Below are 240,754 nucleotides of genomic sequence, written 5' to 3' on the forward strand. Positions count from 1 at the left end.
CATCTTTCTGGTTTTCTGTTTGTCTGTTTCTTGTTTCTTTTCCACTCTTTTACTCTCTTCTTTTTGTTTAACTGAGCTTCTTTATTGGCTTCTTGGCTGTGCCTCTTTAATTTTTTAGTGGTTGCTATAGGGACATATATACATATACATGTATGTACATATGTGTGTGTGTGTACACACACACACACACACACACACATCCATGTATAAAACCACAATCGAGGGGCGCCTGGGTGGCTCGGTTGGTTGATCCAACTCTTGTCAGCTCAGGTCACGATCCCAGGGGTGTGGGACTGAGTCCCATGTCGGGCTCCACACCGAATGTGGAACCTGCTTAAGATTCTCTTTCTGTCCCTCTGCTCCTTTCCCCTGCTGGCACACATCATCTCGCCCTCCCTCTCTCCCTCTCTCTCTCAGAACAAAAACAAAACCCCACAATCTACCTCACGTAGAACGTAAGAACCTTACAACTGTATACTTCCACTTTCCTCTCCCTATTCATTGTGCTATTGTTGGCGTACGTTTTATTTTTACGTAGGCATAAATGTTTTTGTTTTAAATTGTTTTCTTTTTAAGAGATGAAACCGAGGGGGAACGTCTCTTCTTTTGCCAGCACCTGTATCTTTATCACTCCACATGTGGGTATTTTCCTTCTGTCTTTAGAACTTGAAATTTTCTTACAGTGCAGGTCTGCTGACAGTATATTCTGTCAGCTTCTACTTGTCTAAAAAAGTGCTTTTAATTCGTGAAGGACATTTCCATCGGGTACAGAATTCTCGGTTGATAGTGTTTTATTACAATCCTGGACACATTTCACACTGTTGAGTGCTGGATTGTTTTATTCACGTAAAAAGTGTTGGTTTTCATTTGGGCATACAGTTACTCGGAATCAGGAAGATCCCTTGGGGGTCTTGCTTTTAAAGCGTGTTAGGACAGACCGAGCGCCACTTTGACCCACCACTGAGACGTACCTCCTAAGCCCTCCACTGAAGGACACATCAGACTCCAGGTTGCCCTTTTGCCTTTCTGCCCCCACAGCCGCCCCCCTGGGATCTGGGGAGGGATAGATGAGGAGCGGAAGTGGGATGTAGCCCTCCTTGAGCCAACAGGACTCCCAGTATGCTGTGTTTGTGAGGGCCCCTGACTCCAGAACAGAGTATTGGCGGACACCCCACTCGAAGCAGAGTGTTACAGGTTGAGAAGTTAGGAAGCGAAAAAAAAGCTGAGTCTTGGTCCTTGCGAGTTCATAGTCCCCTTAGGGATGACATGACGATTTCGATTAGTACCAGAGGAAGACCAGCGATGGTGACGTGTGGCAGGGCACCGCTGGGAGGGTCCTGAGAGTTCCAAGGAGGGTGAGTCCGGGGAGGGAATCGGAGCCGAATGCCAGGGTCAGAGAACTGAACAGCTGGGCGGATGGGGATCACCAGGAGCCCGGAGTGGACTTTGCTGAGGGACTGTCTACCTTGCCTCTTGGCTCATTCCTCCTTTCCCTAGGATGTGGATTTCTGGACTGGAATACCGGAGGCGCTGGAGGCCGGGGGCCACTGCTGGAAGGGGCGGTGCCTCGTGGCAGGCCGGCATGAAGGTGGAGACTGTGTGAGGCCCGTCACCCACCCCTGGCCCCGGCTCAGAAGGGCCCCCTCCATTTAGTCAACGCTCTGCTCTTACTTTGTTGTCCTGAACTTCTCAATACCTTTCGAGCAAGGACACCGCATTTTCGTCTTGCGCTGGGCCCCGTGGGTGATGCCCCTGGCCGACAGATTCCTTGCAGGTCCGTACCCCACAAGTACGGGGAGGTGATCTCAACACTGAAAAGGGGTGGGGGCTTTGGCAAGAGCAGAGGCCCCGAGGGAGCAGTAAAGGCCAGAGACAGGAGTCCAGACGCGCTCCAGCGTGGGCGTAAGAGAAAGCACGGAGGAGGCAAGCAGTGGAGACCGCAGGCTGCCAGGAGAAGGTGAGCCTGGGAACTTCTGAGGCCGAGCGGTCTGTGGATCGGCTCTGGGCACCGGGGGCTCCCCCGAGCTTGTGGAGAATGAGATGGAAGCAGGTCCCGGGAGGTGCCCCTGGGAGGGGCAGAGTGAGCGCGTGGGGGTCGCTCTGAGAGCGCCCCACTGAGGGATGGGCAGGTGGCCACTGGCCCTGCTTCGCGTGGGGGCGCTGAGGCTCAGGGGCCCGGCCAAGGGCACACCACTGGCCCCATCCCAGAGCCCGCCCCTCAGGCTGCCCACCCGGATGCGAAGGGTCGAGAAGGGCCTTCGACATGACCTTCGACCTTCCAGTACCTGAGAGCTGGGCAAAGCAGTGTGAAGACCTCGTCCTAGAAGGTTCCGCTTTAAGCCCCACTGGAGCCTGTTCGTGACACGTCTTTGCATCCCTGTTACCCTTCTAACACCTGAAAAATTCCAAATTTGGGGACACAGCGGGCCCGGGGGGTGGTGGGGGGTGTGGACCTGCCCATGAGACCAGGAGGCAGGTCATCACGCCTCGAGATCATTTAGATTCGGGGCTGAGACAGCTGGTCCCACGACGGTCCCCGAAGAATTCCAGCTGGCCGAGGCCTCCCTGGGCCGGCTAGCTACTCCCTGGGACCCACCCCCGGGGAGGAAATTGGGACCGACCGGGGAGGCCCCCAAGATGCCCGCGGTCTGTGGGAAACGGGGCCTTCCGCGTGTGCATGTGGAAAGCACAGCAACGACCGCCTGGTGGACCCCACGGTTTGGGTGGAAGTCAGCCACGTGGCCGGGCCGACTCGGGTCGTGACGCAAACCCCAGCCTGCGTCCTTCCTTCGGGCGTGGGCCAAACGTGAGGCGCCGCAGAGCGACTTGTGGCTGGTTAAGCAGCGGCTGCAAGCTGCCCGTCGGGGCCTGCGGCAGGCAGGGCGCCCTCAGGACGGGGCAGGTGACCGTGGAAAGCTCCGGTCTCCCCGTCTGGATGTGGCTGGCTCCACCTGTGATGGGCCAGCCCCGTGGCGCCCGTTTTGGGGCCTTGCGTTCTGGGGTGGGGGGTGGGGCGGGGAGAGGCTGCTTTAAAGCCGCTCAGCGGTCTCCGTCGGGGCGGTGACAGGAGTGGTCTCCCTCCTCCGAGCCGGGCAGCTGTGTAGACGGAGGCAGCGCCCTCCGGGTGTTCGGCACCCCGCCACCACGTCCTGGCGGGGGAGCAGCAGTGCAAGGCGAAGACGCGGCCGCCAGCTCTGCGCGCCCCGGGCGGTCGGGCTGCCCTGTGCCTGCCGGGGTCCTGCTCCCCGGGAGGGCCCGCCGGCCTGGGCTTACCCGCGCCGCCCCGCGTCCTCCTGCCCGGGTCACGAGAGAGAGGACACGCGGAGGGGGCCACGTGCCCTGGACGCTTTGTGCCCGGTTGCTCCCTTCCGCGCGCCAAGTTCACCCGCCCTGCAGACGGTCTAGAGAGGAGGCCGCGGTGTCCGCGAGCCGCGTGCCGTCAGCGTGACTTGAGCCACGCGCTCAGGGACAAACGCCACCACGGTCTTTTCCTGGTCTAAGGTAATCCCTCGAGGCCCACGCGGCTGTCGCTGTCGGCAGGCATCCGGCCCCCTCCCTCCCTGAACTGCCCCGATATCTCAGGGCCTACAAAGGCCTGGGGAGGAGGGAGGCCATCCGATGGCGGCATCCGTGGGGGCTGGCCGGTGTCTGCTCCTGTGCCCCTTGGTCAGGTCCCGGTGGGGTCTCCCCCTCCCCTCCCCCCTTCCCCCCTCCCCCCCCCCCCGTGGTGACCGTGGTGACAAGGCCGGCGGGGGGGGGGGGGGTGGGGGCGGGAGGCTGGCTCTGGAGGGCCTTTGGCAGCCCCTTCGGGAGAGAAACGAGAAGGGCCTCTGCCCCCACCGTGGTTCCCCAGCCTCGGGGTGCACGGGCACCACGGCAGGCATCCCCTGGGATGCAGACTCGGGCCAAGCTGCCAAAGTCCTGTCCCTCAGGCCCAGGGGTGGGACCAGGGCGTCCGCTCCAACAGGGTCCGGGTGATTGTTTCCCCGAGGCCCCGCGTCGCCGAGCGGGGCCCACCGCCACGGGGCCCGTCCCGGACTCACCGCCCGCCGGGCACAGGGCTCGGGGGTGGGGCCCCCGGCTGTCTTCTAAGACCTCCTAACTTCGCCTCTTGGAAAGCTAGGACGCTGCGTCCCACAGCCTTCCTGGGGGCCTACTTTTGCTGGGACGAGAAGATGGCCAAAGGGGCCTCCCGACAGGCCCAGGAAGAGCATCTTCCGTCCTCCGAAGACGCCGTGGCCCCTCTCGTGGGTGGGATGAGGGACGCGTCTTCACTCCGGGCTCCAGCGGCCCCGGCCTGGGTCGGGCCCCCTTCTCTCCAAGCCTCCCTGGGTGGGCGTGGGGGACGCGGGCTCGGCCAGGGGCCGGTGCCACGTGCCCTCCTTGCCGGCGGTGGGATTCCTGAAATAACTCAGCTGGAGTCTACGGCCCGGGCCTCTGGTTCTGCGGCCTTCGGCCTTGGGTCTTCTCTGGCTGGTTTCCTGCGGGGGGGGAAAAGGGCGGGGGCTGCGGGGTCAGGGCTGAGGAGAGGGCCGCTGGCAGGCAGCTCGTGGGGCGGGGGGGGGGGGGGGGCGGCCGCGGTACCGTCCTGGCCGATCCGCATCGGGGATCCCCTTCGCGGGGCTGAGAGCAGGCGGCACTCCTGCGGGAACCCCGCGTGCCCCGGTTGCCTCAGTTTTAAAAGAACCATGTAAGGAAAGTGAGGCTCACAGGGCATCTCAAGGGACACTGGGCCCCGGGCTCCGGCTCCATCGTGCGACCGGGCATCCCTAGCCACTGGCTTCTCGCTTCCTCCCAAAAGCCACTGAGATAAAGATCTGCCCTGAAGTCTCAGCTTTGGAGCCGCCGGTAAGGAGTGTGACGGTGTGGCCCTCAGGAGGGACAGGAGTGTCCACCGCCTGACCCCTCCTCGCCCAGGGCTGGCTCTGCCAGCGGAAACTGGGCCTAGGCATCGGGACCCCCTGGGGCCTCTGGGGCCCCGTGTGGGGCCTGACAGGCCGGCCCGTCCCAGGGGTGCCCGCGAAATATGAGGCACAGAACCAGCGGAGATGCCGGTTGCATGAGGGGGGTCGGGCTGAGGAGGGACCCGGGATCAAGGCCCACCGGCCACCCGCGGCTTGGTGACAGTATCGCAGCACCTGCGGGAGGTGGGGTGGGGGGAGTCGCCACGGGGGAGAGACCGCCGGACGCCTTCCACGCAGGCCGGAGGAACGGCCCCTGCCCCCCTCCTGCCCGGCCCGGCCTCTGCCTGGGCGGCCGGGGCGCCTTTCCTGGGCCTGCCGTGCGGCCACTGCGCCACCGTCCCTGAGAGCCGGTGGTGACGGGCTTGCGGTCCAGAGACCCGCTTTCAGCCTTCTGGGCTTGACCACAGCGTGGGCGGCTCCTCTGTCCGCCTCTGAGAAACACGGGGCCGCGCCCACGGGGCTCAGCAGCCCTTCCTGCGGTCCCGGCCCATCCTCCCCCTGGGGGACGCCGCCGGGTCCCCTCGGGGTGCCGTCCCGTTCTGCACCCTCGGGGGTCCACGCGGGCAGGGCGGGCGGGGGGGGGGGGGGCGCCTCCGGTCCGGTCCGGTCCGCTCCACTCTGTGGGACGGGCGGGCTGAGGACAAGCGAGCAGGGTGGTCACGCAGCTGCGCCCCCAGCCGAACCCGTGAGAACCGGGGAGCAGAGCGGGTTGGTGTCGCGTCGCGCGTGGCCAGCGGGAGGCCTGAGGCGGCGGGCGCCATCCCTGGCGGGCCCCGAGGGCGGAGGGGAGGCCAGAAACAGCAGAGCGCGGGCCCAGTCGGCGCGCAGGAGAGCTAAGGAAGGGAGGTGCGGGGTGCGGGCCGCGGTGAGCGCTCGGGTGGGCGCGGGGACCACCAGCCTCCCTCGCGACACAGCCCGGCCGGTCCCACGGCCACCCTCCCGAGGCCCGCGGCCCCCGCGGAGGTGGCTCCCGTGTGCCCGGCACCCCGGGGGTGCCGCGTTCCCCACGCAGCCCTGGCGGAGCGCTTCGTGGCGAGGAAGGTCGGGGGAGGCTCCTGGGGAAGGCAGCCTCCAGCGAGGGGCGCACCTCGCGGGGCGAGCAGGCCCAGCCCGGAGAGGCCGCCCCTCGCGCGGGCGGCCGTGGGCCCCCCCCCCCCACCCCGGGCGGGGAGTTGAGCTAACGGGCCTCTCCCCCCCCCCCCCCCCCGCGTTCGCCCCACAGCCAGGACCTGCGGGAGACCGGGAGCTGGCCCCCCGACCCGCCTGCCGTCTCTCCTTCCCCAGCAACCAAGGCGCCGGGGCTGCATTGCGGGGAGGCTCCTGGAGGCGGCTCAGGGCCCGGGACCTCAGCGGCGGCTACCGCTCACTGGTGTTTGGAAACGCGGGCGAGCTCCGGTCGAGCCCCGCACGACCACCGACCGCCTGTGCCCTGGAGCGCCCTCCGCCAGGCGGGGACCAGGCGGAGCCAACTGGGAGACCTCCGCGCCGGCAGGCGGGGAGGCCTGGCGGGACCTCGAGCGGCCCCGAGAGGCCGGCGGGGAGGAGGGGCTTCTGGCCCGCTAGGCCGGACGGGCCCCCGGGGTCGCCTCCACCGGTGCGAACGGGAGGATCCAGGTGCCGGGCCCCGAGGGACACGGGTCTAGAAGCCACAGGGTCCTCAGCCCCTCCCGGCTCCCTCCCAAGTGGAAGGAAGGGCCCGCAGGTGCGTGGTGGCCCGGCCGGGAGGGACGCGGGCCCGGGCAGGGGGCGGGGGGTGCCGGCCGCCGCGTGAGGCAGAGGGGGGCAGCTGGCAGGGGAAGAAGGAAGCGGGGCCCTGCCCTCCCGGGCGGTCCTCACGCCCGGCTGGACCGCAGCCGGAACCCCAGAGTCACCGTCCTCGCGCCTGTGAAAGAGGTGCGGGCGGCCCCACGGCACGGGGGTGGGGTGGGGTGGGGTGCGGGGGCCCTCTTCCGCAGGGGTGAGCCCACACCAGGGTGCCGGGCGAGGCAGCCGGCCCTCCCTCCCTCCCTCCCTCCGCCTGGGGCCGTGGGCACGTCGGCAGCCCCCCCCCCCCCCCAGCGGCCCTGGCCAGGCCCCCCGCGGGGACAGAACCTCACCTCCCGAGGACGAGGACGGCCTGGGCCCCAGGCCCAGCCACAGGCTCCGCGGGTGGCGCACGGGCGCCCCGCCCCCAACCGAGCCCCGCAGCCGGCACCCCGCCTCTGGCTCCCCCTCCCCCCCCACGACGTGACCCGGGGCTGGCTTAGGAAGCGGGGCCTCCCAGGCCACGTGCGCTAAGCAGGAGTCAGAGAGGTGCGCGTTGCCTTTAATGGCTCCGTTACTGTGGTTTCGGGGGACACACCGCGAAACAGAACCGGGGAAGGGGTGGTCGCAGCTGTCCGGGTGCTGGCGACACGGCCTCGCGGCGCACGCCCCCCCTCGACTGGGGTTCGGCAGGCGGCCCCTTCCGCCCAGGCCGCGGGCGTGACGGCGGCTGGCTGCGAGGGGTGAGGCCCCAGGGCCGTGCGGGGTGGGGGTGGGGGGTGGGGAGGGGGGCAGCCGCAGCGGCGTGCGGTCTGGTGGGGGGCTCCACGGGCCCCCACGAGGACACCGGGGGGCGGGGCTGCCTGCCACCGGGCACCGCGTCATGGGCCACGCATCGGGTCCGGGTCCAGGTGCCCCCGTGCCCTCGCGCAGGGCAGCCCGGGCGGCCCTCAGGCCTCCTCCTCCTCCTCACGGCCTTCCCTTGATTCCTCCTTCAGGTTCTCGGCCATGAGCTTCATTTGCTGTTGAGAGAACACAGGACACTGGGTGAGCCACGCAAGCCCGAGCGGTGGCCCCTGGGTGGCGCGGGTGGCGGTGGTGCCCCTGGGGCTCCGGCGAAGCGCACTCGGAACCCAGAGAAGCCGAGAAGTCGCGGCGGCCCGCGGCGTGGCTGGGAATGTGGTGCCTGGGAACCCAGCGCGGTGGGGATTCTACGGATCCAGAAATGCGGAGCAGCTGGAAACCCGCCCCCCCCCTCCCCTGCCGGATTCCCCAGAACAAGAGGGGCAGGGAGAGGACACAGCAGGGGGCCCGGAGCACTGACACGGGGGGGGGGGGGGGGGGGGGGGGGGGGGGGGGGGGGGGGGGGGGGGGGCAACTGCGAACTGGGTGACCCTCTGAGCCTTTGTTTCCGCATCTGCGCAATGCGAGTCGTGGTGCACATGTCGCAGGGTGGCTGTGGGGGGCACCGTGCGTGAGATCCCTGGCCCCGAGCAGATGGGCCAAAACAGCGGGTATGTTCAGCAGTCCTCTGTCCCTGCAGCCACAGGACCGCGCCCGGCCATCCCGTGCCACCGGGGGCATCCTATGAAATCTCGCTGAGGGCCAGGCCGCGACGGAGGCGCAGCCCGCCAGGCTCAGAGGGAAGTGTGGGAAGGAGCCCGCGCCCCAGGACGAGGCGGCAGCCGTGGGAGGAGGTCCTGGGGCCCCACCCTCGCAGCCCCCTGTCCCGTGGGTGCTGGAAAACACGACTGTGGCTCTGCTTGTTTGCTGAAAAAATGAGTAACTCCTTCGGAATTTGGCCTAAAATACACACGCTGATTTTCGATAACCGTTACTTACTTACGGGAAACACAAAACTCTGCGCACAAAGTCTGCCGCTGCCCCAGGAACCTGGCCGCCCCTGTGGGAGGCCCCCGGCCCCACGCGGGGCTGGACAGGACACCATGTGCCCTCTGGCTTTCAGGGCGAGGAACCCCTTTCGTGGACTATCAAGAGCCTCCGTCTCCCGCTTCAACCCCATCTCCCCTTGTGAGGACCCTCAGATCTGCCGGGCCTCCGGAGACCCCACTTCACCCCAGAAGGTTCCCTTCTCTGAGCCCGGGCCTGTCTTCCACGGGACGCAGGGTGACGGGAGCCTGCGGGCGGCTGCTCTCCCCGTGGGCAGGGAACTGCCGGGCCTTTGCTCGCCCCCAGCAGGCTCTGGGAGGGCTCGTGCTGGGGAAGGGGGCAGGCGGGTCACGGCGACCCGTCTGCGGGGGGAGCAGGCTCTCCCTGCAGGGGACGCAGCAGGCCGACCGGAGCAGGACGCGGGCGCAGGAGTGGACCCTGGCCCGAGGACCCACAGCGGCGATGTCTGCACAACCTTCGGCCTGAGGGGCGATGGTGACGGCTTGACTTAGTTCACCAACCGGGAGGAGCAGAACTGCCAGGCCACATGAGGGTCGAGCCCACTTCGCCTGCTAACGGCTGAGGTAACTGTCCCCAGACAGCAAAACCGGCACCTTTCAGGCCGGATTCACGGCGGACTCTCCCAGCTGATGTCATTTAATACTTAAGAGACCTTCTTAAAGGTCTTTTGATGAGAGACAGAATATGAATCTATTTCCTGATTTTGCAAGTAACCGTAGAAAGTAAAGGCTAAATAGATTTAACTAAACTAGAACTACAAGGGGGACAGACTATTCCCTGGCTGGTCAGAGACTCTTCTAGCCATGCTCCCCCAGCGTTCACGTGGGGAGGAAAATCAAAATGGGTTTTGATCCAGAGGAGGCTTTGAGGCTCCCCGCAGGGCGCCAGCTGCTCCCTCACTACTGCCTCCGGGAGCCCCTTGCCCGCACGGGGGACTGCAGGGGGTCTGCAGATCTCCCAGGAGGGGCACCCCGCTCTCGGGCGGCCGGGCCGAGGGTTCTGTGGGACGCGCCCTCTCCCCGGAAGGACCTAGCCTTCAGTGACTCTTCTCTCAGGCCAAGGTGGGACCTCACGCAGGCCAGGGAGGGACTGGAGGGACTCGGAACCCACCTCCCTGCCTGAAGCACCTGCCCCCCTTGCTCAGGGTGGCCGGCTCCCGAGCTCAGGGGGCATCCGGGAGGTCACAGTTTACCCGCACTGAGCTGCAAAGGTAGGAACGGCGGCCAGCGACCCCACCACCCTCTCAGGCCTCAGCCCAGGCAGCAGGAGCAGTTTGCCAGGAGCACCCATCTCTGTAAGGAGGACGGACCAGGCCCCTCAATCTGCTGGGCTGGGCCAAGCCCGCCTGCTGGCCCTTCCCCTCTGCGGTGGGTCCCGTGGGGCCTGATCTGCCTCATGGAGCTTTGTGACCCCACCGGAGACGTGGCCCACAGTGGGCGGGAAGGCTTGTGCTCCCCAGACCTTTGCCAGCACAGGGCTAAGCATCCTGGCCACGAGGGGAGCTCAGGCTTGGCTCGTCTCCCTGTATCTTCCGTCCTCCCTGCTGGACAGGCTGAGCCGGGGGCAGGACCAGAACTCCAAACCCATGGCTAAAGCCCAAAGAAACACTCAAGCAGCTTAGAAGAAACAAGTTGTGGCAGCCGGCTTGCCAGAGATGAAGAGTTAAACTGGTTTTGAGGTCAGTGAGCGACACCCAAATCTTCCCTTGCAAACAGGCAGGCCTCTTCTGTTCCTCCCGAAAGAGTCAGAAGCTACGAGGCCGTGTGACGACTTCTCTCAGGTAAGGAAGGGTCCGAAAGAACCTTCATGATCATTCAGTCCTGTGGCCGCTTAAGACCCTGGAGACTCTCTTAAATGCAGATTCATAGGCCCCTCCCTGAGATGCTAACTCACTGGTCTGTAGGGGGGCCCAGGTCTCTGAAGTTTCTCCTGAGACGTCCCCAGCCTTGGGAGTCTCTGATGTGTTGACTGCCATCTTGCGCGGGTAAGCAAGCTGGAGTGGAGGCGGGTAGGTCCCTTCTGGGCCACGCTGTGGGCCCAGGCAGAGTCACAGGGCAGGGTCCAACCCGGCTGTTCCCTCTGGGCACCAGGCTGCCTCCTGCAGCCCAGCCCTCTGGCTTCTTTTGCCTGGGGCGGGGGTGGGGGTGGGGGGGGCAACATTATTCCTTTTTTAAAAAAAAACCTGGCTTCTTTAGGGATTCCTAAATTAAAACCTTATTGAAAATATAAGCAGGATAATAGTGCTGACTTCCTCCCCACCAGAAGCATCAGAACGAAGAGAATGAAATCTTCCCCAATTCGTGACTCGTTAAAACACTCACGTTCCAAATAAGTCTTTAAAAAGTACAGGCTGACTTCTTGCGTCGTTATTAGCGACGATCATAAGGGGACCACAGTCACTGAGTGTGCGGTCCCAGCGCGCAGCTCCGCGCAAGAAAGGACGCATAAGCGGCCCGCTCCGCCCTGTGGAGACGTAGGCAGGTGCCTTCTGAGGCCTGGGGGGGCCCTCGCCCGCCCAGCCTGTAGTACAGACCGAACCCGCGATCAGCTTCGGGATCCCTCCGTTCACAGCGCTCAGGAAGTCACAACCCACGGATCCCATTACCGCCCGGGTTGCGATGTGCTCCCCTCGGGAGCAACCACCGCGCACGGAAAAAGCCGGATCTCAGCTCCCGGCTGCAGGGCGGAGAGAGCCGCTGCCTTCCTGCCTTCCTGCCTTCCCGTTCACCGGAGGCTTCGCTGGCCTGGGGCTGGCTCAGTTCAGTTCAGGCACAGCACCTGCTCCCCCCAGTCCTGCCGGCCTCGGGGGTGCAGGCCTGGCGACGGGGCATGAGGATCACCAGTCCCCTGGCCACCTCCATTCTGATGGAGCTGGCTGCCTGCCCCCCGGGGATTCTAGCACTGACAGGAAGCCTCCACTTCCAGCGGGAAGGACGGCCTTCTGGAAGCCTCGTTCCCGCACAGCCGCGCCCCCGCACCCCTGGCGAGCACAACCCAGGTCTTATCTTGTCTCCCACCACCATGCTGAGGCCAGGCAGCTTGTTTGGGGTCATGTGGCCAGAGTCAGGGCAAAATTAAGCAATTTCGGTGGTTCAGGTGAAAAAGAAAGTGAAGGATGGGCCATGCCACAAAGACTGTTTTTTTCTTTATATATTTTTTGGTCATCTCGACACCCAACATGGGCCTCGAACTCACTACCCCGAGATCAAGAGTCACATGCTCTTCTGACTCAGCCAGCCGGGCACCCCAAGACTGTTTTCATTTGTTCTAGCTAGAGGAAAGCTTCCCTCAAAGCAGCACCGTTCTGGACACATTCTAATATGACGATTAAAGGCTCCAGATCTGCCCTCAGGCTCCGACGAGCCCCGCAGCAGTGGGTACGGGGCAGGAGGGCCCAGGGGCAGTGGCCCCCCAGGCTGTCCCGGGGGCCCTGCGTACAGCACCTCTCCCCCTGGAGGGTCTGGTTCATAACACGTACAAAATGCGAGGTCTGTCGAGCATCAGGCCGGCGCTCTGAGTGCCGCGTCCCCACCCCAGCCAGCTTTACTCCTTCACCCCTTCTCGGGGGCCGCGATCACCTTGCTGCTCCGACCAAACATTGAGCCCTCATGGCGGATGCCTCTGTGCCCCTCCCCGGTCTTCTGTCTGCCGTGGGGCCCCGCCGACCCCACCTGCCAGGTACACCCACCGCTCCCAGCACCGGCCTCCCAGACTCGCCGATGCCGTCCAAAAGCAGCCCAAGCCGGGCTCTCAAACAGGGAACCAGAACATGCTGCCACAGGGCCTTCTCATAGGTTCTGGACTGAACCGCAGGTCACTCGGCCCAGAGGGGCTGCCTGTCGCCGTCGCCCTCCACTGTAATTCCCGCACTCCGCTCGCACCGTCTGCTTTTGTCCACGCTTATGTGCAGGGTTTTCCTGCTTCAATGTTCTATCCACCTAGTGCGTGCTCCGGAGAGGATACGACACTGCCCTCTGCCCCCAGGGGCCCACGACACGGTGCGGGAGCTGCAGCCAGCTCTCCACAAATACCTGTGGCAGAGGGACCACGGCCTGGAGCCCCAGGCAGCAGCCAGCGCGATGAGGGCTCAGCCCGTAACTCAGCACGACCACCATGAGCTGGCAAGTAAACTGCAGTACACGCGTGTGTGAGACACATTCACGTTCTTGAAGCGAGCATCACTATCTGGACCACAGATGTGTCGGTCACACGTATGGGACCACAGAAAAGACACGAGCGTGTGGGCTTTACGCCCCAAATTCCAGGATTTTGGGGGTCTAGTTAGTTATGTGCCCTGGTCGCAGTACGGGTCTGGGCCCCTTAGGATTGGGCCTCAGTGCGGACAGGAATCTTGGTTCCCCCAGAGCCAGCTGTGGTTCTGGCTGTGGCTCGGGTGGCCCGCGATGACAGCCAGGGAAGTGGCTGGAGGAGGAAACTCAAGGGCCGCCAGGAAGGCTGCCGAATCACCAGCTTGACCCCAGCTGGAAACTAAGGTTCCTCCAAGATCAAAACCCAGCTCCAAAGAAGCGCCAAGACCTGGTGGCCAGGCCCAGCTCCACCATCGGGTGAGGCGCTGGGGGCCACAAGTCCGTTAACTGCCGAGCTGACCCTGGGGAGGGTAGAGTCCGTTTCACTTAAAAACACTAAAAAAAAATCTACTTCTTAAATAACCGTGTAGGCCCTGCTTTCTCTGCATAGTTGGGTTTCAGAGCTGAATTTCCAAACGCAGAAGTTAAAGGCTCTTGGAAGGAGAACCCCACAGATATCCTGAGAGTGTAAATGACTTTCTGTGCAGAGCGAGGGGCCTACAGAAGCCAGAGGCTTTGCTTCCCTGCCATCCCCAGGTACGCACTTCCTCTCACGCTTCCCTATCCTAGGTTCCCACGGGCTGCGGGGCACGGGCAGGTGCGTCCACACCAGCCCTGTGCTTCACGCGTGTTCTCTGTAGCAGCTCCACGGAAGTCTCGGCTACTTGCCTCCCCACCTGCCCGTTTCCTGCATTTCTAATTCTGCTTCTACATCAAAACCTCATTCCCCCTCCTGCTTTATTGATACAACTTTCAATGTCTGTTACATTCTATTATTTTTGTGCAACTCAGTGACCGACAGTCACATCACAACACATCCCAGACGCTGTTCTCAACTCCGTATTAACTCATTTGCTCCCCATGACCACCCTACGAGAAACATACCGTCATCATCCTTTCAAAGGTGGAACGGAGGCACAGGGAGGCTGAGAAGCCTGCCGAGGTCACACAGCTCACGGGAGGCCTGCGCCCAGCATGCTGACACTGCTCTGGTTTTGTGCTAGTTAACGCCACCTAGCTTCCCGCTGCAGCCACCGGTGCTCCGAGACGCACATTCAGCTGGATCACACTTCCATCTCAAGAGGGTTTGCTGCGACTTTTCTGATCCTTGGCGAGGCCTAAATTTTGCGCCATCCCACCTGGCTCAGAGTTTCTGCTTCTGCTAAACCTCTAAACCGAGGGAGTCCGGCCCTGGAACCCACCGCGTCCACCTCCATCCTGACTTGTGAGCATGATTTTACGCATGACAGTAAGACGTTGCTTACGACTTCAGGAAGGAAGTTTGAGAGTTAATTTTTTTTTAAGAAGCAGAAATCCTTGGCATTCTTCTTCTTCTTTCAAAAGAAAGGCCTCTGAAGGGCACAAGAACCAGAAAATATGGGAAATGCTTTGGAATGTTAATTGGCAAAATCACAAGTGCCCAAAGGCTCGTGGTGAGCCGGCCACTAAGGAGAGCCCCTCCAACAAGCAACACGGAAAGAGTCAGGACCCAGGTCTGGTACCAAAGTGCAGCTCACTAAACACAGAAAGGGGAGTACAGATAGTCCTGAATACAGTTATTCAGGAACAACCAAGGTTCAAATAAGCGATGTCTTCTTCGTCACGGGAGGAGAGAAAACCGGTAACAGGTGTTGCTTCAAAGGCAGCCGAACTGAATGGATGCATTTTGGAAACACGCAGATCCCAGCATGGAGAGTAAGAGCGTCGGGCCCTGGAGTGCCCGGGGACATCCACGAAGGGGGATGGCGCAGCATCCTGCCACGGGGATCAGGTCAGAATGCAGACGGATGACGTGGAACAGAAGTGCCATCATAGACGAAAAGAGCCAGAGTCCCCGAGATCAAAAGCAAGCTACGAGTAATCGTCAGGAAATAAGATAAATATACGGATGAAACAATCAGTACTTCTGAAACGGCCATGCCCTGTGAGCATCATGACCACATAAGAAGGAGGGTGACAACGGCGAGGGTGAGGAGGACACAGAACGGGTGTCCTTGGGAAGTCACATGAGTCGGATGAAGGGGCCACCAATTCTGCATGAGAAAGGGGGAGAAAGCATTTTGTGTTTTGGCACATAAGCACGTAAGAGTCTGGTGATTGGTTTGCCCCGAATCAGAGGACCAATGACTAGGTTTCTTTTAAAAAACTGAGTTACTTTCCCAATGGCCTCTTTCGCTGAAATGACTAGATCTCTAGGTGCGATGTTATGCTGCAGAGTAAAATGCGGAAGGGAACCTTCCATCCGCTACGTCTGCTACAATATGGTACCGGGCTGTTTATCAGAAGACATGGAGGCGGACAATCTAGTTGCCCTTCATCAGCCCATGATACTGACACACCGGTGGTGTTACTTTTCGAGACGCTGACCCAGCTCTTCAGATGGCCCAGACGAGCAAGCGTCTGGCCTGCAGGAGGCCCTTCGTGGACGAGCCTTTCACAGCATCACCTCCTCAGGAAGCGGCCCCCTCTTGATCTGACTGCAGGGAGGAGGTGCTGGGGGTCTTCAGGACGTGACTCCCTTTTCTGTCTGGAAGCCCCGGGAGCCAGCGAGGGACGCAGCGTCCTTCTCTCACCGCAGAAGCTTACACGCAGGTCACTAGGGTCCCTTAGGAGATGAGACCCGGAGGGCTTGTAACCAGCCAAGGCCCAGGGTGGTCCGGTCAACTCTCCTCTTTATCCACAGGCCCTAGGTTGCTGGGTAGGGACATCCCAGGGCTCAGGGTTCGGGCTGCGAGTGGAGCAGTGGACAGGCCAGAGGACAGTCACAGAGGGATGAAGGGCAGAAAGCACCAGTGGCTGCTCCTTCAGTAAAAGCCGCGGCTCGGTGGCAGTTAGAGACCCAGCAGCTGAAACGGCAACAATTTGGTTGGGTCGAGGTGCCGCACAAAGGCTTAATTAAGAGCCCAAAGAATAGCGATGAACACCACTGACTAACCACAGGAATCGAAGGTCTCTAAGAGGACTCCGCGTGTGGGGTGAGCAGCTGATGTGGTGGTCGCTGGAGGGAACCCCGGGCCCGGCCTCCCACAGGGGTCCTGGGTCAAGGAGTCGGAGGGGCAGGATTTCGCTGCGGCATGAGAAGGCCAGACAGTTTAGAAAATAAAGGGCTGAGGTAAACATTCCACTGAGTTAAATGCAGGAGACAGTCTACGGCCCACATCAGGGTTTCAACCAGAGACGTGTTTTTTTAAAGCTTAAAATAAACATCTTTCTTAAGTATTAAGGGGGAATAGCCTTTAATCTGAGAAAGCCATGCCATCACCACGAGGACAGAGGCAGCGGGATGAGTGGGGATGGCGGCACAGGGTGAGCTGTGTCTCTGTCCCGAGAGGCACCCACACCCCTTTCTGTGCGCCCGCCGTGGGGTCTGGGGTGCGCAGCCAGGGAAGGGCTCCGGCCCGCTGCAGACCGGTCCCGGCCTTCAGACGCGCCTCGCCCACCACCGAAGACTAGAAAGATGCTTGTGAAACTCCGGCCAGGTGCAGGCCACGGAGAAGGCCCACGTGCCCCCCACCATCTTCAGGATCTCCCCAGGACAATGAGGTTGTTGTCCCCCATCTAAACACCATATGGCTCTTTGATAAACACAGACCTCTCCATCCTCTGTCGATCTGGTATTTCGCGATCAATATTACGACTAAAACCACATAAAACCAAACCAACAGTTAGAACACTGACTGCGATGTTTACCGCTCTACATCGTCTCCACTGCCTGAGAGATAGGTGTGTCCTCTTCACCCGGGGGCAGGGTCCCATCCCCGGCAGGCGAGCACGGCTGCCCCGGGTGCCCGTGCTGTGAACCAGGACAGCCACCATCGGTGCCCCTTCTGAAGAACCCGGGCAAAGCTGGGACCCGCCACGATCTGACCATCCTTGATCTTCTTCTCTAGGAAAGGCACTGTAAGTGCAAGACGGGCTCTAGCCTTCACTCGCTCGACGTCCCTTTCCCTCCGAGCAGCTGCTGCCTACTCGCGCCCGTCTACAAGCCTCGTTAGGTAGAAAAACTACTGTCTTTTGTTTCGCTTTCCTTCCCGTCACCTACATCCCCTCACGGGTGAGTGGCAGCGACCGTAACCAACGCTGACGGCCCAGTACGGGGGGACAGGAACGTCACAGGCTCTTGAGCACGTTTAGGCTGTCGGCGTTTCCTGAAATCCGGGACTGAAGTGGCAACAGGCCACTGACACCCCTCCACGGCACGGCCGTCCAAGGGACCATCTTCCCATTAACCTTCCTGCCGGCAGACGGGTCCAGGTCAGACTTTATTCTAACAGGTGGAGTTAGAATAGCAAGCTGGATGGGGTTTTGAAAACTCATGTCTATTTTTTATTTTCACTGATTAAAAATATTAGATAGGCATGAAACTCATTGCTTCTGTGAGTAAGAAAGGACTTCTTTGCAAACATGTGTCTTTGAGAGCAAAGAAACCCAAGACCCTCGTGTGATCGGAACACAGAGCGTTCACGGCCGACACCCCTCACGCGGTCTAGTCAGGCCACATCGCGTTTCTCCCAAGTGTCCGGGGAGATACGGCCTGGTGCGTGTTGGGGTTACGTGAACCGAGGTGGGGTTTCCCAAACTGCAGCGATTACGGCGTCTCGCTGAAATGAACTATGGAACCAGTCCTGGGTTAGCCACTCAGTGCATCCCGCCCTCCGGGCCTTGGCCTTCAAGAGCGGTGCTCCTGGGACGCCACGGTCAGAGGAGTACTATCAGGTGAGGCTCTGAGAGGCGGCAGGTGCACGTGCACGGGCTTATCCCTGTTCCCACCATGTTCCAAAGGCTCTTTGGGGTTCCCTCCAAAATAACGGAAATATACAATAGCAGCTACTTTATTATTCTATATGTGATGCCACGTAACGGAAGTACAATTGTTCTAAGGACTGATTGTTCTTAGGACCTGAAGGCACAAAGGAACTTAGAAGACGGTCTTGGCTCTTTGAGTGAGGTCAGCATTACCAAATTCAGGTAATTTGGCAAAAAAACCAAAAACCAAACCAAAACAAAACAAAAACAAAGAAAAGAATTGTTTGCCAATTCAGAAGGAGGAAAAGCTAGGACAAAAATGTCGCAGTTACAGGCACGTACCACATGCAGAAGACCACACAAGTGGAGGGAGAAGGAGCTTCCAGAAGCTCCCAACACCACCGCAGGAGAGAAGCTATTACCTCGGACTTGACTCCAACTCCGTGTGGTTCTACTCGCTGCCTCCGGGTCTCAAAACGTGGCCGTATTTCACGCTGCGAGAGCAACAATGGCTTCCTTCTGTTTCCATCACACTTTTCAGAATCTGGAAAGTTCCAGGGAAATGGGGGTCTAGCCTGGGTGACCGGTGCTGTCCTTGGTGTGGCCTCTGGACGAGCTCACGGTCCCAGTGTGGGATAAGCTGTCGGCCACACAATCCTGCTTGAGCCACACGGCCGAGCTTTCTACCCAAGTCGCGTACCCAGAGTGTCAGAACTCTGCCTCCTCGCTTTGCTGTTTAGGAACACGAGCCGATCCACCTGATAGGTGGTGAGTAAAACGTGCCTTCAGATATTTAGTTCCTCCTCCGCCATTGCTGCTGTTTCCCCGCGCGAAGCCAAGAACAGCAGACCGCGTGAGAAATAAGGTGTCTGTTGACAGGGGACCCCTGGTAAAAGTAACGAAACACAGTTCGCCTCTCGCCCCGAACGACCTGGTCATTTTGTTAAGAGGACGTGGGGCAAACGTTTGCAGAGCACGCGGCCAGGTTTTGGTGAAGTGATTCTGCGTCACCCAGCAAAGTCTGCAGCTGAGTCAGAGCTGATTCACGTGCCTCTCGGGGGGGAAGCAAATCAGCGTCTCTGCAAGTTGTCTGGGACGAGCCAAAGAGACCGGCCTGACCAGGTCTATAATCATAGAGCGGTACCGGGCTGTGGGTAGACGCCGTGTGTTTTCTGCCCTCGGAACCGAGCGTTCTGGGCACGTGCGTGGCAAAGCACGTGGAGAAATGCGCTTCCTCCGATGCCTGACTCGCAGGGCACGAAAACCACCGGAGGAGAAGAGCGAAGCCCCCGAGAGGGCGCACAGCAGGAGCGCGCGCACAGCGCCCCGCCGCCCTCACTGCCAAGAAGGAACTGGCGTCAGCATGAAGACTTCCGTGGCCAGAAGAGCCAGTCAGGCCCCGGGCTTGCAGCAGCCAGGCGTCCTGGGCCGGGAGGAAGCGGAGGCTGACCACGAGAGGAAACCACGCACGGGGCGGAAACGGAACACAACAAAACGGCGGGTGAGTCAGGGCTGAAAGGCCTCGACCCCGTGAGAAGGCGGCTATTTCCAAACAGAGCCCTCCGCGGGTGCCCACGCCCCCCACCAAGAACGGAGCGTGGACGAAGGGGCTCGACCCACGGTTCTCCTGTTCGCCCCAGTCCCACCGACCCCACCAGCTGACCACCCCAGTGATGCAAGGCACCTGCAGCCCCCGGGACGGCGCCCGAGACTCCAGGGTTCCTGGCTCCCAGGCGGACAGACCCGGCCTGGACCTCGAGCCCACCCCTGGGCTCCTTTCCCGCTGCTCCCCGGCCCCCGCCTCGCCCCGTTCTCCTGCCCTTCCGCAGGCTGCTGTGCGGGGAGCTCTGAGGTGGCCACGCTCTCTGGCCCGGCGGCAGTCTCTGGTCCCCCAGCCTCCCATAAGCCCGTGAACGCCCACCGCCGTTGGAAGCCCGGAGCACCAGGCACACTTTCGGGGAGCACCCCCCAGCCCGCCGCGGGCAGGACGGGCATGTGCCACACGCGCCCGCAAGCGGGGGGACAGTGACGCGAGAGCCGGTACGATGCCTCTGCCTGCTGGCCTCCCCGAGACACGGTGGGCTCCCGAGGCCGGCGCTGGTCACCGGGGTGGCCCAGGGCCCGGAGGCGTGTGGCCCAGGACTGGGAGGCGCCCAAAGAGGCAGGGCGGGGAGGCCTTCGGCACAGCCCTGCGCTGCGACCCACTGCTTCTGCCCCTTGCGGGGACCACAAGCACATCTTCCTGGGCCGCACAATTAGACCCCCATCTGCCACCACGCCCCGTTCCCTCCGAGGGGCCGATTCCACGGCTGGAGGAGAGCCGAGGGCGGTGGTGCGGCAACGCTCCAAGGGCATCCCACACCTTGCTGATCGGCAACCAGGATGCCCCTGAGGATCTTTTGTAAAGCGAGTTTCCCAGGTCCCGCTTGCGATTCTCATTTAGCAGGTCTGGGACGTGTCTGAGAATTTTATTTCCGAGCTTTTAATTGTCATATTTCAAACTTACAGAAAGCTCGCACGCATAGTACTAGGGATTCAGAAATACTCTTACTCGGGTTTGCCAGCTGCTTTCTTTTTGCCCTGTTTGCTTCCTTACTCGCTGTTTTTTTCCTGAACCATTTGAGAGTGAGCTGCAGACAACATGCCTCTTTGCCCCCAAACACATCAGTGGGTATTTCCTAAAATCGAGGCCTTTCTCTTATATGATACAGGAGAATGTTCTGTTCCTTAAGTGATTTTGAATAGGATGGCCACCTTCCTATTTTATCAAACTTTCCCCAAATTTTGTCAAATGGATAGGATTCGGGAAGTATCTGACACGAGGTATTCCTGCAGAATGGTAAAACAGCAGCAGGTTATTCTGAGGCCACAAGGTCACGGTAAGAGCTTACAGGGATGAATCTGCGAGTATTTTGATGAACGGGAAGAGAACGTCACATAAAAAGCAGCACTCTCCTGGGCTGTTTCGGGATGTGTGCTGGGCAGCCTCTAACTGGCCCCCACTGGCCCCTGCCCCTGGTACGAGTCCTTTGTGGAACCCTCCCTCCTAGATGTAGGCTGGACCTAGTGACTCACTTCTCCACAAGCGAACACAGCGAAGGCGAGGGGATGTCACCTCTGAAGTTAGGTTACAAAGAGGCCGTGGCTTCTGTCTCAGGTGCTCCTTCTCTTGCACGGGCTCTGTGAGTGGTCCCGTGGAGAGGCCCACGTGGCGGGGAACCCACTCCGGGCCCTGAAGCTCCCGGCAGGCGTGCGGGTGAGCCCGTCCAGCTCTGTGGGGCCTGCAGCGCTGCCCGACATCAGAGGCACCCCGGTGAGCCATGTGCAGATTCACAGAAAGTGGGAGAGAGCCACTGTTTACTGTTTGGGGATAATTTGTTGTCCGGCGATAGAAAAGATGGGATGGCTAATGTGGAATATCAGAAAAGTCATGACTTTAAAATATGCCGGATTCCACGGAGAGCTGAATGGAGTAATAAAAGGTGGAGGGGTCCTGGCCAGAGAGGCGGGAGGTGGAATACTTCTCCTGATTATTTAGCCTCTCTCTCAACCAAATTCTTCCTAGTGACTTTTAAAAATGTTTTTATCGGGGCGCCTGGGTGGCGCAGTCGGTTAAGCGTCCGACTTCAGCCAGGTCACGATCTCGCGGTCCGGGAGTTCGAGCCCCGCGTCGGGCTCTGGGCTGACGGCTCGGAGCCTGGAGCCTGTTTCCGATTCTGTGTCTCCCTCTCTCTCTGCCCCTCGCCCGTTCATGCTCTGTCTCTCTCTCTGTCCCAAAAAAATAAATAAATGTTGGAAAAAAAAATTAAAAAAAAAGTGTTTTTATTTTTAAAATACGTGTGCATAGTTTAAAGGAATCAAGCACTATAAAAATATTGTGAATAAAGATTCATTCCTGCTTTTGTTCCCCAGCCCCTCATCTGGAGGCGGTTTCTTGTTACATGACCAATTTCGTGATCATTCCTTCGGAAGTTTTGTTCTGTTGACCCTGCCCACCTCCCCCCACTCCATTATCAACATAGGGTATCTCTAGATATCTTTCTTGTTTTTCATATAAGGGTAGCATAATATACTCTTCTGCATCTTGCAAGATAAATCTTGGAGAGAGTTTTGTATCTATCAGAAATTGCAGGAAGTCCTTTTTCTTTTGGGTGCCCGCAGGATTTGTATGGACGGGACAATTCATTGAACTAGTCCCCTAAACCAGGGTGTCCCTATGACCTTTGAGTGTATCTGGGGGATAAATTCTTGGGATTTTCTTTAGGCTATCAAACATCCTACTCTCTCTCATTAAACAAACAAACAGAATCCTCCCTTCCACCGCCTACCCCACTCTCCCTTCTGTGGACATCCAGTTTCCTTCTCGCTCTCCCAGCTGAACCTGCTCATAGAACGGTCTCTCTCAGCTGTTTTCTCATTCTGGCTCCCCAGCCACCCCTCCATGGCTCCCGGCCCGTGAACCCACTGAAAAAGATCCCCCTGAGGTCACCCGGCTGCCATGTTGCCGGACCCAAGGGCGTTCTCTGGGCTTCATCTGGCGCGTTCACGGCCGCCCCGATACCCTGCCGCTAACCCCCCCCCCCCCCCCCCCGCACCGCTGCCCGTGACTGTGACGCGGCACCTCACCTGGCCCTCCAGCCCTCCCACCTCCCCCGGCCCCATACCCAGCGTCTTCCGGAAACAACCCCCAAGGGTCAACTCCAGGCCCTCCGCTCACTTTGCACCAGCACCCCCGCCAGAACATTCTGCGATGCCAGGAATGTTTGCTTAGCACTTAAAATGCGGTCAGTGCAACTGAGGAGCTGAATTGTTGGTCTGATTTAATTTGACCAGCTTAAACGTAAACGGCCACAGGCTACCATGGGCGGTGCTCTCCCTGGGAGGGACCGCGCACCCCCGGCCGTGGTCACCGCCTGCACGCAGGGCACACACACATCCCTGCGCCCAGCTCAGATTTCCTTCCCAACTCACACAAGGCTCACAACACCAACGCCCGGCTGACCTCTCCCCTGGGATGCCGCCAAAGTGACAAAACTCAACCTGAGATCCTCTCCCGAAGCCGCGCGGTCTGCCCGCTCAGCGTGAGGTGCGCAGCTCGCGGCTCAGGAGCCTCAGAAGGCCAGGCGTGGTTGGCTTTGTCTCCTGAACAAAGGAGTGCTGTGCCTGCCCTCGACGTCTTGGTCACGGTCACAGGGCCCCTCGTGGAGCTGGTGCAATGGCCTCACCACGGGCCCACCTGCCTTCCCCCCACCTCCGCCCCAGCCTGTCCTCACAGGCACCCTCGCGCCCGAGACACCACTCCCAGCATGCCACGGTGCGGCTGCAGCTCTCACTTATTCGCGACTAGCCCGGCGAAGAGTCCCAGGTGCCCACCAGCCGTGCCGGGCGCCGCGCGGACGCCGGGGATCCCCCGAGCCCCCCGAGTCGAGTCCGGGTCCGGCAGCGAGCCGAGCAGGGCTGAGGCCTGGTGAGTGCCAGGAGTCCGTGGGGGGAAACGGGGCCGTAGTGGTCCGCCAGGACTTGGGGCCAGGGCAGGCTGGAGAAGCACGCGCTTGGCCAAGAGTCATCGGGGAGGGTGTGTGCTGAGCCGTCGCCGAGAGGGGGCTCTGAGCAGCGAGGAGGTGACACCGTGGGATTAAGGTGGCAGCGAAGTCCAGAGAAGGAGACTGGGCCGGAGAGGGGGCCTCGGGGTCACGCCCCTTTGTCCCGGACACCATGCCTGCAGCCTCTGGTTACATCAGCTCCTTCGGCAGCCGAGCCTCTAGCTCACGGGAACTTGCAGCCCAGGAGGCAGCCCTGCTTTTTCACGTGTCGTTTGGTCACTTTTTTTTTTAAGTAAAACACAAGCCTTTCAGTTTGTCCTGATGACGTTTTCGCCTCTCCTTTCTGGCCTTCATCACCGAAGCCTGTCATGACCCTTTTGGATGCCTTCCTCCAGCACCTTCCGTGGCCTTTCCGCCGCCTTTACTGCTGGTTTCATTTCACGCATCCTCCGTTCTCGCAGCTGATCGCCAGCGTGAACCTGTCATAACACGGTACGCCCCCTCCGACTGCCACCTGGCGCCTTCCTTCCCTGCGCCAGGAGCCCATCTTTCCCTCCGGATGTCGGCAACGCCAGGCGCTTTCTCGCTTTCCCCGACGGTTAGGGCATGGACGGGTAACCAAACTCTGCCCAGTGGGGCTGGAGGGTAAGTCTCCTGAGGGACTTCTGGGCGAGATTTTCCTTCTGAGCAGACAGAGACTCTGGGGAGAAGCCACCTTTCCCCACCCCTGCCTCTGAGCAGGCGTGCGTGACGACAGCCTGCCTGGAGCCGCGGCGTCCGCCTGGCGACCGCGACGAAAGCCCAGATCCTGACCGCGCTGCGGGGAAAGAGAGCCCAAACCTACCTCGCTCCTCGGTGCCGTCGCCGGGCTGTTGGCCCACACGACGGCTTTTGTTACACTACACCGCACGTTCATTTAATGACTCTGAGTCTTTATATGGAAACAGCTCCGAGAGGTCCCAGGTTAGGAACGTCCCCACGGCTCATCGCTACTTACGTTCTCCCGTAAGTTACTAAGCGTCTCTCACCTAAACGTGTCGTGTCTGCGGTTTGGGGGTCTACGTAGACCGAAGGCCCTGCCTGGGCGTGGTTTTCTCCCCTAAATCGCCAAGTTCTCTTGGTCACACGGGCCGACTTTCCAACGAGTCCATTCTTCTCGTGAGTTCTGAGGTGCTGCTTGCTCTACTCCGACGTTGTAGGCCTCGTCTAGAAACCCCAATGAGGCGGCCGTTCCATTCCATGCAGCCATCTGTCTGCCCTTCCTTTCAGTCACAAGTCTTGACCTCCAGCGCGAACCAGCACCTCGCCTCCCTCTCCTCAGACTCTCCGGCATCGGGGGGGGGGGGGGGGGGGGGGGCGGCCCGGGAGCCGAGCTCCCGGGGGCCCTCAGGCGTGGCTCCTTCCTCGGCGTCTCCTCGGCAAGCCCCCCAGGTGCTGCCCCGCCCCCCTCATCCGTCCTTTCCTCGGAAGGCAGGCGGGCCTGCTGTCCGCCTCCGGTCCCCACGACGCTACGCCACGCACAAGCCTAGGGACAGAGCCGGCAGAGGAGGAACAGTCCCGGGGAGGGAAAAGGTGTGCACACCCACACTTCATTCTCAGGGGACGTGGGGCAAGTTGAGGGGGACGGGCAGCGCGGCCACGTGTGGGCAGGTCAGCTTCCACGCGCGTGCCAAGGTGCCAGCACCCTTGCCCGGCCGCGCAGGCCCCACGTTTGCGTCCTCCGGGCCCACCTGCGGGCCCCGCGGCCGCCTGGGGGCCGCGGCAGGCTTCCTCCGGGCTGCCATTCTGTCCTCTTGCCCCGAGGCCCGGCATGCAGCTCCTCCTTGGAAAGCCCGGCCTTGCCCTCTGCGGGAAAACCTGCCGGCGTAAACCCCTCACCTGTTCTTCTTCCCGTGTGTCAAATCCTTCCACCCTCCCCTCTCGACTCGTTCGCCCGGCTCCCTTCCTGGACTTCTTCCGTCCGTCCCGCACAGGACTGCTTAGTCCCCGCTAAAACGTTAGAGCCTAGACTTCTTCTAGCAGAAAGGTCAGCTAGCTTTTATAGGAAACAATTAAACCAACAATAACCCGTACACTTGCGTGCAGTTTCTACACCTGGAGGAACCGTGCTCGCGCGGGCGAAGCCGGCAGGAGGCCCGACCCTCACGCCGCACCCCTGGGAGAGGGGCGACGCCTGCCTGCGGGGCACCTGGCCGCCCTGTCCCTGGTCCTCACGGAACCTCCCCCGCCGCACTCGCGGTAACCGATCTGCGCAGAGTGAGGCCCCATGCCCACAGCCAACGAGCCCAGGTCTCAGCAGAGAAACACAGGGCTGCGTGGCTCCGAGCCACCGTTCTCCCCGATTCCCTCAAATTCCGTATTTTCCAGAGGAAAATGCCGAGGAAGGTGCCGCTGGCCCTTGAACAACGCAGGTTTGAAGCACGCTGGCCCACTTACCCACGGATTTTTTTTCCCAACAGATACAGTACAGCGGATGTCTTTTCCATACGGTTTTCTTAATAACGCTTTCTTTTCTCTAGCCGCCTTCATTATAAGAATACAGTATGTAACACCTATTAATATACAGAATATGTATTAATCGACCATGTATGTTATTGGTAAGGCTTCCAGTCAAACAGCAGGCTATTAGTAGTTAAGTGTCTTGGGGGTCAAAAGTTACATGCAAATTTCAACTGCGTGGGGGGCGGGGAAGGTCAGTGCCTCTAACCCTCATGTCGTTCATGGGTCAACGGTGAGCTCCTCCGTGGCTTTTCTTGAGAACGGTTTTCATTATTTATTTATTTTCAATAATTTATTGTCACGTTAGCTAACGTATAGTGTAAGCAGCGTAACTATTTAACTAGTTAACTATCATGGAGTGTAAACAGGCTTCGGGAGTAGATTCCGTGATGTGAAAGCAGGTTTTGGATTTCAGCACACTACGGTTTTGCTGGACTCGTCCGCCGCCCCGCCTCTGCTCCCGTCCAGTAGGGAAAGGGGCAGCAGCTGTGGGGAGGACGCCGGAAGGCCGACCTGTCTGATGAAGCACGTCTCCACCCCACGGAGAGTAAAAGACTCTGTCCAAGAGGCCCCCCCCCCCCCCCCCGACAGTCTTCTGGAAGATTCTCCTGCTTCTCTCTTAGCTTTCTCCTTTTAGAAATGGCAGATTCTGAAAAGCAGGCTTTCAATTTTGATGACGTGCCATTTATCGATTTGTTCTTTTATGGATTGTGCTTAAGGGGCTTATCTAAGAAATCTTTGCCTAATGCAAGGCACAAAGATTTTATCCCTTCCTTTCTTCTAGAAGATTTATACTTTTAGGTTTTCTGTTTAGGTTTATGAGCCATTTTGGTATGAAGCATGGGTCCAAGTTCACTTCTGTTTTTCTGGCATCTGGATACCCAACTGTTTCCACACCATTTGTTGAAAAGACTATCCTTTCTCTACTGCACCACATCTGTGTCTTTGTCAAAAATCAGCGCATCCTGGTGTCTTTCTCATACTATTGGTTTTCTTCAAATATCTGATGCTCTGAGGTAGGATCTTCACAGAAAGAAGGACTAGGTGATCTTTGGTGATCCACTCCACCTAAGACTGCGTGACGAGAAGGGGCACTCTCCAGGGGCTTCCTCTCCCCGTGTCTCATCCGCCTTCACACCGTCCTCCCTCTGGATGCCCAGTGGAGGCTCTGTGTTTGCATACACCAACCTTTTGGATTTATGATTTTCTTGTGTTTTTCCTTTTGTGTAAATATGGTTTCCGGAGGAGGCAGAAGTAAATGGGAAGTCCGATTAGACCGCAATAAACCTTAGGGGTGTGTGGACTCACTTCCCCATCGAACGTTCACCGGTCCTCCCCAGATACAGAAAGCGGAGGTGGAGAGATCGCCAGGGATACCACATACAGAGAGTTGGCTGGCTGGCTGTGGTCTCATTCCTCACATCTTCAAAAAGCTCTCCTGGCCACAGAAGACCATGGCTCTGTGTAGGGGGTGGCAGCGGTGGCCGGCACGGCCAGGCAAAGCGCAGGGATGCTAGAAACCACAGGGTCAGTAGCACGTACTTGGCCAAGAATCAGGCCACAGTCTGTCATGACACGGCCTTTTTCTGTTTTCCTTAATCATCTTTCACCATGGACTGGAGTCTGCCTCTGGTTTGGTTTTTTTGTTTTTGTTTTTTTTTTTGAAGAAAAGTATGTATGTATTTCTACTATCTAGTTAGTAATTAGGAGCGCTAGGTTTTAAAAACTATGTTGGGAGGTTTTTTCATTTTTTGGTCCTAAAAGTATCAACAACCTTGGCCCCACAGACCACTCGTTTCAGCTTCCAGGGTAAGTAGCCTAAGACAGGCTCCAAAGCATTTACAAAGGAGCCAGCACTCTCCTTCACGCAATCTATTCCTGACCTAAAGGAGAACATAGTTTCAGCCTAAAGAACAAAATAAAAAAACTTCACAATTTCACATCTTGTTACGCAATCACTCTGGGTGATGACATTCCATCTTAAAAAGGGGGGAAAGGAGGAAAAAAGCAAACACAAAGTGTGGCACAAACAGACTTAAAGACTTGTTCCTTTTGTTACGGGGCCTCTGCTTACGCTGTTAGACTCTCTCGTTAATTTTGGTCTGGCTGTTTACACACATTTTTAATTTGTTCAATCGTTTCACAGACCAGTAGTTTCACGGTTCAGTTTGTTTCAGGCAAAGTGGAGTGTTACAAAAAATCCCAGACTATCTTCAGGTTGGAAAAATCAACGGATGGAAATCGGAACAACTGTCCATGACCGGTGGCTTCTTTTTGCTCTAATTACAGAATGGAGTTCCTTCTGTAAATGTAACTGTTCAGTACTAGCATAAAAGACACCGACGCAAACACACCCCTGGATTCCCCACCTTCCCCTGTCGTTCTCTGAAGGACCAGAAGCCGCCACATTTGCAGCTGCAGGTTTGGCTGGTGCTGACTCCGGAGTAAGAGCCAGGCTGGGGCACGGACTCTGAGACGGGGTCCCCGCGCCCCAGGGGACAGCAGAGGCTGTGCGCACAGCTGGTTTGGGCACACGGAGCCTGGGATGTCCCCCAGTAGGCTTTTCCCTCCGCTCAGTCAGTGGCTGCAAAACTTGGGAAACAACAGGCGCCCCCCCACCCCCGCCCTCCCCGGCACATCTGCTTATTTACTGGTTTTCCTTAAAGCAGACGGACACAAACCAAAAATTTAATTCTCATCAATCTAGGAAGTATTCCTATTTCCTATTCCTCATAGGAAGTACTCCTGTTCCTAGGAAGATTTCCTATTCAAAATCATAAAATATTTCACAAACACATGGAGTTAGGAAGAATGACAGAACCACCCCCACCCTCCCTCCCCTCCCCACCCCCCCCAAGCTTCTTGAAGACAGGGACACGGCCAACACAACGGATTCCGCCTTGGAAGCCCTTCATCTTCTACCCTCCCCCCCACGCAGAGGACTACTCCCCTGGGGTTGGCACTCCCCACTCCCACGTGGCTCTCCTCCCCCAATGTGTTACACCTACATGATGCATAGGACTGCTTTCCGTGTGTTAAAACTTCACGCGAGGGGCGCCCGGGTGGCTCAGTCGGTTGGGCATCCGACTTCGGCTCAGGTCATGATCTCATGGTTGGTGAGTTCGAGCCCCGCGTCGGGCTCTGTGCTGACAGCTCGGAGCCTGGAGCCTGCTTCCCATTCTGTGTCTCCCTCCCTCTCTCTCTGCCCCTCCCCCACTGGCACTCTGTCTCCCTCTCTCTCAAAAATAAATTAACATTAAAAATTTTTTAAAAAAACTGGGGCGCCTGGGTGGCGCAGTCGGTTAAGCGTCCGATTCAGCCAGGTCATGATCTCGCGGTCCGTGAGTTCGAGCCCCGCGTCGGGCTCTGGGCTGATGGCTCAGAGCCTGGAGCCTGTTTCCGATTCTGTGTCTCCCTCTCTCTCTGCCCCTTCCCCGTTCATGCTCTGTCTCTCTCTGTCCCAAAAATAAATAAACGTTGAAAAAAAAAAATTAAAAAAAAAAAATTTTTAAAAAAAACACAAAAAACTTCATGCCAGTGACAGCCGGCCGCACAGGCTCCTGGGTAAACGGGCTCCTGGAGTGCTGGGGTTCTGACTCCTGTGCTCCTGTAGCAAGGACTCACCCTCCACCTGTGCCCTCGATCCCACAGCTGCCCGGTGCCCCACCAGCTCCACGGGGGACTGTCAGCCAGCCCAAGGAGGGGTGTTGAGGACGGACACACAGTCACGTATCTTCTCTTTGAGCTCGTCTAAAAACACACCCGGGGGTCCTCGCTGAGGATAACTGGACAACTGATAACCTCGAACGGGAAGCAAATCAGCCAGTGACACAAGACCCCAGTACCCCATCCGCAGTCTAGTGAGGACGTGAGCTCTGCTCCAGACAAATCAGAAGGGAGTTTTATCAGGAAACATCACAGCACTGCTGACACACGTTTTGTCTGGGGGCAAACTGCCACGTTGGGCACAAACCCAGGGTTAGAAGTGCCTCCCCTGTCCCCCCCCCCCGGGGCAGGCCTGCAAAGCTCTCCATCTTGCTCAGGCTTCCAGCCCACCATCGGCATGTTTCCTCCTCCCCTTGCTGTGCCTGCCCTGGACACGGGACCTTGCAAACAGCGAGTACTCGGTGCGGGTGGGATCCCGCACAGGGGAGAGCCACGGTTCTCAAACTGCCCGGAGGCACCCCCGAGCACTGCTGGGAACTCTTAGGGGTGTTCCCTAAGAATATCACACGATATTCTGAATTTTGGAGAAAACCACAAAGACGCTCAGCTTCCAGCCGATGTCAGTTAAAAGCCCACGAAGGTTAGTCTTCCTCCTCACCTGGTGCTCAGTCTAATACCCAGTGAGAGGAGCCTTACTAAGGGGGGTGGTTCTGCCCGGGGGAGCAGAGAAAGGTCGTCTGGGCACCGGGGGAGCTTGGGGCCAGGCCGGCCTGTGTGGGTGCAGCAGCCAGGTGCCGAGGGCAGCCCGAGAGGACTGGGCTGCTCGAGGTATGTGGGAGAGGGAGAGCAGATGTGGCCTCTCACCGAACGGGGCTGGAGTGGGGTGCTGATGGGTGGGAGGGCCCTGCTCCCCAGAAGATGTGAAGAAGTATTTTCCCAGTACTGCACACACCCTGATCTCGTTCCAAGCATAGGGAAGTCGCATGGTGACACTTTAGCTTAGCCACGCTTTGTGACATAGGCTTACTCAGCTCACCTATAAACTTAACTGCTAACCACCGCCCTCTCCCTCTTCGAACACGTGTTCTGCCTCCCAAACCACTGGCTTATAACCTGCTCCGGGGGACTGATTTCTTCTCTTTCGTCCTTTCGGTGTAATAGCCATTCACTGGGTGCCTGTGGTGGGCGCCCTCGGTTTCACCCCCTGCGATTCCCATCTCCGGGTATCCATGCTTTGGACGTGGATACCTTCCCTGGGGTATGAGTGGAAGCTGGAACCTGCCTCTAATCAACAGAATGTGACAAAGGTGATGGGGTGTCACTCCTGTGATGGCCCGCATTATGTGACGAAGGCGAAGAGATTTTGCGGATATAATGAATAAGCTGACTTCAAGTTAACCAGAAGAGAGATTCTCCTGAGTACGCTGGCCGTAATAAATCGAGAGCCCTTTCAAAAGGGGCGCGGGCTGTCCCTGAAGTCAGAGACTGGAGAAGGAGGCTGCCGTACCGCGGAGGTCTACAGAGAGGAACACGAGAAGGAAATGTGGGTGGCCTCCAGGACTGAAGAGTGGCCCCGGCACACAGCCGGCAAGAAGATGGGGACCTGACACTCACTATCACAGGAGACGCATCTGGCTCGCGACCGCAGAGCCTGAAGATCCTTCTCGAGTTGAACTCTGATGACACCACCAGTTAAGCTGTGCTCACAGAAACCGTGAGTTACTAAATGTGTCATTCTGGGCCACTAAGTGTGCGGTTGTTTGCTGCGAAGCCACAGAAAACCGACACGGTGCCCAAGGCAGAAATCACTTATGCTGCATTCTCAGTGCACTGAGCACAGGAAGCAGTTAAGCAGAGATGATCTCCAAAATTTTGCGGTTTTAAATAAGTGAAGATTTGGGGCGCCTGGGTGGCTCAGTCGGTTGAGCGGCCAACTTCGGCTCAGGTCATGATCTTGCGTGATCTCGTGTGATCTCGCGTGATCTCGCGTGAGTTCGGGCCCCGTGTCGGGCTCTGTGCTGGCAGCTCAGAGCCTGGAGCCTGTTCCGGATTCTGTGTCTCCCTCTCTCTCTCTGACCCTCCCCCGTTCATCCTCTGTCTCTCTCTGTCGCAAAAGTAAATAAACATTAAAAAAAAATTTTTTTTTAAATTAAATAAGTGAAGATTTAAAACACGCTTTAAGTCTGTGCTACAATTTTCGTCTGCCCACTGATCGAGCCTATCCTTTCAATCTTGAGCAGATCCAGATTCCTGCGGGTTGCTTGGCTTTTCTGACACACCGACCCTGGTTTTTCAGGATTTTGATGGCTCTATTCTTCGGTGAATTCTAGACTTTAATTCCAAGCAATCCTACCTGAAAAGAACCCCGGGGTCAACAGGGTGTTGTACTTGTGGACCCCTAGAACCGTTCACAGGGAGGAGGCCAAGCGGGGTGTAAGAATGGCCACTTCCATCCAGGGTGTGGCCCAGGAACGGTCGGTCACTCCGACCCAGTGACTTCCGTGAGCCCTCTGTGTTGTAACTTTATGAAGATTCAAAGCTTTCCGTTTATTTATGAGAAACTGACAAATTTCTCTTTAACGCTTTTTGATCTGTAGGTTTTTTTCCAAAGACCTAGAATTTCAACCTACAATGTATACTTATCATTAGCTAATTACGGACAAATTCATCTGATAGTGTTCGATTATCATCAGCTGCTTTGTCAAAGGTGATTACCTACTTCTTTGGGCCTGAAGAGAAAAACACTTTTGCTCTAATTTCCTCTAGGCGTCACAATAGTGAAGGCAGAATAGTTATTTTAGCCTCTCTTGAAAGCGTGCTGTGCAAAAGGACAAAGTCAAAGAATCACCCCCCCCCCCCCCCCCGCCCCAGAGCAGGGTCAGAGCATAAGGACAGGCTAACTCCAGATCCTTACTGTGACAACATGGTAAACAGCAACACATTCACCCTTACAGAAACGCGGCTCTCAGGGGAGCAGAGAGGATCCCATCTGCCATGGCAACCACTCAGTGCCATCTTCTGGAACCTCCTGGAAGGGCCTCCAGAGAGCACCTGTGCCTGGCTGAGGGGGGCCTAGGGTTCCTGCTCCCCTGGGGCCGGCCCGGCCTCCTCCGCCGTGTCTGAGCCCTCGCTGCTCAGAAACACGATGGAGACATCCAAAGAGATATTTGCAAATGCTTTCACTCACCATATTCAACTCATTTTCAAAACTTTGCGGGGGGGGGGGCGTATTTAGTTAAAACTGATTGTGACCACATTTTCACAGGCAGAGCTTTGAACACTGTGAACTATTGCTGAAATCTCAGAGGCAAGAAAGGACCCACCATCCCCTGTTCGCTGCGAAGTTGAAACAAGAGTCACATCGTGATGCTGGTAAGTTATCGGCACATGGGCAGCTGTCTCTGGCACGCGCATCGTGGCCGAGGGAGCACTGGTTATTTATGACACCGAGGCTCTCACAGGATGAATCACGTGGCTCCCAGCTCACGACAGTCAAAGTAGGCAGAATGCACTCTAAAGCCGGGTGTGCTAAAGTCTCTCCCCCAAGCAAACGCCTTCTTCGTCTCCCTCGTGGCTCTCAGAGCTGTGCTGTATCCTCTGAGAAGGTTAAAGCTCGTTAGCTCTACAGCACAAAGCAGATGAAGTGAACACCACATGCCACTGACCACATTCCAACTTCTCTCCCCATCTTTGGGGATGCAGGCATTTTAAAGGACGGTGCCACTGATCACAGGACTGTCGTCTGAACGCTACGGGAGCCGCCCGGGGGATGCCCCCCCTCACAGCGTGCACCCCGAGTCTCCGCAGGGAGAGCTGCCCTGCAGCAATCCCAGAGGCCATCGCCTGCTCCGACACCTCAAGCTTAGCAATGACGACACCGAGGCAGAGGTTACGAGACTTGCCCAAGCTTGCCTGGCTTCTCCGCGCTGGAGCACAGACTGGATGGAATCCAGGCCTCGGACTCGTAAATTCCAGAGCACCGGGTAAGGTCCCTTGACCCGAAGGAGAGGGCCCAAATGACCGCAGGTGTTCTAAGCCCAGACCTCCTGTTTTCCTCCCGGCACTTCTCGGCCTCCCAGGGGCAGGGCCTGTCTCCAAGGGTCCTCCAGAAGGTTAATGCTGCTGCCTCGCACCATGGCGCAGCCACGACCCTCTTTGGGAACACGCGTGCAAGTATGGGGTCACCAGTCGAGGGGCGCGGGCTCGCCGTTTCGCGTACACCACCAGCAGCTAGGCACTGGGAACACAGGCAGGCTCCCTCCTGGCTGTGCCAGGACGCAGGTAGGTAAACCACGATCACGCGTAGCACGAAGGACGACCGTGCTGCGGCGGAGACCCGGAAGTCTGGGAAGAGGAGGAGAATGTTTCCAGGGGAGACAAGCGGGCAGAGGCAAGGAGCCAGGAGAGGAGGGAGACGAGGAAGCGCAGGGGCAAAAGCGCGAGCAGTGCCCTGGGAACCTGGTGCGCTTCTGTGTGGCCGCAGAGGAGGGCTGGCCGGGAGACGAGGCTGCAGAGGCAGCCACGGCGGGGGGGAGGGGAGGGGTGGGGTGGGCAGGGAGAGGGAGCCACAGAATCCGAAGGGGGCTCCAGGCTCCAAGCGGTCAGCACGGCGTCGGGCTCGAACTCGGGGACCTGAGCTGAAGTCGGACGCCCCACCGACCGGACCACCGAGGCGCCCCAAATGTTTTTTTTTGAGAGACAGCCACAGAGCGGGAGCGGGGGGAGGGACTGGGGGGGAGGGAGACGCAGCATCCGAAGCAGGCTCCAGGCTCCGAGCCGTCAGCACAGAGCCCGACGCGGGGCCCGAACTCACAGACCGTGAGTGAGATCGTGACCTGAGCCGAAGTCAGGCGCTTCACCGACAGAGCCACCCAGGCGCCCCGAGAGTTCCGTTTGTGTTGGGGGGAGAAAGCTGTGGTAGTGAAAGGGCAAGTGGGAGGGACAGGGGAGCCGCAGGAGAGCCCCCGAACAGAGACGGTGCGAGCCCCTAACAGATTCCTCAGCATATCCCTGACTAAGGAGAAAGTTTCCCTAAACGAGTCCCGGTACCAGTGACGATCCCACGTTAGGGACCTCAGTTCCTAACCCTAGCAACGGAAACCTAAAAACACAGCGTGTTACCTTAATGAGCGGTTCTTGGTCACACAGATTTCTCAGACGATGGAGAAGAAGAATCTCAGTTCATCTAAAAACTGATTTATTAACATAGTTCATCTATTGGTTATATCTCAGAGGCCGAAGCTACGTTCTTATACTCTGTAGAATGACAGTCTCTGTACTTTTTAAAGTACCAAATGAAAATAGAGACATAAGGGAAACCAGCAGGATATGCTGTGATTTTCAAAATGGGCTTGATTTTCAACTTAGTGCTTGCTCCTTTGAGGAATTCAAAGGTATAATTTTAGAGTCTGGCAACTGAAGAATTATAATCAGCACTTGCAATGTCACCAAATATATAGCCCTTCCAGATCTGCTCCTTCCATACAGCCCTGTGTCTTACTTACTGCCCTACTTAAGACGCACACAAGGCACACGAGACGTCTGCTGGATGAGTGAGCGAAACCCGCGATCTGCAGTGGGCACGCTGTCCCGAGCCCAGGACTGGGTCGCCCTCCTCATGGCTTTTTCCCTCCACATTCTGGCTGAGGAGTCTAGGTACAAGATCAGTGGAAGAACTTGGCGGACCTAGCTATTTTCTGACTGGTTGCAGCAGCTGTCCACTAATCTCTTCTTGCTTTGAGTTGCCTTCGCTATGACCTCTTCAACATCCCTGGTGAAGCTGCTCTGAACCACACATCACCACCACCGCTGCCCAAACAGCCGACACCCACGGAACAGGAGCGGAAACGCAGAGTCTGAGGAGCCACGGCCGTGGGGGGAGAAGAGGAAGTGCATGCTCTTACTTCCCCTATAGCCACGCATCTGTATCTTTCAGAATCTTCTTTCCCAGATGTAAAATCTGGTTTGCGTTACGGATCGCTAATTACGGCAGGGAACCGGAGTGAATGGTACCGGGTAATTTGAATATACGACAAAAGAACCATTACAACAACCAAAAACGTTCAAAAGCATGTGCGTATTACATTACTGAATTGTGAGTAAGATAAAAACCAACTAACCCATCTAATTTGTACTTCACACTTGAGGTTAATGTTAACAAAATACCGCATTAAAAAAAAACAAACTTATAAAGGCTGAACGTCTCTCAAGTGTTTTAAGGGGAGTTTTTATATTACATTTGAATATCGTTCTCTCGTTTCAGCATGTTATTCCTGAAGACCCATCTTTAAAAAGGAAAGCAGGAGGAGGAAGAGAGCGACTTGAGTCCTTCATTTGTGCTCAAGGAGAAGCTGGGGGTGTTTCTGCCATGCTAATTGCTTTGAGGATGCACAGTAAGATGCATTACGTTACGTGAGATTGTCTAGCTTTTCCCTCCCCATCCGACAGAAGCTGAGCGAAAGGTAGAACAAAGGGCGTGAGAACAGTACACAAGTTGTGCTTGACTGTATTTTACTACGAAGTCACTGCAAAAAGACCTTTTCTCTAAGTAATTTCACATATGTCCTATTACTGTCATTTAAAGAAATAATTTTACAAAATATTCAACTCTTCTTGCTGTGCTCATGTCTGATTCTGCAGGGCAAGGGTATTTGCATCCTGTTACCCGGATTGTAGTGGAACCTTTCATGATGACAACATTGTGAGTCTTTCTCTATTCCTATTTTCTTAAAAACAAAGAAGGAAAGAAGCAAAGAAGGAAAGAAAGAGAAGAGAAGAAAAGAGAAAGACATCCCAAGCCTGCAGCATGCTAAACTACTCTGATGCGCTCTTGGACCCATATGAAAACCCTGATGTGCCTGCTCAAGCAGGGTGCCATTTATGTAACGGCAAGACGGTAATGTCCCCAAACCCATTCCGTCCCACTTACCTCATCTAACTGAACACTCGGAAAATTCACGCTCGCCCACTGCACATACTTTGAACACAACAGTGCTGTATTAGGGAAAGAGAGGTTTTCTGTGAACACTTCCAGGTAGAGACTATGACTCCTCGTGGTCTGAAGAGTAACCTCTCTCCGATGGCTCTCCGACGTAGGACGCCATCCTGTTAACACGGCACACAGAAGCTGACGCCTCTCTCACCGGGTTACCGTATGAAAAGTCCCATCACGTCAGCAGGACGAGGTCCTTCAGCTGGCATGTGTCCATTTTTGCGTGTGTGCACTGAGGCCAAATTATTCTTCCAACGATTATGTCTATCGCCTAAGGCAACAGGTGTTTAGACGGTCTGGTCCACGTGAACGCGGCGACCCTGTGGGGCGGCGGGTTTGGAACCCTGGACAGCGTGGCGGAGATGCTAATCTGACTTCACCGCAAAGCGAAGAGAGGCGACGCCCGCTCTGGGGCCACGCGTAACACCACCTTCAGCCCGGGGACATTCCGGTCAGGGAGACTCGCCCTCCCATTTTAACTGTTCTCCCTCAAAAGCAGATCACACGGATTCTGACGACGGTCTCACAGCTGTGAGAGTCTAAATGCAAATGGAAACTCGATGAAGGCGGATTGAGGCGATTTAATCCTCTGGAAGCCCGGGAGGATATTAGAGAAGGGGAGCTTAATTTTGAAAAGACATTGTATTTTTCTTTGGTTCTCCGTTCCCTCGTCAGATCGGTGGAAATGAACTCGAAGTGCCTTGCAGAGCCGGCTGGCGACAGTGCTTCCGCAGGGCCCCGTTCGTGCTTTCTCTGGAGGGATGCCACCGTCACAGTGCTCAGAACAGTGGAAAATTTGTATTTTCGCTGCAAACAAGCAGATGGTTTCAAGTCTAATGGAGGACCATTTGAAGATGCCTGAGTCTGTATTTTGCAGCTCAGGAACAACTGTGTCTGGCGTAATGTTTCCCAGAAAAATCAACTTCAAGGGGATCAGCCACGTGCTAACCAACCATTTCTTCCTGAGACTGCCACCGTGTTAAGACATAATTAACTCACGAGAACCTAAGTTTCTCCTTCTCTCTACAGTTAACCTGATTGATTGGCGCACCCTGTGTCTGTCGGCAGGACAGGCCCGAGTTCCAGAGAGGAAAGATGTACGTACGTATTTTAACAAACAATTCTACAAGACAGGGGTATGTGGACTGTCACGAGCATTCCTGAAATTAGGGATGAAAGACAGCCAGGTCCTATAGCCAAATGTGAATGGAAATCGAACCCGCTCGGCCCCCCCACAACGACGACAGCTCATTACCACTCAGCCACCCCCTGGCCGAGTGCGTGCGTGGTCTGAACGGGGATCTGAGGGAGCCTGGGGGGGGGGGGGTGACACACAGCTTCCCACTGGGGGCAGATTGGAAATGCTGATGCAGTTGTTTTAAGAGAATATGGAAAAGGAGGCAAGCAGAGGTGACTGTCGAGATGCCTGGTGGTCTCCACCGTCCCAGGCAGGACACCGGCGATGGCTGAGAACACAGCCGACGCCCAGGCGCTGGACTGGCTCTTGGGAGCATCACCCTACTTCCTGTGGTTACTGTCCCCATTCCACAGGGCGCTCCAGCATCACTGAGTCAGCGGCTTATCTCAAAACTAGTGCTGTCTAGACCTCAGGGCCTCTGTCACAGAGCACTCTTTCTGACCAAGTGAAAGAGACCACACAAATGGCAAACAATTGTCTTTATTCCCTGCCTTGTTGAAACAACAAAAATTATGTGCACTATGATCTCAAGCAAAAGCTCTACTATGGCAGGGCCATGAACAAAGCTGCACTCAGGATCTGGCAGGAGGCAGCTTCTGTTAGAGCTCTCGACTGTTCAGCCTTTTATTTCCTGTTTCTCCCACCCTACTTTGTACTTTCCTCAGCCCAAGCCTGGAGAGAGGCTTCTGGAGAGGAGGGACAGAGAGTGTTCTCCTCCCTAGGACGCATGCACTTCTTGGTTCCAGGTGAGACAGCCCCTCGTTTGCCATCTGGTATGGCAACGTTCAGAGGCGAGTTAATTATGACCATCGAAGGGGCGGGCCGTTTTCTTCAGGGGACAGCGAGTTAAGTTGGCGTCGGGCTGCATCTCTGACAGCGGGATCTGAATGAGGTCCGTCCCAACCTCTGCTCTTACAAGGAAAGCAGCCCGCATATCTCCCAGGCCCCACGGGGGTCAGCCGCACTGGAGGGGCTCCCCCACCAACGCCTGGCCAGCACGGGCCACTCGGAGAGGAGATGAGCCCCTCAACCCCAAGCCCCCCACTAAGAGAGGGCAGTCTTCACGAGGGCTGTCACCCTTATCCTTGACACACAGCTTCCCAAGCAGGAATGCTGGCCAAGAGCACAGGCCACGAGTCTGTGGCCATCCCGGGGGAGGGGTTGAGACCAGGGGTGCATGAATGCGCATCTGCAACGATCCACAGGAGAGAAAGCAGGATAGTTTGCTAAAAGGAAATGAAGCGGAGAGAGAGGGGGAGGGAGGGAGAGAGAGCGAGCGAGCGTGCACGCAAATAGTAACCCAAACATGAAGAATGAAGGTTAAAAGGAGGGCGGCGTCTGGATAACATAAAATGCAAAGAATGGCCACTCTGGGCACGTAGGCCTTTTGCTTTCTTGAAAATCAGGAAAAAAGAAGACGAGACAGAGATGGGGGGGGGGTGCGGAAGAAAAGAAGACGGTGACTGACCTGCGCACACAGATTCCACAGAACCCTACCCTGCATCTCTGTCCTTCCATGTTGCTCTTGTACCACTGTTCCTACTAGAAACCCTAAGCTCTCCTCTATTTCAAGCCCACTACGCGTGAATGTCGCCGCTGAAGGAGCAAGTAATTTCTGAAAATTCCGCTGTGATTTCTGAAAGCAGCCCACTGCCCGGGGAGGTGACCCCAGTTTTCATTTCCAGAAATCCACTTGAAGTCCAGATGAGCTGTGGTTGACTCGCATTTCAAAATGACCTGTTTTGGGTTAAAATACAGCTGGAGAGTAACCGTTTTGAAGGAACCACAGAGCTTGGGCAGGGTGGGGTGGTGGGGGTGGTGGGGGTGGTGGGGGGTGGGGTGGGATCGGAGACAGCTCACGGCCAGAAAGTAGGTAAATGTCCAAAGCAGGCAGTTCCTTCTCTTTTGCAAGGTCTCCAAGGGTGGCGTATGAAACCCACCCATTTCCAAGGGTGGAGTACTAAAAAGGAGTCTTTTGTCTCCCGGTGGTCAAGTTCTACATTGCACTCAGCAGAGAATTCTGTTATCCATACCCATCTGCTCTATGGTGGAAAACGGTGGACAAGCAATAGACTCAGACTCGGTTGCCGGCCCGGACCCGACTGCTTGCTTACCCCGTGTGGTTACTCCTGTCATTACGCCCATTTCACAGAGGAAGAAACTGAGGCCCATAGATGTTTGGTAACGTGCCCAGGGTTACTCAGCAGTGAAGCTGGGCTTCCCGAAACATGTATACCTGACTCCAAAAGCCATTTAACACCCAGGGCATGAAACCACCCATTCTGCTCCTGGCATATTTGATACCCTTCAGGGAACCAAAATGCTTCATTTAGGGCCAATGTTTTGGCACGCACATAGACAATTCCTTAGCGAGTTTCTGGGTGGTAACTGTCTAATCACACGTCATTGTCACAGAAATGATTTGTGCATAGCTATCCTGAATAAAGTTTAAATAACCCAGACCGATGTCTTTGGAAATGCTTTTCTACAACTTACATTTAAAAAAAAAAAAAAAAAGAAAAAGCGAACTCATTAGTCCAAGAAGTCAAAAAAAGCAACCTGGTTTTCTTCTGCTTCTAATCAAAACAATATTTATCACATGGGAAAGGAGAGGCGTTGGTGCTGTGTTTCCCAGACATTTGGCAGTTCCTTTTCTCTCGTGCCTGTGACTAAAACCAGACTCGAAAATTAAAAATATGCCTCTCATTTTTTATTTTTCAAGACAATTCAAACAAAAGAGCCTGCAAATCTACCCACACGAACACTGCTTTAAGCAACTTGAATGAAGAACCGGAGAGAATCTTGAGATCCATTTACTTTCCAAATAACAAATAGATTTTTTTTCCTCCAGCTTGGTTTGGGGGCGGGGAGGTCAAGAATTTAAAGTTACAGCCCTGGTAACATAGTTACCTGGCAGACAGTAACTGCTTTGTATACTCTATCTGAAAGGACAGCCACCAATAAACAAAATAAAAACTCAAAAATTTATGAGAAAAAAATTCATTTCCTTCCAACCACGTTTAGGAGAGGAAAACACAACACTAAACAGATTTTTGGAAGGAAAAAGGAACGAGGAGGTGATGTACTTTAGAACTGAATTTCATCATCCAATGACACTTCACCAGGTCTGCTATTCTGTTCTTTGTTCTCCCACCACTGTCTTCACCTATTCACATCATTTTCTCTCATTTGTAAATGGCGTCACCGAAGACATCTGGGTAAATGCATGAGATATTCAAAACCCACCACTGAATCTTAGTTCACGGTTTTCCTGGGGAACTACGAGAGAGAATAATCCAGACTCATTCTCTGATCCCAGGGGGAGGTGAGAACATACAGTCAATGCAATGTATCAAAAGACAAGTTATTTCAAATATCCATGTCACGGACCTAACAATCAATATATTAAGTTATTTACATTGCCAATTAAAACCCTTTCAGGGTAATTTCTAATTTCAGAGGGATTTTAAAGCAAAGTTAAACTCATTTTAGAACCTACTATGTGCCAACCCACTGTGTCTTCACAAGTGAACTGTATTCTATTTAATGTCAAATCCTGTTTGTCCTGAAGCATCAGAGAAGTAGTATAGGAAGGAAGCAAAACACTGAACCCAGCACCTTTATTTGACCATTTAAACTTTCAGAGTCTCTGTCTTCTCACCTATGTAATCCTGGAGTGACACCTGCCAGGCCGTTCCTCGGAGGCTATGTGAGAATTACTTAAGATAACGGATTTGCGGGGCGCCTGGGTGGCTCAGTCGGTTGGGCGTCTGTCTTCGGCTCAGGTCATGATCTCCCACTTTGTGACTTTGAGCCCCACATCGGGCTGTGTGCTAACAGCTCAGAGCCTGGAGCCTGCTTCGGATTCTGTGTCTCCTCTCTCTGCTCCTCTCCCACTCATGCTCTCTCTCTCTCTCAAAAATAAATAAACATTAAAGAAATTCTTTTTAAAAAAAGATAATGGATTTGCGGGTGCTCTGGTGGCAGCAGCATTCAATACGAATGTGAACAGTTAGCACTGTTCTGTCCCAGGCCACATGCAGGTAGGACTCTGGGTCCCTGAGCAAAGGCTCCACCCCCAGGAATGACCAACTCTACAGTCCATACTATAAAGAGCTAGGAAGAGGTACAACGGTCTCCAGGATGGCTCAACAAGAACGATGGTATCGAGGTCCAAAGAACTATCTTGAATGTTAAGTTGGAGGTACTAAGGTGGTAAAGAATTGAGGGGAAACTTGGGCAAACGGCCAAATCTATACTGGTTGCTATTTATGCAGAAAGAGGAAGCCGAGAGAACACAGGACTTCAGAGCCAGAGAGCGGGTATGCAGCACGGGCTTTGTGGTTTTGTGATGGGCTGACTGCAGACAGATCACTTACCAGCTTTTTTCTTTTAACTTATTACACACGAGTGGAGAGGCCAGTATCATGTATCCCCATATCTACCTACCGCTTAGCCTCAACAATTAGCACCTCATAGTCAAACTGGGTTCGTCTGTCCCCAGCCTCCTCTCCTGGATTATCGGTACATTAGTTACCTATTACTGTGTTAACAAATTACTCCGAAATTGAGTGGCTTAAAACAACATGCAGCCATTCTCCTTCCTTCTGTAGGTCAGGAATTTGGAAGCAGCCGGGTGGTTGCGGCTCAGGGCCTCTCATGATTGTGCAGTCAGGAAGCAGGCGCTGCAGTCATCTGAGCGACCGACTGAGGCTAAGAGCTGGGGATGACAGATCACGGTGCACAGGCCGTATCTGGCCCGCTGCCTGTGGTTATCAATAAACTTCTGTTGGGATACAGTCTATTCCTTTCATTCACGTATTACCCGTGGCTGCCTTTGCACTGCAACAGCAGAACTGAGTAGTTTTGATAGACTGTATGGCCTATACATCTTAAATATTTACTACCTGATTCTTTTACAGAAAATGTTTGCCCACCCTTGGACTAGAGAATCTGTTTCCAAGACGGTTCACTCACTTGGTTGTTCCTAGTCATCTGAGGCTCTCCACTGGCTGCTTGGGTATTGGTTCACAACCTTGGGGGTTCTTCAGGTGAAATCTGAAACTGGCCCCCATACGTAAAGGGCAAGGAGAGCCTGAAAAAAGAGGCAGACCTGGAGTGGTCTCCAGGTAGGCAGCAGGGCAATTACATGCGAGGTTTGTCTTGGGTGACCACAAGACGAGTAGATCTCCATACGTGCCCACCAGAATCTTAAAATTTATATAGAGATCTTAGGGGGATTCGGTCATATATACAGTCCAGATGGTCTCAACAACTATTCTCTCAAGGCTGTGTCTCCACAATGGCTCCTGGGGGTGGAGTAGTGGTTAGAACGGACATTCCAAGGACAGGGGAGGAGCCTCTGACTGCCCAGGGTCCAGGTCTTGGGTCAACCAGCCACCACATCCTCTTGACCTCCTCCAACATTGAGTGTCCTCACAACATGGCAGCTAGTTTCCTAAGAGCAAATGATCCAAGAAGAAGAAGAAGACAGAAGCTATATATAGACATACATATATATAGCTTCTGTCTTCTTCTAGGTCATTACAAATTACATATATATATATATATATATATATATATATATACACACACACACACACACACACACACATATATATAAGCTATACATATGTGTGTGTATGTGTGTATATATATATGTAATATATATAAGCTATATATATGTGTGTGTGTGTATGTGTATATATATATGTATATATAAGCTATATATATATAAGCTATATATATGTGTGTGTATGTGTGTATATATATATATGTAATATATATAAGCTATATATATGTGTGTGTATGTGTATATATATATATATAAGCTATATATATATAAGCTATATATGTGTGTGTATGTATATATATATACACACACATATATAAGCTATATATATATGTGTGTGTGTGTGTATATATATGCTATTTATGTGTATATATATATATATATATATATTAAGCTAGGTCATTAAAAATTTATAACTATATATAAATAAATTTGTAATGACCTAGCTTCAGAAGAGACTGAACACTATTCTGTAGTATCCTATTGGGATGGGACTTCAAATGGGTGTACATAGTAGAGAGGCAGGGAACATTGGGGCCCATCTTGCAAGCTAACAACCACAGTTAATGACCCTTTCCTTAATCTGTAAAATCAGGGTTTGGGACAGGATTGAGAATTTTTCCTCTAACATTGGACAATTACATGATATAGGGAATTTCTGATAATTCCTATTTTTGTGTTTTGGTCACAGAATGCACTTAATACTTGCTGAATTTTAATATCTGTATTTTAATTATGACTCATGTATGAATTCAGTGTAATTTACTATTTATGTTCTTAGAGCCATTATTAATGTAGAATGATTATTTCCCTTTAATTAGGTAGTATTTCAAAAAGTTCCTAAACCAAACATTTCTTGTTCTCTGTATTCTATTCTCAGGACACAGGGGCAAATCTGTGTTGTTCTTAAGGATTTACTTTAATGTCTAAATTTTCTAGTCTATCAATTACTGAATTTTCAGCCCAATCTCTTAGGTTTACATTCACTGCATGATATAATATTCAATCATATCCCTGAGGTTCTGTGGCAATAGAAATCGATGGAAAATAATACCATTTATTATATTAAATATTTTCTACTTTAGCAATTTACTAGTAATTAAAAACAAAAGTTAAAAAGTCTATGGTTTCCTGACATAGTAAATACTCAATAATGGTTTCCTGAATCCCAAATATAACATGCAGAAGATAATTTCAAAGTCAAAAGACTAGAATTTAGTAACAGAAAAAGGCACAAAGGGCTGGGGCTTTGACCCTAGTGATGTTCATTTAATTACGGACTCACCTACTCAGCAAATACAAAATCTGTGTCTGGTGTAATCCTGTCCCTAAGAAGCTTCTCGTCTGGTGGTCACGGACAAATATCTTTGATCTTAGTGAGCCGACAATATAGTCTTTAATATCCTAGAATATTTGGTTAAAAAATAAGTAAACAGACGCATTCATAACAGCCCGGGCATTTTCCTAGAAAAGGAAGGCCTGCTTTCACACATGCTGGGCCTCAAGGCAACATCATTATTATTCTAGTACAGAATCTGAGGTTGGAACTCTTAGAACTTTTACTATCTTGCCAGAATATACATTTTTCTCTTTTAAAACATATTTTTACGGGTGAAAGAGGTGAAAGGGATTGAGAGCACACTTGTCATGGTGGGCACTGAGTAACACAGAGAATTGTCGAATCACTGCACTGTGCACCTGAAACTAACACATGGTTGTAAGCATTCTGAAATCTCTAAAGTAATGTGCTGTAAGGTGAACTTTTTTCTTTACAAATGCAGACCCATTTTGATGACAAACGTGAGCCAGGGTCAAAGCACAGGGTGTCACCTGGGCAGCACGGTGAACTCGAGGCCGTTCCACGTGGAACAGAACTGTCCTCTCAGGCGTCCTCTGCCCACGGTGCTTCCAGTTTACCTACATGTTGGCTAGGAAAATGCTACATTTTATTCTGTTTCCTGGCCTGTTCGGTAATTCCCCAAGTAAAAATAGATCTGGTTCTCATTTGGCTAGATTTCTTACATCTGGGGAAAAAACTAAGAGCTACAATTTAAAATTTTGCTTAGAAAACCGGGGGAATGAGATGAGTAACAAATTCCAACCCTGTTTACTAGAGAAGACAAAAATGATCAGAGGCTTTCTGGAGCTTTAGTGAAGCATCTTATTTCAATGTCTATACGGCTCTGTGTACCTTACAGCACGCTTCTCCAGTGAGAACAGAAAATGCAGGGGAAAAATGTCTACACATCAGCGGTAAGAAGAGGGTTGTTCTAGAGTCTAGATACCTCTCGCAAAGTAAAAACGACTTTAGAATTCTGTCTGGCTTGATTTGGGTTTATTTTACCATCTTTTGGGAGCCACCTTGTCGCTGATATCAAGCACGGTCTTTTGGGGGAAAAAGCACAGAACTTGGGCTTCATTAGGGCTCAGTATGGGGACCTGAGGAAGTGCTCGGACCCGATTCCTCGGAGTGCACTCTCTACCTAGTGATCCCAGAAAGGCATATGACCCAGCTGTTTCCATTTTTGCCAGAGGACCTATTTTAAGGCTCCTCTTTTCTTGTCCAAGGACGTCACTTGTCATTTACTTAATATATTAGCTTCTCAACTACGTGGGAGTCAACAAACACAGTTTGAGGGGGCCGAGATGTGTTCAGAGTCTACTGGGCGTCAGGCCCTGTGCCGGAGGAGTGAATGCAGGGGTGAAGAGCCGCCTGGCCGGGTGCGGTGGGGGGGGAAGGCACAGAGGTGGGTACCGGGACCCCCCTGTGCCACGCGCAGCGGGGCGCTCCCCCGTGAAGCTGAGGGCGGAGGGAGGTGCACGGTGGCCGGCTGCCAGGAAGCAGGGCGCTTGGGGACTGTCAACAGTGCACCTGCTAGTCCCTCCACTACGACTGCTGCCCAGCTGCGTGCGGGCTGTGAAAACGGGGAGTCGAGACGCGTCACCTAAACCGGTTTCACGGCACCAGTTTCCCAGAATTCCTTCCCGGCTGGCCCGGCGACACAGGGCCCCTGAGCTCAAGGGGGTCCCTGCCCTGCTTCGCCACCCTCGTCTCTCCCGACCCCCTTCCCCCTCCCCCCCCCAACACACACACACACGCTGTGTCTCACCGGAGCCTCGCTCTGACCACGCGCGGTGGGCACCACCTCCCAGGGCCTTGCTGTGTTGGGGAGACAACAACACAGGAGGAGGGGAGAGGTCAGCTCAGAGCGGCCACCCCAGGTCTCGAGGCCGGCACCCGGCGTGGGGCCCTGGGAGATGGGCCGTCTGTCCTTGAGGACTGAGGCCGCGTCTGGCACCGACGGCCAGTGCCTTTCTCGGAAGCCAGTTCTTTCTCCGGGCTCCTTTCCTCCTGACCCGCACGCTGGGACACCAGCCTGTGACTACACATTCAACAGTCCGGCGAAACTCTCCCTTAAAAGCCAGGTTTACCTACCCCAACTCGAGAGCACAGAGGCAGGGCAAGGGAAGTTCAGAGATGACTGCTAAGTGCCGGAAAGGGTTTAAATATACTTCCCTCTAGGAAACAGAGACGGGACTTGAGGCCGCTGGCCCAGCCCGGCAAGGGTCCCACACCTGAGTCGAGGTCCTCGAGGGCCATACTTAGCACCGTGGGCTCCTCTTAGAAGTCTTTATCTTGTTCTGACTGATTTCGGAGGCTGTCATCTTTCTGAAAAGCTGCATCTGGACCCAGCGCCCTGGCTTCTGTGGGTGGTTGGCCCTGGGACACCTGGCTGCCCGGAGGCCGGTTGAAGTGGGAGCTGTTCTGAGGACGCGGGGTCCTCGTGCTCTAGGACGCTGGGTGGCTCCTTCCTATTTTTAACTAAATCTCAAAATTACCGAGAACTGAGCACGTCAATTTGAAAAGAAACAAAAGGGCGTCGCGAGGATGATATTTACTCTCTGGAATTCTTGCAAAGGTCTTACCGACTGGAACCTGACTCTCTGAGAATTCTGTCTGCAGAGCAAACCATTTCATTTTCTCCAGTTTGCCTCTCACCTTCACGCACATCTGACCCGCCTGTGTACTTAGAAATGCCACAGTTTCCTATCGGACCCCCACGAAGGACCTGCCCTCAGTACCTCTCCTTTCCCCTGTCCCCTCCCACCACGGCTAAGAGGAACAGCTGCCATGCACAGAGCGCTTCTCCAAATGGCTCCAGGGCTCCTGCAGTAGAACAGCGCTGGGCAAAATGGCAGATTTCTGGGCCTTCGCACAGAGCACGCAATCCAGCTCTTCGTTTCATAAAACAAAACACTGAGGTGCAAAGAGGCCATCTGCCTCATTTATGGCGGCAGACCCTGGCCCAGACCTTGCTAGCTCTTGGCACTCCCCTGAACATGCTTGGGATCTGTCTTTGCTGGGGATTCAGGATTAGGGGAGGGGGGGCGGGCACTAAAGCAATAGGAGGGGTTTTTTACATGTAGGCGCCTGGGCCCCACCTTAGATCTAGGGAGTCTGACTCTTTAGGTGTGGGGCCCAGGCACATGTGTCTTTATGTAAACTTCTCCATTCAAGATGCACTGCCCAATTTAAGAACGGACTTAAATGTCTCAGTCACGTTTTGTCCGTAGAATGAGAACCTGAATTGAAAAGTAGTGATTCAAATGTAAATTAAACATAAAATACTAATTATTCAAAAGTAATAATTTCTGTTGACAATTTTACTGTCGATTTCTGGTCACTTAACAGTGAAAGAGCCCAGGGATGGGCTAGGTAGGCATTAATGAGATTTATTCCAAAATATGTCTTCAATAACTCCAGTTTTGACCTGGGGCCCACTGACTGACCAGAGGACACAGCAGAAGCCCTCTCTGCCTTTGATGTACGGGCAGAGCCCCGTGAGTTAGGCTCTACTTATTCACAAAGCAGATCGTTAAATGTCAGTTGAAAGAAAGAGAAGACAAATTCTACATCCTAGAAATGTCAATAGTTCAGCGAGTAAACTGAAGACGTGCCAGTTCATCTGAGTTTCTGAAAAGCATTAAATAGGCGACCTTTCCTATCTAGGACCTTCCGGGCTTCTCGGGACCTCTGCACAGTGAGGCTCAACAGGCAACGTAACACAAATGTCTGTCTCAACGCACAGAAGCGTGAACCTGTGTGGCCCGTGCTGCAATGGTGACCACACCACGAAGCCCAGGCCGGCACGAGGGGGGACAGGAGAGGGGCAGCTGCCACAGGCTCCACCGTCCAGCCTCCGTCCCAGGTCAGATTTTCAGATCGTGATTTCAACACAGTATAGCGGAGAGAGGAACGCTTCTACTTGGTCTGTGGTTCCAGGCCCTAAGGAACCCCGAGCACAGCACTCACCACCCCTGTCCACTCGATGGACCGGAGACATCTGAGCCGCACACACGTGAATTTAAGATCATCTCTAGTGCGAGCTGGCTAGGAATGTCCTGTTTTAAGGCATTTGAGAGATATGCGGAGTCAAAACCTGTAGGACGTTTCTGTCCCTCCAGAACCTTAATAGCAAAATCAGCACCAAAATCACGCTTTCTTAGAAGGTGATATGAATCACGGAATCACATCTATGGCTTAAGAAAAAAGCCCAAAGGGACTTAAAATCTTTTAGGCTGTTTTCTTCTTTTAAAATAACATGCGACAGGGAGGGGCACCTGACTGCTTCAGTCAGTACAGCATGGAACTCTTGATCTCAGGGTCATGAGAGCAAGCCAGACATTGGACACAGAGCTCCCTTTAAACAAACAAACAAACAAACAAACAAACAAACAAACAAGTTAAGTAAAATACGAGACAGAATTTTGGTTAGTGCTTCATCTTTCAATGACGACGAACGAGTGTAAATAAATTTTGCCTTTGAATTAGGGCTTTGTTTCACTGTCAGGTAGGGTGTGATGGGAAGCCAGGAGCTGACACGATCTGACAGATCACTGTCCACAGCAAACACTCACACCTCTGAGCACCCCCCCCCCCCCCGAGCGAGTACAGCAGCCCTGCAGTGGGACTTCTAGGTAAATGCATTTAGTAATACGAGACATGTTAATACCCAACATCATTACAGGGCCTTTGCTTTTCCGACAAATGCATGGCAATGTGCCATCCTGATCAAGAGGAAAGCCTCTCTCACATGAAGCAGGATCTCACCTTGACAAGGAATTCGGGGGTGTACAGGTGGCCAGGGGGTTGTCTGCCCCAACATATGGAACCTCGCTAGAAACGCAGTCGCTGCAGAAACCTGATTTACCAAAGCTCTTCCTAAGACAGTGCTATACAATTAAAATACGTTTTTGCTTACATACCCCTGAAAATGTTTGGGTGCTATGTGCCCTCCCATACTATTTTATGTTGACGTCTAAAGTCTTCACCATGGGGGCCCTTGGGTTGGTTAGTGTCCGACTCTTGGTTTCAGCTCAGGTCACGATCTCGTGGTTCATGAGTTCAACGCCCCCACTGGGCTCTGCACTACCAGTGTGGACCGTGCTTGGGATCTTCTCTCCCTCTTTCTCTCTCTGCCTTCCCCCCTCTACCATGGATGCTCGCTCGCTCTCTCTCTCTCTCTCTCTCTCTCTCTCAAAATAAATGAATAAACTTTAAAATAAAATATTTAAAAACCTTCACCATAAATTAGGTAGCTATGAAAATGTATCTTCTAGCTTACTGTAGACATTGCATATTACCATAGTGTAAATATTAAAAATAAACTATTAGCTCACTCTTTTGAAGATGTCCAGGAAATACCACAGGGATGTGATATCCACCATCACCTATTTAAGAAGTAGATGGATACCCTCTTCATTAATAGTAACAATTTTATGTTTTTTCTTTTTTCTCCTCTTTGAAATCATATTTTCTTGCCTTTTCTCCCAAAGGATTTTATACTAATAATTTTTTTTCAGCCTGAAAGTGTCAATCATGGTCATACTTTAATAATATGCTAATAAATGGAAATTTAAAAGTTTAAAAAAGTTCCCGTGACTATAAATCTCACTTTAAGTGTTTAAAATTTTCTTCCGGACCACTGGTCATCACAAGTATTCCTGGTGCATAAGTGGTAAAAATCGCATAAATAGAATGCACATATTCATAAGCAATTATTGGACATAAGTTCCTGGATACATTTTGGAAATGCACCTTTTAAGGAGACGGACTCGGCTTTGGCAGGCGGGAGAGTGGGTGCCTTTACAGAACGCGGTTTAGCCCCCGACACCTCCATTTGGTAAGGTTCTCTCTCAGGGGGGAGGCTTTCACCGTGGGGACAAGGCACAGGGAGGACAACTGTTTGAAGAGAGGCGGTGTGGCCCAGGACAGCCCAGGAGGAACCACAGGGCACCCGGGCCTCCTGCAACCACATCTGAGGAAAGAGGTGAGTGTAAGATTGGGGATCTGAACAACGAGGCCGTTATAACTGTCTGTGCCCACATGCTTGTCACAAGTCTAAGGAACCTGGCTGGGGGGGGGGGGGACTGTGCTCTGCCCCCACCAGGTTGCTGACTTTTCTGCCCCTCACCCCTAGAGTTTCAGCCTCTCCTTTATTTTTTTTTAATTTTTATTAAACAAAAAAAATTTTTTTTACTCTTTATTTTTGAGAGAGAGACAGACAGAGTGCAAGTAGGGGAGGGCAGAGAGAGAGGGAGACACAGAATCCAAAGCAGGTTCCAGGCTCCGAGCTGTCGGCACAGGGCCTGACGCGGGGCTTGAACTCACAAACCCCGAGATCATGACCTGAGCCGAAGTCGGACGTTCAACCGACTGAGCCACCCAGGTGCCCCTCAGCCTCTCCTTTAAATGGGAGCTGAGCAAGTCCTCTGAAGTAGAGCGGGGTGCCAAATTCAGGGGGCCTGCCCTCAGCCTTGGTCTTACCCTGACGTCATTTCAGGTGCACTGAGGACTTTACAGACAAATCCCACTGCGCCTCAACGTCACCTCTGGGTTTCCACACTTGACGCATGCCTTCAAACTTCAGGTGCAAAACGTATGTTATGTGAAAATAAATTTTACTCCAAAAATTTCACCCGGCGTTTACATTTTTTTTTCCAAGAAGAAAACCAACAACACATAGGAATGTCTGTAAAAAGAACAAGGAAGGAGGAGGAAGAATGCGTGAAGGATGCTCTCAGGTGAGTCTGAAAGTGGCATTAGGGAACTTAAGTAATTGTTCAAACCACCAACATGAGGGAGGGTTCATTCCTTATTTACTTACATTAGTGTTTCAAGTGCAGAAAAGCATACAGGTAACAAATGGCAAATAATGCCCCTCCCGAAGAATTCCTGTTGACCTTAAAAAAGTAATACACGTGCATGGCCAGAAAATTCAAACCCCATGTAAAAGGGAACTCTTGATCCTTCCTCAAAGGTAACTACTGTTCAGCGTTTCCCAGGCGCCCTTCTCCCCAAAAACGTATCTGCATTTGTCCATTTTCCTTCCCTTCCTTCTCTTCTTCAAAAGTGAACTCAAATTTGTTCTCGACCCTGCTTTCTCCACTTAATAAAACAGCAAAGACGCACTCATACACGCACACGTGTGCACGGCCTCCAGCACAAAGAGATCTTTTTAAAAAGCAGGCTCGCAGAACTTTTTCATATGGAACCATTATCAGACAACCATTATTTTCATCTGTCTCCTACTGAGTTTAGCTGTCTCAGGGTTCTTGCTTGGTCCACTTTGCGGTTAGAACTGTTACCCTAGCGAGAGTCATTCTGCTTGGAGGGTAATCTAAATTTTGATTCAACTGCATTCTAGAAAGGTTAAACCAATTCACACTTCTGTCAAGTACATAAAAGTGTCCCTTTTCCCATACCAGACAAGAACAGATCAACCAACATTTGGCAACAGAACGTGTAAAATGCGGTATTTCACTGCTGTGTGACCTTATGTTTCTTCAACTGTGAGTGAGGCTGAATACCTCTTCTTATGTTAACTTTGATTACTGGACTGTCCTTTTAAATGGGTTTATCAAAATTCTTTAAAAAAAATTTTTTTAACGTTTATTCATCTTTGAGAGACAGAGTGAGACAGAGCACGAGCGGGGAAGGGGCAGAGAAAGAGGGAGACACAGAATCCGAAGCAGGATCTGAGCCATCAGCACAGAGCCCGACGCGGGGCTCGAACTCACGAACCGCGAGATCAGCGACTGAGCCACCCAGGCGCCCCTCAAAATTCTTTTTAAATTAAAGATATTAACCGTTTTTCATGCAAGTATCTCCCCAGTTTGTCCAATTTATCTGTTGAGTTTTGTCTCTTTCTCTTTTGTCACAGAGAAGTTTTAAATTGTCATACTTTTTGTATCTGTTAACCATCTAAATTTTGCAGGGTGGTGGTGGTAAGAGGTGTGTAAGGAATGAGGTGAAACAAACTGTAATAACTTCCCCCAAACAACTGTTTGTCATCAGACCACGTAACAACAGTTCTTTTTCCCCACTGCCGCAGAATGTTAATCTTACCATACGCCGAAGTCCCGGTTTTATCTGGGTCCCTTTACAGACTCTGTATTCCGCCGATCTGTTTCTTCCCTAATTCAAAATGGACTCAATCGCTATAACTATTGAATTATTCAGAAGACATTTTAATATCTGGCAGGGCTAGAGGCCTCGTTTTTCTTCTTGTACTCGGAAATCTCCTTGCTATTCTCAAACGTCTGTTTCTATATACTTCAATTGGCATCAGATTTTCACAAGATTGAATCTTTTGGTCCCAGCAGACTTTTAAAAATACTCTTGATATCGATTATCCATATTGTTTTGATCAATTACTACCTAAAGGTTTTATAGTTTGGCTTCTTCAGTAAATGAGACTTTTTCTTCAATAATATCTTCAAATGGCTGTTCTTTCTTGTGAAAGGAAACAAATAATTTTAGATGACTCTTGTAACCTTACCAAGTTTTCCTATTTGTTTCCAATTACTTACCTCGTGGTTTTTGGATATATAACCCTATAACCTTCAAGTAATGATACACTCGCGTCTTCCAGGTTACTTGACCTCCTATTTCTTCCTCTTGCGTAGCTGCGTTGGCCAGCACCCCCAGATCGACGAGAAGTGTCAGAGGGGGTAACAGGCTTCCCGACACTGCTGTCAGTGCTTCTGGTCCCTCACCGCTGAGCACGACGCCCGGCGTCTACGACTCAAGCACGCTGGCTAGGTGAACCTGTCCCCACCCAGGAGACCTCGGGAATCCAGTCTCCTCCCCGGCTGCGTCCAGCTGGTGGACGCACGCTCCTCCCTCTTCTCTGTACTCTTATCGCAAGTCTTATTCTGGGGACACCCTGCCTCACTGGGGGCACGCTCTGCTCCAGTGTGGGGACTCCCGCCTCGTGCACCATCCTGCAGCCCCTTGCTTCTATCAGAGGGTCAGCTTGGATGGGTCCCCCTTTCAATTTTTCTCCTCCCAGCTCCCCAGACATTAAAAAAAAAAAAAAAAATTCCCGTATGAGGTGGTTTGGTAGCCTAACGGACTGTGTGGGTCAGAACCCGGGTCCCGGACCTAGAGTCTGTCTTCTCAGATGACACCACCTTATTGATTTGCTCATTGGTTTAGCGGCTACGTATCGCTGGAGAGAACTGGCTCGGGCACGTAGGAGTCTGTCTTCCTGCTCACACTCTGCTGCCATCAAGAGTCAGAGTGAAGACCTCCAAGCATCGTCTTTGAGGAGAATACGGAGATCACTGGCAGAAGCTGCTACTTCCAGGGCGTTTTCTGATGCTTTCGCCCACACGTTGTCATTCCCCCCTCACTCTCTGCAATATTACGCAAGATTCTATTTACTCGGTTCCCCTCGTTTAACGCTTCTGCAGAAGGCCGACTGAGAAACGGTGGGGGCTGCTCCGGGGCAAGTCTTGGAAATCCCGGCCTTGTTCTTCTGCTGAATGCTAGCTCTATTCTTTAACATCACTTGGATATTTTTGTCTTGCCTAGTTTAGTTCCCTGAAGCTAGTTGTTGTTCATATGATTAGGATTTTGGTTTTGTTACACCGTCCTAAACCGTAGTCCTCTGTATTTATTTGAGCTAGTAACTTCAAGGGCTGAAGGAAATGCTGAGAGCGAGTCCTCTAAATTATGGCCCCTGGCATTTGCTAAAGAAATACATAGACTTTCAGGACAGTTGCCTTTACCTGCTGCTTGAGTGCCTCCAAAGACTCGAATTCCAATCGGGCCAGTTTCATCTGGATATGCCGTGGTTTATCAGGTATGGCAAATGCAAGTATAAACTTTAAAGCCAGGAGTGCATGCTGAAAACAAGAAAGGGTACATGTTGATATGGCACATTAGACCACATGTGCAATGGAACAAAACAGTAACTAAGCAATCTGTGATTCTCCTCGTTAACCTTGGGTAATTTCTAATTACTGGCCCGCGATGTATCAGAGATCAACCAGGCCCAAGAGTTATATTTAACCCACTCCCTTGTGGCCCACTCGTTAACCAGTGTCTTCCTTTGCTTTATTCTTTTAAAATCAGTTATTCCCTTAAATTGATACCATATGATACTTTCAGTGCTTTAAAGGAAAATGAAATTCATTCTGAAAAGCCTTTCACAAAAATTTTTCTACCTGTGTCTAATTTCCGAATGTATCTTAGCATACAGCATCGGCAGACTCATTCTATTCTTTGCCCGATAGCGTCCTCCCTGTGCTATGCTTCTGGCTGAGTTACGTGAAATGCACAGGCATCTTAAACACCTTGAATCCTCTGCCTCCCCAAAGGTGCCCGGTGCAGTTTCCCTCATGAAATGATAATAAATACTGATAACTGATTCACTGTAATGTGGTGCCTTATGCTGCTGACTCCTCAGAATGTCTCCGTTATAACATGGGAAACTTAGAACCCTTCTACACCAATATCATAAAAAGGTTCTCTATGCTATACTAATACAGGGTTTGTAATCGTGCTTCTTTCTCTGCAGAAAAGAATAAGCCAACAGGATTGCTTCCTTTGGTAAGCCTGCTCTTCAAATGCACAGCCTCGACCTACTGATACGTCTCCAATTCCAGTATCATCTTGTGATCCAGCATCAACACCCACAGGAGTCTCGACGATCAAAAGAATAAAGTTGCCTCTTTGATGACGGCATGAATTACTAAATATTAAAAGCTGTGAAATGATTTTTAAAGGTAAGAAATAATTAAAAGGCATTTCGGAAATCAGTGAAGGAAGTGGAACAGGCTCTAAGAAGTGTTGCATTGAATTATTGACCGAAGAAGAAGACAGCTGAAAGACATTAGATGAATTCTTTACTGCGATATTTTCAAAAGGAGGGCGAAAGACAAATACCATGTGGCTGTCTCCCGGGAGCAGCACGAGCTAATGAAGGAAATCGGCATCACGCCATAACAAGCAGTGACTCGGTCCTGAAAATGGGCGCAGCCTCAGCACAGGCGCTCCTGGTACAAACGAGAGACCCGGGGTGGGCCAGGCCAGGCAGCCTTCACGGCAGTGTGACTGCCGTGACCAGAGAAGACACTTGGAAGGTACTAAGTATCTACAGGGTGAAAACAGGTAGATAACGGCATGGATCAGATGACATCATCTGCTGTAATTCTGAACTAATTGGGTTAAATTAACAGGAGCCTGGATAAAATCGACAAAGAATAAGTAAATAATTCAAAAAGGTATACTGTGTCATTATTTCATTCCACTGGAGTCCTGACATATAATTTTATATAAGACTTAACCTCTTTAGTAGAAACACTAGACAAGAAGTAAACAAGTGAGCAGATGAAAAGAAACCTTCCGCGTTTTCCAGACATGGTGGTCCTCAAACTGCCAGAGCCCCACCACGAGCCAGCCACTGGCCTCTTTCCAATCCCCTAACAAGTCTGTACCCACTTTCTCTTCTGTGGAGTCTCAGAGGGAAGTGGTGAGAGAAGGACCCTGCCAAGGTCTCCCCTCGGATGCAAGGTGCCTGGAAGATGTGTCAGCTCAACCGGGACTGGTTACCAGGCCACCGAGCAAGGCTGCCACAGACCTCGGTGCTCACAGCGGCCGTACGAACTGTCCATAACCCTCATGAGTTACAATTATTGGTATTTATTAGACAACATTAGTTAAAATAGGAAGTCATTTTAACACGGTTAAAACATTTACGGAGCAATAAGCTTTTATGAGCTCTGTAGCTCCTTTTCCTAAAATTATTTTATAATAAATGTTTCTAAAGGCTCTTATGCAGAGAACTCAGTTTCTTCTGAACTATATTTGCAAAACAGGTTCCTCGTACACCTGCTTGTTCGAAGCTTTTGCCTTCCTGCGGAACACCGCCAGGGTCGTGCTCCTTGGAGAGCTGCACGCAAACCGCGCAGCTGAACCCCCTTTAGCCGGGTACCAGCACCTTGAAAGCCAGAAGGGAAGGCACTGGGCCCACCCTCTCACGTTTATTAGTGACCAGGGTGCTCGACGCGGGTCTAGGAGGCGATGTCCTGGTGCACAGGCTGGAGGAGAAGACGAGTCATCCTGGGCCATCCTGATGTCACGTGCAGGGGCTACACACACTTGCAGTTGCCCCGGTTTCTAGCAGTTCGGAGAGGGCTTCCCGAAGGAAGTAGGTTGAAGCAGAGACACACAGGAGGAGGGGCTGGCTGGGAAAGGGGGAGGAGCTAACCCAGAGAGGGAAGAAGGGCACTCAGGGACGGTGGGGCTGGGGGACAGGGGAAAACCAAGGCACCGGGAGCTGAGTGAGGAGTGAGGAGGCATCGAGGCACCAGCCACTCACGGCACGGAGGGCGGACAAGTGCAGAGGCCACAGAGAGGCGGGCAGGTCGGCAGGGTGAGCTGGTGTGTGTGACAGCAACGGGCTGGGGCCTCCAGGAACGAGCGGAGGGCTTACCGGCGGAGGACCGGACAGGCTTCCGCGGCCTTACGATGCGCGCAGGATGAGGGGCAGGCCGGAGGGAGCTACGGGGAGCAGAGGTCCACGTGGGCTTTTAGGTGTCCACAGGACATCTGAGCAGAGAGGCTCAGCAGGCAGTGGGGTAGAGGGGTCTCACGTTCCCGACAGGGCTGGAGGCAAACAGTGGGAGTGGCTGGGGTACGTGCATAAACGGCACAGAGTCATGGGAACGGTGGAGGGGGGGGGATCTGCAGGGACAACACGGCGAGGGAGAAGAGATGAGACGAGGCAAGAAGACGGCACAGGGTGGACCTGAAGGAACGAGACGCGTGTGATGAGCAAAAGAGGGAGGCCTGGAACTGGCTTGAGAAGCAGCAGGTGGTGGCAGGCTGAAATCCAGCAGGTTCTGGAGTTACAGAAGCGAAGGGGAGAGAAGGAAGCCAGTCAAGGTGGGCACAGGAAGGTCAGCCACATGGAGGCGGGGGGGGGGGGGGGGGGGGGGGGAAACCTGTGGCTTTAACACCAGGCGGCCTTTGGCGACTCTGGTGGGAGTGGTTTCAGCTGAGTGGGGGCCACAGAAGCAAGACCAAGGTGGACTGAGAAGGGCCTGGAAAGCAAGGCTGGAGAGAGGAGGGCCTCCCACAGAGTTCAGTTCAGGAAGTCTGGAAGGAGGGAGAGTAAGAGAGAAGGTGGTAGCCGGACGGAGGGAGACCTGGGCTAGCCAGGCGTCTGGGTTTCAAACGTGCAAGTTTAAACGGTTTTAAATGCGTTAAAGGGTCAAACCTAAGTTCAGTGGTTTTAAACGTGGAAGTGCAAAACGCTTTGGCAGAAGGAACCGAGAGATGGTAAGAGGACCCTTGGAAGAAAAGTCTCAGCACAGACCAGGCTGCCGTGCGAGGCAGGGCTTAGCCACACACGGGAGGTCTGACGCTGTCAGGCTGAGGAGGGAGAGTGGCCTCGGGGGAAAAAAGGCATTGGGGGCACTCATTTTAGAGAAGAGAAGTATTCTAAAAGAAACTTGTGGTTCAGAACATGCAACTCAGACTTAAAATGAGGAAGGACAGGTGAGAATCCCACACAGCGTTCTCCTTTTTTTTCTTTTACAGACCTAACCTTGAAGCATCACTAAGTGTCTTTTCCTTAAGAAAGATCGTCCAAGACAGAAAAAAAAAAGTGTCTTAAAGAGCAAGACAAAAACGCCAATTCTATTAATTAGATCAGAAGAAAATCTATCAACGTCTTGACAATGACGATGGTTTTCTTTGGGTGGTTGGCGATGTGGGCAATCTCTTTATCTTTAGTCTCTAACAAACATGCATTATTTTGTTTTCTTTTCCCACATTATATTTTTTGAGTTTGTACTTTAATTCCACTTCACACAGTGTTCATATTAGTTTCAGTGTACAATTTAGTGATTCAACGCGTCCATACGTCACCTGGTGCTCATCCCAAGTGCCCTCCTTAACCCCCCATCGCCTATTTCCCCCGCCCCCCACTCCCCTCCCCTCTGGTAACCGTCAGCCTGTTCCCTAGAGTTAAAAGTCTGTTTCTTGGTTTGCCTCTCTCTCTCCACCCCCATGCTTGTTTTGTTTCTTAAATTTCACATATGAGTGAAGTCATATGTGATTTGTCTTTCTCTGAATGACTTATTTCACTTAGCATAATACTCTCTGGCCCCATCCATATCATTGCAAACGGCAACATTTCATTCTTTTTTATGCCTGAATAATATTCCATTGTATATGTAGACCACCTCTTCTTTATGCATTCATCTACTGATGGACACTTGGGGCGCTTCCATATCTCGGCTATTGTTGATAATGCTGCTATAAACATCGGGATGCATGTCATGTATCACTCGTATAAGGGAAAAAAACACTTCTGTGAAAAGAACTCGAGGATCCCTCCTGCTGGGGAAGGTCACTGAGAAGATATGACCACTACTGGACCCCCGAGCTAGACCTAGGTGGCGAGGTTGCTCCCTCCCTTCCTTGTCCTTGGAATGTGGGAATGAGGTTTGCCTTTCCCTCTCCCAGAAGTTGCTCCAAGGACATCGCCTTGAGACGGTGATGGGGTGTTGAGAACACCTTGCACAGATTAGTTGACTAAACCCAGTTAAGGTCTCTGTTTATAAAAGTTTAGGAAAACTTTTCAGATGTGGCGGGCAGATGCGGGGATCCACTCTTCTTGCTGCCACCCAAGACAAGCCTTGTCTGTAAGCTCCCTTTGCTTATTAAACCTGCCACCTTCCAACCAGGAGTGGCCTGCCTCTCTCCTCCGTCCCTCCCTGCCATTGGCAGTCAGGGGCCAGTTTCAGATTACACCCCGGAAGCTCCCAAGAGGGTTGCACAGCAACACTCGCTTGAACAAATTACATATGCTCTGCCAGGCTCCTAACCCCACCTCGTTATAACTGCCCATATGCCCAGTGAACAGGCCAAAACCAGACAACTTGCAGCCCAGCGAGTCTGGCTTTTCATCTGGAGTCTAAGAATAAAAGAAGTTGTGAGAGCGGTCACTTTGCGTTCATTCATTCTGCAAATATGTAGTGAGCACTGACACAGCCAGACTGCTTAGACGGTGGCCTTCCTCTACCTCTTCCTTCCCTCCCCAAATCTCCGTCACACTGACCAAGCCCGCACCCCACCCTGCTTTGCGACACTCCCAGAAGTCCCACCAATCATGGGTTTGTTGGGTTTAACATCCCCCTGGGAGAGTAAAGAGCATCGCCACTCACAGGTTAACTATCAATTAATTTAATTAGCCGGTGCTTGATGGTCGAGAGCGCTCTCCGGCCTCCACCCACCCCCGATACTCCTCTGAGTGCTTGGAAGTCGGGGGAAACACCACAGCAGCTTCCGCAGTGGGGTACTGGCTTTGAGGAAGAGGAGTAAACAGAAGCAGAAAGGAACCAACACTGTCTCAATGGTCAGGGAAGGATAAACTAGACGGCTAGCCTCCACTGCTTTCTACTTACTGATTTCTTGTGTCCAGGATCCAGAGTTCAAGTTGATGGATTAAGTAAGAAGTAAGCACTTGTGGGCTAGCCTGGAAACCTAAATAACAGTTATAGCACTATGTTTCAAAAAATCAATTTTTAAAATGTTGTTTATATTTCCTCTACAGCAAATATGTCTCAAGGCTGGGAACTGCTTTATGCTAACTGAACTGAGGGGAAGAAAAAGTACAAAAAACATTTTAGCTATTTCTACTTGTTTTCATAAATGAAAGCAAACCTAAGATAAAATGCAAATCTATTCAGATTTGGAGAAAAATGTATTAAAAAATGAATACTTGGGTTGGCTTTTCATAGCCTGTCTATGAAAAGAGAAGACATTTTCTGGGCCGTAATTGTGATTCTTTCTTCATCGACATTTTTCTTTTAACGGAAAACTCACAAAATCTTATCCTACACACAGTAAAGAAGAAAAGAAACAGTAGGGGGCGGGGTGGGAAGATGGGCAGAATTTTAAAAGTAATAAATACAAAGAAGTTGGCTCCCCATTACAGTATGCTTCAAGTAATGATTACAGGGTGTCTTCGTTGGGAAAGGAGAAAAGGACACGACCAGAGAAAATGAGCATGCAGAGCTAAGTGCTCCCAGAAGTACAGTAGTGCCTACCCTACCATCAGTGCCACTCACCTCTGGTCACCACAGGGGCGTCAAACACTCGGGAGTCTGTGGCAGGTGCACAGAGTGAGCAGAACCATTTTATTTTACAAAAACTAGAAACTATGATACGATCGATAGCAGCAGCTGTGTTTGTAGCCACCAACCCTATCTCTTATGAAACACAAAATGCAAATCAGAGATGAGTTCTTGGAATTCTGAAAAGCTAATTTGATCTCTACAGTGGAATGTCTGCCATGCTACCTCTTTCCATGCGGGGCCCAGCCACCAAGGGATGAAAGAAACGCCAAAAAAGCATCCTCTGCTGATTACCACATTACGTGCCAGATGCCAATTAATAAGAAATGATTAGTGGATCAGAGCCAAGATCCAAAACAATTTATGGAATTAGGCTCTTGAGAAAAAAAACCTCAGGAAAACAGAAATACAACATACCAAAATCTATGGGTGCCAGCAAAAACAGTTCTAAGAGAGAAGTTCATAGCAATACAGGCCTGCCTCAAGAAACAAGAGAAATTCAACTTAACAATTTAACTTTAAACCCTAAAGGAACTAGAAAAAGAAGAATAAATAAAGCTCAAAGTTGGCTGAAGAAAGGAAATAATAAAGATCAGAGTGCAAATAAATGAAATAGAGACTAAAAATAGAAAAGATCAATGAAGCTAAGGGCAGGTTCTTTAAGAAGATAAACAATATTGGGGCGCCTGGGTGGCGCAGTCAGTTAAGCGTCTGACTTCAGCCAGGTCACGATCTCGCGGTCGGTGAGTTCGAGCCCCGCGTCAGGCTCTGGGCTGATGGCTCAGAGCCTGGAGCCTGTTTCTGATTCTGTGTCTCCCTCTCTCTCTGCCCCTCCCCCGTTCATGCTCTGTCTCTCTCTGTCCCAAAAATAAATAAACGTTGAAAAAAATATTAAAAAAAGAAGATAAACAATATTAACACCTCTTTAGCTAGACCCACCGAGAAAAAAAATAAAGTGCTCAAATAAATAAATCAGAAATGGAACAGAAGTTACAACTGATGCTGCAGAAATACAAAGGATCATAACAGACTACTGGGAACAATGACAGGCCAACAAATTAGACAACCTAGAAGAAATGGATAAATCCCTAGAAACATAAAATCTTCCAGACTGAATCATGAGGAAATAAAAAATCTGAATAGACCCAGTTACTAATAAGGAGACTGAATCAGCAATCAAATAACTCCCACAAACAAAAGTTCAGGATCAGATGGCTTTACTGGTGAAATCTACCAAACATGCAAATGCGATTTAATACCCACCCCTCTCAAACTCTCCCAAAACACTGAAGAAGAGGAAAAGCTTTCCTCATTCTATGAAGCTGGCATCACTCTGCTACCAAAACCAGATAATGACATCACAAAAAAAGACAATTACAGGCTGATATCCCTGAGAAATACAGATGCACCCCCCCCACCCCCTGCTCCACTCAACAAAAATATTAGCAAACATTAAAAGGATCATATACCATGATCAAGTGGGATTTCTTCCAGGGATGAAAGGATGATTCAACAACTGCAAATCAATCAGCACTACAGTAACAAGATGAACGATAAAATTGTATGATCATCTCAATAGATGCATTTGACAAAATTCAACCTCCATTTATGATAAAAACTCTCAACAAAGTGGATACAGAGGAAATGTACCTCAAAATAACAAAGGTCAAATATGACAAACCCACAGCTGACATCATACTCAAAGCTTTTCCCCTAAGATCAGGAACAAAGACAAGAATGCCCACTTTTTCCACTTTTATTCAACACAGTACTGGAAGTCCTAGCCACAGCAATTAGTCATGAAAAAAAAAGGCATACAAATTGGAAAAGAAATAAAACTGTCACTACTTGCAGATGACATGATGATACAGAAAACCCTAAAGAGGCCACCCAAAATGAAACAAAAACCCCACAAAACTGTTAGAATAAATGCATTCAGTAAAGTTGCAGATAAAAAATTAGTATACAATATTCTGTTGCATTTCTGTACTCTAGTAACAAAGCTATCAGAAAGAGGAGTAAAGAAAACAATCCCATTTACAATTGCATCAAAAAGAATAAAATACCTAGGCATAGATTTGGCCAATGAGATAAAAGGCCTGTACTAAGAAAACTAGAAGATATCAATAAAATAAATTGAAGAAGACACAAATTAATGGAAAAGATATTCTGTGCTCATGGACTGGAAGAATTAGTATTATTAAAATGTCCATACTACCAGGGTTCCTGGGTGGTTCAGTTGGTTAAGCATCTGATTCTTGATTTGGGCTCAGGTCATGATCTCATGGTTTGTGAGTTCAAGCCCTGTGTCAGGTTCTGTGCTGCCTGGGATTCTCTCTCTCTGCCACCGTCTCTGCCCCCCCTTTCTCTCTCTCTCTCTCTCTCTCTCTCTCTCTCTCTCTCTCTCTCTCACACACACACACACACACACACAATAAATGAATAAACATTATTTTTAAAAAGTCAATACCGCCCAAAGGAATCTACAGACTCAATGCAATCCCTATCAAAATTCCAATGACATTTCCTTCACAGAACTACAAAAAATAATTCTAAAATTTGTATGGAGCCACAAAGGACCTCAAATAGCCAAAACAATTCTGAGAAAGAACAAAACTGGAGGCCTCACACTTCCTGACTTCAAACTACAGTACAAAGCTATAGTAATCAAACAGTATGGTATTGACATAAATGGAACAGAGCAGATAAACCAGAAATAAACCTATGCACATATGATCAATTAATTTGTGACAAAGAAAGCAAAATACACAACAGGGAAGACAAAAGGCAGTCTCTTCCACACATGTGATGGGAAAACTGGACAGCTACATGCAAAAGTATGAAACTGGACCACTATATTATACTATACACAAAAATTAACTCAAAATGAAGTAAAGACTTGAACATAAGATGTGAAGCCACAAAACTCCTAGAAGAAAACCTAGGCAGTTAGCTCCAAAATATATAAAGAACTCATGTAATTCAGTAACTAAAAAACACAAACAATCCAATTAAAATATAGGCAGAGACATTTTCCCAAAGAAGACATACAGACGGCAGCCAACGAGCACATGAAAAGATGCTCAATGTCACGAAACATCAGGGAAATGCAAATCAAAACCACAACCAGATGACCACTTCATACCTGTCAGAATGACTATTATCAAAAAGGCAAGAGATACCAGGTACTGGCAAGGACGTGGAGAAAAGGGAATCTTTGTGCAGTTTTGGTGGAAATGTAAACAGGTACAGCCATGACAGAAAACAGTATGGAGGCTCCTCAAAAAATAGAAAGTAGAGCTACCATAAGATCCAGCAATTCCGTTACTGCATATCTACCTGAAGAAGACGAAACACGAATTTGAAAAGATATGTGAACCCACATGTTCATGGCACCATTGTTTATAATACCAAGATATGGAAACAAACCAAGTGTCCTTCAATGGGTAAATGGAATACGACATAGCCATAAAAAATAAAATCTTGCCATCTGCAACAACATGGATGGACCTTGAAGGGATTAAGCTAAGTGAAAGAAGTGAGACAGAGAAAGACAAATATTGCATGATTTTACTTATGTGTGGAATCTAAAAAACAAAACAAATCAAGACTCATAAATACAGAAAACAGATCAGTGGCTGCCAGAGGGGAGGGGACTTGGTTGGCTGCAATGAGTGAAGGGATTAAGAAGTACAAACTTCCGGGGCGCCTGGGTGGCTCAGTCAGTTAAGCATCCGACTTCGGCTCAGGTCATGATCTCGAGGTTCGTGAGTTCGAGCCCCATGTCAGGCTCTGTGCCGACAGCCCAGAACTTGGAGCCTGCTTCGGATTCTGTGTCTCCCTCTCTCTCTGCCCCTCCCCCACTCATGCTCTGTCTCTGTCTCTGTTTCTCTCTGTCAAAAATAAATAAACATCAAGAAAAAAAAGAAGTACAAACTTCCAATTATAAAGTAAACAAGACCAATTATAAAGTAAACAATACCTAGGGATGGAATGTAGAGCATGGGTAATATAGTCAATAATATTAACGTTGTAAGGTGAAAGACAGTAACTAGACTTACTGTGGTGATCATTTTGCAATGTATACAAATGTCAAATCACTATGTTGTACACTTGAAACTAATATAATATTACATGTCAATTATACCTCAATATTAATTTTAGAAGAATGTGAAAAAACCTCAGGGATTTTCATCTCATGATGGTAGATACATCTACTCTTCTGTGTCCCCATGGTCCCCTGGAATGACAGAAATACATATTCTAAAAAGAATGAGACTAGGAACCAAGAGAATTTGCCAGAAATTCTGAATGTAAGACTGATGGAGCAGAAAGTCTAGCACATCTCCTGACACAAATGCAGATCCTTCCACAGAAGCCTCAGAGAGAGGCCAATGTCAGATTCAGCCCCACAAAAGGAAAGGATGGGGCCAGAGTCATCACCAAAGTGAAGGTATTAAAAATCTGCCTTCAGAAGAGCAAGGGCCATAGGGAGCCCTTTCTTATGCCACCTTGTAACAGAGTGACCACAAGGTTCTACTCTTGCACGAAAGCCAGTGACCTGCCCTTTAAAGAAAGCATGTAACCATCTGGGAGAGCTTTTTGTGTAGGGTTGGGAGGCCCAAGAGAGAAGTGAAGCCCATGGTCATGCCAGACTCCCACTAAAGACTTGGAGGCCTGAGTGATGTCGGCAAGACGGTGAAACAGAAAGCCCAAACCTTGTTCAGTCCAAAAAGCCTTTATGACAACTCCAGAAACCAGTTAAGAAGTTGCAGAACCCTAGGCGAGCACAAAGTCAAGAGCAGCTACATTGAAATATGTAAGAAAAGCCATTGGATTTCACCTGTGATAGCCCTTCCTCCGAGCTGATACAACTCAGCATAACTGGGAGAAAATACCCCATGTGTGGCTTCTCCCTCGGGAGAGGAGGAGAAGAGTAGAATGTGCATCCAATGTTCCAGCTTTTCAGGTGACTGCCCCACGGACTGATTTCTATCGCAGTAGACTCAGAGTGCTGGAGAGGCTATGACGTGTTTTGAATGCCTGGGGGCCACTAGGACAACCTGAGCTCGGTGACAGGTGGAGGTACCAAAGAGCTGCAGTACTGCAGACACACAGTGGAGGGAGCAAGAGATTACAAACTCCTGAAAACTAAACAGACAACGTCCCTAATCGGGAATCTATATGCACAAGTTCAGAGAAGACACATTCTCAGAAAAGGTTTGAGCCCTCTGGCTAGGCCGACTGATGGAGTTCTTTCCCTGTACAAAGTTAGTCTGTAAAGACTGGGAGGGGTGGCTTTTTTTTTTTCAAATGCATAAGTCTCAGCAAAAAATAAGGCACATGAAGAAACAGGGAAACATGGCACAATCAAAGGAAAGTAATAAATCTTGGAAAACTGACCCTAGAGAAACAGAGATCTATAAATTATCTGAAAAATAATTTAAAATAATCATCCAAAAGAAACTCAATGGACTACAAGAACACAGAAAAATAACTGAAATCAGGAAAATGATGCATAAACAAAATGAGAATATCAACAGAAATACAGAAACTATAAAAGAACCATACAGAAGTTCTGATGCTAAAGAATTCAATAATCAAATATTTACCAGATGGGTTCAACAGTTGACTTGTTCAAACAGAAGATTCAGTGAACCTGAAGATATGTCATTTGAAATTACTGAGTCAGAGGAGCAAAAATAAAAACAGGAATAAAGAAAGATGAAGAAAGCCTAAGAAGCTTAAGATACATCAACAAGCAGACCAATATATGCATTCTGGGAGTCTCAGAAAGAGAACACATTAAGAGGCAGAGAGCTTATTTGAAGAAATAATGGTCAAAATGAGAAAGGAAATGGACACACAAATGCAAGAAGCTCAAGAAGATTCCAACCAGGATAAACCCACACTGAGACATGCTATAATCAAACTGCTGAAAGACACAGAGAGAATCTTGAAAGCAGCAGACATAAGTGTTGCATCAACTACAAGGGAGCCCCCATGAAATTATTTAGAGGGTTTCTTAGCAGAAATAATACAAGCCAGAAAGGACTGAGATGATATCCAATGTGCCGAACGAATAACTCTGCCAACCAGGAATACTATATTCAGCAAAACTGTCCTATTTAAAAATGAGGAAGAAATACTTTTCCAGATAAACAAAGGCTGAGAAAATGATCACTACCAGACCTGCCTTGCAAGAAATGCTAAAAGGAATACATCACACTGATATAAAGGATGCTAGACAGCAACACAAAAGCATGTACAAATATAAAGCTCTCTGGTGAAGGTAAACATAAAGGAAAACACCAAATCCCATATTACTACAGTGGCGGTAGTAATTTTAATTCTGGTATACAATATAAAGGATAAAAGCATACAAATAACTATAAAACTATGTGGATGAATACTACATATGAAAACATGTAATTTGTGACATCAATAACATAAAATTGGTGGGGGAAACATAAAAGAGTAGAGATTTTGCACGTGATTAAAGTGTTTATTAGTTTTAAACAGACTGTTATAACTGTAAGGTGTTTTATGTACCCACCGTTATAACCATAAGAAATACCTATAGAAAATACACAAAAGAGAAATGAGAATCAAAGCAAGTCACTACAAAAAAAAAAAAAAGCAACAAAACACAAAGAAAGGCATCAAGAGAGGGAACGGGGAACAAAATAACTCGGAGACATATAGAAAACAATAAAATGGCAACAAAATTTTGGTACTATCAGTAATTACTTTGTTTTTTTTCTTTTCTTTTTATTAAATATAATTTATTGACAAATCGGTTTCCATACAACACCCATTGCTCATCCCAACAGGTGCCCTCCTCGATGCCCATCACCCACTTTCCCCTCTCTCGCACCCCCCATCAGTCTGCTCAGTCTGCTCTCAGTATTCAAGTCTCTTATAGTTTACCTCCTTCCCTCTCTGTAACCTTTTTTTCTCCCCTCCCCTCCCCCATGGTCTTAAGTTTCTCAGGATCAACATATGAGTGAAAACATATGGTTATCTGTCTTTCTCTGTATGACTTATTTCACTTAGCATAATACCCTCCAGTTCCATCCACGTTGCTACAAAAGGCCAGATTTCATTCTTTCTCATTGCCAAGTAGTATTCCATTGTGTATATAAACCACATCTTCTTTATCCATTCGTCACTTGATGGACATTTAGGCTCTTTCCATAATTTGGCTATTGTTGAAAGTGCTGCTATAAACATTGGGGTACAAGTGCCCCCATGCATCAGCACTCCTGTATCCCTTGGGTAAATTCCTAGCAGTGCTATTGCTGGGTCATAGGGTAGGTCTATTTTTAATTTTCTGAGGAACCTCCACACTGTTTTCGAGAGCGGCTGCACCAGTTTGCATTCCCACCAACAGTGCAAGAGGGTTCCCGTTTCTCCACATCCTCACCAGCATCTAGAGTCTCGTGATTTATTCATTTTAGCCACTCTGACCGGCAGGAGGTGGTATCTCAGTGTGGTTTTGATTTGTATTTCCCTGATGAGGAGTGACATTGAACATCTTTTCATGTGTCTGCTGGCCATCTGGATGTCTTCTTCGGAGAAGTGTCTATCTGTGTCTTCTACCCATTGCTTCACTGGATTATTTATTTTTCAGGTGTGGACTTTGGTGAGTTCTTTATACATTTTAGATACTAGCCTTTATCTGATATGTCATTTGCAATATCTTTTCCCATTCCGTCGGCTGCCTTTTAGTTTTGTTGATTGTTTCCTTTGCAGCGCGGAAGTTTTTTATCTTGAGAAGCAACAGAAAGACAAAGAAACTGATGCCATTCACAGTTGCACCAAGAACCATAAAATACCTAGGAATAAACCTAACCAAAGATGTAAAAGATCTGTATGCTGAAAACCATAGAAAGCTTATGAAGGAAATTGAAGAAGATATAAAGAAATGGAAAAACATTCCGTGTCGTGGATTGGAAGAATAAATAGGGTTAAAATGTCAATATTACGCAAAGCAATCTACACATTCGATGCAATCCCAATCAAAATTGCACCAGCATTCTTCTCGAAGCTAGAACAAGCAATCCTAAAATTTGTATGAACCACAAACGACCCTGAATAGCCAAAGTAATATTGAAGAAGAAGACCAAAGCGGGAGGCATCACAATCCCAGACTTTAGCCTCTACTACAAAGCTGTAATCATCAAGACAGCATGGTATTGGCACAAAAACAGACACAGAGACCAATGGAATAAAAGAGACCCCAGAATGGGACCCACAAATGTATGGCAGGAAAGAGTATCCAATGGAAAAAAGACAGTCTCTTTAACAAATGGTGCCAGGAGAACTGGACAGCAACACGCAGAAGAATGAAACTAGACCACTTTCTTACACAATTCACAAAAACAAACTCACAATGGATGAAGGACCTGAATGTGAGACAGGAAACCATCAAAACCCTAGAGGAGAAAGCAGGCAAAAACCTCTTTGCCCTCAGCCACAGCAATTTCTTACTCGACACATCTCCAAAGGCAAGGGAATTAAAAGCAAATGTCAGTAATTACTTTAAACGTAAACAGATTAAACTCCCCAATCAAAGGACATAGAGAAGCTAAATGGATTAAAAAACCAAACCAAACCAGAAAAACAAGAACCAACTCTAAGCTTTCTACAAGAGAGAGACTCACTTTAGAATCAAGGACACACAAAGGATAAAAGTAAAAAGATATTTCATGCAAATGGATGAGAAGGCATAAAAAATTTGGTCTTTGTCTCAATAACACAACGAATAGGAATCTTCTCTGTAGTTTCAAAAGAGGCTTCTTGTACAGTGTCTCCAGGTCCTAACACCTGGTGGGTCACTGATGGACCCTGAGAAATGCAGTGGGGGCAGGGTAGCACCTGTGATACCAGGCCACTGTGCTCCCAACTAAGGTGCCTGCTTGGGGCAGTGAGGATGCACACAGGGCATGACAGGGAGTCACCGTCATCATAAAGAGCCCGGGCCGTTGGCTTGTCCACATGAGCTATTTCCCAAGATCAGTCAGGTGAGTGAAGAACTGGGATTAAAAGTTAGTGGAACATTGAGGGACGCCTGGGTCGGCTCAGTCGGTTAAACGTCTGACTCCTGATCTTGGCACAGGTCATGGTCTCACGGTTCATGACTCGAGTCTCTTGACGACGTGAAGCCTGCTTGGGATGCTCTCTCTCTCCCTCTCCTGCTCGCTCTCTCTCTCTTCTTCTCTCTCTCAAAATAAATAAACTTAAAAAAATAAAAGGTTAGCGTGAAGTTGAAATCTAAAACAAGCGTGTAGCGAAAAAACAATGGAAAAACATTAGAAGAGCCAATGAAAACAATGAGACAGAGAAGAGAAACTGATTACAATAAAAACATAAAAGTTTTTTTTACGTCCTCTTCCTTGATCTCACCACTTAATAGAACCAATGAATTGAGGGAAATAATATAAAAGGTTACAAATAAATTAATCAGCTCTTCCCTTTTAAAATATGGTCTCCATTGTTGAGACTTGGTAACAGAAGGGGCCCCTTATAGGTGAGCGACCCTGAGTTGATGGCATTGTCATTTGTCACTGGGGTGAGAAAGCTGGCCTTCAAGGCCTTGGCCATCCCGGGGTCACCCAACAACATGTCCTATGCAGCGCTGAAGCAATTTACATGTGCAAACCTTGTTCTTTTCCCACTCAGAGCCACATTTCACGCACAAAGCAGTTTCCAAGCCAGATGTGATGATTGTGGAAGGAAACGCAATCTGTAGGAGGGTTATGTTTTATTTGGAGGTCGTTTTGTTTTTTCAACAATTATTTTTATCACTTGACAAGGAAAAACCTAAGCAACACTTAATAACGCATGCCTGGAAATGTTCTCTAAAGCCTACAAGCAAAGTGGTACCCTGAGATTGTGGTTTCATTCCACGGTACACTTCCTTCATGACTTAAACTGGGCAATCGAGTGCGCATTTAAATCATACTGAGAAACACACATGTGTAATCTCTAAATCATTACTCACAAAGGCCAGCCATCGGGCACTCCGGGGCCAAGCGAGGGTGGTGGCTTTACCACAGTGCAAGGAAGACACACAGCCAGCTTCCTGAAGTCACTTGCCTAATGCCTGCCTGGTCAGTGACAGAGGATGAGGAGGGCAGCAGGGCTCAGGAGACTCTGCATGCGAAGTCTTCTAGGAAACAGTTACTGTTCCTTTTAAGAAGCAGTCTCGCGCCACCTAAACCATCCCTCCACCTACTGGCCTTGCAACACAGTGTTCACATTTAGAGATAGGGGGGCACCGTGGACACTTGGAAGAATCATGGAAGGTGGAAGGGAAGTCTCAAAGGCCCAGCGGCCGTGGGGATCCCAAGTCACAGGTACAAGACAGGAGGAGACTTCTCCCTTCACCGTGGTGATTACCTTCACAGCTTATGGCACATGTGTAAACGTAAAGCTGTCATCTCAGGATGGCTCTTTGCTCACACGCTTCATCTCCTTCCCTCTTAGTCTTTTGTTTTCTTTCTAGTTTTGTTGTTGCTGTTGCTGTTGCTTTTCTACTTTAGATGCTATGGCCGTGGGAACAATTTGTTCCTCACAGAACGAAATGAGAGCTAGCCATGCTTAGTAACACTTCCTCGAGTCCCAACTGTGTGAAGCTAGCTGGCATTTCTTCGGCACCACTGGGCAAAAGCTCCATCCCGTCTCCTCGGTTCTACCTGCCTGCTCTGGGCCAGCTTCAGTTTGCCAAGGTCCCGTGTGCACCTGGCCTCTGAAAGGTGCCCCCTTCGGGCGGCTGCTGTTTCAACCCATCCCTGCCAGGCTTGTGTTTCTTCCTCCTCCCCCAGGCATCATCCTCTTTCACTCTTACCAAGCTACACTGTTATGAAGCCCAATTGATATGCAGAGAGGGAAACAGTGGCTAAGAGCCTCCACGCAAGGGCCACCGGGTGGGCAGTGACTCGGACTGTCCTATCAAGAAAGCAAGGGGGCGCCTGGGTGGCTCAGTCCGTTAAGCGTCCCACTTCGGCTCAGGTCATGATCTCACAGTTTGTGAGTTCGAGCCTGCGTCAGGCTGTGCTGACAGCTCAGAGCCTGGACCCTGCTTCGGATTCTGCGTCTCCCTCTCCCTCTGCCCCTCCCCTGCTTGCAGTCTCTGTCTCTGTCTCTCTCTCAAAAATAAATAAACATTAAAAAAAAAGAATGCAGGGATTTTAGAGCTGTACGAATCGGGGAGAGCCTTTAAATGAAAGTTAATGCCTTCAAGGGCAAGAAACTGAGCCTCAGGGACTAAGTGTCTGGGCTGAGGGCAAAGGTCTCGGTTCTTCACCCTACACATCACTGTTTCCCTCCACACTACTGCCCTGAAGGCACCGCGGGTGGAAGAGCCTAAGCTCGGGCGCCAGGCAGCCCTGTGTGCAGACATCTCCCGCAGGACCCCGTGCGAGTCAGCGGGCCTCGCTTTCCTCCTGCCATGCCCACTGTCACACCTGACAAACGGTGAGGAGTCAAGCACAGAAATGCTAATTTCTAGAGTCGCTATGGTAGTATTTTGTCAGATTGGTTTCTGACGTTCTCCAACTCAGTTTGGGCGTCTACATCTTAGTGGCAGCTGTTTAATCAGGTATTCTTTTGAAGAAAGAAATTCTTTCAAAGAATATTAGTGTCCTTCAATGGAGCCGCCTAAAAACCAGCCGGTTATCTGGTCGTAGGTGAACACAGGAAGCACCTCTCCCACTACTTTCATTCTAAGCTCATTAACACCGGTCATCTGCATATGTAAATGTTCTGCCGAAGGCCACAATGTCCCTATGGGCAGTTTTAGGAAAGGCGCCTCTGGACAAATGTTTCTAGCCAAAATATGATTCTGAATTGAGAACTAGTGTGGGAAACAACAACGGGCTTTACATCTCAGGCACCAAACCACACCAGAGGTATCCGCTGATTAACCGGGCGGCAGGTGACAGAAAGTCGGTAAACTGAGCCTCGGCCCGTTATCATGGGAAAACGTGGAGAAGGGGGGCCAGAAAGACCAGGGGTGCAGGAGGGCACCAGATTTCTGCCTACACCACAGCACACCTTCCACTGTTGCTGTCATTGAGCAAACACTATGCTTAGTTAGGGAAACATTTTGCTTCATGTTTCCCTAAAGCAAAACTTAGCATGTTTACTATTGAATATATGCTTCGATTTACTATTTTTGTAACTGACAAATTTACATAAGCCAAACAACGACTCTTCAAAAAGGCTTCTGAACACCTCCAGTTTTAGCTCCCAACATGCAAAGACAGCTTGGAAGTCGTCCCTCCCATCAATACAACAAGAAAACGCTGGACAAATGGAAGATCAACCACTTTCCCCGGACCTAACAACCGTGGGTGAACCACCACCCAAACTCTGGGGAGACAGGTGCATCCAGAGAGCCACCGCAACCAAGATCTACTTACCTAGAATGCAAACTGCCAGAGCTATCAACTGATAGGAATACTTAAAAGCTCACTTTGATGAACTGCTGGTGGCTGAGTACGCCCAGCACGAGCGAGAAACCATCAAAGGCTGCGGTCCCAGGGGGGCCCACACTTTCACAGGCTTTCCCTCCAGGAGCCCAACCAGGCTCTCACGGTGAGGATATGAGAAAGATGTCCGCCCAGGTCTCACAGGGAGACAGGAAGAGCAGGCTTTATGAAATACTGTCCAGAGCCTTCTCCACAGCAAAGGCTCACTCTCCAGCAAGAAGGACTTCGCCAGGGCAAATTCTGGAATGTGGTTCCAGCTGCAGGAAGGAAATGCCTCTGTACTCCAACCCCCTCCAGCCTTCCTGTCTCATGCAGGGAAAAACAACAACAAAAGGGAGGAAAGGGGGGTCAGGACTTCAAGGAAGTCCTCCTGGGGCCCCGCAGCCAGAGAAGGGTCCGGGGGAGGGAGGTGGCTCTACTCGTGAACGCGCACTTTTGGAGGCCACTCTCCTGAAACGCTGCCGCACTAAAAGACTGAGGGTTGATCCAAGGATGGGAGAATCCACCCCCTTTCAACACCTTCTCACCTGCCAACAGGGCTCCAGTGTTCACAACAGTGGGTGACAGTTAAAGGAGACATACTCTCTCTCTCTGAGGAGGGGGACCCAGGGAAGCCCAACATAAAGAGGGAGGCAAAAATCAGGGCACAACGGGAACCCAAAGCCTCCGGTATCGATGGCCCGAATAAACGTCAAGTACAGCCCAACTTCCAGCCAGATTAACAAATCCTGACACCAAAGGCCCATCTACGTCAGCTGCCATTGCCCGATGCGGCACGTCTGGCTTTCAACAACAAATTACGAGGTGTGCCGTAAGGCAAGAACACACTCTGAAGAGATGAAGCAATCTTTAGTACCAGACTCAGACATAACAGACTCTGGAATTATCAGACAGGGAGTTTAAAATACCTCTGGGGGCGCCTGGGTGGCTCGGAGGGTTAAGCAACGGACTTTGGCTCAGGTCACGCACGATCTTGCAGTTGGTGAGTTCAAGTCCCGCACTGGGCTCTGTGCTATCAGCTCTGAGCCTGAAACCTGCTTCGGATTCTGTGTCTCCTTCTCTCTCTCTCTGCCCCTCCCCCCCTTGTGTTCTCGCTCTCAAAAAGAAATAAACATTTAAAAAAGAAAACTATGATTAATATCGTTAAGGGCTTTCATGGTGAAAGCAGACAAGATGTAGGAACAAATGGATAGTGTAAGCAGAGAGATGGAAAATGTAAGAAACAATCAAAACGGAACGCTAGAACTAAAAAAACACTAACAGAAGCGAACAATGCTTTTGATGGGATCATTAGCTGACTGGACACAGCTGAGGAAAATCAGCACTCTTGAAGACAGGTCAAAAGAAACTTCCCAGTCTGCATCAATGCAAAGAACGAAAAAGAAAAAAACTCAACACAAAAATACCCAAGGACTGTGAGACAATAGTAAAAGGTGTAACACGTGCATAACTGTAATACCAGAAGGAGAACAAAGAAAGAAGGGAGAAGAAATATTTGAAGAAATAATGCCCGAGAACTTTCCAAAATTAATGACGGACACTAAATCAAAGATCCAGGAAGCTCACGAAACGTCAAGTTGGATAAATGGCAAAAAGTCTATCCCCAGACATATCACATTCAAACCTGCAGAAAACCAAAGAGGTAATCTTGAGAGAAGCCAGAGCGGAGAAAGACACATTGCTTCCAGGGGAACGAGGGTAAGAACAGAAGCCATGCCAGCAAGAAGAGAGTAAGTGCTTATTAAATAAAGTGTGGAAAGAAACCCCCACCAAACCAAAGTTTACATCCAGCAAAATTATCTTTCAAAGTGAAGGAGAAATAAAGGCTTTCTGTAAGTGTTTATTTCTAGAAGTTATTATTCTGGGTTGGGGGCGGGGGGGGGGGGGGGAGAAGACACACAGACACAAATAATAATGCGTTGCCACCAGACCTGCGATGCAAGAGATGTTAAAAGTTCTTCGGTAGAAGGAAAATGATGCAGGTCGGGAAGTTAGATCTACAGAACGAGCCAGAGAATGAAGATAAGGCATTTTCTTTTTGCTTATTCTTCATCGATCCAAAGCGTAACTGCTGATTTAAAGCAACAACAAGATCTGTCCGTCAGCTGATTCCGGTATATGGATGAGTGGAATGGCCGGCAGCTGTGTGGTGAGGACAAGAGGAAGGAATTGGGGATACTTTGTTATGGGCTGCCTGCACTACATGTGAACCGGGAAGTGTTATTTGAAGGTGTCATTTGGATGAAATGTACATTTTAAAGTTGTTGGCGACCACTAAAAATTGTTTCAAAACAAGTAGTAATTAGTAGGCTAAAAGAAAAGATAAAAACTTAATCATGTAAAATGCTGAAGTAAACCTAGAAAAGGTAGAAAAAAGAGAAAAAGAAAGAAGCAAATATAATAGAAAACAGTTTACAACATGGTAGATATTTTTTATTTAAAAAATTTTTTAATGTTCATTTTTGAGAGACAGAGAGAGACAGAGCGTGAGTGGGGGAGGGGCAGAGAGAGAGGGAGACACAGAATCCAAAACAGGCTCCAGGCTCCGAGCTGTCGGCACACAGCCCGATGCGGGGCTCGAACCCACGAAAGGTGAGATCATGAGCTGAGCCAAAATCAGATGCTTAACCAACTGAGCCACCAGGCGCCCCAAAACACGGTAGATACTAACCCAACTATATCTATCTATTTAAATGTAATTAGTCTAAATGTACTAATTAAAAGACAGAGAATACCAGAGTGGATAAAAAGAAAAGCTTAACTGTATGTTATCTACAAGAAATCCACCTTAAATGCAAAGACTCGGATGGAAATGCAAAGGAGTGCACCCAGATCTCGGTTTCTAATACCATTCTCCAATACAAGGAACCACAACTCCATGGGGAAATGGCTGATTCCAGGCCTGGGGCAGGAAATACAGAAGATGAGCCTGCAGCGTTTTATCATGCCAGAAAGTACGGGAGTGCTCAAAAAGGCGTAGAGACACACACACACACACACACACACACACACACACACACACACAATAACAGAGGCGGGGGGGTGGTAACCAAGGGACACAGGGCCAATTAGACCACGAGCCCCCAAAGGCCGAAGCTGCAACAGTTTAAGCAACAAACACAATAAGCAGTATTACATTATTACTCCAAATATAAAATAAACGTCCATGAACCTATATTGATACAAAGAGGCAAATTTCCTTTGCGGAGCATTCCAAAAAATTTACACCGAAACTCAGCCCTCAAGGACGTAGAGCACGAATCCCCCCTCCTTAGGGGTGAGCCGAGCACAAACGGTACCCTGGGCAACAGGGAAACAACCTGACGAGCACCGCGTCAGCCAGGGGAACGGTGGTAAGTCACGTTGACAGTGCGTGCCCTTGACAGGAAGTGATAAGGAGAGCTCTTCCCCTCTGCGGTCTTCCTCCCCCAAGCCCACAGCCTGAGAAACAGATCAGACGCGTCTCAGGAGAGGGGCGCTCTACACAATACTTGACCGGCACCCCTCAAAACCGCCCCAGCCTTCAGAAAACAAGGAAAAGTCTGAGAAACTGTCACAGCCCAGAGGAGCCTAAGGAGACATGGCAACTGAATGTAACGCAGTATCCTGGATGGAATCCTGGGGCACAGAAAAGACATGTAATGAGTAAGGAAATCCAAATAAACTGTGAACTTTAATTAATAACAATGTAGGGGCACCTGGGTGGCTCGGTCAGTCAAGCATCCAACGTTGGTTCAGGCCATGGTCTCGCGGTTCATGAGTTCGAGTCCTACGTTGGGCTGTACGCGCTTGGGGTTCTCTCTGTCTCTCTCTCTCTCTCTCTCCCCCTCTCTCTCCCTCTCTTTCTGCCCCTCCCCCATTCGCGTGCGCCCTTTCTCTCTTAGAATAAAAATAAATAAGCTTAAACAAAATGACGTCTTAGCAGTGGCTCACAAATTGGACGAACGTTAAGAGACTAAAAACAGGGGACACATGAGGCACATGGGCAGCATCTGAACCACTGCGCTGACTTCTCGGTAAATCGAAAACTGTTCTAGACAGTTATTTAAAAGCCTCTGTCGTATACATTCCCTGAAGGTTTCCAGGTAAAACAATCAGACTGGTGTCCGAAAGAAGCCTTCTGAAATCCACTCGGCTAAATACTTCCTAACCACTTCTCCGCTAACAATACGAATCCCCCGCGGGTCCTGCATCTTCAAAGCTGCGCTGGTTTCCTACCACAGAGGCGATGCGTCCGTCGCGGGCTGCGTCCGTCGCGGGCTGCGTCCGTCGCGGGCTGCGTCCGTCGCGGGCTGCGTCCGTCGCGGGCTGCGTCCGTCGCGGGCTGCGTCCGTCGCGGGCTGCGTCCGTCGCGGGCTGCGTCCGTCGCGGGCTGCGTCCGTCGCGGGCTGCGTCCGTCGCGGGCTGCGTCCGTCGCGGGCTGCGTCCGTCGCGGGCTGCGTCCGTCGCGGGCTGCGTCCGTCGCGGGCTGCGTCCGTCGCGGGCTGCGTCCGTCGCGGGCTGCGTCCGTCGCGGGCTGCGTCCGTCGCGGGCTGCGGCGTCAGTTTCTCAGACGCCGTCCCGACACGGACGACAGGGAAGGCCGGGCCCGGGAAGACCCGGAGAGCCGACCTGGTGCGTGCCGGTTCTCGGAGGGGCCGCTGGGCGGCGGGGCCAGGTCTCCGCTGCTGCCTTAGCTTCTGGGGCCCAGGGCTTCGGTCCTCTGGTCCGGCGAACGCGCTTCCTACTCGCATTTCCCAGGGCTCGTTAGGATTCAGCGTTCACGTCTACTCCTTGCAGAACTCACCGGCAACATCCTGCACTTGTCAGGTTTTGCCTTCATGCAGCGAACATCCTACGTCTTCGCCAGAGCGAGGGACGCAGCAAAAACAGCTGCCCAGAGGCAGGGAATGCGGAAGAAAGAGGAGATAAAAGAATACAGCTGGTTCCACGGTCTTTGCTCCGTAAGAGAGTAAGTAACTTCGGAAACCCTGAATGGAGCTGGTGTCGAAGAAGAAAAGGGCTAGAACTCTTCATGGCTACACTTGTGTTTAAAGATCAAAGTTACACTTTATATTCTTCACTGGCATGTTTTCTCAAAGAAAACACTGGTTTGTTACTCTTTCCTTTTCTTAAACAAATCAACTAGATGTGCTTAATGAACATCACTGTTAAAAGAGGAAAGAAATCTGAACTACTTCCTTGGCAAAAGGTCTCACCAGGGACTTCAAAGGACGCGCACAGTTACAAAATAACATTCGCCATCACCATGCTGGAAACACCCTCGGGAGGGATTTTCATAGGCAGATAAAAATAATTTCTAAGGCTTGACAATAGCAAAAGCAGTTTTTCCTAGCTATTCTGAGTTTATTCTTTTAAAAATGTACATATTTAATTTAGGATTTTGAAATACGTGTTAAAAGGTAATACAGTCTCACGGTTAGGGGAAAAAAAGTTAGCTGATGAAAAATCTCCTCTGCCCCTGCCTGCCAGTGCCCTCCTGTGTCCTGTGCTCAAATATACAAATAAATGGGAGTGTGTTACTACTTTTCTCCATTTTTACATAAAAGGAGCACACAGGATTTTGACTTACTAATATCAGAGCTCTTTCCATATGGGTACACAGAAAGCAACCATAATTTATTTACCCCAATGGACATTTACATTATTTCTGGTATTATTAACGATGCTGCAGTGAATATCCCCATGTACTTACAATTTGGACATATGCAAATATGGGATTGTATCCCAGATATAGAACTGCTGGGTGCAAGGATGCGTCTAGTTTTAATTCAACTAGATTCTGCCAAATTCTTCCATACGTGGTGTTAGGCCAGTATGCACTCCCAGAAGCTGAGTATGAAGTACCAGCTCCCCTGGGAGAACCAGGAGAGTATCCCTCTTGTGGATTTCTGCTAGTCGGATAGTTGATAACTAGTGTTTCAGTTCAGTTTCCATTTTGGATTTCTTACTCTGAGTGGTGCTGAGCCTCTATTCATTTGCTTAACATCCATCTGCATTTTATTAATTTGTGAACTTTCTGTTCACAATGAAAAGCATTTGGGAAGGTTGGGGGATTGGAGGAAGGAAAAAAGTAAGGGGAGGACGAAGGAAATACATCTATTCAGTTCTGTACAAGGATAAAGATCTCTTTTAATCTGATTTATAGTGGAACATGTCTAATTCTAATGATGTTTTGGGGCGCCTGGGTGGCGCAGTCGGTTAAGCGTCCGACTTCAGCCAGGTCACGATCTCGCGGTCCGTGAGTTCGAGCCCCGCGTCGGGCTCTGGGCTGATGGCTCAGAGCCTGGAGCCTGTTTCCGATTCTGTGTCTCCCTCTCTCTCTGCCCCTCCCCCGTTCATGCTCTGTCTCTCTCTGTCCCAAAAATAAATAAACGTTGAAAAAAAAATTTAATTCTAATGATGTTGTATTATTACTTGTTTATTAAGAAATTTTATTTTTAGGGGCGCCTGGGTGGCGCAGTCGGTTAAGCGTCCGACTTCAGCCAGGTCACGATCTCGCGGTCCGTGAGTTCGAGCCCCGCGTCAGGCTCTGGGCTGATGGCTCAGAGCCTGGAGCCTGTTTCCGATTCTGTGTCTCCCTCTCTCTCTGCCCCTCCCCCATTCATGCTCTGTTTCTCTCTGTCCCAAAAATAAATAAACGTTGAAAAAAAAAATTTAAAAAAAAAAAAAAGAAATTTTATTTTTAGAACAGTTTTAGTTTTGCAAAAAAAAAAATTGCATAAAAAGTACAGAGAGTTCCCATATACCCTTCACTCCTCCAGTTTCCTCTTTTATTACCATTCTTTACTAGTGTGGTGCATTTGTCACAACCAAGAACCAGTATTATTAATTGAGGTCCACAGTTCACATGAGGGTTCTTTGTTATGGGTTTGTACAAATGCATAATGTCACGTATCCACAATTACTTATCATAAAGAATGGTTTTACTGCCCTAAACATCTGTGGGTCACCTATCCTTCCTCCCTTCCCCCAAACCTCTGGTGACCACTAACCTTTGTACTGTCTCTACAGTCTGCCTTTTCTAAAATGTCATATAGTTGGACTCCTACATTACTGTAGCCTTTACAGAATGGCCTCTTCCATTTGGTTATAGGCATTTAAGTTTCCTCTATGTCTTTTCATGGCTTGATAGCTCATTTCTTCTTAATTTAATGTTGGAAAACATTCCATTGTATGGATGTACCCTAGCTTGTGTCTCCAGTCATTTACTGAAGGACATCTTGATTGCTTCCAATTTTGGCAACCATGAAGAAAGCTTCTATAAACACACATGTGGAGGTTTCTGTGTGGACATAGGTTTTCGACTCAGTTGGGCAAATATCTAGGTGGGCAATTGCTAGGATGTATGGTGAGGAGTGTGTTTAGTTTTGTAAGAAACTGCCAAATTGTCTTCCACAACGAAGGGAAAGGATCCAATCTATAAAGGCTGCACTATTTTGCATTCCCATCAGCACTGAATGAGCTGTGGGATTGTTTATTCATGGATTGTTTTCTTATGTTTAGATTTAAGAGAACTTTGTATACTTTAGATACAAGTCTTTTAAGAGATGTGCCTCTTGCAGGTATTTTCTCCCAGTCTGTGGCTTGTCTTTTCCGTCTCTTACCATTATCTTTTGCAGAGCCTAAGTTTTTGATTTAGAAGAAGTCTCACTTGTCGATTATTTCTTTCATGCTTTTGGAACTGTATCTAAAAATTCACTGCCAAACCCTAGGTCACCTAGATTTTCTAGAAGTTTTATACTTTTGTCTTTTACATTTAGGTCTCTGATCCATTTTGAGTTAATTTTTGTGAAGAGTGTAAGGTCTGTGCCTAGATTCATTAGTTGGCATGTGGATGTCCAGTTGATTCACCACCATTTGTTGAAAAGACTATCTTTTCTCCATTGAATTGCCTTTGCTCCTTTGTCAAACACAAGTTGCTTATATTTATTGGATACAGTACAGGTCCCTCTGTTCTGTTCCACTGATCTATTTCTCTCTTCTTTTGCCAAGACCACGGTCTTGATTCTGAAACGTTATAGTATGTCTTAGTGCCAGTCCTCCGACTTTGTTCTTCTTCTTCAGTATTGTGTTGGCTATTCTGGATCTTTTGCCTTTGCACATCAACTTTAGAATCAGTTAGTTGACATCCATCCACAAGAGAAATTATTGGGATTCTGATTGGAACTGCATTGACTCTACAGATCAAGTTGACGATAGTGAGTTCTCCCATCCATGAACATGGACTAACTCTCCATTTATATTTTCTTTTATTTCTTTCATCAGAGTTTTATAGTTTTCCTTATCAAGATCATATATATATATATATGTGTGTGTGTGTGTGTACATATATATACATATATACACACATATACACACACACACACATATATATACGTGTATGTATACATATATAGTTTGACTTAGGCCTAAATATTTCAATTTTTTAGCGGAGTGCTGCTAATGTAAATGGTATTGTGTTTTAAATTTCAAATTCCAATTTTCATTGCTAGTATATGGGAAAGCAACTGACTTTTGTTCTATTAGAATTGTTTTTAGAATCAAGTTAAAAAAATTAGTTGTCTATATGCCTGTGAATGCAACTGAAAACAGAAAATCTGATTCCTGAAACTGTGAAAAATTACATATCTGGCTTTTCACCTATACTAGAATCAGATTATCTAAGAGAGTTCCCTGGTTATGATAAAGAAATCTTTTCTATTAATAACTTTGTCATTTGTGATACATTTTAAAAAATCAAATGATAAACTTTAAATAAGATTCCTGAAAGTAATATTGAAGCCCACACGAACTAAAGCCGTATTAAAGGACCCTGTGCTTTAGGAAATATTGAGCACACCTGTGTTACAATGTGCTTCTATCAGGGGCACCTGGGTGGCTCAGTCGGTTAACCATCTGACTTCGGCTCAGGGCATGACCCAACAGTTCGTGAGTTCGAGCCCCGCACTGGGATCTGTGCTGACAGCTCAGAGCCTGGAGCCTGCTTCGGATTCTGTGTCTCCCTCTCTCACTACCCCTCCCCCCCCCCTCAGAAATAAATAAACATTAAAACATTTTTTTAAAAAGTGTTTCTACCAAACTGTGGCACAGTTCTGAAAAATTGCATTTTGGTTGTAAATTACTTAGTTTCTACTGTCCAGGCATTCTCTTCTACTGCTTAGGCTTTATAATATACTATTGAGAGTAGGTATCTTAAAGTTAATGTCTTTACGATAAAGTTAACTTAAAGTCTTAAAGATGATGTTGACCTGGTAAGAAGAAACTCTCCTTATTTTCAGCGTAAATTACAGAACAAATATGAAGTTTACAACATCTGAGCTGTGGTCTCTAAGTCCGCTGTCAACAGTTGCTCAAGGAATCTTTAGAGGAGGACTACTCGGTGTATAACGTAACTGCAGGGACATGCCTCCTACATGCCCCATCAGGACTGCCGGGCGCATTCCCCCAGGTGCTCAGGGTGCTGCTGGAAGGCACCCCTCAGCTGAAGGAGGTCACCTTGCCGAAGCCCACCCTTCCCCGAGGCAGCCTGCACCCAAAGACTGGTTTATGGGGGGGGGGGGGGAGAATAAAAGCCTGGCCACTGTCCCAGCTTAAGAGCTCAGTGCGGGGGCGGCTGGCTCAGCCGGTTGAGCGTCCGACTTCAGCTCAGGTCGTGATCTCGCGGTTTGTGAGTTTGAGCCCCACGTCGGGCTCTGTGCTGACCGCTCGGAGCCTTTAGCCTGCTTTGGATTCTGTGTCTCCCTCTGTCTCTGCCCCCTCTGCTCATGCTCTCTCTCTGTCTCTCAATAATAAACAAATGTTAAAAAAAAAAAAAAAAGAGCTCAGTGCAGAGTGGCTGAGCTCTCTGTTGAGACTGCACTGCCGTCCAGTTCTCCCTCTGCTCCTTCCTGCTTCCTTCCCCTCTTGTCAGGTGGTGGTTCTCAAGGGCTCTCCCTAATAAATGTCCTGCACACCAGCATCCATCTCAGAGTTTACTTCCTGGGGAAGCGGACCTGTGACAGCAATCAGTCAGATAATAAGGATGTGAAAGCACCTTTCCTGTGGCTTTGTCTAGGCATGGTGGTTAGTGATGGAGGATGGGGCAGCAGAGGGGTGGGACAGGTGGTAAAAGAAATACGACCAAAACCCTTCCACACAAGGACCCTGCAGAGTAGCTGAGGAATGTAAATGCACTTAGAGGAGCCTGCAAAGTAATACAGATGAATTTTAAACAAATACACTAGAACGTGTATATTCAAATAGCTGAGTCCGGGAGCTCTCTGCTTATTTTAAAGGATTGGAATGGGTGGGGCAACCAGGTGGCTCAGTCAGCTACGCGTCTGACTCTGGACTCTGGCTCAGGTCATGATCTCACGGTTTGTGAGTTCCAGCCCCACATCAGCTCCACGCTGACAGTAGAGAGCCTGCATGGGAATCTCAAGTTCTTGAGATTCTCTCTCCCTCTTTATTTGCCCTTTCCCTGCTCACACTCTGTCTGTCTCTCTCTCTCAAAATAAATAAACAGAAAGAATTGTTTAAATAACTGGAATGGAAAAATCACACAAGATTTTTAGAACTCTTAGATGTTCAACCAGAGTGAGCGAATGAAAATGGCTTTTTGTTGTCATTGCTTTTCTATTTCCAATTGTATTGGGCGGTCTGGCCACCAAGGAAACTCCTAAGATTTGGCATCAAATTCTTTTTCCTACTCTAAAAGTCAAATCTACCCTCAAAGGCTAAAGATTTGTTACTAATAGGGGCGCCTGTGTGGCTCAGTCGGTTAAGCATTTGACTTTGGCTCAGGTCAAGATCCCAGGGTCTGTGAGTTCTAGCCCCATGTTGGGCTCTGTGCTGACACAGAGGGATTCTATGCCTCCCTTTCTCTCTCTGCCCCTCCCCTGCTGGCGCCATCTCTCTTTCTCTCACAAATAAATAAACATCTTAAAAAAATTGTTACTAATGAAGCTGCCGGGCAATTCTAAAAGAGGCTTCCTTAATACTCTCTAGGCTTATAAAATACATTCTCTCTTTTTTTTAAGTTTATTTATTTATTTTGAAAGGGGGAGGCAGAGAGAGGAGAGAGAGAATCTCAAGCAGGCTCTCTACTGTCAGCGTGGAGCTGATGTGGGGCTGGAACTCACAAACCGTGAGATCATGACCTGACCCAGAGTCCGGAGTCAGACGCGTAGCTGACTGAGCCACCCAGGTGCCCCACGGTCTCCTTTTTAAGAACAGCTTCATTGGTGTATAATTCTCCCATCTTAAGTGTTTACAATTCCATGGTTTTTAATATACTCACAGGGTTGTGCAACTATCACCACGATCAACTTTAGAACAACTTCCTTAACCTCCTCTCCCCAAACAACCACCCTCCTCCTTTGCTATCACTCACCAACCCCTCATGTCTCCCAAATCTAGACACTCACTAGCCTGCTTTTTAGATTTGCCTGTTTTGGATGCTTCACATAAGTGGAATCATATAATATGTGACTTTTCACTTGGCATGTTTTCAAGTTTCGTCCACGTTATAGCACGTGCTCGTAATTCACTTCTTTTCACGATCTAATAAATCCAATTGGATCGATAAACATTTTATTTATCCATTTGCCAGGTGACGGACATGTGGGCTGTTTCTACTTTGGGGAAAGAAACAACGCTGCTCTGAACTTTTGTGTATGAATCTTTGTGTGGACGTAAGTTTTCATTTCTTTTGAGTACAGACCTGGGAGTAGAACTGATGGGTCATGTGGCAACTTCATGTCTAACATTTGAGGAATTGTTAGACTGTTTTCCACAGTGGCTGTAGCTCTTTACATGCCGACCAGCAATGTATAAGAGTTCCAATTTCTCCACATGCTTGCCAACACTTACCATTATCTGCCTTTTCAGATAACCTTCCAGTGACTATGGTCTCATTGTGGTTTTGACTTGTATTTCTCTGAGGGCTAATGATGTGAGGATCTTTACATGTGCTTATTGGCCATGTTTTATCTTCTTTGAAGAAATGTCTATTCGGATCCTTTGCCTGTTTTAAAATTATTTGTCTTTTTATTATTGAGTTCTTTATAAGTTCTAGATAGAAGACCTTTCTCAGATGTATGATTTGCAAAACTTTTCTCCCTTTTGTAGGTGTCTGTTACTTTCTTGATGGTTCCTATGAAGCACAAACCTTTTCCGTTTTTATGATATTCAATTTATCTATTTTTGTCTTTCATTGTTTGTACTTTGGCTGTCCTGTCTCAGAAACCTTGCATAATTCGAGGTCATGAGGATTTACACCGATATTTCTTCTAAGCCTTATAGTTTTCGCTCTTACGTTGACGTCTCTGATCCATTTCGAGTTCATTTTTGCCTAGGCTGTGAGTAGGAGTCCACCTTCATTCTTCCCACATGGCTGTCCAGTTGTCTCCGCCCCATGTGTTGAAAAGAGTACTGTTTCTCTACTGAGTTGCCTTGGCACCCTGACTGAAAGCCCAAGTGGGGATTTATTTCTGGACTCTCAATTCTATTCTATTGGTCGGTAAGTCTGTCCTTATGCCAGTATCACACGGGGCATCCTTCTTAAGGAAACTGCGACGTGCGTCCATTCACCACGACTGCTCTCACTGGGCACCCACGACGTGCCAGACGCGGCTCGAGGTGCCGCAGAATCCGGAGCTCAGCTGGAGCTCAGCTTTGTGCGGGAGACACGAAATTAAACTGTGTATAAGTAACACCTACAGCATGGCAGGGGTCGATAAGTATCACTTAGGAAGCAAAGAAGGGGATATAACGTAGAGCGAGGAGGGCTAAGTTCAGACAGGACAGCCAGGAGGGCCTCACCAAGAAGGGGAGTGACAAAGACCAGAAGAAGGTAAAGAAGCTGGACATGCTGCCCTCGGTGGCGACAGCACTTGAGTTAGAGGGCAAAGCAAGGGCGCAAGCCTGATGGGCTGTTCATCCGAAGGCCAGGCGGAGGGCCAGTGTGTCCCAAGTGGAGAACGAGAGAGGGGTGAACATGGGGCCGGACCCTGGGGTGCCTCATGAGTCACGGTGAGGTCACAGGCTTTTCCAGTGAACGGGATGGACGCCTGTTGGAGGTTTCTGGGCGGAGGGGTAACACGGCCTGGGTAAAGCGATTAACGCACCACAACTCCATGTTGAGACTAGGGTAGAGGCAGGGGCCAGTTAGGGGATCGCGTGATAACTGAGATGAAGGATGGTGGGGGCCTGTGCCAAACGGGTGGCGGCGGGGCAGGGAGCGGTGCTCTGGCTCCGAGGTTGGGGCCGGCCCTACGGATCTGCCTGCAGACGGACGGGGCACGAGGGAGCGGAGCGCTGGGGAACATGAGGTTTCAGGCCTAAGCCCCTGGAAGGATGGGGTTTCCCTTGCCTCTGACAGAAAAGCCTGCAGGAACGTAGCTCCGGGGGGGGGGGAGGGGGGGACAAGAGCTTATCTTGGGAAATACCGATCTTGGGACTCCGAACCCTAGCGAAGGAGTCAAACAGGAACTTTTGTTTACGGAGCTGTGAATAAAAATTTGAGGTCCCAAGGCATCTAAACAGCACTTGTCACTGAGAAGAGATCGCCTGAGGGATGAATGCAGACGAGAAGAGGGGTGCAGAGGCGGCCGAGGCAGCTGGCCTCAGAGGGCTGAGGGGTCAGACACAGGGGCCCGGGTGCAGACACAGGCACGTGCACACGCACACTGGCAAACGTGCGTGCACGCGCCAGGCCCGTGCGCACACAAATGCACACACAGGCGAGGAGCAGAGGAGAGCAGGAAGCAGAGAGGGAGGCAGCAGCACTAGGGAAGAGCGGCCAGAAAGGCCGCAGGAAAAGCAGGTGGTGGAAGCGTTCGCAGGGGAGGGGCGTCAGGCGGCCGAGGCCTGAGGAATGGCCGTGGCAGCCATGCTATGCTGGTCCCTGGTGACCCCGAGAAGCGAAGCGGCGTTTTGGTGGCGTGACGGCTGAAGGGAAAACGCAAGAAGGCTACCTGGAAGGCCGTGGGCCGGGCTTTCGTCCTGAAGGAGCGCTGCTTCCAGAGGAGGGGGTGAGGTCCAGAAAGAAGGCAATCACAGCCTAGGGGGCTGGGCATGGAGGGCGGAGCGGGGAGGGCGCTGCAGCCTGAGCTGGAGAGCGCCAGGGGAGGGAAGGGTCGGGTCGGCAAGGGAGCAAGGGACCTCCTCGGAGGGGCGCCCGGCCGCGGCCGCGGCCGCTGCCGCAGGCAGGAGAGAAGGTCAAAGGCTCGTGTAGGTGCAGGGCCAGCGGCTGAGAGGGGGCAGGGCGGGGAGACACGGGAGGACCGGGCGATGAGCAGGCCTGCAGCCGTCGCCCAGCAGAGAGCAAGAGAGGAAGAGAGGACAGGCCGAGAAAACACGCCCGAGGCCAGTGATGACTGTAAACTGCGGCCTGTCAGGGGCCAGACGCACGGGCAGGGTCAGGGCGCGGCTGTGGGGTGACGGCTGAAGTCGGGGGGGGGGGGGGGCTCACTGCGGGGCAGGGCTCAAGGAGGTGGACTGCTATCGCGGCGAAGCAGGTACAGCGACGGTACCGGTACCGGGGAGGGGGCCCGGAGGGAGGGCCAGCCAGGCCCGCAGGCCCTCCGGGGGCGGGGTGAGGGGTAGGGGGGGGCGCAGGCCGAGACCAGAAATGGGCAATGGGCTGGTCGCGGGAGAGGAGGGCCGTCCCGCGGGGCAGCTTTCGTGCCACCGATCCCTCCTCAGACCGGTGACCTGGACGATTCTCTCGCCCCTTTACCATCTGGGGGCCCCCCTGGAGCCACACGCGGGCTGCGATTTGATCTTCTGAGTTTCTGAGTGGGCGGGTGCTGGCCAAATTTCCAAACATAACGATACAATTCATCAAACGTTGCTCCCAAACCTCTTTTTCTTTTTTGGCATCAGACTCTGACTCTGGGGCTCAGGGCACCAAGATGAACAAGACACGTGAAGGATAAATTATAATTTCCTGTGGCACACGAGGCTGTATTTACTCTGTAGACGGATATATTCCAGGCACGGCTATTGTAGAGCAAGGTCAAAATGCAACAGGAACAAAAAGTTAACTAACTTCTGATGCGTGAAGACGAAGAAAAACAAAGAGACTACTTAACATTAAAAAAAAAACCACTTAAGTATCTGCTCCATGATGAAATAATTAATTTCTTTAAATAGAAATCGAGGTGCTACTGTTTGCCCACTCCTCGGATAACTCTGGCTGGCTCCCTCCCGGGGAAGCTGGCGCTCGGCAGGGAGTGACGGTCAGCACCCGCGGAGTCATCAGGAGAAAAGGGAAGGGACGCCACGGAAATAGAATCTTCAGACGCTGCGGCTCGCAATTAATAGGAATCTCAGCTGCACTGTCGAATGTCATCTTCTGTGCAAAATGTGTACACTTCACAGCCCTGAAAGTTCCATGTGACGCCAGTGGCACTAATTTTTACCATCAAGATGCTAACCATCCACTAACCCTGGGCACTCCCTCACTGGTGCTTCAGCGTAAGCCCCGGAGAACAAGTAACAAGCTGGGCAGCCTTATGTAGCACTGGCTTCACAAGCAAAGACTTGGAGGCAGAACAGGTGTCCATCACTAGGAGAATGGATGCATAAATTCTGGCACATTCAGAAGATGGAAATCTCTGCAGCAGCACGAAACAATGAAGCACATCTTCTACACGGCAACGAAGACACCATAAGCACAGTAATGAGTGAAAAGTAACAAGAGACTCAGGGCCCAAATCCATACACGTAAATTCAAGAACACACACAAAACAACACAATTTAAATAACTGAGTGGGAGGGAAGGACATACTTGGATGCCGGTGTGGGTGCGTATGCCTGAGGAGGGTCACAGGAGTGGGACTAAAGGAAATAAAATACAAGCAAAGACGCCTGTACCATGAATCAAGGCCCGGGATCAACTTGGTTTGTGTCTCTGAGCTAGTGGTGGTCATGGGGGAAGTGAGTAGAGCGTTCTTACGAACGGACAGTTAGTTGGTATGTATTTTTCGTACTTGAAGCTTTTCACTGTTTGTTACTTGTACACCTTGCTCCAGAGAGATCTATAATGTAGCACGATAATGCGCCCAACAGAGTATCTCCGTTCTATAAACTTGACATGTTTTGGTACAATCGTTATCACAATTTACGGATGGCATTTTACAGGATCTAGAATAGCAGTTGCCAAAAACGGAATCAGTCAATCGTGAATCTAATAAAGAGTAAAGCTTTGATCACAATTTGATATATTCGGAGAGAAAAGTAGATAAAAAGATTCCTATAGAATTGAGCTTGACGCTATGATTCACAACTTAGCACAAGAAGTACCTCTTAGCCAATGCTAAGCACAGCACCAGAGCTCACCCTGACAGGTACGGCTTCTTGCAGAAACGTGTCCATGTTTCCCTTTAGAATAAACGTGTGTTTCCAACAAGCGCCTGGTTCATAATATGCTTTCTGTTCTCCATCTCTAAACTACACTTTCTATGCTCAAAGGCAATCGGCTGCAGGGAGAAGAGCAGCCCCGGGACGGAAATCAAATTAAGTAATGTGTTCCGAGAAGCTGCCACTTGTGGTGCGGCTCAGTGCTACAGGGAGAGCTGGACAACTGTGTCTGGGGCCCAGAGGGCTCACGATCTGATCAACCGACACTCAAGGACCCCCATTCTTACTCCCATGGGAGTTGTTGGGTGACCTTAGAATAATCGCTCAAGTTTCTTTGCGTCACTTTCACTGCGCTCCTGCCAACCAAGAGACAGAGGATGAGAGAACACAGGAAGAAGGGTCAGGAACTCTCATTTTGTTCCCAGCTTGGTGCCCATGAAAGGGGAACTAACAACATTTCCCCACTGTGCTACACGTGACCTTTGTTACTTATAAAATAGAAATATTAAAACCCTGGAGGCCCGTTACAAATGCTGATCCTGGAGTCCTTGTCAAGAAATCCCTTACAATGGAGTCTTTTGTTCAATAGGATCCATACAGCACCCAGCGGGTGAATCTTCTTAAAGGTCCAAGACAGACACACTTAAGAAACATCCGTTCTAAGGAGAAGTTTAAGAAAGTTTCCCCTTTCTTGGAAGGATGTTCTTAGCACAAGACGATGCAGCCCTGAAAAGTTTTTGAGTTTGAGCTGAAATAATTTGATTTGCTCCACAAAACTCCTCACATCCTTTTACTCACCGTAACAATAAAATATTCTGAAAATATTTCCACACAGAAAATGTTTCTACATGAATTCTCCTACGGATTATAAATTCCCATTAACATCAAATGAAGTAGCGGCAGACAGGAAACGCAGACTGTTAAACCTCAGATTGGACTTCAACCAATGTCTTCGTGCCACAAGCTTCCGAACCCATGTTTCCACGTGGCTGAGGCAGAGTCTCTGATCCCCTTGAGTTGCACAGAACGAGGTCGTGAGCAGATGGGCAGTGCCATTCAGTGCCAGGCGGACGCATTCTAGCCCCAAGGCCATCAGATGGCTCTAGGAGCAATGGCGGTGTCACTCCTCACCGAGCGTGGCACTTCTCTCCTTCCCTGACCTGCTTTCTGTCCATCCACCTCCACCATCACCACCTCCTGCCGCCATGCCACGTTCGCCTCCTGTTCTATTCCGTAGGTAGCCACGGCCCCCTCCCTGTGGGGAGGCAGTGCTATTGGGTAAAAGGGATGGGGACTGCCTTCGCACCCCAGTTCTCTACCCCGTGCTCTTCGCTAGCAAAGGGAGAAAAGGCTCGATGGTGATGGAACAAGGCTCTGTGGCCCATGGCGGTACTTGCCCATGGGCCACGGAGGAAGAACGGCTTGTGCAGAGAAGCTCGGGCATGGAGTGGGTGCGTGTGGGCAAGGAGGGGACACGGCTGAAAGGTGTGCTGTAGCTGCCAGGCTCCGCGTGAGACGCTCCTGGTGAAGGCGCTTCTCAGCTGCCACCACAGGCTGGTGAGTGCTTCCGGCTGGTGCCGAAGCTTCTGCTCTGGCTTCCAACAGTCATAGGCAAAAAGTTGCTTTTTGTGGCGTGGTCAAGCTCAGCCCTAGCTGGTGGGGCTGACGAGGCTCAGCCATGACAGGAGGGACGATGCTTCAGGCCGTGGATGAGCTCTGACCCTCCCCCACCACGGTTGGCCCTTCCCGGTCTCCCCCTGCCTTGCTTCATGGGCACATTCCTGGTGAGTGAGGGGGCCTTGCTCTGCACCTCAAGATTATTAAGGATTCGAAATACAAACCTAATTTCATTTAATGTGTTTATTTAATTATTACCATAGCTCTCTAACTGAGGGATGGGAGTGCATTAGCCATCCTCATTTGTCTGTCAGGTTAGAAACAAGATGAACAACAGAGAATTCCCATATCCACCAATGGTGGTACAACAGTAGGAGAGTGATGTGGAATCTCTATGAAAGTCCAGAATGCATGTGTGTCTCCTCTCAGCAATGTCAGCTTTTTGTGGACAGCCTCTCACGATGTGCCCGGAGCGTAAACACTAAAGCTGGGACCCCGATCTCAGCACGGTGCACACAGACCCAACTGGAGGGTATGCACAAAAATCTAGGCTACAACCTAAACAGAAAACCTTTCTGTAGGGCTTACGTATGCTGGAAGTTGTTCTAAGGGCTTTATATGTAGTATTTCACTTAGTCCTCACAACAACTGCATGAAGGAGGTATGACTATCTCTGTTTTAAGAGGGAGGCACAGACAGGTTAAACAACTTGCCCAAGGACACACAGTCAGTAAGCCATAGCATGGGATTAGAAATCAGGCACATCACAGACTAACTACCATGTAGAGCAACTAAAAAGGAATGAACTATATTGATCTAAGATAAGATTCCCATGTATCTCTCACATCCAATTGGAGAGACCATCCAAAGAACAGCAAAGAAATACAAAAGGCACAATTTCATAATAACGAAGAAATGAGGACACAGTGAGCACATGGGATATTTCTACAAATTTCTGGAAATCTGAAAATAGATGAAAGAGTCTAGGATGATGAAACAGCATGTAGGGAATTGAACCTGGAACCCACATGGAGGTGGGAGCTTCAGCTGCAGAAGAAGCCGCCTAACTCAACAGAGCCCTGGAGAGGCTCCATACCTGTACACTGCACTCATGATGGTGGGAACAGTGAAACGGGGGCTCATTCCCTCCCCACAGCCCTGTGTGCAAACAGCCCACAGCTAAAGAACTCGCAGATGTCCACACTCAGGTGCAAGTCTTTGCTAGAGAAATCAGTGAACTTTCTTGGAGGGGAGTTCATCACCCCGTTCCACATGCTGGCCCTAAAGGATGGGCATTACACTCTGGCCCACCAACAGTCACCCATCGTAAAGCAGGGACCCTACCTCTATCCTGAGCAAGCCGTGCCATTGGCTAATTCTCAAATATGAACAGAGTGCCAACCGACACCTGAGAAAAGCCTTCGTAAAAAAAAAGAGAAACAGACACACAGCTATATATATATATACCCCAAGGTGAAAAAGAAGAAAATGGACCCCAGAGTTAACAGATAATTCAAGGGACACAGAGAAGGTTTGTATTTTATTTTCAAGGACGGCTCCAGAGAGAACTAAGAAAACCTTGCATTCACTTGCAAGAACAGATACTCATGAAAAAGGAAAAATTAGAAAACCAGAAAGAGTTCTACAAAATTAATAAATGACTGCCAAAATGAAAACTTCAACAACCCATTCTTGCATTCATGGAATAAATCCCACTTGAGCATGGTGTATGACCATGCTCAATCCATTTTAATGGATTACTAAATTCATTTTGCTAATAAAAAAAAAAAATGAAAACTTCCAACAGAAGAGCTAGGGGATCTAGCCTAAGAAGTCTTTCATGATATAGAATTATGAAGGACTAGACAAAGAACTAAACCAAATCGAGCAGAATAAAGAGAATATTAAAAGAATACTCAGAAATCAATGAAACAGAAAACAAACAGTAGAGAAAATCAATGAAATCAAAAGTTGGTTCTTTGAAAATAAAAATAAAATTGATAAACTCTAGCTAAACTGAGTAAGAGTAAAAACAGAAGAAAGAAATTGCCAATATCAGGATTGAGAAAGGAGTTATCATTAAAGATTCTCTAAAAATTAGAATAATGAGAAAGTAACATCAATAACTTTATGTTAATACATTTAACAACTTAGATGAAATAGACAAACTGCTGAAAAGAACCAATCACCAAAACTGACCCAGGAAGAAATAGAAAATGTGAATACTTCCCTGTATCTAATAAAGATATTAAATTCATAATTTAAAAACTTTTCAGGCTCAGATGGTTTTACTGGAAAATTATATCAAACATTTAAGGAATAAATAATATCAATTTAAAACAAAACAAAACAAATAATCCTGTACAATCTCTCTCAGAAAAAAAGGAAGGGAAAGGAAATTGAAGATAGTATTGTTCTGATACCAAAACTTGGCAAAGATAATTATAAGAAAATAAAGTTACAGACCAATATCTCTTATTTAGCATAGATATAAAATCCTTAGCAAAATATTAGGAAATTGAATCTAACAATCTGTAATAAAATATAACCAAGTAGGATATATCTCAGTAATGCAAGGCTGGTTTTACAACAGAAAGTTAATTAATGTAATTCGACACATTAACAGAAAAAAAAGAGAAAACTGACCTATCACAAACAGAAAATTTCTGACAAAATTTAATACTCATACATGGTGAAAGTACTCAGTAAGATAGAAGGAGAGTGAAATATTTCCTTAATCTTTAAAAAGGCATCTAGGAAAAAAAAACCCAGCTAACAGTACACCAAACGATGAAAACCTAACTGCCTTTCCTTAAAATCAAAAACAAAGCAAGCATGTCAACTTTTACTACTTCTATTCAACATTCTGCTGGAGGTTATAGCCAGTGCAATCAGGCAAGAAAAGTGAATATAAAGCCTACAGGTTGTAAAGGAAGAAGAACATTTGTTTTTATTTGCAGATAACACGGTTGTGTACACAATAAATTCTAAAGAATGTATTTTTAAAAAGAAATTACTATTACTAATAAGCAAATTTAGCCAAGTTGCAGGATATCTGATCATGAAAATATTAAGTCTTCTTTCTATATGTTAGTAATTAAAATTGGAAATTGATATAAATATGCAATTTACAACAGAACCTAGAGACATAAAATGCTTATGGGTGAATTTAACAAAATCTATGTAAATTCTGTACAACAAAATCTATAAAGTTAAAGAGGACCTAAATAAACAGAGAAATACGCGATGTTCATGGATCAGAAGACTCAATATCGTTCAAATGTCAATCACTTCCAAATTGATCTAATGAATCAATGCAATCCCCACAATCCCCAAAATACTTTTTTTTTTTTTTTTTAGAAATCAGCTAATTGATTTCTAAAATTCAGATGGAAATGCAGAAAACCTAGAATAGCAAAACACTTTTGAAAAATAACAACAAAGTTTGGGACCAATAATGTCTGATATGAAGACTTAAAACCACTTAAAACTTTAAAACATGAAGATTAGATATATAGACAAATGGAACAAAATAGTCCCGAAATTGAGCCATACATATGCGATTATTTGAATTTAGACAAAAATGCCCAAGTAATCACTACATGGAAAAGGGTTTCTTCAACAAATGGTTACAGTAGCACCTGGATGCCATTTAGGAAAAAAAAAAAATTGAACCTCAATCTCTATCTCATACTATATACAAAAATTAACTTGAAATGCATCATAGATCTGGCTAAACATAAAAGCTAAAACCAAAAAATTCATACAGAAGAAAATCTTCAGGACCACGGCATAATGGAATATTTTTCAGAAAAAAACATGTAAATAAAATGGCAAGTCACTGCCTGGGAGTAAATTCCTGCCTATGTTTGACAACAGACTTATGGACAGAATACAACTTGTATATTACAAGTTGTAAGAACCCTTATAACTCAGTAATGAGGACAACGCATTAAAAGAAATGGGCATAATAACTGACCAGACCACTCACAAAAGGAGATATATAAAATGCTAACAAGCATATGAAAAGATGCTCTAACATAATTAGTCACCAAGGAAATGCAAATTAAAACCACAAGGAGCCATCACTACACAACTGTCACAATGGCTAAAACAAAACAAAACTAAAATATCGACAATTTCAAATACAGGCAAGGATGTGGACTCCCTGCAATTCACAACTCATGCTGGTCAAAGAGTAAAAGGTTAGAAACACTTCAGAAACAGTTTGACAGTTTCTTACACAGTTAAACAAAAACTTACCCTAAGACTCAGCAAATGCACCCTGAGGTATTTACCCAAGGGAAACAAAGACAGAGGTACATGAAAAAAGCATGTGAGAATGTTCATTGCAGCTTCGCGCATAATAGTAAAAACACGGGAACAACCAAAACGTTCATCAGCAGATGAGTGGGTAAGAAAACTGTAGTATATTCAGATAGGGGAATACTACTCAGCAATATGAAAAGAAACCCACTACATACAATGATGTGGATGAACCTCAGAAGCGTTACGCTAAATAAAGAAGCCAGACGCCAGCAGCATTCACAGTGTTGTTCCATTCATACAAATTTCCAGAACAGGCAACTGTAATTCACAGTGACAGAAAGCACGTCAGCGATGGTCTATGACGGGGAGTAGAAGAGGCTCATTGCACAGAGGAAGGAGGAACTTTCTGGAGACGAGGAAATATTCTAAGTCGTTTTGTAGTGGTAGTTACATAGGGGGATACATCTGTCAAGACCCATCAAACTCAACATTTAAGATGAGAGCGTTTTATTGTATGCGAATTATACCTGGAAAAACTGATTAAGAGGACTGCACGACAGAATGATGCCGTGAGTCCTGAACTCTCAACTTTCTCTGCAATAACAACTGTATCAGATTGAGATATGCATAAACCAGGCTGTTCAGAGAATTAAAATAAGATACGGAGGAATTTGGAGTTTTCCCATCAACGGGAAGAGACACTGACACTTTGTATGTTTGTTTTCAGCTTTCATCACGGTAATGGGCTTCTTACTGTTTGAACATATGCATTCTTTTGAGTTGTAAGGCAAGCATTTTGGGTCATATTGTAAGTTTTAATTATAAATAGCGCAATCCACTGCTGTTGTCCTTTCAGAGCAAAATTAATTACTCCCCTGCTTCGGTCAGAAGGTCTTAGGATTTTTAGCAGTGCCTTCTCATATGCATGGTGTAATATCACAGCTGAAAACGGCCGTGGCACTGAGCTGGATGGGCAGTGATCCTAAAGGATTCTGATCCGTTGTGCATGTCAGTTTCCTAACTCCCACAATTGTTTCGGTCACCGCTGTCTCCCCAGTGTGCAGCCCAGCGTGACACACAGTCCCCGAGAAGGGCTGAAAGGGTGGATCAAGGAACCACCCTTCATCAAGAAGACTTTCCTGTAACGGGAAGTGCCGTGGACGAATGTAAAGTCCCTGTGCAGGAAGAGTGACAGAGCCCACGGGTGGCAGAGGCTGCTCCAGTGAAAGATGTACAGGCACGTCTGCACGTGGCTCCACGTGGACCAAGGCCTGTAGAAAGAAGGAGAGACCTTACAGGGTTTCCCTCCCCCACACAGACTCTGAATGCAAATCAAGCTTTCGGAGCTCACAAGGCGTCTCTGCGCTTACTGTTGTCATGACTGCATCCAGGATCCGAGCAGAGCAACCCCAGCAGCTTACGGTGTGGTGGTGGTGGTGTGAAAATCTCTTCTCTAAACCTCCAGGTGGGTTTTCAGTCCCACATCAAATGGCTTCTTTTCATGATCTGCTTTCCCGACAATTCTTTCAGGTTCATGTGGATTTAAGCTCCAGATGGCCAGTGCCATCTGGAAACATTCTTGGACCTACTGTGAGTAATCAGGCAAAGCAAGGTCTATCAAATGTCAGTGCTGCTTAAGAAAAGCATCAACAATTACAACTGTAGCTTTAAAATTACATTGAACTTTATAGCAGCTTTATTCATAATTGCCCCAAATTGGAAGCAACTAAGATGTCCTTCAGTAGACGACTGGATACACAAACCACGGTACATCTACACAACGGGGTACTACTCAGTGATGAGAACAACTGAGCTAGTAAGCCACAAAAACACACGCAGGGACTTCAAATGCATTTTACTAAGTAAGTGAAAGAATCTAACCCAAAAAAGCCTACATATGATTTCAACTATACGACATTCTGAAAAAGGGCAAACTGTACAGACAGTAATAAGATCAGTGGTGGCCAGGGGATTGGGGGTGGGAGGGGTGGTGGGATGAAGAGGTGACAAGTAGGAAATTTTTGAGGGTGGTGAAACCATTTCATATGATACTCTAATGGTAGATACATCGCCGTTGGCATTTGTTAAAACCCACGGAATGTACAACACAGAGTGAACCCTAGTGTGAACTCTGGACCTTAGTTAATAACGTATCAACATTGTTTCATCAATTGTAACAAATGTTACCACACTAATGCAGGATGTTAATAATAAGGGAAACTGTTTAGAGGAGTTGGGGTTATGTGGTAAATATAAATATTCTATATAATTTTTCTATAAAACTTAAACTGCTCTAAAAAATAAAGTGTATTAATGTAAAAGATACATTGTAAATCAAGATTGCAGAGTTTTTAATGTTACATCTTTAAACGGACATATTCTAACTGCAAGATAATTTTCCATTGAAGTATTTTTAGAAGAGTATTATAACGATTTTCTTTCTTACATAACACTGTTGTGATGGCCCAGAAAATATTCAGAAAACACTTTTCCCCAATTGGAAACCTATTTCAAGTAACATCAAACATTCAATCCCAGGTCTAACTAACAGTGAAAGTATATCCAATTTCAAAAGAAATATTAAGAAATCAAGTATAAATAAAACATGTATTTTTTCCCTTATTTGCCATAGAACATCTCCTATTTTGTGGGCACAAAGTTTCAAAATTTCAAAATTCTACACTTAGGAAATGGACTATTCCTTGCAAGATTTTCTACTCTTCATCTGAAACTTCTTAACGTCCCTCTCCTGCAGAGGACAGGTATCCAGGGCTTTGGGGTGAACATCTAGGGGGTTAAAATTCTAAACTGTAACCGGTTTTACTAATGACATTTCTGTATATGATACATTCCTACATTTTGAGAAAATTTCCAAAAGTGAAGGCCCACAATTAATCAAAATTGGTCCAACTATTAACAATACACTCACAACTTCAGGTGACCTCCATGTAAACTCATGTCCTCAAGAGGGCTCTTAGGGCCTGGCCTGTGTCATTTTACTCTGGTCCATTCAGTCTCTCGCTCCCCCATTTGACTCTACACTTGCTCCCTGGTCTTCAAGCCTCCAACACCTGTCTCTATGTACTGTCAGCACCAACCTTGCTATTTTGGGGAGAGAACAGAGGCTTTCAGAAGAGGACATCTGTGAGCTCCCCCCCCAACCTGTTCCCACACCTGGCTGGACCCTTACCCTCTACCATCCGTTCCCTCTGCACTGAGGTCCAACCTGTCCACCTGTGTTTGATCCCAGCTGTCCCTCTCGCAGAGTCAAGGACACTATCCAGCTGTTCCCACTTTTGGGGAAGCTGCTACAGTGTTAGGGTGGTATCATCAAGGTGTGCCTTTCAGTCTGCTCCAATGCATTTTTTAAATCCCTCATATATACACCACTTGTGAAATGTTCTTGGCCACACTGTTTAAACTGAATCTAATCAAGCCTGTAAACCAAACTTCTAACATAACATAGGGACAGGGAGACCAGTTTAAAAAAAAAAAGAAAAGAAAAAAGAAGACAGACACACCTTAAGGAAACAATCAGACAGATCAACACTCTGAAACGTCTACACGACACAGTTAACGTCTGTGAAACGTTACGCGTAACGCGGACACGATGAAACGTCTACACGAACACAGTAACCAAAAGTAGGTGCTGCAGCAGTCACTTCATGCAAGGAAATACGTGGTCACAGATCGGTACCTGAGAGGATGCTCAACGTCACTCGCCACTCGAGAAATGCAAATGCTGCAGCACAACAGGGCCGCCAGAGTAGCCAAACGAACAAAGACCGACGCCAAGGTGCCGGTGAGGACGTGGAGGGACCAGAACCCTCACACGCTGTTGGTGGGAAAAGGCAAAATGGCACCGCCACGTGGGAACAACGGGTGGTGGCTGTGATGTCGGAGCGTTCCCTAACATATGACGCGACAATCTACTCACACCAAACAGCGGGAAAATGCTTGCAGCAGCTCTATGCAAAATCGAAGGACTGGAAGCAATCAAAATCCCCTCTTCTGAAACGCGGACAGACACACTGTAGCGCATCCACACGCTCATATACTGCTCTGCACAGCAAGGGGCTCTTCACAAATGCAGTAACACGGATGAGTCTCAAATGTTATTTTAAGTGAAGGAAAGAGACTCAAAGGCTAGAAACTACACGATCCCATTTCTATGCTGCTCTGGAAAAGGCAAACCGGTAGGCAAGGCGGTGGCTGCTAGGAGTCCGGGGGAGGGAGAGGTTTGAGGACAGAGAAAATCTGAGCTCTCTTTTCTCTTCTCCTCCTTGTTCACATTAGGAGATTGCCGATGTCATGACGCCTAAGAGAAACCGGTGGGTTCGAAGGAGCCCATCAGCCTTGATTATCCAAAACCACTATGTTGCTTCTCCAAGTCAATAAACCCCTGGAGGACTTGAGGCAGGAAGGCCAACATTTCCTTAGAAATGAGGCGTTTTCTTGTTGGCGGCTGAAAGCTTCTGGGTGGACAAGGGGCTAAAACCATCTCTCCTGGATTACATTTTTAATTTATAAACAGTTTAAAATGGCTAAACCAAAGCTCTCATTAAGAGGCATATTCATGGGGCGCCTGGGTGGCGCAGTCGGTTAAGCGTCCGACTTCAGCCAGGTCACGATCTCGCGGTCCGGGAGTTCGAGCCCCGCGTCGGGCTCTGGGCTGATGGCTCAGAGCCTGGAGCCTGTTTCCAATTCTGTGTCTCCCTCTCTCTCTGCCCCTGCCCCGTTCATGCTCTGTCTCTCTCTGTCCCAAAAATAAATAAACGTTGAAAAAAAAAAAAATTTAAAAAAAAAAAAAAAAAAAAAGAGGCATATTCACTAATTTTGGTTCCCCACGATAAATTTGTACGTTAAAACAGCTTTCTGCTGCTTAATTCAGAGGAACTAGACAAAACAAACACTGGTTGAAAAGAATGGATGTATAAAAAAATCAAATATCAACTATCATAAGAGAAATGACAATTTAAAATATAATCTTTCAGGGGCGCCTGGGTGGCTCAGTCGGTTAAGCGGCCGACTTCGGCTCAGGTCATGATCTCACTGCTCGTGGGTTCGAGCCCTGCGTCGGGCTCTGTGCTGACAGCTCAGGGCCTGGAGCCTGCTTCCGATTCTGTGTCTCCCTCTCTCTGACCCTCCCCTGTTCATGCTCTGTCTCTCTCTCTCTCAAAAGTAAAGAAACATTTAAAAAACATATGTAGTCTTTTAGTTATTTTGGAGGGAATGTACGCATCTCATTTTTACGTTGAGAGAAATTTACGTGTAGATTCAAGATGCTGCCCAGTGACATTCAGTTATCGTGCAGTAAGACAGAAGGTCCCAAGATTCCCTGAAGAGGCCTATTTGATCTCATCAAGAGGGAGGCGCGAAGCTCCGCTTTCTCTCCAATTTTATTATCACCGATTATTTTGTGAAACTTTTTTGTCCTTTGCTTTTAACTGTACTCGATTAAACACACAATCACTATGGGAAAAGAATGAAAAAGATGCAGGAAAAGGAAAAGGGAGCAAGCTATCCAATCTTAACTCGAAAACCTCTGTCGCTGAATCTGGGTTGCATCCAGGCCTTTTCCTCCAGAAACGCGTGAGTGCAAATCCGCACATTCACACGTTTCTCGCTTCTCGCTTCTTGTCGTGGCCATCTCTCCGATAATGAAGATTTGTGCCCAGTTTTATTTTTATAGTGGCAAGGGACACCATGAGAAGAAGGGGCCAACATTTCACTGTTATCTGTGCTGGATACGCAGCTCCCTTTCAGTCCTGAACTTTATGTCAGTGTAAGGAACTTGTGAATCTTTTGTCTTCCAGTTACTTCTTCCTTCGGTTCCATCCATATGGTAAATTGGGTCTCCCCACCCAAAGGTTAGCTGAACATTCACCTATAACTCTTTCTAGTATTTGTATGGTTTTCATTTTTACGTTTATAACTTTACTGAAACTAGATAGTAACGTATTATTAGTATAACTAGTGTATAATTTAAAGAGGGGCTCGACCTTTACCCATTCCCTCTAAATGGGTAGCCAGTTGTCCCAACACCATTCAATAACCAATGCATCATCTTCTACTGACAGGAAATACCTATCATAACATATACCAAATTTGTGTATGTCTGTACTTCTAACAGTTCCTGGACTTTGTCCTGTTCCATTTATGTATTTGGTTTTTTTTTTTTAATTTCTTTAAATGTTTATTTATTTTTGACAGAGAGAGCGACAGAGCATGAGCGGGGGAGGGGCAGAGAGAGAGAGAGAGAGAGGGAGACACAGAATCCGAAGCAGGCTCCAGGCGCCGAGCTGTCAGCACAGAGCCCGATGCAGGGCTCGAACTCACGGACTGCGAGATCATGACCTGAGCCGAAGTTGGACACTTAACCGACTGAGCCCCCCAGGCGCCCCTTTAATGTTTATTTTTGAAAGAGCATGTGTGGTGGGGGTGGGGGGAAGCAGAGAGAGAGGGAGATGCAGAATCTGAAACAGGCTCCAGGCTGTGAGCTGTCGGCACAGAGCCCGAAGCGGGGCTCGAACTCGACAGACCGTGAGATCATGACCTGAGCCCAAGTCGGACACTTAACCGACTGAGCCCCCCAGGCGCCCCTTTAATGTTTATTTTTGAAAGAGCATGTGTGGTGGGGGGGGGGGGGGGAAGCAGAGAGAGAGGGAGACGCAGAATCTGAAACAGGCTCCAGGCTGTGAGCTGTCAGCACAGAGCCCGACGCGGGGCTCGAACTCACGGACCGCGAGATCGTGACCTGAGCCCAAGTCAGATGCTCTACCGACTGAGCCCCCCAGGCGCCCCTCCATTTATCTATCTGCTCTGGTGCCAGTACCACAATTTTCCAGTTCCCGTGGATTCACATCCTATGACAGGGCAAATTACTACCACTGCACTCTTTTCTCCAGAAGTGTTCACGGCCATCATCTCACATTTATTCTACCTGGCTTACTTCAGATTTCTATGTTTTGATAGGCTGTTTACTCATTGTTATTTTACAACGTGTTGTTCTCTGGCATTAGATTTCAGTGATGGATTTCTCTTTCAGCTTATTTACTTTTCTCCTACAATCACCATGTACTTAGTCACACCTAACTAAGTACTAAAAGAAAGCTCCAAAAAATAATCGTCAGCAGGCCTGATGGTTGTCCCTAAGCTCTGGCTTACGGTGGCAACATCCTCGTCCCCAGTGTCTGAATGTGTCTGAACCCTGGGTACAAGAGGATCCTGGCTTCTCCTAGGCCTGCCCTGGCCTCTCTACTGAGCGGGGCTTGTAGCAGTCGAGTAGAAGTTGTTAAAGTTAATTCTCATGACACTGCACCAACTTCCTCAGAAAGGGAAGTCACGGGTTGGTTCTTGGTGTCTTCCTGAAGTCGGTCCGTCCCTCCTTCCTTCCTTCCCTCACCTGTTCTATCAGGTGAAAACCCATCGGTTCTCGTCGGCTGCACCAGGCCCCACTTCCCCATGAGCACCCTGTTTCTATACTGATGTAATTTGCCCCTAACTTTCCTTTTTCTTGGTAACGTTTGCTGGTTTCTCCCCTAACTTCACCATCTTCCCAGGAAATCTTGAGTGAGATCACTTTGTGGAATTTTGCCTGAGCAGGCGGTACCACCAACAACCGTTAAAATAATGGGAGAACTCAAAATTAACTGTGAAAAGGAAAAAGGTCTAGATCTCAGTTCATGGGTGACCGCAGCATGGATTTTGGAAGAAGAAATAAAAAATGGCAAACCCACTTCCTGCCGGATAGAAAAAGAAAGAAGACGTGATCCTCCCACGATTACCCTCCAGTTTTGTATTAAGAAAACAGTTCAGAATAGTTGGTGGTTATTTTTTAAGTGTCAAATCAGTAACATAACATCACATAAAAGCCATTTAGGAATCAAAGGGAATAATCTCGACACGGATCCAAGCCCCGGATACCTCCTCAGACCCTGGACTGTGTTACGGGGAGGGAATGACCTGATGACAAATGACCCCTCGTCTCAAACGTCCTGACACCTCCCTTCGCTGTCGGATGAAGCTAGGGTGTGATCAGGCACACGGCTCCCGGGAGGGCGAGAGGACCCGGCCTTCCTGCTCGGACAAGGCACAGTCTTGGCACAAGAGATGCCGCTGCTGGCTCTGAGCACGACAGGAAGCATCGCCCGCGCCTGGACAGGAGCCTTGGACTGTGGCGGACGACAGACGGGCCGCGCTGCACAGCACAGGCACGTGCGGTGGGCGAGGAAGGAACGTTCCGAAGCCCTTTCACCACAGACGGTCCCTGGGAAGCGGTCCTGCTCTGCACGCTGCGCTTTAACACACCGCTTCGCGTGCACGGAGCCCGCTGGGAAAGCGTATGAATTCACAGCCACCCCCAGGCAGGAGCTGTATCCCCCTCTGACAGGGGAGGACGCAGCCGCAGCTCCTACCTAACGGTGGCTCCGCTCACTCTGGTGCCTCCCGCCTGCCAGAACGGAGGCAGGCCTTCTACCTGGAGGCAGGTGTTCCCGCACAAGGAATTCATTCAGTAAGAGTTTAACTCTCACCTCCGCGCCGTGTTCATCCTTGATATGACAGTGCCCATTTTAAATCCCGTGAGGCACTGGCACCAGGCCTACGTGGCAGGTAACTCAGAAATAAAATGACGGTGATCTACCCCCTGGCAGAAGCTTGAGAAGTCAAACAAGTTATGAAGGCTTCCAACTTCTATCTCTATTTCAAGGTGAGAGCGCCTAAAAGCAAAGCCAAGTGCACAGTAGTATTTTCACAGCCCCCTGAGGAAACGCCTCTACTACATTAAGGCACTTCAGAAACTATGTTGAACTATATTGAAACTATATTGAACTATGTTGAAACTATGTTGAACTATATTGAAACGATACTAAACTATATTGAAACAATATTGAACCATATTGAACTATATTGAAACTATACTGAACTATGTTGAAACTATATTGAACTATATTGAAACGATATTGAACTATGTTGAAACCATGTTGAACTATATTGAAACGATATTAAACTATATTGAACTATATTGAAACGATATTGAACTATGTTGAAACTATATTGAATCGCCTACTATGCACATTTTCTAAAACTATCTTGAGGACATTGATCATTCAGCAATCAAGGTTCCCTAATCAAGGAATTATCTGATAAGGTCATCTTGGGGTTTAATTTTCCCTGAAGAATTTTTATGCTTTTTATTAAAAAAAAGTTTTTATTGAAATTGCAGCTAGTCAACATACAGTATAATATTAGTTTCAGGTGTAGAATCCAGTGGTTCAACACGTCCACACAACACCCGGTGGGCATCGCAAGGGCCCTCCTCAATCCCCGTCACCTGTTACACCCATCCCTCACTCCTCTCCCCTCAATAACCGTCGGTTTGTTCTCTGTAGTTGAGTCTGTCTCTTGGTTTATGATTCTTTATTTTAATAACAAAAGACACGGGCTACCTTTCCCTTTTTACTTTGGCTGAGAGGAGAACTTAAGCACAAGATTTAGGGACCAACTGTATCAAGTATCTCGTGTTACGAGGCTGGGTAAGAACATACTGTCCCTTTTAGATGTTCTCTGTAAGTTTCTTAGCCTCATGATCCTATTTGCATTTCAATTTTGTTGCTACTTTCTTCTTCAGGTAGGTAAAAGAAAAAAGAAATGTGAAACTCTAACGAAATCATACAGAATCTGGCAATCCAAATTTCAATAAAGCAGCAAAAAAACATCAAAATTCTAGGACTTAAACATAAAAAAGAACCAGAGAACAACCTTTGGTGAAATGTGACTGCTACGTTTGCCTTGAAGAAAGCTTTAAAAAAAGAGAGGGGAAAAAAAAAGCCAAGTTTACAGCTGCAGGCACTTCTGAGTGATCAGCATTGAACAGACTGAGGAGGACAAAAGTTAATCACCAAGTGGGTAAAGCTCAGAACGCAGCTCAGGTGTGAGGGGCTTCTGGCAAACGCACATGAACTTGTCTCTGCTCTCACGTCCACCCAGCCCGCAGTGCCCCGAGGAGGGCCGTGGGCAGCTCAGGAGGCCGGCCGCCAGGCCTGGCAGGGCTCCCGGGGCCCCCTCCCCGCCTTTCAGAGCCAGGCCCCTTGCAGCCAGAGAGACACGAGCTGGGACTAGGCAAATGTCATCGCCTGAGAGGGGGCTCAGGCGGAGACACGGACGAGGCGGGGAACGGAAGACGACTGCAGAGATGTGACACAGCGTTCACGAGACAAAGTAAAGGATACTATTTTTTTTAATGTTTATTTATTTTTGAGAGAGAGAGACAGAGCACAAGTGGGGGAGGGGCAGAGAGAGCTGGAGACAGAATCGGAAGCAGGCTGCAGGCTCTGAGCTGTCAGCACAGACCCGACGTGGAGCTTGAACCCACGAACCATGAGATCATGACTTGAGCCGAAGTCCAGATGTCCAACCGACTGTGCCACCCAGGCACCCCCAGAATGCTATTTTTAAAGAGCGATGGGAACACAGAGAGAACAGAACAGAGCTCTTGGACACTGAACATACCATAGAAATATATTCGACAGAATCAGAAAGGAGTTGAGGGAGTCTTCTCAAATTGACAAAAACAAAAAGAAAGCAAATCAACCAACCAAAAGGAGACAGGGTGGCGGGGGCCAGGGCAGGGGGGAACACACAACAAACGCTAAGTCCAGATAATGCAACAGAGGCCCAGAGGTAGAGAAGATAGGAGATGTGGAAACCATGGTTTTCCAAAAAAATAATTCAAGACATTTCACAGAAGTGAAGAACAGGAATTTTGAGTATCACGTTCAACTGTTCAGAAAGAACAAAAACAAAAAAAACCCCCACCAAACTACAAAAGAATCACTATAAAATCTGAAAGTATCAGGGATAAAGAGAAGACTCTGAAAACTTCTGGAGAGAATGAGCGGGCCATGTTTGAAAGACGGGGCACAGGCTGGTGTCAGCCTCTCAACAGCAAAGCTGCAGGCAAGAAAACAGTGCCTTCCACATGTGGAGGAAAAACGGGAATGAAGACGTTTTCATGCAAGATTCCAAAATCTCTCTCATGCATCTGCAAAAACAAGGAAGCAGATTAAGACAAGGTATAGGGAACAAAGCAGAGCAAATCCTCAAGAGGTTGGAAACGAGGATGAGAAGCGTGTCGCGTATTTCGAGAGCGACCCTGCCCAAACTGACCTAGGACAGCTCCCATTCTGGGCCCAACCTCTGCATGGAAACCAACCAGGCACAACACTGACGGGTCATCGGATGTGCTTCAGCACAGCACATTCAAGAACCAGCAACAGGTACAGGGAAAACGAAGCGAAGAGAAAGTGACGCGATTATCAACTCTGTTATATTTAAGGGAACATAATTATGGCGCACTACCTGCTTATCTGTGGACTCATTAAAGAATTTAGCCAAAAGTTGTGACGTAAAACTACATTAGGGGGTTGGAGGAACAGAGCGTATGGTGGGTGTAAAAACACTCATATGACGGGGCGCCGGGGTCTCAGTCAGCTGAGCGTCCGACTTCGGCTCAGGTCATGATCTCACTATTCGTGAGTTTGAGCCCCACGTCGGGCTCTGTGCTGGCAGCTCGGAGCCTGGAGCCTACTTCGGATTCTGTGCCTCCCTCTCCCTCTGCTCCTCCCCTGTTCACACTCTGTCTCTCTCTGAAGAATAAATAAAGATAAAAGTTTTTAAAAAAACAATCGTGTTACAAAGTAGGGAGTCAATAAAACTGAAAAACACATTATGTAGAAAGGTAGAGGTGACTAGCAGAAGAAAGGGCTCGAATATTGAGTCACTGATTCCAGGAAACTAGAAAAGCGCAGTGACCTGTTACTCTGTCTTAAAGGAATATTGGGCTTTGGAATTATGATTATGCATTACTTTCAAAACATAAAATAAGATTTAAAAAGGAAACTGAGGGGCACCTGTGTGGCTCAGTCAGTTAAGCGTCTGGCTCTTGCTTTCAGCTCAGGTCACGATCTCACAGTTCATGAGTTCAAGCCCCATGATGGGCTCTGGACTGGCAGGGCAGAGCCTACTTGAGATTCTCTCTTTCTCTCTCTCTCTCTCTCAGAATGAATAAATATTAAAAAAGGGGAAACAATATACCTGGTCAACTATAAGCAGAAGGATTTATAAAATCTAGCTTCTAAATTACAGTAAGTACTAGGAGTGATACCTAACTTGTGCCTTTAGGGAACCATGGGATTTCAGGGTTGGAAGCACCCGCACAATCATCTAAGTTATGCTACCTTCTCCCCGGGGGGAATCCAGCTACTTGCTGAACACCTCTGCTCCAGGAACTGCTCCCAGGGTAACCATGCCTTCCAGAATGACACAGGAGGATGCACTCGGATCAACGGGCTAACCTTCCACAGCCCCTGAAGATGGTTTTTTTCTGAGTTCCACTTCTGGCCACTCTCTGCCTTCTGAGGGGGTCTCTCTGCTTCCCAAACCATGTGGCAAAAAGGGCAAAGAACAACAGCTCCTGAGTATACAAGTCCCCCGTGCAGCAGGGCAGCCAGACGGACACAAGCTACCCTGGGTGGCGATTCCAAACCCTCCAAGGAAGGGAGGTGCAGTGGAGCTTAGGCTGAGTGCTCATGTGCTCACCACTGGGCAGGGAACAGGACAGGGCGGGGACACAGCTGCAGTCAGGCATGGGGGCGAGGGGGGGTTAGTTTCCAGAAGAAATGGCTAATGGGCAGGCAATCCAATAACTAAGACATCGATGTTAGCGAAAGAGACTGCTTATTGAATCTGTCTCTTAAGAGATTCAATTTTTGGTCATGTTCAAGAATTATTTAATTATATCTTCTCTTGGAACACATGATTATATGCTATCAGCTTCCTGTGCTCTGGGCACTGATGAGTGATCACCATCGAACACCCCAAAGCAGAAATCCAACAAGACGATCGTTCCTTTAGAAAAATATCTCACTCCCTTTTTCCTCTTTGCTCATGTGTTGTGCACAGAATGACTTCCTAAGCGACTCCACCCAAAATGAGAAAGATCTGCTTCCAGACCCCAGGCCTCTTCCTCAGTGAGTGTAGTAACTGTGTATTTGTATAGACTTTGGGGGATCTTGCAATTTCTCCTTTAGGCGGCGTGTTTCGTTCTTTTAACTTGCTTCGTGAGACGGGACTTCATCAGGGGAGCCACACTTCTGTAACTAGACTCCATGTAACCGCTCTCGCTGATGCACCCAGGGGCACCACTCAGCCCTCGGCCTGCCTCCCAGCCATGCACTAGACACAGATGACTAACATCAGTGGCCCCAGCACCTGACCCTGCTCCATAGATTCATCAGTCAAGACTGTCCATGAATGAGGGGAGGGGAGGGCTATACTGTCTCCCAGAGCACATGACCCTGGATTATGTGGACTTTGTTTGCAGCTTGGTGCACTGCTGAGCAGGGGCCCGCTATGTGCTAAGAGAGCGGATTATATACTCTTTAGGGTGACCACTGAAGACACAGGGGGACAAAGGAGGATGCAGTGCATTTTCACCATAATACTGTGGGGATTCTTACACAGTTTGATAAAATGAACTCTTCAATAACTTTCATTTCAGGTACTCAAAACATGTTTTGATTCCATCAGCTGGTACTGTGAGCACCTGCTAAAGAAAATTATTTTTCTCTTCTGGTATGTGTGTGTGTGTGTGTGTGTGTGTGTGTGTGCGCGTGCGCGCTAAAGGAGCATTTTGCTATAAAAAAATAAAAAATAAGTAACATAAATTAATAAGTCTCTAATTTCTAGGTAACCAAATAAAGGGCTTAGAAAAGGCCTTTCTCTATGAGGACAAGAAAGGCAGAAAGGGCACGGACACCTACAAAATAAATGACCTTGCGTTTTGTTTCCTTTCTAAATAAATACTGTAAATGGCACCAGGAAGTTAAAGTGTTACTTGGCCTGGCTCACTGGGGCATAGTGTAACATCTTTAAAAGCGAAATTACTTAACAAAATTTCAAACCTGTTTTTTTATCTCATGGTCAGTAGTGGTCCTGATCAAAGACACTGTCTTACAATAAATCAACAACTACCTAAACATTTACAAATAAAAATGTCCTTTCATTGATGAGGTCTTCTATTACAATCATCTGAAAAGAATAATCCTATAAAAGTACCCTTTGCATCAACAGTGCTTTGAGGATCTTGAAGTCCGTGGGTATTATTTTTCCCGATCCTCATGGCAATCGTATTCAGCAGTTAGGAACGTGACACCTGGGTGAGGCGAAAACAGCCTGTGGCTCAGGGAAGGCTTGCTTCTGGCCACCTAGTGTGAGGGAGCTGGGGCTGGACTTAGGCTTCCCACAACTAGCCCTGCTGTCTCTTTCCTGCTAAATCTAGGGCCCTCCCCCTTTCCAGATCTTCAACTAGGCAACGACAAAAGCCCTGGATGCTATGTGTATAGTTCTTCCCTTCAACCGTTCGTTCCTTCCTGTTGCAATAAGCCTTCAGCCTAAAAATTACTGAAACCCTGAAACTTTTTATGTTTTCACGTTTCAAGCAAAGTAACAAGCAAAAAAAAAATATCTATATCTATATCTATATCTATATATAGAAGAGAGGGGAAAAAAAACATTTTAGAGCAGTAGGATCCTATTTTTAAATCATAATGGTAAAGATAAAAAGCTTGGTGTTACCCTACACCTTCATTAACACTGGGCAGCTGGAGCGCCTGGGTGGCTCAGTCGGTTAGGTGTCCGACTTCGGCTCAGGTCATGATCACATGGTCCGTGGGTTCAAGCCCGCGTCGGGCTCTGTGCTGACAGCTAGGAGCCTGGAGCCTGCTTGAGATTCTGTCTCCCTCACTCTCTGCCCCTCTCCCACTCCTGTTCTGTTTCTCTCTGTCTCAAAAATAAATACGCATAAAAAATTAAAACAACAACAACACTGGGCAGCAGACAGCATCAGAGAACAGATACTTGCTATGTAATAAAACTGATCTAGACCATGGAAAAGGATGGAAAGTTCCCCCGGTTCATTCTAAGAATCTAGGATATACTGAATACCAAAACCTGATAAAGAAAACTACAGACAATTTCACTTGTAAATATAGATGCGAAAATTCTAAATATAGCACCGGCAAGTAGAATCCAGCAGTGAATTAACAGAATAAAACAACATGACCAAGCATGGTTTATTTCAGGACTGCTGAGACGGCTCAGCATTAGGAAACTAGCAGCGTAATTTATTACATTTACATTTTTAAAAAGTGAACAAATAAAAACCCTGCCAATAAGGCACAGAGGCTAAAAAAACACTTGATAAAATTCAATAGCCATTCCTAATTAAAACAGGCAAGCAAAGCAAACTACCTAAAATAGAATAAGATCCAAAGCCGTTTACTACAAATTTACAGCCAACAACCTATTCAGTGGTGCAACAGTGAGGTCATCACCATTGACATCAAAACTAAAGGACATCTACTAGTAACATTGTTTTGGCCCTAGCTAATGCAGTGGCAGAAGACACAAAATAAATGGTGTAAGTATGGGCAGAGAAGAGAAAACATGATTTGCATTACAGCTATGAGTAGAAACCCAAGAAACAACTAACAATTATAACTAATGAGAGAGCTTAGTAGTTCTTGGAGACAAGTATTTTTTAAAAAGTTTTTCTTTATACTAGTTAGAAATGGAAATTGATGAGAAAAATACTACTCATGAAAGCAATAAAAACAATGGATTACCAAAGGAAAACAAGAGAGGTACAGAGCTTACATGGGGAAATCCATGCATTTGTATTGAAGGATATGTAATAAGATGGTGATACACAGAGGCCCGAAATACAGTGTCCTTAGATGAGCAAACTTATCACAAAGTGTTAGTCTTCCCCAACTTCATATACAGGTTTAATACAATTTCATTCAGAACCCAATGGATTTTGTTAAAACTGAACTAAATAATTTTAAAGTTCACATGGAAAAATACATGTATGAGAACTGCCAAGAAATCTTTAGGGGGAAAAACGGAGGAGGGAAAACTTCAGGGAAAAACTTGCCATACCAAATGCGAAAACTTGTTTTGACGGCTCTAAGACGATATGGATTGGCTCAAAAAGAGACCGCAAGGTCAGTGACACAGAAAATCTTGAAACGTATGATAGAGATTTCAGGTTGCTAGAAGGGATGGCTTATTTAATAAGTGGTATGAATATAAACGGACACTCCTGTGGGAAATACGAAGTTGGACTCTTGCCTCAAAAACAAAAATCCTTTCCAAACGAATTAAATGCTTAATGTAAATATAAATGTAGATAGGACACCAAGCACTCAAAACGAGACTCACTCGTGTCGCTGTTGCCACCAGTCCCGGAGGAGGAGAAGGGCCTCTCCTCCGGGCTCCGGTTCCCGCAGCAGGGGGAGGCCCAGGGCTAGGGGAGAGGCCACTTCTCAGGCTCCCTGTGACCCTGCCACCTGCCACAAGCCCTCTGCCCTCCCACGGACCCTCGTGAGCCTGTTGTTTACTTGGGCAGCGACCCCCTGCGGCAAATTCATTGGCAGAACCGTAGAATTCACCCCAAATATAATACTTCTCATACCGATTTTATGATATATTCAAAGAAAGAAGGAAACAAGCGACACAAATTGAGCTAAACAGGAAGTCCGAGAACCCTAACGTGACGTTCGTGGTACAGATCTTCATGTTGATGCTTAATTTCTAATTTTGCTGCACAATCTCTGTACTTCTCATGTGGAATGACTCACGTGTTGTCCCCACCAGAAGAAGTTCTCGGCTGTGAGTCAGGTCACTGACAACCTGGTAGTTACTTTCAAAGAACTGAAGCAACATACACTCGCCCTGCTCACGTCTCTCTCCCTGAGCCTCAGGTACCGACTCCTGTTCTGTGCTGCGAGGTGTGTGTGCAGCAGGCTAAGGCCCTGCCGGCCGATGGGGCTGCTGTTTGTCCCTCCCACTTTCTGGGAAGCTCCTGGGCAGATCTACGTGTCCCCTCACCAGCAGGCGGGTTGCAGGGCAAGGGTCCTCAGGCTGCAGCGCTTGGGGCGCTGGAGTAAGTTCCCGGACCAGAGTAACGGGAGGGGGTGGGGAACACGGAGGAAGGAGGGAAAAATCACAGCCCAGGCACAATCAGGGGCTGGCCCACAGCCTCCGTCACCAGAGTCCCGGAGCTCCCGGAGAGAAACCACTGGGGACGGGGGAGGGGAAGCACTTGCCCTGGTTTTCTCATTAAATGTTTTCAGAGTTCTGACGTCTATTAACATGTGGGGCCCAGCTAAAGTCAGCAAGTATTTGTCAAGTGAGCCACTGCGATGCTGCCAGTCTGGGTAAAATGAAGGAACACGGGAGACGCAGACCCTATCACAAGGACCTTACGGTCCCTTGCGGTGCGGAATCCGCGCGTGAAGCAAACACAAAACATTTCCATAGCAACATGTACTCAAGCGTGGCTCGATTATATGCCTCCAAACAAGGAGCCTGGACATAAAGCAACGCTCTAGATGGGGAGGCATCTACCAAGGAGGGCCCGGTGGCGGCGGCGGAGGTAGGAGGCAGCCAGGAGAGCCACTGACCAGAGGAAGGGGGAACTTGCAAAGCACGGAGGCTGGAGTCGGCAGCAGTGCAAAAAAAATTGGGTGCTGGGGAGGAAGGGATGAGAGCAGGAGGCAAACCCCACTTCCCGCGAGCACCTCACCTCACCCCAAACCTTCCACGGCGTGTTCTCACCACCTAGAAGTCCCTTTTGAAGGGGCTCTTAAAACCCCTTTCGGAAGACTTTTAAAACCATCCCTCTCCTGGGGCACGTAAGAACACAAAGCACGGGATAGCCGTTGGCCCGCCCCTCATTTCTCCGCCCACACCCAGAGCCCCACCCTTGGGAATCGCTCTCTTCTCGGGGTCGAGGGCGCTCAGGGCTCCGGGCTCCGGGGCAGAGCCACCTCGTGCGGCCCAGCAGCGCCGGGGTGTGGCAGGGGCCGGAGGGGCGCTCCCCCGCGTACCCAGCAGCCCTTCCGAGCAGCTGGCCTACACCCGAAGCTTCACTGATGCTCTCTGCCTGAGCTCGTTGGCAGGAGCCAAAGACAGGTTTTCTGCACCACCCCGGGCTCATTTTCCAGTCTTCAAAGGGGGCTCGACAGCCGCTGTGCTGAAAGCCGGAGGGGCTGTGGTTGCCAATCGTGCTACCAGGAGAGACGCTCAATTTGCCACGTGCTGGCCGATGGCAGCCACCGTTGCATGCAGGCACTTTCAGAGGTGTGACAGTGAGAAAACATGCCCTTAGGATCGACGAGATGTGGAGCTGCGATGTATTCAGCTTTTATCCCAAACCCTAACTCTACAGATGCTGATACTAAAACCACCCTTGAACGTAATCAACCTGAGGCCAGGATTCATCTTTCAGACCTGAAAAGATGCATTAGCTAAGATGCACATGCACACACATACAAACACAAACACACCCATTCCAGAAATTATCACAACAAGTATTTCAGCTTTCTCCGTGTATGCATTCTGGATTGGGATGGGGTAACCTAGGAAGGTTTAGAAAGGCTGGATAAGCTTCCAGTCTATTTGACTTCCTATAGGTCGATCTAGAACGGTGGTCAAAGAAACCAATAAAAGGGGAACCAAAAAATCCTGTAAAAGGTTTGTAGCAGGATTGGGGAGGGTGGTGTGTGAGGAACTGAATTAACCCGAATTTCTCAGTAACAAAATGAGTCACATCTGGAGTAGAAGGGGTCAAGTGTTATAAATTCCAAAATGTTTTAAATGGGTGAACAAAGTCTTACTACTATAAAAGCCATTCCTAGCAAATGGGTTCAATAAACTGGCTCTGGCAGAAATACCGGAAGCATTCCGAGTCCTGGGCCTCGGCCCAGCCTCGTCAAGTTCCTAACCTCAGCTCTGTGTGGGTCTGTGACAGTAATTCTGTTCCCTCTGGGGGGATAAGGAGCCCTGGGGTGAAGCAGTGAATGTAAACAACTTTGGCTATGTCCTATCAGAAGGTCACAGCCACATATTCCAAACACCACTGAGCTATCTTGTGCTTTCTTCTTCTAACGTGCTTGACGTGCTTAACAGAGTCTAACCTACTTTAACGAGTTAGATGTATTTGATCTGCATTGCTCTTTGCTCAGAAGAGTCAGCTTGTTAGAGTCCAAGGATGCTTTGCCAAGCTCTTTGGCATGCTCGGGTCAGACAAAGTCTGCGAGTAAAGTTTAACTTGATTAACTAATTCTGTGTGGAGGTTGATCGTTTAACGAACCCTAATGCGCTTATGTATAAGTTTATTGAATGTTAATCAGAATATTAATGAAGGTGACTGCGATTCAAAATTTACTAGATTTACAAATAAAACACAAGCTTTATAAATTGAGCATAAGAAACATTGTCTTTTACATTCACAATTTCAATAACTTGAGTACTAAAACACAAGTAATTTTGAGTAATCCTTTCTATGCACGAGGCCCGCCGCAGATAAGAAACACTAACAGAACTCCATTAACATCAAGACAGAAAACCTAGAGAATCTGACCGGTGAAGGGATCAGCAAAATCACTGGGACAGAGCCCTCCAGGGGGAGGCAAAGGGAGGAAAGGTGGAAAGAGGCCACCACCCGCTACCTGGGCGCACCTGAGCCTCAGAGTCCTGGGCTAATGAGGATGGCTATGTTACTCACCAGGGCCCAGGGCCCAGCCCACAGCTACGTATCGCTGACATTCTGCTGAATAGGACTAAATCTGCCAGGGTGTTGGCAGGAGGAGGGTGGAAGATGGCAGGGGCTGTTATGGGGAAGGGGAAGGGGAAAGCCCGGGACCCTGGAGCCATAGCAAGGTCCTTGCCCAAATCACTTCGCCCACACCACGTTCTGTGATACTGAGCACAGGATCACCAGTGTAGACAGTGTCTGGACCCGGCCATTTCCCATTTCCAACTTAAGAGTGAACTGATGGAGATCACTGAAACTATGCATCCATAAATCATTGGTAGAAGGTATCCTTTTCCACAGCCAATAAAATCAAGCTGTTAAACACTATAGTTTTTGGAAATCAGAACAATGTGGGCTCCCTCTAGTGGTTTACACACCTTTAAATACTCTCAGATACTTAGAGGAAGCTTCTACTTTGATCATTTACGTCTACTTTTCGTACTGTCCAATCCTCTTCCTCTGGGGAAATCCACATCTTACAAATAGCCCACCACCAATTTCACCCCAGCGGATGAGGAGAGGGGTAGGCCCCGAGATCAAATGTGCCGGCTCCCAAGTCACAAAGCAAGTTTCTCTGCCCCTTCAAGGTCAATGTAAGCAAGATGGGAACAGACAGAGCTAGGCCACGTGACCGGGGGGCGGGTAAGGACCGCACATTAGGCCAAGGGAAACGAGCTATGGCCACAACATTTCAAAAGTTCATTTTCTCAGGTGGCTACAAAATCATGTCTGACAAAATTAAAAAGGACTAGTTTCTCACAGCCTTTACGCCAATCCCGGCTGCTGCAGCTGCCCCCACAGTTAAGATCTGTCCAATTTTTCAATGCTGCCATGTAAACGAAGGTCTCATCACTGCCCAGTAACGCATCCTATTAAGAGCCGCACTCTATTGAGGCCAGTTCACAGCTGAGAAAGAAGGATTTTTGTACCGCGTAGCAGACCCAAGGATGGCTGCCATTTGCACTGAAGTTCTGAGTCTTGTTACAATAATGTGCAATAAAGTGCTGGCGATCTGCAGGGGAGAAAAATCAATACAAACAGACGAAAAAGCCAAAGGCAGAGGAACCAAAGAAAAAAGCACGAGCTCCCTCCACTCAGAAGTGTAAATAACAATTATGAAACGGATGGGAATATAACTGCTACCTACGTGATTACCCCTGTGGCTGTGTTGGTATATATTTTCCACCACTGCTGAAGGACGTATTTGAAACTCAGGCTGGTTCACCTGATTTAGAGGAGAAAGTCTTTTCAGAAAATTGTTCTTGAATCAGCTTCTAAACAATTTACCAACTTGTCCAAAGTCTCTTTCAAAGATGGTGGTAAAAATCTGAATGAAAGTCTTCTGAATTCTCAAAGTACAACAGCAATTTCTCTGATCTGCTCTAGGAAAACTAAGACCAAAACAAAAGCAGCTTTCTGACACAGTGTGCGATACAAGTCTGCAACTGGGAACTGGGTTTCTTACTACAGCTTAAGTTGTATACACGGAATGCCATTTATAGTTGGAAATGATTATAGTTAAATCCAATGTGCCTGGTAATTTCTATAAAATGTTGAACGTTGGATCCCTGGTAAGAATAAAATTCTCTCTCACCTTGCTTTTTTCCATGGGAAAATCAGATTCGAATTAAAATTGCTTTAATTGTAAGGGCATTTTTCCTGCTTGGCCCAGGGACTGCCCTACAGGCTGGATTCCCTTGACATCATTTCACTAGAGAACTGACTGAAGGGCAGGTGGTTTACATAAGATGTCATCATCTCCAGGGCTTTACCCGGGTTCCAGTGAAGCCCCAAATCATACATTAAAACCCTTTACTTGAGGTTTGCTTCAAAACCTCAGAGTGGCTTTCTTACTCATCAGAAGACAGGCATCACATTTTCTTCCCATCTTCTTTTCATGTCATCATTTCAGATCACAGAACCAAAACACTGCCATTCTGTGACAGATATTCCAGAGGAGTATGTGATCCATACACACACAAAGTCAAGAAGCCAAAACCGTCAGCCAGTGGAATTTGTTTCAGTCTGGTCCTTATTCTCCGGTTTTCACATCTTTTACTTATGTTTAAGAAAATAATATGGTGCCTCAGGGCACTTTCTTACTCCCCCCACAGGACTGGGATCTTATGAGTATGCATAAAGAGGGACGCAAGATCCCTGTGGAACAAATGAATTTGACATTTCAATTTGTAGCAGAGACAGAGGCACCTTGTTCTGTAGAAGAGCTGAAAAAGGTGAAGAATTCAAGATTTACATCGTTCAAGAAAAAAAGAAAAACATTCTATCCAAAAATGTTTATGATGAATAAATTTGAGATACGGTGTTCCTGTAAGACGACAATGTAAAGTAAGCATACTTGGGGTGCCTGGGTGGCTCGGTCAAGCTTCCGACTTTGGCTCAGGTCACAATCTCATGGTTTGGGAGTTCGAGCTCTGCACTCGGCTTGCTGCTGTCGGCTCGGAGCCCGCTTTGGATCCTCTGTGCCCCTCTCTCTGTCCCTCCGCAGCCACTCACACATTCTCTTTCTCTCAAAAATGAACGAACATTTAAAAAATTAAAAAAAAAAAATTTAAATGAGCGTAATTTATTATCCTTTGCGTATGCTTCCTAACAGTCAACTTTTTAAAGAAGACCTAATGCTCTTACAGTATCATCCAGACCTTGTTTGCCACGACTCGTCTACAATGGCCCTACCCTAGAAATGACAGCTCTCTTCTCTACGGTGCTCAGGCCACACGTGGGGGTCATCCTCGATGCCTCGTTTCTGCCAGATCCCACCTGCAACCTGTCACCAACTTCTTCTGACTCTGCCTCGAAAATACATCTGGCCAACCACCTCTGCTACCTGTACACTCAGTACCCTGGCCGAGGACCCTGGCACTGCCGTCCCAGATCACTGCCACGGCCTCTGAACTGGTCTTTCTGCCTTTGCCCTTATCCCTTCTGGTCTGTGTCACCACAGCAGCAAGAGTGGCCCCACCAACACATACTTCTGACCGCCCATCTCTGCTCAGAACCCCCAGCAGCTCCCGCATCACCCAGGGTTATGTCAAAGTCTTGCCCGTGACCTGAAAAGCCCCACGTGATCTGCCTCCCCGTTTCCTCTGTTACATTTCTGGACTATCTCTTCTTTGCCTTGCTCACTCCAATGTAGCGACAGGAGCCCCTGGGCTCTTTTTGTGATTTAATTTTTTTAAAAATTTTAAGTAGGTTCCATGCCACGTGGGGCCTGAACTTACAACCCTGAGATTGAGAGTCGCATGTTCCTATTAGGTATTTGCCCAAAGGATACAAAAATACAGATTCAAAGATCCAAACACACGCACCCCAATGTTTACAGCAGCATTATGAGTATTAGCCAAAGTACGGAGAGAGCCCTAATGCCCACTGACCGATGAATGGACAAAGAAGATGTGGTGTCTATATATATGCAATGGACTATTACTCGGCCCCCGAAAAGAATGAAATCTTACCATTTGCGATGACGTCAACGGAGCCAGAATGTACACATAATGTTAAGTGAAAGAAGTCAGTCAGAGAAAGACAAATACAATACGATTTCACTCATGTGGAACTGAAGAAACAAAACGGAGGAAAACACGAGAAGGAGAAAAACAAGAGGAGAGAAACAAACCATAAGAGACTCTTAACCACAGAGACCAAGCTATGGGTTGACACAGGGAGCTGGAGGGGGATGGGCTGGGTGGGGGCTGGGTATTAAGGAGGGCACCTGATGCGATGAGCACCGGGCGCTGTATGGCAGTGATGAACCACCGAATTCTACTCCCGAAGCCCATGGTGCCCTGCGTGTTTACTAACTAGAATTTACATTAAGAAACAAGAGTCACGTGCTCCACAGACTGAGCCAGCTGCCCCTTTTTTCAACACACCAGGCCCAGGCCCACAGCAGGGCCTCTCTCTCGGCCGTGGCTCAGTTTCACTCTCCCTGGGAAGCCTTCTCCCCACCCTATGAGGACAAGGCCCATCTCCCTTCCTTACCTTAGTTTTCTCCTTAGCACTTACCACTAACACATCCTGAATATTTACTTATCTTACTCATTATCTTTCCCCCTGGAATATACACTCCACGAAGGCAGAGTTTTTCTTTCTTTTTGCTGACTGCTGTATCATCCATCTTTGCAAGAAATGTGTCTGGCATCGAGCAGGTGCTCATAAATCCTTACTGAATCAACCGAATGAGTCACGATTCCTATTTATGGGAAGACTGCGGAACACAGCTAGTGTCATAAGGAGAAAAAGTACTTCAGGGCTTTATTTTGCTACGGACCTGACACTGCTACCCTTTTACCCCGAGTTGCCAGACGCATTCCTCTGCATCCCTAGCGTCCAGGAAACTCACCAGTGCCTTCTTCTCTAACCAGAGTCCAGACAAGACAGCAAAAAAAAAAAAAAAAAAAAACCCCAAAACCAAGAGGTGAGAATTGTTCTGCCACGCGCTTCGAGAAAGGCAGGGTGGGTGCTCTAGGCTCTCCCTGCCCTGCCTCACAGGAGGGAAGGACACATATCCAGGGAGGCCCAGGAGCCACCGCCTCACCCTCCGGTCTCGCTCTCCCTGGGAAGCCTTCTCACCACCCTATCCAGGACGCACGTGCAACTGGGGCACGCTTGCCCACGGCTGCTTCCCCAGCCGGCACCGCATGCGGACCGGCCACGTGTGTGAGGCGCCCCCACCCTCCCACGACCCCTGCTGCTGCTGGTCCCTCGAAGGCTGGCACGCCACGAGCCGGCGCCGCCCGGAGGTCCTCGCGGCTGAGGCCAAGCCCTTCACGAAGGAGCAGAGAAGAGGCAACATCCCAAACATCTGGCGGTGGCACAGTGCAGCACAGTCACTGGTGGCCGAGCGACCAGGCCACTCAGTGGAGCAGAGGCCGGTCTCCAGATGCCCGTGGACGGTGGGGGGATCTCCATCAGCAGAGACAATGAATGTTAAACTCAGAGATGTCCTTTATAGGCTCTAGGGAGCCACTGTGTCACTATTAACTGTGGTAAAAATGAAGTGCCACCAGCACGTGGACGTGGTTTTGAAAAGAAGGGGAAGAGTCTACAGTCGGCATGTGAATAAATAAATAAGCCCAACAAATGCTTACAAATAACGTGGTCAAACCAAGAGGAAATGTTCTAGATGTCTGTGAAGGGTAGGAGAAAAATGCAAAGGTACTTATTTAAGAACACTTGAAATAAATTATACTTTGAATAATTGCAGTATTTTTCACAACGAGAAAAGTTTATGATGTTAAAGAGACGGCAAAAGTGGGGGAAAGAAGGAAGTGAATAAAAAAGGAATAAAATTAATTTGAAAAGAAAACTGTTCTCATTCTATGGAAGGTACTTCTCCCTATTTTTTATTTTTTATTTTTATTTTTTTTTTAATTTTTTAACGTTTATTTATTTTTGGGACAGAGAGAGACAGAGCATGAGAGAGAGGGAGACACAGAATCGGAAACAGGCTCCAGGCTCTGAGCCATCAGCCCAGAGCCCGACGCGGGGCTCGAACTCACGGACCGCGAGATCGTGACCTGGCTGAAGTCGGACGCTTAACCGACTGCGCCACCCAGGCGCCCCTCTCCCTATTTTTTAAAAAAGACCAAGCTTTACAAGGTCACGCAGAGGTCCTCATCCAAGTTAACAACCTCTGTTCTGCAAAAGCTCCACGCAGCTACAGACTGGGAGAAAATATTTGCAAACCACACACCCAACACGGGACTACTAACTAGATTGCACGAAAAACTGTAAAAACTCACCGTCTAAAGAAAATCTAGTTAGAAAACGGGCAAAAGACATCAACGGACATTTCACCGCAGAGGAAACACAGATGACAAATAAGCCCGAAAAGATGGCGACCCTCATTAGCCCGAAGCAAAATGTAAATTAAAATCACTACGAGATATCCGTGCCAACCCATCAGAACGGCGAAAATACAGATTAGTGATGCCGCCGTCCGGGCAAGGATGTGGACAAGCTGCATCAGTCATTCACTGCCGGTGGGAATGTAAAACGGTACAGGCACCTAAAAAGTTTGGCCACTGCTTAGAAAACTAAACGTGCAAATAGGGCCCAGCGATGTAAGTGCCTCTTGGACACTTATCCAGAGAAATGAAAACTGAAGCTCACACGAAACCTGTGCACAAGTGTTCCCAGTGGCTTTATTTGTTCTTCAATGTTCTTCGATGGCTGAAGGGTTAAACAAACCATACTCCCACTCAACAATAAAAAGGAACAAGCTATCGATACACGCAATAATTTGGATGAGTCTTCAGCAAACTGGGCTGAGTGAAAAAAGCAAAGGGTATGTAACTGCATGACTTAATCATGTAACTTTTTTTTTTTTTTAAGACAAACTCTTGGAAATGGGGAACGGCTGGTGATTGCCACGGGTAGGAGATACAGGGGGTGAGTGAGGGTGGGGGGTGCAGAGTAAGTGGGGCTATAAAAGGACTAGAGGGATCTTTGCAGTGCTGAGCTGTTCTGTATCCTGACTATGATGGTGAATACACAAGCCTACACGTGACACAATTATACAGCACTAAATACCCGTATACAGATGAGCACAGTAAAACTGGGGAAATCTGACCAAGATCAGAGGATTGGATCAATGTCAATGTCCTGATTTGTGACGTGACCTATAGTTCTACAAAATGTTACCACTGGAGGAAACGGGGAAAAGGCACACAGGATCTCTGTGTATTATTTCTTACAACTACATGCGAACCTACAATGGTCTCGTAAAAATGTCAGCGAAAAACATCGTAAGGTCATTACCTCACCGCGGTCTCATTAAGCACCTTCTCCCAAGTCCTTTGGACCTAACTGAATATGTCACTGTGCAAGCAAGCAAGACTGTAGGGTTGATTCACTTGACGGTTAATTGAACCCACCAGATTTATATAAAAACTCCCCAACAATCCCACCAAGTCAGCCGGAATTTACATTCTGCACGCTGTTCATATCTCCAGCTCGACTGGAAAAAAGATGATCTTTTTAAATAGTAATGTGTTAAATATGACACAATCACATTTAGTTTTGGTATAACCACGCTGTTCTCAAGGTGACAAAAATTAACTACCTAATGGTTATCCCATTTCATGGTTTAATTAAAATTGTTATAAACAGCAATAGTATAGCTTGATTAATTTGACCAATTAGTGAACTTTTATAAGCAATGTTCACAATTTCACCACCACTTGAATGACACCATTTTTAAAGACTATAGCTTTAAGTGATACAAAGACACTTAATGCAAAAGAAAAAAAATGATGCACAAATAAGTATTATATTTCTAATAGAATTTATTTATACATTATGGTTACTGGGCTTTTTGGCTGCTGCTCTAGTAACGCAAATTAGATTTTTTTAGAAAATTACCAAATACAGTTCATACATCAATTTACTGATTTGACAGTATCTGCAAAATCTCAGAAAAATGTTTTAACGAGGTCCTAGCTCTAGACTGACGTTTCCAATTCTATTTAGCCTGAGAGTGGAGTCTGCATTAGCTCTTCCATATTAGATTAACGTCTAACATCCAATCTCCATCTCTGCCTCAAAACGATCTTTCATAAAATAAACCTTAGCATCTTTCCTCACATGTCAATCCTAATTGTGAACACACACGGTCAGGCAGAAGACATCTGCCTGGCTTGGGTTCATGGCTGCTCGTGTCATTGCCCTTCATTTCTGGCCTGCCCCCGTGGCCTCCCACTTTCAGTCTTAGGATGTGTGTCCCGAATGGGCCCTGACACCGGAGAGGATCAGGGCGGCCTGTATCCGTAGTCCCACAAGAACGGGGCCTGTAGGCTTCCGCAGCGGGAGAAAAGGTCTGGTACTCAGAGACGGACGGAAATGAAGAGGGACCCACCAGTGCTCCAGCCAGGCTGGACCTCAAACTGAACAAATATTGCCCTCCTCATTCTCGAAGCCTCCCTCCCCACCTTCACCTGTTTTTCTGTAGGACCCTTTGTGCCGGGAACTCTGTACCCATACTGACATCTCGCTGGCCTCAACGTATGCTTATTAGCGAGGCTTGGATGGCCACCATCAGTGCCAGGCGCGAGACCACCTTCAGGACGTGGCAGCACGTGGCCCGTGCCTACGGAGACTGCCCAGGTCCCGTGTTCTCCTGTAAAACCCCTCCGGCCTTTCACGTCGGGAGGGCTTGCCGTATCGGAGCCCTTGGCCTGCTGCAGCCTCCCGCGCCGGCAAAGTAGCGAACCCTCTTCCTTCTTTGCATCTGCCTTCCCGTCACACATGTCCAGAGCACAGAGGTCGGTTTCTGACAACAATGGGAAGACCCCCACCCGTGCCCTCTCGTTGCTTTGTACTTTCCAGCACGGAACGCGGCTCTGGGTGCACGAGAAAAGCAGAGGCGGGGGAAGATGGACATCTCAGGAGCCGGCCAAGAGAGAACCAGGTCTGCCACTTGTCATTGAATCAACACCAGCCACCGCTCTAAGCACTTTAAAAACACCTGCTTGCTTCTTTTCATGACAATGATATGAAGGTAGGTACTGTCATCACACGTTATCTTACAGGTGAGGAAGAGAGGTACAAAGAGGTTCGGGAATTCGGCCAGAGTCAGTCATCGTGACGGGACCACAATGCCAACAGGACAAGTGGTGAGCAGCAGTCAGATTCTGGATATACTTTAAAGTGAACAAGACGTTTGGATTTAGGGCTGCAGTGAGATGAGTCAAGGAGGGACTCCCTGGATTTTGGCCTTGGTGATTAGAAAGACAGAAGTGCCCTTTGTGGAAATGGAAAGGGTTTTATTTTCATTCCTACATAATTAACTGTATTAAAAAATATTATGTTCCTACTGATTAAAAATACGCCGAGGGGCAACTTCCACGTCCGCCAAGAAGAAATAACCCTCCCACCCAACGTAACAACAGCCAAAATTTTATGAAACAATAGTCTTCAAGACACGGGACGTTGAGCAATGAAGGACTATGATCCCTGAGACACAGGAAACAAGGTGGGCATCCGGTCACTCCAGCTTGCTGCCTACAGAAAGTCTCCAGGGCTCAGCAAGGGGAGAGACGGTAAGGTTGTGCCCAGCAGGCTCCCTGAGCTGCAGCGAGAGTCCAGGGAAAACACGACACCAAATGTGTGCCAGATGAGGAGGTCTGCAGATGGTGTCCCTGAGCCGCACGTCTGGGGAAGCGACCTGAAGTCTGGGAAGGGAGCATCTGAATGGACTGGAGGGAACAGTGTGCCTGGTGCTCACACAGGACTGAGAAAGTGTCTGCTCCCACCAGCCAGACTGGAAAACCTAACTCATGGGTCATCAGATAGAGTATTCAGAGGGTCCTGATTCAATACTGGGACATAATTATGAAGGAAGAGATAAACAGAAGTATAAACATACTATCGTATGGTTCTCATACTGTACATGAAGTGATATAGTATCTCTTGACGACAGGCCATAATAAAATAAAGATGTATAATATCAACCTTAAAGCAATCACGGCCATAAACAGAATTGTAGCTATTAATTCCAAAAAGGAGAAAAAACATAGACTCACACACATACACACAAACCTCTAAGAATTCATTAGAAGGCAGAAAAGGGAACAGACAGCAAGATGATAGACTTAAATCTAACCATATCAATAACCAAGTTAAATATAAATGCTATAACATCCTAATTAAAAGGCAGAGATTGTCAGACTAGTTACAACAGTAACTGACCAGTTACAACAGTAACTCCTAACCATATGCTGCTTAAAAGAAGCATAGTTAAAATATATAGGCACAAATAGGAGAAGGATGTTAAAAAATACACACACACACACACACACACACACACACACACACACAGGTCAAAGAAGAGAGACTATGTGGGAAACACTATTATGATACCAGAACACATTATGGAAGCACATTAATTAATCATTAATCCTAAATGGGGAGACCAGGGAAAGGTGACGTCTAAACTGGTCCTTGGAGGACAAGGGGTCCTCTGACAGCAGCAACTGAATGGGAGAAAATTCGAGGACTAAGGAAACTCCAGGCAGACACCAAAGCAGGAAGACACAAACACTGAGGTGTCGGTGAAAGGAGGGGTGGTGGGAGGAGGAGGGGAGGAAAGACAGCTAAGAGACAGATCACAGAGGATCTTAAGTCCCTTGCTAAGGATGCTGGTCTTTATGTTATGAAAAGGGGAACAACCAAAGGTTTTTCCGATCACAAATGAGATGGTCAGAACTGTGCGTCACAAACAACAGACGGCAGAGGAAGAAACTGGAGTCAAGGAGAGCAGTCAGGCACTCGCCAATGAGGCATGACAACAGTGGCCCTGAAGGTGGATGGCACCTCCGAAAGGAGGTTGAAGGAGGAGGCATTCTAGAGGCAGGATCAGCAGGTGGGAGACAAAAGGAAGCTCTAAAGGAAAAGAGGAAAGCAAAAATGGCCCGTGGTTTCAAAGGGAGTTGCCATGAAGACAGTGAAACCATTTGCTGCAACAGGAAATCAGACAAAGAAGGCAGCACGAGAGCGGAGTCCCGGGAGGCCACTGTGCTCTCTTCTGAGTGCCGCCGTGGTGGTGCCTACTGAACGTCTACGGGGCGGTGTCCTCAGGCAGCCGGAAGGCCAGAGCCAGCAGACGGAGGCGCGGATGTATGAGTCCACTGCACGGACAAGACAGCCCCTCTACAAGAGGAGCTACTGCACGGTAATTACATCAAGCTTAAGCCCAGGCCTCTTTAGGAATTAACGACTCAATACATCTTTTCCAGATTTTAATCTAATCTCTTCCAAAGGGTCGACATTTCACACAAACAACTTTATAGGAAATCGAGATGCGTACACTTCAAAAATATTCAAACATTTTTTTTTTAATTTAAATTTTTTTTTTCAACGTTTATTTTTATTTTTGGGACAGAGAGAGACAGAGCATGAACAGGGGAGGGGCAGAGAGAGAGGGAGACACAGAATCGGAAACAGGCTCCAGGCTCTGAGCCATCAGCCCAGAGCCTGACACGGGGCTCGAACTCACAGACCGCGAGATTGTGACCTGGCTGAAGTCGGACGCTTAACCGACTGCGCCACCCAGGCGCCCCTCAAACATTTTTAATCTAGAGCAAACTGTTTCCTGTTTTGGTATTAGGAATATTGACTTGTAAATAAGTTAATTAGCCCCATTAATGTCTACAGCAGAGCTTCTCAAACCATCTGTGGTGAAGGACCAAAGTTTTAAATTCCTTGTCCATTATGGACCTACGTACGGCCCTACTGGGGCTTGAACTGTATTGTGTGTTGCCCAAATTCCTATGTTGAAGCCCTAACCCCCACTGTGACTATAACTTCAAGACAGGGCTGACAAAGGCATAAGTAGGATTAAATGAGGCCATAAGGGTGGTGCCCTGATGTAACGAGTCTAGTCTCCTTATAGGAAGAGACCCCAAAGAGGTCTCTCTCTCTCTCTCTCTCCCTTCCTTTGAACGCACACACAAAGAAGAGGTCATGTGAGAACATTGCAAGATGGCGGCCACCTAACAGCCAAGGGACGGGGCCTCAGAATGGAATCTACCCTGCTGACACCCTGGATCTTGAGCTTCCAGCCTCCAGAACTGTGAGATCTAATTTCTGTTATTTAAACAGCCACCCGGTCCATGGTATTTTGTTACGCAGTCAGAGCAGACGCATACACACCGCATGTAGCGAAATGAGCTTGCCCAACACACAGCTCACCATGCAAGCTGCATTCTACTCTACTTGGCCTCTACCTCGTTCAACAACATGAGACCGCTGACCGCATGCTTAAATGTCGCAGCAATGTCAAACTTTCTGAGACATTTCTAAACGCTTCTACCCTGCCTCTGTACTAATTTCACTGTTGACCAGTATCAAACACTTTGTGGGCTTCACAGCAGTCTGCAGACCAAGCTTCAACCAGTACTGGTTTATAGTCTTTCTGTGAAAGTTTTTCAAAAATGCAACGTTTCGCTTAGGCATAGAACTGAAAATAAAGGCATAAATATTCAACACATTTGAAAGCAGATGTATGATGTGGGCTGAGGGGAAGTGCAAGATTCCATCATACACCTAGGCAAGATCCCTCAAAACACTGCAGAATACAGGTCCTTCAAAATAAATGGCACTGTGCCTGTTTACGGTGCCTCTTGTCTTCTGCTTCTCTTTTGCTTTTCCATCAGTCTCTATAATCATATCCACAGAGCACGTTATAATTAGATGACAAGCTCAAAGCTGGAGTGTGACGACCTCTTCAACTGACAATACATACACCAAATTCACAAAACAGATGCCCTCGAGGGACTCCAACTTAGTTAGATGGATAAACAAATTAACTCCCATGATCCTGCCACTGAGGTGAGGACCTTCCGTTCCCAATGAGATGTCCAACTTCCTGGCCATCCCAGAGGATCTTCGATGCGCAGGATCCAATGCACACATTTGGTTTTCACTTAGCCACCACTGGGTTGTTTTTTTTCCTACAAAAAGTGCTCATTCATCCTCGGAAGCTTCATGTAGCTTCTCCAGCACAAAGGAGAACAATGATTACCTTTTCAGCACTCATGGAAACAGGACAGAAATCAGTGGGGATCATCATGGTTTTAAGCCAGTATCATATGACTTGGCAAACAGATGAGTTTGCAAGACCACAGAATATATTTTTTTGCAAACAGCATTGCTGTGAAAAACTTTGCTGGCTGAACTTTCCTCTTTTTCCTATGTCCAAGGAAAAGGTAATTCAGTGTTAGTCTTCTCACCTCTTCAAAGTTCTTGTAACTGTAGGACTCCATGAGGAAAAGCGAATGAAGAACAGAATTTCAGAACTGTAAAGACCCAGAATAACCAATGGCAACCTCCTTGTAGCAGAGATGGCCAGCTATTCACCTAAATAAATTTCTTCTTTCTTTTGGACACAGGGCAGGAAAACACTTCCCAGGTTCCCAGTGGCCACGTGGTCTCCCAATGGCTGTGGCTGATCTCCACAGACCTCAGAATGTAAACAGAAATGACCAAAAAACTGCTAGAACTGATACAAGAATTCAGCAAAGCCACAGGATATAAAATCAATCGACAGAAATCGGTTGTATTTCTACACACCAATAATGATGCAACAGAAAGAGATATCAAGGAATCACTCCCATTTACAATTATACCAAGAACCGTAAAATATCTAGGAATAAAGTTAACCAAAGAGGTAAAAGATCTGTATACTGAAAACTACAGAAAACTTATGAAAGACACTGAAAAAGACACAAAGAAATGGAAAAACATTCCATACTCATGGATTGGAAGAACAAATATTGTTAAAATGTCGACACTACCCAAAGCAATCAACACATTCAATGCAATCCCAATCAAAATAGTACCAACATTCTTCTCAGAGCTAGAACAAACAATCCTAAAATTTGCATGGAACTACAAAAGACCCCCAATAGCCAAAGTAATGTTAAAAAAGAAAACCAAAGCAGGAGGCATCACAATCCCAGACTTTAGCCTCTACTACAAAGCTGTAATCATCAAGACAGTATGGTACTGGCACAGAAACAGACACATAGACCAATGGAATGGAACAAAGAACCCAGAATTGAACCCACAAATGTGTGCCTAACTAACCTTTGACAAAGCAGGAAAGAGCATCCAATGGAAAAAAGACAGTCTCTTTAACAAATGGTGCTGGGAGAACTGGACAGCAACACGCAGAAGAATGAAACTAGACCACTTTCTTACACCATGCACAAAAATAAACTCAAAATGGATGAAAGATCTAAGTGAAAGACAGGAAACCATCAAAATCCTAAAGGAGAAAACAGGCAACAACATCTCTGAGCTTGGCCGCAGCAACTTCTTACTCGACACATCTCCGAAGGCAAGGGAAATAAAAGCAAAAATAAACTATTGAGACCTCATCAAAATAAAAAGCTTCTGCACTTTATTTTTTTTTTTTTTAATTTTTTTTTTAACGTTTATTTACTTTTAAGACAGAGAGAGACAGAGCATGAACGGGGGAGGGTCAGAGAGAGAGAGAGGGAGACACAGAATCTGAAACAGGCTCCAGGCTCTGAGCTGTCCGCACAGAGCCCGACGCGGGGCTCGAACTCACAAACCATGAGATCATGACCTGAGCCAAAGTCGGACGCTTAACTGACTGAGCCACCCAGGCACCCCAAAGCTTCTGCACTTTAAAGGAAACAATCAACAAAACTAAAAGGCAACCAAAAGAATGGGAGAAGATATTTGCAAATGACCTACCAGATAAAGGGTTGGTATCCAAAATCTGTAAGGACTTACCGAATTCAACACCTGAAAAACAAATAATCCAGTGAAGAAATAGGCAGAAGACATGAATAGACAATTTTCCAAAGAAGACATCCAGATGGCTAACAGACACATGAAAAGATGCTCAACATCACTCATCATCAGGGAAATATAAATCAAAACCACAATGAGATACCACCTCATGCCATTCAGAGTGGCTAAAATTAATAACTCAGGAAACAACAGATGTTGGTGAGGATATTGAGAAAGGGGAACCCTCTTGCACTGTTGGTGGGAATGCAAACTAGTGCAGCTGCTCTGGAAAACAAGGCAGAGGTTCCTCAAAAAATTAAAAACAGAATTACCCTGGAACACCTGGGTGGCTCAGTTGGTTAAGCCTCCAACTTCGGCTCAGGTCATGATCTCCCGGCTCGTGAGTTCGAGCCCTGCGTCTGTGCTAACAGTTCAGAGCCTGAAGCCTGCTTCAGATTCTGTGTCTCCGTCTCTCTCTTCCCCTCCCTTGCTAGCACCCTGTCTCTCACTCCTTCAAAAATAAATGAACATTAAAAAAAAAAAAAATTACCCTGAGAACCAGCAATAGCACTACTGGGAAAGGGTACTACTCCAAAGGATACAGGAGTGCTGATGCATTAGGGACACTTGTACCCCCAGTGATTATAGCAGCACTTTCAAAAAGAGCCAAATTATGGGAAGAGCCCAAATGTCCATCAACTGATGAATGGAGAAAGATGTGGTTTATATACACAATGGAATACTACTTGGCGATGAAAAAGAATGAAACCTTGTCATTTGCAATGATGGAACTGGAGGGTATTATGCTAAGTGAAATAAGTCAGAGAAAGACAGAGATCATATGTTTTCACTCATATGTGGAATCTGAGAAACTTAACCTAAGACCATGGGGGAAGGGAAGGGAAAAACCTAGTTACAAACAGAGAGGGAGGCAAACCATAAGAGACTCTTAACTACAGAGAAGAAACAGGTTGATGTGGGGGAAGGCAGGGGTGGGTGGGGAAAACGTGTGATGGGCATTGAGGAGGGCACTTGTTGGGACGAGCACTGGGTGTTGTATGTAAGCGATGAATCACAGCAATCTACTCCTGAAGCCAAGAGCACACTGTATACACTGCATGTTAGCCAATTTGACAATAAATTATATTAAAAAAATAAAATAAAAATAGAATTATGCTTCAAAGAAAAGAAAAGACAAGACAAGACAAGACAAGACAAGACAAGACCTTCCAGGTCCAGTCCATAAAACCCTCCCTCTTGCCAACCCGCATGTCCCTCCCTCACACCCACCCCCAACCCAGGTCTTACATTTAGGTCACAGATCCATCGTGAGTTTTTTTTTTTTTTTTGGTACATGGTTCATTTTTGTACATGGTAGGGGGAGTCAACCTGCATTCTTTTGCATGTGGATATTCCGTTGTTCCAGCACTATTTGTTGAAAAGACTATCATTCTTCCCCCCACTGAATTGTCTTGGCACTCTTGCCAAAAAAAAAAAAAAAAAAAAATCAACTGACCATAAATGTGTTCATTTCTGGACTCTTTTTTTTTTTTTTAATTTTTTTTTCAACGTTTATTTATTTTTGGGACAGAGAGAGACAGAGCATGAGCGGGGGAGGGGCAGAGAGAGAGGGAGACACAGAATCGGAAACAGGCTCCAAGCTCCGAGCCATCAGCCCAGAGCCCGACGCGGGGCTCGAACTCACAGACCGCGAGATCGTGACCTGGCTGAAGTTGGATGCTTAACCGACTCCGCCACCCAGGCGCCCCCATTTCTGGACTCTTAATTCTGTTCCACTGATCTATATAGCCATTCTTATACAAGAACCACATAGTCTTGATTGCTGTAGCTTTGTAGTAAGTTTTGAAATTGGGAATTACGAGTCTTCATACGTTACTCTTCTTTTTCAAGATTGTTTTGGCTATTCTGGGTCCTTAGCATTTCCATATGAAATTCAGGATCAATTTCTACAAATAAATTAGCTGGGATTTTAATAGGGATTACATAGGATCTGTAGATCAATTTTTGGAGAGTATTGCCATCTTAATGGTACTGGCTTCATTTTATTCTTTTTTGATACTATTATAAATGGAACTGTGTTAATCCCATTTGGGGACTGCTCATTGCTACTGTTTACAAATATAATTCCTTTGTGTATATTTTTCTGTCTTCTGAACTCATTTATTAGTTCTAATAGTTTTTTAGTGGATTCTTTAGGATGTTCTACTAACTAGGTTGTGTCATCTGCAAACAGAGATTGTGTGTTTCACTTCTTCCTTTCCAATCTAGACATCTTTTATCTCATTTTCTTGCCTAACTACTTGGCTAGAATTTCCAGGAAAATGTTGACTAAAAATGGCAAGTAGCAAGAGTGGGCATCCTTGTCTTGTCCCTGATCTTAGCAGGAAAGCTTTCGGTCTCTCACCAGTAAGCGAGATGTTTGCTAGAGGTTTTGTGTATATGCCCTTCATCAGGTTGAAGAAAAAGGATGATTTTTGAAACCCTGCTGACTGGCAAGCCTTCACTAGTATTTACACGGAAGCCTTATGTTTAAGGGCTGGGCATGGTGATAAAATGACACGCGGTAAAGAAGCGCTGTTCGCTCGCTTCCAGGAAAAATGCCAATTATGGCACGGAGCTTCGTTTAACTGACCCAGATGCTCTTGGTGCAGTGAGACAGTCGAGAAGCCCCACATGCATGAGAGGTGCTCGGCGTCACTAGCCATCAGGGAAGCAAAACGCAAGCTACAATGAGATAACCACCTCACGCCCACTAGGATGGCTATAATTAAAACAACAACAACAACAAACCCAGCAAAGAAGTGTTGGCGAGGATATGGAGAAATGGGAATCCTCGCGCGCTGCTGGTGGAATGTAAAATGGTGCAGCTGTATGGAAAACAGTTGGGTGGTTTCTCAAAAAGTGTAAGGTAGACTTACCATACGATTCGGCAATTCCACCCCTAGACATACACTCAAAAGAACTGAAAGCAGGGACTCAAACATATCCGTATGCCAATGTCCGCCGTAGCATTATTTACAATTATATTAAAATAGCCAAAAGGCGGAAACAGCCCAAACGTCCACCAACATACAAATGGATAAACAAAATGTGGTCTATCCATACAATGCGGTAAGATTCAGACATGAAAAGGAATGAATTTCTGATACATGCTACAACATGGAGGGACCGTGAAAATACTACAGTAAGCGAAAGAGGCCAGAGGCAGAAGGACAAATAATTCTACGAGTATCTGGAGTAGACAGCTGCATGGAGACTGAAACGAGAGGTCAGGGGGTTGGGTGAGAGGGGTCTGGGGAGTGAACCCTTCATGGTGGTGGCTGTGCAACGTGGTAAATGTAATCGCTCCCACTCCATTGTACACTTAAAATGGTTTAAATGGCCAATTCTCTTGTTCGTATTTCACGACGATACAAAATGTTTTAATAAAAGGCCCACAGCTCTTACTACACCCACATTTCTACCATCTTCACTCTCATAGTAATGTTTCGGTGCTCTTTTCCTGGGAAAGTTTGTGACCTGAATTATGCTACTGACACACAGAGCATAAGCTCCTCTCGGTAAGTATCGTGACTGCTCGCTTATGTGCAAGCTAAGAGCCTTACACAATTCTCATGCGTGTGTCTTATGTCACTGCAGTCATAGAGATACTTACACTCTTCCCTCTGCCCTTGAAGGCACTGATGCTGGAATCTACTTGAGTCAAGCAGGGTTCTTCTTTGCAAGCTACACACACCGATTCTGTTTTGCTTGGACAAAGAAGGGGTTTGTTAAAAGGAAACCAGGCAGCTTGCTTGCGTACCCTCTGAAAGGTCTAAAGAACCAGGCGTGGCAGTCACCCAGCCAGGAGCAATGTCCAAAATCAAGCACGGAGTTGATCCAGTGAGGGTGCCAGGGCCACAGCTGCGAGACAGAGAGACGTAACAGCCCTGACAAGAGCCTCTGCAACAGCATCCCTCACCGGAGAGGACGCTGCACAGTACTTCCTTTCGGGGACCACTCGCTTCCAGCTCAAAGTTTGGAGTGGCAAGGTTATAACTGTCTGAAAATAAATCACGTGCCTGTATTCGTGGCCCAGAAGCCAGGGAGGCTGGGAAGGGCGTGCCTGGCATTGCCGGCTTCTGGGGAGTTGTGGGGTGGACTGTGCCTTACCAGGTCAGAGGTTCTGTGGACACAAAAGGGAGATTCGACGCTCAAAGATAAAAAGAATGACTCATGTTCACTGCACCCTGTCTTTAGGCAAACCGATTTGCAAATGAGCAATTTAAGCTAAATATGCCCGGCAAGGGTTCTCAGCAGAGAAAGCAGTGCCACCTAAAATGCCAAGCAAGCAAGAGCTCGGTCCTTTGGAGAAGCCTCAAGGAGCAAGGTATTATTAAAATGTGGGGAGGAGAGCAGTGGAGACGAGCTGCACGATTTCACAAACAGACTGCAAAGCTAAATCTGGATTTCAATCCTGAAAATGGTGGAGAGCCTGAAGGCTTTTAAGGAGAGAATAAAGCCAGATTTGTGTGTAGAACAATCATTTTAGCAGCGGAATGGATTGAGGTCCCCGAGCCTGGATGCCAGCTAAGAAGACGTTATCATTCCAGAGAGAAATAGTGACGGCCTGTTCTGAGCTCACACACAGGATCTGAGTCAGGAAGAACCGAATTTAGACAAAGTGATGGCCTACACTGGCTGCTGGCTGCTTGAGCGTGGCAGTCAGGGTCGTAAGTCTTGGCTAAGACTAGGCTGACAGTGATAGAGGAAATGGGTTGTGGGTGGCTGACTTTAGATCGCTGGGCGCCATCAGGTGGGCGCATCAGGTAGACAGGAACCTGTCTGTTCCACAACTTCCGCTGAACATGGAACAGCGGAAACTGTGGAACAGACAAGTCATGCAGGGAGTGTACGAGGGACAGGAGAGGAGGGAGGGGATGATTCCTGAGATAGAGAAGCCCATCTAGAAGGTCAAGAAGGAATAGCCAAAGAGAGAGGAGGAAAGCCAGGAGACCAATCTCTCAGGGCCGCCCAAGAATGAATTTCTAGAAAGAAAGGAGCTGGTCATCTCAAACAAGCGTTGTGTGTGGATCGTGTATTCATCCTCCCACACTCTGTTCCTGCACAAGGAGGAAGTAACGTAAGGGAGTAGAATTATTAAGCAGGGAAAGACTCTTTCTCTCTCTTCACTTTTCCTCCTAAGTTCCTCAAGAGACCCGAGTGGTGGAGGAGGAGGAGGCTGATACAAGCAGGACCAGCACAGGCCAGCTTCCAAACCTGCTCCTCTCCAGGGCAAATTCTCCTTCTGTCTTCAATACCGAAATGTGAGCAATTTATGAGGAATCTAACGAGGACTGGTCACTTCAACCCTCAGGTTTTCTGGAAATCCCTCCCTCCAAATCCAAGGATCTGCCGCCACTATAACATGCCAGCATCATCTCTCCGCTTTGGATTTGTTTGTTTTGCAACACAGCAATCACTTCTCTTTTCAAATGACAACATTCAATATACTCCAGCATAATCACATAATATACTTAGAAAGTATTAAGTAAAAAAGTCATTGAAATCAGCACATTGAGGGAAATAAAACCAAGCAAATGATGAAAATGAGGAAGCCTAAAAAAGACTGCCAACTTATCTCCTCAGTCAGGGGTATGACTAACATATGGACTGCAGAATTATCTTTCTCATTTTAGACTCACTTTCAGAATTAGCAACATACTAATTGTCCTGTTCTGTCACCACATCTTTAAATATATTCCTATTTTATTAATCTCTCTCATTAGCCACCATTTTGAGAATTTCCTCACTGGACTTAGAGATGTAATATTTATGATCACTTTTCCAATGCGGGAAACCGTGTGTCTGTGGAGTACCGCAGCTCGCCTCCAGCCCTGAGGAAGTCTCGGCATGCACATCAACACAGCAATACTAAAGCAGTCATCAACAAGTCAGAGAAAAAAACCGCTTAGAAAGCAGCACAGTTGGGGAAAATTTTCAACAGACTGAGATCACTGAAAAAAACATTGTGTGTAATACAACCTATACGAAATTTAAGAAGAGTTAAAACTAAGCGGCCACAGAAGTCGGGAGAGTAGTTACTTCTGGTTGGCACTGACTGGAAGGGCCAGAAGGCCAGAAGGGGCTTCTGGAACAATGTTCTCTGTCTCGTGAATATGCTTACTTCCTGAAACTTCACTGAGCTTCATACGCACGACCAGTATCTATACGTACGTTACACTTTAATACAAATTCCCCAAGATACGTTTTATAAAAAAGTAGCCTATAAATATTACAGAATATAGCATCTATATCCTTATTTCAGCCCTGCTTTAAGAAGTCACAGGAGACGTCCCTTAAAATTCTCTTAGGGCCTAAAATAATTTCCAGCTTAACAGACTCCAACGATGGTGGAAACTGGTGTTTATGATAGATGTGCAGGGATATACACGTGTGTTTACATACGGCCCCTAAAGCAGGCGCAACGCACACACCGCACTCCTCTTCGGTGGTGTGGAGCAACCACAGGATTTAAATCACAGGTTTATGCGCGATGAGTTTTGGGGAAGGGTTTCACGTTTTGTTCAATCGTTGTATATTTATAAAAATGTAATTTCAAAATGCCTCCCGGCCATCTGAAATATCACAACACACCCAGCAGGCCCCTTACAGATAACGTACTAGACGTTTGCTATTATGCTGACAACAGTGGACTTTGTAACACACTAGGTATAAATTAGAACAAGTACAATCATAATCCAAGCAATATAAAATACGGTATAAGCTAAATAGAAGATGAATGCATTCTTCTTCAGTTCATAAATGAATGCCATACATTAAAACTGTCTGAAACTGCCAGAATAAACTCAATTTTTTCCAGATATAAAAATACTATTACAGAATTCTGGGTTTTTGTAGGTTAACGGAGCCACCTAAATCCAAACCTCTCAATACATCCTCAAACAAAACAAAACTGATCAACAAGGAGAGAACAAATGAAGCCATGCATTATTCATGACTACAACATCACTAGGAGATAGGGAATGCCGTGAATTTCAGGTTACATGAAAATAGGGAAATCGATACCCAAATCCAGTAACACCAGCTCTAGAGCCCACATGTATGTGGGAAGTCAGAAACTTTGAAAAAAGGCAAAGAGGAAAAAAAGAGCTCTAGAGGTGTTGGACAACAACTAAAATCACCCACAGAAAGAGAAATTTCCTCTGTGAGTGAGGAACTACTGAAAACAGGTCTGAGATACGGTGGATCAGAGGTTTCCTGGAAAAATCAAAGGGACAGAACTTGAAAATGAACAGAACCAGAGACTGTAGTCTTAAGAAGGCAGCATTTCTGGGGGAAGGATTACATAGAAGGATCAGGTATCTCATGGAGGCTGGTGATGATGGGAGAAGAAAGTAAAAGGTAGAAATTATGGTCCTACACAAATCAGAGCAATGCTCACACAAAAGTGAGCAATGCTCACCACAAAACAGGCACTCACTAAAGAAACAGCATTTTTTTGCAAATTGCAGCCACAAAGAGATATTACCTCACACCAGTCCCAATGACTACTATGAAAAGACAAGAAATGACAAGTGTTGGCGAGGATGTGGAGAAAAGGGAATCTTCGTGCACTGTTGGTGGGAACATAGGTTGGTGCAGTCTGTGGAAGACAGTATGCAGAATCCCTCAAATAATTAAAAACAGAGTTACCGTATGATTCAGCAATGCGACTCCTGGGTATTTATTTGAAGAAAAGAAAAACACTAATTTGAAAAGACATAGGCACCCCTATCATTGCAGCAGTATTTACAATAGCCGAGATATGGAAACAACTTAAGTGTCCTTGTGAAATGGATGAGGGTGTCAAAAGGTACACAGTTTCAGTTATAAAGTAAGTAAGTCGTGGGGATGTAATATACAGCATGATGACTATAGCCAATACTGTACTGATTATCTGAAAGCTCCTGAGAGAGTAAACCTTGAAAGTTCTCATCACAAGAAACAAATTTGTAGCTGTAGCTGTGTGTTGTTAGACGTCCACTCGACTAAATGTGGTGATCATTTCAAATATGTAAAAACACTGAATCATTATGTTGTACACCTGAAACTAATAATAATGCTGTATGTAGATAATATCTCAATAAAAAAAAATGCTTAGCCCAAGAAAAAAGAGAACAGGGAAAAGCATTTTTGCCACACCAGAAGCAGGGAGCACCGTGACCCAAGGAGCTGATGAGTGATTTTCTTACCCCTGCCAGCTAGCACTACTAAAGCTAGTCCAGGAAAATCATTCATTTCAAAATGAACAGAAAACTAGCACTAACATCTGTACAGAGTTACGAGGAGAATAAAACAGACATTGAGAATCAAGTTGTTTCAGTTTTTGGTTTTGCTCACAAGCAAAATAAAAAACAATAAAGAAACCCCAAAACCAAGGAAACAAAACAGAAACCACATGAAAATTATAATTCGAGATTCAAACCGGAATTAAATATTAAGTAAGCATTTACAAAAATGAAAGAAAACCTCTAAATAAATTTAAAAACTTTAAAATTATTTAAAAACTCAGAACCGAAATATCAAACAATCCAACAAACGGGAAGATGTGAAGTAAGAATGACAGCCCAGCAAAGAACTGAAGAAAAAGACAAAGTCATCTTAGAAATGAAGATTAAACCACAAAGTGCCCAGGAAGAACAGATAGAATTGAAAATAAAGGACACCAAAGAAAGAGTTAAAAAAGCCAAGATGACAAAATTAAATAGAAATGTCCAAATGAAATAAAATGATAGATATAGAAAACAGGAAAAGAAGATCCAACATACATATAACTGAAAACCCTAAAGAAAACCATGAGAACACAATTAATTTTAAAAACTATACTTCAAGAAAATGTTCCAGAAATAAAAGAAGATCTGAAACTTCATTTGAAAGAGCCCACTGTGTTTCTGTGGTCTGAACCAGTGAACTCTGAGACATATACCTACCTTAAAACTATTAGATTTTAAAGACGAAATTTTAAAGTAAAAACAAACGTGTGGGCCTCAATGCAAAATGACCAAGTCACTCACAAAAAGGGAAAAACCAGGCTGACATCAAAGTTTAACAGGAATAAACCAAGACAATATTACAGGAGCATTTTCAGGAAATTTTAAGAAAACTGAACCAAAATATTTTATATACGGCTAAGTTGTCCTTCAAATATAAATGTTATAGAACAGTCTTAAACATTTAAGAACTTAAAAATTCTTCTTGAGGAATCTTTTACTACCCAAAGTAGGGTTCATTGCCACAACACTGCCACATACATATGTGGCATATGTAAGGAATGAGAATCCAAGAGGTACAAATGATTAGTATGCCTACTTTTGTTGGAGAAGCACTGTACTAGAGAACAAGTTTCATGAAAAAAAGTGACCGATGGAAAGCACCAGAGAGATTTAACTGCTTCCTAGGACTCAAAAAGTCACATACGAATGCTGAATATTTTGACAAGGCAGAAATGGTGCAACTGAAATGAGAGGAGAAAGGAGAAAGGAAAATACATTAATTGCCAAAGAGATAAAACATAATCAAAGGACGTTTCTTTAAAACTGACAAACCAGAAGCACCCGGGTGGCTCAGTTGGTTAAATGTCCAACTTTGGCTCAGGTCATGACCTTGCAGTTTGTGACTTCGAGCCTTGTATCGGGCTCTCTGTTGTCAGCATGGAGCCTGCTTTAGATCCTCTGTCTCCTTCTCTCTCTGCCCCTCCTCTGCTCGCACTCTCTTTTTCTCTCTCAAATAAATAAACACTAAAACACAATAAAAATGAAAAAAAAAAAAAACCCTGACAAACCAAATAGTAGATATCTAAGTAAAGAAAAAAAAAAAGAATTAAGGACATTATAGAAGGTATAACTATAAAGGTACAAAACAAACCTTCCTAAACATCTCACAAAAACAGAGTATAGACCATACAGAGAAAAAAACACAGTAAATATAACATAATACCATAGAATATGTGACATAAAATAGCATGACAAAGTTGAGACCGAACACATTGGCATCTCAATTAATGCAAATGGGCTTAACACATCAGTTAAAAGTAAAAGATTCCAAACTATCTTCCGAAAGAAAACTAAATTCTATGCTACAGATAATAGACACACCTAAATGCAAGTGATTCAGGAAAGCTAAAAATAAGAATAAGTTGGAGAAAAAGAGAAAGAGGGAGATATAATTCTAGTATCAGACAGTAAAATTTAGGTCAAAAAACATTAAAAATGACTAAGAAATACTTTTATAATGTTTAATGCCACAATTTAAAATGAAAATATAGCAGTTATACATCTCTATGCACCAAATAACATAGCAATTACATTCATAAACCAGAAACTACAGTAGGTGCTTTGTAACAGGCCCATAGTATTTAATAGGATACTTTAACACCACTCTGAAATGAAGACAAGTGGACGAAAAGCAATAATTTAGGAGACCTAGGCAATATGTTTAATACGGTAGAGCTTTAATAAGGTATAGACACTGATAACATTACATGATTATAATAAAGGGTCTATTTTCTTCTCAAGCACACATAGAACCTTTAAAAGCCTGATCCTATGTTAGGGCACAGAAAAAGTCTCAAACTTAAATGGCATGCATGTATCTAAAAAGGAAAATCTGAATATTCTTTTAAGTAAAACCTGTATGTGGAATACTATTAATGAACTCCAGGCAAGAAGACAAAAAAATGAGTCTAAGCTCATGAGTACAGGTATTTTAACTTTTGATTACATCCACCTGCTACTTCAACAACATTCAACTATTTTGAAGACACAGCAAAAAGACTGCCAGGAAGTAACACATATTTTAAAAGCAAGAATATTGGAGAAATATTCTTAACACTCCTTAAAATTACGAATCGTGGCTTATTCCTTACCCAAAGAATTCACCGAGATCTACTTCATTTTATTCTTAGATTTGTAATTATTCTAGCTTTCCCAAGTTGTTTTATAAGAATGAAGGTAAAATAATGGTCTCTTGTGACTCAGATAAGATTACCTTCTTTCTGAATGTCTATGGCAGAGTTTCTTCTGGCGTTAATATTTTAACATATGAAATGAAGTCACTGCATTGCATTTCTGCTTTGTAATTCCTTTAAAAATACTAATAGCAGGTCTTGAAGTAAAAACACCCTGCCACATGTGATCTCACAGTTCTGTGGTTTAAATGGTAACGAAAAACATAATGAAAGAACCAAGAGCAGTGTCCTAAGTCCAGTGACGTTCTTTCTACCCACTGAACAGAAATTCTCATCACTGGGGGTCACCATGGATATGTCCTCAACTATTACCCTATCAATTCATCTGGCAGCCTCACGTGTGACATCAACTGTATCTTGCCAACAAAGAGAAGGGCAGAATCACGGGCGGCCTTGATTAAAGTCTCAGTTCTTCCCATAATGATATTAATAATGCAAAGAGGAGACTAAAGGTCTGATAGTGAAAGGCATGAGGATTCTCTCTAAATAAAGAGGCAAAAGTAACTGATGCTTTCATGGTTGCAAATGCCTTGCCTTTGCTTCAACTTCCCATATAAAATGGCGCAAAACTCTTCCTAATGATTTAGAAACAACAAACAAAAAAAAAAATCATCGGCTATTATCTCTGACTTGCTATCCTCATTCAATTTAGAGTTGATGTTATACTAAATATGAAAATACAGGTAGGTGTGTATAGGGTAGGAGAGGTAGATACAAAGACTGGGAAATAATCGGAATAGGTTCTTCGAAATCCCAGTATTTACAATGGAGTCACACAACAGTTCATCCAGTATAATAGTGATTCCTTAATTAATGACATCCACAGATACCTATGTGCAGGGATACATGAAATTTTTAAAGTTATTTTGTCTTTAAATTTTATTTTCTGTCGTACGATGAAGTTGCCTTTTTTGTGTGTAGTTTCATGAACTTTAACAAATGCATAGATTTGCACGACCACCACTTTAGTGAGGGTACTGAACAGTTCCATCACCCCCCAAAATCCCTCATGCTATATCTTTGTAGTCATTCAGAACAAAATTAATTTGGATGCACATCATTTTCATGCTCTTTCCCAAGGAAGAGTAAAATAAAACAAAACAGCCAAAAGAAGCCCTCCAGGGCATCCATGGATCACTGACCCAAGGATTCAAAAACACACTGATAGGGTAAGGTTTATGCACGCTTGGTTCCTTTTTCACGCCTAGCAACGAGAATTCACATAAAAGACATGCCCTGCTCCGAAGACGTTGCTCTCTGACTCGGGAGATGGCTGTTCCTATTCCACACCAAACAGATGTTCTCTTCTCTCTCTGCCTTTGTGGCCTCTCTGCCTTTGTGGCCACGCTCTGGGCCCAAATCCAGCAGGGGCTCAGGAAAGCGCTGGTGCCCCCAGACCAGGACACGGCCCCAGACCTCACGGAGCAGTCAGAGAAAATTCGGCAGGAAAGAAGCCTAAAGCAGGCGTGGTCGGCAGAAAGGGGACCGTGATACATTTCAGAGGGCGGCAACGACAAGTGGCAGGCAGAAGGAAGCAGAGGGACATGCAGGGCCAGGGAGAAAGAGGAACGCAGCAGATGGGAGTGAGGAACAGCCAGAAAACCGGAAGCCCGTCCAGAGAATGGCAGCACTGAGCCTGAATCATCCCCGTCCCAAGTTCCTCTCTCGTGACGAGAGATCACGTCAAGTAGAATTTCCAGGTCAAAGAATACATTTGTTGAAATTTTACGAAGCTCATGTTTTTGAAAAGCAACTTCAACAGGCAACCCAGGGCATCTTTGTTGAATGACCCTGCTGCAACGGATTCTTTACCCATAGTTGCATGATTATCAGTTTCAACGAGCTTTGGCCTAAGAATAATGGAATTCATTCTTATTAAAAACTTATGACACATTGGCAAACAGACTGCTCCTCTGCTTTGGGCCCGACCCAATCTTGGTACTATCCCGGACAACAAGCAGGACAAAATATTCGTTATTAATAAGCAGCTTTCGCCTTTCCTAACTTGTAGGTAAAACAGATCCAAACCTAAAGTTACAAGCACACCAGTCATTCGTTATCCTTCAACCCATCATCTACTGATGACGCAAGAGCTTCTATTATCCCGAACAAGTCAAAACTGCCTTGTAAAAGATCATTCCAGCCATAAGTTCTAGAGCTCTATAGCATCAGAGGTCAGCGTTCTTATTTGTACGCAACAACTGGATGTGAAACAAATGCACTAACTTCTGCTCATGAATCATTATTCTTACATACATTTGTTTATCCGCACATTAAATCTCCCAGGAAGCACATGTAAGAATCCTATCACGGTGATTGCCCTCATGAAAGAGAATTTGTTGACTGGGAGACAGAAGTGGAGGGATTTTATCACCGCGTCGTTGAACCTTTCAAGTTCTGAATCATGTAAATGTGCCACTAGTCAAAGAATAAATTTAAAAATTTACATAAAGAAGATCATTATTTCTGTAAGGAAATACCTTGCTGTCAGCTACCAACAAAAATGCAACCGTATCAAAAGATACCATCAGATTTCAAGACAGGGAAATGAGGCACGCTACCATTGTCCCCACACAAAGGCGTGTATGTGTGTGGGAGAGAACAGCTTCTCCAATAAGTCGATAAAAAGTTACACGTCTACAACAAAAAGAAGAGCTGAAAAGGAAAGCTTGCGGCCAGCTCTTTCTCCCACTGACGGAAATGCCCACCTGAACACCATCTGCTGTCTTCGGCACTCTGTTCGCCTGTGCGTGTGCGTGTGCGTGTGCGTGTGCGTGTGCTCGAGAGAATAATGCAGCCGAGGCAGCAGCCGAGGTTCTGAGCAAGCAGCACAGTCGCGACGGGACACCGTCTGTCGACCGGGACAACGTCCCAACGTGCAGAGGCAGAGGGTGCGGGCAGCCTCTCCGCAGGGCAGGCCCCCACCCCCTCCCCTGTTCCAATGTCCGCCCGGAAATGGCCTCGGAGGAGGCTGGTGGAGCGCCACAGCTGCAAGGTCAGGAACGGGAACGTCGCCCGGCAGCGGGAAACCCGACATGCAGATCCAACAACGTCCTCGGGAAGGAGAGGATTCACCGCAACGCCGCGGGGCACAACACTTGAGCGGTGCACGGAGAAGGACAGACCTGGGCCGGAAGGCACCGCAGCTCTCCCTAAGCGCACCCGCAGCTCCGATGACACTGCTTTCCGTACCGAGACACGGGCCAGGAAGGAAGCGGCCCGCTGACTCGCAGGCTGGCTTGAGCGCCTTACGTTCCTGCAAATCACTCACGGTTCCCAGACCAGCGCGCACAGCACGTGAGCCACCCTTAGCAGTGCGACGGGCACCACTGACAGCAGGGGTAGTGACGTACTGACCGAGACGACAGGGCGGGACATCCTGAAAAGTCAAATTCCATTAATCTTAGCTAACATGTGAGTTGGTAACTATGACGTCAGCTGATAAAGATTTGAAATAAGACCCTTCTCAAGACTTGAGATTTTAAACCTCTTTCTTCTAAAAGGACTGAATAAACAGGGCTTGGCGCCCTAGTTTTGAAAGGTCACGGACCTTTATTTTAAAGCATAAAAACTACAGGGGCGCCTGGGTGGCTCAGTCGGTGGAGCATCTGACTTCAGCTCAGGTCATGATCTCGCAGTTTGTGAGTTGGAGCCCCATGTCGGTCTCTGTGCTGACAGCTCAGAGCCTGGAGCCTGCTTCGGATTCTGTGTCTCCCTCTCTCTCTGCCCCTCCCCTACTCACAGTCTGTCTCTCTCTCTCTCTCAAAAATAAATAAACACTAAAAAAACTTTTTAACATAAAAACTACAAAATAAGAACTCAACTGATAAATCAACCTTCAATTAGATCATAGTTACATACTATTTAGTTTCTCATATTTAAAAACTATGTTCTTTTGGCTAAACCCTTAATAGCTTCTTGCCTTAGGACTCCTGAAACAATCCTCAGAAAAGTCAAACTCGTAAGTAAATGTAACATTCCGAGTTGCTTAAAAATTTTCTTTTAGTTTGAAATTATTTACTTAAAAATCACCAAATACAACCTTACAGATTTTAATGATTCCATTAACCAACATCAACCTCTGTCCCTCCCTCATCGCTCCCAGTGTGCTGCTGCTTACTGCCCGTCCACCTGCCCTGACGCTTCTAGAAACACATGAGGAATATCCTGCGCCAGTGAAAGGCTTAACAGTAAGAGCGTATTACTCGCCATACAATTATCAGCATTTGTGTGCATGGCCTACATTCTGAAAACAGCAAAATATAAAACAGGGGATCAGTTTTGTTCTTAGGCATGACCAGTGAATTCTCAAATGTCTGAAACCATGGCTCACCTCATTAATTTCCCCTCGTCGGCAAAGCAGTCCTCTGGATGAGCATCCCCTTTAATGTTGACAGGAGTTATGAGAGATTAAAGAAAGGAAAACCAAAGACACCGATGCCTCCTGACACGTTCCTTTTAGCAGTACCTCTAAAAATGCGATTACAAAATCTTATTTGGAGTTTGAAAAAAGCCACTTGCTATACAAAATCAAATTTTAGATTAACTGGTATTAGGTCGCTTCAGTTTTAATCAGTTTTGGGAAAGAATCACGTCTTCCACCTTGCAAGCATATCCTGAACAACAGGCAAAAGATTTTCCAAAACGTGTTTTTTCAGTAAAGTGTTATGTATTTTAAACCTCATTTTTAAATTTACAGAGTAAACACCACTCGCGCAGCTCTTTGAACAAACGCGCTGGGGTGTGAGACCATCGTCATCATCAGGACACGGAACAACTCCATCATTCCAAGACGTGTCCTTGTGCTGTACCTTCACAGCCGAACACACACCTCATTCCTAATCCGGGGCGCCCACGCTCAGTAAATTTAAATGCCCACGTTTGAGAACGGACGCATCGGACAAATCTAGCGGCAAAGGCAGCGCAGCGAGCTGTCCCCATAGACGTGCTCACGTGTCTTCCCTAAACTCTCAGTTGGAAGGATACTGGTGACCTATCGGAGAGCTGTTCTTTCCTCCTGTGGCTGCTTTTCTGATCATTACAAAAGAATGATCATTACAAAAGAATATTAATCGACTGTATTCTTTCTGCTCCAACCCCACCACCTTTTTGCCGTGAAATACTCCTTCAACCTGAGTTCTTTGTGCACCAGTGACCACATTACAGACTCAGTCATTCGCACAGATGGTGCCAATTAGCTTCTCCATGGCGTGCTACAATGAACCTGAAATGGAAGCACTGAATCCTCCCTTGAACTTGTAGAAATGGTCACAGCTGGGGACCACTGACAGCAAGCAGCATGCCATGGTCACATCTTTCCATTCTGCGGCTCATCTTCCACCTCATGCTCGAGCTGCCAGAGGAGAAACTTGATCTACAGGCTCAGATTAGGTATATCATTTCACACACACACACACACACACACACACACACACACACACATACGCACACACACACATTATGTGTGTATACGTGAAACATGGCATTTCTATTCCTTCAGCTGGAAGATAAGTGTTTGTAACTAAAGGATGCAAGAAATTTTCTTATAACGTTCAAAATCTTTCCTTTTCGTGGTTCTTAACCTCTTCGGAAATAGTCCATTTTTAGTAACATAGCAGAATGGGATTAGGAACACATTTCACTGATTAGGAAGAAATGACAGTGGTAATATTCACATCTTATATTCATAAGCACCCTGGAGTCCATAAAACACTGTCACACGGCTTCCAATTTAATCCAGTGTTTGCAACATGGCACCCTGGGGGACTACAGAAGAAACTAAAGTCCCTCTAAACCTCTGCAGCTTTTAAGTTACAGACTAAAGGTGGGTGAGGCAGAGGGAAAACAGAAGTGACAACAAAACAAAACAAAAAAACTAGAGGCATTATGAGCTGGGCAAACTGACACCATTTCACCTAATCCAATTAGTCTATCAACGCCGATAATACTAAGAATGTGATATTGAAGCCTGGCCCAATTTTTGAAACAAAATTCCAATGCAAGAAGCAGGTAAGTGTTTCCTGAAGCAGGATCGGACCTAGAGTACTAAGACAACATTTTGGGACGGGGGTACTGCTAAAGTGGGAAAACCTTCCTAGAGGAAACGGGTTATTAAACAGGGTCTACGTGGTGATAAACGTGAATTTAAAGGCACGATTTTAACTGAGCGAAAAAACAAGAAGAGAGACATCAAAAATGAGTATTGAAATGCTCTGCCTGGGGGCCCAAGCCTTCTTAGAGAGCAAGAGTGCCATTTATCTTCTCTGCATTTCCAGTGTGGCCTAGAAACTCAGAAGCTGTGTTTTAAATGGAAGCAAAACAAGCCATGTGAAAGCACAGAAGGAAAACCTGAAGAACAAGCATTTTGTATTTCTGCAAAAAAAACAAACCAAGCATGCGGGCACACAGAACTGAGACCCAGCCAGCAGGACGGCAGACACTGAAGAGGCAAGGTGGACGGAATGATGGGAAAGAAGGCTGGGCGCACTCCAGCGGTCGGGACCGATGTGGAAACAGCAAGAAGGCACTGAGGCAGAGGAGGGCAGGCTGTGGGGCAGTGTGGAGGACAGCCACACCGTCTACAAGCATGGGGCCAGGCTTCACAGAAACAAACCCACTGCGGCCCCCCGCAGAGTCCCACGAGGGGCTAACTCCCTGGAGTCACAGGAGGACTAGAGGCTCCAACCTATTCAGGTTTACCTGTCACTGGCGTCACCGAGGAGAGTTACATCAGTGAGGATAAATGATTACTGCAGTTTTCCCCTGGGCGTGTCAGAAGAGACCCCTTGGAATGAAATGGAATGGAATGTCATCTTTTCACCGTGAGCGCTGGGCCCTCTATCAGTTTCCCCACACTTCTTTTAAAAAATTTTTTTTTCATGTTTATTTATTTTTAAGAGGGTGGGGGGCACGAGCAGGGGAGGGGCATAGAGAGAGAGGGAGGCACAGAATCCAAAGCAGGCTTCAGGCTCCGGGCTGTCAGCACAGAGCCTGACGTGCGGCTCGAACTCACGAACCGTGAGGTCATGACCTGAGCCGAAGTCAGATGCTCAACCGACTGAGCCACCCGGGCACCCTCTCCCCATTTTATCCCTCATCCCCAATTCATGCTCTTCACCCTCCCTGAGAAACCCATTCGGTCTCAGCTTTTACCATTCCCAGGCTCACACGTGCTTCTGGGGCAGCCCAATGTCTCCCTCTTCCTCCAAGAGGTCCCCTGCCACACAAGGCCTACCCAATGGGTTCCCTCTGGATTTGGAACTTCTCAACACTGCATCCAATACTATAAACACTGGTAGTCATATGTTCTTAATGCGTCCTTCCGCGTTCTGAAGCAAAACTTGCTTCCCACCCTCGGGGGAAAAATTGAAAACATTTTGAAAGCATTTCGAATGTATTTTGCTTTCTCGTCACACCATCCCCCAAAAGATAAAACAGAAAAATGGAGAAAGGGGGCAAGTTTGGCTTTCGGCTGATTCATGCATCTGAAACAGAAGATCACTGTCACACAAGGAGGAGACTAGCAGGTAAGTCCTACAGAAGGCCAGTGCACTTGGCGGGTCCGTGCATGAGAGCAGGGAGCACAGGACATATTAGAGGGAGCAGGTAGTTGGCAGAGGCCTTGGGAGCGTCACCGAGAGCACAGCAGAATAACAGTTCTCAGAGACAAATAACCAAGTCATTCCAGTTGTTTTTGGAATTGGAGTGCCCACGTTTGAGTATGGATATATACCATGTTCTGAGGTTTCACTTAAAGAAAATAATGCAGCCAGGCATTTAAATTGTGCCTTAAAAGTATAGAGAAACTGTTGATTTTTCTAACTCTTAATCCTTGAACAATTCTTTTCTGAAAACAACGCTATTCTTAATACAATCTGATCTCTTTCAGAAGTGTGAGGCTTGCTTTTACTAAACTTTCTAGGACAAGACTCGAGTTAGCTTAACCACTGTAATACCTTAGAAGAATACAAAGTAATTTGTAAGCTCATATTTAAATAGGTGATGTCCCAACCAACAATTTGGGAGACACTGGGTTCTTCAACAAAACACGTCTTCGCGCTAAGGGACAAACTTCTGAGCCACGCCCCTAATGCCACGTTCCCCAAGGACAGAAGAAACTCACTCAGGCGGTAGTAATTCCTCAGTTAATCAACAAAGTAGGTAAAACGAGGAATCACAAAAATGCGTATCATTCACGTTTTACTTTGGCAAACCTTTTAAAGTATGATTTATTTGCAAATATTTTAACGTAGGGCCAAGACCTTTCCTTTGAGTAGGATCCAGCGACGGAGTTTCTCAGTCTCCCATGCATAAATAACACCCATTAGGCAACGCTGAAGAGCTTCAGGATTGTTTTCTTTAAAGAAGAAGGAAAACTTAAAGACACACGAGGAGCAGAGTGAAAACAGAACCTGGACGCTGTCCATCGTTTTATGATTTGTCCCTAATCTTTTATAATTGCCTCATCTTTATCCAATCTGATAGTAACTTGTCTTTATGGAGTCTTTCCAAAGGTTTTCACAGAAATGACGGCTCTCTCTGTTTTAGCACACACATTTCATCAGTTTTCATTCCATTTCATTAAATTATGCCAATTACGCTAACAAGAATGCCACACATTAAACAGATCCGGAAACGAAATGCCTCTTGGTGTGCACTCGTCTCAGTGAGGGGACGCTGTCGCCATGGCCCCCTCCCAGCGGGCTGGGGGTGCCTGTGCCAGTCCAGGCCCCGTCGGGAGGGGAGGGAGAGCTGGGCCACCTGGGAGGCCAGAAAACAGGCCTTCTGTTGAATCGTGATCCATTCCATGTCCTGGAAGATCCTGTCTGGAAAAACTGCTAAAGCCAGGGCGGTACCTTAGTAATATCTGGCATGTTTTAGGCACACAATAAATATGCGTTCAATGAAAGAATGTGCCTTGACGATCTTTAATTACTCCCACCCCATTCAAAGAACGCAGAGCCATGTTTTATTTGGATACAAACTGAAGAGGGCGACAGCCTACAGAAAGACCAGAAAATTACCATGATTATCACAGAAATAAAGGGAAGACAAAACCCAACTCAATAATTCCATTCAAAAGTACCCTAATCCAAAAGTCAAAAACCTTCTTTGCCCTGCTAGGAGCCCGATACATGCTCCGACGTTCAGAAGTGGTACCAAATGAAAATAGTTCATTTGGTTGTGGGTTCCTTTATAATCAAGCTTTTTAATCGAATTCTCAGAGTTTAATCAGTCCTTTCAATAAGGTAGAGAGACTTCTATGAGAACAGATTTTTTTTCTGAAACAACAGTAACAACTAACAAATACTGACTACTTCATCTTGCCAGGCACTATAGTAAGCATGCCGTGTATATTTGCTCATTTAATCCTCAGAATAACTGTAGGTACTAAACTCACTCAAAGATAGATAGCTCATCAGTGGTGAAGCCAGGATTTGAACCCAGAGGCCATGTGCTGAACCCCTGTGTCATACTGCCTAATTCAGCTCACTTTCTTAGAAATAATTTTAATATTTTACCTAAGGGTTTTGTTAGTATACCTCCCCAAAATACAACAAAGTCTTTAATCATAAAGTTGAAATTAATTCTTTTTTTTTTTAAGCTTTTATTTTGAGAGAGAGAGAAAGCGTGGGCAGGAGGGGCAGAGAGAGAATATCAAGCCGGCTCCACAAGCTGTCAGCACAGAGCCTGAGGCAGAGCTCGAACCCATGTAGCATGAGATCATGACTTGAGCCAGATTCAAGAGTCCGATGCTCAAATGACTGAGCCACCCAGGTGCCCCACTAATTAAGAAATTAATTCTTAAACAGTTCCCACTAACCATATACTCACTGAAAAAACAACTATACATGACTACATACATTTAATGAGCAACTGCTTAATCATTTGAAAACAAAGAGTAAGGGCAATTCAGTGGAAATTGCTCAGTTACTGAATGTTTACTGCATGCCTATTCTTGCCAATGCTCCCAGGAAACTCGGTCTGGTGGAAGAGACACATCACTGTCCTCTGGTTTTAGGAAATGCTAATGCCATTTATTCATTCACAGGAAAGGCTCTGGGATGTCCCGAGTGTGAACTGGGACAGCGGGGGGCGGGGAAAGGACAGTGGAAAAGACTCTGAGATTCAACCAAGGCACTGCTCCTTTGTAAGCCACGGAGGTTTGCGTTAAGGGCTGCTGTAGAGGAGACATAGGATCAGTACCGTGTTTTGGAACAACCACTCCAGAAGGAGAGAGCATGGGGCAGATGAGGGCATAAAGCGAGGAGGCCGGCGACGATCTGCCGTGAAAGGGTAGGTGAGAACGGGGGGATGTGAGGTTGAAACGAGGGAACTGGATGGTGTGTGAATGACATCCATGAAGTTGTTTTAAAAACAAGTCCAGACGAGAAATGGTGAAAGCCTGAACTCAAGCCACGCCACCGGTCACAGGAAAGGGAGACTGGACAGATGTTCGGACGTCAGAATCAGCAAGACCTGGTGCGATAATGGGCGGGAAGGGGGGCCGGACTGAGGAGTGGGAGTGGGAGCGGGAAGAGGAAAAGAATGGAGTCACGTCACAGGAGGGAAACGCAAGAGAGGCAGACTAACATCTGACCGAGAAACCAATTCGAGTTACCCTGGGGAACAAAGCCAAGGGCAAGGTAGCTCCGAGCTGAGGGAGGCACAAGGGCTTTAGCTGCTAAGGTATGAACCCCTAACAACGGTGTCGATGTTCACTGCTAACCACTTTTTCGCTTCCTCCTTCGGGTCAGAGCTGGCATCCCTCACTTTTACATCTGAGCAAACTGAGGCACACAGAGAGGAAGAGGAAGAGCCGAGGTCCTAACGCAGCTGCCTCCAGGCTCTGACACCCAAGCGACTTCCACGCGGCTACACTGCCCGCTGAGCAAGTAATGGCCACAACGACAGTAGAGACAACGACAGCTTCACTCTGCCGCTGCGGAGCCAGTTAGAACCACAGCTCTCACCCCTGCGCCTCTGCCAAGTGCAGAGGGGGAGCTTCACATGCACAGCGTGTCTATAGCTCGTCTGGAAGAGGGGCAGCGAGACCTGCATTTATCAAGCATCGGCACAATGCAGACACTTGTCACACATGTGTTACTTCTCCTCCTCGTGGTGTCCCTGGAAGAGAAGCCGTACTAGTTTCAATCGGCGGTCAGGGAAACGGTCTCACGAGAGGAGGTGACTGGCCCGGGGCCATGACGCATGAAGGGGCAGGAGAGGGACAGAATCTCCATACCTGGAAGCACCCACATGTATTCCTACATAGAGACTAAACATAAATGAATCGAGAGAGAGCGAGCACTCACGTGGAAAAATGTTACAAATGAGCGAATCCTGTAAATAAAAAATAAACATAAAGATTACCTGTATTACACTTGCAGCTTTTCTTGAAGTCTGAAACCATTTTTTTTTTAACAGAAAAATAAACTCCGCGAGTTAGGGCATAAAAGAACCCAAAGGCCTCTGTCCATTCCCAGAAGACATCCTTGGTCATTACAAGCTGACGAGAATCAGTTCTGTTTCTAAGCAGCTCCAGAAAAAAAAAAAATCACATAACTTCTTTTTTCTTTTTTTAATTTAAGAAAGTGCAATGAAGCGATATTTTTTTTAACTACCGATTAAATATGCATGGTGGAACTGGCTTGCTGGGCACCAGGACCTAAACATTAGAAATGTAATGCAACTTCTAGGGTGAAGAGTCAACGCACTTTCACCTTAGGAAAAAAATAGCGTTTAGTGGGAGAATTGTTAGCATTCAGAATGTGTAACTGGTGCATCTTGCCAAGTTCAGAACGAAAAGAGGACTGTGAATGCATTTAATGCTAAAATGAGAGATCATCGAACACAGGCTGTTTACAGAATTCAAGTCCTTTCTATTTTCTTAGGAATTAGAGACCTTTGTGTAATTTCTCATTGTTTTTCCCTGGTTTCTGCTTAGTAGGTTCCATGCCCAACGTGGGGCTCAAACTCACGACCGTGAGATTAGGCGTTGTGTGCTCTATCGACTGAGCCAGCCAGCCGCCCCAAGTGTAATCCCTCACTTAAAGCAGTGATCCTTTGCTTGAAATTACATCAAATAAAGAAATTAACTTTGCCTCAAAAGTGAAGATAATGCTTATTTTTAAAATACATTATTTGGACATTGATTTAATCTTATGGGTTGGACTCTAACACCACCAGGTTTTGGATATTTTTAACCTAAAAAATGGAATTTTCACATGGTTTCATACATTGGTAGGCTATTCTCTTGATCAGCCTATAACAAATTTCTGTAACATTTTACAAATAAAATAGCGTTCAAGTGTCCTTAGTTTTTAAAGGAAACGCTAGATGGCAGTAAATACACAAAAGTTGTGACATATGACCCTGTGTTACCAAGCATAATGATCATTTTTGCCTTTTATTGAATTTTATGCTCTACTATGTCAAGCTTAAAAAAAAAAAACCTGAATAAAAAATTTAAATAAAAATTAAAGTTCCCTGGCGTTACTACTGAAACAATCAAATTCATCTACAATTTAAACTGTGACAATACTAACTCTCAACTCCAACTTTATAAAACTGTTAAATTTTCTAAGTCTCCTTTGTTTTAACAAATTCTTTTTTTCTTTTTACATGAATACATTTTGTCATTTTTTTAAGTTTATTTATTCACTATTGAGAGAGAGAGAGAGACAGAGACAGAGACAGAGAGAGCATAAGCTGGGAAGAGGAAGAGAGAGGGAGACACAGAATCCGAACCAGGCTCCAGGCTCTGAGTTGTCAGCACAAAGCCTGAGGTGGGGCTCGAACCCCCACGGACCGTAAGATCATGACCTGAGCCAAAGTCAGACACTTTAACCAACTGAGCCACCCAGGCACCCCATAAATATATTTTAGATATTACTTAATTTGGAGAAAATAGCTTTAAGATAAAATACCTTAAACTGCTATTTCCATCAAGATGTTAAAAATTTACACAAAAATTTAAATACACATATGGCTTATTTACTAGGTTTCGAATTAGTGAAATTTCTATTCTTTTAGGGGCCATGGATGAATATATGTTAAGTACAGCATGCTATTAATTTAATGTGCTACTAGCAAAACACTGTTTTAAATTCAGTAATTAAAACTGACACTATCTAGATTTCAGGAAAAAACAAGAAAGTAAGTATAATATTAAGATTTTACTTCCTTATTTGAAAACCTATCTACAGATCAAAGGAAATATCTTAGAAACATTGCTAATCTGATCCACGGATGGTTTTAATGAACTCTCTCTAACATTCTGAATTGTAATTTCAGTAGCATTTTGCAGACTTACATGGTAATAAACCAAAAACGTATACTTTCTAATTTATATTAAACTTTCTACTTTTTGGATTCATTACAAGACCAGATGGCATTCAGCTCAGGTCTCAGCAACACTAGAATAAAACTAGCTAACTTACTAATTTTTGGGTTATTTCTAACACTTTCTCTGAGCTAGATTTTGTCCTGACACACAAAATTTTCAATTTAGAAAACAAAGCTGGGGTCCTCTCAATAGGTAGAAAGTCAATAAAATAAAAACAGCAAATCCTCAAATATACTACTTTGGTACAAAGGGAAGACTTATTTTAATACCAATCTGTGCCAATATAACTCAACTTTTGATCAATAGTTTCCAAAAAATCAGTAAATAGCTACAGTTACTACAAGCACCTTAAAGCAAACACACCCTCAAATAGCCAAAACAATCTTTTACAGCCTTGAAAAAGAACAAAGTGGGGAGTCTCACACTTGCTGACTTGAAAACCTACTACAAAGCTATAGTGCTAAAAGCAATGTGGTACTGGCATAAAGACAGAAAGATACTTATCACCAAATTCATCAAGTTATATATATTAAACACATACAGCTTTTTGTATGTCAATCACACATCAATAAAGCGGTTTAAAAAAAACCAGACATATAGACCAATGGAAATTAATTAAGAGGCCAGAAATAAACCCTCACTTTTATGGTCAAGTGATTTCCAGCAAGGATGGCAACACCATTCACTGGGGAAAAGACAGTCTTTTCAACGGGGTGCTGGGAACACTGGATGTCCTCAGGCAAAAGAACGAAGTTGGACCCTTACCTCACACTGTAGAAAAACTTAACTCAAAATGGATCAGAGACCTAAACTTAGGACCCAACACTATAAAACTCCTAAGAAAGGGCAAAAGCTTCATGACATTAGACTTGGCAACGATTTCTTGGATATGACACCAAAGGCACAGGCAACAAAAGAAACAAGTAGAAAAAACTGGACTTCTATGCATTAAGAGGGTAGTACCAACAGAGTAAAAAGGTAGCCCCCAGAATTAGAAAAAACATTCTCGAGTCACGTCTCTAACAAGAGATCGATATCCAGCACGTATAAAGAACTCCTACAAGTCAACAAATAAGCGAAAGGCCACTAAAAAAAAGAGCGGGTGAGGAAATTGAACAGATGATATTCAAACGGCCAAAAGCACATGAAAAGATGTTCAACATCACTGCTTGTCAGGGAAATCAAAACTATAATGAGGTATTACCTCACACCCATTAGGATGACCATTATTAAACAAACAAACAACAGAAAATAACAAATGTTGGCAAAGATGTGGAGAAACTGAATAAATGCTTGTGCCTTGCTGGCGGGAATGTAAAAACGGTTCAGCTGCTATGGAAAATGGTGTTGTGTTTCTTCAAAAAATTAAACAGAATTACCACATAATCCAGAAATTCTGTTTCTGGCTATGGACTCTAAAGAAGTGAAACAGGGACTCAAAGAGATATTGGTACATCCACGTTCACAGCAATATTATTCACAACAGCCAAAATGCGGAAGCAACCCAAGTGGCCATCGACTGACGAATGGGTAAGTAAGATGTGGTATATACATCCACGGGAATATCATGCAGTCTTGAAAAGGAAGGGAATTTTAACATATCCTATAACACACATGAACCCTGAAGACCTTATGACACAAGAGGACAGATATTGGATGATTCTGTTATGTGAGATTCCTAGAGTAATCAAATTCACAAGAACGGAAAGGAGAATGGTGGTTACCAGGGGCTGGAGAGGGGGGAATGGGCACTTAGTGTTTAACAGATACAAGAGTTTCAGTTACTGCCTTGAACTGTACAATTAAAAGTGGTTAAAAGGGTACATTTCATATTATGTGGGGCTTTTTTTTTTTTACCACAATTAAATTTCTGAAGAGGTTAAAACGGTAAATTTCCGATGTTTACTTCACCACAATAAAAACCAAAGATGAGGAAGCTGTATACATGTAGTTACAACCCCCTTACACTCCTTCACCCTGTGACTTAACTCTGGGTGATCTCAGTGTTAGTAAGGATCTCTGTATCAACAAATATTGGTAACATTTCTATGAGTTAGCTCATTAAAAAAAAAAAAAAAACAGAACACACCAAAATAATCACTATTATAAGGATTTAATCTTGGTAACCAAAGGAAATACTTCTTGTTTAGAGGTATAAGTCTAGCTGGCAATGAAACAGCCCAAAACTGCTGGCATTCTGGCCTACGGGGAAGAATTTTCAGCTGAAAAACACGTTTCTTCCGTGTCATGACTGACTCTAAAGTCGGTGGCTGAGACAGCCCGTGGCTGAGCTTTGGCCTTCCACCCCTCAGGTTGCCAGGCATCCCCAACTTACATCCTAGGAGCAGATTCTACCTGGGCTAGAATTCAGAGTGGGAAGTCTCCACTAGCACAGAGGAAGTCGGGATTAACTCACATCCAAGCCTTCTCAGAACTCACCAAAGAAGAGAAGACCACAAAGGGTCCCCTGTCTTTGGATGACAGTCGTGATGATCTTCTCCTCCACGTCACCACAGACCAGTCACCTGACATATCATTTATTCTGCCTAGTTGCGTCTCTTAGTAGGTAGATGTACTAAGCTATAGTGTATGTATGTGGACACGTGCGTGTGCGTGCGCGTATGTGTAAAATGTGCACATCTTCTCAGCTACATTAAGAAGCAGAGCTCTTGAGGACAAAAATAAAAAGACAGCTTTGTCTTTCCTTCGCACCAGATTCAGTATCATATACATAGTAGCTCTCAATAGTGACTGTGTATAATTAAGGAATAAAAAAAAAAGAGCACTTGCCACTTTGTGTTCTGTAAGTAGAACTCAGAAAACGTTATAAACAAATACAGTCATACAATTAATACCGAATATAAGTTTATCAGAAAAGAATAATACCCATTTTTTCTTTTTCTTTTGATTTATTTTTTTTCAGTTTATTTATTTTTGAGAGAGACAGAACACGAGCAGGGGAGGGGCACAGAGAGAGGGAGACGCAGAATCCGAAGCAGGCCCCAGGCTCTGAGCTATCAGCACAGAGCCCAATGCAGGGCTTGAACTCACAAACTGTGAGATCGTGACCTGAGCAGAAGTGGGATGCTTCACCAACTGAACTACCCAGGCACCCCCATTCTGTGTTTTGAAATTAAAAAAAAAGAAAGAAAGAATGTCCATTTTCTTTTTTAATAGCTTAATTTATTCATTCCACATTCACAGCACTGAACTGTATACCTACCATCACTGTTCATGTGAGTACTCTTATTTACTAGATGGAAAAGTAGACCCCATCCCTGGTCTTAAGAAACCAACAGTGCATGGGAGAGACAGACATGACATAAACACGCCTATCAGGAAGCGCCAGGCATATAAACGGGATAATCTCCATGAGGGAGGGCCATGGAGGCTTCAAGATAGGCTAACAGAAGAGATCCAGCAGAGATGGAAGAATCGGAAAAGCCTGGGAGACCAGTGACATCTCAGCTGAGACATAAGGAATAAAAGTGTGCTAGCCAGGCCCAAAGAAAGGACTTTGGTCCTAAGCAAAAGAGGAAAGAAAAAAGGAAAAAAAAACAACAAAAAGATTAATTAACAGAGTGAGGACTTCTGCTTCTGGAAGGATGGAACAGAAGTACTTTTCACTACTCCTCCTGCTAAGAACAACCAAAGACCATGGACATGACATACAAAATAAACACAAGGAAACTCTGAAAGGTAGAAAGAAGGCTGACTCAGCACAGACCCCAGTACCCTAAGGACCCCAGGTATACGTCCTAGACTAAGTGCTGAGGAAGGGCAAGTACAAATGCCAACGGGCACAGACAAAAAAAAAAGTCCCAAGACAAGCCTGTTCTCTAGCCAAAGGGCCAGCACAGGGGCGGCCCAGCAAGACAGAACTTTTAGATGCTCTAGCCGAACACCACAGAAATACTGCGGCCCACCCCACGCAGGCCAGCAAATTCCTGGGTGCCATCTGCAGAATGCTCCTGTAGACCAGGATATCTCCCAAATTAAGTGAGAAGAACCAGGCCCCAAATATCTGATGTTAAGACATCAGCAAATACAAAAGAAGAAAGTAGCATTGGGGATACACAGAACTCTGGACCAGCCAGAAACCTGGAGAAAGCGAAGGCAAAATCAAGAAGCGGGCAGTGAACACGTCCCGCATCGCTCAGAAGCTGGCAACAGAACCCCCAGATGTGGCTCACGGCAGAGCTCTGCTCGATTTGGGGGAGGGGACGGTTTTCAGGTCCTTCCATGTCTCTCAAGACTTTCATACTCCTCTTGTTCTGGCTCCCAATTTACCAAGAAATCTTCTAATAAACCAATTCCACTTTAACTTTAACACCAACTGTTACCGTCATTGGAAAAGTATCTCCTTATGGTAAGTTAACTGCCTGGCATTCTGGTCAGTCCTTTGTGAGTCTCATTAGTTTTAAGCGTCGGTCAGTCCCAAAAGCCTAATTAGCTCTGCGTGTACTGGCAAAGACAAGATCCCAGACCCACAAACTTAAAGGCCACATCCTAAATGGAAGGTACGCCATGAGCCTGGGCAGCGGGCCGTCTAAGACGCCTCTGTCTTGATCTCTCACTTACACAGGTGAGAAACCAGCCTTGCAAATAAATAGCTCTCCAAAATCCTATTCAACTCTCACAATTCAAAGCAGACCTACTTTTCTCTGCTGGAGCCGTCCCCTTTCCCTCCTAGTCACTGCTGTCTAAAATCATTCTCCAAAACGCATATTCTGCATAGAACATCCGCCACGAACACAGATTCCTATTAAATACACAGAAAGATAAACACAGCAAAGCAGAATCCGTTTCTTCAGCCACTCCTGGAAAGGCACAAGTTCACACTCTGACTGCTGGTTGGCCCTCGGTCCTGAGGCCTTAGGTACACGAACCACCGCCTTACAGTCCTGCTAAATTCTGCGGGATTAAATGTTCACAACTGCTCTATTTCTAAAGTATCTAAAAATGAAAGGTCACAGTAAGCACTAGCAATAAAAAAATTCCTGCGAATGCGTCCATTTGCAATTGGTCAGTGCTGAATTTTCAAGATGTTACAGTAATCCATATTCGGAACCACCATAAACAAAATGAAAACCTAAAAAGTACAGCCAGCCAGCCTCCTTGAACTTCGTATGCACGGTTATTATGCGCCTTCCTGATACATATCACATCTGGGTGTTCTAGAGTTTCACAATGAATTCCACACCTGTTGCTAACGAGATTTAAGTCGTTATCAAAAAGCATTTCTTAGGATCCATTTGCGGAAGAACGTAGAAATGACAGAAGAGGCTAAAAAAACGTCAAATCTGCAGAATTCTATTTCATACGGAAGTTCTCCACGCAGCACCGGACAGGTCAGCGCAACAGGAAGAACCACCTTCCCAAGCCCGCCCCGGCGATGGTCTCTGCGAACTGGGCAGCAACCAGAAATGCGTGTCTGTCCGTCACCTGAACTACCTCGCCTTCTTACCAGGAAATCTGTGTCGTTAAACTGCCAGTCACGGACAGTCAGGGATACCACTGCTGTCTGTAGGTCATCTCTGCTTAAACAGAGGCGTCTGCGTGGAGACTATTTAAAATACGTTGGAAGTTTCACTTACCTCCACGGCTACCACAATCAAAACGAGGTCCAATTTTGACTCTGGAAAGAGGGCATTCACTTGTGGTGACATTCCAATTAGAGCACAGTTAGTGACCACAGATATAACACTCATTGTTTCAAAAGCCAACTAAAAGGAAAAAAAAAATGTGAAATTAAAAACCACAATGACCTCTTCCATACTTCCTCAGCCTTTTTTTGTATCACATAAAATCAAAGAAAAAGCCTTTCCCTCGTTCCAAATATCCCAAGTACATTTAAAACTTTTTCTCTATAATGCTGTGATTTTCTTCGGCTTAAAAAAGTCAGGCCGTTGCAAGGCGTTTTCAATATTTATGGCTGGAATATCCAAAGCACTATGTTCTACCTTCCCAGCTGGAGGTGGCCAGGGGCCTGAGAATTTGGAAAACGTCCGAGAGGAGGATGCTGTTCAAGTTACCCTGCTCGTACCTAAAGGGAATCTAAGGTGGGGCCACCAGAAAAAATGTTTCACATTCGAAAACTGTTAGTATGATTTCAAATGGAATTTTTTTGTGACTGTCTTACTCTGCCACATTACAGACCACAGCTGGTCCGGCTACACCAGAGGCACCAGCTATCGTGATCCTTTTCGAGTGGCATTCGCCCAGGAGACTTCGGAAAAACACACGTGCCCCACCGAGCTACTGAACAGACTGACCCACGGCCCCGTGGAGGAGTCTCCCAGAGCCCACTACAGAGTACCGACTGCGGAAACGTGACCACTGCTCGGTCGCTCTTCCTTTTCGTGCACAACCTTGATCCCTGCCGAGTGACCCAACCGCTGGGAAGGGATGTAGAGGTTTCCATTACCTAACGAGCAAGTCGCGGGGAGGAATGCTGCAGCCCACAGGGAATACGGTCAAGGTGTCGTGATGGCAACGCCTGGCCACCCACTCGGGTACTCTGCTTGTGGCGAGCACAGCAGAGCATATAGACTTGTCCAATCACTGTGTTGCACACCCCAAACACGTGTAACGTTGTGTGCCAACTGTATTTTCGTTTAAAACAAGAATCAGATAAAAGTCCCACTAATTCTAAAAAATACAATTGCTGTTAGAAACTAAAATTTTAAAAGAAGCAAAACAAAGCACGATTGGATCCCAACTGAATAAATATCTGGTCTCATGGAGAATTTCCGCTTTCTTATTTTAGCAATCTTTGTATAACTTGATGATTTTTTCCGGAGTTTTCTTTACAACAAACCTACTCAAGACTTTATCTTCTCTTTAAGTAACGTAAAGTTTTTTATTTATTCCTTTTTTATCTTTACGTAGCTCAGAACTGAAAACTTGAAGTTACAGTGAAGAGTCTCCTTGCCCTCATGTACCCCTTACCTGCCCGCGAGCTCCTGTGCTCCCTACAAAAGGATCACCACTATTAATTTTTTTTTTTTGCCTTTCCAGATACTTTATATGCAAACTTGATAAGGAAATTCGAATATATGTGCCCTTTCTTCCCCTCTTTCAGCCCAATGCATACTGTCCGGTCCCTTGCTTTTGTCACTTAAAATGTCTTGGAGACTATTCTACGTCAGCACTCAAAGAGCTCTCTCATTCTTTGTCACAACTGTTTAAATATTTTATTGCAGAGATGTATCGGAATTTATTTAACCATTTCCTTATTGGTGGGCATTAGTTGCTATGACAGTCATTGTTCCATTTAGTTACCATGTAAATACATCATTTAACAAGAGCGGAATTAGGATAAACTCCTGAAAGTGGAACTGAGTCAAAGGTACCACGCATTCATAATTTTGATAAATAACGTCAAGCTGCACTCCATGAGACTGACCAGTTCGTCCTCCTATCAGCAGTATCGAAGAGTGCCTGGCTTCCTGCATTTTTAATTCCTCTATAGTGAAACATGATTTTTTCAAATACAGCCATATTGAGCTATAAGTTATGTGCAATAAGCTGTATTCGTTGAAGGTATACACTTCATTAAGTTTTGGTTGACGTACATACCTGTGAAAACACCACCACAAACAAGATGCAGAGTAATTCTACTTCCCCCAAAAGATTCCTCGTGACCCACCGCAATCCATGCTTCTCTCCACACCGGCCCAAAAGCAAACACTGATCTGCTTTTCGTCACTGCAGTTTTGTCACTGCTCCAGGATGTCATAACTGGAATGACATAGTACATACTCTTCCCCATCCTTTCACCCAGGATGATTTTGAGATTGAGCCATATTATTTCTATATCTATATCTAGTCTTTTCCATTTTTACCGTGGAGTAGTATTCCATTTTATGAATATACCATCATTCTTTATTTATTTACCTACTGATGGAACCCTGGGTTGTTTCCAGTTTTGGACTACTCTGAAGGAAGTTACTGTAGACACATGCGTGCATCCTGAAATGTTCACGTTCTCTCATTTCTCCTGGATATTTAGGAGCCGATGTGCTGAGGGTATGGCAGGTGTACGTTCAACTTTTTAACAAACTTCCATCTCATTCTGCAAAGCGACTGCGCCATGACGCATCCTCGCCAGAAAAGTATGACAGTTGCAGTTACTACACATCATGGCCAACGTTCACACCACGGATCTTCATTTTAAACTGGGTATGTAGTGCTATCTTCTGGTTTTCATTTGCATTTTCCCGGTAACTAATTATAAATCTTTTCATGAGCTCACTGGCCATTCACATATGTTTTTTGGTGAAGTACTTCTTCAAATCATGGTCCTTGTTTCCAAAGGCTGAAATGTCTTACTGAATTGTAAGAGTTTCTTAATCTGAACACAAGTACTCTGGCAGACATACGTATTGTGTATTTTTTCTCCCATTCTGTGTCTTGCCTGGTCTTCTTTTAACATTAGAAGAGCAAACTTTCCCCCCTCTCTGGAGACCTGGTTATCTCAATGCTATTAGTGGACAATCATTTCCCCCACTGAACTGAGACTTCACATAGACCACATAATCCATTTCTGGACTTACTCTTCTGTTTAACTGGTCTGACTGTCTACTGATGCACCAGGACCACACCACGTTAATAACGGAAGTTATGTAACAAGTTTTAATACATGGTAAGTGTCCCTGTTCTTCTTTATAGCTTTCTTGTTCTTCTATTTCATTCATTTCTCCCTGTGAATGTGACAATACGTTTACCGGCTTAAAAGAAAACCTTGGGCTGGCGTAGTGCTCCACTTGTAAATTAATTTGTAGGTCAATTTGTAAATGAAAGGAGAATTGATATGTATTGAATACTGAGACTTCCTTTATCAGTTAGCTATTACTACATAACCAACCACCCCAAACTCTGGCTTCAAACAGCCATTTATTTAGCTCATGATTCTGTGGGTGGACAATTTAGGATATGCTCGTCTCGGCAATTCTTCTGGTCTCAGCTGACTTTGACTGGATTTGCTCACGCACCTGAGGTCAGCTAGTGGGTAAACCAGAGATATCATTGGCCTTATCAGGCTACTTAGAACTTCTGGTACCATGTCCGATAAAGGTAGCAAGAGTGAACACCCTTGCCTTGTTCCTAATTTTCGAAGGAAAGCATTCAATCTTTCACCAGTAAGTATGATGTTAGCTTTAGATTTTTTTTAAAAATAGATGTCCCTTATCAAGTTGAAGAAACACCCCCATTTCTATTTTTGTGAGAGTTCTCAAAAAGGAATGTTGGATTCTCTCAAATGCTTGATATTATTGGTTGATACAACTATGCAGTTTTTCAAACTATTAAATGGCAGATTATACAGATTAATTTTCTAATATTAAACCAGGCTGGCATCCCTGGACTAAATCCCACTTGTCATGGTATACACTTCTTTTTATAGATTGCTGAATTCAGTCTGCTAATAGTTTATTAAGGTGTTTTGTCCATTTACTCACAAGGGATGTTGGTTTGTTGTTCTCCTGTCTCGCACTCTGGTTTTCTACTACACTGATACTAGCCTTCATAAAATGAATTAGGAAACATTCCCTCCTCCTCTGTTTTCTGGAAGAAGTTGTGTAAAATTGGGGTTCATTCTTAGAAATTGCTAGTGAAATCATTTGGGCCAATGTATTTCTTTTTTGGAAATGTATAATTACAAATTTAATTTCCTTATAATTACAGAGCTACTCAAATTATCTATTTCGTATTGGGTGAGTTGTGGTAGTTTGTATTTTTGGAGGCAATGATCCAAGTTGTCAAATTTATATGTGCAGAGTTGCTCATAATATTCCCTTCAATACTTTTGGTACTTTAAGGGTCTGTAGTGGTACCTGCTGTTTTATTTTTATATTGGTTATCTTGTCAACTATATTGATCTTTAGAACCAACTCTTTTCAGTAATCTTCTCTATTATTTTTGTTTTTCATTTCATCCAACTGTACTCTTATCTTTATTATTTTCTTTGTTTCTTCTGGGTTTCTTTTGTGCTTTGTTTCTAGTTTCCCGAGTAGGCATTTAGATTATTGTTTGAGATATTTTCCTCTTCTCTAGTGTATGCATTCAGTGCTACAAATTTCCCTGTCGGCACTGCTTTAGCTGTTTGATACGTTGTACTTTCATTTTCATTCAGTTCAATGTCTTCTGAATTTACTCGAAACTTTCTCTTTGACCCATCATTATTTAAGGAACGTGCATTTGGGGGCGCTTGGGTGGCTCCGTTGGTTAAACAACTGACTCTTGATTTCAGCTCAAGTTATGATCTCACCGTGGTGAGATCAAGCCCCATGTCAGCCTAGGCATGGAGCATGCTTAAGATTCTCTCTCTCTTCCTCTCCTACTGCCCCTCCCTCACTCATGCCCTTCTCTTTCTCTTTCTTTCTCAAGAAAACCATGCATTTAGTTTTCGAGTGTTTGGAGACTTTCCTGTTATCTTTCTCCTGCTGATTTCTGGTTGGATTCCACTAGAGTCAGAGAACATACTATACATGATTTCAATTCTTTAAAATGTTTAAAGTTTGTGTTCTGCCCGAGGATGAATGCTCTGTAAGCACTTGAATGTGTATTCTACAAGTGCTGAGCAGAGTGCTCTGTAATATGGATTTGATTCTGTTACCTGATGGTGGTGGTATTGGTGAGCCCTTCCATATCCTTGCTGACTTCCTAGCTCTTGTTCTACCAACTGTTGAGAAATGCGTGAAGTCTCCAGCTATACTCGCGGGTTTGTCGATTTCTCCTTCCGGTTCTATAAATTTCTGGTTCACGTATTTTAAACCACTGTTGTTCATTGTGCACACACTAAGCCTGCTATGTCTTCTTGGCAATTGATTATGCATATTACTGTGTGTGTGTGTGTGTGTGTGTGTGAGAGAGAGAGAGAGAGAGAGAGAGAGAGAGAGAGAGAGAGATCTTCCTTGACTTAGGAGTTGTGTTCCAAAAGGGTAAGTTACAAATATTGTAGGACAAAAATGGACCTACTACACCTAATCTACTGAATTAGAGCTGAACCCATAGCTCACCTTAAATGTGCTAAGAACCCTCGGATTAGCCTACAGCTAGCTGGGCAAAATCATCTCACACAAAGCTTATTTTATACTAAAGTACTGAGTATTTCCTGTAATTTGTTGAACACTGTACTGAAAGGGAAAAACAGAATGGTTGTGTGGGTATGGAATTGTTCTAAGTGTATCAGTTGTCTACCCTCATGACTGTGTGGCTAACTGGGAGCCGTGGTTTGCTGCCCAACATCGAGAGAGGATCATACTGCATGCCACTGGCTTGGGAAAAGATCCAAATTCAAAATTTGAGGTATGGTTTCTACTGAATACATATCGCTTTCACGCCACTGTAAAGCCAAAAAACCATAATCTGAACCGTTGTAAGTTGGGGACCATCTACATATGTTCAGTCTACTTGTGTCACCATTTATCAGTCTGAAGGATGTACAGAAACCTCACCTCCCTTTACCATTCTGTAAAATATCTTAATATTTTCCCTGCATATATTTAGAATCATCAGATAGTGTTACAATTTTTGTTCCAATTGTCAAACGTAACTTTAAAGACTTAAGAGAAGGAAAGTCTGGGGTGCCTGGGTGGCTCAGTCTGTTAAGCCTCCGACTTCAGCTCAGGTCATGATCTCACGGTTCGTGGGTTCGAGCCCCGCATCGGGCTCTGTGTTGACAGTTCAGAGCCTGGAGCCTGTCTCAGATTCCGTGTCTCCCTCTCTCTCTCTGCCCCTCCCCTGTTCATGTTCTGTCTCTGTCTCAAGGATAAATAAACATTAAAAAAGAGAGAGAGAGAGAGAGAGAGAAGGAAAGTCTAATTATGTTTATTCGTATTTTTGCTTTCCATGGTTTTTCTTCCTGACAGTCCCAGGTCCCTTCTTTTATCACTTCCTCAAGTTTAGAAAAATTTTTTAAACTATTCTTTTAAGGGGTATCTATATGGCTCAGTCACTGAAGCACCTGATTCTTGATTTCGGCTCAGGTCGTGATCTAATGGTTCATGAGATTAAGCTCTGCATTGGGCTCTGCGTTGACAGTGTGGAGCCTGCTTGGGATTCTCTCTCTCCCTCTCTCTCTGCCCCTCCCCTGCTCACTCTCTCTCAAAATAAATAAACATTTAAAAATCAATCCATCAATAAAGTGGCTATTCTTTTAGCATAGATTTTCTGGCAACAAATTCTCTTAGTTTTCTTTCATCTGAGAGTGTCTTGATTTCCCCTTCATTCTTTTTTTTTTTTTTTTTTAGTTTATTTATTTAGTCATTTTTTTTTAATTTTTTTTTTCAACGTTTATTTATTTTTGGGACAGAGAGAGACAGAGCATGAACAGGGGAGGCAGGCTCTGAGCCATCAGCCCAGAGCCCGACGCAGGGCTCGAACTCACGGACCGCGAGATCGTGACCTGGCTGAAGTCGGCCGCTTAACCGACTGCGCCACCCAGGCGCCCCTATTTAGTCATTTTTGAGAAAGAGAGAGAGAGAGAGAGAGAGAGAGCAGGGGGCGGGGTAGAGAAAAAGGGAGACAGAGAATCCAAAGCAGGCTCCACGCTGTCAGAGCAGAGCCTGACGCGAACCGTGAAGTCACGACCTGAACTGAAATCAAGAGTCCATGCTTAACCAACTGAGCCACCCAGCCCCCCTGCCCTTCATTCTTGAAGGATATTCTCTCTGAATACAGGATTCTGTACTGACACTACTTTTCTTTCAGCACTTGGAAAATACCATGCTGCTTTCTTCCAGCCTCCGTTATTTCCGATGAGAAACTGGCTATCATTCTAATTGTGTTCCTCCAAAGACAACACGTCATTTCTCTCTTGGTGCTTTCAAGTTTTTGTCTCTAGTTTTCATATGTTTAATTATCGTGTGTTGGACACGAACTTTGGGGGGCTGATCCTGTTTGGGATTCACTCAATTTCTTGAGTCTGTAGTTTTGGGTCTCTTGCCAAATGAAAAAGTCTTGGACTTACTACTTCAGGCGTTTTTTAGCCCCTCCTTTCCCCGCTCCCTCTGGGACTCTGAAAACAGGAATGTTAGATCTTTTGTTACGGTCGCACAGGTCTCTGAGGTTGTATTTACTCTGTCAGTCTATTTTTTCTCTGCTGTTCAGATTGAATCATTTCTATTCTCTATCTTCCAGTTTCTGATCTTTCCTCTATTTCTTCCATTCTGCTACAGCGCTCATCCACTAAGCTTTTTATTTTAGTTATATTTTCCACTTCTAAAATATCTATTTGCCTCTCTTTTATGTCTTCTCTTTCTTTGCTGAGATATTCTATTTTTCTGTCTGTTTGAGGTATATTCATTTGATCAAGGCTGCTTTAAAGTCTGTCCGATATTTCTAATATCTGTCGCCTTGATGGTGGCATCTACTGACCGCCCCTTTGTTCTTTTTGGTTCATCCTGGTTCCTGGTATGATGACTGTTTAAATAGAAACCTGGACATTTTAGGTGTTAGATTCTACAATTTATTTAAAGCTTTTGTTTCAGTTGGTTCCTCTAACACCACTCTAGCAGGCAAAGCAGGGGCAACACCTCGTTAGGTTACCCATTTGGATACCACTGACACCCAGCGTGGAGGGTGGGGTCCTTCCTATTGCGGGACTGGGGCCAGAACTCTGGTCTCCCGCCAGACCTTCCCACGGATACCTCTTCTGCTAGGACGAATACAAGTGCCTCGTGTGTGTTCCCACGTTCCCACGTGGTCTCTGGGTGGCGGCAGAAGGCCTGACTCTCCATTAGGCTTTATCTGAAACCACCCCAGCAGAAACTGGAAAAGGAACCTCATTATTGCTGGGCAGGGGTGAAGTCAGACTCCCGACGTGATCTGCAACCCACACAGAAGTGGGGAGGGCCTCATCATCACTCAGTGAGTGAAGTCCCACCTGGCTACTTTCCTAGAAAACTATCAGAATTTTTACATCTGAAAGGGGTCACAGAAATTATAATTTACCTCCCCCACCCCATCCCCAATTTTCAAAACAAGGAAAGCAAAGCCCAGAAAAAGTAAATGACTCTTTGAAGTGACACAACACAGTCTGTGGCAATAAATAACATGAAATAAAATAAAAATAAAAAATAAACTAAATTTCTCAAATTTCTCCTTAGCACCTTTGTTTTTAATCATAATGGCCCATTTTGCTATTTTTTCCCCCAAAGGAATCATGTTTTCTCAAATAATTACCTGCCAGACACCAATATTGGCTGAAGGTTCTGAGAATGGACGTTTCAAGACCCTGCACATTTTTAAGGCATCCGAATTAACTTCAGTGAAGTTATTTAACACAGCAAAGGCAGCTGCTAATGGGTAGACGCAGGAGAAAAGGCTCACATAACCGAACTGAAGAAATAACTCCAAGTAATCATCAAAGGTACCCTGAAAATGTAAACCACAAGAAAAAAACAGGAATTGTTTTAATATTATATAATGACAGCAACACTTTGCAATACCATCCAAGGCACCAGCCTCCAACCAAAAAGCAATCTTAGAATTCCTCCCAATTTCTTCTTGTCAACAACAGAATTTACATAAATTCAAAAGCAATTTTGTATTTAAGTCCCCGAAAGAATGAAAAAAACGATTTAGCTCCTCATTGCGTTGTGCCAAATCACTGAATTATTACATAACAAACAACAGCAAAGCTAAAGATGTTTGCTTTTAACCAAGTAAAAAGAAATGATCCGACATCACTATTAGAAACCTTACATGACTGCCCGCTCACATCATGGGTTCCCCAGAACCTCAGTCCCTGACCCCCCATCAGAAAACGGCTGGTGGTGATGCCAATGAACGTAGCGATGACCTCCAGAAGTTTGCCCCTCCATAAAATCAACACCAACAACAAAAGGGCAAAACGTGCCAGGGCCAATTTTTCAAGTGCTCTGGAAGTCCACCAAAGGCTTGCAGCAATTCTGGTGGCACAGAGTCATGAAAAACAGCTCGATCGTCTAGCATTTTAACTTCTTCTCATCTCATCTCCTGCTCCCCAGTTCTGCAGCAACCTTGAAAAAACCCAGCATGCACCACCAGGATGGGAAGGGAGCAGCAGACTGGGGCTGGAGATCTAGGAAAGAGAGCCTCATTCCCAGAGGGAAGTCATTATCTGGCCTGGTTAGTGGTAACCTACAAGATTCCGCTCAAAAGGCTTGTCTTTATTCAACTTCACTGAGTCTCTTCCAGTGCTGAGGGCTTCCCCCTGAGTATGTGAGGAGAATTTTTAAACACTGGTCTGCCTGAGGCAATGGGTAGCAGCGGGGGCAAACAGGAGACTAGCCAGAGAGCTCAAAAGGACAAGCTGAGGAATGAAATAGCCACAGGGGGTTGGTTGAACTCCAACATTTTCCTGGGGATCTAGAAGACGCGGCACGTGCAAAGGATCCACGCATCATCCCAGGAAACAGCACAGAAGGCTCGAGGATCTCACCTCTGACTAACCTCGGGGCTCTGCACAGGCAGAAAGTGAACGGCAAGGCAGAATTTTAAACTTCCTGGTTTAGGGTTGAAGGCACGCCCAAACACGGGAACAGCGACCGAACAGACATCTGATGAGGGACAGAAGCAGGGAAATGTTCACTTCTAGTCCAGCAGGCTGACCTACAGCCTGCAGAGTTTTCATTAAGGGCCAAATTAAGTGCTGCTTGCTACGTTCTCAAAGGGTCTCGTGACTACCTGTGCGGATCGCCAATTACTATCGAACTGAATGATGAGCACTCGAGAAATGCTGCAGAAGTAGTTTTATTAATAGAAACTTGAAGAAACATTTATGATCTGATACTCCCTGCATGTCCTCTCCCCCTTCAGCACTAAGCATACGACCATCAGCTTCATACAGCACAAGTGCAGCTCTTTCTGCCCGAGTTCTGTCCCCGTGCTATAATAAAAGCACCTTTTTGCACCGAAAATGTCTCAAGAATTCTTTCTTGACCATTTGCTTGCGGCCCCACGTCAATATCTATATAACACTCAACCCAACGACAACAGGATGCTCGTTTTTCTCAAGTGCACACGAAACAGTCTTCAGGATAGAGGAGATGTTAGGCCGTAAGACGATTCTCAACAAACCCAAGAGGCTTAAAAATCATACAAAGTATCTTCTCTGACCACAGTGGAATGAAAGTGGAAATCAGTAACAGAAGGAAATTTGGGAAATTCATATTGAATGGAAATTAAGCGACATATTCCTAAAAAACCAATGAGTCAAAGAAGAAGTCACAAGAAGAATTAGAAAATACTTTGAGATGAATGAAAATTAAGACACGACATATCAAAACGTAAAGGATGTGGTGAAAACAGTGCTCAAAGGGAAGTTCATGGGTATAAATGCTTCATTAAAAAAAAAAAAAGGCAGATCTCAAAACAACTGAAATTTTCTCCTTAAAAATCTAGAGAAAGAATAGTATACTAAATCTAAAGCAAGCAAAAGCAAATAAATAGACACAACAAAGTTTTATATGTAGCACAGTAATGTACATAACATATAAATGTATACTTTCTATAACTATATGCAATCATCTCAATAGATACAGAAAAAAAACAAAAACAAAAACAAAATCTGATACCCCTTCATGATAAAAACACTCAACAAATGAGTGACAGAAGAGAATTTCCTCAAAGTGGTAAACCGCATCTACAAAACACCCCAGCTAACATCACACTTGATGGTGAAAAACTGGAAGGGTCCCACCTAAGATCAGGAACAAGACACAAATGTCTGCTCTGAACTCTTCTATTCAATTCAACACTATCCTTGGGGTTCTACCAGGAATGGAAAGGAAGGCAAGGAAAGAAATGAGAGCCATGGAGAACAAGGAAAAAAAATCCTGTTTGCAGAGGACATGACCTTATATATGAAAAACCTCTAAAGAACCCCCCAAAAGATTATTAGGTCTAATTATAAATGATTTAAAAATAAACTGCAGGATAGAAGATCGATATACAAAAGTCAATGATATTTCTATAAACCAGCAACAAACAAACTGAAAATGAAATTTAAAAAACAATTTCATTTACAATATTATCAAAAATACGACACATAGTAATAGATTTAACAGGGTAAGATTTGTATGGTGAAACCCACAAATCATTGCTGAAAGAAATTAAAAAAAGACCTAAACAAATGGACAGACATTCCATGTTTACGGATTAGAAAACTTAGTATTGTTAAGATGGCAATACTCCCCAAATTGATGAATAGATTCGGTGCAATCCCAATCAATCAAAATTTCAACTGCATTTTTAAAAGAAATGGATATGCTAATCCTAAAACCATAAGGGATTAAAGAGACCCAGAAGAGCCAAACAATCTTGAAAAAGGACAGAGAGAAATCTCACTTCCTGATTTGAAAACCCACTACAAAGCTACAGTAATCAAGACACTGTAGGAATGGCATAAGGACAGACACACAGAGGTCAATGGAATCGCACTGAGAGTCCAGAAACAAATCCATGTGTCTTTAGTCGTACAATTTTCTTTTCTCTTTTTTTAAGTTTATCTATTTTGAGAGAGAGAGAGAGACAGTGCAAGTGGGGGAGGGGCAGAGAGAGCGAGAAGAGAGAGAATCCCAAGCAGGCTCCATGCTGCCAGGGCAGAGCCCGATGCGGGGCTCAAACCACAAAGTCACGAGATTATGACCTGAGCCCAAACCAAGAGTCGGACACTTAACCCACTGAGCCCCACTTAACCACCCAGGCGCCCCAGTCTTGCGGGCTTCAACAAATGTGCGAAGATCATTCAATGAAGGAAGAAATCATTTTTTTAAACGAATGGTGCTCGGGCAACCAGACATCCACGTGTAAAAGAATGGTTCTGGACCGTGTCCTCACACCACCTACAAAACTCAACTCGACAGGGGTCAGGCCTAAACGTGGGGCTAAGCCCATAAAATTCTTAGAAGAAAATACAGAAGTAAATCTTCCTCTCTTCAGATAAGGCAATGGTTTCTCAGAGAGGACACCAAAAGAATAAGCAACGAAAAAGAGAGAAATTTGACTCCCATCAAAGTTAAAAACCTGTGCATCAAAGGACACTCATGAAAATAAAAAGCTAACCCACAGAATGGGAGGACATATTTGCAAATCACATCCTGATAAGAAATTTATATTCAGGATATACGAAGAACTCTTGCAATGAAATAATAAAAAGGTAACTGAATGAAAAACGGGCAAAGAATATGAATACATATTTCTCCAAAGAAGATCTACAAATGGCCAAAAAGCACATGAAAAGATGTCAGTATCTTTAGGCATTAGGAAAATGCAAATCAAATCCACAACGAAATACCATTTTACATGTAGTAAGTGGGGCTACTGCTGACAGGCGGGGGAGGCGAAAAATGACAAGTGTTGACAGAGAGGTGGGAAAAACGGGACCCTCCTATATGGCTGGCGAGAATATAAAATGGTACCACTGCCTTTGAAAACACTCTGGCAGTTACTCAAAAAGCGAAACACAGAGTGAACATACGACCTAGCCTACGGTAACCAATGGATGTTCGTAAGAAACGTACGTTCACACAAAAGCTTGCACACAAATGTTTACAGCAGCCTTATTCCTAATGGCCAAAAAGTGGAAACAACTTGTTCCGAATGTTTATCGACCGATGAACGAACAAATAAAATGTAGCATATCCATACAACGGGATATCCCTCGACCATAAAAAGGAGCGAAGTACAATACAGGCTGTATTGTGGACTGAGCCTTGAAAGCGTTATGCTTAGCGAAAGAAGCCAGACACAAGATCACGGACCGTATGATTCCATTTCCATGACGTGCTCACAGGAGGCAAACCTACAGAGACAGAATGTGGACTGATGCTTGCCAGAGACTGGGGTAGGGATGGACTGCTTACTGGGCGTGGGGTTTCTTTCGGGGATGATGAAATGTTCTGGAAGTAGCGGTGATTGCTGTGAAACCTTGTGAATTTACTAAAAATCATTACACTGTACACTCAAAACAGTGAATCTTATGGTATGTGAATTATATCCCAATTTAAAAAAAAAAAGGAAAGAAAAAAAAAGCTGATAGTCATAAGGGAGCTCTCAAGAGTCACCCTAACAGAAGTAGCAAATATACAAAAGAGGCCAGAGAAAGAAATCCACAGCAGAAAGCGAGGGAAACCATAGAAACATGAAGAAATCCCTTTCAAACTATGGTTAAAAACCTGTCTAACAACATTTTAAAAGGTGTAGTCCAAAGGAAGAAAGGGAAAACAGTCATCACATACCTTCAACTTGGTGGGAGAGAAACATAAACAGTACGAGGTGGGTTATTTCGTGATCTTTATAACGACTGGGCAAAGAAGCCTTCACTGAAGTAGGCTGCCTGGGCATCGGTGACCCCCACTGGCCACCTGAATGACGTCACCAAAACTCTATAGGACCAGGCGACGAGCACTCCAACCCCTCACTCCTCAGTGGAGGCCTGCTGTTCACAACAGGTGCTTATTCTGACCCGAGAGGAGCAGTTCTCTGTGCCGCGCAGCGACTGAGCGACAGAGCCAGCCCTCAGGATGCCGAAGGCCATGTCGCCGGCTTTCGGCATCCTCGGGCCTCCTCATGATCATCCACTGCACAGGCAAGAACCACGCCAGCTTAATAAAAATGTATGTCACAATATTTTAAAGCAATATTCTCTAAAATGAATTATTGTTGGGGCGCCTGGGTGGCGCAGTCGGTTAAGCGTCCGACTTCAGCCAGGTCACGATCTCGCGGTCCGTGGGTTTGAGCCCCGCGTCGGGCTCTGGGCTGATGGCTCAGAGCCTGGAGCCTGTTTCCGATTCTGTGTCTCCCTCTCTCTCTGCCCCTCCCCCGTTCATGCTCTGTCTCTCTCTGTCCCCAAAATAAATAAACGTTGAAAAAAAAAATTTAATAAAATGAATTATTGTAATTATTGTTAATGTATCTCAGAGTCCGTCTTTCACCAAGACGCGCACAGTAGGCTCACTAGTTGAGCTGCAGATTCTACTTCCGGCAGAAAACGCCCAAACCTAGGTACAGAATACTGGGAACGGCAGAGCGTGCTTTCAGACGGCCTGGGTGTGAGGACAAAGCACGAACCCAGGGACTCCGCTCTGGCTGTTTTCAAGGTTCACACGTGCCTCCAGAGCTGGCGGGTTGGGGCTCAGTGGGGGATTCAGCGGTGAGTAGTTTCTCAACGACTCTCTGGAAGCATCTGGCTCTGGAAAGTATTTCCATACACTGTGTTGCAGCACACAGAAGTGGTTCCAAAATACACCCAGCGGTATAGCATCAATCCACTTCTCTGAAAAGCGTAGAAATCAAGAGCAGAGTAAAAAAAACCTTAGCTGTCACACCATTTTTACCACAATTGGGTCTTGAGAAATCCTGATAGCCTATGCTCGGCTTTCAAAACTGCTGTTTCAGATCAGAATGTACAAGATAGAGCCTCTGCAGAGCTGTGTAGACAAATCCTCCCGTGTCAATGGGCAGCCTCCAGAAGGCATGCTCAGGCCTGGCATTTTTAGCATACAACACGAGGGGGCCCCTTGTCCGCACAGCAGCGCACTGTGCATTCTGCCTCCATCTCACGCAGGGACTGAGCATAGCACACACACGCTAACGCTTTATCAGGACTTTTACACTGAGCGCTTTGGAGTCAGTAAATTTAGCAAACTAGGGACGCACTCCAAAAGCAAGGAGAAAAAAATGCAAATTCAACAATGTAAATAATTGCATACTAAAATAAAAATACTTAACCAAGATACAGTCTACCCGATTAGCTACAAGTTAGCAAAGACCAACTAAGACAAACTTACAAAATGTAAGAACAAAGCAGTCACGAAGAACACTGTGGTATTTCTGTGAAGTCATAACTAATTTTATGTATCTATTTACTAGATGAATGGAAACAAAGATCCTCAAACCAGCCGGGCAGAAACAGGTCTATGAGTTCCCTATGCTGAGTATACAACAAGGAAAGAAAGTACTATATTTAAGGCCACAAGCAGCACACGGACACTAGGGGCTGACCATTTTTCTCCTAAAACTGTTCCTTATTCAATATTATATTGAATGCTCGCTAAGAATTACCATGATAAATGACATGGGGACAGTGACTTCAGCAACAGAGAAAGAAAAATTATTAGACAGTGGCACTTAACCCTAAATAAATACTGACATATTCAACGTGACAATGCATATTTAAAAATAGTGAGCAAGAAGAGTTAACCACTTCAGCAGATGTTCCATTAGGAAATTTACGAGTGGGGTGGGAGGGAGGGGAAGGTGAGTGATGGGCACTGAGGAGGGCATCTGTTGGGATGAGCACTAGGTGTTGTATGGAAACCAATTTGACAATAAATACTCATATTTTAAAAAAAAAGGAAACTTATTAGTGTAAAGGAGAATATTAAATCTTAATACAATAATCTCAACAGAAGCAAACGAAGAACTTGATAAAATGTAACATCTTTCACAATACAAACTGCGCAAGTAAGGAAAAGAACATTTTTAAACTGATAAAAAGCTACCTACCAAGAACATGGGATAAATGTTGACACTCAGTGGTGAGGAGACCAAAAAAGAAAAAAAAAGTCAGGAGCTGGAGAAAGATTCCTATTGTAAATACTTCTGTCCAAATTATACTGAACATATTCATGAGTCCAATAGATAATAAAAACTGTACAGATGAAGGAAGAAAGAAAACAGCCATTTTTTTATAGCTGAAATATCTGTCTACACAGAAAACCCAAGAAAACCCAAGAAAATGGATTAGAAAAAAAATGGGAGGGTTCATCAAGGTCGCTGGGTAAAAAGATACAAAAATCAACAGCATTCACATCTAACAGCAACAATTTAGAACTTTTTGAAAGAGCTACCAATGACAGGAAACCGGAAGTCTCAAAATATCTACCAGCAGGTCACTTACTCCTTCCAAAGGGCAATTCTGTCCCTGCAACGAGCCCAGCCCCAGGTCAAGCAACGGATCCGACAAGGCGCGGGGCAGCCTGACGTCACAGCTCCGGGTGGGGTGCGACGGAAGGTGCTCTCCCAGAATCGCTAAACTGGAATCTCGTGGGGAAACCATGGGACACACTGGCTTCACAACGAGCCAACGCCCCGAAGAACGAAAAAAGCAAGGGGCTATTCCAGACCTGCAGTTTTCAAGCCTTCTGGTCTCTGCAGCCCTAAACTCTCAAAAATGACTGAGGACAGCAAAGACTTTTTGTTTACAGGAGTCTACCTCGTGATATTTACCTATTTGAAAATAAAACTCAACACCGTAAGAAATATTTCTCATTGATTCGCTTACACAAAAACATTAACATCAATGAGATACTGCTTGAAAAATAATTGCATTTTCCAAGACAAAAACATTCAGTGTAGAGAGTGGCACTCGTTTACGGTTTTAGCAAGTCTCTTAATGTCTAGCTCACTAGAAGGCAGCTCGTTTACGGTGTGGCGACTCATCACGAAAAGTCATAGTCACGCAGCTGTGCAGTCGGGCAGGATCCGGGAGTTCGCAGGGCAGGGGCAGCACAATGCAGACCCGAGGCACCCATGGCCTTAGCCCTGGCAGGCGCAGCAGGCCCGAAAGACACCGGCGGATTACCCCCAGGGGGGCCCTTAGGGAGGTTTCCTTTTTCCTTACTTTTCACTCTGTCCTGCATCATCCAAGCTTCCCATTGTGCCTAAACAAGTATTACTTTTATAACGATTTTTGTGTTCCAGTCAAATTGTCTTTCTTCCCAAAACTTGATAATATTACTTTAGATTCACGTGTAGCAGTCAGGATGAGCTTTACAGAGAATACAATTCTAAGTTCGCTGACTTCAGTGTGGAGAAAAATACACCCAGAGGGAAGGACCAGCACGTAGGAAACAGTGGTCTAGATCAAATGTGACCCAGAAGCATGTCCCCTCTCCCAACACACGCAGAGAGTTGAAATAGCAAATACCGGACTGTCGCTCCATGGAGAGAGTAGAGGGGGATGTGCAGGCGGTGAGGAGGGAGCGTGTCAGATCGCCCAGGACCCCAGCCCCTCGAGCAAGTCAAGGAGCAGCACCGCTAACCGCAGCGCTCGCTCACAGACCCGGGGCCTGCAGGAGAAGCGAGTGCACTGCTTCCTGCCCAGGCTGAACGACAGGTTCCGAACTGGAAAAGCAAAGCCTAGAATCTTGTTCCTGATTCAGTCACCAAGGGATTAACAGCAGAGAGCTATTAACACGGGAAAAGCAACGCTCACCTCCGTCCTTCACCAAGGTGTTATCAGATGTCATGAGATGCCAAAAAGGTGAGGTCTCAGATTCTGACAGTTGTCACCTTAGTAGCATATAGTTGTTGGATGAATTAAAATTGCTTGGATGAGGGGCGCCTGGGTGGCGCAGTCGGTTAAGCGTCCGACTTCAGCCAGGTCACGATCTCGCGGTCCGGGAGTTCGAGCCCCACGTCAGGCTCTGGGCTGATGGCTCAGAGCCTGGAGCCTGTTTCCGATTCTGTGTCTCCCTCTCTCTCTGCTCCTCCCCCGTTCATACTCTGTCTCTCTCTGTCCCAAAAATAAATAAACGTTGAAAAAAAAAAAAATTAAAAAAAAAAAAAAAAAATTGCTTGGATGAGAATGTTTATATCCGCACTATCAACAATAGCCAAGCTGTGGAAAGAGCCCAAATGTCCACTGGTGGGTGAATGGATAAAGAAGATGTGGTATATACATATATACAATGGAGTATTACTCGGCAATCAAAAAGAATGAAATCTTGCCATTTGCAACTACATGGATGGAACTGGAGGGTATTAGGCTAAGTGAAATTAGCCAATTAGAGAAAGACAAGTATCATGACTTTGCTCATGTGAGGAATTTACGATACAAACAGACGAACATAAAGGAATGGAAACAAAAATAACATAAAAACAGGGAGGGGGACAAAACAGAAGAGACTCACAAATATGGAGAACAAACTGAGGGTTACTAGAGGGGCTGTGGGCTCAATGGGTCAGGGGCATTAAGGAATCTACTCCTGAAATCATTGTTGCACTATATGCTAATTTGGATGTAGGTTTTAAAAAATAAAAAATAAAAAAGATTGCTTGGATGAGGGACCTATTGCTTGAACTACTGTATATGAGTCAGCGAGCCAGGGGGAAAGGAGGGGAAACTGGTCTGGAGAAGACTGTGAATTTGGTTTGGGGCACTTGGGGGCATGATGTCGTCTGTCCAAATAATTCAGAGAAAAAGAAGAGATGAGAGCTGACTCTAAGTGACTACAGGGAGAGAAGAGGGGAAGGAGAGACGACAACATGAAGTAATTATTCCAAGACGCCGGGGCAGGAAAGACAGGACACAGCCAGCAGGAGCGCGTGCGGGTTTGCCTGGTTTGGGACAGGAGGGCTGCCGACGGCTGGGGCAGGGAGGCGGGGAAGCGGGAGATGTGGCGGCTGCAGGCGGGCACTGGGAACAGGGGCCTTTGCAGACGAGAGGAGAGGCGGAGGGGATGGAAGAGAGAGCTCAGGGGAAAGACTGCTTGTCCGGCCTCCACCAGAAAGGGAAGGATGAAAAACAAATACGGCCAGAAATGCCGCTCCCCAGAGCAAGCAAGGAAAGGAGTCAGACACAGACTGAGGTTTTAGGCCCCAGCCAGCCAGCCCTTCGACCACAAGGTGCAAATGTGCTCCTTCCTCGCACGCCTGTGTTTTCTCTGACGCTTCACATACAAACATAAGCAGTGTTACTAGCCAAGTGTGCCGTGCGTATGCTTTGAATCACACTCCCCCCCACAGACAGCACTGACAGAAAATGCTAGTGCATATATGCATATTTCATCAAGACGCGTATCACCACGCAAAAACCAGAAAAACAGCTGCACAGGTGAGAAACGGAACAAAACGAAGGTGGTAAGCGGGAGCCTGGCCCGACTCCAGCCCGCAGGCCAACGGACGTGGCTCCGTCTGTATCCTGTGGGGCGAGGGATTCAAAGGCACCTACTCCCCTGAAGCATTACTGGGGCTAGGCTGTTTACAAAACCAGGGTCTAGAACAGTGGTCCCCTGTCCTTGAAAAAGCCACAGCTGCCGCCCTGACCTGCAGTCTGTGTCGACTGGCTCTGCAAAACCCCCAAGGTCCCCACAAGGTGGGAGCCGGGGCTACAGACCCCTGGTTTTAGGCTAAGCCACAGAGGCCCCTGGGGCAGCTGTGAAGATCGAGCAGGAAGAAGCGAGCAGAGAGGGAAGACACACGTCCACAAGATGAACACACCAAGTAACACTCGCGGGCACACGAGAAGAAGGAGCACGTGGGCCAAGAGGGTCAAAAGATGACGCGCGAAGGCGGAAAACAAGACCACGAGAGTTGAACGGTAACGGACTCTCACTGACCGAGCCGCTGCAGGGTCTAACTCACTGAGAAGCAGACCGCACCGCGCAGGAAGGTGCAGGACACAGGACACAGGACACCGGGACCCGAAGGGCGCACGACCCCGACGCCCCCCGCCCGTGAACACACGGCCAGGTTCCACGAGCCGGGTGCTTCCTTGCACTGTTGTTACAGGCGGCCAGCCTTGCAGTGATCTGCGTGCAGCTCCTCAAAGGAACTCAGAAAGTCTTGATCGAGAAGGAACCACGGACACTTCCCACACCACTCAGGGAAACCGGAAAGGTTCTGCAGCGCGGCGCCCCATTTTCGGCGGCGGGTTTCCGCCTCCCCCAGGAGTCTGCAGCAGCCCCGGCGAGTGAGCAGGACGCGGCCTCTTCACAGCCGGCCGGGCCCGGGGCAGCTTTGCAGCAAGGGTTGCCTGGCGTCCTGGGGGGGGGGGGGGGGGGGGAAGCAGCGACGCGGCAGGCCAAACCCGCCCCCTGCTGTCGTGAGGCTTAACTTCAGATTGAGGGCCGCAACACCGAAGGCGCGGTCCCCCCTCGTTCACGTTCACGGTGAAGGAGCTCTTGGCGCGGACGCTGGCAGGAGAGCACTTCCAAAGTAGCCACATCTGGGCCAGCGAGCGGGTCCACACTTGTGGAGCTCAGTGCCTGACTGCTACTCGCTTTTACTCAATGGTTAATTCGGCAATATTCACACTTACCAGATAGGTTCCCATTTCTTTCTCCAGGACAACCTGTTCGTACAATGTAGCATCGATGTCCGCTTTTAAAGCCTGCACCTTCCTCTTCACCTGCACGTGGTGCTTCCTTTGGAGCCAGTAAGGAAGAAGAGACTCCATAATTTGGTTAAGGATCTGGGACGTAATCAGGAGAGTGGCCAGACTCTAAAAAGAAGCAGAGAAGTAAGATCTGACAATGTAGCTTAGTAAAATCACAGTATGTGTATAATTATGCAATAAATAAAATGGAATCTTCAACAAATAGCATACCATTAATATCACAACTAATATCAGAAAAGCGAGGTGCTAGAATAACGTTTCCAATTTATTGTTTTTTCCCACAGGAAAAACACATTAAAATACAAAAAGTTATAAGTAAGATTATAATAAGAAATAAATCAGTTATAAATAAGATTATAATAAGAAATGAAATCAGTAATGAGCTGGCAGGGGAACAATTTAATTTGAAATTGTTTTTTGTCATCTCATCCTTGCTACAACATAATAATCTAAATGATATTGCCGACTCTGAAAAATAAAAAAGTTTGGCGAAACTTCAAAAAACTTATAAAATGAATATACCCTCCTCATCGTAGTAAGCTTAGAAAGTAGTAAAAAAGCCACCCATAATTCCACAACCATGACGGAACCTCTGCTAACATCTTAGGATATTTCTTTCCAATCGCATGTAAAATACAAGCAGCCCACGTACTGTTGTTGACTGTATCGTTCCCAACCTTCACTATTACAAATGCTGCTCTTCGGATGCCTGTGTACACGAATCTTTGCCCTGTCTCTGATGGCTTACTGAGGATGGACTGTGGTTCTTGGCAAAGCTGCCCTAGGCGTTTCTAGAAGTGCTGTGTCAATTTCCACTTACCCCAGATGGATAGGAGTGTTTCCATCACATACTACCTTTGCTAGGATTAAAAGTGCATTATTCTAAAAGTCCTCCCCCATCTCCTTGTCCTTCATCTTCTGTTTAAAAAAAGAGACTCTTGGGGCACCTGGGTGGCTCAGTCGGTTAAGCATCTGACTCTTGATTTGGGCTCAGGTCATGATCCCAGGGTCATGGATCGAGCCCATGCCTAACTCCATGCCCACTTACAATTCTTTCTCTCCCTCTGCCCCTCTCCCCAACTCGTGCTCTCTCTCTCTCTCTAAAATCAAAAAAAAAATTATAAAAGTTAACAACATATCAATTTAAAAACGAAATGGGAAAGACCTATTTAAGGTTGTATCAATCACCTCTCACTCTGACACACACACACACACAAACTTCAATTAAGGAATACTTTCCATTAGAATTGCTTTTACAGGCTTTGAGATGAACTATATATGTGTTTTCCTGTACCGCATGATTAATTTTACAAGTTGGTTAGCTTCGACGAATTTGTTTTCAGTTGAGTACGATATACAGTGCAATTGCTAATGGTTTTTCACTTAGAATTGGCTTAGAAATATACAAAATGTCAGATTTTATCCATAACAATAATATCGTTACCTGAATACAGGAAAGGACCTCTGAAACCTACAAGACTGAGACTTCCTGCTTTTCACACTCACCTGACGCAACAGCTTCATATCCCTCAAGACAAAGGCGACGTAGAAGAGGGAGGCAAAGCAATTCAGAAAGTTGAACTGCCAAGAAAAAGACGGCAACATTTCACACTGCTTTACGGTACTTTATCGCAGTTGTAAATACGGCATTAACAATGCAACGAGGGACTTCCAGCCCTCACCAGATGGCAGACTTGTGTCTCCTGCTCCTCCTCACTAAGCACATCCAGAAACCCTGCAAATACCGCAAGAGGCGAGCAGAGGAGACCTCTGGCAGCTGCCAACAGCTTGGAGAGCGAACTGGTCTGGGACCCACGGCCTGAGGGACCAGCGGAACAGCGGAGCACCCGCACATTTCCGCTACATTCTAACGGAAGAGGAAGAGCGAGGCCCCGCCTTTCCCAGCCCCCACCGGCAAGCCGGATGGCCTGGGCGGGCTCGCTCCCTGCCCACCTCACCTCTGACCACCCCCCCACCCCCCGTTCACTTGAGGGGCCCTGCGGACCTGGCAACGGGGTCCACCCGGACTCCTCGCTAACGCTGAGTTGCCGAAGGATGTGCTTCCTTCCCGGCAAGGCCTGGCCCACCGGGCCCCACGGAGAGACGCCAGGCCAGCCAGACGGCACCAGCATTCTGCACGTCAAGCATCTCTCAGTGCTAGAATGAGGCCTTCAAGGACTTTTTAGAGATGCATGGCTGCTTGCCCCTTTTCTAAAGTCCAAACTGCTAAAACTGTTCGTTTTGCATTACCTATTTATAAAAAATGCTGTATTTTACTTGCCACACTTGCCTCTATAATCAGACCTACTCCCATAAACCTAAGCACCTTCCTGTCAGGGCTTTGTGATCCCTTAAGGCCTGAACAACCAGACAACAAGCTTCTGACAATGATTTCTTGGCTGGAACAGAAACTCTTTTCTCCGGAACCCTTTCTTGGGAGTAAGATACACGGACTGTGGTCCAGTCGAGAGGTCAGAGGACTCTTTCTACGGCTTTCTCGATCCTCAGTCATGCTACCAATGGCTGCGGTAAGCTCCTGATAAATCAAGTGCTGCCAAGCTGGTACTTCTTTTTTATAGTAATAGTGGGAAAAGGGCAAAATGCGTGAGCTTTTACACAAACAGCAAGCAGGTTACACTACGCCTTCTCTCCGTTTCCTCCCTCCCCCCCACCAAAACATGCTGGGAACCTATCAGACTTTAGAAATTTCTTTCAAAAAGTAAAAAAAAAAGAAAAAAGAAAAAAAAGTTAATGGTCCATCACTAAACAGACTGTGGGCAACTGAGAGAATTGTTAAATAGTGAAGCAAAGAAGTCACCAAAAGGAAAAAGAAACATGTCTGTAATGTGCTGAAATAGTTTTTTAAATAACTAGAAATTGGCTACCCTACTAATTTCTATACTTGAAGTCTTCGTAGTAAGAGCATTCAACATACATGTAAGCACACTTAACCCTGCCTACCTGTACAAAATATATTAACCACCTGATATCTTAAATTAGAAACCAGTTTTCATATTTATATTTCTAAGTATCACCAGTATACGTAAGCTTCATAATCCAAATGGATTTGTACATAAAAACTCTACTCACCACTAAAACTTTCAGAATTAGATGATTCTGGTAGGCAGATTCCAATCTGTGATTCTCTACAAAAGGAAACAGGAGAGGAAATTTCTCTCAGATAAGAAAGCGGTATGGCGGGCTGTCGTGGGGTAAAGGCAGATGTGCTGAGGCAGAGACATCAGGCAACGGAGCCTCGGCGAGTAGATGTGCCAGACTGTCAATCGAGGCTGCCGCTTATCCTCAAGAACATCGCACAGGAAGAAACGAAGATTAGGACACATTTTCCACGGTACGACAAGAGCACGGTGTTCTGAAATTTTTTTTTTTAATGTTTATTTATTTATTTTTGAGAGAGAAACGAGAGAGTGGGGGAGGGGTGGAGAGAGAAAGAATCCCGAGCGCGGAGCCTGACACGGGGCTTGAACCCACAAACTGTAAGATCATGGCCTGAGCCAACATCAAGAGTCGGGCGCTTAACCCACTGAGCCACCCAGGTGCCCCTGGAATTCTTGTTAAAGTATTACCGCAACAAAGAATCATGGGAGGTGTTGGCAAACGATCCCACAGACAGCCACCCAGAAAAAGCCCCTGAACAAGTGGCCACAGTGAAACTGACCGCAACCTCTGAAGAGGGCGATAAAGTGTCTGTCCGTGTGCCCTACAAGGATTCACTTAAAGAGCAACTCAAAATTCCCTCCCGAGCTACGGAAAGGAGACACAGTCCTGGCCCCCAGACAGCAGGGCAAAGACGCTCCTGAAGAGAAGTGTCACCCTGCAGAGAGGCGGTGTGAGGCTCGCCTGTACTGGAACCCCAACTCAGCTATTCAGCCACTGTCTGTCCTTGGCAAGTCACGGAGCCTCCCGATACTCAGCCTCCTCGCTACAAAAACAAGGCGGATACCCGCTTCTCCCAGGGTCACTGTCGGGACAATAAATAATACAAAACCTTAGTCCAGTAACAGCACACGGAAAGGACTCCATGGACAATAGTTGCTAAAAGACTGACAAAAATAACTTAAAACATCTTTATGGTCCATGAAATTACGGCATAGACTTCTTCGTAGGAAATCGCACTGCATATTTACTTGTTTGAGTGAATAACTCCAGAGCAAATGGCCTATCCAGAGCATTTTCAAACCACGACCACTTCCTTCTACCACAGATACGTACAAGGGTACCCGCTACACGCAGGCCAATGGCCACCCTCGGTCCTGTGAACGTTGTTCATTTGGCCAAAGTATCTGAAGGTAATTCGATCCACTTTATCCTCAGCGGAAAATACCAAATTATGGCACTGGGATCACAGGTTTTGGACACAGAGTCTGGGTTAGCCTGGCTCTACAATTTGTCTGAATCTTGCTAACTCTCTGTGTCTTTATCCCTGAGGACAAACAAACTTCCATTTCATGGCGTCCTGAGGAGGTGAAAATGAGACACCATGGATGAAGAGCCAGCCGGGCACCTGGAGTGCAGTGACTAACACTGAGTGAGTGCCACGATAACCAGGAGCTGAGAGACACAGAGCCACAAAACTGACGAACCCCGCCCCCAGTCTCGAGAGTGCACCCAGAGCCACACCTCCCTGCTTTGCCAGGTAGCAGTGATAGGAATCCTATGAGCCAAGCAACGTTTCTGATAGGCAAACAAGGCATAAATACAGGCATCAAGTCTTACCCCACGAAGTTAGGAACTCAGCAGCGTATCGATAGAGGCGGTTCATGATCTCAATCACAATGGCATAGATGATGCTGGGCACATACAACAGGACACTGGTCCACTCGGATCCACTCTTCTCGTGCAGACTCAAGGCCCAGGCCTCCATGTCAAAGTAAATCATCATGACATACAGAGAGAAATAGAGGCAGAGGCACACAAACGGCAGAGAGACCAGGTAAATGCGCAACTGCCTCTTGTAGCTGGGGTACAGAGGTTCCTTCCTGCCGGTGACGGGATTGATACCCAGGACCCCATGGAATCCTGGCCGGGGCTCCTCAAACTGTCTCTTCATGACAAGTGTCCCCCACCTGTAGGTCATATTGGCACAGCCACGCTTCCACACTTCCAGGATCACTGTGGACCAGATGAGGTTGAAGGAGGCAAAGATCACGTACTTGTCATAGTCTTCCCACACAAATAAGTAGTAAGGTAACCCAATGACCGCCATGGGGATTAAGGCAACAGTGAAATATTCCAAAAATCCAAAGTAAAGAGCAATTGTTTCCCCGAAGTAGCCACGAATATGGTCTACAATAAAAAGGAAAAAAAAAAAACAACTTAAGTACGGACTACCAACGACTTTCACCATTTGTTTTTTTAGGTACGTGGGGATCATTTCACACCCTCGTCTCCCAATCAGTGCGCGATGGTCAACCCGTCTTCCGTGCACCACAAAGACCGCGCTTGTCCGGACCGCAAGCCTGACGCTTTCCCCAGCTCACAGCCCAGGCCAGCTGCGGTGGCTGCTCTGCCAGGCACCCTGAGACTGTCTTCCCTTTGCTTCCCTAGCTGATGGATGCCTTCTTCCCAAAGGAAAACCCACCTCGGGGCTTGTCCCAAATCTCCAAGGTCCTAGTTTAAATCCAGCCATAGCCAATGAACCATTTTAATTTGGGGGTTTAAATTTATGCTCCCCACCTTACTCCCACTTCAATATCACAGTTGTAGATGTTCTTTTCAAAGAAGCCTTCCCATCCACAGTGTCTGCTCCCACTATCCAAAACTATAAATTTTCATCAATGTATCATGGCAAATTTTTCAGCACACCGCAAAAAAGTTATTCAAAAGCGCAGAACAATATTCTACACGTTAACTTCTAGAACAGCCATGGGAACTCATGTATCTATTACCTTCAGATAAGCACTGGGCAAAAGAAGGGACAGGCAACATCACTGTTAATATTCTGTGAACGCCACACAAGCTAACTCAAAAGGGGTCGCAAACACTATCATCCTTTGCCGGCTGTATCTGCTCGAGTGAGTGCCAGGCTTGCAAAAGCATCCAGCACTGGGCCCAGGGTGGGATGCAGGGGCTGGGGTGGCGCAGTAACGGGGCTGTTACGTCTTGGTTAATTCCATGCCGTTAAAACGTTTTTTGTTTTTTTTTTAAGGTAACGTGTCAGATCGGTCTGTGGAGGTGGGTCAGAGAACACTGGGATAAGCTCTTTTGCCCTATCCTTATTCTCCTAACTAAGGCAGGAACACGTTAAAAGAGTCAGTATGACAGGGCCCCCTCTAATCTGAGTCAGGTTAAAGGATATCCCAACAATGGAGGGGGAGGGGAAAGGGTGCTCATGGCCCCAGGCGCCAAATCACATGACCTCCCTCCACACGTACCTATGGGCTGATACTTGAGGGTAAAGCGAGTGTACCAGGTGTCCTCCAGTTTCTTCAGGGCTTCATTATCATGCAGCGGGAACACCTGAATCACGATGCCAGAGGTGAGCAATCTTCTCACTGTGAAGGCAAATGGTGCCAAGCTACATAAAACGGATCTGAGATTGCTCACGGCGTGATATACTTTTTCAAATGCTGTGAAGACAGCCCAGGAAGGACGCAGTGCTATACTACTCTGAAGGCAGATATTCCTTTGTTCTTCACCATGTAAGTATCTTGGCTATTCTGACTATGGAAGCAATACAAGTTTATGTAAAATGTAAAACCATACAGAAATGTACAAATTAGAACTGAGAGACACCAGTTATTCTCTTCCTCCCACAAAAAATAACAAGCGTAAACAGCAATTTCATGCAACATCAGACTTTAAAACATACACCCATAAATGCACATTATAAAAACAAAAGTCGGATCGTGCTACACCAGTGTTCTGTAACCTTTTCTCATCCAGCAGTGTATGATAAATGGTCCTCAATGCCAATACCTGCAAACGTGAAATGTCCTTTTTAACGGTATCATAATATTCCCTTGTATGAAGTGCTATAATTTAATCCTCTGTTGAAAAATACTTGTTTCCCTTCCTTTTTCCTTTGCTATTATAAAAGTTAAAATTGTTATACACGTATCTTTTCCCACCTGCCCACTATTTTCTCATATACATTTAGAAGTAGAACCGTTGGGTCCAAGAGCACACGTATTTTAAATTTAAACATCTACTATAAAACCGCCCCTAGAAAGACTTTACCAATCTGTCCCTCCCACCAAAGTGAAGGTAAGACAATGTTCAGTTCCTTTCATTCTTGTTGATACTGAGTATCTGCAGGATCATTTTCATCCTTTCTAATCTGATAACAAGGGCTTATGTTTACAAACAGCAAATGTCAAAATCAAATAAAATCATACTTTCAGCAGCCAGTCATCTGGTATGATTTTATCCACTCACACACATAGTGGAAAGAGGCAAGTGAATTGAACCAAAGACAACATCCCCTGGTGATAATAAACGAAAGCAGGGCATTCTCTCATCCATATACTTAGAGTGATTCACCGGGTGGGTGGGCGTTCAGGTCTTAACAGGAAGTGTGCTCCGCAGGCAGGGGGAGCTCTGAGGCAACGCCTTGTGCCATATGTGGGGAGATAGAGTACTTCGCTCACAAGCTGCTGGTACAATCTCTAACAAAGAATATAGCTGGTGCTACGTCGGAGTTTGCATAAAGAGAACATGCTTTGCGGTTCGCATCTACTGAGAAGCTTGGAGTTCTCCGAGGTTTACCAGCTCACCTCTCGCAAGGGCTGTCTCCCGTATCTCCCATCTACCTCCTCATCAAAGACAAGTGACGGGCTTATTAGGCAACAGGCCCCTCAAAGAGGAGGGCAAAAGAATGTCTGCAGCAGGGGGGGTGGGAACATGTTGTGTTTCATGTTGAAATACTACACATAACAAAGAGAGAGAGTATTCTCAAGACAGACGTCCTATCATAAAGTCTTCAGAGTAATTTAAAAGTAAAGCTAATTTCTTAGAAATGAGCAAAGAGGGGCGCCCGGGTGGCTCAGTCGGTTGAGCGTCCGACTTCAGCCCAGGTCATGATCTCACAGTTCGTGAGTTCGAGCCCCGCGTCGGGCTCTGTGCTGACAGCTCAGAGCCTGGAGCCTGCTTCAGATTCTGTGTCTCCCTCTCTCCCTGCCCCATCCCCACTCACGCTCTGTCTCTCTCTGTCTTAAAAATAAATAAAACATTAAAAAAAATTAAAAAAAAAAAAGAAATGAACAAAGAATGGTAAATAGGAGAGATGTGATGCCAAAATTGGGAAAAGTCTGGGTCTGGAAGAAAAATTCTTGATAGATGATTGTTACTATTATAACTCAGACATAAGTTATCAAAAAAAGTCTTAAAAAGCTAGGGTTGTGATGAAATCCTTAATGACTAAGAAAGGTATACACTCAAAACATGCACAGACACATTAATAAAGGGGGAAAGGTACATGGTTTAATTTATATTAGCCACTGGTGCCATCAAACCCATTTCTTAATATTTTTATTCTGAAGTGTTTCAGAGGATTTTTCTTCAGCTCACATGGAAGTCAGTCACCCACAACGGTTCTGATTCTTCTCTCTTATTTGAGGATGCACAGCTGTACCTTATTCTTTCTTCCAGTATCATGCTTTCCAATTGCTATATCAAGTTATTCAACTGTGAACTGACAACATCTAAACTATTTTACTATTTCTAAGTTCTTTTTAAAAAACTGACTGCATTCCACTACAGATGACTCTCGAGGCAGGCATAAAAACCAGCTACTTCTAAAAATAGGACCGTGAACTGAAGGACCCAGAGAGAATATAAAGCCTCATGTCCTAAATTACCAGGCTCCTCTTCACCATCAATGCCAAAAGCACGGTTCTAATTTCAGCTTCTAAAAATAGAGGCTTTTCTTTTAATCCTTTAACTTTCTCTTGTCAGCTAAGAATGTAATTAAAATGACCCTTACCTTCAAAGGAAAATATGATGCTGTGCAGGCCTATTTAAAGAAAGAGACTCCTGCTTCTGCGAGGATCAAGATGGCAGACCAGAGGATGCTGAGCTCACCTCGTCCAGACGCTCCGAGGCTACAACTACATACACAACAACTCTCTGAGAATGGCCGGAAGACCAGCAGCACCGACCCTCTATAGCCACAGAGGGTCACGTCAAGGAGCATGGGAGGGGCAGAGAAATGGTGTGATCAGGACCCACACCCCAGCATGGCACCCCACAAGTGGGAGGGATATCACACGTAGGGGGGTCCTCCCTGAGGAGTGAGGGGTTCAAGCCCTCCATGGGGCAAACTTGCACCGGGGACCCGCACTGCGAAGATGGGCCCCCCAAATGTCTGGCTTTGAAAATCAGCAGGGTTTAATCCCACGAGAGCCAGAGGGCGATAAGAAACCGAGACTCCACTCTTAAAAGACCCACGCACCTACTCACTCCAAGACCCAGCGCAGAGGCAACAGTTTGAAAAGCATCTGGGCCATTCGTGAAGGAGACTTACTGACTAACTTTAGGGCATGTGCCAGAGGTGCAGGAAACTGCAGGAATTTCCTCCACGAATGGAAGCAGTGGCAGGTGCCTAGTACTGGTGAGAAACAGTTGTTTTATTTTTTTAAAGTTTATTGATTTATTTTTGAGAGAGAGAGAAAGCATAAGCCCAGGAGGGGCAGAGAGAAAGGGAGACAGAAAATCCCAAGCAGGCTCTGCACTGTCAATGCAGAGCCCGATTCGGAGTGGGAACCCACCAACAGCGAGATCGTGACCTGAACCGAAATCAAGAATCAGATGCTTAACCCACTAAGCCATCCAGGCGCCCCAAGAAACAGTTCTGATTCTCCTCTACCTTGCTAGCACTGTTAGCCCCACCCTCATATTCCCTTGCAGACCTGCCCCACTTAACCCTCCCCTCCCTGGCAGGCAGCCCCCAAAGTGGCTCCCACCTTATCACACTCACCAGGTCACCTCCACCTTCATTGTCATTCCCCTAAAGGGGCTCCCACCCACCATGGGCCCACAACAGTTGCAGCTCAGCCAGAACAGAAGGAAACACACAAAGGACACCACTGGAGCTCCGGATTCTGGTGACCAGCTGGAGAATGCACTTTTGGGCCCCACAGTACACCTTCTACAGAAGGCCTCTCGCTCAAGAACAGACATGGCTGATCTACCTAATACACACAAGCAAACATAGAGAGGCAAGATGGGAAGACCGAGGAATATGACAAAACCTCAGAAAACTCGGTGAAAAAGAGATAAACCATCTACCCGATAAAGAGTTCAAAGTAATGGTCACGAAGATGCTCATTAAACTCAGGTGAAGAATGGATGAACACAGCAAGAACTTCAAAAGATTAAAAAAAAAAAAGATAAGAAGGGAAACAGAGACAAAGAATATAATAACTGAGTTGAAAAATACACTAGAGAGAATCAACAGCAGATTAGAAGATGCAGAAAACTGGATCAGTGATCTGGAAAACAGGGTAATGGAAATGACCCTAGCTGAATGGCAAAAAGAAAAAAGAATTTCAAAAACTGAAGACGGTTTAAGAGACCTTCAGGACCTTAAGAGATCAAGGGTAATAACAATTGCATTACAGAGGTCCCAGAAAGAAAAGAGAAAGAGAAAGGGGCAGAAATCTTATTTGAAGTAGTTACAACTGAAAACGTCCCTAACCTCAACAAGAAAATATATCCATGTCCAATAAGGAAAGAGCCCCAAACAAGATGAACCCAAAGAGGTCCATACCAAGACACAAAATAATTAAAATGTCAAAAATTAAAGAGAAAATATGAAAAGCAACAGGAGATAAGCAACTAGTTACGAACATGGGAACACCCGAAATACGATCAGTTGATTTTTCACCAAATTTGGAGGTCAGAAGGGAGTGGCACAACATATTCAAAGCGCTGAAGGGAAAAAACCCACAAAGAGAAACACTCCCCAGCAAGGTTATCATTCAGGACTGAAGTAGATAGAGATAAAGAGTTTCCCAGACAAAAGAGTTCACCACTAAACCAGCTTTACAGGAAATGTTAAAGGGATTTAAGTAGAAAAGGCCCTAACTAGAAGAAAATTTTGAAAGAAAAAAATCTAACTGTAACAGCAAGCATATGCCAGCCGTGGGAGATTAACTTACAAAGAGAGTATGACGGTTAAAAGACAAAAGTAGCAAAGTGAATGATATCTGTGACAGTTAAGAGATACACAAGATAAAAAGATGCAAAATATGATGCCAAAGACATAAAACAGGGAGAGGGAGAGTAAAAATGTAGTGCTTTTAGAAAGCGTTCAAACTTAAGCAACCATCAACTTAATACAGACTGCTATACACATAGAGTATTCTATGTGAACCTCATAGTAGTCACAAACAAAAACCTGTAATAGATACACAAAAAATAAGGAATTCAAACACAACACTAAAGAAAGTCATCAAATCACAAGGGACAGGAGGAAAAGAAGGAACACAGAAGAACAAAAAAACAACCAAAAACAATTAACAAAATGGCAATAAGTACAAATCAGTAACTTAAATACAAATGGGCTAAGTGTTCCAAGTGTTATTTTATTCAAAAGATAAAGGGTGACTGAACAGGTAAATAAACAAGACCCATCTATATGCTGTCTAAAAGAGACTCGCTTCAGACCTAAAGACACATACAGACTAAATGTGAAGTGATGAAAAAGGTATTCCATGAAAATAAAAATGAAAAGAAAGCCAGGGTAGCAATATTTCCATTAGACAAAATAGACTGTAATCAAAAGGCTATAATAGACAAAGAATTACATAATAATTGAAAAACTCAATCCAACAAGAGGATATAACAATTGTAAATATCAATGCACCCTACATGAAAGCACTTAAATATATAAAGCAAATACGAACAGACTAAAAGGTAAAAACTGACAATAATACAATAAGAATAGGGGACTTTAATGCCCCACTTACATCAATAAATAGATCATACAGGCAGAAAATCAATAAAAAACAAAACCAAACACACACACACACACACACACACACACACACACACACACAGATGGTTTAATGACACATTAAACCAGATGGACTTAACAGATACATACAAAAATTTCCATCCCAAACCAGCAGAATACACATTCTTTTGACATTCACATGGAACATTTAACAAGATAAATCACATAGTAGAGCAAAAACAAGTTTCAAGAAATTGAAGGTTGAAATCTTATGAAACATCTTTTCTGAACACAATGGTATAAAACCATAAATCAACTACAATAAGCAACCAATGAAATCAATGAGGAAATAAAAAAAATACCTTGAGACAAATAAAAATGGAAGCACTACATTCCAAAATCAATGAGACTCAGCAAAGGCAGTTGTAAGAGTGAAGTTCATAGCAGTAGAGGCCTACCTCAAGAAACCAAAAAAATCTCAAATAAACAATCTAACCTTACACCTAAATAAACTGGAAGAACAAAGCCCAAAGTTAATGGAAGGAAGGAAATAATAAAGATCAAAGTGGAAATAAATAAAATGAAGACTTATAAAACAATAGTAAAGATCAATGAAACTAGTAGCTGGTTCCTTAAAAAGATGAATAAAATTGATAAACCAGATTCATCAAAGAAGAAGGAGGAGAAGAAGAAGAAGGAGGAGGAGAAGGAAGAGGAAGAGGAGGGGGGAGAAAGAAAGAAAGAAAGAAAGAAAGAAAGAAAGAAAGAAAGAAAAGAAGAAAAGAGTAACCATATAAATTACAAAGGATTTTAAGAAACTACTACCAAGAGTTACATGCTACAAGAAATTGATAAACTCCTGGAAACATCCAATCTTCACAGAAGACAAATAGGAAGAAAGAGGAAATCTAAACAGACTGATTACTAGTAATGAAACTGAATCAGTAATCAAAAAACTTCCAACAAACAAAAGTCCAGAACCAGTTTCACAGGTAAATCCTACCAAACATTTAAGGAAAAGTTGGCATCAGGGCACCTGAGTGGCTCAGTCATTTAAACATCTGACTTTGGCTGAGGTCATGATCTCGTGGTTAATGAGTTCAAACCCCGCATCTGGCTCTGTGCTGATAGCTCAGAGCCTGAAGCCTACTTGGGATTCTGTCTTCCTTGCTCTCTGCCCCTCCCCCACCCTCTTTCTGAAAAATAAATAGACACTAAAAAAAGCTAAAGAAAAGTTAGTATCAATCCGTCTCAAACTATTCCAAAAAGTTAAAGAGAAAGGAACATTTCCAAATTAATTCTATGAGACCAGAATTACCCTGATACCAAAACCAGACAAATATACAACAAAAAAAGAAAATCACAAGCCAGTATCGCAGGCCAGCCACATATGACAAAAAAACACAGAGAATATCACACTCAAGATTAGGAATAAGAAAAGGATGTCCACCCTTCACCACTTTTATTCAATATAGTACTGGAAGTTCTTGCTGCAATAATCAGAGAGCAAAAAGGAATGAAAGGCATTCAAATTGATAAGGAGGAAGTAAAACTGTCACTATTTGCAGATAACATGCTATATATAGAAAAACCTAAAGAATCCACAAAAATTAGATTAAATGAATTCAGTAAAGTTGAATAATGTATAATTAATATATAGAAATCTACATGTTTCTATATACTAACAGTAAAATATTATAGGAAGAAATTAAGAAAACAATTCCATTTAAAACTGCATCAGAAAGAATAAAATAAATAGGATTAATTTAACTAATGAGGTGAAAGACCTATACTCTTGAAAACTTTGAGTCATTGATGGAAGAAATTGGAGATAAAAATAAATGAAAAGACATACCGTGTTCATGGATTAGAAGAATTAATATTGTTAAAATGTTCATATTAACCAAAGCAATCTACAAACTCAATGCAATCCCTATCAAAATACCAATGGCATTTTTCACAGAATTAGAATAAATAACTCTAAAATTTGTATGGAACAACAAAAGACCCTGAATAACCAAAGCCATCTTGAGAAAGAAGAATAAATCTGGAGGTATCATGTTTCCAGATTTCAAACTACACTACAAAGATACAGTAATCAGAATAGTATGGTAATGGCACACACAGAAAAAGGCATATCGATATATGGAACAGAACAGAGAGCCAGAAATGAACCCATGTAGATGTGCTCAATTAATCTTTGCCAAAGGAGGCAAGAATACACAAATGGGGAAAAGACAATCTCTTCAAAAAATGGTGCTGGGAAAACTACAGCTACATGCAAAAGAATGAAAAAAGATCAATTAGTGACACCATATACAGAAATAAATTCAAAATGGATTAAAAATTCAAACGTAAAACCTGAAACCATACAACTCCTTAAACAACAACAACAACAACAAAAACAAACAAACAAAAAAACACAGGCAGTAGACTCCTGGACACTGGTCTCAGCACTATTTTTTTGGTTCTGTCTCCTCAGGCAAGAGCAACAAAAGCAAAAACAAACCATTGGGTCTACATCAAGCTAAAAACCTTTGCTATGCAAAGGAAACCATAAAGAAAATGAAAAGGCAACCTACTGAATGAAAGAAGATATTTGCAAATGATATATCTGATAATAGGTTAATATCCAAAATATATAAGGAACTCATACTACGCAACAATAACAAAAAAAAACAAACAATCTGATTAAAACATGGTCAGAGAGAGCTTTCCCCCTAAGGTCAGGAACAAGACAGGGATGTCCACTCTCGCCACTGTCATTCAATCTTAGCCTCTGCAATCAGACAATACAAAGAAATAAAAGGCATCCAAATCGGCCAGGAGGAGGTCAAACTTTCACTCTTCGCAGATGACATGACACTGTATATGGAAAACCCTAAAGATTCCACCAAAAAACTGCTGGAATTGATTCATGAATTCAGCAAAGTTGCAGGATATAAAATCAATGCACACAAATCAGTTACATTCCTATACACCAACAATGAAGCAACAGAAAGAGAAATCAAGGAATCGATCCCATTTACAGTTGCACAAAAAAACATAAAATACCTAGGAATAAATCTAACCAAAGAGATGAAAAATCTATATGCTGAAAACTATAGAAAGCTTATGAAAGAAACTGAAGAAGACACAAAAAAATGGAGAAAGATTCCATGCTCCTGGATAGGAAGAACAAATATTGTTAAAATGTCGATACTACCCAAAGCAATCTACACATTCAATGCAATCCCTATCAAAAATAATACCAGCTATTCTTCACAGAGCTAGAACAAATAATCCTAAAATTTGTATGGAACCAGAAAAGACCCCGAAGAGCCAAAGCAATCTTGAAAAAGAAAACCAAAGCAGGAGGCATCACAATCCCAGACTTCAAGCTATATTACAAAGCTGTAACCATCAAGACAGTATGGTACTGGCACAAAAACAGACACTCAGATCAACGGAACAGAATACAGAACCCAGAAATGGACCCACAAACGTATGGCCAACTAATCTTTGACAAAGCAGGAAAGAATATCCAATGGAATAAAGACAGTCTCTTCAGCAAGTGGTGCTGGGAAAATTGGACAATGACATGCAGAAGAATGAACCTGGACCACTTTCTTACACCATACACAAAAATAAACTCAATATGGATGAAAGACCTCAATGTAAGACCATCAAAATCCTTGGGGAAGCCATCAAAATCCTTGAGGAGAAAGCAGGTAAAAACCTCTTTTATCTTGCCTGCAGCAACTTGGTACTCAACACGTCTCCAGAGCCAAGGGAAACAAAAGCAAAAAGGAACTACTGGGACCTCATCAAAATAAAAAGCTTCTGCACAGTGAAGGAAACAATCACCAAAACTAAAAGGCAACAGACAGAATGGGAGAAGATATTTCCAAATGACATATCAGATAAAGGGCTAGTATCCAAAATCTACAAAGAAGTTATCAAACTCAACATCCAAAAAACAAATAATCCATTGAAGAAATGGGCAAAAGACATCATAGACACTTCTCCAAAGAAGACATCCAGATGGCCAACTGATACATGAAAAAATACTCAACGTCACTCATCATCTGGGAAATACAAATGAAAACCACAATGAGATACCACCTTACACGTGTCAGAATGGCTAACATGAACAACTCAGGCAACAACAGACGTTGGCGAGGATGCAGAGAAAGACGATCTCTTTTGTACTGTTGGTGGCAATGCAAGCTGGTGCAGCCACTCTGGAAAACAGTATGGAGGTTCCTCAAAAAACTAAAAATAGAACTACCCTACGACCCAGCAATTGCACTACTAGGCATTTATCCATGGGATACAGGTGTGCTGTTTCGAAGGGACACATGCACCCCCATGTTTATAGCAGCACTATCAACAATAGCCAAAGTATGGAAAGAGCCCAAATGTCCATCAATGGATGAATGGATAAGGAAAATGTGGTATATACACACAGTGGAGTGTTACTCGGCAATCAAAAAGAATGGAATCTTGCCAATTGCAACTACGTGGATGGAACTGGAGGGTATTATGCTAAGTGAAATTAGTCAGAGAAAGACAAAAATCATATGACCTCACTCATATGAAGACTTTAAGAGACAAAACAGATGAACATAAGGGAAGAGAAACAAAAATAATATAAAAACAGGGAGGGGGACAAAACAGAAGAGACTCATAAATATGGAGAACAAACTGAGCATTATGGGAGAGGTTGTGGGAGGGGGATGGGCTAAATGGGTAAGGGGAACTAAGGAATCTACTCCTGAAATCATTGTTGCACCATATGCTAACTAATTAGGATGTAAATTTTAAAAAATAAAAGGTAAAATTAAAAAAATAAAATAAATAATAAAAAAAATTAAAATTAAAAAATTAAAAAAACATGGTCAGAGAACTGAACTTTTTTCCAAATAAGATAGACAGATGGCCAACGGACACATGACAAAATGCTCAATATCACTAATCACCAGGGAAATGCAAATGAAAACCACAATGACGTATAGCTTCACGTGTGTCAGATTAGCTAGTATCAGAAAGACAAGAAATAACAAGTATTGGTGAGGAGGTAGTAAAAAAGGAACCCTACTGCACTGCTAATGGAAATGGAAATTGGTACAGCCACTATGGAAAACAGTATGGACGTTCCTCAAAAAATTGAAATAGCAATTTCATACAATCCAATAATTCCATTTCTGGGTAGTTACCTGATGAAAAGGAAAACACTAATTCAAAGATATCTGCACTTCTTTGTTCAATATAGCAATATTTACAACGGTCAAAATAAGGAATAAACCCAAATCGACAGGTGAATGGATAAAGAAGACCTACTACATAAACATACAGACAAATGAATGTTACTCAGGCATGAAAATACAGTGGGGGGAGGAGTTAAGGTGGCGGAGTACGAGAGGACCCAACGCTACCCTCATTCCTTGAAAACATCTAGATAAATATCAAATTGCATCTGAGGACGGAATACCCAGGAAATACATCTGAGGACTGAGAAAACAAACTGCGTAACTACAGGAAGGAAAGAGACCACCTCCGAGAAGGTAGGAGGTGCAGGGACATGATCTGGGGGAGAAAAGAATCACAGGTGCCGCAGGGCGAAGAGAGTCCAGATCAGGGAGAGAGGAGGGGGGAGAGAGAGAGAGAGAGAAAACAAAACGCAGGGCACTGAACAAGAAAAACCCTGTCAAGGAAAACAAGAGGGGCTGATTATTGCAAGTTTTTGCAAGCAGTGGAGCTCAAAGTCTGAAGTTTCAGAAGTCTGTGCCAAGGTGGAGCCGGACAGGCCTCGAGGTCTCCTATGGAGGAGGGCAGAGGCCTGGGAGTGGACAGTGCGTTCTCCTGGGTTGCGCTGGGAGAGACAGCTCTTCTTGGAGTGCATTTGGGAGAGATAGCATTGCCTCTCCGGGGACAAAAGAGCCGGGAGCTTCCATTAGCATAGGGGCAGAGGCACCTGCTGAGGGCAGCTAACGCGGATGCAGGCTCTTTGCTGGCTTTAGCATAAACTTTAAGCCCCTGGACAGTTGAGCAACTGCCCTTCTGTGACAAACCAGCACCATCCAAAGCATGGCAAGACCCTCCCCTAGAAGATCAGCACAGGTAGAATCCCTAAAATCTGAAATTGTGAAACCCAGTCAGCACGCCTGAGATAGGAGCACTGCATCGCCGGGTGGGCAGATGGCTCGGAAACAGACCAGCTGAAGGCAGGGATCTGAGGAAAGCCTGGGACAAACGAGAGGAGATTGTGTGCTCCCCTGTGAGGGCTTCCTAAACAGCAGTAAGTGCGAATTCCCCTCTCCAGGGACAATAAAGCCGGCTGATGCCATTTTTATCCCTGCCCGTCAGCACAGTCAGACTTCAGCGAAAATCACAGTCCTCACGTTGGAGGCTTGAGTCACTCACACCAGGCCCCACCCCCTGAGCTCTGAAGGTGCTTCTGAACTAGGGCGAGAGTGCCTGAGACTCAGAGCGGCAACAGGCCCCTCCACTACAAGACCACCACAAATCACCTGCATGCACCAAATCTACTGACCATGAAGTGCTGCAAAACTTCAGCTCTCAGGGAAATGGCATCTAGCTTCTTTTGAGAAGTAGACCAAAACACACCTAATTAAAACTCACCACACAGTGGACAAGGTCCAAACACTCCCCGCTGCAGAGAACTGACCTGAGGTAAAGAACAGCCAAAGAACAACAGTAGAGTACACACAGCATACACCAGAAACACCTCCTGAAGTGCCAAACCCTGGGCAGTATATGTCTTCTTTGATATCCAGCCATTACTCTCCGGAGCAGGAAACATAACAGGCTTTCCTAAAACACAGAAAACAGGGGCGCCTGGGTGGCGCAGTCGGTTAGGCGTCCGACTTCAGCCAGGTCACGATCTCGCGGTCCGTGAGTTCGAGCCCCGCATCAGGCTCTGGGCTGATGGCTCGGAGCCTGGAGCCTGTTTCCGATTCTGTGTCTCCCTCTCTCTCTGCCCCTCCCCCGTTCATGCTCTGTCTCTCTCTGTCCCAAAAATAAATAAACGTTAAAAAAAAAAAATTAAAAAAAAAAAAAAAAAAAAACACAGAAAACAGAGACCTAGACAAAATGCCCAGATGGGGGAATTTGTCCCAAAAGAAAGAATTAGAAGAGGTCACAGCCAGGGATCTAATCAAATCAGATATAAGTAATAAACCTGAATCAGAATTTAAAACCACCACCGTAAGGATACCAGCTGGACTTGAGAAAAGCACAGAAGACACCAGGGAGTCCTTTACCACAGAGGTAAAAGACCTAAAACTAGTCAGGCGAAAATAAAAATGCTAGAACCAAGATGCAAAATAGCCTAAATGTAATGACAACAAAGATGGAAGAAGCAAAGGAAGGAATCAACGATATAGAAGATAAAATTATGGAAAATAATGAGGCTGAAAAGAAGAGGGGAAAAAATATTGGATCATAAATATAGACTTAAGGAACTCAGCAACTCCTTAAAGTATAATAATATTCATGTCATAGGAATCCCAGAAGAAAAAGAGAGGGGAAAGGGGGCAAAAGGTTTATTTGAGAAATTACAGCTGAAAACTTCCCTAATCTGGGGAAGGAAACAGACATCCAAATCCAGGAGGCACAGAGAACTCCCATCAAAATCATAAAAGTAGGCCAACCCCAAGACGTGTTGTAGTAAAATTTACACAATACAGAGATAAGGAAAGAATCATGAAAGTGGAAAGGGAAAAGCAATCCGTAACTTACAAGGAAAGACAAATCAGCATAGCAGTAGGTATCTCCATAGAAACCTAGCAGGCCAGAAGGGAGTGGCATGACATATTCAATGTGCTAGATGGGAAAAATATGCAGCCAAGAATACTTTATCCAGCAAGGCTGCCATTCAGAATAGAAAAAGATATAAAGGTTCCCAGACAAACAGAAACTAAAGGAGACCATGACCACTAATCTAGCCCTGCAAGAAATACTAAAGGGGACTTTTTGAGTGGGAAAGAAAGACCAAAAGCAACAAAGACTAGGAAGGAAGGAGAAAAACTCCAGAAACACCAACTTTATAGGTAATACAATGACACTAAATTTATATGTGTGTGTGTGTGTGTATACATATATAAATTATATTATATATTATACATATGTGTAATATTATATATTCACCCTGAATATATAATTATATATATTATATATATATAAAATCACCCTGAATATAAATGGACTACATGCTCTCATCAAAAGAAAGAGAGTATTAGAATGGATTAAAAAAAAAAAAACAAGACCCCTCAATATATTGCCTACAAGAAACTCATTTTAGATCTAAAGATACCTGCAGACTCAAGGTGAGAGGATGGAGAACGATTTATAATCCTAACGGATGTCAAAAGAAAGATGGAGCAGCCACACTTATATCTGACAAACTAGATTTTAAACCAAAGACTGTAACAAGTGACAGAGAAGGACACTGTATCATAACAAAGGGGTCTACCCAACAAGAATATCTAATAATTATAAATATTTATGCCACCAACGTGGAAACACCCAAATATATAAATCAATCAATAACAAACATAAACAAACTCATTGATAACAATACAAAAATAACAGGGGACTTTAACATCCCACTTACAGCGATGGAAAGGTCATCTAAGGAGGAAATCAACAAGGAAACAATGGCTTTGAATGACACACTGACCAGACGGACTTCATAGATATATTCAGAACATTTCATCCTAAAGCAGTGAACTACATGTTCTCTTCAAGTGTACATGGAACACTCACCAGAATAGGTCAGATACTGGGTCACAAATCAGCCCTCAACAAGTATAAAAAAGACTGAGATCATAGTATCATGTATAACTTAAGACCCCAACGTTATGCAACTTGAATTCAAAGGTAAGAAGAAATTTGGAGAGAGCGCAAATACATGGAGATTAAAGAAAATCCTACTAAAGAATGAACGGGTTAACCAGGAAATTAAAGAAGAAATTAAAAAATGCATGGAAGCAAATGAAAGTGAAAACACAACCGTCCAAAACCTTTAGGATGCAGCAAAGGCGGTCCTAAGAGGGAAGTATATTGCAATACAGGTCTACTTCAAGACACATCTCACATAAAAAACCTAAAGCACACCTAAAGGAGGTAGAAAAGGAACAACAATTAAAGGGTAAAGCCAGCAGAAGAAGGGAAATAATAAAGATTAGAGCAGGAATAAACAATATGGAAACCAAACAAACAAAAAAAACCCAAGAGACCAGAGCAACAAAACTAAGAGCTAGTTCTTGGAAAGTATCAATAAAACGGATAAACCCCCAGCCAAACTTATCAAAGATAAAAGAGAAAGGGCCAAAACAAATAAAATCACAAATGAAAGAGGAGAGATCACAACCAGCACCAGAAAAATACAAACAATTATAAGAGAGTATTATTAAAACTTATACGCCAACAAACTGGGCAATCTGGAAGAAATTGACAAATTCCTAGAAACACACAAACTACCAAAACTGAAACAGGAAGAAACAGAAAATCTGAACAGACCCATAACCAGCAAAGAAATTAAATCAGTCATCAAAAATCTCCCCACAGATGAAAATCCAGAGCCAGATGGCTTCCCAGGGGAATTCTACCAGACATTTAAAGAAGAGTTAATACCTATTCTTATCAAGCTGTTCCAAAAAATAGAAACGGAAGGAAAGCTTCCAAATTCATTCTATGAGGCCAGCATCACCTTGATTCCAAAATCTGACAAAGACCCAGCAAATTATAGGCCAATATCCTGAATGAACCTGGAGGCAAAAATTCTCAACAAAATAGGAGCAAATCAAATCCAACAGTACATTAAAAGAATCATACTCCACGATCAAGTTGGATTTATTCTTAGGGTGCAAGGGTGATTCAATATTCACAAATCAATGTGATACACCACGTTTATAAAAGAAAGGATAAGGACCATATGATCCTCTCAATAGATGCAGAAAAAGCATTTGACAAAGTACAGCATCCATTCTTGATAAAAACCCTCAACAAACTAGGGATAGAATGAATATACCTCAAAATTATAACGGCCATATAAGAAAGACCCACAGCTAATATCCTCAATGGGGAAAAATTGAGAGCTTTTCCTCTGAGGTCAGGAACAAGACAGGGATGTACACTCTTACCACTGTTATTAAACTTAGTACTAGAGGCCCTAGCCTCAGCAATCAGACAATAAAAAGAAATAAAAAGCATCAAAACAGGCAAGGAAGAAGTCAAACATCCACCATTCACAGATGCTATGATACTCTATGTAGAAAACCTGAAAGGGGAACTTAGGTGGCTTACCGGGTTAACGAGCTAACTCTTGCTGTGGGCTCAGGTCATGATCTCATGGTTCATGAGTTTGAGCCCCACACTGGGCTCTGTGAAAACAGCATGGAGCCTATTTGGGATTCTCTCTCTGCCCCTCACCCCACTTTCATACATTTTCTCTCTTTAAATAAATAAATAAACATTAAAAAAAAAAGAAACCCTGAAAGACTCCACCACCAAAAAATTGCTAGAACTTATACATGAATTCAGCAAAGTTGCAGGATACAAAATCAATGTACAGAAATTTGCTGCATTTCTCTACATCAACAATGAAGCGGCAGAAAGAGAAATCAAGGATTCGATCCAATTTACATCTGTACCAAAACCACAAGATGCCTAGGAATAAACCTAATCAAAGAGGTAAAAGATCTGTACTCTGAAAACTATAGAACACATATGAAAGAAACTGAACAGGACACAAAGAAATAAAAAAACATCACATGCTCATGGGTTGGAAGAACAAACATCGTTAAAATGTCTTTACTACTGAGAGCAATCTACACACTCAATCTACAATCCCTATAAAAATAACACCAGCATTTTTTACAGAACTAGAACAAACAATCCTAAAATTTGTATGGAACCACAAAATATCTCTAACAAAGAAATCCTGAAAAATAAAAGGAAAATGGGAGGTATCATAATTCCAGACTTCAAGCTGTATTATATATTACAAAGCTGTAATCATCAACACAGTATGTTACTGGCACAAAAACAGACACTCAGATCAGTGGAACAGAATAGAGAACCTAGAAATGGGTCCACAAACATAGGGCCAACTAACCTTCGACAAAGCAGGAAAGAATATCAGATGGAAAAAAGACTGTCTCTTCAGCAAGTGGTGCTGGGAAAACTGGACAGCGACATGCAGAAGAATGAACCTGGACCATACACAAAAATAAACTCAAAATGGATGAAAGCCCTGAATGTGAGACTGGAAGCCATCAAAATCCTCGAGGAGAAAGCAGGCAACAACTTCTTGGACACTGGCTGTAGCAACTTCTTACTAGACACGTCACTGGAGGCAAGGGAAACAAAAGCAAAAATGAACTACTGGGACCTCATCAAAATAAAAAGCTTCTGTACCGCAAAGCAAACAATTAACAAAACTAAAAGACAACCTATGGAATGGGAGAAAATATTTCCAAACAACATACTGGATAAAGGGTTAGTATCCAAAATCTATAAGAACTTATCAAACTCAACCCCCCCCCCAAAAAACCCCCAAAAATTTCAGTTAAGAAGTGGGCAGAAGACATGAATACACATTTTTCCAAAGAAGACATCCAAATGGCCAACAGGAACATGAAAATATGCTCAGAGTGCTTGGGTGGCTTAGTCAGTTAAGCATCCAACTCTTGATTTCAGCTCAGATCATGATCTCAAAGTTAGTGAGATCATGCCTTGCTCATGGGCAGGGCCTGCTTGGAATTCTCTCTCTTCCTCTCTTTCTCTCTCTCAAAATAAAATAAATATTTTTAAAAATGATGCTCAGGGGCCAACATGGCGGAGAAGTCGGGGGAATCCATACTTCCCGTGTCTCTCAAACAAAGAAGTGTAGAAGCCAAAGGACTGAACGCCAGAGCCCGGGCAGAAATGGCTGAATCTACTGGGAAGAAAATGGGAAAGCTGGAAAAAAGATAGGTGGGCGACTGCCAACTGGGGGAGATTTAAAAAAAGGCCTTCGGGCACGGAGGGGAGGGACCCCCTTCTGCAGAGAGACAAAAAGAAGAGAAAGGGCGGCTGGGGAAGTGTCCAACCGGATCTGGACAGGAGAAAGACCCCGGACCCTGCGGCTGAGACTGAGAGGGATCGAACCCTAACTGCGGGGCTATCTCCAGACTGGGGCCAGCTCCCCCGCGCACCTAGGGAAGAGGGGAGCCAGGCCTGGGTGCGGTGGCAGGTTAGGGGCTCGGTCCGCAGTTGGAGGAGGTGGTTCCCTCCCTGGAGGGCTGCGTGCCAGTGCGGAACCTGCCTGCACCCACCACCCCGGGGCTCAAGGCAAGGGCAGTGGCTTAGTCTGCAGTAGGAGAAGGCTGTCCTCCCTGAAGTGCAGCGGCACAGACAAAGCCACCGGGACCACACATCGCCACCCTGAGCGGCGCTTCCCCAGCGCCAGAGCGCAGGGAGCAGGATCTGAATCCTAGCCAAGCGCAGGGCCAGGGGAGTCGGCGGAGAGAGAAGGACCGCCCCGTCTGCGCTCGGGGCACAGTGAGGACGACTCAAACGGAGTCCTCCGGGTCCGGCTGGATGGAGAAGAGACTGGGGGATCACCATTCGCCCCTCAACCCCACCAAGGCGGGGCCTCAGGGCCCCCCCACCCACGCAGTAGTGGGGGTGGTTCCAGATTACGTCAAACCACGCCCCTTTGCACTGGGTACCTGCGTATCCACCGGAGGGGCTCTAGACTCTGCAGACAGCTATTCCCAACAAGGTCTGCAGCATTGTCTGGATTAACTCTAGGTCAATTCTGCATATAGAGACATATCCTCCTCCTCCCCCTCCCCCCCTTTCTCCTCCTTATCTCTTCCGTCCCTTAGGCTGGTTACTCTGCTCACTGGTCTCTCTGAACAGGCATGTTTAATCCATTGTCTCGATACACAGTCTACACCTCCTTCTTTACGCTCCTTTCTCTCTCTTGGAATAATTAAGCCACATAGTTTCTCTGTCTGGGTAACTTAATCTTCGCTAGGTTTTCCCCGCCCCCTTCTTTATTTTCCTTTCTCTCTCTCTGGATTAAGCCTTTTAGTCTCTCTGCATAATCAAGGTGTATTTTTTCTCTCTTTGGGTGTGCTCTTCCATCAGCACCGTCTCCACCCTCTTCTTTAGTCTTTACTTTTTTGTTTTTGTGTATTTGTGTTATTTGTTTGTTTGCGTGTTTCTCTCTCCTGTTTGTCTGTTTTCCTTTCCAGAGCTACTCCAAGGAACAAATCGAAGCACACCTGGTGGACAGTCCAAAATATCACTACAAATAGGGTAATAAAATAACCAAAGTCACAACAACACAGAGCAAGTAACAATCTCCGGAAAAACACCTCCAGAGGGGCCAGGCCCTGGACAGGGTATGACCCTCCTTTAATATAGCTCGCCAGCACAAAGCACACAACAAGCTTTCAAAATGCACAAGGGACAGAAAATCAGCCGAAATGACGAAATGGAAGAATTCTCCTCAAAAGAAATTCCAGGAATTAGCGACAGCTAGCGAATTGATCAAAACCGATTCAAGCAATGTAACGGAACAAGAATTTAGAATAATAATGATAAAATTAATTGCTGGGCTTGAAAAAGGCATAGAGGACAGCAGAGAATCTACTGCTACAGACATCATGGGTCTAAAAAAATAGGATGAATTTAAAAATGCTATAAATGAGGTGCAAAATAAAAAGGAGGTGGCCACAGTGCAGATTGAAGAGGCAGAGGAGAGAATAGGTGAGTTAAAAGATAAAATTATGGAAAAAGAGGAAGCTGAGAAAAAGGATAGAAAAATCCAGGAGTACGAGGGGAGAATTAGAGAACTAAGTGACACAAACAGAGCAATATCCACATCATAGGAATTCCAGAAGAAGAAGGAGGAGGAGAAGGAGGAGAAGGAGAAAAAGAAGAAAGAGGAAGAGGAGGAGGAGGAGGAGGAGGAGGAGAAGAAGAAGAACAAGAACAACAACAAGAAGACGACGACGACAGAGAAAGGGGCTGAAGGTGTACTTGAACAATTCATAGCTAAGAACTTCCCTGATCTGGGGAAGGAAACAGGCACTGAAATCCAAGAGGCACAGAACTCCCTTCAGATGTAACTTGAATCGATCTTCTGCACAACATATAGTGAAATAGGCAAAATACGAGGATAAAGAGAGAATTATGAAAGCAGCTAGGGATAAACAGGCCTTATCATTCAAAGGTAGATACATAAGGGTAGTAGCAAACCCATCTACTGAAACTTGGCCAGAAAGGAATGACAGGAAATCTTCAATGTGATGAACAGAAAAAATATGCAGCCAAGAATCCTTTACCCAGCAAGTCTGTCATTCAGTATAGAAAAAGAGAGATAAAGGTTTTCCCAAACAAAAACTGAAGGAATTCATCACCACTAAACCAGCCCTACAAGAGATCCTAAGGGGGATTCTGCAAGTGAAATGCTGCAAGGACCACAAAGTACCAGAGACATCACTACAAGCATGAAACCCACAGACATCACAATGACTCTAAACTCGTATCTTTCCATAATAACAATGGATGTAAATGGACCAAATGCACCAACCAAAAGACATAGGGTATCAGAATGGATAAAAAATAAGACCCATCTATTTGCTGTCTACAAGAGACTCTTTTAGACCTGAGGACACCTTCAGATTGAAAGTGAGGGGATGGAGAACTATCTATCATGCTACCGGAAGTCAAAAGAAAGCTGGAGTAGTCATGCTTATATCAGACAAACTAGACTTTAAATTAAAGGCTGTAACAAGAGAGGAAGAAGGGCATTATATAGTAATTACAGGGCCCATCCATCAGGAAGAGCTAACAAGGTAACAGAAGAGAAACAAGGGCCCTGAATGATACATTGGATCAGATGGACTTGACAGATATATTTAGAACTCTGCATCCCTAAGCAACAGAATATACTTTCTTCTCGAGTGCACATGGAACATTCTCCAAGATAGATCACATACTGGGTCACAAAACAGCCCTTCATGAGTGTAAGAGAATTGAGATCATACCGTGCATACTTTCAGACCACAATGCTCTGAAGCTTGAAATCAACCACAGGAAAAAGTCTGGAAAACCTCCAAAAGCATGGAGGTTAAAGAACACCCTACTAAAGAATGAATGGGTCAACCAGGCAATTAGAGAAGAAATTAAAAAATATATGGAAACAAATGAAAATCAAAATACAACAACCCAAACGCTTTGGGATGCAGCAAAGGCAGTCCTGAGAGGAAAATACATTGCAATCCAGGCCTATCTCAAGAAACAAGAAAAATCCCAAATACAAAATCTAACACCACACCTAAACGAATTAGAAGCAGAACAGCAAAGACAGCCTAAACCCAGCAGAAGAAGAGAAATAATAAAGATCAGAGCAGAAATAAACAATATAAAATCTAAAAAAACAGTAGAGCAGACCAATGAAACCAAGAGTTGGTTTTTTGAAAAAATAAACAAAATTGATAAACCTCTAGCCAGGCTTCTCAAAAACAAAAGGGCGATGACCCAAATAGATAAAATCATGAATGAAAATGGAATTATTACAACCAGTCCCTCAGAAATACAAGCAGTTATCAGAGAATACTAAGAAAAATTATATGCCAACAAACTGGACAACCTAGAAGAAATGGACAAATTCCTAAGCACCCACACACTTCCAAAACTCAAACAGAAGAAATAGAAAACTTGAACAGACCCATAACCAGTGAAGAAATTGAATCAGTTATCAAAAATCTCCCAACAAATAAGAGTCCAGGACCAGATGGCTTCCCTGGGGAATTCTACCAGACATTTAAAGCAGAGATAATACCTATGTTTCTCAAGCTGTTCCGAAAAATAGAAAGAGAAGGAAAACTTCCAGACTCATTCTATGAAACCAGCATTACTTTGATTCCGAAACCAGACAGAGACCCAGCAAAAAAAAAAAAAAAAAAAAAAAAAAAGGAGAACTACAGGCCAATATCCCTGATGAATATGGATGCAAAAATTCTCAACAAGATACTAGCAAATGGAATTCAACAGCATATAAAAAGAATTATTTACCACAATCAAGTGGGATTCATTCCTGGGCTGCAGGGCTGGTTCAATATTTGCAAATCAATCAACGTGATACATCACATTAATAAAAGAAAAGATAACCATATGATCCTGTCAATCGATGCAGAAAAAACATTTGACAAAATTCAGCATCCTTTCTTAATAAAAAACCCTTGAGAAAGTTGGGATAGAAGGAACATACTTAAACATCATAAAAGCCATTTATGAAAAGCCCACAGCTAATATCATTCTCAATGGGGAAAAACTGAGAGCTTTCCCCCTGAGATCAGGAACACGACAAAGATGTCCACTCTCACCGCTGTTGTTTAACATAGCATTGGAAGTTCTAGCATCAGCAATCAGACAACAAAAGGAAATCAAAGGCATCAAAATTAGCAAAGATGAAGTCAGGCTTTCACTTTTTGCAGATGACATGATATTATATATGGAAAACCCGATAGACTCCACCAAAAGTCTGCTAGAACTGATACAGGAATTCAGCAAAGTTGCAGGATACAAAATCAATGTACAGAAATCAGTTGCATTCTTATACACTAATAATGAAGCAACAGAAAGACAAAGAAACTGATCCCATTCACAACTGCACCAAGAACCATAAAATACCTAGGAATAAACCTAACCAAAGATGTAAAAGATCTGTATGCTGAAAACTATAGAAAGCTTATGAAGGAAATTGAAGAAGATACAAAGAAAAGGAAAAACATTCCGTGCTCATGGATTGGAAGAATAAATATGGTTAAAATGTCAATACTACCCAAAACTATCTACACATTCAATGCAATCCCAATCAAAATTGCACCAGCATTCTTCTCAAAGCTAGAACAAGCAATCCTAAAATTTGTTATGGAACCACAAAAGACCCCGAATAGCCAAAGTAATTTTGAAGAAGAAGACCAAAGCAGGAGGCATCACAATCCCAGACTTTAGCCTCTACTACAAAGTTGTAATCATCAAGACAGCATGGTATTGGCACAAAAACAGACACATAGACCAATGGAACAGAATAGAAACCCCAGAACTAGACCCACAAACGTATGGCCAACTAATCTTTGACAAAGCAGGAAAGAACATCCAATGGAAAAAACACAGTCTCTTTAACAAATGGTGCTGGGAGAACTGGACAGCAACACGCAGAAGAATGAAACTAGACCACCTTCTTACCCTTTTCACAAAAATAAACTCAAAATGGATAAAGGACCTGAATGTGAGACAGGAAACCATCAAAACCCTAGAGGAGAAAGCAGGAAAAAACCTCTCTGACCTCGGCCACAGCAATTTCTTACTTGACGTGTCTACAGAGGCAAAGGAAGCAAAAAGCAAAAATGAACTATTGGGACCTCCTCAAGATAAAAAGCTTCTGTACAGCAAAGGAAACATTCAACAAAACCAAAAGGCAACAGATGGAATGGGAGAAGACATTTGCAAATGGCATATCGGATAAAGGCTTAGTATCCAAAATCCATACAGAATTTATCAAACTCGACACCCAAAAAACATATTATCCAGTGAAGAAATGGGCAGAAGACATGAATAGACACTTCTCTAAAGAAGACACCCAGATGGCCAATAGGCACATGAAAAGATGCTCAACGTCACTCCTCATCAGGGAAATACAAATGAAAACCACACTGAGATACCACCTCACGCCGGTCAGAGTGGCTAAAATGAGCAAATCAGGAGACTACAGATGCTGGAGAGGAAGGATGTGGAGAGACTGGAACCCTTAGGTACTGTTGATGGGAATGTAAAAGGGCACAACTGCTATAGAAAACAGTATAGAGGTCCTTCAAAAAATTAAAAATAGCAATACCATGTGACCCAGAAATTCCACTTCTGGGTATATACCCAAAATAATTGAAAGCAGGACCCTGAAGGGATATTTGCACACCCATGTTCATAAAAGGATTATTCTAAATAGAAAAAAGGTGGAGACAACCCAAGGGTCCACTGACGGATGAGTAAACAAGCAAAACGTGGCATACACGTGTATACACACACACACACACACACACACACACACACACACACACACTGGAATACTATTCAGTCTTTAAAAAGAAGGAAATTCCAACATATGCTACAACATAGATGAACCTAGCAGACAATGCTAAGTGAAATAAACCAGTCATAGAGAGAGAAATACTGTATGATTCCACTCATTTGAGTAGTCACAACCATAAAGACAGAAAGTAGAAAGGTGGCTGCTTGGGCAGGGGGCCAGGGGAGAAGGCAGAGTGATTGTGTAATGGATACAGAGTTTCAGTTTTACAAGATGGAAGGAGCTATGGAGAGGCATGGTGAGGACAATGTACAATATTCTAAATATATTTAATACCAGTGAAAATCTTTAAATTTTTTATCTTCAATCTTTAAATTTTATGTTATGTGCACTTTATCACAATAAGAGAAAGAGAGTTAAGAGACACAACCACCATACAAAATGGGTGATCTATGACTGGACCTTGGTTTGAACAAACCAACCCTAATATATATTTGATGACAACAGGGAAAATTTGAACGTGGACTGCTTCCCAGGCATCTGTCCCGCTGGGTGAAGCCTGGAAGGTAGTATTAAACTGACTAGAGAACACAGTAGCTTACATGCTTAAAGTATATTTGGGCAGCAAAAATGCTCTGAGGCCTTGCCACCCTGGGGGGTGGGGGGAGGAGGCAGACTTGGAATTACACACTGTAGTGAGCACTTTATCTGCAAACTAGTATTCTCTTTCAAATGGGATGACAGAAAATCACAAAATTGCAAGCTGCTGATCTGCATTCAGGTATCATGTCACTCGGTGACCCTTCCTAAGCCTTGTTCCCATGTGCTCACCCACTGAAAGGGGAGGAGATGGAAAGAGGGCTCCAGGAAAAGACAATGGCTCCCATTTTCACTCCTCATCTGGGCATAATGTAAACTTTGCTAATCTGTATTGAGTAATACGTGTATGTGTTCACACCCAATTTTAAGCAAACCAAATGCTGCGAGGTCTTGGTAAATAAGTAGCAAACCACACAGAACAAATATATTGATCTAAAGGTACAATATAACAAAGCTCTAATGGCAAAAGGCATGTTCATGAGAATATGTTATTATAAAGTTCTATGTTTTTCAGTAAGAAAACAACAAAGCTTCTTTAACTTGTTATTCATCCACTAAGCAAAAACAACTGCATCAGAACACGTGTCCGTGAAGTGGCTGATAGCGTGACTTACATAACGACTTTCCTGGATACAGCTTTGCCTGGGGGTAACCAGGGATCATCTTTTCATCTCTGGCTCTAAGATTTTCGAGTTCATGTTTGATAATGAATTGACATTCTGCCATCGTGAGGAAGTCATCATTGTCATCTAAATGAGGACAAAAAATTTCCAGTTATTTTCTCATGACAGCCAAAATAAAATTAATAAGATTCAAATAACCTGGGGTTATAGAAATGAGGACATAAACAATAAATAAATAACACAAGCAAAGTATAAAACTCCTAAATTAAATAGAACATAAAGCGCCTTTTTATAAGAGTAAATTACCGTTTTGCCTTCACACAATACAATCCTTCAATCACTGTACGATGGCTCCCCCTTATCCAGGGTTTTGCTTTTTGCAGTTCGTTGCCTGCATCAGTCATGGTCCAGAGGTGATGGCCCTCCTTCTGCCCTATTGTCAGAAGGTCAATGGTAGCCTGATACCACATTGCAATGCATAGTTCATTCACCTCACGTCGTCTCAGCAGGCAGGAGCTGAATCATCTCACATCATCACAAGAAGACCAGTGCATACAGTAATATAAGGTACTTTGAGAGAGACCATATTTGCGCCATTTTTCTTACAGCAGATTATTACCATTGTTCTATTTTAGTATTGTTGTTGTTGATCTCTTACTGTGTCTGGTTCATAAATTAAGCTTTACCACAGGTATGCACATACAGGAAAAAAACACAGCCCACACAGGGCCCAGTACTGTCTGCTATCTCAGGTATCCACTGAGAGTCTCGGAATGAATCGCCCACAGCTAAGGGGAGCGAGGGACTACGGTCCTAGTTTTTATATAACAGGGTGCAAATATCCAAATGGCAGACACCTGCTTGATCTCATTTAAGGCCAATGAGCAGAATTCGAACACTATCCTAACTAGGGATGGAACTGAAGTTTGCCTAAATGACAAATTCTCCTCCTTCAAACTCTTCAGCCCAGGTTGCTCCCTTCTGGAGTTGAATATTCCTCCCATAAAATTGGGGGAAGACAGTCTGATAAGAAAACAGCGCTGTTTTTTGACAAGCGAATCCTCTTAAATGAGGTGATTTTTTACCATTATCATTTATGCTAATAAAGCATAAAGATATAAAAATCCAGAGTGACTCTGAAGAAGCCTAATCACATCTTCTAACTCCAAAGCGCTGGAAGGGACCAGTTTATTCTGAAGGCAAACTCCCACTCTGACCTCACAGCCACCTTGGCTTTCTCAGTTCTTTCCAGAAACCACTCTCTTCTGGAACGGGCTATGAGGCCAGAACAGAACGAGGTACTCTACCAGGAAATGGCAATTCTAGAATACTGAACTACTGCATTTCTCATTATAACATTTTTCTCTATCAAGCTAGTGAACATACACCATTCTAAGAATTAGAACAGAATAATAGTAATAAGTTACATTTGTCACCCTAATTTATGTTCATCTATTCCAGGGATCACAAAGGAAGGTCCATGGGCCATATTTTATGAGCAAATTTTAGTGGAACACAGCTGCACCTGTTCATTTCTTACAGTCGAGGGCTGCTTTTGCTTTACAAGGATAGTGTCGAGTAACTGCGAGAGGACGTATGGCCCACACGGCCTAAAATATTTACTCTTTGGCCTTTTACTGAAAATGTTTGTTGACCCCTGATCTACTGATCAAAAACTGATTTGTGGGATAAAATGATTCTGACAGGAACAATCCTGGGACTCACCATCAAAATCTTTGAAGTTATATCGGGTTCCATATGTGAAGGCTCTCATAGTGTTATCATTACACTCTTTTACCAGCCCCATTGCTTCCGCACCCAGTAACAATGTAATCTTGGAGGCACCGACAAGATATAAGTTCTGATTTTCTAGTGTTTCTTTCTCATATTTATTTAACAATGGTCTAAACAGCAGCTGGGCACCTTCAAAAACAAAAGATAAGCACAATCTCAGAAAAGTTTCAAGAACGAAAACATTCTAAGTATTGTTTCTAGTTTGATATAAGGAAAATGTATTAACAATTCAAATATATCTCCCAAATAGATAACTACACATAAGTCAAGTTCCTTCAGAAAATGCCTTCTAGCTTCCCATGTTTCTGCTACGAAGTCTGATCCTTATATACGTGTTATTATTATATACGTGACCTTTTTTCTTTTTCTCTTGAAGTTTGTAGTATCTTCTCCATTCCCAGGGTTCCAGAACTTCCCAATGACAGGCCTCTTCATTTACAGTGCTGGGCACGAGGTGGGCCCTTTCCAGCTGAAAAAGCATGGCATCAACCTTGAGTTTTCCTCAGATGATTTCTTCTCCTTTTCTTCCATTCCCTTTCTAGAACTCCTTTTATTCAGATGTGTACCTCTTGGACGAGTCCTCTAACTTCCTTATTTTTTCTCTGTCAAATTTTCCAATTCTGTAACTTTTTGCTCTACCTTCTGGTAGGTTTTATCAAAATTACCTTCTAATCCTTTGACTGAGTTTTTAAACTTTGCTTTCATATTTCCACTTTCTAAGAGCTTTTTTCCTAAATGAATATTTCACAGCATCCAACTCTTGATTTATAGAATGTTCTACCTTCTCATAACTGAGAGTTGAGTTTTTAATTTCCTCTTGGTTTTCTTCTTCTGCAGAGTTTGCTGTTTTTGTCTGTTTGTTTTAGTTTAGCTTTCTCCTTCATGTTAGGGATTTTCCTCAGATGTTTGATCTTTTATCGTATGCGCATGTTTAAGAAAGGTGTTCCAACAGGGTACGGTGAACTTCTGAAGGTTTAGATGGAGTTCATTAAAGATGGCCTTTCATGCACAGTCATCTGGCCAGGTCATTTTCCATGGGCAACTCTCTGATTTCTGCACCTTGGCTTATTTTGCCTTTGGTTATTTTGTCTTTGACTCTGACTCTGGTCAGAGTCCCCAGGAAAGATTATTCAATCTGCTTCCTAGATGATTGATTCTAGCTAGTATTTTGGATACTAAATTAGGTATGAGATTCGTGGGGTGGAGGACAGGGGTAATAATACTCAGTTATTATCCTATTTTCAGTACAGAATCTCTGTTTTCAACTGTGCATAAATCCCCCATTACAAAATCCAAGCATCTGACCCTCTGCAGAGAATAATTCACAGTCTTCTGCTCCGATGGTAGAATACAGAAGGGATCAGGGGAGCTAACTATTTCTCAAATGGATCTTGGCCGATTCTTTTTCCTTTTTCTTGGTAGCACTTATTTCTGCCTCCACAGGTCTCTACAGTCACTAATACCTAAGTCTTTAGAAGTCTTCAGTCTGCAGTATAAACCAAACTGTACCTCAACTTGTACCCCTGCCAGCTTCAGCTTTGGCTTTGTCAAATCTGAGAAGTTATTCACCACTCATCCACCTGTTTTCTGGCTTCCAAAATGGTGCTGCTGTTATATTCTTTCCTTTCTTCTTTGTCAACATGGACTTACCATCTTTTTTAAAAGATCCTTTTATTGTCATTTCAATAGGAGTTTAGAAGAGAGTAAAAGTAAACATGACTGTTGAACCTACTACCCTTACCTGAAAGATGAGAATGCTTTTTTGGAATGTTCTATTTTGCTTTCCCAACAGTAGAAAGATGCCCGCTGCTTCCCCATTCCTGTGTGTCTTTGTGTGTCTGTTCCACACAAGGAACAGAGAAGACTGGGAATACACGAAAGTCCCTCACTCTTAGGCACGACAAAAGCTCTTCCATCACAGGAATTTTAAAGAAGGGACCCAGGGGCGCCTGGGGGGCTCAGTCAGTTAAGCGTCCAACTTCAGCTCAGGTCATGATCTCACGGTTCATGGGTTCGAGTCCACTTCAGGCTCTGTGCTGACAGCTCAAAGCCTGGACCCACTTCAGATTTGTCTCCCTCTCTATCTACCCTTTCCCCTCTCACACTCTGTCTCTCTCTCTCTCTCTCTCAAAAATAAATAAACATTTAGGGGCGCCTGGGTGGCTCGGTCGGTTAAGCGTCCGACTTCGGCTCAGGTCATGATCTCACAGTCCGTGGGTTCGAGCCCCGCGTCGGGCTCTGTGCTGACCGCTCAGAGCCTGGAACCTGTTTCAGATTCTGTGTCTCCCTCTCTCTCTGCTCCTCCCCTGTTCATGCTCTGTCTCTCTCTGTCTCAAAAATAAATAAACGTTTAAAAAAAAATTTTTTTTAAATAAACATTTAAAGAAAGAACGAATGAACGAACGAACTCCAATCCAGTGAAACACCTCTGATTTTAGTAAGCAGGTACTCTCGTTTTCAAGTTTTCTTTTGGGTTGGTTGTTTCCAAAAAATCAAAAATCCCACTTTGATTCAAGGTTTTATTTTTAAGAAAGCACTTCAGTTTACAGTCAAAATCTTAAAAAAAAAAGTCTAAGTTGTATTCAGTGCTTGGAGACTTGGTGAAGTTTTAGGTATTGTTTTGTACAGTTTTATGAAGCGGTTCCTCATGTAAAATGTCCTCCACTCTTTCCCCCAGATGTAGACCCCCTTTTGCCCTTTGGGAGAGGGCTAAACTTTGGCTTCTCCTATAAAGTCACCCCTTTCCATCCTGAAAAGCATCACCAAGGGTCTCCTCTTTCTTCCCTTTCCTCTTCCAGCTAGTTTACAAACAATTCACTCTGAACTATCGTGCACTGCTTTGTAACAGCTCTCTCTTTTTGTTTTTGTTGTTGTTGTTCTGTTACTTCAGTTTCCAGAAATCCACATTCAGTCTCCTTACACCGACAGTAACAGTCACAGTAATGCTCTTTCAGGCAGGGACCATAATAATCTCTCTCTTAGCACCATATCTGACACACAAATAGATACCTGTCCACTCATCTGATAAATATTGACCTACTGTGCACCAGGCAGTGTACTAGGCACGGCATTTATAGCTGTGAACAAAATCACACTCGTGCTGCTTACAGTCTAATGCTGACTTAGATTCCCTTTCAAGTCCAGATAAATAATAAAGAGCAAAGAAATGGATATTAATTTTAGAAATATATCAGGGAAAAAACTGTAAAACATTTGAAAATACATTTTTAGTCACTGATCATGGCTAAGTCTGAGTAATATTTGTTTTACTTGCCTCCATCTTCCTTTTTAGAGATAATTCTGTTTTTCAGCCATTCTTTGGTTTCTTCTTTGACATCCTGAGCAAGTTCTAGGACCACCAAAGGTGTGAAGGAACTCTCACAAGTATCCAAAGCTGATAAGGTCACTTTCATCTTTTACAAATGTGCTGAAATTAAAATAAAATAAAAAGCACATGGGTTATAACGGAAAAGTGAAATATATGGAAACATATAAAAAAATATGTATTTGTATTTTCTCCTAATTACACCTAATTCTGGGTCCCAGGAAAAAGGAAAATTTCTCATGATCCAGATGGACATGAGACAGGCTCAACCAATAGTTGAAAGCACATGTGTGAGCCAGGCCCATACAAAGTCAGGGGGGACATCATCCTTTCCGTAGGCAGCTCAGAACACGGCAGGGAGGACATTAGATAAGGGAAGGACAAAAAGTGTAAAATACACTGTCACACAGGAAGAGTCAGAAAGTATTTGCAAAAGATCTGACACCCGAACAGGGTTTAGAGGAACGAACAGGAATTTGCTGGCGAGACTTGGATGGCATTCTACGTAGAAGAAACAGTATTCCTGTACAAAATAGAGAGGAAAAATAGCCAACAGAATCAGAGACACACAAGTGATTAGGTGTGGCTACAGCACTTGTGTGTGTAGGGGTGGGGGGTGCAGGATGGGAATGAGCAGGTATCTAACCAGGGACCGTGACTACAAAGGAATGGGGCTTTGTCAAATAAGCGATGGGAGTCATCAGTTCAGTAAGAGCAGGGAATTGACCTGGTCCGAGTTCATGCTTAGGTATGGAGTTGAAGTCCCTGGTATCAGCTTCCCTTCCTAGTTTCTCTTTCTCAGGAATATCATCTTTATCTCCATTTCCACGCTTGAAAAGTACTCTGGTCAACTTGGATATCCACAAATGGCATCAGTCACTGAGGCCTAATGGCCTCCCTCTAAAATGTTTCTCGTGTGAATCTCTCTAACCCAGTGATTCACAGCAGAGACAATTTCCAGACTTTAGACTTACTTATTCTAACTCTGTACTTGACGTGGGTTTTAATGACTCCAAAGTACAAGTGCAAATCAATTCTTGGGAATAATCACAAAAGGAACGACCAACACCACAGAACAGCCTTCCATTCTTCAGGGTGAATTATGATCTTGCAACAAGCAGATCAAACAGGCCTAGGTTATCTGGCTTAGACTGGTAAGTTTTTCTCTTACTCCAACACAGCATAAGTTTTGGGGCAACACAGGTATTATAAATCAATGCTGGATTCACATCATGGCACAAATGCTTCAGGAATGCTATTATAAAATAACAGCCAAATCCAAAGTGGGCGTGCCAGGCTCTATGAAGGTAACAAGATCAAAACGGGCCTCAGCACTCACCTCCTAACAGCTAGTCATGTGGTCAGGAACTCTACAGAATGAAAGAATGATAAAAATTAGCCATTAGAGCTATAGGAACTCAGAACACTTAATGTGCAAAAGTTTCCATCAAGAAAAAGAAGCATGTTCTACAGAGGGAAATAATGTGTAAAATCAATGACATTAAGAATACACAGAGCAGACAGAGCAGGACCAGAGCAGAGAGGGCAACATTTTGTCAGCTGTGACCATTTAAGGATAAGGAATGCTACAGTTCACATCTGCTCCAATGCCCAGAATGGAGTCACTGTTGGTTTCTGAGCAGAGAATCAGCTACGTGTCAGAGTGAGATGAATCTCCATAGGTAGATTTAGGGGGCAGAATATGAATATTCTTTCAACTCTCCTGAACTTCTGAAATTTTTCAGAACAAAAAGTTGAGGAAAATGGTTAATGTACCAGTACACTACAGAGGCTTACGCATTGTCATCTTTTAAATGGAAAGACCAAATACAATGAACATTTATGACATGCTTATTTTCAGTCATGCTGTGATAAGAGTCTGAAGGTACAAAGTAAGTAAGGTCCCCATCTTGCTTCTAGGGAGCTCATAGTCTTACAGCGGAAGCATCAGATCATTCTAACAGGAGGCCTGAAACAATAGCAGAAACCGTCTGGGGCAGGGAAGCCTGAGGAGGCGGGATTAACCTTCTGGGAAGGGAGGCTGAGAACCGGTAGCCTTCAACTCGGAAAAGGTCCACAGATAACTGTGAGGTTTCTGACCTGGAACATGGGAAAGAGGAAGTAAAGAGCCAAGCTGAAAAGGAATGGTTAGGCTCAGGGCACAACCCACAGTTCAGCAGGGTGTGTGTGGACACACGTCAAAGGTGTCAGTTTCCTGGCATTTGCACATCGCCTAATGTCGGTATAAAAGGCCCACCGTATTCACAACTTCCAGACCATACAACACTCTTTCTGAGACACTAAATACAGGTTTCAGTTCTAAACACGTGTATGAGCACCAGCAAGAAATACATAAAAAATATTTGCTCACTGATTTATTCTCATTTGAGATACTATATGCCCTTCATGACTTGACACAACCTCCACAAGATTTCCAAGATCCTACAGACAAAAGTGTCACCATCTCTGACATCCAAAGAGTTCCTACAAATCAACAAAAAAATACAAAACCTGAAATCACAAGTCACAAAAGAAGAAATAGAAGCAGCCAACACACACTTTGAGATGTTCAAACATACCAATAAAAGAAATGTAAAGTAAGTATAAGATGCCTTTTCCTTTTCAGGTTTGCTGAAGTTGAAAGGTGGACGGAACCCAGTTCTGGCACAGGTGTAGAAAATCGGGCATTTTCACACACAGCTGACAGATGTTGTACTTTGATGCCATCTTTCCAGAAAGCAGAGTGGCAGTATGAAAAATAATATTAAATACGCTTACCATTCAACACAACAACGCCATTTCTAGGAATTCATGCCAAGGAGACAATAAAATAGAATATATATACAATGGACGTCATTACAACTTCCTTTTTTTCCTCTCTCTTTCTCATTTACTTTGGGTTTAGTTATGGCAAAGAAATAAAAAAGACACAACGTATACAACCTGAAAGCCCAACAAGAGGACACTGGCGAAACTCATAAAGTATTTACGTGTCACAGTCATACAACAGAACAATCAACACTAGGGTGCAGATGCAACTATATTAACATGGAGAACATTTCATTGCGCATTGTAAGATTTAAAAAAAGCGCAAAACAAGACCCCATTTATGGATATGTACAACCCATCCTAATATCAAAATGACAACAACACTAGGTAACTTTGGGTTTTGGAAGTGTGTGGGTGCTTAGGAATTTGTCCATTTCTTCCAGGTTGTCCAGTTTGTTGGCATGATTTTTCATAGCATGCCCTGATAATTGCTTGTGTTTCTGAGGGACTGGTTGTAATAATTCCATTTTCTTTTTTTTTTTTTTTTTTTTTAATTTTTTTTTTCAATGTTTATTTATTTTTGGGACAGAGAGAGACAGAGCATGAACGGGGGAGGGGCAGAGAGAGAGGGAGACACAGAACTGGAAACAGGCTCCAGGCTCTGAGCCATCAGCCCAGAGCCTGACGCGGGGCTCGAACTCACGGACCGCGAGATCGTGACCTGAAGTCGGACGCTTAACCGACTGCGCCACCCAGGCGCCCCAATAATTCCATTTTCATTCATGATTTTATCTATTTGGGTCATTTCCCTTTTCTTTTTGAGAAGCCTGGCTAGAGGTTTATCAATTTTGTTTATTTTTTCAAAAAACCAACTCTTGGTTTCATTGGTCTACTCTACTGTTTTTTTAGATTCTATATTGTTTATTTCTGCTCTGATCTTTATTATTTCTCTTCTTCTGCTGGGTTTAGGCTGTCTTTGCTGTTCTGCTTCTAATTCGTTTAGGTGTGGTGTTAGATTTTGTATTTGGGATTTTTCTTGTTTCTTGAGATAGGCCTGGATTGCAATGTATTTTCCTCTCAGGACTGCCTTTGTTGCATCCCAAAACGTTTGGGTTGTTGTATTTTGATTTTCATTTGTTTCCATATATTTTTTAATTTCTTCTCTAATTGCCTGGTTGACCCATTCATTCTTTAGTAGGGTGTTCTTTAACCTCCATGCTTTTGGAGGTTTTCCAGACTTTTTCCTGTGGTTGATTTCAAGCTTCATAGCATTGTGGTCTGAAAGTGTGCACGGTATGATCTCAATTCTCTTACACTCATGAAGGGCTGTTTTGTGACCCAGTATGTGATCTATCTTGGAGAATGTTCCATGTGCACTCGAGAAGAAAGTATATTCTGTTGCTTAGGGATGCAGAGTTCTAAATATATCTGTCAAGTCCATCTGATCCAATGTATCATTCAGGGCCCTTGTTTCTCTTCTGTTACCTTGTTAGCTCTTCCTGATGGATGGGCCCTGTAATTACTATATAATGCCCTTCTTCCTCTCTTGTTACAGCCTTTAATTTAAAGTCTAGTTTGTCTGATACAAGTATGGCTACTCCAGCTTTCTTTTGACTTCCAGTAGTATGATAGATAGTTCTCCATCCCCTCACTTTCAATCTGAAGGTGTCCTCAGGTCTAAAAGAGTCTCTTGTAGACAGCAAATAGATGGGTCTTGTTTTTTTATCCATTCTGATACCCTATGTCTTTTGGTTGAAGCATTTAGTCCATTTACATCCATTGTTATTATGGAAAGATATGGGTTTAGAGTTATTGTGATGTCTGTGGGTTTCATGCTTGTAGTGATGTCTCTGGTACTTTGTGGTCCTTGCAACATTTCACTCACAGAATCCCCCTTAGGATCTCTTGTAGGGCTGGTTTAGTGGTGATGAATTCCTTCAGTTTTTGTTTGGGAAGAAGACCTTTCTCTCTCCTTCTATTCTGAATGACAGACTTCCTGGATAAAGGATTCTCGGCTGCATATTTTTTTCTGTTCGTCACATTGAAGATTTCCTGCCATTCCTTTCTGGCCTGCCAAGTTTCAGTAGATAGATCTGCCACTAGTCTTATCGGTCTCCCTTTATATGTTAGAGTGTGTTTATCCCTAGCTGCTTTCAAAATTTTCTCTTTATCCTTGTATTTTGCCAGTTTCACTATGATGTGTCGTGCAGAAGATCGTTTCAAGTTACGTCTGAAGGGAGTTCTCTGTGCCTCTTGGATTTCAATGCCTTTTTCCTTCTCCAGATCAGGGAAGTTCTCAGGTATGATTTGTTCAAGTATACCTTCAGCCCCTTTCTCTCTCTCTCTTCCTCCTCTGGAATTCCTATTATACAGATATTGTTCCGTTTCATTGCATCACTTAGTTCTCTAATTCTCCCCTCATACTCCTGGATTTTTTTCTCTCTTTTTCTCAGCTTCCTCTTTTTCCATAATTTTATCTTCTAATTCACCTATTCTCTGCCTCTGCAATCCGAGCTGTGGTCGCCTCCATTTTATTTTGCACCTAATTTGTAGCATTTTTTAGCTCCTCATGACTATTTCTTAGTCCCTTGATCTCTGTAGTAATAGATTCTCTGCTGTCCTCTATGCTTTTTTCAAGCCCAGCGATTAATTTTATGACTATTTTTCTAAATTCTTGTTCCGTTATATTGCTTAAATCGTTTTTGATCAATTCGTTACTGTCGCTACTTCCTGGAGTTTCTTTTCAGGAGAATTCTTCCATTTCGTCATTTTGGATAGTCCCTGGGGTGGCTCGGAACTGCAGGGCACTTCCCCTGTACTGTCCGGAGTAACTTGTTTCAGTGGGCGGCCACCGCCAGACCCGATGTCTGCCCCCAGCCCACCGCTGGGGCCACAGTCAGACTGGTGTGTACCTTATCTTCTCCTCTCCCAGGGGCAGGACTCACTGTCGAGTGCGGTGCCCCTGTCGGCTACTTGCACACTGCCAGGATTGTGGTGCTGCTTCGATGGGATCTGGTGTGTTAGCCGGGGTGGATCCGCAAGGTGCACAGGGGCGGGAGGGGCAGGCTCAGATCGCTTTGCCGTCGGTGGTCCTCTGCAGGAGGGGCCCTGCAGCGACCGGGAGGGAGGCAGACCCGTCGGAGGGATGGATCCACAGAAGCACAGCCCTGGGTGTTTGCAAGGTGCAAGCAAGTTCAGTGAACTGGTTCCCTTTGGGGTTCCGGCTGGGGGATGGGAGAGGGAGATGGCGCTGGCCAGAGCCTTTGTTCCCCATGAGCTGAGCTCTGTCTTCCGGGGCTCAACAACTCTCCCTCCCGTTGTCCTCTAGCCCTCTCACTCTCCGAGCAGAGCTGTTCACTTTTAACATTCCAGATGTTAAGTCCCACTGGCTGTCAGAACTCACGCAGTCCGGCCCCTCCGCTTTTGCAAGCCAGGCTCGGGGGCTCCGCCTCGCCAGGCGGGCTGCCCCTCCACCGACCCGGCTCCCTCCCGCCAGTCCATGGAGCACGTACACCTCTCCGGCCTTCCTACCCTCTTCCGTGGGCCTCTTGTCTACGCTTGGCTTTGGAGAGTCCGTTCTGCTAGTCTCCTGGCGGTTTTCTGGGTTATTTAGGCAGATGTGGGTGGAATCTAAGCGATCAGCAGGACGCGGTGAGCCCAGCGCCCTCCTACACCGCCATCTCAACACTAGCTAACTTTCAGGTCTTTACATGGGCTACTCCTTGAATTCTCACACCAACCCCATGAAAAAGAAACTCTTAACACTTTCATTCAGCAGATGAGAAAACTGAAGTCAAAGAGGTTAAGGAGTTTGTCCAATGTCACATGGCAGCGAGCAGAAGAGCCTAACCTCAGGCACCCTGAGGCCAGAGTTCACACCCTTAACCACGTGTGGCTACACTCACGATTCACTCTATACTGTGTGCGTTTGAATAAATATCCCATCGATGATTAGGCAGATATATCTCTCCCAACTGTCACGTCTAGGTAGTAGGATTTCAGATGATTGTTATTTTCTTCTTTACGTTTCTCTTTTTGATTTGAATTTTAATAGGCAAGGGTTTTTTTCTTATAATTAGAAAAAAATGGCTTTTACACTTGTAACACAGTATAGAGGTCAGACATTTTAAAAGTAAGGGTAAAATGTACCCTTTAGGAAAGGCCAAACGATACTTTTTAAAACTGTATAATACGAGATAATTTGCTTTAGTCCCAGATTAAAAAGATACCAACTTTGTAAAAAAGAAGTTTCCTAACTGTAAAGATTGTTTTGAATAAAGGCTCGATAACAACGAAAAGCCTTCCGTCCAACAGTATATAAAATGAAACGGCTCCGCACATAGGCACATCCCCTCCTATCCAGAAGGAGGCGGCCAAAAGCGCCAGTGGAGCTGGGCAACGATAGGATTTTTAGAGCAGAAGGAGCCTTAGGGGTCACTTAGTCCCGTGACCTCACTGTATCATATTCACAAGGTCCGAAATCACACAACCAGCATGGCAGATACAGACTGAAATCCAGTGCTCTCTGGATGATACCAGGCAGTATGAAAAAGACCTTTTCCTTTTTTTTTTCCTTTTTGTGAACTTAGTCAACAAAGTCAGTTTTACAGTCTTGGCATTAGAACAAACGCCGGCCCGGCCACGCTGGGCAGCTGCAAGCCTAGCTCCCTGAAAGTCTCACAGACTAACTCCAGGGCCAGTGTTGGTTGGACTCTGCTCTGAACCATGCCAGGTGGGAAAAGACTGTCCGTGAAGGCTTGTTGGTGGCGATCGGGAAGCCTTGATCCCTCTGAGGCTCCCGCACCTAAAATGCCCTCGAGGCTCAACACTGTTGGTGACAGTCCTTGAAGGACCACTCTGCTCTGTTCACGCTTGCTTTCAGCTGTTCTGCGCTCAGGCCAGCCACCGCGCCACAACGTACTTACCACCCTGGTGACCTAAGACGCCCCTCTCCCGCCGCGCCACACCTTCTGTGCGGTCTTCTTCCTGTCCCTGTAACCCACCGAGGGGCACCCATTGCTCAGGGAATTTCTGTCTCTATACAGGAACACCTCTGGGATGCTCTCTCCTTGGGGGATCCCTGCCCCTGTGCTCTGCACGCAGCAGGGTGCAGGTATGGAGCACTCGGGGTTGTAATTCACTGGCCAGCGGAATCCAGGCCTGTGCTAAACCGCTTCTCCCCACCGGCGGGCCCAATGGCATGAAGAGCAAGTCTAAGGCAGTAAAAACAAGGAGCCTCAGGGCAGCCTTGGCCTAAGCTGAGTTCTGCAATCTGCTTTGACCAGAGGGTCTTCATGGGAGCTTGGTCTGCCATCATCACCATGCACATGACTAATAAATACACGCGACCAAAATACCAGAGGGGGGCACATGAGGGTGTGAAGTGTGGGTACAGAAAAGAGGCTCGTGGTCCCAGTGGGGGCCAATCTAAAAAACAATGATCCAACATATGTAGTCTTCTTGGGCACTGGACGGTACAGCGATTTCTGCAACCACAACCAATTTCCCCCTTTCACCCAAGCTGTCAACCAGGACAGCAGCCAGGAATGACTAAAAGGCACAGCATACAGGTTCCAGAGACACTCTGGGGCACAGGACAGCCGTCCCAAATTCTGTTCTTACCGTGTGTTGTACTGCACACAGCGCCAAAGAGAGGCCTAAAAACGAACTGGATTCAGGCGCTTTTACATTGGCTACTGCAATCACCTGCCTACAGGAAGAGGTGAATCCTGACCGTAGTGGCTGAAATGCGCATATGAAGATAAACACACTGTGAGTTCAGCCAGGGGGCCGGGAGTACATGCATCTTTTATCAAGGATCAAGAGAAGAATAGGAGACTCTGTATTCTCTTCCTGAGCTTGGGGGCGGGGGGAGCCAATGGAATTATAAATCCAAAGGCTAGTTAGAAGGAAATGCACAGGTATCTTCAGAAATCACCGTATTTCAGACCCGAGGAGAAACATAAACCAAAATTACTCAGTCACGAAGCAGCACAGGAACAGATCATGGAGAGAAAGACGAAGGGCCACACTGATTGAGCTGGAAAATGAGAGGGATTTCCCGAGGAGAAAAGGTGCAATTTTAATGGCCGGGGCTAGATGGAAGGACAGGACCCTTCTGGAGGCCCTGAGGGTAAGAAAACAGAGCCGTCTTCTGAAATCTGCAACAGGCTGCTAATGAGGAGAGCAACTGGGAGACACTCCTTCCTCGAGACCCAGGGCAGCTGCCTCCCCGAGTTACATAAGGTGTGCAAATCTGGGAGTGCTAAGTCAGCACACCGTACACACCCACCCGCACTAGAGTTTCTCGGCGACACTGATGAGGTAAGGAAGCTGGTGAGGCCCATGTGAGAAACACACCTGGGAACCTGATGGCATCAGGATCGCACCGGAAGATGCAGGAGAGGCGAGACAGACATACTGGAAGGCAGCCTGGCCACGGCAGCCCAGGCCTAGGCCTAAAGAGATGCTGCACCAAGAAGGCCACCTCTGCACAGAAGCACCCAACGGGGCCTTGCCAGGACTGACCTCCTCTCATTCACACTTCCTGTCTGCTCTGGAATCACGTCTGAAACCCTGGAGCAACACTGCATCTCACCTGCAAGCATAGCACTTGACTCAAAACTAAAGCTCTGATATGTGATAAAAGCATGAATCCATACGATGATCACACAACCATATAGAAAGACATTTACGGAGAATTTTTAACGATCGGGGGAAATGCCAAGCGGGGGTAAAAGCAGACAACAAAGTAATATAACAATATGACCCCAATTATGTAACATGTACACTTAATACACAATAAAATACAAAAAGAATGAAGGCGTATTGCACCAAAATGTTAAGAGGGTTGGTTAAATTACACGGGATTTTCATTTTCATCCTTATATTCTTTTCTCTATCTTCTAAGGTTCTACAATGAAAAAAAGTTTCACTGGCTTTTTTTTTAAGCACACACACCAATTTACTAGGCCCTTTCTATTCCCTTGCATTACTTTAGATCTTTTAAATTTCATCCTTCACCGGTAATTCCGCAATTCTTTCAGCAAAAGCTGGTCAGAACACACATGATCTACTTCCCACGGTGAATTTAAAACTAGGTGTCCTCACAGAATGGGCCCCTAGAAAATATCTGGTTCTGTAAGTTAGCGGGAGACTTCAAATCGAAAGCAGGCAGACAGTAAAGATGTGACTTTTGAAAGACGCCACGGGACTCGAGTTTTGGAAATTAAACTCCGCAGGATTTAAGGGCATGGGCCACAACTGTTTTGCAGTCCGAATAAACCTCCGCTGTACTTTTGAAGCCCGCAACCTCTGTACACTGTCCTGGCTGCTGGAACAGCCTTCTGCAGCAGACGGCGCGCACCGAGTCCGGCGCTGGGCAGGCACCAGGAAAACAGAAGCAGCCTATAGGAGGAGAACTCGATTCCATCCACATTTCTCAGGTGTCCCAGGCACTGCCCCTGACTTGCATTTATTGCTTAAAAAGTACTACGTGTGCCAGGGGAGAGCCCAGAAACCCAATCACCCCGATGTGAAAGGGAGCATGACCCTGCAAGTTCGCTGCAGCCACACTAGTTCGGACATATCCCAAGCGTCCCTGCTCCCCAGGCGGCCCGAGAAACGTGAATCTTGCGCCGCTGAGCTGGTCCTTCCAAAAAACGTCCTTCGATAGGCTTGGCCGCCTTTCCCAACCCCACCCACGACCTCACTCCCCTGAGCTCGGAAGACCCCAAGTCCCCATCCTGACCAAAGTCCCAGCTTTCGGCTTCACCACGTTTCTTCCAATACTCAGCCCTCCATCCCAGACTCCTATAGGCTCTCCCCAGCCCCCACCTGCGCCTGCCACCCCCCCATACTTTCAGTCCTCCCTCCCCAACCCCCATCGGCGCCCATCCCGGTCCCACTTCCCCATTCCCGACACTGCCCCGGGGAGGCGCCCCGGGGAGGCGCCCCGGGGAGGTACCCCGGGAAGGAAGGGCTGTGGGAGGCGCCCCTGGAGGCGCGCCGCCGCCGCCGCCAGGCAGCCGGGGCTCAGTCCCACACGGACCCCGGCTCCGCGCCGCCGACGGCGAGAGGGGCTGCGGGCCCCTCCCCCACTCACCGGCCGCAGCGGCGCTCCACGTCTTCGGAGGCGGGCCCGACGGCCGGCGCCACGGGGAGGCAGAGCCGCGGACGCTCGAGGCGGGGGGCGGGCCGAGGCCTGCAGGGAGGGCGCGCCGGGCGCTGGGTGTGGCGGGCCTGGCGGGGCCCAGGCTCCAGGGTGCGCCGGCTGGGCCGGACCACGTCGGGACAGGCGGCGCCCGGCACTGCGTCGCCCGAGCGGGGCGGGGCCTAGTGGGGAGTCCCTCCAAGGCGGGGGCAGGAACGGCTCCGGAGAAAAGGTAGGAACGGCCTGGCTGGCTTTTGGCCGGGAGTGGGAACGCGGCCGGGCACGGAAGAGGCGTGCCCTGTGGGCTGTCACTCCCGAGGAGGGGCGGGACCACGGTGGGAGAGGCGCGCCTTATGGGCTGTCCGCGGCCGGGGGGCGGGGCCTCGTTGGGCGGTCCCACCGGGAGGGGCGGGGCCACGGCGAGCGGGGGCGTGTCCTACGGGCTGTCGCTCCGAGAGGAGGCGGGACCACGGTGGGAGAGGCGTGTCTTATGGGCTGCTTTTCCGATGAGGGGTGGGGCCTCGCTGGGCCTTCGCACCTAGGGGGGGTGGAGCCTAGTAGAGACGCGGAGAAAAAAATACCGGTATCCCTGCTCTTACGAAAGACCTCCATTACTACAGCAATAGCTTTTTTAGTAAAAGCGGTAATCCTCTTCAGATTTCTTTCCTTTAGCGAAAACAGGTACTAATGGAGGTCTTTCGTTAACGGGAACGTTCGGAAAGCAAGGTTGTGCGAGGATTATTCTTCGCCTTTCAATTTACAAAAATGCTCTGCTTTCTGAGAGCCAGGGAAACCTGTAGGCCTCTTCGCATTTTCCTCTGGCCGGTCTCTTGCAGTCCAGACCCCAATTTTCTTGTCACTTTCAAATATCAGAACAAGTCCCCCGCCACCTTTCATCTCTCAGACTTCTTCCTTTTCCCCTTTTCTCTGCCCTAGCCACGTTGGCCCCCTGCTCTTCCTAGATCTCACTCACCCAGCTCCCACCCCAGGGTTTTCGTCCTGGCTGTTCCCTCTGCATTCCTTAATTAAGAAGACTGTTTACTTCCTCTCCTCCCTCCAGGGAATAGAATCCCACCTTCTCACTGAGGCCCTTTCTGATCATCCTGTGTAATACTTGCTCTCCTCCACGTCCCACCATCTACCCTACCTGCTCTCCTATATCTTTTTTTCACAGCACGCATCACCTAACATTTTATATTATTATGTTTACTGTCAGTCTCTCCCAAATGTAAGCTTCACAAGGACAGAGATTCTTGTCAATTTTGTCCGCTGATATATTCCCGGTGTCTGGAACGGCCTTCGATCCACAACAGGCAAGCAATAACCCTCAGTGGAACAAAAGAAAGCAACGAATGAACCCTTTATAAGGGTTCCCTCCATACACCCAGGTCAGCCCAGAGGAATGCCTCCAAGTCCTGCCAAGCCAGAGAAGTGAGATCTGCTCCTCCACACCTCTGCCCCTTTTCTGGGTCTTCCAGGTTCAGGACAGGGAGGAGGGAGACTAGGGAATGGGAACAGAAGCTTGTCACTTGATAGGGGCTGTTTGTTATTCTTTCTAGAACCCCAATGCTCTGTCACGGGAGTTCACAACCTTACTGGTCAGTTCTCACATGGCTGTCTTTTTTAGTAAGCCCTGCATGGATACGTCCAGAAGTTCTCTCTCTTCTGCAGTTGGGACAAATTGTTTGCGAGTCAATAGGTTTAGACATGAATTACTTATTAGGCTTTTTAAAATTGCAGTCTTCCTATCTTCGCAACCCCTGAACTTGAATGGCCCTCCCTCCGTATGACTTCATCTTCTGGCATTTCTATGACCAGAAGGATTGGCGGGGGAGGGGGGACAAAATTTGAACGGAAATATAAAAAAATGCCTTTCGCATGGACAATCTCATTTCATCTCCACAATTAACAAATTAACATCCTGTGTTAAGTATGACAAGTCAGTTGTTGGACAACACAAATGGCTGACCGGGTGAGTTAATGACATGGGTCCCTGTATTAGTTACCTATTGCTGCATAACAAACCACTACACAGAATTAGGGATTCCCTGCCCTCTCCTTTTGGGGATTCCCTTCATATCTTCTGGCTCCCAGGACCTCCCCTTTCCAGTTCTGCTGGCCAGAAAGCTAAGGTTCTCTTGGAATTTCCTAGGCTTTCTATCTCTCATGCACTTCTGTGCAATTGGGGCTGCTCTAAAGGCAGCTTTGAGGGAAGAGAGAGAAAACAAAACAGGGATTCCCCTCATGGTCTTTGCACAACAGGGGTCCCTTTTCCCACTTCCTGTGTCCAGGGGACAGGTGTTCTTTCAGGGTCTCATTTCCCCATGTCACCGTGCTACCACAGTGCAGCACTGTGACTCTGACTGGCCTCAGGCCGGAGGAGGGAGAAGGAAAGACAGTTTTCACCACTTTCTCCAACTTGCAAAGCCTCTTTTGCATATTTTATCCAGAGGTTTTAGTAGTAGTCCGTGGGGGACACAGGCTGCAGTGGACTTACTCCATTTTGGCCAGATCTGGGATGGAACGTACCAATCTGAGAGATGACAGCAGGTTTCGATTTGCCTTTCTCTTATGAGGAGTGTGAAAAAGACATTTGTATTTACTTCCCGTGAATTATCGTTCATATATTTTGCCAAATTTTCTTTTAAAAAAAAAAAAAACGTTTGTTTTGAGAGAGAGATGGAGACACAGAATCCCAAGCACACAGCACGCTGCCGGCACAGAGCCTGATGTGGGGCTCAAACTCACAGACCGTGCCATCATGACCTGAGCCGAAAGCAAGAACCAGATGCTTAACCGACTGAGCCACCCGGGTGCCCATATTTTGTCCAATTTTCTACTGGATAGAGAAGGTTTACATAATGGTAAAAAGAGTCCTTTTCTTAAATATGAATGTCAAGACTTTTTCTCAGCTTGCCATATCTTTTGACTTTCTTTATGCTGTTTTATTTGCTTGTGTTTTTGTTTTGTCTTGTTTTGTTTGGCAATGCAGATCTTTTCCATTTCTAATCCGTGAATTTTACCAAGGCTTTTTTTTTTTTACTACTTAGTATTTCCAGGTTGTATCATACTTAGAAAGACCTTTACCATTCTTAGATTATTTTGAAAATGCTTCCATGGTTTCCTCTAAATATTTCATGATTTCACATTTTTCCTTTAAAAGGAAATTTTTTAGGGGGGCACCTGGGTGGTTCAGTCAGTTGAGTGTCCGACTTCAGCTCAGGGCATGATCTCACAGTGGGTGAGTTCAAGCCCCACTTTGGGCCCTGTGCTGACAGCTCAGAGTCTGGAGCCTGTTTCGGATTCTATGTCTCCCTCCCCCTCTGCCCGTCCCCCCGCTCACGCTCTGTGGCTGTCTCTCAAAAGTAAATAAACGTTAAAATAAATAAATAAAAGGAAATTTGTTTGGGTGTGAGTTAAGCAGAATGGATCCAGCTTTACCATATATCTTGTTAGCTACACATTTACCCAACTTGATTTACTTAATCATACATCTTTCCCTTACTGATTTAAATGTCATCATTATCATATCATTATCATATACTAAATTTCCTTCTGTATTTATGGACTTTGGCAATATATCATTTTCTTTCTTAAAACTCTCCAGTACAGGGGCGCCTGGGTGGCTCAGTCGGTTAAGCGTCCGACTTCGGCTCAGGTCACGATCTCGCGGTCCGTGAGTTCGAGCCCCGCGTCAGGCTCTGTGCCGACAGCTCAGAGCCTGGAACCTGTTTCAGATTCTGTGTCTCCGTCTCTCTCTGACCCTCCCCCGTTCACGCTCTGTCTCTCTCTGTCTCAAAACTAAATAAACGTCAAAAAAAACCCCAACAAAAACAACTCTCCAGTACAGTGAGAAGAGGCCAGCCCACCTTGACAGTTTTTGAATCCCTTATTCCCATCATAACTGTCCGATGCAGCAGCCGCTTAAAGCCTCACCTTCAGTAAACTGCTCATTCCAGGTGACCACAGGTGATATAACTCTTCCCACTGTGTGCCCTAGATTTGTAGTATCCGACTTTCCTCCAGTGACATTGTCTTCAAACCCAGCCGGGTCAGACCCGGTCCCAGAGTTCCATCTTGAGGGCCCGATGCCTGCGACCATCTCTAATACCAAATACAGCAAAACCTTGGATTGCAAATAACGTATCTTGTGAGTGTTGCACAAGACAAGCATTTGAACTTGATAAATGAGCAATGTCTTGTAATAGGAGTAGGACGTGATGCCGAACGTCACATGATCACAACTGAGCCAATGGTCCTTGAGATTTGCTTTGATCCAGGAATGCTTTGGATTCTAAACATGTTTCCGGAACAAATTACGCTTGCAAACCAAGGTTTTGCTGCACGTGCGTGCCGGGGTCAGATCCACCCACAGCCACTGCCTGAATGCGGAGAGTGAACACCTTAAAATGGGACTCTGTGATGTCAGAGTTGGATCCAAAAGCTGCCACAACCGTTACTGCTTCTTGGCACCCAGGAAGCTCAAGAAGACACTGGGACTTGCACAAAGAAACCCACCACCTTCCTCTCCAGTGGGAGGGCCAGGAGCCCTAGGAAGATGGTTTCCTAATTTCCACTACCTGACTTCAAGTGAGCGCGTCTAACTAAAGAGCCCGGTGTTGTCTCTAGGCTTCCAACCACTAGACCTAGAACATCTTCACGTAAACCTTGCCCATTTCTTATGGAGTTTCTTCCTAGACATTTACCTTTCTCATTACGTGTGTAAATGAGAACTTTTCTTCCGGTATAGCTTTGTTTGCTGTTGCCTATCATATGAACGTTAGTTTTTGTATAATAGTTTTATGACCCAAATAAAATCTTTTAGAGTTTATAGTAGTTTAGTTCTTACAGATTCCCAAGTTTACAGTCACATAATCTGGAAATAACTACAATTTTCCTTCTTTCTTTTCTTGTTTCTGACTTTAAGGAAATGCTTCTGGTGTTTACTCAGCAAATAGCAGGTTCACTTTGGGTTTGAGACAAAAAGAATCCATGAATTCTTATCTTATTGGAAGTGTTTTTACGTATCAGGGAAGAATGCTGAAAGTTTACCCAAAAATGCCTTTTCATCATCTGTGGAGATGTTCATGTGCCTTTTTTCTTAGCAATAATGAATTTTATGAATAGGTTTCCTTATTTAGCTTTTATTCTGAAGGAAATAGAGAACCACTGAGGAATCCTGAGCAGACGAGTGACATTATGTGACTCGCATCTGAACAGGATCACTCAGATAGATTCCCGTGTTGAGGACACACAGCAGGAACACAAGGTTGGAAGCAGACTATTGTAGTAATTGAGGCAAGAGAGGATTGCCCCAGAGTGGGAGCAGTACAGTGATGAGAAGCAGACGGTTTCTAGAAATATCCTAAAGGAAGAGTTCTCAGGAACGGCAGGCATGTTGGATGTGAAGTATGAGAGAACAAAAAGTCAGGTGACAGCTCTGTCATTAACCGAGGTAGGGAAGACTGTGGGAGGAATGGGTCTGGAGGAGACTCCGGACCCCCGTGTTGGACACATTAAGTTTCAGATGCTTTTTGGAAAGCTGAGTTGGAATACAGGCCAGCAGTCAGGAGAGAGGGCATGGCTGGAGGGATGCATTTGCAGATTATCAGCACAGAGATGATGTCTGAAAATGCAGGCCTGAATGGGTCCACTAGAGGTGAGGAGCCATTAAGGAAGAGGACCAAGGACTGAGCCCCGGTCCTCAGCTCTAACAGTGAGAGTTCGAAACGAGGGAAAAAACAGCAAAGGATACTTGGAAGGACTGGTAAGTGAGATGGGGGGTAAGCTCGGAGAGTAGGAAAGGGGGTGTCTCAGAAGCAGGTGAAGAACATGAATGAAGAAGGAGCTGTGCCACATTCTGAGAGCAGGTAAGGTGAGAAGTGGGAACGTGAAATAATATGACAGCACTAAGACGAACACATTTGGCCTGCCAATTATGGTAAATGTGCCTGAGTCACTTGCGAATAAACCAAAACTGTCCAAATTGGATTAATTAAAACTCGGCCCTATACTCTACGTTAGAGACACCCTAAAATAATTTTTAAAGTTTTAAAATGGAAGGATGGGCAAAGGCACACCAGGCAAATATAAACACAAATAAAGCCAACGTCATGATTTTAATATGGTTGGATTCAGAGCAAAAAGCATCAAAAAAGACAAACAAGGGGAATTTGGAAGGCTTATGTGTAGAATTCCCAGTGAGATAACACACTTGTGAATATAGATGTGCCAAATAACACTATTGTCCCTGCCTGGGCGGGGCTTTGCTCCTGCTGTTCCCTCTGCCTGGAACACGCTTCCCTAGCACATGGCCAACCCCTTCACTCCTCCAAGACTATTCACAATGTCTTTTTCTCAGTGAGGCCCACTCTCATCTCCCTATTCAGAATTGTAACCTAGTCTCTTTAATCCCTTCAAACTCTTTTGCTGTTTTCCTTCCTGCTCCCCGCGGCTCCTGCTGAGTTCGCTTTGGTGTCTGTTCTCCCTTGGACTACTTCCAGTTTTCCTTCAATCCTTTGATGCCTTTTTTTCCCTTTCACTTCTCTTCCAAGTGCCACCAGCTCACGTTTTGGCTCCTGTCTCTCTTTCTCTCCTGTGAGCCGCCTGCAGGAGGCATTGTTGGTAGGGTCCAGGTCCCTGGATGGAAGCTCTTCTCACGGCTCAGTATGGAGCGGGTGAACTGGCTTGGCCTTTACTTTCCTTCAGCCCCAAAATAGGCCCCTGGAGAACCGCTCGTGGTGTGGTCCTCCCCCGTTCGCCGGCAGACTGCTTCCTACCCCTGCGTGGTGGGTCTGTGTGTGTCCTCGTGCAGCCCTGCCCCCTTGCTTCTACCCTCACCCCTGCATGCGGCTCCTCTGGCTGGGACTGGGCTCTGGGCACCCCCTACCCTGAACCCTCTACCGTGCAGCGCCCCCGGCCCTCTCTGAGACCTGCGGCCCACCCTAAGCGTGCTTGCTCCGCTTCGCCCAGTGTCCCCAGTTCCTGCCACCGCCCTGGGTGCACTCCCGTCTGTTTTGTGTGGTTTTGAATTTCAGGGGTCTCCCGGTTTTGTCAAACATGAGCGTTTTCGCCAGTTTGGGCTGCTGTAACAAAAATACCACAGACGAGTGACTTAAACAAAATAACCATTTTTAAATTTTTTCCACGTTGTTGTTGTTTTTTAATGTTTTCCACTTTGATATCTAGGAATGAAACACAGAAATTTATGTCCATATACGAAAACACCTATCTCATCCCCCTAGAAATATGTAAACTATTTCCATCCTCCATTTAACTACTGAATACAAACCCCTATTTGCTAGAGTAGACAAAATATCATAGAGATATTCTTAATATCCTGGGGAAAATGTTGTTTTATTTCCACCATGTTTTTACTGGAAACAGTAATATAGAGTAATGACCTTTTGACATCTGCCAAATAACCAAGGACATAATTTGGCTCCCAGAGTTATTTCAATTTCCTGTCTTAGCAGGGAACAGGCTAAATGGCTAATGGGTCTTTTCTGTGTCTTGTCTGTATTGAATACATTGCCGGAATAAAGCCATTGAAGTAATAGAATTTCTCTATGAAGTTGCTCACCTGAAGAGAACTGCTCATCCTAAATATCAGATTTGGATTGAGATGGGTATCTTCAGCTATCAAAATCTGTATCATTACTGTCAAGAACTACAAAGGGCATGACATCTTACCATACTTGTGAGCCAATAAGTTAACCTGCCATGGTTTCACGGATGCCAACAGAAGACAAGAAACTCCTGGGTCAGATATGGAAGACTTTATCATTCATTGCACAGCAGGCAGTGTGAGCTCTTTGTGTCAGTTCCCCAGAGAGGCGGGGGTGGGGGTGGGGTATGTGGGACAGCTCAGGTGAATTCTGCACACTCACTGGGCTTGCACCATAGCTCAGAAACTCTGAGTTTAAGGAACCCTGGTCTGTTAACCCGGATCTGTTAACAAGCCTACTTGACCTTTACCTCTGAGGGAAACATTATCTTTATAATCCTGGATACAAAACAAACCTGCCCTCCGCTCCACACAGAGACGCCAGCTCTAGCTTCAAGGCTATTTCTTATACAAACATCTTTCAAATGATAATTTGGAACAAAGACTTTCAGTGCCTTTACTCAGAAGATGTGCAGATATACAAATGACCCATGTGGAAGTATTTCCCAACAACTAGGATCGGGCTTGCTACCAACACAACTCATGAGTTTCTCAACCCAAGTACAGTTCACCCTTAAGCAACATGGAAGACAGGGGCACCTGCTCCCCAAGAAGTCAAAAACCTGTGTATAACTTTTGACTCCCCCCCCAAACTTAGCCTACTACTGAACAGAAGCCTTACTGATAGATAGCATGAACAGTCAATTAACACATATTTTGTATGTTATATGGATTATATACTGTATTCTTAAGATAAAGTAAGCTAGAGAAAATAAAATGTTAAGAGAATCATGAGAAAGAGAAAATACATTTACGGTATTGTACTGTAAAAAATCCACATATAAGTGGAGCCTCACAGTTCAAATTTGTGTTGTTTAAGGGTCGGTTGTATATTCTACAGCCTACACAGGTAGCAGAACTTCAGAGTTAATAAGACTTTTTAAGAGGACAAAGGATTACTGGATTTCCTTTTCATATGTCTTTTATTTTTAAAAAAGGTGTTTTTTTTTAATGTTTATTTTATTTTTGAGAAAGATAGACACAGCATGATTGGGAAAGGGGCAGAGAGAGGAGACGCAGAATCTGAAGCAAGCTCCAGGCTGCGAGCTGTCAGCACAGAGCCCAATGCGGGGCTTGAACCCACGGAACTGTGAGGTCGCCACCTGAGCTGAAGTCGGCACTTGACTGACTGAGCCACCCAGGCGCCCCCGTATGTCTTTTAATTAAAAAAAAACAACAACAAAGGGGCGCCTGGGTGGCTCAGTTAAGCATCCGACTTCAGCTCAGGTCATGATCTCACAGCTCATGAGTTCAAGCCCTGCGTCCAGCTCTGTGCTGACAGCTCAGAGAGCCTGGAACCTGCTTCAGATTCTGTGTCTCCCTCTCTCTTTGACCCTCCCCCACTCACGCTTGGTCTCTTTCTCTCTCTCTCTCAAAAATAAATAAACTTAAAAAAATTTTTTTTTTAAAAGCTAGATAACACAGATACTTAGTACAAAAGTAAAAACTGTAGGACAGTAGACAGAGAAAAGTAGGTCTCTCTCCCTAACCCCAATCACTCAGTTTCTCTCCCCAGAGGAAACCTTCCTTCCTTCCTTCCTTCCTTCCATCCTTCATTCCTTCCTTCCTTTCTTCCTTCCTTCCTTCCTTCTTTCCTTCCTTCCTTCCTTTCTTCTTCCTTGCTTCTTTCCTTCCTTCATTCCTTTCTTCCTTCTTTCCTTCCTTCCTTCTTCCTTTTTTCCTTCCTTCCTATCCCTCCCCCCACACACATACATAAGAGTTAGGGTGCATCTGTGTGTGTGTGTGTGTGTGTGTGCGCGCACGCACACGCATGTATACTCATGCCTTTCCCCTACTTGGAATTCTTGTCTACTCCTCCACGTATCCCTACCCGCCAGAAACAATCAAAATTAAGGCAGATGAAAAAGCTTAATGGGCACTGAGGAGGGCACTTGTGGGGATGAGCACTGGGTGTTGTATGGAAACCAATCTGACAAATTATATTAAAAAAAAGGCAGATGAAAAATTCTACAACCAAAACCACTGCGATTCCATGCAGTGACTTTCAGATTCCTCCGTTCCTTTCTTCACGCACTCGCCACCGATGACTGCTCCCTGAGCTGACACACGTGTAGCGGAGCAAGGCATCTACACACCTAATTATAAGATAAAGAATAATGGGATTCGGAGAAATAAATGAACCATAGGAGGTCAGAGGAGGAATGAAATGCTTGGAGCTAGAAGGATTCATGGGAGGGCTGGCAGCGGGCATGACGTTCAAGCTGGCCTTGAGGAAAGGAGCCCTGGTCCTGTGGATATGTGTGCACTGAGTGGGGAGTGGGGAGTATAGAAGTGGGCAGGTATTCAGGAAGAAGGAAGCATGAACAGATGTGCAGAGGCAGGAAAGCAAAGCATGCACTAGGGAAACAGGGAGCAGTCCGAGGAGCTGGGGAGAGGGTGGGGAAGAGTCATGAGGAAGGACAGCAAAGGAGGAGGAACCATCCACGGTGAGGGCTTCACATACGATGCTGCTGACAATTACAGTCTCCTTGGGCAGGCGCGCAGCAACACGGCCCTTTCAGCCCCAGCACAAAACAAGAATGAAACTGAACCCACATGTCACAGCCCCCATGTCCTTTATGACACCTTGATGCTGGCATCTACTTCCCTCCTTCACAGCAAACAAAGCATTGGGAGCCTAGCTCAAGCTTCCAAGTCCCCGGGTCTAATTGTTGCTCAGAACTCATGTCAGATGTTGCTGCTCAACACCCTGGAGGGCTCTGACTGTCACTTCAAGTCTCTTCGTGTATCCTGAACAGAAATAATCCCTCCATCTGACTTCTTCCAACATACCCTACAGATATTACTCTGCTGTTTAAGGGTTGTCCAGTAAACCTAAGACCATGGATGAAAACGAATTGGGACTTTTCAAAATATAGCCCTTTGATCTATACGATGAAATATAAAATGGCAATGTTTTAATGGCCTTTGACTTGATCTGACATCGTAATTTTGCTTTATTTTGTCCCCACAGTTTGCTGAGCTCCGATAGCTTCTCTTTGAGTAGTCCAGTGTGTGAGAGGTAAGTCTTTTTATATAGTAAATCCTTAACATATAGACAAAAAACCATAAGCAAGAAATAAGGTTTTCCTAGCATGGGTGTCCCCAGAAGCCGGCCTTGAGACGAAGATTGGGAGGAGAGCCAAGGAGCACAGGTAGGGGAGAAAAGAAGAGAGACTGGGAGGGAGGGCGTGTCATCACACAGGTCACTCCTGTGGGTGGGAGGGGTGGACCCTACTGGGCAACTCCTGGGCCAGTGGAAAACACACCTCACAATTTCCTGCCTGAGGACTGCTGGCCGGAGAAGTTAGTTCTCTGGTACCGTGGCCTCCTTCTCTGTGGCAAGCCAGCGTGCCTACCCACAGAGGTGCCCTCAGGCAAGGGGATGCAGATGTTGGCCACCGGAAATCGGGGGAGATGGACGCTCCTGGGGGGACAGGGCTGGGCTTGCCTGCATCTACTACATGGGTCAGTACAGGACCAAGAGTGTCCATTGGCTCGTATTCCCCATTCACAGATGCCCCCAGATTTGAGCTAATAGTCTGCGAGAGTACAGAAGTAGGTATAGAGATATACAGCCAGGATTGAAAGATGTCTATCAAGTAACTTTCAATTTGTGTCCCATTAACAGAACCCAATAATAATGGTTATATATAATGAATTTAGTGTTTTTTTCATAAATCCTTTCTTTACCTTCTAATTAGTATAATTATATTGCCTTGTATTTTTGTGTTAAACACATATTTTATTAAATATGGGTACTTCAAGTATTTACTTAACAATTAAGTCTATTTTAATCACCTGCTTTAACATTTCTTTTTCAGGGACGCCTGGGTGGCTCACTCAGTTAAGTGACTGACTTCAGCTCAGGTCATGATCTCACGGTTCATGGGTTCGAGCCCCGCGTCAGGCTCTGTGCTGACCGCTTGCTCAGAGCCTGGAGCCTGCTTCGGATTCTGTCTCCTTCTCTCTCTGCCCCTCCCCCGCTTGTGCTCTGTCCCACTCTGTCTCTCAAAAATAAATAAATGTAGGGGCGCCTGGGTGGCTTGGTCGGTTAAGCGTCTGACTTCAGCTCAGGTCATGATCTCACTGTCTGTGAGTTCGAGTCCTGCGTCGGGCTCTGTGCTGACAGCTCAAAGCCTGGAGCCTGTTTCAGATTCTGTGTCTCCCTCTCTCTCTGCCCTCCCCTGTTCATGCTCTGTCTCTCTCTGTCTCAAAAATAAATAAACATTAAAAAAATTTTTTTAAATAAATAAATAAATAAATAAATAAATGTAATTAAAAAAAACACATTTTTTTTAAGGCATTGTGAGCCTCAAAGACAGAAAACAACCCAAGCCTCTGTCACCATTGGAAAGTCTCCAGTTAAACACCATAGAACCGTGGAGAAATTAGGGGCAAAATTTAGAAGAAAAATGAAGGACTCAAGAGATGAAATGTCAAGGCCCTTAGCTCTCACCTGATTAATTAGGGGGCGGGGCAGCAGGGTTGTGTGCATCGCACCTACCCTGGGTGGTGTCGTCTTGGGCTTCCAGGCACTCAGTGGCTCACAAGTGGAGAATGACTCTTGGAGTCTACTTTGTAGACCCAACCTGACAGTTCCAACTGATCCATGGGCCTCTCTTACGTCTTGCTTTTTATCTCTCATCTTAAAGAAAACAAATTGGAAGCAAAAAAAAAAAAAGTAACTATTGTTGGATGATAAGTCAGAAAGTTGCCATTTGCCTCCTAGAGCTAGTGGGCCTTAGTACATGTTCTGAATACAGTATAAAAATATCACGGGCAGCCAAATGTCCATCGATGGATGAATGGAGAAAGAAGATGTGGTACACACACACACACACACACACACACACACACACACTGGAATATTACTCGGCAATAAAAAAGAATGAAATCTTGCCGTTGGCAACTACATGGATGGAACTAGAAGGTATTATGCTAAGCAAAATTAGAGAAAGACAAATATCATATGACTTCACTCGTATGAAGACTTTAAGACACAGAACAGATGAACACAAGGGAAGGGAAGCAAAAATAATATAAAAACAGGGAGGGGGACAAAACAGAAGAGACTCTTAAATATGGAGAACAAACAGAGGGTTACTGGAGGCGTTGTGGGAGGGGGGGGGTGGGCTCAATTGGTAAGGGGCATTAAGGAATCTACTCGTGAAATCATTGTTGCACTATATGCTAACTAACTTGGATGTAAATTTAAAAAATAAAATAAAATAAATAAAAATAAAAAAATATATCACAGGCAGAAATTAATGAATAATCATGAAATCCCCAGAGTAGAATCAATCAGGTTTTTCTGGAAGCCTCGAGAGGGCTTATATTTATCTTTGTGGTTTTTTCAAATACAAGCTGATTAAAATGAGGTATCTTATTTTTCTAATTAAATTACAGTTTAAAAATTATTAATGTGACCTTTGTGAACACAAGCTCTAAATTATTCCCGGGAAAAATGTGCCTTCTCTAAAATCAAATGTTTCAATAATCATCGACTCACTAGACCATAAGCTCATTTATGGAAAACTCATTTATAAGGATAACATTCCAACTAGCACTACAATCAAGGAGATGAATAATTGAGAGATAAATACATTTTATCACAAGCAAGTAGTAGTAGATGATCTTTGTTGAAATTACGCGATTTGTATTAATTTTCTTTGACCAAAATTTACAAAAAATTAAGAGAAGCTTTTTTGAGATATGTTCATAGAATGTTAAAAATAACACCAATTGCATATTTATATTACCCATTAAAACATTTGTCATTTTTACAGGGGTTTTTAACTGTCAAAATCAAAACAATTTCATGTATTATTGGATATCCAGTCTGTTCAATGGGATATGGATAGGATACAGTGACAAATCTCTTTTTGTACCTTAGAATTTCCGAAAAATTAAATGCTTATTAAACCTGAATTGTGTATTTAATTTTTTAACGTTTATTTCTTTTTGAGAGAGAGAGAGTGAGAACAGGGGAGGGGCAGAGAGAGAGGGAGAGACGCA

General features: G+C 46.1%; 1 protein-coding gene and 1 non-coding gene across 8 annotated transcripts; both read right to left on the reverse strand.

The window, feature by feature from the left end:
• Nucleotides 1-7,248: 7,248 nt before the first annotated feature.
• On the reverse strand, nt 7,249-227,304 carry ANO10 (anoctamin 10). 7 transcript variants are annotated; one of them, XR_006299575.1, is made up of 14 exons: nt 226,963-227,302; nt 216,039-216,191; nt 212,696-212,893; nt 210,962-211,096; nt 186,132-186,251; nt 184,474-185,043; nt 182,827-182,882; nt 181,243-181,317; nt 179,659-179,841; nt 167,814-168,005; nt 159,224-159,352; nt 54,217-54,333; nt 13,811-14,776; nt 7,249-7,729 (listed from the first exon to the last, which is right to left on the reverse strand). XR_006299575.1 is itself a non-coding variant. In XM_043595923.1 (14 exons), exons 3-14 carry the CDS (start codon nt 216,175-216,177, stop codon nt 7,658-7,660), a joined length of 1,986 nt encoding a protein of 661 aa, XP_043451858.1. In that variant the 5' UTR covers nt 216,178-216,191; nt 217,429-217,459; nt 226,963-227,300; the 3' UTR covers nt 7,249-7,657. The 7 variants fall into 7 exon arrangements, 6 of the variants coding, with proteins under 6 accessions (XP_043451858.1, XP_043451857.1, XP_043451855.1 ...); XM_043595923.1 differs by lacking the exon at nt 13,811-14,776 and adding an exon at nt 217,429-217,459 and having other exon boundaries at nt 226,963-227,300; XM_043595920.1 differs by lacking the exons at nt 7,249-7,729; nt 13,811-14,776 and adding exons at nt 38,033-39,595; nt 217,429-217,459 and having other exon boundaries at nt 226,963-227,304.
• On the reverse strand, nt 153,059-153,146 carry TRNAQ-UUG. Its single transcript has one exon. It is a non-coding gene; the product is annotated as a tRNA-Gln (tRNA).
• Nucleotides 227,305-240,754: the final 13,450 nt, after the last annotated feature.

Source organism: Prionailurus bengalensis, chromosome C2, assembly GCF_016509475.1.
Source record: "Prionailurus bengalensis isolate Pbe53 chromosome C2, Fcat_Pben_1.1_paternal_pri, whole genome shotgun sequence".
NCBI lineage: Eukaryota > Metazoa > Chordata > Mammalia > Carnivora > Felidae > Prionailurus > Prionailurus bengalensis.

What these genes read in the sequence shown, in the direction of transcription:
- ANO10 (XM_043595919.1), bottom strand. Translation starts at nt 216,177, where the DNA reads ATGAAAGTGACCTTATCAGCTTTGGATACTTGTGAGAGTTCCTTCACA. An exon ending in TAATTCTGAAAGTTTTAGTG is followed by an intron (nt 181,318 to 182,826) that starts GTGAGTAGAGTT and finishes TTTTCTTGGCAG; the next exon opens with TTCAACTTTCTGAATTGCTT. An exon ending in TGGAGGCACTCAAGCAGCAG is followed by an intron (nt 39,596 to 54,216) that starts GTAAAGGCAACT and finishes AGATGGGTATGG; the next exon opens with ATAACAGAATTCTCTGCTGA.